Below are 253,309 nucleotides of genomic sequence, written 5' to 3' on the forward strand. Positions count from 1 at the left end.
AGGCAACAAAGACAGACTCTTTACATTGCTGTGGCGGTAAAGCATCAAATGTTCAGAGGCATCCCAAGAAGCATCATGAGCCATCTGACTGGTGTCAGACAAGATGGCCCAGCCGGTATGGGTTCTAACTGAGTGGTCATATGTACCAGTCTGTTCCCTTGATAGATTCTCTTCATAGAAATGTCTCTAATTTGAATCTTACAGGTAAAAAGCACCTAATCTGTCTACAGTGACATTTTGGTTAATCAAGATTTCTCTGAAATACTGTAATATCCTAGCCTGGTAAGACCATCCTGATCACGTGACTTCACATTCTGTTTCGCTCCATGGATCAGTCTGGACTTCTAGCCGCCCACAACGATTTCAGTGGGCGGGAGTACTTGCCTTGACAGACAAACTCCTTCAGCCAATCAGCGAATCCAAATTCAAATCCAGTCGGAAGAACGGCGAAAATGTCTTTTCCGCCGAGAAACTCCGCTAGTGCATACTCTTGTTCTTGTTTAATTGTTGTTATTGAGTCTATTTCTTCAATAACTGCACTTCATCAACTACGACGCAGTCCCTGATTGGCCCGGTTACATTGTAATTTCAGGAAATCGATGTGGGCGGCTAGAAGTCCAGACTGATCCGTGGAGCAAAACAGAATGTGAGGTCACGTGATCAGGATGGTCTTACCAGGCTAGTAATATCCCTCACAATGAGTATAAAAAAACAACAGGTAAACTCAAGGCAGGTGAAGGAGGTCGCAGTGTTCTCCAACATTTAACGTTTTACCCAAAACTGAAAAATATGTCATTATTTACTTACCCTCATGCCAGTCGAGACACCAGTGAACTTTGTATGTCCACACACACAGAGTGTTAGCTAGGCTAAATTATACATGGAATTATTCCAAACGTAATACAAGTGTTCTAAAGGCAAACGATTGTTTCAAAACAGGTTTGCATGTCCACATTGGGTGTAAGCATGCGACATGTTCAGCGCAAGCATGAACACTTTCTAAACGAAACGCTTTTAGTGAAGACTTGTGCTAAATACTGGTGTAAATGTAGGTCTTTTGGACTCACAGTGCAATCGTTTGGTTTCAGAACTTGGATTATTCTGTTGTACAAGCTGTTTGGAGTAATTTTATTTTTTGCCCTTTTTGGAATGCTAAAAATATAATCCCCATTCACTTCAGTTGTTTTGAAGAAGGCAGACATGGAGCTGCGCTAGCTAATTGTCTGTGTACTGTGTGGACTTACAAACTTCACCAGTGACTGACATGAGGGTAATGACAAAAAAAAAATTGGGGGTGAACTGTTTCTTTAACAGGCATTTGACATTTTGCTCTGAAAACAAACTGGCATCCTGTAAATTATTTATTAGATGGAATGATAAGAGCATCAGTTTGAGGTATTAATGTTCCTGAGGCTCTTATGTGGCTTGCAAAAGACTTCGGAGGAGTCTGTCTTTTCCTTTGTCTTGAGAGGGTGGGGGTTTCTCCACCCCTCCACCCTGCCTTCTGGAGGCTCCTCCTGGGTAAGGGGCCGCTGCTCCATCACGCTCCTCCAAGAAAGTGGGTCATGAGTCTGAGACTATGGGATTACCGACCGTCAGGCAGTCGTGTGCCGGGCCGCCTCTTATCCGTAATTTTTAAATCCCCCCCCCCCCCCCCCCCCCCTCACTAGAAAAGAAAGAAAAAAAAACAACATGCCCTCCACCATACGCACACATGCACGCGCACACACACTCACATAAATTTGCCGTCCATCCTTATTCACATGGTTGTTAGCCCAAGGAAATTCACAGCTGACCCCCAAATCACCCCTGCCCCCTTCCCTAACTTTGACACATGCAGAAGAAAACACAAACTCACAGTGATGGTATGATTAAGGAAAGGAACTGTCCCACTATGTTGCAACTGGTCAAGTTCCTGGAAGTCATGAACGTAGATATTTATCAGATGCAACATGGTATTATTATTAAAAAAATATAGGACAAATAGAAAAGAAGTAACAGAAAATGGCAAACATGCACCCAGCAACTAGCTGTTTCACCCAGAATGTGTGATTTGCAGAGTATCGTCGATGAATTGTTTTCTAATTTACCAAATCCAGGCCAGCTCAGCAATAATGACATCTAATAGCGACACCATGATAAATGCCAGCTATTAAACAGCTGACCCCCGTGATCCTAATGGCAGGCTGGTTGTCCGGTATGCTCTGACATGGAGTATGATTAATCAGCAAATAAATTACTAATAATAAATACATTCATTTTGTAGCAGAATGATTACATCCATCATTCGAGAGCAGTGTCGCCCTGTACGCTCACTAAACGGTGTCCCTCTCTCCAACTCTCTCCACCTCTCTCTTACTGATGGTTAAAGAGAGGGATACAGCAGTGAGGGAGAGTGGAGACAGAGAGGTTAAGATACATGGATACGCGGAGTAAAAGGTGGATACAGATTAGGGGAAATTATGGGGGAAAACAAAGTGTGGGGGGTTAAGAGAGAGTGGTTTAAGGTGAAGGAAAAGTGATCATTTCTAGCAAAACCCAATGAGGAAATATAGTTTCTTGTGTTTCAAAATCGGGGCCCTTTAATGCTGCAGACAGGGAACTATAACTCATCCCCTCATCTCATTGTTTTGGACCAGATTGGGAGGCTGGGTGACTCTGTGTCTGGGAGGGTTCATTAGAGACAGAAGGGCAGGACAAAGATTTCAATTAGAATTCAATTAAAATCAGCCACTGCCATCCACAACCTCCTTGAATTTCTCCAGCAACACAACCTTGAACTGATCCATGGTGTCTCATTCAACTGATGCAGAATTCTTGCCATAGTAGCAATTCCAGTGCTTTGTTTATGACTCAACAACTGTCTGATTAGTAGGTTACATCTTCTAAAAGTATGTTGATAATGACAAATGATATAGCCTACAATACTATATAATGGTACAACATGATACAAGGCAACAGGATGAAATTATCCTTCTTTTCTATAATTTGATATGAAGGTTAAGTTGCAGGCTGCAACATGGTTTTGGGCAGCAATTTCCAATGCGTTATAAAGGGGCAGAACTGCTTTGTTGGCTAAACTAACATGTTAGCTGCTAGCCTGCTTTTTTACCTTGCTCTTCTTTCTCAGCTTCAGCTGTCCTGATAACACCTGATGCCTCTGCTCCTTCACTTGTTTTCTTGAGAAATATGGCCATTGCCTCCCTCCTTCCATTATTTTCGTTTTCCCCTGTGATTTCTTTTTTGGGTGAGGTTCCTGATTATGATTTAAGTTTGGCATTTTGAGATATACATCTTGCCTACTACCAGCATTAATGACTTAGCTGGGTCAGGAAAAAATTGTCAGGATAATAACATACATCTATTGTTAAAGGAGAGCTCTTTAGAGATCTTAATTTATTTTTTTCTGGCTAGTTTTCTACAAAAACTACCACCTACAAGCCAGGCAGACCCCACAGCAGGTCCACATCTGTAAGGACAAGCTAGGCCAAGCAACTCTGCCTGAAAGCTTTGAACTCTAACCTCCGATGCATTGTGTCTGGCTCTCGGGTGGCTTATCATCGCTCTAAAAAGCTGATACTTCCCACCCAGAACAAAGCCGGGTAAAACGCAACATACCAAGCCGAATCCCCAGACGGTCCGTCACAACTACGGAGCTTCAGCCCCCATAAAAAAGGATGGACAGTTGTTGGCCTTTATTGTCTGAGCATGAAACTAGGGACACATGTTGGGTTGTAAAAGTGTCAAGGCCTGACTGAAGGGCCATTGTACTGGTGTCCAGTGGTAGCAGTCAGGCTTTGTTCCCTGTGTTGTTCATCATTAGCATATCAATATTCAAAGGGGCTGATGCTGGGCAGAGGTGGCAGCCTTTTAAGGCCGGAGTACACCCTCATGCACAAATGATGAAATCTGCATTCAGCTCTTAAGGGCCAGCTGTTGAGTTAAGCAGATAGAGATAATTGATAAGACAAGAGTGTGATGAATAATGACTGACGTAAAAGATGAAGCTGAAATTGAATCATGGCTAACACCATTTGTCCATGATCTCATTCCTGCTCTCATTTTTTCTTTTAAAATGCAAAGAATATTTCAAATCTGTTACAATGCACATGGAACACTTTTGACCCATTTCTACAATTCTTTACCCCCTGGTCCTTGGGGTGAGTAACAAAGGGCTAAATGGTGTCACTCATTTTGCCCCACACCACCCCTCCATACATACCTCCCTCCCCTTCCCAGGCTCAAGCCAGCTGACCCCTAGACTGGCAGGCCGGGGGACAGTTAGCCGCTTGTGTGTGTGTGTGTGTGTGTGTGTGTGTATGTGTGTTTGAGGGGCAAAGCCAGCAGAAAGTGTCGGTTACTCCGAGGGCCAAGCGGAAAAGCGGTTGGGCAGTTTAGCCAGCTGCTGGGGGAACAGCCAGCCACGGCTGGCCTGGTCAGTGAAACCTTGCCAGATGGAGCCATTTCAAAACAATGAGAGATGTTTGCTATGGTTGCAAACCCGAAGCTGGTTGCTCAGGGACTGAGAGGGTGGTCCACTATTTACAGTAAGAGTAAATTTAGAGGTGTTCAATGAGGTAATTTGATGCAATGGTTGTTGAAGTTAAGTGGCTATTGAGATTTATTTCATTATTATGGTTAGGGTTATTTTTTTAGGGTTATTTCTGGGCTGAGCCACATAGACCTATAGGAATTTTAGTGTCAGACAGTCATCAGGAGTTCTGAGATGCTTGCTGTTTCCCAATATTAGTCTAACCCCTTTGTTGATTTGCTATGAGTCACATCTCTTAAACCAACAGCAGCTGTTTCAGACCTGTCAGAAGATTAATATATCTGGATAATGGTAGTAAGTCTGCTTTTGTCCTCTGCTCTTTTACATATTCACTCCAAGGGGTGATGGGTCACTGGTATATGGTATATCTGGTATATCTCCGCCCATCTTTGAGTCTTAGTCATGTTTACATTCTCTCTCTCTCTCTCTCTCTCTCTCTCTCTCTCTCTCTCTCTCTCTCTCTCTCTCTCTCTCTCTCTCCCTCTCTCCAGACAGCAACAGGCTGAGGTGTCCTGGGACCACTCTGGCTAGGAGTAACCAAGCCTGGGTAATGAGGCGTGTGATTGGTCCCCTCCCTCCTGGACAAGGCGAGTCTTTGGAGGACATGATTGATCATGACAGGAGCACAATGGCAGCCTGGTGTCAGAGGGGTGGCATGGGTGCACATGGACCCCCCGCAGCCGCACTGAGTTGCCCAACTCAGCTGTGCATAAGCAGTTACATACACACATGTACACACATAGAGAAAGAAAGAGCACATGCTGAAATACATGCACAAAAGTCAACACATTGATGGATTCACACCTGTTTAATGTTTAATTGATATTTAGCCTGAGCCTGTGCAAATGAACATTGATGCATTGCACATGCACAGAGGGAAATAAAGGCACATACATCAGCAACCTGTTTCAAAATGTATTTTGTATTTCAATAAATTCAAATTGGCACTACTACCTCTGTCCATATTTGTTATTCATTTGACATCTGCACCAACTTTTACAAGACAGCACTGATTTTATTGGCTCAACGCTTTCAAATTAACATTTCCGAGAATCTCTGCCATCTAGGTAAATAATTTTGTGACATCACAAAATCTCCCACTCCTGGCAGGGAAACTGCCAACCTGGCAACCTAAGAGAAAACATCCAGTTTTTTCCCTTGAGGGAAGCAGAATGCATGGAAATACATTACAAGGTCTCAAGGTCTCCCTTGAGAGAGGGGCAGTGAAAGAGAGTAGCTTTCCTCTAAATGCTTCACTCTCCTGCCTGCACTTTGGCTGTTTAACTCCAGGTATTTAGTGGCAATGGGTTTGTGGTCCTATAACTGCTAATGGCCTATGTTTTGCTGACTAAACAAAACTGCTGCATCGGAAAGATGTCCATTTTTGCAAACTGGATACATGGAGATGTATAGCATCAAGAATTCATATACTAGTGCTGTTTTCAAAAGAAAAACCCAAAACATTCAAATGTTGTTGTTTTTTTCCATATTGTATATGACTGTTATGTTAAACAGTTGGCAGAATGGACATTTACCACTGCCACTTACACTTTGTTACTATGTATTGTGGTATATATCACATTTGAGGGATCCATAAATTTGAAACAGTTCCAAGAGCAATCAATATCACCATGCCATAATATGCCAGTTGCATATGCAAAGAAGTTCTCTGCTTGGTATTGACAAGGGGAGATGAAGATTAGTACCTCCACTTGAAGGGAAAACAGAGATTTCATATGTAGCATACCATTTGTTCTTTTGAAGTGCCCCTCGACTTTGAGGGATAAGACTTGTCTAATCCAAACAGCTCTTGTGAGTCTCTTGAATCTTCACACATTCGAGGTCCAAATTCAAGTTCTAACCATCTATATTTAGGTTAGACAGGTACAAAGGCCAGGCTCTTTATGGAGGGCCATTAAATGTTGATTGCAGCTGCTCTCTCAAGTGGGACCCAGGTGTATTAACACTTTACCAATCTGCTATGATGATACTCTATGGTGCACAGAGAACAAACAAAACAAGATAAGAGCCTCAGCATGTTTTAGGGGCTTGAGCCTCATGAAATTCATGCCAGGGAGCTGAGGGTGCCAAGACCACAAAGGGGTCATTATAGAATAGAATAAAATAGAATAGAATAGAATTTCTGATTGTGTTCAGTGCTTCCTTCAGTTTTGTTTTTTTTAGTGACATTATGTCATGCCAATGTTTGTTGTTATATATCTATGCTAATAATAATAATTCTAATACTACTACTATATTATACTATAATAATAATTATTATTATTATGATGATATATTATTGTTATCATTGTTGTTATTATTATTGCTGTTGTTGTTAATAACAATAATACATTACTTCATAATTTGGGTGGCATATTTCCATTTATTTATTAATTCATTCACTTTTATTCATAACATTCTTCCTTGAGATCCAAATTCGAAAATTCTTTGATTTAAACATAAATCATGTATAAATCATTAGAAGATCATCTTCACCATGGCCATGACACAGTGTCGCAGGTAGCTGCAGACTCTTCGGGGTTACAGGGGAACAGCAAAGAAAATCTGAAAAGGATCTCTCCTCACATGGGATGAAAGGAAAAGGAAAACAGTCGATATAGGATAGTCTGTTGTTGTGCTGGAGCCTAAGCTCCTTTGAGGCTGCGCTGTCTTTAGGATCCTAGTTACTGCGCAAGGCTCCTTCCAGATTTACAACCGTTTCTCCCTTAATCTGCATAAAGATATCAGACCGACTTGTTGACCGGAGATTACTGCCCAACACAAAAACTCGCTTGTCATCGATAAAAACAAGCGTTCACTTGATCTAGTCTAGATAAAGCCTTGACATAATCATATGGATGTAAAGAGGAATGGATGGATGGAGGAAGGGAGCATGTAAGATAGATAAGGTAAAATGAGAAATGTAAAAGCTAGTTGATTCCTTTCCAAGTTTCGGAGGTCTAATTGCCCTGAGTGGACTAATGAATAGCGTAGACCTAATTGGCTTAGACCACTTATGGGCTGGCCTGCTGGGCGAGTAAAATTGAATCAAAGCTGTAGTACCACGTCAGAGTAGTAATGTGCGTTATGGTGATAATTGGCATAAGGTCAAAGGCATGGCACTCGGCCAAGTAGCAGCCCAATAATACGCAAGCGGGCAGTAAGAAACTGAATCTTTAGGAGGAAAGTGGAATAGCAAAAAATATTCTTGAATATCAGTATCAAAGTATCAGTATCACTCACTATAATCTATCAATGTAAACCCAAAATCAGTTGATGAAAAAGCGTTGTCATATTTTTCTCAAAACATTTTTTCCTCTAATGTACAAATGTCAACAATTGTAAACACTGCCGAGTAACATTAACAGTAACAAAATCATGTTTTGTTGTCACGCAGAAAAGCTCTCTGATTTGATTTAAAACGGGAAAAAAAGTCCTCAGGCCTTCATTCGTGGTGAGACTATGACTTTTTTATTTATGTTATTTTCTTTTATATATTTGTCTTTTAATTTATTTACATGCTACACAGCCCACTATAGCTCCAAAAAGTATAGAAGTAGTACTCTTGTTTAAATGTGACTCAGAATAATGAAAACGACAGAAAATGTGCAAATGAATTAAGGTGCAATTGCGTCTTCACCATGTCCCTCTTTTTTCGATATTAACACCATGTAACACAACGGCACGCTGACGCTCCTTCCACCTGTATCCATTGATGCGCTTTATTTTTAACCAAACAAAAGAGCTACACGGCGATGGAAACATATGACAACAATGTCCCGGCCAATGTCCAATTGCCCCATTGTGCGCCTTGAAAGACAGACGCGTGCACCTCTAGATAAGGAGATAGAAGGAATTGCAAGTGTGTGTGTGTGTGTGTGTGTGCGTGCGTGTGTGTGTGTGTGTGTGTGTGTGTGTGTGTGTGTGTGTGTGTGCGTGCGTGTGTGTGTGTGTGTGTGTGTGTGTGTGTGTGTGTGTGTGTGTGTGTGATAATATAGGCTGGGGGGTATAGGCGCACCACACACGCCTCCAGCCCGTATGGAGAAACTCCCCTTTCAGCACCCTGGACAGAGGCAACGCTCACCGCATCTCGACTCGAGCTGTTACTTTTGTTATGCTAAAACCAAATACCGGTCTCATTGTAAGGTCAGCTGACACTGCTAATGGTCAGACATTATTCCACTGCCACCCGCCCCTTGTCTCCTCCTCATCTCTAGCCTGCCAACACGGAATCAAACAGCAACTTGCTGCATTTTCAAAGTTCCCGTGCTCGGTGGCCGACGCAGGAAGACAGCTCGACAGGCAGCCTTTCCCACATTTTGCAGAACTCAAGCTGCTTTTGAAGAGAGATCAGCTCACTTTCCGTGTCTCCAGAGGATACATCACTAGGACGATACGGTTTTGATTTTATTTTTCATACACACTAGCTTGTTATATAACGTAGCCTAAATCATAGGCGCGCATCTTTCTGCGTTGTTTTCTTCCGTCGCTGATTTCAGCAACGTCGGAGCATCTTCACGATGTTGCTTGAACACCCGGGTTCAAGTTGTCAAAATTCCGGAAATTTCTCCCGATACAGTTCAGGACAAGGTAAGAGCTCAATTTAATTATTCGATTGTTAATATGCATGACGGATCTTTTCTATAATCTTTTTTTTTTAGTTTGGGGAAGAAGGTCTATCAAGTGAGTCCGAAAAAGCTACAGGTAGCAAATTCACTTGGTGCCTTTTTGTCCCCTGAGGTCCGTTAATGGGTCACAATTAGGCGTGAAATAGAGGATAATAGAGCAAATCAGCACAGCAAGGAGGAGAGGGGGCTCTCGGTTTTACTGAGTGAACTTAAACAAGCGTTAAATGGGCCTTGTTTGCACGGCAAGCTGTTATGTGCTGTCAGAAACAACTCAAAATGTAAAACGAGGAGGAGTTTCAAAGATGTTTTGATTTTAACAATTCTGGGGTTAAAATTTGTCCAAACATGATAGGCGCTACAAAAAAAGTAAAGATGTCAAAATTGCATAAAAGCATGGTAGTCTCCATTATCCAGCAAAATAAGTTGATGGTTGTCCGGGTTGCGTTTAAAATGCACATCGAAGCTTTTAATTCTTTTCACTGCGTATCCAGCAACATATGTACAGGTTGATGGTTGTCCGGACTGTTTTGAGGCGTTTATTTCTTTTGCGCTGCGTGTGGGAGACGTTATGAATCCGTAATGAGCCCTCATTGTTGGAGAATCATACGAACAGATGTTATGCGCGTGCTGTCATTTCACACCGCCGCTCGTGGTTGTCACAGGAGCGTAGAGTAGGCTAGCCTGCAGAGAGTCTGTGGAGAGACACCGGCCTGCACTGTGGCAACAACAGCCTCTGCGGGTGCGACAGACTGGCAGCACGCATCAAGCTGCTCCCACTCCCAGTCTGCCGACACAAAATGCTCAACAGGTGTCACGTTCCCTACCTTGACAGGTGGGACACCTGAGGTCGCTCAGGGAGATAATGATGGACCCCAAACCAATGGACGCATTCAACCTCTTCAATATTAGCCAGAGTAATCAGTGGCTTTTAAAAATATTCATGGGCCTTCAAAGAGTTGATAATGCATCTTTGACTTGCAATTGGTTTACTGTTCACCGTCCATAAACGGTTCCATCGTGTGATGTTTGGCCTTTTTCTGGCATAAACCTTTTTATTCTCTTGGTAAGGCGACATTGTGTCGATATGGGGCATCCCTTAAGGCTACTGGTAAACAGGAAACTATTTTATTTTATTTTATTTTATTTAAACCCTTTTGTGATTTCATTATGACCATGCGCATCACGATTTGAGTTATTTGACCGAATTTTACCCAGAAAATAACTTTTCGAATCGTGCCCTGCAAATACTTTCCTTACCAAATCTACAATTTAGAATTACAAAAAAAAACCGAAATCTTAAACAGATGACAATAATTTAGTTTATCATCAGTGCGGCTTTCTCTGACTGACCATTACATTGATGGTCATTTTATCGCTGTGTTGTCATATTACTGTCGAGCTCACCCTTAAAAATTGAGCGATCAATAAGACATAAAAATTATTACAAAGCTGAAAAGTAAGAGGGGCACCCGTGAACCCCACACCTTTCTCCAAAATCTCTTTCATATACTTTTGAAATACAGGCAAATAGGTCATTGATTTTAGATTCATCAGTGGTCCAGGCGGCGGTGGCACTACCCGTGATTTCCCCAGGCGCTCTTTTGTGCCAAAGATCAGTGTCAATAAAATTCATCGGGGTGTTGGCCCGATCAACATGTTATTGAGCAGCCAATCGCTCCCCTAAATAAACACTTGTCTTTGGGCAGTCAACATACTTGATATGAAGTGTGTGTGTGTTTGCGTGTGCATGCGTGTGTGTCAAATTCCGACTACAGCTGGTACTGAAACAATCTGATGCAAATAGGTAAACCATACCCTGAGATTACAAGCGTGAGATTATATCCATACACTGGATTTAATTTAAAACACATTGCTGTAAATTAATAATTAAAACAGCTTTGCATCCTTTAATTTATTTCAATTATTGTGTCGTTAAATAATAGGAACATAGGCTATTAAATAGGCTAATAGGCTATGTCCCTTATCAAAAGCAGTGACGTTCACATACTGACATTCTTTCTACTTTCTACTTTTTTCGACGAAGCCTGAAAATATTTGTATAAAAGAGCCTATACAAATTTTGCAAATAGGCATCTCTGTTTTCTTTTAAAAGAAAAGATGTATACGGAAATATTTTCAGTACAATGTCATTTATATTTCCTTAACATAAAAATTAAATATTCTGTAGCCTACTCAGACCAAAAAAATAATAATATACTATAGCCTACTATACTATAAGCCTACTATACTATACTATACTATACTATACTATACTATACTATACTATACTATAAACTTTCCTTTACGCGAGGCAGTACAGACATTTGAATTAAAATGGGTTGTCCAAGACTTTAACCTCGTGAACCACAAAACTTTATGGGGCAAAATACAATTCATACACCAAAATCCTAGTCTGTAGGTCTAAGGAGGTCCAGGTTACTGAGTTTACTGTGGTTGTGGTGTTCTCTAAATGCCTGCTGCATTACTGCTGCTAACGACCCAGTTTCCGCACGTTTCATTTAATCATCTTGGGCGAATATTCTACAAAAATCCATGTCATGAGCAGTGTTGGGCTTGTTACCTAGGCTACTCAAAAAATGCAACAGTCTGCATGACCCCCACTCGTCAGCCTACTAATTTCTAAGGCACGCAGCAATAATTTGTTAAACTCGTCGTTAAACTACTTTTTCAAAACAAGGGTTGTATTCTCTCTTATCTACAAAAATTGAACTCAACCATCTCTTTTGCGCGCGTCTGTATCAATGATCATGTATCATGGTAGCCAAATGATGTTCATGTCCAATATTCTAGTCAACCTTTTCTTTCGATGAAGCAGTGGGAATACTTTCACTTCGAGAAAATCAACTTTTCTTCCCTTTTAAGGAAGTGTGAGAGGACGACAAGTAGCCTAATGCCAGAATCTGAGAAAGGTCGGTGGGATATAGTTTTTGGATAATTCAGCTTCAACCTGGTGTTAAGAGGTGGAGATAACAAAAGTAGGCCAAAGACATCCTTGTGATAGATTGATACCACTGAAATTCAAAGAGTAAATTGTTACTTGGGAAAAGAAACAAAATGACTGTAACGCGTCACTGAGTAACACGTACCCACCCAACATCGGTCGTACAAGAGAAACTCTGTGGGCTTTTCCTCTCACCCCTGTTTATTCTTCTTCCGGGTACGATACTTGGTAGGTGATGTTAATCTATCTCCCTGTCGCCAAGGTAACGGCGCAGCGTAATCCTGCACAGCCTTCAACACACTGAAGGATAAAAGCAAACTCCACCGCACTCTACGGCGTTTGTGTTCGCATCTGGGCTTGTGCTGCACATATTTGCCTAGGTGCTCGGTACATGAGCGTGTACAGATCACAAATAAGATCTGTTTGCATTAATATAAGCGTAAATCATGAGCAATGGATGGACATAGTCAGCGCAACTCTCCAAAAGGGGCACCGAATAACACGGAGATGCTCCTTGCATTGCTGGCGCACAGTGAGGAACTACGGAAAGGTAATTTCGAGTGAAAGGATAATTAATTCGTTCGTTTTGCACTGTTAATTGATGTGCATATTGTACACGTGTGTACTTTTATGAGCAGTGGAGGGCTGTATAGGCCTACATGTGGGATATTTGTTGACAAGACCTTCTTAATAAACTAATCTCTAGCTGCCAGGTAAAGATAGGCCTACAAGTATAGGGCTATTATTTACCAATTTATAATTAGCCTAAATCAGTGTCTTTTGACAAGTTTTAATTTATGTTGGAACAGCGCTTTTATGTCATGCTCAAGCCGATATAAGGATGACAGGTGCAACAGGACGCCTTCACCAGTCGTTTAGGCTACTTTTTGGATAAGTCTCTTGCCTCTTGGATGACAGTAGCCTATACTACAGCTGTCATACACCTGAGACGGGTGATTGAGTCTCAAAACGTGAATCTGCGAAATTACATGTGCAATGTCGTTACTCCAGATCTCCGCAACGCAACTTTTACGCAGTCGGTTTTAACCTTGATTTGTTTGCAGCGTAGGCTAATCTGAGGCATCGTTAAAATGTTGATATCACAGCCTCTTAGGGGGTGCAGATAAATATTCTAAACCTATAGCCTACTCAGAGATGTGTTGGAGGGTAAACCCACCTTAACTCACCTCATTTTCGGAAGAGAGTTATGCACATTTTCAGGCTGACGTAGGCTCAGTCTTTTGATGTAAATTCATAGTAGGTTATAGTAAGCATCAAACTGATGTAAGGTATGAGAATGAAAGGGGGAAAGCATAATTAAATGCTTTTCTAAAAATGCTGATTTTTTGTGTGTGCCTTATGAAGATCACTTAGTATTAAGTCATAGTTTTCCCACCTTTTTATTTACCACTACACTGTCCAATTTTAAAAATTGCAAGGAGGATTTACTGGGTGGAGTGATGGTTTCTAACCCCCCAGTTAGGCACTTTGAATTTATGTAAGGGATTTCAATTGGCCCTCTTAGCAAGCATCTATAATTTTAATATTCCAAGTACAAGGTGAGCAAATTGCTTGGACACCTTGGATTGTATCGTGAGACTGGGCTGCTGCTTTCTAGTTTTACAGAGCGCGTTGAATTAATAATGACTTGGATACACCTGTTCTTGACGTGGCTCCCACCGCACTTGTGCATGGCTTGCTGGTGATGCCAGAAGAAATGGTTCATTAATATTTCATAAATTGGCCACAACCGAACAATAGGAATGTGATTCCTGGGACGGATGGAATATGAAGTGGTTGGACTTTTTAAATTAGTAATAACGTGGGATGATAACATCTTGCCAGGTATTTACGTTGTCATCGTCTTTGTCGCTATGTCCTAAAAAAAAAAGTCATTGCGTTATTTCTTCGTTGTGGGTTGTAAATAAGCATTGTTAAAATACCTGAAATGTGAAGTTTTATGATGTAATGTAGCCTACATGAGACTGACGTTGCGTAAACGTAAGGCCTGTTGAAAAGTGTAAAGATGATTACACAGGCAAAATAATAAATGGCTATATTCGATTGGGATGAGCTCCTGCTAATTGTAAGTTGAGGGTGCATGCATCCTCTAGGCATGTGACCACATTTCATTCATAATATGATGAAATATCATATCACACTTACGTCTGCACAGTTGTGTTTGTGGTGTTCTCGTCAGTGGACCTCCATCACGCCGTGCCTCCTCAATTCTTTATTATTGTATCCTTTTATGGGCAGCATATACGTTCATATTATAATATAAACATGCCCCTATAATGTATATTCGTGGTAACTATTATTTGTTCGTTTAGGATACACGCATCCATACAGAAGGCATAGGACTAGTCTTAGTTTAATAATGATAATTCTAAACCAAATTCGAAATCTAAATCAGAGAACCTAACAACATGATTCCGTTATTAATCTATTTATCAATTAATGCCTGCGCAATTATTATATTATATAATTATATTTCATGGTTTCAGATCGAATTTTACTTAATTTCATGTGTAAAAAGCCCAGAACGATCCTCTCAGCGTCTGATTTCTGCATTGTCGCTGTGGTCTGACTTACATTAAAGCCTCATTCCCACTGCAGGAATACGGGCTGCTGCCTCCGACGTGATTTTAGGAACGGATGTAAAATAAAACCCTCTATTAAGAGCTTTTTTTTATTAATAGCTTTTTCTATTAAGAGCTTTCTGTGGTGATTAGGTGACTGAACTTGGACTTGTGCCTCTATATGGCTTGATGTTATTCTCTCGCGCATTGCTAACATAAGAAATAAGACTTTCATTATGAGAGACTGAATGTAAGACATCCAGGGATGGATATCCCCGGTCAGGTGCGTCAGTAAAAGAAACCTTAAGGTATGGCAAAGTCTCTGCATCCAATATCATTTGCTGCCAAACTACCAAAAATGCTACCGAAGATTTCTCGCGACAAAACAATGGCTGATAGGACATTAATGTAGGCCACGTGGGTGGTCGCTGTGATAAATTATTAGACGCTGGTCAACAAACAATCTTGCACAGACGAACAGAAGCTTCGAGGTAAATGGTCCTGAATGCTCCCTTTTCTTTGTAAAACATGGCTTCTAAATACAGTTCTGACCATTTTCGCCTGATCTTGGCTTTCCACTATAATGTTAAATACTACGAGATCAAATTTGGACGTACTGAGGCTGCCCATGTAGGCCTACCTCGTCATACCCAATTGTCACCCACGATTAATGATCGTAGGGAGAAAAGGGAGTGATCTATAAAGTTATAAAGGAAACGCAGAGTGGTCAGAGCTACAATTGGAGAGTAGGCCTACACTCGTTTTATTGTTTATTTTTTCTTATGTCTATCTGATGGTGGCATTTAGTGATGCTGTGATGCTGTAAGGCTAAGTATGTGCGTGGTTCACTTATAGCCCTTCTTACATCATAGTTTTGATGCTACAGGTAAACTGGACAGTTTTACCGTCTTGATTAGCTACTCCCTTCTATGTAATACATGTGGATAGAAAGAGGGTGTGTTGATAGCCTACGTAAGACGTTAGGCTTTTGATTGAAATGTCTGATAGAGTTCCCATACTGTCAGGGATGTTTGAAATCGACGATGATGATGATGATGATGATGATGATGATGATGACGATGATGATGATGATGATGATGATTGTGTAAAAGTTGGTGAACGATCTGGCAGCACTACTATTTACCTGAGGTGATGATTGTGATAATCTGTTGATCAATGGAATTTACCCACCTGTTGAAATGAAAATCCACTGTTTTATATAGGCTAGATTATTTTAGAAAACACTAAATCAAAGTTAAAAGTTAAAGGGTTATTAACTCATGGAAATGTAAAAAAAATAAAAATAAAAAGAAATACGTTTTTATTTCGTTTTGGCGAAATAAAGGGCAATATTATTTAAAATGGCTTCATCAGAAACATACCGTTAATCACTTGAATGCAGTTGAATATTTCCTATTGTAACGCCCAATATTTGTGCTGCTGACTATTTCAGTTATAAAGCGTGTTGTCTCCTGCTAGTCATTTTTACATCGATCATGAAAAGATAATAACTCACTTTTTCAGGTGAAGGACAACAACAAAAAAATATATAGCTTACATATTCGTTTATATATAGCCTAATTAGTTAATGGTTATAAAATTAACGTTTATTAAAAAGATTTAAAAATGTGTTCCCATTCTGAACATTTATTGAGAAGGCTTTTTAATAATGATATCCATGTGTTTGTGAATACTGAAGGGACTGAAATGTTTATTGTCGGTTATTCCACCATGTGTCCTCCAGAGATCCCAGTATGTGCGGGCTGCAATCAACACATCGTGGACCGCTTCATCCTCAAAGTGCTGGATCGCCACTGGCACAGCAAGTGCCTGAAATGCAGCGACTGCCAGGCACAACTGGCGGACAAGTGCTTCAGTAGGGGCGACAGCGTCTACTGCAAAGAGGATTTCTTCAAGTGAGTAGCCTTCAATAAAATCCCAGAGTTATTTTAAATTATGAATGCTATATATTTTTGTCGTTGGCCTATTTTCTCTTTTTTGAGGAAGAGGCAAAAAAAACAAAAACACAGTCTCAGTTCCTAAAGATGATGCGTAGAAAGCGATTGCGTAGAAAATATTTCAATATATTGATGGTAAACTTCTGATTTTCAAAAAGGAGATTCGGGACCAAATGCGCAGCCTGTCAGCAGGGGATACCGCCCACACAGGTGGTGAGGAGAGCGCAGGACTTTGTCTACCACCTGCACTGTTTTGCCTGCATTGTATGCAAGAGGCAACTGGCGACGGGTGACGAGTACTACCTGATGGAGGACAGCAGGCTCGTGTGCAAGGCCGACTACGAGACCGCCAAACAGAGAGGTGAGGAGGCTACGGCCAAAACACAACACCCTTTTACTTAGAAGCTTTTATCCAATGAATTCTGTTGTCTCCCACTACTGGAAAATAACGAAGTTATGCACTACACAATTTTGCAATTAGTAGAGTTTCTGTTCGAAATAGTATTTACACAGAAAGGTGGCCTAGAAATAATTGCGCCAACCAAGTTTTGTGCTACTTTGTGTCTCGACTTGTTATTACTGTAAGCAACTGCTTTGAGTTGAGAATTTGATGTGACAATGAGGTCACCCATAAACTTTGACCCATCTGTGCTAATTGCATCGTTGCCCGCAACCCAATCGATAGCAAACTGCATAAAATGGAGGCCTATAGAGGCTTACACTTGCACTTTGCACTTGAAGGAAGCAGCTTTCAATAACTCTTATTGTGTTTGTGTGTGTGTGTGTGTGTGTGTGTGTGTGTGTGTGTGTGTGTGTGTGTGTGTGCGTGCGTGCGTGCGCGCGCGCGCGCGCGCGGGCGTGAATGCGTTGAGAGAGAGAGAGAGAGAGAGAGACAGAGAGGGAGACCTGCTTCCTTAAGCTGTTGTGTCCGCTATTCAAGCTTGCGCGTGTGTGTGTGTGTGTGTGAAAGAGAGAGAGAGAGAGAGAGACATGGAGGAGGGGTGTTAGGGTATTGAATTTAAATAAAATTGAATTATGTCTAAGATTTATGCACTATGAACTATTATGTTAATATCACCATGTTAATATATGCATCCTTTTTGTTGTTCAGTGGTTGAATAACAAAGGATATTCAGGCATAAGCAGTGTTGGGGAGAATGTAGTTGAACTACTAAGTTTAAATTCACATCATAATTTTTTCAGTAGGTCTACTTTACTTCTTTTATTCATGTGGATTATGTAGTTAACAATTTACATCTGTCCTTAAAAGGGAATAAAGGAATGCAAGGATGAACAATACATAATAGATCATATTTTATGCATTGTTTACAAACATGGGAATGAAATTAATGCATATAGTTATTAATATTGCTATCAGGTTGTCTTGCATTTCTCTCTCCCAGTTCTGTCTCTTGCTTCATTTTTTCCATCCAGCCTTCAGATTAGTATCATTTTCTGTGTATTCCATTGCCCTGATTTTTTTCATGCAAGCTATATAAAATCATTCAGTCATTCAGTCATTCATTGTGTAGTATTTTGTGTACAGTCAGTGTCACTTTAACTTGAAATCTGGCCAGTTTCAGTGGTAAACCCCCCACTTTTGCACCCCTGAACATGATATATAACCCAACAGGACAGTGGGTTTTGTCCTAGGTGAATTTGCAGTATCACAGTTAAATATCCTGGGGTATGAGGCCTGCAGCAAGAGAAAGCTTAACAAGAGAGATCACCATAAAGTAATTTAATAATATAATTAAATAATAATTTATTTTTAGGCTACTATAGAAACACTAACGACCCTAAGCCACACTGTTGAAAATTCCTAAAAATAACTCCATGTTTATACTTCTCAGTTGGCAAATACATCCATTTCTGCCCCTAAGAAAAAATAACTATTGTAATCCTATAATAATTTTTAGAACGATACTATACACGAATGCAAAACTATAAAGTATAGATAATAGGAACATTTTATGATTATTATAGTAGTGCCATAGGTGATAAAAAAATACAACTAGGCTAAGTACGATAATGTCAGTACTGTAGTGATTTCTCGTTAGGGCACAGCGTTGCAAGTTTATTTCAATCTCAAAATGTAAACTTTATATACTATAGCCTACTACAGTGACTTGTTGTCAGACAACATTCACATGGATCTTTACAACTAGGCTGAGTTTTGGTTTCACTGTTTATAGTTTGATGCAGATGCAGTGAACTGCTTTCAAATGTATAGCTTGTTTGTGGCAACTTCTTTCGTTGTGAGTAGTTTAGTTTGATAAAGTACAGAGTAGCTTCCCCAACATGGTTTATATGCTATAGACCCAGCAGACCTAAACATTTTCACTAGATACGCTGTTTATATCAATAAAAACTCTCCTAACGCCTTATTAGCTTCACTGAAATCCCTGTAGGCTCTGATGGTGATAGCACAGCCTGGGCCTTGGTCAAGCATTATTTCCCCCATCTGTTTGTTTGAATTTACTGCCCCACACCAAGTGTTGATTTACGCAGGAGTTAACGTGAGTTTTCACGAAAAACACACACGTTTATTTTACTAATGAGAGGGCGCAATTACTTAGGCAGTATCCATTTGGATGATGGTCTTGTATTTTCTTCTGTAGTTGCAGGGCTGGCCCACAGATGCACAGACAGGATGCAGTTACTCACAGCATGGCTAAATACAATTTTGGTTTACGAGCAAAAGCGAGTTTTATCAATCAAATTTGTAATTATTTAAGCTGCATTTATGACTATTGTTAATGTTGATATAACTGCTATATTCCATTTGAATATTTCCATTTCAAAATTGATGAATTGTTACATGAGCTGTTGTTGCTATTAATATAGAGATATACTGTATAAGATAGTATTGAATTGTATTACTTTCTAGACTGTACATGGGGATATAATAGTGGGGAGAGTGAAACTTCAGAACCGTCATTCCTGTACATTCTCTAATTGGGAGTATTTCTGGTGAATTGAATTATAGTGAAATGAAACTGGGCCTGGAACCCCCTCATGGACCCCTTTGACAGCCACTGATCTACAGTGTGTCTGTTGTCCCGGCGGTGACTTCACGTTGTGTCTTGTCCATTTACCTTTCAGAAGCAGACTCGACAGCGAAAAGGCCACGAACGACCATCACGGCTAAACAACTGGAGACCCTGAAGAACGCTTACAATAACTCTCCCAAACCTGCCCGCCACGTCCGGGAGCAGCTATCATCAGAGACGGGCCTGGATATGCGGGTTGTGCAGGTAAAGTATATTATTATCCATTAAGGGCTATTCCATTAGTGTCCTGACTTCATTATCAAGGGACAATTGTGCTTGAAATGACACTAGCCTATAGGTACTGTACAGATAAGTGTGTGTGTGTGTGTGTCCCTGGGGGGTGGGGTGAGGGGGTGAGGGGGTGGGGGGGGATTTACGGCTAGATGGAGTAAAATGAAGTCCACATGAAAGTCAGAATGGTTTAAGTGCAAGCTCGTTAACAATGCTAAGAGGGCCCCTCGCATATTGTCTGTGAAAGAGCTTCACGCTGGTTGACTAGGTGCTGGTCATATATATTGTTTTATTTGCAAGGACAAAAGTAGAGACGGAAGCTACTAAAATGCTTCTCATTATTCAGCGAAAGGAAAGGGGTGAAGCGGGTTCACTCAGGGCGGCATATCATTAAGGAACATGTAAAACTGCCTTTTTTTCTGCTTGTGATTGAACTGGATTAAGTTGTGTGTGTAGGCTAAGCAATAACAAAGAATTAGGCCATTCACTCGTACGCCATTTCATAGAAATATGCAAACGGTTGGGCTATTAGGCAGTTTACATTTCAGTTTGTGTTTTCTAAAGCGTAGGCCTAAGCTAAATTTATAGATCAGACCTAGAGAGGATATAGAGAAATTTGAATAATTAAAGTCAGTGGCTACACAGTGGGTAACAGGAAAGCTAACCTGTCTGCTCCCTGGGTTAAGGACAACTTGTAGCTGTCGCGAAGTTAATTACGTGCGTGATAAATTTGGTACGGAGCAGCATTAGTGTTTAGTGTCACTGTTTCAGTCTCCCACTCGGATTCAAGTGAACCGCTCTCCAGACAGTCCTTGAAAATTAATTTTGTTTTAATGTTTAAAAGCATAGTATCTGCATCAAGGGGAGAGCATAGGGCTTTGTCTTATATGGCTTGTGTATGAGCAATGTCCTTATGAGAAACACGATGACACAAAAAGGCATTTGGCCCTTTGGTCCTCAAGACTGAGAGAATAATGTCATGCCTTAATGTGTGATAAAAAGTTGAAAGTAAATGTCGTTTAAATTTTGCTGTGTGGGTATACTTTTAATTTTCCAAAACAATTATATCTAATTATACACTGCTATAATATTAAAAATATAGTTTGATAATATTCATTTGATTTTACATTTGCGCTTAGATATTCTCTTGCATCTTAGATTATTGATCAACCGCATACACAACAAGGTGAAGCAAGAAAAAAACACTCAAATTCCATGTTTCTGAACACAACTGCAAATTTCAGATATTGCACTAAACCTTATGGTGAAAAGCATTTCCATTAAGGCATCAAAAGCTCCAATCTAATAAAACATGTCTTCCTTTTCGCTCTAGGTGTGGTTTCAGAACAGGCGAGCTAAAGAGAAAAGGCTGAAGAAAGATGCTGGGAGGCAGAGGTGGGGCCAGTACTTCCGCAACATGAAGAGGTCGCGGGGAAGCTCCAAATCAGACAAGGACAGCATCCAGGAGGAGGGCATGGACAGTGATGCTGAAGTCTCCTTTACAGGTAGACACTCTCTCACACACACACACACACACACACACACACACACATATTAACACAAATTGTATCAATAGAAACTGAACAACCCATCAAATTTGTATCATTCAGAGACGTAAACACACTAACAGGCAGGAATTACAGATATCCAGCTTTCTAACAAAGAGTAGTATCTCCTAATGCGAAGACGTTTGCACCATGCTCACATGATAATCACATGATAATGTTTTTTCATAAATTCTTTATATGATTGATCAGCTCTTGAGTAAGTCAGAGAGTCAGACAACTAGCTGAATTGTATACTGTACAGGTGTACCCATTCAAATGTCTGTCAGACATTGAAATGTTCATGTTATTCAAATAGGGAATAAATGGCTAATCAGAGAAATGTTGAATAATAAATGAATTACTGTTATTGATATATTGGAATACTAGAATTTCAACAGATAAAATGCAACCGCAATGACTAATACTTTCTGTTAACTTTGTCCCTGTTGCACAGATGAACCACCCATGTCAGAGCTTGGCCACACCAACGGCATCTACAGCGGCCTGAACGAGTCCTCTCCAGCCATGGGGGGCCGCCAAGGGGGCAACAACCACGGCCCGTTCCCCCTGGAGCACGGCGTCCTGCCCTCTCAAGACCAGTTCCATGACATCCGCTCCAACAGCCCCTACGGCCTTCCCCAGTCCCCGGGCTCGCTGCAGGCGCTGCCCAGACACCAGCCGCTCATCTCCAGCCTGGTCTACCCTGACTCCGGCCTCTCTATCATGACCCAGGGCAGCGGCCCCGGGATTAACCCCGCCATGAGGGTTTCCATGGGGGGAGCCAACGGCCCCAGTTCGGACCTCTCCACTGGCAGCAGTGGCGGCTACCCAGACTTCCCTGCCAGTCCTGCCTCCTGGTTGGATGAAATGGACCATGGGCAGTTTTGATTGGTCAACTACAAGAAATGGGAGGTGTTTTTTTTTCTGTGTCTTCTATTGGATTTTAAGAATTGGAAAAAAAAAAATGGTCACACGGGACAGTGATTGTGTAAAAGACTAGACTGGACAGTTACTGTTTTGCTCTCCTTGGATCTCATTATACCAGGTCCATTTTATATCTGTGGTCTGGAAGGAAGGACTAAACAGTTGAAAGAACAAGAAATGTCCTTCATTAAAAGCACTTGGCCTAACAATAGTCCTTCACCAGTAAAAACGGTATGTAAAGCAAAGGAATCTGTCAAAGATGCTCAGTTTTCATATATAGCTATACGGTTTTTCCAGAGCATTGTAGAGACCACAGACAGACTGTCAGATGTCAACCATTTGGATTTTCGCCATTCTCATCTCCTCCCACTACTCTTTGTTTTCTAAAACGTGTTCAGATGCAGAATTTGGTTCAAAGTTCAGAGTCTTTAAATGTGTGGTTGTTGCCAAATGTCTATATATAATGGTTTATCATTGTGGAGACTTTATTTTTATACAACCCCCTTCTTGGACATGAATAAGAACCCAGATATGGGGACTTTGTACATTCATAAACAGGGACATAGGCAAAAATGTAGATGTTGTCTCTTAACCGGCACCTAGGGGTCCAACTACTTCTATGCATTTGTGTGTTCTCAGATGTATCTTGTTCATTTTGTTCTACTGAAGCAACTCCAGGGGAGCATTGCTGTTGCACCTGGGGTCTGGTGTATGTTTGTTTGTTTATGTGGAAAATGTTTTATGTCTTATTTATTCCCTCTGATAATGATGGTGGTTCATTAAGTGATGCAGGACTTTAATAAATTTGTCACCTAAATCCAAATACAGCGCTGCCTCTTGAGTTCTATCCCCTTTGGTTGGACTAACAAAATCATGTGTCATATGAGTGTCTTCCCAAAATTAGATCTCAACCATTTAGAAGTAATGCTACTCTTAGAAATGATTGAATAGTACAGAGTTAAATTAAATTATAGTACTTTTTGAAGGGTGGTAGGTGACTTAAGTACTTGGTTGACAGAATGATAACACTTTTGCAGAGTAAATCCTCTATGTTATAGAGATATTGAATAATGGACTTTTTTTTCATTTGTAGTTTTTTGGATATAAACTCTTTGTGTGTGCACTCATTTAATTTGTCAGTTATGTGACTGGAGTTAAAATCGTAGTAGACAAATGGATCTACTCCCAAGTTATTGACAGCTCACCTGCTCCCAAGTCATTCACAAGTTTTGGAAAATTCTTGAAGAAAGTGGTGGAGTTTTGGTATTTATGGCATTGGTCTTTTATGTTTATATCTTCTCCAGTTCATCCTTCACATTTATCTTTCATCTTACACACGGTATCTATCCTATAGATCTGACATCGTAGCACAGATAGTGAAACCAGATCAAGTCGAGGTTCTGGCTGTGCCTGCAAATTGAGCATCTGGCTAACTACCAACAGTGTATCAGGGGTTCAACGGCTCTTTAGTAGTGAAATTTGATGCAGACAGAGAGGCAACTCATCAATTCAGAGATTACTGGGTCTTGTTTGCCCAAATGCCCCTATGGGAAAGGAATCTTCAATCCATTAGCTGAGAAGGGATCAAGTGCCCCTTGTGAATTTCCTCATTTGTTTAGTTATTCAAAGTCAGGTTCAATTAAATAGATTAAACAGTATGTGTGTATGTGCGTGCGTGTGTGTGTGTGTGTGTCTGTGTGTGTGTGTGTGTGTGTGTGTGTGTGTGTGTGTGCGTGTGCGTGTGCAATTGTGTGTTTATGTATTTGCTTATATAATCACTCGTGCTACATTTTGTGTGCATGTGCCCATGCGTGCTTGTGTGTGTGTGACCATTACTGTCTTTCATTTTTCCTTAGGTGACAGAGAGACTTGCAGTTTCATCTGTGCCTTGCATCACATTTGTCACATTTAAAACCCATGCTCCCTCTAACAGCCATCATCAATCTATTTCCTTTTATAGATGGACTCTCTCGCCATCTCCAAGCAATTTGTGGAGTGTTTCAAAAGGCACTAAACAACCGTGTAGCTAAAAAAGACATTTTTGGGGGATTCCACATATGTACACTTGTACAGAGTATCCAACTGAATCATCCTAAATTTGTTGATCTAATTTGTAGATCTCTAATGTGGGCTGCATTACACCAGTCAACCCCCTAGGAATGACAACAATAGCCACACTGCCAAATGAACACACACCACACCTCATTCTTGCAAAGCAAGCCATCTCAGAACAAAACAATTGATGTTTGTGGAACCACACACGGTCAGCGTTTTAGACAAGGCAATATTTATTGTGTATTTGCACAGGAGCATATATGAGTGTGTGTATGTATGCATGAGTTTGTGTGTGCATGGTTGTATAGGTTTGTGTGTGTGCAGATCTGTGGAGTATGCCGTGCATGAAGGTGATTGCAATAGCTGCCCTCAAACCCTTTTTTTTTTTTTAAGTGAAACATCCGACTTCCTCTCCTATTCATGGCTGGGCTGCCTCCTCTGCTCCTCAGGTTCCCAGTACAAGAAAAGGAATACCAGACAGGATATTCAGCTGAATCCTTCCATCTGAGTGGTAGGTATCACCGTTGCCTTGCAAAAGCGACAGGTGCGTAACCTGACCCCGGAGTGTTTGGCAAGGACAGTAAGGGGGTGAGAGTGAAGTGTCAAAGGCTGTGTTAATCTCCCTGCGATACCCGCCTTGGTCAGTTTACGAGGCTGTTTCCATTTGGGGTTAGACGGGCAGATTTGTCGTTGACTCAGAGAAAACAGGAAGTCTTACTTTCCACAACAGTCTGTCTAAGCTGTTGATTGTGGTTCTGTGTAGCTCAATGGGGAGAGCATGGCAGTAGCACTACCAGGGTTTAGCAGCCCAATTACCAATGGGCCACCCATGCTCAATATACATGCACTTGTAGAACTGTAAGGCATCTTTGATGAATTTGTCCGCCACTTGGCATATAATTATAGGTTTAATTCTTAGCTTTTAGTTTTGTCACACGGCAGGTGTGAGGAATTCTGGGCGAAAAAAGGTGAGATTTTGGTGACCATCAATTGAACTCTTCTGAGCAAACAAGTGGGATTATCCCTCCCCACTCTCTCAGATTGACTGGGAAATCCACCTGCTTTTGAGTAAGTAATTTGATTAAATTGGGTGAGATGACTGAAAGCTATTAGCAGAAGGTGACAAAAAGAGAGTTTTCAGGGTGGTGTTGGTGTCGACAGTTAGTATATCGGTTGAATGTAGGTAGCTTCACATTTTGTCAGTAAATGGTGGGAAAAATTATTTGTGTGTGTGTGTGTGTGTGAGAGAGAGAGAGAGAGACAGAGAGAGAGAGAGAGAGGAAGACAGGTTGAGAGGTTGAGAGGTTGTGCTTGTGTGAGTGCATTCCATGACTGACATGACAGTTAATTGAAACTCATTCTTCTGCAGACAGAGGCTGGCTCTATAAACTCACTGTCCTGGTGGTCCAGTGTAAAGGTGTTGAACATGATCATGCTGATAAGATAATTGCGACAACATATGAAAACAATAGCATATACAGAGGTCATTAATAGCAAGCTATTACACGTGGGGAACAATTAAATAGTTAAATCGTTTTTTCGACAATGAAACCAATCAATAATATTGTCTCTTGTGAAATTGACTAGTTTTGTTCCAAAATTAGATAACAACCATTTGAAAATCTTGACTTTTCTCTTACAAAATTATTGCTGGCATGAAAACATGGTATGGTTTCTATTAGCAGAAGTGTTAACTTGTGATCGCTCTGTCTGTAGAGTGCAGTTGCTGCTTGATGAAACTTCACATTAATACTATTTCACTTCTTCCTAGCTGCTGTTCTCCTCTGTTATTCTGCCTCACTCCTTTGCAGTTTTTGTGTTTCTGCTGCTTTCAACCTGTGATTAAAAATACTAATTTGCTATATAAGCTACACATTTTGTTAAGACCGTCTTTAGACACTACACACTGCTTCTGATAGAATATTTATTCAAAATCTAATTGGCTAACTGTTTTGGTATAAAAAGTAAGATGGTAACCACTGGAAGGAGTTACTTGATATTACATCCATATACAACAGATACATCAGGTAGATAAAAAGAAATAACCTGTTTTATGCCATCTGATGCTATGTAGCCAGTGTTAGCTAGCAGACGCTAGCTAGCGTATCAGAAAGCTAACAATTTAGTTGAACCAGTGATTAGCCTTGATTAAAATTCCTAACTTACCCTTCATTATTATCATGAAAAAGTTCAGTGATGCCATCATTGACTTTTTTTTTTGGCTTGTGCCATTATTTTTATCTTTTCGGGCTACATTAGCTCCTCTGACAGGATGTGGCTGAAAGGTAGATTGATTGGTCCTTTACTGAAACATTGAAGTTTGTGATTGGATGGGAATAGAAGCTAATACCAAGCTGAAATGCAGTTTCTGAGATAGAATTTTATATCTTTTTAAATATTTAACCCCAAGGTTTTTTGGGGGGGGGGTTTTAACACCACACAAACATAAAGTAACATTTAAAGATAATAATAGGCTATGTGGATAAATCAATTTTGATGAAAAAAATAAAATAAAAGTCAGATATAAAACCTTATAATTCAAAGGTTATAAACTATGACAGTTTTTGAAGTAGCCTATTGATTGCTGAATTTCAGGGAATTTTTTTTGTATAAAGCTGAGCTTGTTTGTTCAGAGTTTAGCATTAAGATTGTAGCATTTAAAGGGATACTGTGACATTTTAAAATGGTAACAGCCTAGTAAAGTTTTGTTATTTCATATCACCACGCATTTGCCTTTGTGTGTAAAGAAGGTGGTGTAATGACATTTCAGTTCAGTACAATACTGACGATTCCTCTCTTAACTGAAGGGAGAATATAAAAATGTATTTCTCACAAAGGGGCAAGAGCTGGGAGAGGTGAAATTACTAAGTATAAAATGTTATGGTATCCCTTCGACTGTTAAGGTGCCTATTGCTTTGTAGCTACTGTTGTATTAAACTGTTACTTTTGACTGTCCTTTCTGTGAAGGACCCTAGGCCTGGCGGTAGGCCTGGCTGTCTCTCTCACACATGCACACACACACACACACACACACACACACACGCCCCCAGCCTCGTGTCAGATGGTGCTGAGTAAATCAGGCCTGACAATAACACCTCCCTTGGGCCCCACACGTCACAGCTACAATTCAGACCTAATGGAGCAGCAACAGAGGGGAGGCCGCTTGGTGTGTGTGTGTGTGTGTGTGTGTGTGTGTGTGTGTGTGTGTGTGTGTGTGTGTGTCTGTAAATGTATGCGTGGAAGCTGTGGTGTGCTCTTTTTCATTTTGGGACCACTGTTACCATTGGAGTAGAGGGAGGGAGGAGGGGAGGAATGAAGAGGATGAAGGGGAGAGAGGAGGAGCTCGGTGGATTACCCCTGGTACAGATATCAATCAATTAAGGCAAAGTGTTAATGAATAAGATCCTGTAGCGGCCTGGGCTTTGTGGTTATGTGGGAAATGGCAAAGGTAGTGGGTAAGAGGTTGGGAAAAAGGACATAGCCGGGGCAGGTAGCAGTGCTGGGAAGGAAGAGATGGACTTGGCAAATGAAGAGGAAAGGAAAATTTTGAATTCATTTTGATTGGGATTTTGATTGGGATTATAGATTCGGTTCAAGAAGTGTTCGGCAGTTTTGCTCTTCCATGCCTTAACCACATCTATTTAGGAGAGAATGTATTTTACTGAAATTTGAGTTTTTCTCCTATTTCTAAATTGTAAACTGCTAAATCGTTTCAATATCAGTATACATGTTAGGAAGGTACAGTATGTACAAGTATAAATGTATATGGAAGTACAAGACAAAGATGTTCTCATGACGATGCACAGACAAACAAAATGCACATGCACAAACACACACACGTACACGCACACATACAAACTGCAAACACAGCACAGACCAACAGGATACTTTTGTTTATGCTGCAAATTAATGGCAGCACCAGCATTAAAGCGATCTAACTAATCAACATGGCCATTAGCGTGTGTTTTCACTGACAACTTTAATCAAATCTATCATGGCTCCGCCTCTCCATTACCCGCTAGCCGCATAATTATCTCTTCATTTCATTCTTAGACTGGAATCCAATATCTGGTAATCTGTCTGCAATGGTTGACTGAAATGCATTCGGGAGCATTCATATTGGGAGCGTGTAGCTATGGAACACAGCTCTGCTCTTCTTCTCACAGCTGGCATTTAGATGCTTTTCATTTTTTATGCAAACTGCTAAGACATTAACCTACAGGCAATGCATGAGTAACATACTGAATTTACTGAACATACTGAAATACCGACACTATGTTTGTTCAAGCATGTTATTACATTGTTGAAATATGTTCTAACAATTAGCATTTGAGTTGTATGTATAAATTTAGTGATATCTGCCAAATTGTATTCAAAGTTGTTATCATATATAACTGCATTGCATTTTAGAGAAAAAATCTTCAAATTCCTCCACAATTTTGTTGGTATTATTCTTATGGTGCATTACCTCCAGGATTCACAGTAGGGTAAACCGCTGATGATGTGTCCATGCTTCCACAGCATGTTGACACAAAGCTGTGGACAACCTGTGTTTGTATGAGCACCAATGGAGAATGCAGACCATTACAGACAGTTTTCCTGTCCGTGATATTTTATAAATGATTGCCAAATACTGTTGATTTTATCATAATTCTGCTTTTGGTGTACACATGACAACTAGATTTTGTTTCCCCCACACGACACACACACTTCCTCCTTATTGCTGTCATCAGGATTCATAATGGCACACGTTTATTTTCTCCACAGTGGGATAATCACCTTCTTTCTCATTAAGAGCCTTGGCTCTGGTAAGGGCCATCCCAGGGCCTTTGGCATCTATGAGGTGTTAACAGCTCCCCAAGGGAGCCTGTCTGGCTCTCGCATAACCCTCGACCTCCCCACCCACCCACGCAACACACACTAAACCACTCAGACTCACAGATGGTCGCTACCAGCAACAGCCATCACACTTTTCAATTACCACTCTACCCAGGAAAGGCCATAGCTCAGCTGTCACTACTCAGCGACATAGGAGGTAGGAAAGGAGTGAGAGGGGGATAGAGAGCTGAGGAAGAAGGAGACAAGGAGGAAGGAGGATGGAGGGACACAGACGGAAAATGAGAAAGGAGAGAGAGCATTCCTGCATCCTAACTTGAAGAGCTCAGTACAGACTGCAATAAAGAAGACAGTAAACACATTTGTGTGCAGATACACACACACACACACACACACACACACACACAATGATAGCTACCTAACAGAAATTCAACCAGCAACACACTGAGTTAGGCAATTACTTTATGTATAATAGGAGTTGACAGCAAAGCAGCAATAGCACATCTACTGTGTAAGTCAGTCTCCATCCCAGCAACAAAGAGGTCTTCCTCCTGGTACCATACTGTATGAATCTGCTCTGATCTCTGGCTAAAGGAGGCGATAAATCACTTAGTGTAATTGTTGTTTTTGAAGCCAGGGATTGAAGTAGAGGAGAAAGAGGGGGTAGTCCAAGCACTCCAGCTCACGTTTGGTGCCTGCTATGAGATGGAGAGAGGGGAGGAGAGGCGAGGCGGGGTGAGCGGGTCTAGGGGAGCGTCGGGGGCTCAGCTGACATCCCGCCTATTTGCTTGTTAACATTTTAATTTGAATATTGCTTTATGGGGGAAGGGGGAGGATTAGGGATCTTAAAGAGTTTTGTTTCCTTTAGGCTGCAGAATGCCCATCATGCATGCATTCAGAATTTTATAACATTTTCCATGTCTGTCATTGGTTCTATGACATTAAAAACAGCTTAAAGTTGCAAATCAAATTCCTGTATACTGACATTTTTTCTAATTTGTCTGTATTTACTCACCAATGTTCATCACAACACCTTAACTGTATAACCCATAGCCAAACTGGTTTTAAAAGTGGCATCTATTCATGCTGACTCCTGTTGAGTGTTGTCAGGAGGGCAACAGGTAATCAGCAAGGCCAAAGGCATGAGACAGGAGCCAGAGCTTCTCTCTTTAGACCTGCCAGAACAGGGAGATCCATCACATGCTGTAGCAAGAACAGGGCCACATTATAATGGTGAATTTGAATTAGTTTGATCTAATTAAGTAAGATGGACATCTATCAAGTTGGCAGGCACAGGACTAGAAAGAATCATACCAAAAGAGACTATACTATAAATGTTGCTAGCATAAAGTGCTATGATAATGTGCTATAGTGCAAGACATGCTGTAATTTTAGGATTTTTTCTTGTTTATGTCTGAGAGCATCATGCTAGTATCTGTATCTCTGCATGTTATATCCATCTGATAAATGGCACAGATACTGTAAATTCATTCATTGTATCCATCTCCAGCACGAGCGTTCAGGCTCCCATCGGACTAATTTTCTCACCATGCTATTTGTCTTTCACAGAGAGAGAGAAGAAGTAATCCCACTTCAGCAGGACGCCCCCCAAGGTCGCTGCCATCAGTCGCCAACACTCAATCCACGATGGAACATTTGTTCCACCCCTCTCCACCTCAACCCGTGGTTGTTGTGTTCTTTCTTTTTTTCATAATTTATGTCAAAGCATCATCAGCAGTGTTGGGGGGGGGGGTGGAGAGGACGAGGGGGCGGAGAGGGCATACACTTAATCCCTGGGTCAAGATGTATTTATTGAAGATTAATAACCGAGCAGCAATCTCATCATGCTCTCGATGATTTTATAATTTGGTTTCTGGGGGTAGGGAGGGTGGGGAGAGATCAGGGGCAAAGACTAGAGAGAGACGCTGAGCCATTGTTAACATAAGCAGGAGGAAGCAGGTTACAGTACATGTTTTTCATGTTATGTTTTTAATCTTAAATTAATATCTGGAAAGGTAGGGTTTATGTGCTTTACAGGGTGCCACTTGGAGGGAGTAACACACACACACACACACACACACACACACATACATACCCAGAGCTGACCTCTTCTCTCAATAGGATACTCTTTTCAAAAGACAGAGCTTCACCATACATTTTTCAACAGCATTGAAAGGAATATCTCCCTAAGTCTATTTAAACCGCAACAACTTCTCACTTGACATGCTGTAACCAAACCTTAATGATGTCGTCGGACAGCATCATTTGTTCTCACCTTCTGTCCAATGTTTTGTGGTGTTACGTTAATCAACTTGCCATATCTTGGATTTGTGTTTGTGTTGCATGTCAATTTTTTTTATTTTCCAAAAGTAACCCCATGAATACTAAATCAATAAATACTAACTAACCACAAATAACCATAAATATCTTCATATAAAACTACCTTACTTACCTTACTTAGTGGGTGTAGTAGGGTTCGACTAATATGGCTTTTTAAAGACTGATACTGATATTTTTGGATTGAAGTCACTGATCAATAATATTTGTTGTGGATATTCAATATCATTAAAATTAACCATGTCCATGCCAAAAAAGTGGAAAAGCCTCTGAAATATAATAACAATAATAACAACAACAATAACAATAATAATAATAATACAATTATTGTTACTATTATGATAATAATATAAAAACATATTCATGCATAATCGTGCAAATTTGATCAAAAAGTGACATTAGAATAAATTCAGGTTAAGGGCGTCCCATAGCTAGAATAGTATTGATTAATTCTAAAATAAATATGGAATCAAACACACTATCTGTTATATTAGAGGTGGACAACACTGACTGGATATTATCAGATTTTTGATAAAAGGCCAATATCGGCCCAATATATTGGCAAACTGATATATCAGTCTAACCCTAGCGTAGTATGAAATATTTTCCATTTAATCCAAGGAAACTGTATCTCAGAATATTGCATCCAGCCAATGGATTTGTTGCACACATGGACCAGAGACCAAAAGGACTATGGATGGAGAGACAGACTTTTCTTCACTGAGCAACAGGGAAAAATGGTAAAAAGATAAATTTCACCTAAGGGTAAGGGTTCAAAGTTCAAGGTTCAGTCTCCGATCCAAATTTATTTATACCCCTAATAATAATGAGTGGATTGAATAGATTGTTCGTCCCTGACCTTGGTGATCAAGTGAACCTTACGCTACTATATCAAAGCAGACAAGCAGACATGTCTGCACAGTCTGACGGCTGCCACAGTCAGCCCAGAGATGGAAGGAAGGGTGAAGGGAAGGAAGGAGAGATGGAAATAGGGAGGGAGGAGGTATGTAGAGCAGAAGCGGTGGGAGGTGAAGGGGCACCGTGTTTGCATTTTGTATGGAATGAGAAGCAGGCTGAAGGGTGTGTGAAGGACACCGTGGAAGGGCAGAGGGGCTGTGTGTGTGTGTGTGTGTGTGTGTGTGTGTGTGTGCGTGTGTGTGTGTGTGTGTGTGTGTGCTAGAAAGAAACAAAGATCAAACAAAGCTGGAAATCCGCAAAAGACACAGGTGATATAACAGATATTCATACAGGTCTGCATGCAGTTTTAAGTTATTTATCATTCTGAAATGATAGTGAATATCTTCCTAATGATTACAACATCAACAACACACTTCCATCTCTCCTCTACCAATACATGAATGAAAAAGAAAATAACCTAGTCATCGGAGGACGCAGAACTCGAAACCATTTTCTCAGTACATCCCTCTTGAGACAAGACCATCAGTTGAATCCCCGAGCATTAACCATCAAACGGCCATCCCAGGCTACATTAAATGTATTTAGATCTTACAAAGTGCTCCCCCTTGACTCCATCACTTCTTTAAATGACTTAAGAAGCAAAAAGGAGGATGAAGAGGAGGGGAGGAGAATAGGAGAAAAGGGATGATTTACAGTGACAAAATGCCGGGGTCAGGCAGGGTGTGTGGCAGCAGTATTGATCAGCGAGGCGCGCGGCGCACGCATGGCCCGAACCCTGACCCTTAAATAGCGAATGAATCTCAATCCAATAGACTGGAGTGTCTGGCCCGGCTCGCACACACAGAAACACACACACACACACAAATATATACACACATACACTCACCAGCTCACTGCCATAGCTACCCAACCCCACACCGCTCCCAACCACCTCGATCGATATCAGCGGAGCATGATTTCCACATTATGGATTGGCAGTCTCCTCATTAATAGAAAAGGTGTGCCTCTGTGTATGCGCGTGTGTGTGTATGTGTGTGTGTGCGTGCTTGTGTATGTCTAAATGTGAGAGAGGAAGAGAGAGAAAGAGATAAGAAAGGAAGGAGAGCGTCACGACTGTATTTACAGCACCAGGAGGTTTCGACTCTGAACATCTATTGTGTTGAAATGACTTTACTTACTTTAAATCAACAGCTACAGTGACAAAATACATAAAATTCCATGAGGGTATTTCTGGTTCTCTAATAACATAATTTCCTGATGCTTCAGAAAACTCAGAAATGACACAAAGATACACCTTGGCTAAAACAACAAACACTTAGAGCTTTTGTGTGCCTATAGATGATTTTGTGAAACATTAAAACCCTAATTGGGACTCTATTTCTCAGCGTACAAGAGGAAAGACAGGCCCTGTTTGTTCTTACAGTCCTAACACAGTTCTATCGAGTCTATCGCCTCTGGGACACTTCTATGTTCTAAAGGCCAGACCATGGACGGACAGATGAAGAGAGTGGAAAAAGAAGGTTGAGGTGGTGAGGAGAACGAGAGAAGATGGGATTCCAGGATTCCAACTCATCCCCTAATCACACTAACAGAACGAAAACCAAAACAAGGACACACGTATGAGAATAATGACATAAGCAGAGCTGCATGAAGAGAGATGATGCACACGCAAGGACAGACACAGCGGTAAACATTATACTGTGATTCATACACACACATACATGCACATACTGATATGCATATACACACTTAGGTGGCTAATATGAGCATTCCTACTATTTGTATTGAAAGAGTTGTATGTATGAAGTCAGTTGAGAAATGTATCATTGATATAGGCTGTACATCATATATATACTGTATATCAATATAAAACAGGTTATACATCATTTATCAACGTACATCAAAAATAACAGTTCGGGTCATGTCATCCCCTCTCTGTCTCCCCTGTCTTTCTTGTCTCTCTTCACTACAAAACTATCTAATAAAGACAGAAATGCCAAAAAATTATTTAAAAAAAATAAAAATAACATAAAATTCTGCATGTTTTCCTGATTCATGTCTTCTTGGTTCTGAACCGACAGTTTTAAATGGTGGATTAGCATTATATGGAAATACTGTATTTAAATCCCATAATAAACATAAGCAAATAAGGCACATTTCTGGTCTTTTATGTTTTTCATAAGGTTAATTGAAGTTCAGATCAGCCTGTGCTGCACGTTCCTTAGGATATTGAAAATGATTGAGATTGGACCTTTTTCGATTCACATATTCAGATTGCCTACCTACATAAGTGCATGGTAAAATCTCTGCTCCAGCCCCAAACATCAAACTGCTTGGATTATTCTAATGTCCATGAAAGGCTCTCCCCTTTATTTAATGCCCTGGCCCACTTTGCATTTCTGTGATCTTGATGCTCCCTTCTGACACACATGCACCCCCTGCCCAACACACACACACAAGCATGACAAAAACAGAAGGCTTTACTAATAACCACCTCCTCTATCTCCTTAACCCCCCCTCCACATACACACACACACACACACATACACACACACACACACACGGCACGCTCTCCAACAAACACACAACCCTTTTACGTAATGAAATTACATGGAGTCATATGTTACATTGTCGACTAGAGTTATGGGTACATTTTACATAAAATTCACATTGGGGGCATTGTCCAGGATGCATGTGTGCATACGGATTTACATTTTAGAGGGTATTAAAGAAATGAGCGAGGTGCAGTAAAAAAGGAAGGAGGAAAAAAAATGAAAAAGCAGCCTGATTTCCTGTTCTATCATCTCAAATCCTGGCAGCCATAAATAACACAAATGCACACACACAAACACACACACAAACACACGCAAACACACACACAGAAACATTCAAAGACACATCAGCCCTGTAGGTAATTTTCTTGTTTTTTTATTTTTACTTGAGGATCAAAAACACGTGAAATATTCTCCGTACCTTTAAGCCAAATCTTAGAACTAACTAGATGTTACTTTGTTGATTTATGCATTGACATTTAGTAGACAAATGTCTAAGTACTACCTAAAATAATGATAAAGGTATTCTTCTGAGGGCAGTAAGGCTTGAACAGTTGAAACTGTAGAGAGTAAATGTGTGTCCTTAACTCTGTAGTATAGAGATGTGAATCAAAGATCAGGCAGGTTGAGATGAGTTTACTGTAATTCGGTCAACATACATGTGGATCTCTATCAAAGTAGAAAGGGATAGAAATAATAAGAACAAAGCAAGCTCAACCTATAAAGGGTTTGCTATCTACTACCATGGTCATGAATGGCGACTGGACTGTCCTAAAATAGAGATAGAGATAGTTTACGACGGATGCAAAGAAACTGACAGCTATACAACATGAAGGCTGACTCACAGAGAATATGCAATTTCTCATCCCTAAAAAAAACTATTACACTATTCAAACTTTCACACTTTTCCACCCTCTCCCTTTACCTCTGTCCTTCCATCCTTCCGGAGTTGAGAGGTTGAACCCCAGCCATCGTAGTCACCAGGGGGCACAGAGCCACCGCCTTAGGGCCAGCCTGGGCCATCTCTAATCCAACATGGCTCGCTGGATTCCAACAAGCAAATCTCACATTTCTAAACACTGGATTATGCTTTTCTTTTATTACTGTTGGAGCCAGAGGAGAGTTATGGGGTTAGGGGGGTAAGGCTGAACTGACAGGATTACTGGAAAAGCCCAGGGACTTAAATATGAAGGGAGGAATAATAATAATAAAAAAAAAATAATTATATGTTTATTAAGATGATGACCGAATGAAAAATCTGAATTAAGGAAGAGCTAAAAATACTGGAAAAAAAGGTAGAAGTAGGTCTGACACAGAGTAATAATCCCCTGCTAAGCTCAAAAGCAGTTAAACAAAGACAGAGAAGACGGTTGCACACATGCAGACAAACATACAGTATACACACACACACACACACTGCAGAAACTTAGTGCACACACATATATCACACATAAGATCCCCAACAAAGACACGTGCATATCGGCCCAACCAAGGAAAACAAATCACACACACATGCACACACACAGCTAACCGGTTGTTGCTGAATGTGGGACAGATGCTGTGATGCTATAGATAACCTTGTCATGATGCAGCCCTCAGTTATTCATACGTGTGTATATTTTCCTCATGTTCGTCTCTTTATGAGTATAATAATAACATCACGCCTTGGTGTCACGACATGCAAAGTACAGCAGAGAGGGAGAACTGAGAGAGAGGGAGAGAGAGAGAGAGAGAGAGAGAGAGAGAGAGAGAGTGGGAGAGAGAGAGAGAGAGAGAGAGAGAGAGAGACAGTGATGGAAACTGTAAGATGCAGGGTTGCGGAGCTGGGCAAGGGAGTAAAAATGACCTTGCTGGAAATAACAACAGCAGCCCTTAATGTGTTGTATTACAAGATATGTTATAAAACACTTTTATGGGGAGGGTTGTAAAAGGTGCGGTCTCATCCCACACTGTGCCCACTCAGCGGCCCATTTCGTGTATGTATGTGTGTGTGTGTGTGTGTGTGTGTGTGTGTGTGTGTATGGCTGGGGTGGGGGTGTGTGTGTGTCAAGATCCAGTGATCCCAAGTGGGGGCAGCAACACTAATTGTCTTTGTTCTCACCTTGGTCCAGCTTCTTTCTGGGTAAAAGCAAACACAGGTAGCTGACATGGACCGATGGAAGACACCTGATCATACGTTTGGAAGTGCCTTTACTTTTATGAGCATCTGTTTTCACTTGAAGCATTTTATCATAATGAGGGCTTCATCTTACAATACACAGACAGGCGTTATATAGATTTTCTTCAGGTTGGCTTGTAGAGGTGGTTTGTTCTCTGCTGAGTGTGTATAGCTCCTCGGGGCAAAGAGATTATGGACCTAAACTCAGCATTGCCCCCTGATGGATATGTCACAGAATAACAATAACCAGGCCAGAGGAATTATGAATACAGGCACATCCTAAAAAATGTGTATGGATTTTTATACTAAAAATATTTCATTTATACAGAACACTATTTCTGATTAAAATTAGAGGCTCTGTGTAAAAATAGACTTTTTACATTTGTTGTTGTATTTTTTTTGTTTTTTGGGGGGGCATTTTTGCCTTTATTGGATAGTTGCGACAAAGGTCCTTGGTCAGATTCGAATTTGATTGTTAAAGTTGACAACATGGCCCTAAAACATCAAATGTGTGGTGGTTTATTCATCCCAGAAGCTGTCAGACTAAGTCACCAATTGTATTTCCCACCACCATTTTGACCGTGTAATGTTTTCCATCTAAAATGTTTGTTGGAGTTGGAGTTGTACTTGGATTGGTAAGCATCTGCTGGTATACGCAGATTAGTACAGTGCTAATCTCCCCTCTCTCTTTCTCTCCCACCCATTCATCATTTCTTCTGCCTCCTTCTCCTCCCCTCTCCTTCATCCTGATCAGATGGTTCCCATTCTGGTGAATGCACGCTTCTTGTCCAAGTCATCCTCTCTTCCTCTCCTCCCTCAATAACCTGATGATGGCCGCACCTTTCCGTCCACCTTTCCACACTTTCAGCTATGCCTCCTTTCCTCCACTCAGAGCTTATCCATCCTTTGCTCTCCTTTGTTCTTACATCTGAGCGTGCCGTGGCTTTTCTGAAAACATGATTTCCATACCCCTCTCACTCTTTCTCTGTCTCTGTCTCTGTTTCTGTCTGTCTGTCTCTCTCTGTCTTTCTCTCCTTCACTCTCTTTTCTTTTTCAACAGTCACATCGTTCCCCGTTTGTGGGCCCTGACAGTCCTTCCGGCCCTCGTATCCTGGCAGTGTAGATGTTAGGCCAGGACTTATTGATCAGGCTATAAATTACCCATGCATCACCTCTCCTCTCCTCATTGCGTGTATCACAAGCCGTCTGAGACCTTATAGAGAGAGGAAGAGAGGGATGGGATGGGGAGTAGAGCGGGAGGGAGAGAGAGTCTCCAGCAAATTGTTAATTAAATACGAATCAATCCTCTGCCATTTATCAGACTATGCGTCCACCTCACCTTTAAGAGGGGGTTGGGAAAGGTGGGGGAGAGAGGGAGGAGGCAAATCAATAAGGCGGACTGGGGGGAGGGCAAAGTATTTAATCCAGCAATCAAACTATATCATGGCCATTATACAGAGACAAGTAGGCATTATGGGGTGAACAGGATGGGTTGACTTTTTAGCAACCTCGGAGCCACAATGGCCTGCCATGTGGAGAAAGCATTTTCCAGTCCCATTAGAAGAAGATTTTGACATATAGATACAAATCTTAGGCTCGGAAGCAGGGTGTCACCATTCAGCATTTGCAACAGACAAGCAGACTTGAATTCACATTAAATAAGAGTGCCACATAACCCTATCTATAAACTTGTGGAAGGAGACCCAGAGAGGAGGAGCATACATCGCTAGAGGCTCTGTCACAAATTCATCTACATGCTGTTTGTTCAGTGTCATCCTTCTTATTGTATGTTTACAGTATCCATTCGTATTCTTTCTGCTCTGTGTATGTGCTTTTTATTTGTGTATGCCGTGGTTGTGTTTGGTGCTGTGTCTTGCATTGCTTGTGATGTTTCTGTGATAAAGAAAGTGAGAAAGAGAGTGGGATTAATGAAGTACTACTACTACATCTTCTGCTCTTAAGATCATTGAAAAATGTCTCAACTCATGACGGCAGGCTTGTAAGATGGCTACCACTGTATTTATTTGGAGCCAAATGTTAAGAGAAAATGTAGACATCTTTCCAGTTCTAAAATGAAAAACACTCCTGTGGTTGCACAGATCAGTGTAGCACTGTGAAAGACGTATACAAAATATTCCACTAACATTGCATTTCATCGATTTCATATTAATGAGCATAATAAACATTGTAATGATTTAAGTATAAGTATACAGTCTTTTTGGATGTGCTTGTTTTGTCCATGACTGTGCATGCTTGCAACTGTATGCATGTGTGTGTGTGTGTGTGTGTGTGTGTGTGTGTGCGTGTGCGTGTGCGTGCCCTGCCTTTTCATTTTTATGAATTACATAATCCCAATTTATTGTCATAATTGGCCATTAGTTCATCTCAGTGAATCATGGTGTTAATTATTTCAGTAGTGGCTGAGCAGAGAGACTTGCCCACAGTCCATAAATCCACACAGACTGGGAATAACAAGGGATCTTGCCCCCAACTGTAAATCTGGAGGAGACTGTTAAAGTTAGCAAAGAGAGGAAAAACGACCCTGATAGGAGTTTCAGCATGTTTCCATTGACTGAATGTCTTACACAGTAGGTCATTCTGTTGTTTAAAAAACGACCAAGTTAAGTTTGGTGAGGTGACGCAGCAGAGGAGGTTTTCTGGCCCAAACTCCTGTGTCCATTCGTCCATTTGTCCATTCTGCATCTAAGATGCTTAATGTGACTTATGTTTCTTCCATTCAATGGATTAAAACCACAAATATTACACTAATCTCCTACAAGATGCACAGTACAATGTGGGACATATTCATATAAGTAACCAGGTCATACAAGAAAAAAAGACATGCATTGCATGTCATAAAGCACGTATCAACATTGATTTGGGTTGAATCAAGAAAAATTATAAAATTGGATTCTGAGGCTTAAATTCATAAGAGACAACCATCAAATAAGTAATGTGTAAAATGTTGAAATAGAACTGAAACAACTTTGAAAAAATATTAACCCTAACCCATAACCAAATTCACCACAAAGTCTTTCAAGAAACTTTCAATTAACAGTTAGAAGATAAAGTTACCAGCACTTGTAACCCTCTAACTGAAGACCTTTTACCATTCTTCTGTGCCTCTTTGACCCAAACCCAATAGGTCATTTTATAACCACTGTCAAACCATGGGCAACTCTCACTTTTCCTTCCCTAAGAACCCTGGGAGCTTAACAATCATCCAACATCTGTCTGGAGCCCAGAGAAAGGCAGAGGCCCAGATGTCAGAGAGATTGGTCTTATGGGAGAAGGCTTCTTGGCCCCTTCACTGGGCAGCCCAGTTAGTGAACTAGGATTAGAGTTACGACACATCCTGTAGCCAAACATAGCTGGATTCTAACCTCAGATCAAGGGTAGAAAACTGCATGGGAACATTTGCCATTGTTGATTTTGTGACTTCCCTTACAAAAAATACATTAAAATTTCAAATGATAGACATGGTTTTTGGACATTTCACATGTGAAACTTTTCTTTTCACATGTGTTGTTCATATAATATCTGTGAATTTCATCATATCACTTTATGAAGCGATTTGATGAATTTCAATAAGTATGTTCATTCAATTTCAGGATGTCCTTTTTCCATGTTCAGTGATGGTAGCATGAGTCCAAACCATAAAAGGCAAATTAGCGAGTTGTTCCACGTATAGGACAGTGAGGGTGAGAAATTATGGGCTTGATTTAGGATGTCTATGCAGAAAAACAAATATTTATCACTTGTCTTCCAAATATTGCCCATGGCCCATTGCCTTACTGCTGCTGATCTCCTAGACTACTGACCAAATCCACTGATTACATGTGTGGCTGTGTGTGCAGGTATGTGTGTTTTTATTTGTGTTTGAGCATGCATGAATTTGGATATGTGTGTGTGGGTGTGTGTGCCTCTGTGTCTGGTTTCCTATTTGGGTTTGTGTGTGTGTGTGTGTGTGTGTGTGTGTCTGTCTGTCTGTGTTTCTGTGCATCTTTGCATGTGTGTCTTCCCGGCTGGGTGACAGAGCTCGTTCCAGGCAGCTGGGTTGTCCTCTATTGCTTCTGTCTCGCACCCGTAATCCCCTCCACTGGAGCCTCGCCTCACTCCTAATCTGAGGCCCAATCTCTCCTGCAGATGGTTCTCTCCTTAAGCACCACAAAAGAAGTGAGCTCATCCCTATCTTTCCTGTTATCCTTCTCTCCACTCTCTCATCCCTTTCTCCCAGCATTACTCTCTCATTTCTCATCCTGAACGCTTGATTTTCCCCAGACCCAGAAAATGTCAAATATGCCATCTGACTAACTGTGTGTACAGTATCTCTCTGCCTTGCTTCCAGCATTATTATGATCATAATCCACAAAGACTGGGAATAACAAAGGATCTAGCCCCCAATTGTAAAACTGGAGGAGACTGTTAAAGTTAGCAAAGGGAGGAAAAACAACCCTGATAGGACTTCAAGCACATTTCCATTCACTGTGTCTGATGAAGATGATGAATGCTCCCCTTACACAGCAGGTCATTCTGTTGTTAGAAAACAACCAAGTCAAGTTGGGTTTGGTGATGCAGTTTTCCTGATCCAAACTCCTACGTGACCTTTTCCTATTCTGCATCTAAGGTGCACAATGTGACTTATGGTACGTTCAGATTACGGGATGCAAAGCAACAGGAAGTCATTCGTTTTCAATGGAAGACCACAACACGAAGCTAAAAATACCAGCACGTAAAATGTAGCAGTGTGTCGGGCCTGTGCAGCTATAAATTGAGGTTCACGTGGCTTCAACTTTTTTCTACGCTCTGATGATGTGTTGAAGCCCGAACCAATGTTTCACGATTCCCATTCCGCACTGAAGGTTTTGCTGAGTGTTATTTGGTCCATGTCCAAGATGGAGAAGTTGATTCTTGCTGTCAACAGTTTCCTTTATAATTCATTTATAATGTGACTCTGTTCAGATACCGAGATTTGAACAAAAAAAATGCTTTCACTGTTCACTTTTCATGTGCTTTCTCTTTGATAGCTTACTAATCAGGTGGCTAATTAGCTAACGTTATCTGAATAACAGTACCAGCCGATCTCATGCTGTGTTCCTATATGTTTACAAACGACAACCATTAAAAATAACAATTATGGGGTGTCCTGGTGGCTCAATGATCCAAGGTGCATAACAATGAAAATGTGGCGTTCTGGATTTGAATCCAGCCAGGACCTTTGTTACATGTCATTCCTTTCTCTCTCGCAATCTTTCCTGTCTCTCTTCACTGTCTATAAAGGTGAAAATGCCTAACAAAATAGTCTTTAAAAAAAAAAAAAATTATTTGCCAAATAAAATAAAAACAAGTCAAAAACAAAGCTATGACAGTATGACATTATTAGTTGATGCACCCAACATGATGACAACATGACACCCGGGCAACACTTTTCTGCTCCATTGGTGACATTGTTTTGTAGCCTTTGTAGCCTCAGCCTGTAATGTGAACACACAGTTATGTTTCTTCCATTCATCAGATAAGAAACCTAAGAAACAATCCTCTTGATTTTCCCCAGACCGAGAGAACACATCTGTGTGTATCTCTTGTATGTCTTGCTTCCGGCATTCCTTATCAATGAATATTTTTACAATTCATGCTTTATTTTATACTTTATTATTTTCTGTCAAAAATGTAAACGAGTATCAAAAAATGCTACACTGTAAAAAAAAATTAAAAAAAACATTCATTGGTTTGGCTAAAAAATATATAGAAAAATATTCAGCTGCACCAAGCTTTTGTTTATATTTTTTTTACAGCAAACACTGTGTATGTATTCTTTATTATTCTTAACAATCTGGTTCATTCAACAAACATGTCACATCTTTCAATTCTCTTACAATTCTCAACAACTGCTCTAAAATATATCAGAAAGTGGTCGTATTATTTGAAAATCTGTATAACGTACCATCTCTAAAATGTGTTGCTCCACTACCAAACTTCCACATCCTGTCACTCAATTAGCATCTCAAATGACATCAGTGAAAATCAGCCGTCCTGTCCCTAGAGGACTTTTAGCATTTCCTCCACCCTGTCCCTGGTAGCTACAGTGATAGCCCACAATTGATAGTCTACTCTGATAGGTAGTTTTCTCTAAATGCTGTGCCAGGAGGGGCGACGCAAAGAAGGGGATGAAGGATGAGGGGTGGCAAGCAATAATCCAGGGCAGGTTTCTATGGCAACAAGGAAATGAGAGCCAGGTAAAGGATGGGTGCAGAAAGCCAGGAAGCTGGTGCAATGATCAGGTGCTGTCACGATGCCAGGGAGCGGGAAGTAAAGCTGGGGCGTTGGGAATGGATTGCAGGGCTTGATTCACTGCAGAGAGAGAGAAGCCCGAACAGCGGCGAGAGAGGGGGAGAAAGGAGGGGAGAAAGGAGGGGAGGGGGGTGGGGGGGTGGGGAGCATTGGAGATGAGAGTTGCGGCACCATTTTTCACAGCAGACAAAAACATTTGCCGGGATATCAATTTGGAGCTGCGAAGCAGTCTTCCCCTCCTGCCCCATCATCCATCATCTTTGCGTACAAACCACCACTTGGTTACAACCCCCCTCTCCCCGCCACCCCCCTTCCACCCTGAAACCACCCACACACATGCACAGCGCACACCCTCGCCCTATGTGTTCCTGCCACACTCATGGACACATGTACAGGAACACTTTATGCACCCTCATGCATATACACACATACTAAACTTACACACATACATACACACAAACACACACACTGCAATGCATTGCCCATCTCAAACGGGATATAAAAGCATGACCCATAGGTGCTGCGTGTGGGAAGAAAATGCAAAACAGAGCTGAAACACAGCACCTCGTGTGGCTGGGGTTGAGAGGGCGGGGCTGAGCAGTTGCCACAGTGGCCGTGGCCCCCAGTCTTCTCCCATTAGCGCTGGTTGGGGAGACCCCACCCTCCGGCTGCCCCCTTATTGGCACCTTTGCCTGCACCCCATCACTCATCTCCCAGCCATCATCCATCACCCATCGCGATCAATAGGAGGCCACGCATTCATCAGCCCCTGGGTGCTGATGGGAAAGAGGAGGGTGGAGGGGGGAATTGGAGGGGGGGGATCACATGGTATTGAGGGAGGGAGTAGAAAAAGAGGAGAGAATATTTGAAAGTGAGAGAAACAGGAGAAAAAGGAGGAATGAAGGAGGGGAGTCATGTGGAGGAGAGAGCCGGAGAATAAGAGCTGTGGTGAGAAGCACACAGAGGAGCACCGCTTGGACGATGACAGGAGAAGATTCACTTGTTTTCTGTCATTCTCAGTTTCACTGAGAGAGAAATAAATGTGTTTTTGGGAATTAAAAATAAAAATGTATAGAGGTACATATAAAATGTAAAAAAAATCTTATAGGATTCTTGGGGAAGAATGAATGCCATTACTGTAGCAATGAGCAAAGAAGGCTCGTCTAATATGCCATGGTCACACTCCAGGGTGACAGTGATGAAGCCATCATAATGATAAGTGGTGATTCTGTGCACCGCATCGCTAGGTGAGGAGAGGGGAAAAAAATAGAAAGATCCTTTAGAGCGAAGAGAGAAATATAACTGGAGGGAGGTTAAATGTGCACGATTGTGCACACATGCGCGCGCACACATACACAAACACACAGAACATAATGGTGCAATGTCACTGTCAGTCATTCAGTGGTTGTCAGTTTCCGGCAAGGCTCTGCACTTTGTGCTGACAGCTCATAAGTTGTGCCCACACACACACGCTGGCTCAGGCCTTTCCCCCTGACTGAAGGTGGACCGGAATGGATCGCACTTTAAGATGATGGATGCTCCCCTTGCCCAGAAAGGTTAGGGACAGGGGGATAAGTTACTGAGCAATGCGTTCAGAGCAAGTCGTAGAGGTGGCCAACAAATATACAGTAATTGTGATTGCTTGACAGCTAGGACATGGACCTCTGTGATGGCCGTGCTGTACCTGGGGTGTTTTGGTGGAAAATGCATAAAAAAAGCAATGAAGCACAACACTGCATTTTTCAAATGTCCATGTACATTCATTTATCATCTATTTTATTAGTTTTCTCAAGAGCAATTTGCATGCATTTCAAAAAGTGTCCTCAAAGTTTGTTTCATGAGGTAATGCTCCCATGTCATTCACAGCCTCTTTCAACATCTTTTTTGTATGCATCCAATTCGTTCTCTTTGCCTGTACAACCAAACACATATACACACACACAAAAGGAAACATATCAAGCCGGCCCCCTGAAAGACATCCAAACAAGACAGTCGACACACTGGTGGAAACTGGACTGTCCCTTCAAGGGCAGGTGGGAGAGTATTTATTCCAACCACTTCCCATTCTTCCCCTTTTAGGCATCAGCAAGGGGCCAGAGGGAGGGGGCACACAGAGCCGTGGGGTTAGGTGACATGTCCAGCAGCCACACCACCCTAAGTCATCTAGTCCCCAGGTCCCCTCTGTGTGTATGTGTCAGATGTCGCTCTCAGGTTTCGAACCCCAGGTCCCCATCTGCCGGATGCTCTCATTGGATTATTCAGGAGGGGCTAAACGCTCTTTGTAGCAAGCTGACTGGGACAAAACCCCACCTGGGCTGGATAAGCCACCAAGAGCTCTGCAGCAAGTCCACTGTTATAGCACGGAAATGTTGTTACATGCTAGAAATTGTTGAGGAATTAGTTCTCATTTTCGGAATCATCGCTTGATGTAGAAATGCTGTTTTTGGCAGAGTGGTTGCTCAGCTGTGTTTGCAGCATTTGAGAGTTTGCAAGTAAAAAAATTTAAAAAAAAAAAACTCAATTAGCAATGGATTACAAGGAAAATAAAATAAACAAATATGTATTTTTATGAATTAACCTTGTGAAAACTGGCCAGAGAAGAGAGTCTTTTAGAATAACCCAGTGGATGGAGGCTGGTAATAGTAATAGCAGTATAACATAATAATAATATGCCATTCTAAACCAATCTGGGGGGGAAATGTTTTTTTAATTCAATTCATAAAATATCTGATGACACTTTGTTGCCATGCATTTCCTTAAGTTATTTAGGGAATTGAAATGTAGTCATGTCAAGTCAAATTTATTTATGAGGCACTTTTACCAAAAAACAGGTTTGTCACAAAGTTCTTTACAGACAACAATAATTATATTTACAGATAAAATTGAGAAAGAATAAACATATTACTAATATCAGGATAGAGCTTGTGTGTGTGTGTGTGTGTGTGTGTGTGTGTGTGTGTGTGTGTGTGTTTGCACACGTGGGTGAGTGGATATGAGACCACTGGGGCAAAACCTGGGCAGTCCACATGAGCAGAAAGTAAATGACAGGCTGCAGGGAAGGAGGAGGAAGGGAATTTTGCCATTTCAGCTTTAATTTTCAGGCAGCACATAACCCGTAAGTTTTACACATGTTAAATTAGAACTTTTACCTGCTTTCTTCCTCTTTCTCTCCCTCTTCCCTCTTCTCTTTTGGCTATGTGACCTTTAACACCTCCCAGGCTATGTGCTGTGCTTTCTTAAATATTTCATGCAAGCCCATCCATTGTCCTTGTCCTTGTCCATAACACACACACACACACACACACGCGCACACACACACACACACACAAAGCTTGCACGCACATACAAATGTGAATGCTTGTGTATGTGCGTGCATGCGTGTCTGTGTGTGTCCCCATGTAAAGGGAGACCAGTTGCAGATAATAGACGTCTGTGTTTAATATTGGAGGAGTTGAGGTAACCGCAAACCTGCAAACCTGGGGTCACCGTGTGTGAAGCTGGACACCTGATCTGCAGCACTTCTGAACACAGCTATTGTAAAAACACCGGCGTAGAAGAGCGATATCTTTAACCTGATTTTAGTTTCATTTGGTTCACTCATTGATATATTTTATGTGCGTGAAGTTTTAGATTTAATGCTTGCGTGTACTCAAAGCATTTATGCATCGCTATTCACCACTGTACTACCAATATTCCTCTTTATGAGGCATATTTGAGAGTGAAATAACAAGAAGCGGGGAGACATATGCAAATGAATGTCTCTCTCCTAATAAGGGGCCAGTTGTTGAGCGGATTTCGGGAATCCCATAAACACAAATTGCCATCGGTAATCTCCTGTCAGCTAGTGAAGAAATATGAGGTACGGGGATGATCAATCAGATACTTAGAGCCCCCTGCTGACGTCTGGAACGAGGGATGGAGGGAGGATAAGAAGGTGAGGGTGCGGGTAGTAATGTCACTAGCAAATTCTCCCAGTTAGGTGGAGGGGGTAAGGGAGAAAAGGAGGAGACATGGAGGTGCAGGGGGAGTTACAGGTGGAGCAATGACAAATGAGGGGGACTTAAAAATTAAAAGGGGAAAAAAAAAAAGAAATTCTGCACTGTAAAAAAGTAGAGATAACACTGATAACACTGTGGACTGTGGCTTTCATCCTTTCATCACTGTGCTGGTGGTAATGATGCAACGAGGTTAGGTCGCCCGCTTCCCTGATCCTTAACCTCTTGACCCCTGACATCATGTCCCTGGGAGCGCCGTGCGTAGGTATGCCTTTCTGGTGGCTCAGGCGGATCTGGATTTGGCAGGTTAAAGGAAGAGTGGTATCCGAGCCGGGGTACTTTTGTACTTGCTGTATCTTTAATGGGGCACCGATAAAGATGGATCTCCTGGCACTTGGCTGCAGATTAGGAGACAGGCTTCGAAAACCGATGCGTTTATCTCGTTTTTTCTATCTAGGCCACGTTTTGGTTCACATCACATGTAGGCTTGGCTGCTTTAAAATTGATGGCTGAACTTTTAAGCCCTGTGAATGCACTGTGAATGCATTATTTGTGACAATATTGATAGATTTTGTTTGAATAAAGTTCACTGAAATGCAATGAATGAAAACAACGAAGTGTGAAATAAAATCAGCTTCAGAAGAAGAAGAGATCTGGATATATTTGGATATATATGCCATGTTACAGACACAAAATATCTTCATCAGCTGTTTTTCCTTGCAGTTAGTGAGCCTGGTTTGAAGAAATCCAAAAGCAACACATTGTTCAGATGTCACATCCCACGCACCCACATTTTACCACTGTGAAGTAATTTCCAACATAAATCTGCTTGCATTAAAAATGTTCTTGAGCTGGTCAAGAGGATGGGGGTTGCTGGGGCCGTGCAGTCCACACGTAAATCAGCATAAGTGATCTGATAGATTTTTCTGTGTTAATGTAACCTAGTCTTGGCGTGCACAATAACTCAGGCGAAGAGAAGGGGAGAGAGTGTGTCCAGCGCCCAGCCCTATACTGCCAAGCCAATGGGGCGGGGTCGTCAAATCGACAATGTGATTGACCCATCAATTGACCCCTGTTGACCTCTCTGACCAATCAGGCTAATGGTGGCTCAGGGGTTTGAGCTGCACCTCACTATCATTTCACTTGCACTCACTTATGTGTATGTGTACCTACATGCACATACATACACACACACACACACACACACACACACAAACAAACAAACACAAACACTCTGACCACATCCAGCCCCATCTCACACCCTAGGTTTCTAACCCATCTAAATTTTAACTGCCTGTATTGGCGCTTCCCTTCATTGAGGGACTCTCGTTAGCATTGACCTTTCTCTCTCTCCGTACGCCTGTTAAAACGAACAGTCCCTATAGGTCAATCACTCCCTAGTACAGTAATACAGTAGGAAACCATACTAGCCTCCACCTGTGATGGAGCCACTGATCTGTGTGAAACTTTGTTTTTGACTTGCTGTCACAGTTCTCAGTTTTGAGAAAGTCACTATTTATGGGAAATGTATGAATCACGATATTTGGGACCACTTGTATATATTAATCATAAAACTGCCGAATCACCATATTCCATCCAGACTACCTCATTTGGATCAATATGTTTCTGCGAGTTGAATCTACATAAATCAATTATATTGTAAAACTGAAGATGGTTGGAGGTGTGTGTGTGTGTGTGTGTGTGTGTGTGTGTGTGTGTGTGTGTGTGTTGAGTGGGAGGGAGGAAGCATGTGAATGTATTGATCAGAACCAGCATGTGGTAACAGTATCACTTTTCTGCTTATTTGATGTAATAGCAGTGTATGGATCATTAATTGACAACAGGGTTTATATCAGGAGTCTCAAACTGTGTGTGTCATGGAGGGCCGACAGTCTGCAGGTTTTTGTTACAACCAAAGACCACACCAACAACTCAACAACTCAGAAGGACTGCGAGAAAACAAGTTGGGAGCCATTTTTCTGCAGATGATGGGTCCTGCAGGCAGCTAAACTGTACCACACTGTACCACAGTTACATATGACGGGACACATAATATTGACAACCTTCTCAACCATGGCCTCGAAATTATGCTTAATATCTCAGAAATACAAATTACACATGCCAATGTAGAACAGTAGTTGGCAAGTAGGGAAATATGGCTGCTTGGGTGAAATTCCTTATAGTTTGGGTTAGATAGCAGGGTGACGGGAATGTGGAGATGGAAGGTAGGGCCATAACTAGAAAAAGAACTAGAAAAGGGCCAGAAGCAGAATAAGTTAAAAAAAAAAAAAAAAAAATTTAAATGTACATTTAAAACCAATTAAATAGTTTTGCATAATTTATGTCCATCTGAAACTGCAAAAATTACATACTGTACTGTAATTCCAGTGATCACAACACTAGAAGAAGGGAGAAAGGCCACTTCTTGGGTGTCGTCCTTCTGGATATACAGCATACTGAGACCGGTTTATGGCAACTTATTAAGCTTGTTTATATTTACAGACACAACAGTATATAAATTAACTGAAAACATTGGCTAAATGTTTTACTCAAAATTGATATGAAATATCCCGTCTCTTTTATTTTGCATGAAAATACTGTAAAGATACTTTCACAATTTACAGCCCAGTTTGACATGCATTCTGGCCGCTGGATGGAGGTATGGTGGTGGTGGGAGGAGTAGGCTTGGTGGGATTAGCAGCATTTAGCGCCACAGTAAGTTTCCTGATCTGGCTCCCTGGCCTGGCAGGCAACGTGTCAGAGGGACTTAAGATGGCCAGAGGCAGGAACACACACCACACTGCCACGGCAGAATGTGTGTGCATTTGTGTGTTTGTGTGTGTGTGTGTGTGTTATTGTCAGTGTATATTTACTTTAGTTCTAAAATGAAAATATTTTTTTTTGTCAAATGCATCGTGAATAAAAGTTAGTCTGATGCCAACTTTAGTTCAAGATTGAACTTAACTATTCCATAAAGTGCTGCACTAAAAGTCGGACGTCAACATAATTCATGTATGACTTTTATGGTTGTATGTTTGAATGTTACCCGAATGCCACTTGCCAGGTAGGTACAGTGTAATTAGTTTTATTAAAGGCCGAAATAAGGGACTCCGGATTCTGGATCCCGTCCCCTTTCAGTCTAAAGTGAAAATGAACAAGGGTGTAAAATTATTGCCTTTAAGTCTGTCCAACGCTAATACTGACTTGCTTTCAAGTGTTTCTCTATTTTGCATGTCTTCATTTGTTGAGGTGGATTCTGGTTTCGGTTTTGAAACTACAATGAAAAAAATTTAAAATCACTAGCCATACTTAGCTTAGTGATTATAACTGATAATTTTGATTTTTATTATCTTGGATCTGCCACCTGTGTTGACACACAAGTGGCAGATATTGGAGCCCACAAAAAAAATCCCACATATCCTACGTAATTACCGCTAGGAGGTTGACATGAACTGGCAGCTCATATTTACAGTAAATCTGACATGATGTGAATGCAGCAATAGCGTGAGCGATAAAAATAACGACAGCAATAGCAAAAAGCGTAGTAAGAGAAGAAAAATAAAGAAGCCTTTGCTCTTTGACTCTGAGGGACTGACACCAAAACCATGATGTTCACCATTGATGCTCTAGTTGAAAAAAAATCTGCTATCTGCTACTCTGCAGTTACACTGGAAATGTATTGATGCAACGTCACGTTGTCCACGTTTGGCCAGTCACCCACGGGAGTAGGAAAAATACCAAACTACCAAAATACCAAACTGCAAGATACATCTCCCATAGCTGTTTTTTAACAGTGTTAAAGTGTTTTAGGTGTAAGTGTGAGTGTGTGTGTGTGTGTGTGTGTGTGTGTGTGTGCTGCTGCTGTTGCCCCATTTACCTACACTATTAGCCTTATACTTATTAGCCTTCTTTCTTTGCAACAATCAATTAATGGCTGACTAATTCACAGATCAAAACTCTCTCTCTCTCTCTCTCTCTCTCTCTCTCTCTCTCTCTCTCTCTCTCTCTCTCTCTCTCTCTCTCTCTCTCTCTCTCTCTCTCTCTCTCTCTCTTCTCTCTCTCTCTCTCTCTCTCTCTCTCTCTCTCTCTCTCTCTCTCTCTCTCTCTCTCTCTCCCTCTCTCGCCAGGGCAGAAATGCCACATAGCCTAATATCAACAGGAATAAATTGCACATCTTTTTCAAACAGAGTAATTTCTCCGCCATCTGTTCACCAACGTAAATCAGGGCTTGATGTAAACCTCCTCCTTCTTCAAACTCCCCCCAGTGAGGACTGGAGCAGGCAGGCAGCTCGCCTAATCCCCAGCTCCCCTGCCCTCTAAATCATCCCTGCATAGTAATGTCGCTATACATATTCACTCCCCAGATAGAAATAGGTCTATATGCAAAATATACTAAATGCAAAACCTAGACTTTGGTCTCATTGGAGGCTCGTGAATAAGTAGAAACAGCAAGTGTTTGTGTTGATTTTCCAGCTGTATGCACTGGCAAATTGAGGATGAGGTAAATGAATATAAGAAATGACTAGATAGAAATGTCCAAAACTATTATGTTTTAATAACTAACTCAGTTTTTTAGTTTTATTAGAAGAACCAATCCTAAAAAATATTGTGGCCAAAATGTGGCCAAGGAACATTTTCCTTATTTGTTGAAATGTACTTTAATCAAAATTGTTAAAAATCTAACAAGCAAAACACACTGCACAATACAATAGACTTCTCTATTCATATTCTAATATATTCATATATTCAACAATAGCTATTGATTATTGCTTTACAAGAATTCCCACAGTTGTTAGAAATGCTGACTGTATTGTATCATGTGTTGACATGGTGAGTTTAAAGAGGTTTAAGAATGTGGACCCACACAAATCAAAATTCTTCACACGATCATACTCTTCTTGACATATTTATTGTATAAAGAGCAAAAGTATTTTGTGAAGAATTTAGATTTTTTGGACAGCAAAGACAAACACAGCGAAGGCGCAGTGAGTCACATTTGACACCTTGAATAAGTTTAAAGAGGTCAAATGTCCTGACATCTGCAAGTCTGAGCATTTCCATGCACACACACACACACACACACACACACTCTTCACTCATCCATGTATTTGTTGTCAGTGCTATTATGTCATTTAGGAGAGCCAGGAAATGTCAGGCTCTGATCCGCACCATGAGTCCCGTCTCCAGCGAACCTCTGACAGTAACACCCCCCCATCTCAGTGCCTCCCCAGGTCATGGTCCGCCCCACCCCACCCCACCCCACCCCACCCAACCCCACCTCCAGTTCTAGCTCTAGGCTCGACAACCCTCTGATCCAACCATACAGATGTTTCCACATCAGCCGATAATCCAGCCTAGCCCCCTTATGCCAGGGATTAACACCAGCCAGGCCCAATCCAGGGACAAACGTGGCTGGGGACAGAAGGAAGGAGAGAGGGAGAGAGAGAGACAGAGAGAGAGAGAGAGAGAGAGAGGGAGAGAGAATCATTCACCCTATTCCCAAGGGCCAATCCACAATCAATCTTTTTTTCTTTGAAAACAATAATAATCTGCAGCAATCTCAGCTGTGAGCATTTGTTTTGTGTTTCATTCAATAAATAAATAAAAACAAAATTTGCAGGCAAAACGGGAATTTCATCATCATTCAAAATTACTGTAGGTGTACAGTAATTTTTCATTATTGAAATGAAAATGTTGGATAACTCACTTACACTATCTATAAATATATTACATTAGGCATTTTCCCAAAGTCCAACCTCTCTCCAAATATTACAGAAAACACTACTGCCCCAGGGCGGAAATAAACCCATAGAGACATTTTCATCGTTTTTCTACTTATAATGTTTTCAAACATTGTTGTACAAAACATCCAGCAAAAGTTTGAGATACAATAGTTCAAAGTAACATCTGGCCAGATGAATACTTTGGATCAATGGTTCAGCAGGAACAGGTTTTAATGACAACAGATGGCTTGACAGGATTATGAACATCCCATCACACACACACACACACACACACACACACATATGCAAGTACTCATGCAAACAGACACACACAGGCACACGCACAGAGTGAGACCATAAATCCAAAACGACTGAGAGTGTTTGAGTGGGCTTGGGACATTTCCAAAATCATAGAGCAAAGAAGGTTGGGAGTAACTGTCTAGCTAACTTACAGTAATAATATTACTTGACTGTCTACATTTTTTATTAGAATATTTTTAAGTAATACAAAGTTACTACAGGACTACCCATTGCACACCTGACTGTCCTGGAAGGGGGAATCCTCTCTCAGGCCATTTTTCCCTAAAGTGGTTTTTGTGGGAGTTTTTCCTTGTTTTCATTGAGGGTCTGAGGTTGAGGGGTTGTCGTTTTCATTTATCGTTTTCATTTATTGTTTCATAATATGGGTGTTGTGAAGCTCTTTGAGACTGTAACTAAGGCCTATATAAATAAACTTGACTTGACATACAATCCTCTGAGTTCATTTCTTACTAAATTAATGGATAACAAACACTCTCTTGGAAAGAGTTATTTGAATTTGTTCATGAAACTAACTGAAGTAATATAATAAATAAGTCACTACTCTCTATGGCAATAAAGTTGACCAATTTAATGTAAACATAATGTGTAATAAATTAATAAAACAATTCAAATTCCTGTGAAAACCTCTTCCTTGCCTGGAAACTCACAGCAATGGTGGGAAGGTAACTCAGTGGAGGAGAAAGATAAAATTGCTGAAGGAAAATTTTATTTTTTTATTTAAATCTTGTTTTTTAATTAGACACCAATTGTCTTATACACAAAGATTCACTAAATACTGCCACATGAATAATTTTATTCCTAAATTGACAAACAGGTACTCAGACAGAAGGACAAGCTGGTAACCTGACTTATACATTTCTCAGAAATATTGCATAAAAGCGGGCACAGACTTCCATAACTTAATTAGAACTTGTATCTACAGATGTAAAACAAAGTCTGCTCATACATTTTCATGTACCCAGAGTTGCGCCCCAGACCCAGAAGCATCGATGTGTGGTGTTTGTGACATGCCTCATGGATCTTTCTGGAAGGAGATTCATCGAGCCGCTTCATAACGCAGCACAGCGCAAACATGCCTTTGATTAAACTTTCACTAATTAAAGTCTCTCTCATCTTATTAGCCCGCCTAATTGATTTCATTTGTCTTAGCTCAACTATTGGCTGTGACCTCTACTTAGTTAATGAATTAATTGATTTAGCCCAAGTGTATTCGGAGGAGTATTTTGACATCTTGCCCCTTTAATCTTGCTCACAGTAGACACACTTTGGGTCATGATGGCAAAGTATTGCCATAATTTGGACTGCAATTGCCACTCCACAAGGCTACAAACACAAGAATAAAGTTGACTCTGAAAAGTTGACGTAGTGCTTGTGAAATTTGTCTGTGAATAAAGAACTAGCCTTGACAATGATATTTAAAAAACACCATTCTTCAGTTACTTTCACACTTGGAAAGAGGAAAAACTATACAGAATATCAAATCGGTACTTTCACTGACCAACCTCCAAGTCCAGGAAGATGAGGCAATGCTCTAAAAGGTCTTCAAGTTTTAGAAGAGCAAAGTGAGTCAATAATATTGCCATAATGCATGATTAGAACCAGTATACATCCTTTACGAGGGCACTTGGACACCCAAATCACCAGCGTCCACTTTATTGACATCGTTTTTCTTGATAATGGTACTAGACAGAGGAGCTTCCTCAGCTTGGATGCTTTTATTAACCAGATGCAGAGGGGAAGGCAGCATCAAATCTTGGCACCATTTTAGTGGCATTTCCAACTGTAATGGTGCTGTATCTGTCCATTTATCAAAGAAGGTAATAATGTAGGAGCTGGATATTGTTCAAATGTGCCTATATAGAGGGAAAAGGGACAGTTTGGTGCCATGCCCTTGAATGGGTTGTTTATAACTGTGTGTGTGTGTGTGTGTGTGTGTGTGTGTGTGTGTGTGTGTGTGTGTGGGGGGGGGGGGGGGGGGGGGGGGGGGGGGGTTCTGTGTGTGGCCGTATTTCCTCCATATCTGGGGTCAAGTCAAAAAAGTGACAGTGTCCTTAAAAGAAAACACTCATGGACTCATGGACTTGGAAGGCACTGAGAGCAGGAATGAAACCTGAGCAAACAGCTCCCCCTAGTGGTGGAAAAGCAGAATGTTTTATTCTTGTGCTCTTTATCATGAATAAGTGAGAATGTCCTGAGATGTTTAGAAAATGAAAACAACAGGAAAATGGAAAGTGGGAAAAATTGAAAACAGTGGCCCAATGAGCGGTTGAGAAGATCCTCATTTGATATTTTGAACTGACTTTTACAGAAAAAGAATGAAAAAAAAAACCTACAGTAGGCCTATGCTGTCAATATATTCCCATGAGCAGAATAAATTAGATCTCACATTGTGAAGCACCAATTGGGAACTCCCGCATCATAACACTGCCTTCTTCTGTTTGATCAGACACGTGATTGAGACTAAATGAGAAGAAGCAACCGATCTCAGGTGGTCAACACAATCCTGACAAGACTGTGGGGTCTGTGCCTAATTATATAAAAGAGACAGTTAAACACAATACGCAATTTAACATTATTTTTCAACATTTTCTCAGACCTTTAATTTAGGATTTTAAATAATCAAGTGAGTATTTTTCATTTTCCTGATGTAGCCTATATTGTTCTGTTAAACCCATGCAGCTTGAAAGTTTCATAAACATTAAAAAGACAGTTTTAACTGCCATGTTACCTGGCCAACATTTGCTCTCACATGGAGCCCGTTCCTACAACTCTGACACCTCGCCCTTAGTCCCTGGCATTCAGGGCCAGGGTCTTCAGTATCTGACAAGCAAGGAGAACCTTACAGACAAACCAATTTTTCAAAACAACCACCATGTCACAACCAAGTAACTGGCAAAATAGTATGATGGCCCAGTAATTAAACAGTGCAGAAAAATATTTCTAAAATGAAGAAACTATGGAAACCACTGTTTTATTGCAAATTACTCACACTGGTATCATTATTTTGAGAAGAGTTTGATGGATATGAATGATGAAACTTTTAGTAATATAAATAAAAAATAATTTATATATTTTGTGCTTGTTAGTTTTATGATTTGATGAAAAGCTATTCCTTTGCAGATATTCTACAGATACAGACATGTCACAGTAGATATTCTGCTGTGACATTTAACTGAATAATAATACTTTTTTCTATGCCTAAACCAAGGCTTCAATGCCATAGTTAATGGTCATGACACAGCTATGACCTTGATAAGCCACAGACCAAAGTCATACTGTAGCAATAACATTATATGAGAAAATGGTTACGAAAGCAAACACCGAATGCAGTTCTGCCAGTGAATTCAACTCAATCATGCACAGGCACTGTGGCATGTCCTTGAGCCTCAAAAACTTTTACAAAAAGCCTTTATGGAAAATACGAGAGTGCGAGACACACAATAATAGTGTCTACAACTGAATGCAGATGGTTGGTGGTAAGTGGGTTTGAAAACTGAACTCTGTTGGCTCAGGCCACACTCTTTATTCTTCTCTTAGCTTCAGTGTTACATCTAGATTGGGGCAAATCAGACATTATTTGATTTCAATGAGAGTAGACTGAGAGTGACTATTGGTAAACTGGGATTAAACATATAGGTCTCTCCTGATCTTATTCACAAATGGGATTTTTTGCACTCTGCCTAGACCACTCTGCCACTCTGAGTGGTGAGTTCTGGACCTCAGGGTGGTCTAATGATTAGAGGGAGGGACTGCCCCTCAATTGGAGGATCTGGGTTCAAGCCCCTGTTTCAGCAAGCATCCGCCCTGCTGAAGCGCCTTTGAGGGAAACACTGTAGCTAAACCTGCAGTCCAAACTCCCTGTAAGCAATGGGGATCAAAAGAGTAGTATATCATTGTTAAAGAGAGGTGACACCAGGAGGGTTAACATGCTTCGCCATGCCTATGTTTTCCATAACAGCCTGGATTGTGTACCGATTTTGCTAGAAACAGCATGCGGAGAAACCAGGAGTAGCCGGCTTCCTGTCATTGATTAGATACTCAGGCCCAGATGTGCTAAAGGTTTGTGCTGCAGAGCGCATGGTATATCACCAAAATGACCTATTCACTAACTGTACACAATGAGTGGAACGCATGCCTAAGAGTGCTGCTCAAAAAATAAAACCTCTTTGTAGCCGTCATGGCCTGCATATGCAAATTATATGTAATCTAATTATTTTGCCCACATATTTGTAGGTGAAGCAATACAAATGGAGATTGGGCCCAAATTACCAACACTTTGCAACACCATCTCCCCAAAATAATTTTAGCACACAAAATATGATGTAAAGACTTTGTGCAAAGAGTTTGGCCAATCAGAATGGCGACTATCATTGCTGCAAGATGCAGACATTGCCAGAAGATCAGGCGAGCAAGAGAGGGTATTCTGTCCCAGAATCTCAAGTCACATCAGAGAATGCTCCATGTTTTTATTAAAAACAAAATAAAAAGATGTCATGTGGTATATATAATATATTATATATAAATATAATTATATAATTAATAATATAATTATATAAAGTTAAAGTTTCAAGATCAAGGTCAAGATTTCCTTTATTGTCATTGTACAAGTACAACGAAATTGCGATTGCAGCTCCCTGAGTTTGATGCATAACAAACTAAATAATAATCAAGTAAATAAAGTTAAATAAAATAAATAAAAACTGAGTGCAAAAAACAGTGTGCAAAATGTATTGTCAAAAAAACCCTAAGAGTAGTTTGCAAATTTCTACATTTTTCAGAGCTTTCTTGTTCGTTCTTTGACATTTGAATTAATCTTATTTATTTACTTATTGTTCGCATTTCTTGACAAACACAAGAAATACAGCAGATTTACATACCTATGTGAAATTTGACTAGCAGAATTATTAAACACATTGAATTGTTTCACTTATTTTCTGTCATTATTAATGAACACGAACAGTGCATTCTTCCAAAACAGGCAAAAATCCTTGAAAACATTATCAATTAACTAGAGTGTGAGTGAGTGCATTTTAGGAAGAAAATGTGCGTGCTTGCTGACAAAATAGGTTGTATTTGCTTGTGTGTTTGTGCATGGAAGTGTGTATATGTGTGTGTGTGTGTGTGTGCATGTGTAAAAGAATGGACTGAAATGTCAGGGATGCACATACGGGAAAGACAAATGGGGCGTAGCAGAAGAGAAACCACTTACAGGATGTCCAGATTGGCCAGAGGTGGCACTCGAGGCTCGGTGAATCCAGTATGAATTGGTATCAATGGAGGTTTTGTACAAAATCAGAAATTATGACTAGTTTAAGAAATTTTGGAGGGAGGGGCGGGTTCCTTTACTTTTCAAAAGTGTCTCCTTGTAGATACTATTAAAATATCATATTTATATGAAATATACCATAAATTATTGAGAAAATAATTTATTCCACAATTGTGTTTTGGTGGTCAACCAAGCCATCAGTGATACATTAACAATGTTAACCCCTGTGACATTTAATTTTACATGAGCAAATCATTACCATATGCACCTCTATGTACTAGCTATCGAACAATGAAAGATGACACGTGATACTTGTTGCAAAAGGTGCTTTTTGTAAAAATGAGGAATAAAACTTTTTGATCCACTAGCCACAGTGTGTCTGCTCCATTCCTAAATTCTACCGGCCAAATATGGTGTCCTCATTTAATATGGTGTCCTCGTTTGGCACTAGTTAGCTAGCTGCAGTATGTAGCGGGTAAAAGCTTAAAATAATCAAATTTAAAATTTAGTATAGGTAAGACAATATAAGGTTTTGATGAAGGAGACAACTCTGAAGACAGATCTGTGGAGGGGGCACACACAGGCAGATGCCAACAAACCCGATCTCCGGCAGCCTCCTGCAGCTCTTGCTAGTCGACGATCATCATGAGTCTCTCATGCCACTGGAATCCAGCTGGTAGAGCCAAGACAGTGGGTGTATGGCTGCGCACCCCTACACTCACCCAAATTTTCCTCCTTTCTGCAAGCTTCTTGCCCACCCCACCCCACCCCACCCCACCTCCCAACCCCTATGGCAATGTGGACTGGCAATGGGTACAGGCCAAGGATGTGCACCAAACAATATATGCAAGTTGCTTCCTGGAATATTCGTACCCTGCTGGACTCCAAACTCTGCATGGAGATACAACCTCATCATCCACGGAAAGATCCCAACAAAAAACTAAACTGCAAAGCTCTTCTCAATCCCTCCACCACAAACAATCTCAGATGCCTCCTTGCAGCCAACCTCTATCTCACACCTGTAGACCACAACCCTGAATATAATTGGTCAGGTTTACGCGCGACCATTTACAGCACAGCAACCGAAGCAGTTGGATTCACCACAAAGCACCACAGGACTGGTTTGATGATAATGCAACTGGCATTCACCAACTTGCCAAACATGAAGCCCACAAAGCCCTCCTGACTGTGCACTCACACCAAAAGCGTCCAGCAGTCATTCATTTTCATTGAGAGCTGGCAACAAGGGGCTGCAGACGGCAGCAGCAAGCGCCGCGATGCCAGCAACCAGAGCAACAAGTTGAAGTTGAACTGAGGCATAGGCGTAATCTGCGGGGGGGACGGGTCCCCCCAATGTTCAAAGTAGGCAAAATTGTCCGCCCCCAATAAACGGTGATAGTTCACATGCGGCGTCTTTTGCGTGCGCAAATCCATTATTTTCAATGTGGCCGCGCTACAGACGAGCTGAAAAGCGAGAGCGGCACGGTTGTGGTGCGTATGCGTTGTGAGGCGTCTGGTTTTTTTCAGCCGCGACCGTGGCATCCTGAGATAAAAATACCTCAACTTTTTGGAACTCCGCACGTGCACTGCATGTCACATAGCCTGCAAGCCTGAAATAAGCCTTGAATCGCTCACCATCCAAACGAAGGTCCAAGATCGGTGATATTCTCCGTACTCTTGTATTTTTGCTAAAACCTATATGCCCGACGTGCAGTATCCAGGCGCTCGGCCAAAGTAAATGCTAATTTACAATATCTCTCATTACATTATGACTAGCCAAAATGCTACTTTAAGATATTTCAGATATCTGTAATTCGAACTACTGGAACTACCACTACTAGGCCTATACTGCTGCAGCAGCTGTAGTAGTAGTAGCAGCAGCAGCAGTGTTGTTGCTTGCCACTACTGACTACGACCACCTGGCTTAACGGTACTGCTGCAGCAGCAGGAGCAGCAGCGGCAGCACCCAGCATATTCCCTGGAGCCCCTGGTAAAGCTCTTACTGTGGACTTTGACAAGGGCCTACAAGTGGCGGGTTTGCTTCAGCGGGAGGCAAACCACGCCTCAACCGCGACCGCCAGACCACCGTTTGGACTGGCTGGCAGGCTTGCTTCAGCAGGAGGCAAACCGCGCCTCTTCGTACCAACCACCAGCTCTTCAACGAACCGTGTTTGCTAGCCGCCACACCACCTGGTCCAAACTATCGAAATTAACTAGACAAAAAAAAAAGTAAACTTAAAAAAAAGTAAACTTAAAAAAAAGCCGGCACGAGAGATGCGAGAGACACCACCAATCTGTTGCTCCTGCTCCATCTCTGTTTGTTGTATTGTGTACTCAGAGCAAAGAACCAGGTCAAATTCCTTGTGTGTGGAAACATACTCTGCCAACAAAGTGATTCTGATTCAGTTACAATACGCACAATAGCCGAAAGTAAAACGGTATTTTAAAAAAACAACTGTTGTTTATAGACGAAGTACATTTTGCTTGCTAAATAATAAACAGGGGAAATTGTTAATTTGATAATGCCTGTGACAGTTCACAGTCGGCCTGCCGAATAGCTCTAATACAAACTTGATATTGGGCGGACACAACCAAACTTGATATCTGCAGGGCTGCTTGAACGACCCGCCCCTGGCGACGGGCTGGCAGCGAGCAGCCAGCGACCAGATCGCCCGGCGCTGCTCACAAAGGTTTTGGTGTGAGCGCACAGTAATCCCAGACACTGAGATCCTTCTATTCCCAGGCCAGAGCCAAGGTCCAGCGTGGTCTCCGTGAGATGGAGGATCAGTGGTGGGTCCAAAAGGCTACCGAAATTGAGTGCCTCGCAGACTCTAACACCACCCAAGCATTCTATGATGCCTTCAAAGCCCTATACTATACAGCCCCAGGAGGCAGGCAATCGCCCCAGTTCGCTTCCTAGATTGCAATACCCTCAAGGACCGGCAGCAGGTTCTTGACCACTAGACTGAGCATTTCACAAGTCTCCTTGACCACTTAAACCTAGTCAACCCCAATATCCTAGACTCACTCCCTGACCTTACACCTGTCCTCTACCTTGACACACTCCTCAATTCTCCTAAGTAACCCAAAGCTGTCAGAGAACTCAAAAACGTGCCGAACCAGATGGGACCCTGCAGAGATCCTGAAGTCTTGAGGCTATCTGTGACAAAGTGGGTGAGAACATGCCATTTGTTCCCATTTTCACCATCAGTGCTATATTGCTTACCAATTTAACCATGCTTGTTAATTGTTTGTTTTAGCTATAGCTCCATCGTTGATCTGTAACTTGTAGACACATACTATCCTGGGTTTGTTTGTGTTTTGCATTATGTTTGGGTACAGTTCACATACCATCAACATTTCTGGTTAAAGTAAAACACGGACAAGTATTGTTAAGTTTAGTTATTGCTTATTGGTTCAGTTCTGCATTCCATAAGTTAATAATTTCCTTTCTTTGTTACTTACCATACCCACCATGTGGTCCAGAGACAAAAGGAGGAGGCACCCAACCACTTCCTGTATTTATACACTGGGTGACATCATCAGTGATGTCACTGGGTGAGACCAAGTATGGGGGGGAGGTAAATTATGTTAAGTAAGTTATTTGATTGTGATCTGTTTATGTATGGTTGCAAATGTATGTTATATGGTAAGCTATGTGAAAGTGTTTCTACTTGGAGGTTAGTAAGAATGAATAACTTTATCACTTACCTGTTTTCAGGAGAGGCATGGGATTTACCTGCAGGAATGGTACAGCCTAGATTGACTCCTGCTGATGGAAGGGTCTATTTAAGCAGTTGCCTTTTGGCTGTTACAGGGGTTGGACATCAGAGTGTAGCTGTGTGCACGTGATGTTAAGTTAATATAAGTTGCATTATTATGGGTTGAGTTTTGTTCAGTTAAGCCAAGTTAGCTGTTTATTTGTTTTTGTACATATTTTTGGTTACACGTGTAGCATGGTGCCACTTTTTGCAAATAAAACACCTTTTCTTATACCTGGGCGAAGTTTCATGAGTCTGCCTCCTACCACCTTCCTAGCCACTCTGGTCAGGCTATACCACACTATCCTCTCACAAGGCAGCATAATCTTTGTTATCTTGCAACAGCACCACAATGGAGTGCAAGCCAGAGTAATTATTGGTGGCCTCTAATCAGGCTTTCAATGTACAGGTTGGTGTCAAGCAAGGATGTGTCCTTGCACCCATAATATTCCATCTCCTTCTCAATTCTGTCACACAGCTTTCTCACCACACACTGGCACTACTGATGGAATCTACCTGCAATACCCCTTGGATGGAAATTTGTTCAATCTACGATTCCTCCAAGCCCATACCAAAACTCAAACCTGACATCTTTGAACTTCAGTATGCTGATGACTGTGCACTACTGGCCCATACCTCCGAATCCTTGCAGCATGCCTTCAAACAATACCCTCCCTGTATCAATCAGTCAGCCTCCAAGTCAACATGCAAAAAAAAGAAATAATTGCCCAGCTCAAATCTCCACTGCCTTCCCCCCCGAGCGTTCAATGTCAATGGTGTCCCTCTTAAAATAGAACAGCACTTCACTTACTTTAGTTCCACCCTCTCCCCATCCTGCTCCACTGATGATGAAGCCCACACCTGCATCAACAAAGACTCCAACTCTTTTGGAGGTCTCTGCTCCAGAGTATTCAAAAACAAAAGCCTGAGGAACAGTATAAAAACAGCTGTCTACAACGTTGTCCGTGTCTCTACCCTGTTGTACAGCATTGAGACGTGGACTCCATATCGGAGACATATAAGAATGCTGGAAGTCTTCCACATAAGGGCAGATGATGTCACTTTTTAAGTTGAATTCATGTTTCTGGAGATGTTGAAATTGCTGTTACCGTGCTTATTATGCATAGTTATCAAGTGGCCAAAACCACGGGTGAATTTTGAAACCAATAAGGAAGTGGCGGCAGGCAGCAATTCCTCCAACATCCGCTAGGGGTTGGCTCCAAAAAGACTCCAAATGCGGCCCAACTCCATGCAAGTCAATGGAACCACAACCCAAGCTAGCTCAAAACATAAAGTCAATACATTTTTTTGACAAGAGGTTATGGTCTCAGTAGCTAATTTCACTTCTTCTAATGTGTGTCCTTTTTCAAAATAATCGGAGCTGCGGAGCTGCAGACAACCTTCAGCCTCGCTTTGGCTGCACTGGCTCCAAAAAATGTCAACATGGCGGCGATCATAAACCCAATCTTTAGGCTTCAAAACGGCCCTTCAGAAACCTATGGGTAACGTCACACTCACTTTTTTTTACAGTCTGTGGTAATCATGCACAAAAACAACAGTTTTATGTTGGAAGCCAACTGTAGGAGCCATATATGTAAGTCTTTTGCATATTCATGTGCTTGGTTTGTGTGCGCACACTGCATTGGCACCTGGGTGGTGGGAGTGTCATTATGGGTGTGTACTCGGTGGTTACTAGTAATTGCACTCACCTGTTCACCTTTTTCTGGTTTTGGGCATGGGGTAGGGTGAGCATCGGGAGTGAAATTTTCTGTTGACCGCATCACAGGCACTGGATTGCGTATTGTGAGTTTTACCTGTGTCTTGGCCTCTCTTTTCTTTGCACTGGCGCATGTAAGCAGCTGTTAGGTGGAATCGGCTGTGCAGCGTGGTGATATGGAAATAAAGAGTGGTAAACAGAACCTCAGAAGTGGACGTGAATCTTTTGGTGTGCGCGTCATCAGTTTTCTCCCATGCTTAACCTCCCGCGGCTTATTGTTTTTCTTTTTGGTGTTCACCAGTTAGCCGCAACACCAACGATTCACACAATAATCATGTGCAGTTACAAATAACTTTGTACTACAATAAAATGTGTTTCCATTATTTTGCCTGTAGTTTGTTTAACTTAAGTGATTAAAAAGGTTACATTCAGTTAGTCTTGGCTAAGTTAACATGCGCAATAATGTGACTACTGCCAATACTGCAAATAAGGCAATATTCTGATTAAGCCATTTACATCATTGCATAAAATAACAACTCCCCACAGCCTAATAATCCTGTTTACATGAGTGAAGTACTTATATGGCGAAAAACAAAACTCCAGATTCACTATGACATCTACAAAGAGAGACTTCATAATTACAATTCAGAATTGAGAAGCACTAGACAATCCTTTTTTGCTAACATTATTAACAAAATTCGAATAGCCACATCAAATTAATATCAAAATCAGCCTGTATCATTTTAGCAAGAATTGAGAGAGGATTCATGTCCAGACAAGACTTAGAAAGCTCATCCACGCCTTTATCTCTAGTATGTTAGACTACTGTAATGGTCTTTTTTCAGGTCTACCCCAAAAATCTATCAGACAGCTACAGCTTATTCAGAACGCTGCTGCTAGAGTTCGAACTAAAACTAAGAAAACTGAACACATTACACCAATTCTCAGGTCTCTGCACTGGCTTCCAGTTTGTCAAAGAATTGACTTTAAAATACTATTGGACATCTACAAATCGCTCAATGGTTTAGGACCAAAATACATCAATGACTTGCTCTTACCATATGAAACCTCTAGACCCCTTAGGTCACTTGGGACCGGTCTGCTCACTATTCCCAGAGTTAAAACTAAGCATGGTGAGGCAGCATTTAGTTATTATCACAGAGCTGGAACAAACTCCCAGAAGAACTCAGAAGAGCTTTGACCACTTTGACCACTAGGCTCAAAACTTTTTCCCACGGCGCGCCATGCAGCCGGGGGCAGAAAGTAGCAAATTCAGGTCACTCAGTCACTCAGTCAGTCAGTCACTCAGGGATGGTTTGCGCAGAGCCTGCGCTTCATCAGATGGCCTCTAGAGGGCACACCGTGGGTCTGCACAGGATCTGTGCTTGTTTATTCTATACTGCCTATGCAACTTGATCTTTATTCTCTTTTTATGCATTTTAATTATTTATTTATTCTCTCTTCTTATATACTTTTATCTCTTTTTATTTGTTTTATTTATCTTATCCTGTATTTCTTATCTAATGTCTTATATACCTTGTGTAAAGCATAAGCCTATGTGTACGAAATGTGATATATAAATGAACTTGTCTTGCCTTACCTTGCTTTGTTTCAATTATCCAAAGTTATGTTTTGTTTGTTTTAGGGTTGTTGTTTTTTTACCAAAAAAAAAAAACTGTCCTGTCCCACTATATCAAATTTTACCAAAACAGTGACAACCAGGATTCTGCACTACCATATCATGGTGTTTGTTACAGCCATGGGCCTATTTCTATTGCCATTACAGAATCCCATGCTTCAGGTGCTACTTTTGGGAAACCTGTTGGAAGGAAGAAGACAACTCATTCAACTGATGCACCCCATGTCATATGGTGTTTTTTTGAATGAGGATACGGAGCAAGGATTGGTAGGAACGGGTTTGTCCTGAGGGAGTTCAGTGATGTGGAGTGGAGAGAGAACTTCAGAATGCCCTGAAGATCTTTCATGGAGCTGTGTGAATTATTGCGTCCAATGAGTCCCCAGGATGTCACCGTCCACACTCCTGCACCCCTGATAATGAGAGTGGCAACAGCACCATATAAACTTGGAAACTGTGCAGAATATCAAGTTACAGCCAACCAGTTTGATGTGCACAAAAGCACTGTTAAGAAATTTGTGTACCTGTTTTTCAAGAGCTTGGTGCTGGTTGTGCTGGTGCTGAGGAAGAATAACCATGATCTTCCTAGGTTCTTCAATTAATTATTGTATAAAGTAGCCTACACCAACAGTCTTCTGTCTATATTAAAGGGTTTATTAAGTTCTCCATAGGGAGTTACTTGTTGTACGGTTGTATTGTAGAATAGAGCCTTACTACTCAGCAATCCTCCACCTACTGACATGGCGTGGATCTGTCCATTCTCACCTGAGCTCACTCCTAATGATCCCCTACTCTATATATAACCCACCCATTCCCTTTGTTCTGGCTGGCAGCAACACTAACCACATGTATGTGAGGGACCTCTGTACCTGTGTCTCAGATACACACCTATGGCTATGCGGGACTGACGTGAGTCTATTCCTTTCTTTATATATTGTTGCACTTTAATGATTATTTGTAGATTCATGTAGTTTGAATGTGATCAGATGCTTGTCCAATGTATGTTTACTGTCATTGGTAAATTCTTAAATGGTCGCCTTGCCTGTTTGCCTTGAGACTACAGATTGATAGTATTGTGTGTAAGTGCGCAGTGCACATGATTTATTAACTGTAGCTCTTAAATAAGGAGATCATCAGTGGTAAGCCTACCCTTGGGTAAAGTACTAATAATCATTGAATTCTGTTAGGTACCTAATTTTGTGTCAATTTTGTAATGTTATGCATTGGATTATTGGGTATTGTAATTCTTGTCTGTTCCTCTGTTTATAGACAAAACCATAACCAACCACAAATCATAGCCTTATCATCTTCCATTGCTCTACATGTGTGCATGGTGGCAATAAATGGCTTAAAGACGAGATGAAATGAAAAATGCCTTTTTAACCCTTTTAGATCACATCCCCGGTCATACTGTGCACCTATTTAACAATATATGCCAAAAAAAATACCAAAAATCAATTTCATTGTATTCTTATATCAAAATTCAATCATGTTTTCTTCCTGTAAAACAAAATATGCCGTGTGCTTACGTAAGCATGCCCGTAACTAATTTCAGCCAATAATATCATGATATCCACCCATCAATCAATCTTCAACTTTTAGCGCACAGAGCTAAGAGGCTAAGATTCATTAGTTAGCTAGCTAGCAACAGCACGGTACTTCGGTGTGTCTTCGGGTGTTATGACACACCCACTTTTCAACGTTCAAATCAAATTCCTCCCAACGTTATGTCCCGCCTGTCTTTCCTGTTTCACTCGGAAATACGTCACGATACAGAAGTTAGATACTCTCGAAATGCCGTTTCATCTCGACTTTAAACAGATACAGCAGTTGTCCTCCTTGCATTCTTACCGATGCACCCATGGTGATGCTCAAACTCATGTGAACAAAATCCTAGAGATAGACTTGTTAGAACTGGTTCCTTGTTAGAACTGGTTCTTCTTTCTGTTGAATTTCACAAGTGAGCCACATGATGACACATGATGTATCATATTCCACAATATTCGACAATTCCCCCCTTTTGTTCCATAAGGAACAATAGTATACATTCATCTGTACAGGCATCCTTCCATAACATATGGGAGATAAGATGAACACAGTTCTCTTATCAAGGAACGACATCTTTCTTATTAGGGCATTTTCAGGTAAAGAGAAAGCATCATTTCATCTTTTTGCCATTGTCTGCCTTGGTGTTCCACACCAAGGCAGACAGTATTCTGTGACATCCCAACAATGTTGATGGTTGCAAATTCATTATCTTTGAATTTGAAAAATACAATGCAAACTCGGAAGGTTAATCAGAACTTGCCATCCCATGCAAAAGACCACAGTGTAAGCACACAATGTATCTCCTATATATCTTGCTGCAAGACTTCCCCGCTAGCAAGCTGACTTTGGCTAACAATGGCTAGGTTGCATATTTTGCAGCAACCCCACCAACATTGGCCCAAGACAAAATTACATTGGTTTGGCTTGCTACTTGGGTTATCTCTTATATCAAATGATAGTGGACAATTTTAAGAACACCAGAACTGATCTTTAATCCAGGATTAACACTTAACCCTAGGTTGTTTTAGTCCCCTTTCACACATACTTTATTAACCCTAGGTTTATATGAACAGAGATTACCAGCAGAAACTGAATTTGAACTGCATTCATTAGAATTTTTGATTCTTGAATTGAGTCATTGTATTCAAAAAATTAAAGTGAATTGCAGAATTTGAATTTGTATTGTCTAATTGAAACTGAATGTAATGGTCTGAATTTGGTCATTGTTGCTTTCAACTTTAAGTGTTTATTTCAAACTAGTTCGACGTGTAAAAAAAAAATCAATCCTCAATGTGCTTTCAAATTCAGTACAATATGTGGGCATGGCTAGCTTGAGGTGTGATTGTTTTCTGGGTACTGTTCTGGAATGGTACAGTAGGTTGCTAGAGACATGATTAGGACGGTATTATTACATTTTGGATTAATTTTGTTTTATTACATTTTGTTTAGACTATCGTAATTTTGAGGCAATGCTCTACTAAAACCAAACAAGTACTGTAACCCCATATTATGTGGACAGTGCACTATGTGCAAACAAGGTATGATACAGTGAACTGGAATTAAACATATTGGCCCATCCTAACTATAGTATAAAATGTGATCTGCTTGCGGACTGTGCCTTGACTAGAACTCACCTCCCTCTCATAATCAAAAGCATTCAGTGGACATTCAGTGACAGTTAGCATTCTCTTGTGGATGGAGGAGATACCCTCCCATTTTAATAAGCATTGCCTCTTCTCTTGGGGTAAGTCTTATATGGCCAAAGCTGACATCAGTCCTTGGCTGCCACTCAAATTATTACACTGTGAATTTCATTAGTAAAAGCAATCATAATCTGCAAGCAAGGTAATTGGATGAATTTATTCAGTCTCTATGACAGCTTTATGTATGTTTGATTAAATATTATAAGGTTTGTTTTTCTTATTTTGCATAATACACCTTTAAATCCTGAGCAAAGTGATCCAGCACACTATTAACAACTGTAATAAACTCTTTTTAAAAAAGCCTCTGTTTGTGATTTATCTTCACCCGCTGCCGTCTGGCCTGCTGACAAATAGCCGAGATGTAATCATTTGGCCAACTCATAAATCTGCCCACTGAAGGTTACTTGATCTACAGAGAAAGCTGGAGAGAGGCTAGAACAAGTTTAATGTGTCTCACACAACCATGCTGAGGATCACACAGGCACACATGTGCATGCACCCCACACACACACACACACACACACACACACCAAGACAAATAGATGCGCATGGATGCATCAAGCTATGCTAAATGTATCATATTAATTAGCAACTTCGTGAAGGCCTCAGACTTAGACATCTTGGTTTCGTGTGTAACACCGGCCTTAAACTTTAGGCCTTGAGAATAGTTTCTGTCTCCCTTGCAAACAGTATTTTCTCACTTTGAAACAGTTGCATAATTTAACCTAGCAAACTAGACTTTTGTTGCAGCAAGATAGTAAGAATGGATGTAATTCTAGTTTTACTTTCTAGTTGAATGTGTGATCTCTATAGCTAATTGGTTGGTTAAAAATTCTTTGCCAGCAGTAGTGTGATCAGCACTCATCACTGGCAGAGTGATATTGCCTCATTGCTGAACAACAAACATTGTTTCATTCAAACGTGGAGTGCTCAAGTCAGAACAAATCCCCAAGGAGCTATCACAAGATCCTGGTATTAGTTGTTAGCATTGGAGACCGAAACCTGTCCAGTTTTAGGGGAAATTGCCCTCCTTGCCCACCTTGCACCTAAGGGGGCTGTGGCAGACTCTCTTTCTCTCTCACTCACTCACACACACACACACACACACACACACACACACACACAAATAAAACAATAAATAAATAAATAGAATGATTGTGAATGATTTGAATTGTTGTAGGGAATTACTAAGCGATCCACACACACACACTTGAACAACAGGAACATGTATTTTTAACAAAATGAAATACGAGCATTATTGAGGGGCACTTCCCCTTTAATTCGGCGTTGTCGTCAGCGCAGGATGACTCGTATATTTTGCGACAGGACGCAGAAGCACCGGCTTGCCGTCGCTGCATCGGCCTCGGTTCGCATACAATGCAGTGATTTAGGCCAAAACGTCTACATCAGTGATTGTGCGTCGGGGAAAAAATAGCAATTACTGTGTATTTATAGTGTAGCCAAATGCTGAAATGTGATAATTTGCCCCAGTCGTCTCAGAAGCAAACAGAAAGTCTTTGCTGAGGAGGAAGACATTCGAGGAATTTAGCATGTGAGATTACCATTGCTTCTGCATGATCCATTATTTCTGGACTAGGACAAGAACTAGAACATTAACATGCTCTTTGTTTAAAAGGTAGTTGTGCGCTAGCTTGTGCTTTTATCGTTTCAAACATAATAGACGGTCTTAATATGCAGGTGTAGGCTTATGGTCAATAACCTATCGCATAAATGATACATATTGCCTATCAAGACTTTGCTGTCTTATTTTTTATATTAGAAAATAAATAATGTATAGGCCTGCATCTTAAGTATTCGTTTCTTGCCTTGTCTCTGTGTGTGCATGCCTGTGTGCACTATGTAAATGTAAATCCATGACCAAGGTGCAGTAACATAAATGTGTATTCTTCACAGAACCCTGTTGCATTTCGATGCCCACACCAACCAAAAGAAAACATTGCTGACTGGAATTCCATATAGGAAGACTGAGACCATCAGCAGCCAAATCTCAGGCCTGGGCTCCTCCTAAGAGTCAGATTTAGCTCCACTACCTAATGATGTTAAGTGCCTCTCTGGAAGCAGCAGTCGCGGAGGACTCGGCCTGTAACTGGGACTCCTGTGGGGCTCAAGTAGCCCACTCATGCCTGTGATCCCCATTCCTCGGCGGGTGCGCAGCTTCCATGGCCCCCACACCACCTGCATGCACTCTGCCTGCGGGTCGGCACACACCGCCCAACTAGTGCACACCAAGTACAATAACTTTGACCTCTACCTGCGCTCGCGCTGCATGTACAGCTTCCTCCGCTTCCTCCTCTACTTTGGCTGCAGTCTTCTGACCTCCCTGCTCTGGGTGGCGCTCTCCGCTCTCTTCTTCCTGCAGTACATCAGCGTGCGTGTGCTCCTGCGCCTGCAGTACAAGCTGTCCGTCATTCTGCTGTTGCTAGGACACCGCCGCCTTGACTTTGGGGTGCTTAATGACCTGTTCATCTACAGCATGCAGGTCACCATGTTTCTGGTGGGGGGGCTGGGCTCGTGCTTCATGGTGTTTGTGGACATGTAGCACCACAGGAGCATCATGGGAACTGAAGCGGTGTCCTACGCGGACGCTGTATCCCCTCCACCCAGTAACTTCAGAATTGTGTGGTTTTATGGGACAGTACGCACCTGTAGCACTTCCCTGGAGGACTGCTTTGTATCACACTCAGCCCTAGTAAAAAAATAAAAAAAAACCTTAGACATCTAGTCATAAAATCCTATAGATTTGGTTTTCAGATATGATAGAATCCAATCAGAATGTATTGTATTTTGTGTCTGTGTTTCGATGATTCTATTGGACAGTCCTCTACGACTGTTAGTCCTGTACAACTCTGATGAAACGACATGGTTTTCAAAAACCTGGAGCTGAAGATACAGTAGGACTTCACACAGGATTGCCCAATATAATCCAAAAGGATTGTCATATATTTCTGTCATAATTTGGAACCAAGTGTAAACAGTTTTCAAATTGGAATCCTGAGGGACATTTTGACTAGAACATGCCAATCTGCATACAGTAAAGGAAAACCGTATCCTACACTAAATGTCAAAGTCTGTGTTGCACAGGAAACTGACTTAACACATGACAGATGTGCATCATGGCTGTGTGATGCAAGACAGTCATTTGTGCCAAAATAAACAGCCCAATAGTTGGTGTACAAAAGCGAAAGCGTACCACTTGTCCCAGGTTGAGACAAGCCTTATGTTAGACTATGTTGTGTGCAATTCAACATAATACACCAGATGGAGATTATATGATTTATGTTGGATGAAGTGACCAAAAGAAAAAGTTATCAGCTACATTGCGGTTATTGTTGTTTGGGGGGGCGGGGGGAGTGAATCCTTAAGTGACAAACATACTTTTTTTGTAAAGTTATTTAATAAATTTTCTGTTGATCAAAGGTACTGTGTTTTAAAATATATGGACAAGTGAATGTGTTTACATACCGTGCTTTCTAATACCTATGATGCCTCAAGCTGTGTCATAAGAGTGCGATAGTTCAAATTGAGGGTGGCTTCGGGTCAAGTGCTCCATCCGTCGCCCTTCACATGGTTTCAGAATCTCTCTGACAGACTTCTCTGTTTGGCTTCCCCCAGCACACAATCACCACCCACAACCAGACTCCTCTGTTTCTGCCAAGCATAACAATGGAAATGGCTGTGTCCCAATCACCTTATATAGCCTCCTTTTCACATGGCCTGAAGTATGCCTACAGGATCTAAGGACAGGACGGGCTGAAGCACTGAAAGGAGCCTGTCTTGGCTTATCAGGAATAGTAAATATAAGGGAAAAAGTGGGGATATGGTGGTGGATTTGGACTAAGCCTTTGCATATTTGCTGTCATTTAAAAGCATCACCTTAGGACAGAAGTCATTGTAGAATGGGGAGGTAGAATTTCCATCTCATCCTTTTAATGTGAATTGCCTAGCACAGGAAAACAAGCAAAAGAGGCAGTGGGATACTATCAGGACGCTGCCTTTAGACAGGAACTTCGTGGCATTGGGGCTGGTAGGTGGCCTAACCGAGACATGCTTGAGACTGGTATGGCCTCAGGCTGTAAATGGATAATCAGTGGGCAACAATAACCTATTGTTCTGAGGATCAACGCATCATATGCCTCATACTCTGAGCCAGTCTGATCTAACAGCACGGCCCAACCAGAGGCGAATTATAAAACGTTGATTGCCTTGTAATATCAATATAGTGCAGTAGATAGACTTAATGTTTAATGTCATACTCAATCTCTTTGCTTATTTCAGTTTAACAATTGAGGAAGTTTGCTTAGTATGGATGACGTGTTGCCAATTGTTTTCGTTTTTGTGTCTTATTCATTGTTGTTTATTTAAGTAGGCTGTTCCACGTTCCACTCCTTCTTCCTCCAGTACAGGCCTTGAACACCGCAGGACAGAATACTCATGAAAAATGTAAAACAGAGAAAAAAGATTTCTGCGTATGAAATTAAAACTATGGACATATAAAAGACCACTCAGGATGAATCAGAAACTGGTGATTTCCCTCGTCTTGGGGTTATCCTGCTTGTAGTCAAATTTTTTGTTCCTTATTGATCACCTGCTATTTATAGAATGAATAGAAACAGAACATCGTCATACCACCATATCATACCATTATTCCAGACCTTTGATCTTGAAGTGGGCAGAAGAATACAGGTTAAAATGCCTAGTGCTAACAGGAACGTAGAAACCACATGAGCCAACAAGTGCATTTTTGAGAAACCTGTGTGTATGGTGGTATGATAAAACAATAGATTTTATGCAAAAAAAAAAAAAAAAAGCAACAACTAATGACTTTCCACAAATTTTCTCTTCCGTTCCGTTCTGTTCTTCAATGCACAGATTTGTGAATTCACTTTTTTGGAAAGAGAAAGGAAACATGAAATCAGCTGCTATACTTTATTAGGCTCTACAATCATCACTTGTTTAGCTGAACTATGCTTCATTAGAATAATACAAAATCCCTTTAAGCTACTATAGGAATGTTATAGGAATATTATTGTGTTATTGTGAGATGAAAAATACCATAACTTACAATAACATCATTATAAACTCACTATAAACACTCTATATGTCCCTATAGGGATATTACAGGAATATTAGTAATATCTATAATAATTATAGTAATACCATATAAGATAAAAAAAAATATATATCATGAAGTATGATAAGTGGGTCGGCTGATAGTATTGCCACTGACCCACTATCTGCCCCCTCCCAGTAAAATTCAGAATTGATTTTAAAATTCTTCTGATTATTTCTAAAGCCCTGAATGGTTTAGCCCCATATACATTTGTGGTCTTTTGAAGCCTTGTACACAGAGTCATTAGATATTCCTCCTCAACGCTGCTCTCCATCCCAAGGTCTAGATTAAAAACCAAATGTGACCCTGCCTTCTTTAACATGTTTTAAGATTTGCCTTAAAACATACTTTTATACAATAGCTTTTACATGATTCTAGGGTCTGTCATTTTATTATATATTATCTTTTTTCTTTTTATCTTTTATTTAATTTATCTATTTTATTGTTATATTTACTGCACTTTGAAAGCATGTTCATTTTAATCCTTCCCTTTATTTTATTGTATTTTGTATCCAATGCTGAATCATTTTTATTCTGTTGTTTTTTGATTTGCTTCATGTTTGTAAAACACTTTGTAACTCTACTTTTGAAAAGGGCTATAGAAATATTATTCATTATCATAATGTATTATTATTATGATTATTACTATAGGAATATTATAGGACTGTTACAGTGATTTTTCGTTAGGGTTTGAAGTTCATAAGTCAACCCCACTGAAGAGGGACGTTTATTGAGCTGGGAGGGCGAATGGGACAGGCTGTGATAGTATTGCATGCCTTCAGTACAGAAAAGTTGACTTGAGGTCACCGGCAGCAGTTGGCGCTTATAATTTAGGAGAGTGGCACACATGCGCATCATAGCCTGAGCTGTCATCACATAAGGACACGTGAGGTAACCACACATGTAGATTTGCTTTGCACACAAGGGACCCTTTGCGCTATTTATAGTTGCAAATTCGCTCCCATGTTTCTATAACATACTGCATCCAGTGTTAGGAATAAATCGTACCGTAACTCTAGGAGCAGGTTTGTGAATACCTACAGTACACCTTTAAGCCCGGCCAGAGTGCATTGAGTTCATGTGTCCGTAAAGGCGCACGATATGACCGTAATTGCTGAGAGTCGATTTGCCGCGTAGACTACAGCAGAGCCGTATACAGTAACCTGGCAGTTCCTCCAAAATGTCTGTGTCTTTAAAAAAAAAAAAGTCTTTACCGAATGGTGCATGATGTCAGGCTGCTTGCAGTTCATATACTGTTCATGTGAGCGGCATTCACTTCCTGCAAAGGGACAGAAGCAAGCAGAGAGAGAGAGAGAGAGAGCGCGAGAGAGAGAGAGGGGGGGTAGAGAGATGGGGGACGAGCGGGCAAGATAGAGTGAGCCAGCGGACGAGGTAAAACCGGGGCCTGCTCGAGACCCTGTAAACTTTATAGGCTACCAAGAAGGTAAAGCCTGCCACATCTGTGCCAGCTGACAGCCGCATTTTATGGAGGAGCGACATATCGGGTAAATATATTCCCTTCTGTCTTGGCTTGATGTTTAGGCTACAGTGCCTGATTTGTATGACGCATAGGTTTTACCATGTATTATTCCCTCGCATCTCTCTCTTTTATAGGTGCAATAGACAGTTGTATACCCCGGCAATCTGCTGACATTGCACTATGATCGGTCAATTTTGAGAAAACTACCAGCGAAACTAGGCTCTTAAACTTTTACGGAGTAGCCCGACGTTAATTTTATGACATGCTAAGATTTAACATTTAGGATGTCATTCTCACCAAACTGTAACGCGCCACCAGAAGAATTTAAGCTGACTGATAATATCTGGATTATTGTACATGAAGATGTTTTTCTAAAGCTGTGCGATAGCCTACTAGCAATGTTTGGGCAGCACTTTTAAATACTCAACCAAAGGAAGTGTTGTCGATACTTTCAATGGGATGAGTGGAGAAAGTGGCATGATATTATCGGCTTGCGTCACGCTCAACTCAAAACAAAAAAGGAAAAAAAAACACCCTAATCTCCACCCATGAGCAATATAATGCATACTTTGTAGTGTCATACCTGTATGTAGCATGTTTATTACAAGGTATATCTAACCCTAAAACTCTTAAGAACACTTTCGGACCTATCAAATACATCAGCGTTGTAATCAGTGATGTTATAGGACTAATCATTCACTTCACAAATCTGGTTAGTGTTTTTAATACGCTATATAATGTGGCCTAATGTACACGGTTATTAGCCCTGATATAAGCAAGGCTTCTCAGAACTTCAGTCATAAGCTATTTCTTTGCATTGCTTTAATGATTTTTCCATAGAGTCGTTGGCACGATTGGTTATGGTTAGTCATTTGCATCAATCCTGAAAGATAAAAAAACAACAACACTTTTTTCCTGTCTGAATCATCTCGTTTTGTCTTTGGCAATCTGGCATGATAGTTAAAAACAAACCAAAGACATACCACTAAGTTATCAATAGCATCATTATTTAATAATAAGCTGAAGAATAAAATGTAAATAAAGACTATTTTGCCATCGCTAGATTCAGTGTAATGATACATGCCGCATGGAGAGAAGTACACAGCAGAAGGGACAGTGCGGCAGGGAGTCATTTTAACAAAGCTTATGTACAAGGCCAAACACTTACAAGGCTAAACATTTACTAGACAAAGCAACTTTTCATGATCACACCGCTGTCACAAGAAATGTACAGCAGTTTTTATCAGCGCTTTATTACCATGCCTCCTTTCTGTCATCGGCTTCACATGTTATCACTTGAGGACACATGATGGACACATGTTGAGCAATATAATACACTAGATATATACAGTATATATATAGACTAAGCCTAAAGCAAAGACATACAATGGCACTTTTCTCCACATAAGCTAACCAAAATCCCATAATAGTATAAAACCTCGGTGCCAAACAGATTCACCAACCAAAACACTGACCCTAATTACAAATGTCACTCATAACAGCAATGTCAGCAGTGATTGCAATATTAAGATTTAATTAAGAGACACTTCAAGTTTCATGGTGTATCATTGCCTTCTATTGTTGTAGTTCCTGTTCTAGCTGTCTGTTGTGGCCCTGTTTACCTTACATGACCCCTTGAAGCCTGACATCTGACTAAACACACACACACACACACACACACACACACAATGCCTCCTTTCCTCCTGTGTGTACATTGGTGCAGTGTGTGGCTAGCCGGCATGTAGCTTGTGGCAATTTCTTCATTTCCTGTCACTTTCCTTCCCTCTCTCTCTGTCACACGCACACACACACACACACACGCACACACACCGCTCTCTTTCTCTCTATCGCTCTCCTCTCTTTCGCATGGTCTAGTCCACTGTCATGCCATGTGTTTGTTTTCGAGATGACTATGAAAAACTCCCGAAAAATTTGCAAGTTCGTCATCACGGTCTGCATCTCGTCTTTGTCATGCGGTATATCAGCCATCTTTGAGTGTAGGTATCTCCTATTTGCAGCAACCTCCCCCCTAAGTGTGTAACTTAACATCCCGGTCCACCCCCAACATGTGTCTATAAACTACATCTTCAAACTTTGACCTTCTGCCTTAGATTCATGTGATGGATTTAAGTGGTACTGCGTGAAGTTCAAAAGCTTGGTCTCTCACCCTTTTACAGTTTTGAATCCCACATCGGAGTGTTTCATTGCCCATCTGTTTGTCTCCCTATCAGCTTTCCCCATGTAAAAAAATAATGCGACAGTGGGGATTTTTCATATCCATAAGTGTACCTGCCAGCCTATAGGTAACATAAGGACAGCTTTTATCTGGGCATTTATGACATTTTCCCTCCCCCTCACTGCGGGGAAATCGTTTCGAGGTAATGTGGGTTTGTGCTGCCAAGTTTCTATCTTCAATGTTTAACGCAACATACATGGAAAATGTGTGGGACTTTTTTTCTCTTTCTTTCTAAACGGAGGCCTTCCAACGCCACTCGTCTTTGACTTGGATGCCTGCCAAAGGTTTGTGATGGCTCTCAACAGCTGTATTTGTCTCTGTGTGTGTGTCTGTGTGTCTTTGCGTGTGTCTGTGTGTGTCTGTGTGTGAGTGTGTGTGTGTGTGTGTGTGTGTCTGTGTGTTCTTGCTGTGTCCCGGGATGCCCTTCCTCCATAGGCCTCACATTATACAACATTCCACAAGGGGGCCCGGGGCTGTGGAAGTGGGGAGTGTCAAGGAGAGAAAGCGACTACACACACACACACACACACACACACACACACACACAAACACACACGTATGACCAACACAGATACTGAGAGAGGGGGCAAGAGAGGGAGAAAAACAAAGGTTGTGAGGTTCTTGCCTCATCCTTTGTCTGACACATAAAAGGACATGAGGCAATGCTGTCTCATTATGGGGAGGGATATACTGTAAAAAAGAATATGCAGGTTAAAACCTCTGTAACCTTCCTCCAGTGTGTAGTTAGACCTAGTTTGTGAAGCATTATGACTGTTACTTGAGTCATTTGTAGAGCGTTTGGATAAAATCACCTAAAAGTTTTAAGTTTTTACAGTAATTACAGTGAACTCCCCGAAAAAGTAACTTTTAAGTATGTGAAAGTTCTACTGTTTCTTTTACAACAACTATTTGAGGATAGAAGCTTAGCCTTAATCTTGTTAACTCTATTGTTTGATTTGCTTATATGGGGTCAAATTTAACCACACCCATAATCAGTAGGCCTGCACGCGACTAATGTTAAAAATCATCCTTATTAGAGATTTGTTCTTGCAGGAGATTTGCTTCATTAAAAGATACTTATTGACCCAGACTAGTTTTAAAGCCTGGGAAACTTTCCCATTGTGTTTAACTCCCACGCCACACTACAGAGAGGCGGTATGAAAAGGACCCTAACGCCATTCATTTGCTGTGTGTGTGTGTGTGTGTGTGTGTGTGCTCATGCTTGTGTGCACTAAGCACTTTTCTATGTGTGTGCATGTATTCGTGTGTGTGTGGCCTTTCCTGAGACAATGATGAGGCAATGTCCATGGTACGTGTCGTGATACAGTGCAGGCATACATCATATACTCATACATCATCAGCCTTGTATTTTCTGTTTAGCGTGAGGCAAGTTCCCTGTACGACATCTCAGTGCTTTAAAGCTGCTGCTGGTTCCTGGACTGACTGGTATGTTATTGTTCATGGGACTGTTCAAATGAAAATAGTTAAGGTTCACTGTGAAGAATTGGTATTCCATGTTGAGCCAGTTTAACTTGTTTGCTGACAGGGATCCAATACTGATATCATCAAGAGAGCTTGATCACATGTTACACCTATTAGAATGATATAAATGATAATACTTTTTCTGGCCAAATCAATTGTATTGTACCGCAACGTGACAACGTTGTTATTCAGCTGGCAAATTAGACCAAACTATTGCCGGGTCATGGCAACACAGGAGTGTTTGTCATGTAGTCTTTCCTCTTGGAGCATTTTTCTCAGAAAACCATTCCATGTACCAGAGAGATTGAAAATGGACTGACAAAAAATAGGTTTCTTAAATTTATAGTTGGGTTCACTATAAATGGCTATTATTTTCAAATCATATCACAGATGGCTTTGACGGCTTTCACCATCTATCAAGGTTTGACAAAAACTTGACAAATTTACCATCATTAAACACAATTTCCTGTAGAGGGAGAACATCAGCTCAACTTCATGGTTGCAGAAAGTATAAACCATAAACTCATTAAATGCAGATTACTAGTGAACAAAGTTGAGTGGCTAAACCCCACTGACTTTACCCTGTCAACAGATTTCCCTATCACAGTCAAAATATAACATTAACTTGGGAATCGCACCGAATCAGCTTGGATGCCAAAAATGAGAAATATATTTACCAAGCTAAGCTAAGTTAGGTTAAATGAGCAATGTTCCAGTGGGGCTATCTGCTAGCTGCAGTAGCTACCAAGCAAGCTAACATTAGCTGTCAAGCAAGCTAGCTGTGTTACTCACTGGTAAAATTCCTTACATGTTGGGTCAGGAAGAGGAGAAAGACGCTCAAAAAGAGAGACGGTATTGCCATCAAGTATGGCTAACTGTTTAGCTATCCTAGCCGCCTTTTGATGGAATGTGCTTAAGCGCTCATTGAAGTCGGCACAATGTGCATTTTTCATGTTGTTTTAGCCTATCTGTTGTTTTTGGAAGAGGAATAATGTGTCACTAATGGTTTTCCAATCAGAGACAACACGATACTTGTGTGCCATTGTTGATGGGGTGAATGGTGACTGCCAAAGAGCACAAAAGAGGGCTGGGCAATTCCTCCTCTAGTGAGGTTCTTCTTAAATGAGTTTTGTACTCATTTAATATGTAATATGGTTTAATTGGGCAAAAGATTGATAGTTGAGTCTTTTCATGATGTAGTCTACCCTTTCTTTTGCACCCTTAAAGTGAATTTCTTATGCCCCCGATGGTATGAAGAGGATACAGAAGTACCATGGACCTAAGTTTCCTATGCCTTCAAATATTAATTTTGCTGCATTACTTTTATACACAGATGTGAACCAACTTAGATAGAGTCCACCTACATGTTCAAATACAAAGAAATGGGGAAATCGTGAGTGAGCAAACAAGCAACAGAAAGAGAGAGGATCAGGAAAAGCTATTAGGAGTCTTGAAATGTAACTGATTTGGGGTGCTTTGGCTCACTCTGTGCTTTTCAGGAAGCCTTCCAAGAACTGAGACAATGAACAGTAAACATGGCATGTTCCTCAGAACAATTCCACATTAGATCTCAGAGATCACGTGGTCCCTTTTCTCTGAACTAACTGCTCCACAGAACGTTACAGATAACTGCAGCAGCTAAGTTTCATGTTCCCTGTGTATGCACTGTAGCTACACTTGACAAGGAGCTCTCACAAACAGACAAATGTGTGCAAACTCTCTCTCTCTCTCTCTCTCTCTCTCTCTCTCTCTCTCTCTCTCTCTCTCTCTCTCTCTCTCTCTCTCTCTCAGAGATTTCTGGTAAGTGACATGTTTGGCTGTTGGCATAATGCCTAGCAAGATCACATGGCATGAATGTCACGCCTGTGTGTGTGTGTCTTTGTGTGTGAGTGTGTGTGTGTTGCATGTGTGTACTTCTTTGTGTAAGACTAAGAAAAAAAGAATTTACATTTGCGTGTGTGTGTGTGTGTGTGTGTGTGTTAGTGTGTGTCTGTGCATGTGTGCTTGAGTAGAGAAAGAAAAGAAAGGGAGCATGTGCACATTTGATTGTTCCAAGTATTTTCAGCATGAATAAGAGCACATACCCATAGCAGAGAGACTGCCAAGAGGTATGACGAGGATGTCTTTCTGATACAGTCATGAGATCGCATTCCCAAACTAGATGGAAAATTAGATTGTGCACCTAATGATACTTTATAGTTGTGTTGTAAAAATGTACAGTATAACTTTGGGGTTTTTGGTTCCACTGAAAAACAAAATACGCCTGTGACAAACCAGTACAGTACCGCTCTAAGAAATGTAGATGTTTAAAATTAATTAAAGGTAAATTTAAAGGTAATTTATGAAGCTATTTCACCACATTTAACTACATTTGTGGCATCAGCTCATTAAAGATTTGTGAAGGTTGTGTAGCCTTGTAGAGACTTAACTCAGTACAATTCTGAAAATATTTCCAAATTTCCAACTAGTTGTTTGTGTAATCATTCTCAATTTTAAGTGGCACTATCTAGTTTTTCTCCAGGTCTAGGAACCTTTGCCCTACTGCTTTTGTGATATTATTATATAAAAATTAATTTACTGTAAGACTGGACTCAGGACAATCAGAATAACTTGTCTGGCTTCACCTAACTAGCTGTAGAGAAAGTGTGTGGGCTTGAAACATTTTAATTCTCCCTACGTTTATAATGGCCTCATTTTAACTGGGGGCAGCAGCCTGAATAGATAGTTCAATTTACTACGTTCCTTAGGGTTTCAATGAGGGGACGACATTAGACTTTGTGTGGAAGACAGACCTATAATTCAGGGGATGACACATACAGTCAGACACACACATGCACACGGAAAGATAGATGGAGAGAAAGAGGCTACTGTAGATGGCATTTACCCCTGCAGCCCACATCAATTTCCCATGCTCTTTTGCACTATACATTAGCAAGTTGTCGTAAACAGAAAAGTCTGTTCTAAAGAATTCTGCCTGTAAATACAGATTGCTAATCAGTGAATTAGATACGTGAGGAAAGCACAAGACTGACCCCTCTCTGCGGCAATGACCTGTCCTGTATGTGCTCTGCATGTCCTAAGAGCCTGGTAGAATGCTGGTGCGGGCCAGTGGAAAAAGACAGGAATCTGAGGCGGGTAGTTTGCACTGCACAGCCCCCACCCCCACCACCACCACCCCCCAACCCCCTCCCACCTCCACAGCTAACATGCGTTAGCAATTACCGCTAAATCACAGCATTACCTGACGCTCCCACTAAAACCGTGTTCCCTGTAGAAGGTGAATGCCACTTAAACTTCAATTTTCTCCTAACATTTATTGGTCAGTAACATGTTTTGTTGCTGGAAAGTTAATATGTTTCGCGGTAATTCCGAACAGATGGCCGCAATTCATTTTACAATCCCTTAATTTACTTGTTATTTATACGCTCACTATTTACAACACATTAATAGAAGTAATTACATCATTCTTGATCAAGAGCCCCTTAACTACATGAAGATCCTTTGTGTGAAAAGCTAAACAGTAGGTTACATTTCTTAATATTGTCCAACCCATCCTGTTATCAATTCAAAATTAACTGCCAGATAAGTAATAGTAATAAAAACGATCTTAAACTATGTCGTCAGAGTCTCTCGAAGTTGACTCACCTATGTATGCTTAAGTAAATATATGGCCAATGCATGGAGTTTTCCCAACTCCTGCTGTGGTTGCGCACTGCCTATTTCCATATTGTTTACCCAACTCCGACCAGGGACAGAGATAAACAAACTCTGTCTTCACTTAGGGCAGTGTGATGAGGTTATCCAAGGTGACATGTTATTTGAGTACATGTATATGTGGAGTGTGGGAGTGGTGTTACTGTCACGGTACTGAGCAGGCTCAGTCTGGTGCTGACTGGGAGATTCTGAGGTCGCAGTAAACTGTGTGTGTGTGTGTGTGCATACACTCGCGATAATTGTGAATGTATTCATGTATACTTAAAAACAAAAAATCTTTTATTGTACATAACACTGTACAACACTGTGATTTTATCATGGGAAATCTTTGCAGCATGTCATGAGACATTCTTTTGATTCACCAACCCTGGCCATGATATCAAACAGCGTTTCGTTCCACTCCCGAATGTTTCCATGCAAGCGAATGAATTAAAGCATTCTGTCTGCTCTAATTCAAAAATATACACGGGGTACTCAGTTGATGTGGGCAGTGCGTGTGTGTGTGTGTGTGTATGTGTGTTTGTGTGTTTGCGTATGCCTGTCTGTAGACAGTGGAGCACTGATGCTGAAAGATGTGTCCTGGTTTTTGCACCGGGCTCCTCTGGCGGCCATGTTGGACCACTCTGATGTCACGCATGCGTCACATGGTAGAACATTCAGCTCAGAGAGGACAGAGTGGGGTGATCAAACTGGCATGTTTATTCTCTGCCTATCTCTCCCCTCTCTGTCCCCTCACTCTCGCTCTCTCCCTTCCACTCACTCATTCACTCGCTGTCTCTCTTAACATCGCTCTCGCACACATCCCTTACATTACACTGTCAACGTTTCACACATTTCTAACAACGGTTCACTTCTAACGCCCTTAGTTGCCATGCCACTTCTCTTCCTTTGTCTACACATGCGGTAGAAGGACATATCTCAGCGTTTTAATCTTTGCTGACTCATGCAGTATACAGTAGTTTTTGTGAGTTAAGTTTTCGAGTTCTCATGTCCTGCATAGCTTGGTGTAACATACTTTGCTGTGTCCGACACTCAGGGGCCGGCACACACATACACACAAACAAACACACAATGAAAACCTGCATGCCTGTATTCTCTCACCCTGCGCATGCATGCCAGCTATGCATCCCGTATTATCTTTCACCCGTACGGCTAATATGCACACATTCCGTTTTTTACTCTCTTATGCACCATGAAAATCAAACCCTGCAGTAAACAAAGTGTGCACCAGCAACGCATACACACACACACACACACACACACACACACACACACACACACACACAGAGATCTCCCATTAAATCTAACTTAATTGCAGTCCTTGTGTGACAGTCAGTGACATTCGGCAGGCCATCTCATGGCCCCTGCTATCCGCAGACGAAGGTCACACCAAGAAGGATGGAAATGAAGATGTAGCACCCTGTCAAGTGTCAAGGCACAAGCACAAGTTCACGGCGCTAGCGCACTTGGGCGTAACCAATAGATTTTTTTGCATGTTTGCCTTTATTAGATAGTTCAAAGTTGAGAGAGATAGGAAAGATTGGGAGAGAGAGGGGGTGACAAAGGCCGGATTTGAACCCAGGATGTCATGTTTACATGGTATGCAACCTAAACCACTGAGTCACCAGGATGCTCAACCAATAGATTTGTGGTAATTGACCATGACCAGAGGCGAGAGTAAAAAGAGTTGGATTAAATTAGGATAAACGAATAAATGATCAATAGGTGTTGTACGGGCTGGCATCAATCATGGCCAATCAAATCAGTTCCTCTCATTCTCTTTAAAAGCCGTGGCGACAGTTTCAGAATGGATGAAGATAGTCCAGACCGGCTGCGCCAAAAAAGCATCTCCCAAGATGAAACTAATGTCCTTGTCTGGGAGGTGTAGAGTTGCAAGGTGTGAATACAACACCACCGAATTTGCCATCAGGGACAGGTGATGTGCCTTTTTAAGTTGAATGCATTTTTCTGGAGATGTTGAAATCTCTGTCACCATGTTTTGCGTGTGTAATGGTGCATAGTGACAGTTTTATGTTGGAAGACAATGATTCACACAATAACCTCCTGCAGATACAACTAATTTTATAGTACAATAAAGTGTGTTTCCATTATTCTGTTAGTTGGTAGTTTGTTTTTATAGTTTGTTTTACTTAAGTGATTAAAAAGGTTGCATACAATTGGCTACATTTACATTTACGCACAATAAGTAATGCAATAGTCCCCTTAAATAATCCCTTTTATATGACTAAAGTACTGTATTTTGTTTATCTAGACAGAATCGTGGACATCAGATTTATTTGGCTAAAAAAAGAACTTGTTTCCTCCCCCATCACTATTACATTTTTCCAAAACAATTTGATTCTGCACTACCACATCATGGTGTGCGTCGCAGCCATAGGCCTATCTCTATTGCCATTACAAAATCCAATGCTTCAGGCGCTACTTTTTACATTACTGCTTCTACATTATTGCTTTAAATGCATTATGATCACATTTTATATGTGCATGTAAACGTGGCTCCTGATTGAAGAATTTATATCAAAGTGAAACAGGCAAGCATAACATACATAAAAGGGGTTTATGTGATTTTGGAGAGGTCTATGCATGTGCGCCTTCGGCAACTAAACCCACGAAAATAGCACAAAACGCCAGTGCGTGTGCTAAGCTGTGGTCTACGTAGGCAGAGGCACAAGCATCATTTTTTATACCAAAATTGAACAGCGGCATACAATTTGTATTGGCGCTCCCCTCTAGTGCGCTTCCCTGCCCATTTGGGCGCAATTGATGTCATGGCGAGCCAGGAAATTACTGAACGGGCGCAGGCAGGAAAAAATATGCTTGCGCCCAACAAAATTGCCACTTCACCATTGTAAGCTCACTATGCTTGATCTGTGCTGGCACAAATATATTGGGCCCTTAGGTGATTTGTATTGGCTATAACTCGTTTAGATGAAGCTGCTAAGTGAAAATGTCCCAGTACATCATATATATAAACAAATGTTAGTTTGTGAGAGGATACAGGTATCAGGATAGTTCAACTGCTCTTTTAGGTTAATTAAATTTTTGAGTTGGTATTCACGTTTTTTGAGTTAACTCAACAGGAACTGGCTGTGCAGTCTGATGAATTTTACATTCCTTTTACATTCCTTTTATGTTATCTATAATTTGCTTGTTGAATGGGGGGAGGACTCCAACTTAATATGGTTAAGATGCATTTCTTAAATTAATTTTATCGGAAATAATTTCGCTTCACAGTTGTTTTTACTATTGTTGAGTACTCATAAAGCCTCATAAGACTTGAATACAATATTAAGTCAGATTAAGAACAGCTTAAAGTACTAGTGCTATGCTGAATGACTGTTTCAGTGAATGTGTTTTTATTTTTGACACCGACTAGTCACATGGCGACTGTGTGCAGATGTCATTATACGGGATTGATTAATTAGAAACCGTGTCCCAAAATATGAGACATCACATGGTAGTCATGCTGTGCTGTACACACTACTATATAGACAAACGCTCCTGCTTAACATACACACATTCACTCTGTTGATGCCCCGTGAATCATTGCCTTTATCGCTATAAAAAAACTCCACAGACTCTCTTTCTCCCTTTCCTTCTCGGTACCTTCCTTTAAAGTAGGTAATTGGGGAATTTCTGCTCTTGTGTATCAGGGTGTGTTCAAGATGTCTCTGTCTTGCGTGAGTCCTGGATTTGAGTTTCCTCGCTGCGTCAACGCCTCACTCGGCTAAATGAACTGGAATGACCCGTGGGTCCCTGTGGTTCTGCAATATCAGTTTGGCATTATCCAAAAACTCAACTGTGTCTTTGTCCTTTTACACTTCCCCCTTTTGTTCTCATGTCTATCTATTCAGTCCTCCTTCCTTCTATTTTTGCACTGTCCTATAGCAGTACTCTTCTCCAGAAAAAGGGGAGTCTGGGAAACCTCTCTGATGGAGCTGACATTTTGGAGTCAGTAGCGTGGAGGTGGATTCTGTCCTGATAGGAACATTATGTGTCAGGTTGTTGATGTCGCTTGGTTTTGTCTCTTGCCCTGCTCAGTGGAGTGGACACCAAACACAATTTGAAGTCAAATTATATACCAAGTCATTAGCTATACCACTCAAGTTATGAGCAGAATATGACTGGTGCAGCCACAGTCCAAAATCCTCCCCAACTATAACATTATCTATATGAAAGGGCCAGGTCTATATCTTTCTATATATTTATGTATAGAAAATAATGTTTTATATTTATAACATATATATATATATATATATATATACTGTATGTATATTTCTCTTACTACCCCATGATTGTTTCTGTTTCTTACTCCACATGCCCATCACTCTCTATCTTTTCGTCTTCGCGGCACTTACTGTTTCTCTCCTCACTCTCAACTCCCTTTTTCTAACTTTTGTTTCCAGCTTTACTTTTCTCTATTGCTCCCCCTCATTTCCCTTTTCCTCTCTAACTGTATTCTCCCCATTCTATACTGTGCTTTGACAACTTATTTTTTTGTTCTTATCCATTAGCATCTCTTTCACTCTGACTTCTTTCCTCTACCCCCCTCTTTTCCACTCCCCCATTTTCTCAGTCCATCCTCTCTTGTCTTCCCCTCTGTCTTTCCACCTCTCTCCCTCTTTCTCTCCGCATCTCTCAACTGTAATGCCCAAAAGCCAGCATGTGTGTTTGTGGGTCGGTGGGTTTATATGTTTGTTTTTATGTATGTGTATGGGTGTGTGTGTGTGTGTGTGTGTGTGTATGCCGCTGTCCTGTTCTCCTAGTGAGTGGGGCTTGGTTTGATGTAGCAGCCACTGCTAGTGTTTGTTTGTTTACCTCCCACAGCCACTTGGAGTCCATTAGCGATGCCTTTGCCTCAGGAAGCTCACCCTGACACACACACACACACACACACACACACACACACACACACACACACACACTTAAACTCTCTCTCTCTCTCTCTCTCTCTCTCTCTCTCACTCACACACACACACACACACACACACACACACATATCACCACAACTATAAGAAATACCGACAGGTAGCCCACCGCTACAGGAGTTGGCTGTCACAACTTTGTATTTGTTAAAGTCTCCAACCAGTGTGAAATGTTGGAGTTTTAGGTGCAATATGAGGCGGTTGCGGTTACATTGCTTCAATGCTGTCTTTCTCCACAGAGCTGCTGCACATTCACCACTGCTACATTATGTATTATGGCTTCTTTGCAGTTTAAATATGATGTGTGAGTATTTGTATGTGTATGTGTGCGTTAGTGTTTGTGTGAGTATGTTTATGTGCGTGTGTGCACTCTCACAAAAGACAATCGAGCCTTTGGCTGTTTGAATTCAGGAGAACTAGGAGGCGGTCGCTAATTACAGTAGCTGCGGACAATACAGTATGTGACTCATTTTGCTGCGTGCCAACTGAAGCACTATATGGCACATGTCTTTGTATATGAATCTATCGTGTATTCACTTTGTCGTGTTCACTTTGCCACAGACAATATTGTGCCATCAGTGAAGCCTGGAGCTTAGTGTTTTTCTCCTTTAATGGTCAGGCCAGGAGTTACATTATTGAGTGAATACAAGTGGAAAGCTACCAGACAATATTCAGCCCACAACAAATAATTTCGTAGTTGTCTGCTTGTTACATAACTGTGTGAATCATAGGGAGAAATTTAAAAAAAATAAAAAAAATAAAAAGATGATTTTGATTCTGACTATGTGCAGACAACTTCACCCAGCGGGGTCTATACAGCGAGAATGATGTTGCATTATAAGCAGTGATAAGCGGCCTCTCTCTCCCTCTCTCTCTCTCTCTCAACATCCCATAATGATACTCAGACAGAGTCAGGCAGACACCCGCTCAGTCCCGATTGGTAGAACTGTTGCCAGGGAGCGTTGCCGTCTCAACGTGGATAGAATCTGTTGTCTGGTACACTTTAGACATGAGAACAACTGCAGGATCTGAATATTTATAAAGAGGGGATTGTTCATATTGAGATTGTATAGAGGCAACATGAGCAAGTAAGGGAAGAATCTGTTCAGATTCGTCTCACTTCAAAACTTCCTTTCAATTCTGTTTGATGTTGTGGATTGCCGTAATGTAAATTATATAGAAATCAACTTTATCGCTTTAAACATAGTGTTTGTCTTGTTAGTATATCTTTAGCTTAGTTCCAGTGTTTTGTTACATGCATCTTGAATAAAAGTTATTCAGTTATTCGAGTTCAAGATTGAACTTCAGTATTCCATGAAGTGCTGCACTAAAAGTCAGATGTCAGCATAATTCATATATTACTTTTATGGTTTTATATTTGGATGTTTCTCTGTTGTCATTTGCTATGTAGCTACAGTATAACTAGTTATTAAATTGTGTGTGCGTGTGTATGCCATCTGGTGAATTGTCTCATATCTCCATATTATTCAAATATGCCTGGACCTGCTGCTACAGTTAATCAGACTCTAGGTATGAATCCTTGATTGAAATGGATGTAACACATTCCAACAAGGCAGACAGCAGCAATCAGAACAGCATTCAAATCTCCTATCTCGCCTCACAAACTACACAAGCACACACACACACACACACACACACGCACACATGCTTGCCATACAGTGTCAGAAGTCACAGCCAGATATAAAACCATGATTATAAAAACACACCTTGTTATGCCGGAAACTTTGAGATGGAAATGCAAACACACACAGTTGGAGACAAGGACACACGCAGGAGAGGGACATACACACGCACGCACGCACGCACACACACACACACACACACACACACACACAGACACACAATCACTCATTGGGCAAACAAGTTGATGGAGTTCATGCTTTATATTTTTTATCAGAGATGTGCAAAGTCTATATTTAGTGTGGGGAGGAGGAGGTTACAAGAGTATATTTGTGTGTGTGTGTGTGTGTGTGTGTGTGTGTGTGTGTGTGAATTTGTGTATGTATATGTGAGCTTTTATGTGTGTATCTGTGTGTATATGTGTGTGCACACTTATCTGTATAGTGTTCATTATTGTTCATTTGTGCATACATTTACATGAATATGTGACTGTGTGTGTGCATGTGCAGTGTGGCATACCACCGTCCCGTCTGCCTGACTCAACATATTCTCAGTTCACTCTCCTTTGCTCTTCCTCTCCCCCTCCCTCTCCCTTTTTTTCCCCCTCCCTCCCTCCCCCCCTCCCTCCTTCCCCCCCCCGCCCCCCTCCTCCCTCCTTCCCTCCCTCTTTCTGCCCGGCTGGCACGTACATGCATGTCTGTAGACTCTGTACTGTGCCTGCTGCCGTGGCACGCGCCAGCCTCACTGCAATGCAGCCCTGTGTGCATTAATTGGCAGAGAGACACTGGGTACGTGGTAAGCTGGGAGGGAAGGGTAGAGAAAGGGAGAGATGAAGGGAGCGGGGAGAAGCAAGAGGTGGCCTAAGGATACACTGCTCTGACAAAGTGATGGACAGACCAATGGACAAACTGTCTGGCAGACTCACAGACAGACAGACAGACAGACAGACAGACAAGCTGGACGCGTGTCGCTGGGCGTTTGCAGGGAGATAGCCTGACTGTGTGTTTGCATGTGTGTGTGTGTGAGAGAACAGGGAGAGAATGTGTATGTCTCTGTTTGTGTGCATTAGTGCGTTTGTGTGCCTGCATTTGTTTGCGTTTGTGTGTGTGTGCCCATTCGTGTGTGTGTATGTGTGTGCTTTGCAGATATACTGCTGTGGCAGAGCTCTGCAAAACCAAAGTCTGACTGTATTCTACCCTTTGTGATATCCTCCCTTTCATATTTCCGCTGTGACTGAAGAGTAAAAGTTTGCTCAGTTTAGCACAACTTTCTCCACTTGATTTTTTTTTTTTTTTTTGGGGGGGGGGGGGGCGAAATAAAACATAATGTGTCTGGATACTGATTGGGGAGAAACACAGAAATAAGAATGCTCTGCAACAGCAATAAAGTGCCGTCAGCTTTTCATTTTCTTTACTGATTGTGTGTCGGTGAGGTGATGAGATGGGATGAGATGAGATTTTAACATCGTTTACTGAAATGTTCTTCGTGTCTTATCGTCGGAGAGGCGGCAGTCAGTGAGCTCTAGTCACCATTGTGGATGGATTTTTAGGTGTTTACGCTTAACATGCAAGAATCGTGTAACGCGTACACATGCACATACACATACAAACACATACACACACACATCACCCACACCCACACGTACACACTTGCTCATCTGTCTGTCACGGCGATTTTGCGTTAGCAGCCTCCCTCGCACTTCTTTCTGGAAGTTATCCTCTCCGTTAGCTGTTGTCTGTTGTCTTTCCCAGGGCCTTTCTGTCACAGCCAATGACATCTGGCTCCCTTCGTCCCCGCACCCACATCAAGATTTAGGGGAGGCCTTCTCTGTGCCAGTCAAAAGTGACAGCAGAAAACACAGAAACGTCACCCGAATGAGCTAAAGCGCCTCATCGAAGGGATAAACGTAATTAATTTATAGAGTCACGTAGAAATTCAAAATAGTCTCGGGTGAAGACAGTAGTTCTCCCCACTTGTGTGTAGGTGTTGGCAGAGAGGTACTCGCATGATTCAGAGAAAATACACAACACTTGCTCTATATTGTAGGAAATAAAATAGAACACTGTGTCCTTTGCCCTGAATATCATAGTGGAGTATTCAGTAAAGGATCTTCATGTGATCATGTCCTGATCACATGAAGAAGTCATGCAGCTGTCATGAGTGCATGTATGACTTCCACATGATATTAGAAGTTTAGCCCTCAGACTAGTGTTCATTGTTAGAGACAATCATGTAAGAATAGACTTTATGTTAGTGTGTATTGTAGAACTGATTTTGACTAGTTTGAAGCGTGCATATTACATTAGCCATATATTGATTTCTTAGAAAAGGCTATGAACAAAGCAACTATACATACTGAAGTGTATAAAGAAACTGACATTTCTACCCTTTGTCAGAGAATATCCCGCAGCCCACTTGAGTGTGTGTGCTTAAGGTTTTCTCTCCATGCATGTTTGAATAAAGAATCCACGGCAGACTTCTGAACCTTTGCTCATTCATTTTGACCCACAAGGGTGAAGCTCATTTTCCCCCTACATTATTTAAAACCTCTTTCTTACTTTTCGTCTGCCAAAGGCTGGTATGAAAATAGGAAATACCTAGAACTGACAGATTGTGTTCTAATGAACCCTATAATGCTACAATTGGCTTCTTGCATCCAGTATAATAATGCTTCCAGTGTAGTAATGGGTTGCTTTACCAAGACATGACTCATCCTCTACTGTCTTGCATCAAACAGGGATTTCAGAAGTTTCAGTATTTGACGCAAAATTGATTAGCTACACTTATGCATTTAGAGGTAATGACCTGCCTTTGCTTTTCTCATTTCTCTTTTCTGGTATTCATTCCTCCCTTTCTTTTAGACCATATAGGCTTCTATGTCCAGGGGCAAGTGGCAGAAGTTGCTTCAACCTAATTGTCTTTCTCTACTCGTACTGTCCTCAAATGACTTTCTCTCTGTCTCAACTCTCCTCTCCCTCCCTCCTTTCTTTCTCTCTTGCTCTGCCCAGTCTCTGTCTCTGTCTGTAACTGTAGCCTGTGTTTTTCTCTCCCTCCCTCTCCCTGCGACGTATAGATACTGCATTGATCAGACACACGCACACACACACACACACACACACACACACACACACACACTCGCAGACACATGCACATACACACACACTGAGCCTCCCACTCCTTTCATCATTGATTCGCTCTGCTCTCTCTCTCTCTCTCTCTCTCTCTCTCTCCATTCTCTTTCTCTCTCTCTCTCTCTCTCTGCAGCGGCACTTGTTGAATACAACCCTTGGAGAATAGAGAGGGGAGAGAAATAGAGGGAGAGAAACAGAGAGATAATGACAGGGAGGCAGAGGGAGGCTTTGAGACATTGCGAGATAGAACAGACAGTGAGTAGAGAGAATGGGGCTTTGGGGGATAGAGATAGAAGATAGGCTGGGAAAGGGAGAGAGAGAGACAGAAAGGAAGACTTAGAGAGAGAGGGAGACGGTAGAGGGAATCTTTTGAGATAGAGAGCAATACAGAAGAGCAGTGGAGGCTCTGAGACAGAGGGAGTGACACTTTAAGCAAAAGAGAGAGGCGACCAGACGGAGTGCATCAGAGTGCTCTCCTTCCACCTCCTACTACTCCTCTTCTGTCCTGGTCCTGACTGCTGGTGGGTGTGTAAAGCTCCATGGTGTGTCCTGACCAGAAGATTGGCTTGTACAGGTCAGAACTGTCTGGGATAGGGGTGAGCGTATCTGTCTGTAAGTGCATGTGTGCGTGCGTGCATGTGTGTGTGTGTGTGTGTGTGCATTTAGAAAGAGCAGAGGAAATGAGTGTGCTGGTTTCTCCAGGTGAGTACTTTTGTGCCAGAACACACACGTATTTCCCTCTGCTTGTATTAAACTGTGTGTGTGTGTGTGTATATCTGTGTTTATGCACACCACACTTTTACACATGTATGACTGTGTGCATGCCTATCTGTATTAAGTGGGAGCGATTGAGAGAGGCAATGACGTTTTTTTCAGTTAGTATTCCTGGAAACTGTTCTGCAGCATTGCTCAATAATGAAACTAGCAAGTGCGTGTATGTATGTGTGTGTGGGTTGGGGGGGGGGGGGGGGACAATGAACACAAGGTTCAGGGAAGGAAAGAAAGTATGCAAATATGCCTGGAGAGTGTTATTGACAAGATGTCACTGTAAAGGGAGCTGTCAAAGTTAATATTAAATTGTGTGTATGAAATTAGTTGTGCTGTTTGTTTTGCTTTCTAGCTGGAGTTAAGAAAGAGGTCAAATGCAAACAAAGGTATAGAATAAGCGAAATCAAGGTGTGTCTCTGAATGGGGCGTGAGGGACTGGTTGAAGTCGCTGTTCTTTCGTCACTGAAAAAAAAAGTTGTTCTGAAGGCTCACTTTGATATTCCATGCTTTTGCCGTAATGATGTTGATGTCGATGCAGTTATCATTATAAGACTCAAAACATGCAATAAGCCCCAAGTTCTTGGAATTCAAGTCATGTTAAAACAACATAAGTTATTTCACAATGTTCTCATTTACAGTAGGCACAGCATTTTCTTTTGTGTGTACTGACTTGACTCCTCCTTTCTCTCTCCTGCCTCTACTCTCTCTCACCCACTATCTCTGCATATCCATCTCTCTTTCACACACCTCTCACTTCTCCCTCAACTGTATTCATTTTCTCACCTCATCTCAACTCTATTTTCATTCTTGCTCTCTGCTTTCTTTATGATTCTCTCAATCTTTCTTTCTCACCTCTCTGCCTCCCTCTGGCATTTCTTTTCATCTTTCACGCGTTATGTATTCTCTCCATATTTATCACTTTATCTTCCTTCTCCACCCCTTTCCACATACCCTCCCTCCACAGATGTCTTTCTCACTGGCAGTGTCTGCAGTAAACATCTGAAACCCATCTTCCTCCTCCTCTACATCCAACATGTCCCAGCTGCTCCATGTGGAGATCCCCAACTTCGGAGCCACAGTGCTGGGCTCCCTTAACGAGCAGCGCCTGCTGGGACACTACTGTGATGTATCCATCCTGGTCAAAGGTTGGTTGACAGGAAGTCCATAGGGGTCAAGGGGTCATATCATTTCAGTTAAACATTGAATTTTTTCACAGATGTTATTCTCAACTCACTTAAAGAAGAATTAAGAATAAATGCTTTGATCTTTCAGAAGTTGAGAAGTATTGTTTGTTCATTTCTGAATGAGAGAGAAAAATCTTCTGAATTGCTGGAATGGAAAATGTCAAAAGTCATTAAAACAGACTTATAGTGGATTCTGAAAGTACATACAGTGTCATTGACACTCTCTGTTCCCTGTTATCTCTATCGTCCAGGCCAGGCCTTCAAAGCCCACCGGGCGGTCTTGGCTGCCAGCAGCCTCTACTTCCGTGACCTCTTCAGCAGCTCCTCCAAGACCCAATTTGAGCTGCCCTCCTCGGTCACACCTGCCTGCTTTGAGCAGATCCTCACCTTCTGCTATACAGGGAAGCTAACAATGGCAGCTAGTGAACAGCTGGTGGTCATGTACACAGCCGGCTACCTCCAAATTCAGCATATAGTTGAGAGAGGCATGGACCTGATGTTCAAGGCGAACTCACCCCACTGTGACTCGCAAACAGCAGGGTCTTTAGAGGAGACGGGATCTGAGCCGCAGAGCCCTAGTAATAATGGAAACGGCCTAGCAGCGGCTGCCCTTCTGGGTACCCAGGGCTGGTCGCCATCACTAGTCATGCCACAACGTAAGATCAAACTAGAGGGGGCTGAACCGACTCCCCTGGCGATACCCTCGGGGACACAAAACAAGACGTCTTCTGCAGAACTGGGGAGTCGGCTGGCTAGGGCCGGTTCACTCTTCTACACAACGGCAGGAGGGACCACCATCTTCCCTGGGATGCCTCCTTACCACCTTCCGGGGGCTGGCGGAGTAGGCGCAGGAGCGGAGAGGTCCAGTCCTGGAGCTTCCAGCCTGCCCACCACTGACAGTCCCACATCCTACCAGAATGAGGATGAGGAGTTCGAGGAAGAGCCGTATGATGGGATCACAGAGGACGCCTACAGTCAGCTCTACGGACGCTCAGCTAACCCCTATGGGAGTGAGTATTATATTATCAATATTGACTCAGTTGTCATGTCTTTGTTAAGTCTTGCAGTACTGAGTTGAACAATTTCAATACCAACTGAATACTTGGCTGGCAACACTGATGATTATGCTTTCCTCTGTCATCTATTTTTCCTCATTAAACAATCCTAAACAATTTCCTAACTTTTCTGTTTTAGTGAGTAAATCAGCTAATATTACTTTCTTATTTAAAGACAAACTTGGGAATAATGTATTTCATGGTCCATTAAACTAACTATTCTAGCATTTAGTTTGAGTCATTGACTCCAGTGAACCAAAGTGGACAAATTTCAACCATGAAATCTTACTGGCAACCCTGCATCCATTCCAGCTTTCTAGTAGTGTAATATCTAGTGAGTGCAATATTCTCCCTTGCCCTTGGCTCAGATGGAGGAACTTCATTTTATGTCAGACCATAGAATGAATCGCAAAATCACACTCTGCATGACTTGCAGAAATATACCACCATTTAGGAATTTGGAGCATAGTTTCTCCTAGTCCAGACTTGTTATGTATTGTGCATGAAACTAATCCGCATTGATTGCATTCCACTTACATTATTAAATCTATCATAAATCATGTATCCTGAACATTTTTAAAAAGTAGGATGTTGTGCCTCCAGTGTGTGTGGGCTCTGTAAGCATAAAGATAGCTTTATGGAGTTATGATTGGAGTGCATCGTGACCAACAACAGACTCCTTATCACAGCTACAACAGCTGGTCTGTACTGCTTTTTATCATGGCTTTCTACCACACTTTCTTGGTTATGCACACTTGCCCTCACACATACACAGATACATACACACACACATAGAACCTGTATACACTTGTGCTTGCATTCACACACATACACACCCATTCACTCACCCACACGCACTTTACATCCTGCAGGAGTTTAACATCCTGCAGCTCAAAGGCATCAGACAGGTTTGTCAAATTCTAGAGTTTCGGATATTTATGAAATTCACTCTATCTGCAATCAGTCAGAACACCCCAGGGTGACATTGTGGGATATTTGAGAACTGTTCACGTCTTCCTCTGTGTGTGTGCACGCTTGTGTGTGTGTGTGTGTGTGTGTGTGTGTGTGTGTGTGCGCATGCATGAGTGCGTGCATGCACAAACACTTTTCAGTATGTGTGCCTGTGTGTGGCAATAAATGGTTTCATTTTTCTTTTATGTGTTTGTGTGAATGTGTGTGTCTGTGTGTGTCTGTGTGTGTGTGCGTGTGTGTGTGTGTGTGTGTGTGTGTGTGTGTGTGTGTGTGTGTGTGTGCGTGCGTGTGGGTGTGGGTGTGGGTGTGTGCACATGCATACACTCACAAGTGATCTTAGAGGTCAGGGGGAACATTTTTGTGCGTAAGAACCTAACACCCAGCTTGAGACCTGTCCCACTCCAAACCTCAAGTTGCTGATGCAGCATTATGACTTATCTAGGATACATCTGCAATGCTCTAAAACATTTATGAAACACAACATACTTGTATGGGATTACACCATCCTTCTATACTGTTTTTGAAGCCTCTCTTTTAATAGGGGGGGGCTGATAGTGTAGCTTTGTTTGTACAGTACTGTACAGGATGGATGGATGGATGGATGGATGATGGATGGATGGATGGATACACATTTATCTGTTCCCATTTCCCTATGTAACACAAAACCCTCTCGGTTTTCTGAGCCCTTCTTAACCCTTTCCGCACCTGCTTGCTTTCATCAGTCCAGGACAAGCCAGAGATGGCAGCGGTGCCCTTGGCCCTGGAGAACCGCAACTGTGTGCTGATCCGCCGGGACCTGGTGGCGCTGCCTGCCAGCCTCATCAGCCAGATTGGCTACCGCTGCCACCCTAAGCTCTACACTGAGGGAGACCCTGGGGAGAAGCTGGAACTGGTGGCTGGTAGGCATGCACACAGACACGCAGACACACACACATCTGCACACGCACAGTCACACACGCACACACAAGTTGTGGTCAGTCACCAAATGAAAAAACATATCTGTTACATGAGTTCTAAAAGGTGTAACTCATTGAAACTAATTGAATTAGATTTAAAAACAGAGATAAAGTGGAGACAAGAAAGATAGAGATTAGACTACTTAAAATATTTAATGAATGTGATGGTGTTGAAAAGAAAGCAAAAGCCAGTAGTTCAATCATGTGCTTTGTTTTAACAGCCTTTGTCTTAGATTCCTCTCCTGATTTCTTATTCCACTTTGCTTAGCTCCAGTAACGTTGTCCTAGAACATAAGTTTCAAGTCTAGTTGCAGAATAGGGGATTAAATGGAAATTAATTAAAGGGCATCGGTAGAGACAGAAAATGTTGAATTCAGTGATGTTATAGAAATGGGTTGTGATGTGACCAGTTTTCCCAGAGGATGCTCTTTTTTTGTTCTCCACCAGGTACACAGGTGTTCATGACTCGAGGCCAGCTGATGAATTGTCATCTATGTGCCGGTATCAAACACAAAGTCTTGCTCCGTCGTCTGCTAGCCACATTCTTTGACAGGTGAGTACGGGGAGTTATCTAAAATTAAGCTGGAGAGGCATGTAAATAAAATAGCCCAAATATTTTTGGACATGATAGTTCACGATAGTATTATTATTCCAAAAAGGCCTACAGCTTGAGTTCTGTTTATGACTCCAACACTACAACTGTTGTTTCAAACTAACTTTCACACCCCATCTGTGGCCATGTTGTGCAATGCGGTTGTTATGTGTGTTCCCATGTTTATCTGTGTGCCTGTTGTTGACTCTGCCCCCTGGTGTTGACACTGTGTCTCTACAGAAACACCTTAGCCAATAGCTGTGGGACAGGTATCCGTTCCTCGACTAGTGATCCCAGTAGGAAACCCCTGGACAGCAGGGTCCTCAATGCTGTCAAACGTAAGTTCATTGTCCAAACTATCCAATATATGTGATATCATTTTGAAACAATACAATTTGTGTAAATGGGGGCTCTCTTTTTCTCTCGTTACAGTCTACTGTCAGAATTTCAACCCTAACTTCAAGGAGAGCGAAATGAATGTCATTGCCGCAGACATGTGCACAAATGCGAGGCGCGTCCGCAAGCGATGGTTGCCCAAGATCAAGTCCATGCTGCCTGATGGCATGGAGGTGTACCGTGCAGGAATGGGTATGGGGGCTGCCGTGGGTTTGGGCCTGGCATTGGGTGCCCCCCAGCCAGGAGTAGCCCTCCCCTTTGAGCCTGACTTCAAGACCCTAGAGCAAAGGTTGTACCCAGATCGGAAGGACCCACTCAGGACTCACCCACTGCTGACTGAGGGCAGTCCAGGGCCGGGGGTGGCTGGAGCAGAGGCTGTTGAAGGTGAAGGTGTCGCCCAGGAGGAGCAGGAGGAAGATGAGGACGAGGCAGGGTTAGAGGGTGTGGATGGGTCACTGGGGGCGCCGACTTTGATCCCAGGAGCTGAGGCAGGCGGACGTGGTGACACGGCCCCTGAGCAGGAAGCGGAAAGTTTCGGAGAAGGTCTGAGGGTGAATGGACAGTGAATGTCCTTTTGGGCTGCCTCTCACATTGTGAAATCTGTTTAACACCACACTTTCTTTTGCTTGCTCTCTTACTCTATCTCTCCTCCAGCACTCTTTCTCCTTCTCTGTGCTTCCTCAACGGAAACTATTCAGCACAAACGTTACGCTAGAACGTGCAATACAGTACTTTGTTACACATGCATGCGCACACATGCGTGCTTGTGCACACACATACTCAAACAACACCAATTATTTTTTCAATAGAAACTGAGTAGACACAGGCATGACATTAACACATTCAACAAAAAAAAAACCTTTCTGCTCCACCCTTTTCTTAGTGTATTTACTCAGTATTTCTGTACCCACAGCAATATTACAATGAGCTTATAGCAGAACAAATGCTGTAATGACTCATCATTTCAGTGCAACACAAAAGCAACAGTTGTTTTGCAGATTCTCTGTGGAGTGTTGTATAGAAAAAGGTTTGTAAAATGATATTCCATTTTCTTGGAAAGCTGCCTCTGAAAATAACCCAAATAACCTTGGGAGGAACAGATCACTCTGTGTCACAGACTGAGCTGTGCTCCCTAATAAGAAGCGCATTTGGCACAGTGTTTGACCACTTCAGGTCAAATTATTGTATAAATTAATAATTTTCTTTGATTACATATGTCTGGCACAAACTCCAGGTTTTCACTTTGTGGCTTTGTGAAAGGTCGAAATGTATTTGAAAACCAATGATAACAAAATATTTTGATCAAGATTTTGGTTAAGCATAAGTTCTCCACTTAGCCTGTTTAGGGTTTAAGTAAGGACTGGGCTTATAATAAACTCTTAGGCTCATGGTGCTGCAGTTTGTGCAGCAAGTAACAGCTCAGACTCCACCCATATGGCCCTTCAGGCAGCAATCTCTCAAAAATACATGAATTTATGAGTGGTACCCCATCTATATATCATTTGGCTGTATGTAAAATTTCAATTTCAGAGAAAGGTATAGTGCATTGCCACTAGTGAATTAGAACACACTTCTGCTGAATTAACAACGCAGTTTTATGTTGTGTAAACCGGAGCATGTGATTTTTATGACAGAGATGATGAACTCAACTTGTTGCATAAGGATAGGGGTTTTCTACCCAATTCGACCAAGGATCTAAAACACATGAAGGAGTTGTTTGTCTATGGATATTTGCCCATGACATGTTAGATTAGATCATCAATGTGATGCCTGTGTCTGCTCAGATATGGATACACACACACACACACACACACAAACAGACTCGCGTGCACATTTTTCCACCTTGTGATCTTAGCCTTTAATATCTGAACCAATGTATTCAAAAACACTGTCCAAGCAGCGTAACAATGCTTTTAACTCTTAAGCATCCTTTTACAATAGACCATTCAGTCTTGGAGAGATAAAGACGTCAGAGACATGAACAAGACCATGCACTAACACAGAGCTTGCATGCATGAATACAGAGAATGGATACAGAGAATTATAGAAAAACAGAGCCACAAACCTGCATCCAGATAAGAAAACAGCTACTGTTGCCTCAAGATATGCCATTAATACGCAAAAGGAATGAGGGACTTTTTCCATTTCTCACTGGGATGTGACCTCAGTCTGACGCAGGTTAGCCCCAGATTGTCTCAGCACTGACCTAGGTTTGACCCCGGTTTGACTGTGTTTGACACAGTATTGATCGGGTTCATAACGTAGGTCGGAGCATGCTGTCTCCTCGAGTAGACTCAAGATGTGGAATGGTGAGAGGAAGCGCACTACATAGTATGGTAGAAGAATAGCGCACTACCAAAGTGTGATGCCAGAGAGAAGCACTGTTTCACCTTGATGTGGTGGAGTGATTGGCACTAAGACTACATAGTCCTGCTTCCATCCTCTGACCTGTTTTTTTTTTTGTTTTTTTTTGTAAATTATTGAATGAAACTAATAAGAGCAATTTCTGCTGGCTTATTGCATTTGCACTTGAAAAGATTATAGGGTGGGAAACTAAGGAGTTTGGCAAGATGTGACTGTACTAAAGATTGACTGAAAATTTCCCCACATCTTCCTGATGAATTCTGTGATTAGGGGATTGTGGAGTTGGACAAGTGACAAACAGTCTTTGTGACGATGACTGTTCCTATACTTTGGGGCGGAGTGAGGAAATGTTGCACAGGGACTTAAACCTGTTTTTGTTGTACTCATTTTCTTTTTGATATTTGTTTTCATGCTTTCTGCCACGCTTAGGGATGTAGTCTAAACAACCTTTCTTTGTTGTGTTGCGCATTGGTTTTAAAAGATACAGATACACTGTTGTATGTTTGATTTTATTCAGGTTTTCCTGATCAATAGTCAAAGCTTCACATGTAATCACAAGATCAGACCATCAATTTGAGTGTCCGCAAAATATGAACGATCAACCCCCAGATTAATTTAAGCCACCAACGTTTTGGGAAGCTTAGCTGTTTATGATGTGGTTGAAAGATGGAAATATGTTTATGTTTGCTCTGAAAAAACAGTGACATATGGTATAACAGCAGTCACCAGAAGAGTTTTCACTGAAAAAATTGGTAGCATAAACTAACAGCCAAGCAGAAAATATATGCCCCCTGTCAAATTTGAGCACTTTGTTTATGCTTTAATGCTGTGCCATTTCAAAGGTTGGGCCAGTTATTACATGTCTGTATTCTACTAATCTTGTTTATGGTTCTTTGGGGGAAGCATTAAGATGGCCCTGAACAAGGAGCACAGGGTTATAATTGCACTAGGTAACGATAAAAAAAGTTTACAGTATTTTTTGAAGAAATGTGATCTGCCATAGAAAACAGGGCTGTGGGAGAATGACTGAGATCATGGATGAATGTAAACTGTAGCACTGCTTCGGCTAGGGGTCCAAGCCTTGATTGAATATGGTAAAATACTGAATCTCTTTTTTATATGACACACTTTTTCACAGCTGTATAGTATCTACACATCAAAACGGGCCATGAAATAACCCTTATTTGACAGTGAGGCTGGGTGACGCTTTAACCTGGAGCTGTAGTGATTTTAGTGATTTTCACACTGTTCATGTGAATAGGTCTTCCAATGTGATGGAACAGGAGGGAGCGTTTCCCCTAATAAATATACAATTGAACTAGGTTCATGTGCAGGCCTTTATGATCTTTCTGATCATATCCTATCTATATCCCAACAAGCTCTTGATTTTTTTTTTAACTATCCTGACAATTTTCTATGCCTCTGCTTTATTAGCTAACATTGCAATGACATGTAAGTGTTGTGTGTGTTAACAAGATATACTTAGGAGAGGGATACTGTATACTTTAAGATTTAGTAAATTATTACTTATCTCAGTTTGAGTTTATTCAGGAGCCGCTATCTTAATTCCCTCGCGTATAAAATTTGACATTTGAGAGGATGTAATCACCTACACTTTTGACATATTGTGCAATCATCATCAGGTATCGATCTGTCCCAAAATGTATATATAGCATTTTGGAATGAAACCCTTCAATTACACAGTTATTTCTTAATTTAGATTACAAATAAAATGTTTTGCATTGCATTTAGCTGAAATGCAATCTGGAAATCTGAAATCAGTGTACGACTCTGTTAAAGTGTACAGTAAATACCTTAATATATTTTTCTCTCTTCGTATTCTCATACACAATAATGCTACTCCGGTATTTCTATTAAAATCTATTTTCTAACATGCTGAATTTACATGGCCACTACTTGATCGAAGAGGAATTTGAAAACAACTCCAATTAAAATAAAGCAGTGAACAGCAGAGAGCGGGAAGCATTGATATGTTCTATTGTAATGATAAAAGGGTGTGGATCAGTGCCTTAGACTGTGTGTGGATGTTGTGATAAAACACCATCAGTTTATGTTCAGACATTAATGACCTATAGCTGTAGAACGCAGACAATGATGGAGCTGTTTCCTCTACTAAAGTTGTAATTAGTGCTGGGTGATATGGTTAAAATCAGTATCACGATAATCGTAAGGATTTTTTTCGATATCGATATATATCGCGATATGGTTCACGTATGCAAAATCGCGTTAAATAATCAAATTAATGTTCATCCCATTAAACCAAACAGTGATGTTAGGTGTGATGTCAAACAAAACTGAAATTTTCAAATAATGTTCCTACCACACCTCATTTTGTCAGAGTTTTTAAACAAAATTTGCTTGTTACCATCAATTCAGACAGCAGAATTGTGTATCACAATATCCCAAAATCACCATATCATCACAATATGATTCCACTGAAGGACAATAAATGATAATATTGAATTATCGCCCAGCACTAGTTGTAATGCTAAACAAAGTGGCCGCCAAGAACCTTGGTATAGGCATGTATGTAATATTTTATTCACTTTCTTACACATACAACAGTTTATTGACTTTTTGTTTGTCATCATCTCAGTACTTTGAACCGTTAGAAGAGAAACCGTAAACATATCCCGTTGAAGTAATTGTAACATAGATGAACTCAAATGCTTTCATGGCTCATCAACAAGAACAAGTTGGATCCCCTAGACTGACAAGCTCTGAGTTCCTAAGAGTGACAAACCATCTTAAAAAGTTGTTTTACAAGTGGAGGTTTATTAGTCGAATGATTCAAGTTTTGATAAAAATGGCCATCTGATGGTAGAGAAGGTTATAGCACTTTTAAAATAGAGATGCAGATATTTGTACCAACTCAAACATGTTCATTGCCTTTATCAGTACCTTTAGGATGAGGCTTTTGGGAGGCTTCAGTTGTAGAATAGTCTTTTATTCATAAAACCCTTTTTTTTAAATACATTTTCCTTTCACCTTTTTAACTTGTTTCAACCAGCTTGTTTACTATTTGTCTGCCTTACTGCATAATCTGTCTCTGTCCCAGCCAAAAAATACCAACCTTATCAAAAAACTGTTTTCTTGCTTCTCTCCCCGCTTGTAGTCTATTTTCCTGTACAGGGTGAATTTGAAAATGAATGATGTTGCACTAAAAACTGAGTAATTCTCAGAGAATGTCATGGCTAACCCTTAAGAGAACGAGCTCTATTTGAGGTGGCTGAAAGAAAATGTCCTGTAATATGTGTGTAATGTTATGTGCTAATTTACAATGTTTATTTGATTGAAATTGAGGTCTCCTCTACAGCAAAAATACTAAGATTTCATTTTTTTTTTACAGAAAACTGTTGTCCTTAGTAATATTCACTAGTTGACTAGGTCAGTGATTCTCAACCTTTTTCATATCAAGGACCCATAATTTAGTCCACATTAGGGCCACAAACCCCCATTTGATGAGATTTTGTCTGTCAGACTCAAATCTGAGAATATTTTTATTGTTAGATATGATTTTTTCCACAATTCCATGACTATCTGTATTGTAGGTAAAGCGATAACAGTGAAACTATGATCAAAATAGTCATTATTCTACATTCTGTAATAAAGTAAATAGATAATAAATAAATAAATAATAGTAAATAATGGAGAAGTTTAACAATTCATAAATTTGCTGGGGACCCCCTGGAACCCCCTCAAGTACCCCTGGTGGCCCATGTTGAGAACCACTGGACTAGGTGACCAATGAAAAGGAGAAGATATGAGATATGGTAGGATTGTACATTATTTTGTTGGCTTAAAATACCCTATTTTCACAAATTTTCCTTTACAAATTGACTTTGTTACCCACTGTCCAACCCCTTACATAGTGCTCAACCACCATTGCTGTAAGTCTAATGGTTTTCAGCCCTGTAAGAGGCATTTCAAATGTAGGCCCTGTGATGTGGTTTTACAGTATGGCCCAATCTCTTATAAAATTGCAGATCTATTGTTCCTCCGAAGGGTTGGTCTTGGAAACGGTTAATTTGTACTCAAAGAGACACTTGTATCATAAAATGCATGCCATTCAGACACTCATTGTTCTAACCCAGTGAAACCTATGATCTTTACACACCATGTATTTTATGCTGAATAACAGTGTAGCTGTTAGCTAACAAAGTAGTGTGGAGTCTTGCAATGGCTAGGTTTGCATTTTTATCACACACTCTGGCCCTTTATTGAATGTTTGCATAAACTTAAACTTACTGTAACAACAACAGCAGCAGAGTAGTGACTAAGAGAGGAAAACGTAGACTTACTATTCAGTTGAGTGTGCATTTGAACTCTCAGCAGACTCAGAAAAAATGCACTAAAAGTTTGTTTGTGTATGTAACTTTGAACATAATGCCAGCACTTTAGAATTACTTAGGAAAATGAAATGTCGAGAGTGACTGAAAGTTAGGCAGAAAGGGGGGAAAGCAACCTTCAAAGCCATGTGCTCAGAGCGCTGACAATCAGAGTAGGGATGAGACCCAAAGTGCACTATGGGAGATCTGTCATGAATTGCTGTGCTCCTGCTAATTGCCTTGTCATTCTCCAGCTTGCTATTGGTCTTTGCTAGCTTACTATTCCAGAACTGAGGTACATGGTGGTGTTAACTCAAGCCTCCTTGGTTATAAGTGTATGTCTCTGCAACAAGGACTGATTGATTCTGACTGATACCTTGGTGCTTCATGAACAGAGGTGTCCCATGTTGACATGGGCCATGTCTGTAATGCTCTGGTTAGCATGGGCCCAACCTGGTCCTCGGTCCGGGGTTAGTGGTAACCTCTCTACGGACTAGAGTCCTTATGAAGAAAGAGGATCTTACCATGCGACCCTAGATTTTGGTCATGATAACGATGTTATTCACTATCAACAGGGCTTGGACCAGGCAAACTGGGATGGGAGAATTTCAGTGTTGAGACTGCTTTATGTTTCAAACGAAAGATGTTAAAATGTTTATGCGCCTTCTGACTCAAGCATCAATAATATATACAAGAGAAATGCAAGTTGCCACTTTTGATGTTGCATAAAAATCTTAAAGTAACCTTCATTCCCATCATGGTATTTCCCATCACCAGTTTCAATTGTGTAGTTCAAGAGTAACTGATTTCTTTAAAATGCAATACAGAAAAGTCTGCTTTCTAATAAAAGTCCTTACTTCACCATATACTGCCTTCCTCTTTCTTTTGTCTGTGTTTATATTATTATGTCTTTGAAATATCTATTGTATTACCTCAGTAGGATGGGTACCTTCAGGCAAATACAGGGGTTTCCAAGCTGGATCCAGATGCATTAGACCAGGGAACTCCATTTGACAAGACTGTGCTCTACGGAACCCCGTTTATGACTAATATACTGTATATATGTGTATATATATGTATATATATACACATATATACAGTATATATATATATATATATATATATATATATATACATATATATATATATAATTTATATATTATTATGTATATTATTATATTATTTATAATATATATGTATATTATTTATATATTTATATTTATATATCATAGTGTGCCAATGTGAGTGAAATAACCGTGAAATTAAATTATATCCTTAAAGGCCCTTGGAGGACCCTACTTTTGGGACCACAAGGTTATACACAGTTTTCTTTTTTGCGGAAACTGTATCCTCAACTGGCTTCAATTTTGTAATCACATTATTTTCAGAAATTTTGTTTGGAGCTATGAAAACCATTGGGAGGCTTCATGGGACATCATGGTCTGCTCCCTGCTGGATCCAGAGATAACCCCTGATATACCAACAGTAGCACATAAGCACCTCAACATACTGACCCTCACTCACCGAGGTGAATAGGAGGATGGAGATATTGATCATTATTGGAGAGGGACGTATTGTCCCACCCCTGTCGTAATAGGCTAAATCATTCAGAGAGATCTCTGTGCCATGGATGTATTAAACGGGTCTGTGTGTCTGTGCTCTGGCTGTGTATCTATTGCTCTGGCGTCTACTTGTAGTCCTACGCATGACGTTTCTGCTGCGCATAAACCGCGCGGCTCGGCGTGTTTCCCCCTCATCTTCCAGCAGTCAACAGAGTAAATCTTAGCGGTAGACCAGTATCTGAGATACACTGTATAACGCTGGGTAAAAACAACAGTACTCCAGGTCGGAGAACAACAGCTTCTGTCGTTCAGGATGAGTGACGACCCGGACTCTCCTCCCGAGAGGGAAATGAAGGCAAGTTACCCACAAGTTGTGCTGACAAGTCGGCATGTGTAAGCTAACGTTAGCTAGCACTAGTTCGCTCTAGAATTGCTTGGTTAGCTTAGCGAGTTGGCTAGCCAGCTGGCTGGTGTTTAAGCTTACACTGTCTTTACTAGTAAAATACCACAAAGTGGTCACGGAGCCAGATCAATAACAGTTAGCTAACTACTTGGATCACATATCAGTAACGTTTTAACAAACTAATAGCTAAAGCTCTTTTGGCACCGTAACTTTATCTTTTGCTAGCTAACGCAAACTGTTATTGCTGTTATTAGCATGGTACTAACCAACATCAACGTGCAGCTTGAAAGTTTTATGCCAGTGAGTTACGTACGCTACATGTGTCAGTTAAATTAAAGTAATCAAATCAAATCCTGGTAATCGCATAAGTTAAGCGAATATGCAATTCCGGGTTTTAGACAAGCGAAATAACGTTAGCAAGCGTTAGCCAAGGCTTTAGCTGGCTACATTGTACGCGCATATTTTCTGTCTTCTGTCACGCATATTTATATGTTTTTTCTCGACTGTGGAAAGTCATAGAATGAAGTTAACGCTTGCAATTACTGAATTGGGACCGCATACGTTTGCCAGCCATCACCTGTCATCCGGAAACAACAAAGTATTAACGTTAGCTAAAATGCTGGTTTCTTTTTCTGTTTCAGGATTTTCAGTTTCGTCAGATGAAGAAAACTAGAGTTTTTGAGTCGCCTGAAGATTTACCAAAAGATAGATCCAATCTGCTCGCCGTCTCAAACAAATTTGGACTAACATTCGTCGGGCTGGACAGGACGCTAAAGGTTTACCTAACACAACACATCCTGGCTGCTGACGAAGTGGAAGGCAACTCCAACGAAATAGGTATGGACAAGCCCCTCTAAGACCATTCAGGGCTTTGAGTTTTTATTTCAGTTTTGCACTACCTTGTCATCCATTTCACTGTGACTGTCAATCAATATACTGTCAATCCCTTCCCATACATCTCTCCTGTTTACAACCCATCTTTCCTCTTTTTTTCCCCCAATCCTCCCCTTCTCTCCAGTTGAGGGGACAGCAGCGTTGGTGGAGGTACCGGTGGCGCTGCCTCTGCATAACTTGGCCCTCAGCTGCGATGAGCTTACTCTGTCAGTATGTGGCATGTCTGAGGAGGCCGGGCTGTCCCTGGCGTTCTATGACGTCCGCACCTTCATGAACAAGGTACTACTTCTGTCAGTTTCCTCAGTCTCTGTTCTTTCTCACGTATGCACCTTCTTTTTTGGATAATGCTCCACAACATGGAAGCCATTACAGTTGTCTAAATTATATTGCTGCTTGTGAAGCAGAGTTAAATTTGTTCAGTTAAAGTCACTACTTTGTTAGAAATCCTGATTCAAGAGTGCAGCTTTTGAATTAGCTGGGGAGAGACGCACAGGGATTAAGCTGTAGTCCTTGCTTTCACAAATGACACCTGTAACCATCAGTTAAAAAACAGTATGTTGATGATATTATTATACATTTTATTTGTATAGCACGTTTCAAAATAGTTACAAGTACTGTAGACAATAAAACAATATTATTATATATTATTGGATGTGCCTGGATGACTGAACTTGATCAGTACACATTTTCTACATTTTTCCCCCCCAAAATCATCCTGTGATTGACTGGTAGATTCAAAAACCCATATTGCCCATCCTAGAATTTAACAAAGGTGAAAATATTGCACACACTCATTGCTACTACCAGTAATTGAGTTCATAATACCTATTAGCAAAAATGGATTGGAAAAAAGTAAAATAAAGTTTATTTCAAGTATTTAATATGTGGGTATTTGGTAAGATATGGGCCATACTTCATCAATCTCATCAGTTTTTTTTTTTAAGTTTTGAAATGTATCCAATTCATAGTATTCTGTCCATCTTGCTAGGAAAATAACAGGTGATTGTAATAAATTAACAGGTGATTACAATCAAATGACAAACACAGCCAATGAGCTGTGTGTATTGTAAAGCGCCATATTGGTAGGAAATGCATGTGACATCATGAGAAAACTATGAATAGGGCTGCATGATAAGGGGAAGAAATTATATTGTGACTGTATAAGTTAACATTGATTGCTATTTGAAGTGTGAAATGATAAACATTTGAGTTAATCTAGTTTCCTTGTTACAATGATAAAGGCAGAGATTTGTTGTCTACTCAAAATGGATCACTAAAATGAACATACCAGTATCATAACTGAAACCATTTAGACTATTTTCAAAAATGTATATACTGTGACTGGCTGATGCTCTCAACAACTGTTGAAAAATACAGCTGTCACTGACATGACATCATGACATGACACGCTCGTTGTCTGTAAAGTCCTTTGAGACATACTTGTGATAAAGGGCAATATAAATAAATGAACTTGAACTTGACTTGAACATCACCTTCTATAGAGTACAACAGGTGGTGACATCACCTGGCACCAAAGATCAGCCAATAGACATTAGCCATTAGATGTCAGGCTTTACAGAATTGGATTTGGTTTATTTTCGACAGCAATACCTCTAGTAAATGCAATTGTATTAGCTATTACTACTTACAAAGCATTTCAAAACAAAGTTGGATGCTATTTTACAAGGCGCTGTCAGGTTGAATCACAGTTTGGGTTACATTTTTACTGGTTTGTTGGTATTTGGTCACTATGCATTCTTTATACAACTCTCTATGGTGGTGTTGGAGGTGTAGTCATTACAACTGCTCGTTATTTTTTGTGTAGTTCGAGTCTGCTCTCCTAAACCCAAACTACTGCCTAGTGACCAGAGTTTTTCCTGGCTCAAAAAGAGGCTTCAGAACGGCCGGTCTGGCTTTGTCATCGTGGCCAATTTAACACCCAAACCCCCTCTATTACAATTTTATGCTTTTTATAGACACCAACTTTTGGCATAGACTAACATAACACTGTCCTAGATGAGCCATTCTTTAGCTTTTAAAATCCAGTTTATTCATATTTCCAAAGAGGACGAGAACAGACACCTAAGTTTGTAAGTGTTAATTCACAACTTAATTTGTTCCCAACAGGGAAGTTTATAAGTGGCTGGGTGGCTTCTTTAATTCCATAAAAGATTAGTGCCATTGCAATTTCAAGTATAATTTATCTTATAACAGGATAAGCCCAATTTGTTAATGTTAATACATTTTTTTTTATTGAATCAGGTGTCATTATGCTATGTTAAATCAGACATGTACAACATTTTTTTTTTTCTCAAAATGTTTGTTTTTCTTTCCTTTTTTCTTTTGACTTAGTTGGGAAACAATGAAGGTATAATCAAAATTTCCAGCTGTCTAATTCAATTTTAAGTAAACAACAATCACAATTCTTCAGCTGTGTAATTAGGGCATACAATAAATGAACAAATCCCCCAGCTGTGTGACTAGAACATAAAAAAGAACAATATACTCAGGTGTTGAAAATCATATGAAAAATAAATAATAGTAATGGAATCATTTATTTTTAGGATAACTTGTGCTCGACGTGTGCAAGATCACAATCCAGCTAGGCTGGTGGTGAATTATTTTTGGGAACAATTCATCCTCATTAGTAACGGTGTTACTAATAACCTCCTCTTCCTCAGTGTCATTCATTTCTTTGAGTTGGCTTGCTTCTCTCTGCCTTTCTTACTATCCTGCTTTCCACTCTGAATGTTAGACACTGCCTCTCTGGTCTGTGATTGGTAACAGCTGGCAAGGAGGCCTATGATTGGCCAACAAGTCAACATCAGTTTGCACTATGCATACTGCACTGAGTGTGATTCTCCAACAAATGCAGGTAGATCAGTCTAGTAATAATAATTAAGGTAGTGCAAAATAATATATTTGGAAAAAAAAACAACAACCCTCAAATCACAATTTTAATTTTAATCGTGGAACCCTGGTAAGCAACTCTTTAAGGTCCTCATCATTTGCTAGATTTTGTCACTTGACCTCCTTTCTTTTTTTCCTGCCTCTCCAGATGAGACCCCAGAAGCTACCTTTTGCAGCTATGCACCCAGCAGTAGAACCAGGCACTTGTGTGCTGGACCTGAAGTGGAACCCTGTTCAGGCGTCCATATTGGCTGCCTGTCTGTCTGATGGCAGCATGATGGTTCTGGACGTTACTGACAGTGTCGCATTGCAGGCCGAGCTGCCTGCCTCCAGTGGCATCACATGCAGTGAGTGGGACACAGAGTAATCATTCTGTCTATGTATTGTCTCTTGGGATGGCTAAATAAAATGGTCCTTCTTTCTTTAGTACTGACAGTTTACTCACGTGCTGTTTAATGGTAAATACTCATGTTTTGTGTAGTACTAATAAAAAACGAATGGTAAGCATTTCAAGGAAATTAAGTTAGGACCACCTGTATCTCCATTTTGCACTATGTGACACAGATCTAGTAAATTTCTCTTGCTTCACACAGTTTGCTGGAGTCCCAAAGGAAAACAAGTGGCTGCTGGAAAAATGAATGCCACAGTCAGTCAATACACTCCGGTGAGTGGATGTAATTCACTATAAGAAAATAGAAAAAAAATAGAACACTCATTGATCCCTGCTATAACGAATACCCAATAACTGATAGAGTTTCTCCTCTGGTGAATAGACACTGCAAGAAAAGAAAGTGATCCCCTGCCCAAACTTCTACAGCTCTGACAACCCCGTCAAAGGTGAGGACGCCACTGCACTATGTATAAAATCACATTTTACCAATCGAGGCCTGTATGCAAGCTTTTTGTCCTCCTTTATTGGTGAGAGATGATGCACTCTAATGTCATCTGCCTTACACATTCTCACTCTCATTACTGCTCTCTACAACCCTCTCTTTCCCACGTTCTCTCACAGTTCTGGATGTGCTGTGGCTGAGAACCTATGTGTTTGCAGTGGCATACGCCGCTGCAGATGGGTCCCCCGAAACCCCTCCTGAGCTGGTGGTGATCTCCATTCCTGTGAGTTTACCCTGCAGCTAAGTTCCACTTAATTTAGTCTACACCGCTACTGCGATCCTTTAAAGCCTTGGGGCTATATAAACGCAATCAATCATTTTCACCCAACAGATACACCTAATCACTACACAAAGAAGAGTTGGCTACAGTGTAATCTAGTCTGTTCTTTTAACTTTTCTCTTTTTTCCTCGAAGTCTCATTAAAGACTTCTTTTTATTCACAGCTTTAAAAAAAAAAAAAAATGAAAATATGTGTTCCCAAAATGAGCACAAACAACAGGTTTTAAAAAGGCTTATCATACATTTGAAGTCATTGGAAGTTTCTGCATATATCAGTGAAGTTGAATCTTGACTGAATCCCAAATGGAGCTAAATAGACCCCCTTTCCCTAAGAGCAATAAATCTTTTTTTTTTTTTTTTCAAGTAAATTAATTGATAATGGGAAGGATCCATCTGTTTCCAATCTTGTATCATATAACATTTTGCTACTGTCAAAATAGGAGGCAATAATTTATGGTAAGAACTACTAACCACTACTAACGGTCATCGAATCAATCCTTTTAATACCGGGAAAAATGCAATTCAGCACAGTTCCATAGCTTGATAGCTTGGCATCTCAGTGTCATGTCCAACATTTTGACAAAGAGCCAATTTGATTGTGACAGAAAAAGGACGATAAGGTCGAGGCGAGGTATCTGAACTTCAACGACCTGGTGTACGGCACCTGCGCCGAGAGACAGCACCACTACTTCCTCAGCCACATAGAGGACTGGTAAGAACAATCGCAACACACAGACATGTGCAGACACCACCCACAAGCACACACACGCTGCATACACTCCTTCTGTTCACTGTGAAGAATTGAATGCGTTTCCTCCTTTTGCACCATTTTTTTGTTTATTTCACCCAGGGACGTCGTTTTTGCGGCATCAGCAGCTTCCATTGAAGTCAGCGTCATTGCCAAACAAGAGGAGAAGGTACCTAATGACATGAACTGCATCTTTAGCACCTTAGTGTTTACCATATAGTTTTAGCTTCACATCTACACATTATTAGGACAGTAGGCAGGAATTAATGTTTTCTGCCACTACGATGGATTTCCATTGTTTGGATTTTAGAGAGGCAGTAGACTATATGACATGAGTCTAGATTTGCATAAAAGGATGCGGGAGAGGTAGGTGGTATAGTATAGTGACATTCTTGTGTGTTTTGAGATGCTCAAAAACATAGAGGCAAGTGAAGATGCCTCTATCTCCTGACTGATGTACAAATTAATTCCCATTCTAAATACCAGGCCTATTCCTTTTAATTTGAAGATCATTTAGGTGTGTAGAGCACCTACCTGCCTACATTAATCTCCAGCAAACCTACTGACAGGCTACATGTCTAGCCCTTTACAAAATATATTCTGAAATATTTTCTTTGGGACAGTGAAGCCCGATTGTGGGCCTGTCAAAAGTTTTTATGCATTTATTTTATTTTTGTCTCCATTCCCCCCGTCTCGTACTGACTTGAATGGTTGGATTTTCTGCTGTGCATGATGGAAGGTTACTCGTATTAGTAAGATGGTTTGACAAAAATGAAGTCACAGAAAATGTGCAAATCACTGACATTGGAAAAGGACAATCATGGATAACTGCAACTGCAAGTAATACTGTGTTTTCTGGTGGCTGCCGGCCAGATAGCTGATTGCCGACTTCTCTCCGATCACCTAGCATTTTAACGGTAATTTTTGCTTTTAATGTAGGATATTTTCCTAAATCGGATCCCCGTATCGTTGTTAGGAGCATGTAGTTGCGCAACAGACAGACCTATCCTCACACTTTGTTTTAGTTCTTTACCACATAGACCGTAAAAAAAAAAAACTGACACAGTGACTGGGTGCGCAAGTGACGTCACTTCATTTGGTTTCAGCGGGGTGTGCGCAGCATGGCACTGAATCGCACACTTCTTGGTCGCCATTTTGCTTACCTCTACCCATAGAGTCAACACACTGTTGACCGCTAGCAGCTGTAACCATGGTAACAACTAGGGCGGAAAAGTGTTGACGTAGATGACAAAACATATTTTTAAAACTGCTTTAGCTGTACGGATGTCCCAAATATTAAGTGAGATAGGTTTTCACATCATTAGGAATACACTAATGGTTACAGGTTTTAAAACCTGAGAACTAGATTAAATTGCGAATTAAACTCTTAATTCAACAGATTGGATTACACTCAGCTTTGGTGTCTCTTAAGGAAGAGGCATGATTTTTATATGCTTATATGAGATTATTCATCTCACCCCTCCACCACTGCTGAGCACTGAATATCCGCAAATTTACTTTTCAGCAAATTCCTAAGGTCACTGGAGAGCTGATGGACTCATGTTGATTAAAGCTGGGGTAGGCAACTTTAGAGAAACGAGCAAGAACTTGAAAGTGTGCAACAAAAAAATCCACCCCCTCCAGCCCTCCTTCCATCCCTCCCATAACTCCTCCCTCCAATCAAGGCTCAGGCGTGCATGTACATGCTTGTCAACTGACAGGGGCAAACATAATAAAATCCAAATCTTAAGCAAAACACAGCTCTGCCCACTTATTCCAGTTGTTACTAAAACATTTGCCAGCAAAAATAATTTTTGTCACCATGGGTTAGTCATTGCAGTTACAAACACACATTGCTACAAACACACATTGAAGCTCAAGCAAGGTTCACTCTACACTGGAGAGAGAGCGCCGTCTCAGGCAAACTTGATAGATTTCAAACTTATGCAAAACACAGTTCTGCTAGCTCAGTCCAGTTGTTACTGAATTGTTCACTGGCAATTCTTTTTTTATTTGTCACACACAGATTAGCTAATGCAGTTGCAAAGCCATAGCTACCTAACGCCGGTTGACTGACTGACCTGAATGTGGCTCCTTCCTGATGAACAGTCTTGTGCAGTGGAGAAAATAACGGTCTTCCTTACACAACAAGTTTATTCCAGTCCCAATATTGAGTTTGGATTATGGTTGTTTCATCTGTGGATATATTAGTTTTCTCTCTGCAGCCTGCAGGGCGGTCAGGACAGGACTGAGCTATGTGCGCATGTGATTGGCAGGCTCTTTGCAGATAGCTGTTCTGATTGGTTGTAAGATTCAGGTGCCCTGAGATTTTGGAGTGTCTGATTACAGGGCCTGGGACAACCACAGAGACTGGATTTTTTTTCTCAGCATTTGATTTATTGATAGCTGTTGGGATGTAAAGAGAATTTCACCAAATGTTACCAAAATGGTTCTAAAAAAAATTGCCAACCCCAGCTTTAAGTTTAAGTAAGCGAATTAACCATTAGGAAGTTTGCTTTTGTTGCATCTCAAACAATATGACAGTTGTCCGCTATGAAAACAAATGTGAAACTTATGATTGTATGGAAGGCTCCACACTGCTTGTTAAGTGTCAACTTGATACTTTTAGTTGTCAGATGTGTAAAGTTTCCCAACATGCAGATATAAGGTGAAGATGAGTGCAAAGCCACTCTGGTGATGGTGAAAATTATTTCTTTTGTACCATGTCATAAGAAAGGTAAACGCTTCTCAACACCACAAGAACGTTACTATTACAATCAGTTCATTAATTTGATTTGTTGGGCTTAAAAACTGTACACAATAAGCCTTGTGTGAACTGTCCCTCTTCCCACATATGCAGCTAAGTTGCTGGTGAGTTTATTACTCCAATGTGAGTAGTGACAAATGTAGCTATTTTTTAAGGCCATGAACAATGTTAATGTTTTGACTCCCAAAGAATTTTGGCAACAAATCAGTATGGCTGATAGATGCATCTGAATTTTGCGCTTCTAGCTTGTTTAACCTGAAGGTGACACCCTGATGATCTCAGTACCTCCCATACACAGTGCAGCCCCCCCTCTCGATCAAAGATATTCGTATGCAAATTAGCAGATGTCATCTGGCAAACCTGCAGTGGAAAACATGTACAAAAGGATCTTCTTGTGAAACCCAAATGCTCAAAAAAAAAAACTAACTTGTAACTTGTCCCGACCAACAGTTGGACTCAGCATTTTATTTTGCTTTGATCCCTGTGTAGGGCTAACTTTAAATTGGGAGAACAACACTCAAAAGGTATGCAGACTATGATGACTGAATGATTTCTGTCCTGTTTAGAACAACTGGGAGCTTTGGATGCTGGAGGATGCCAGCAGGGCCGAGCTGCCGGTGTCCCAGACCAACGAAGACACCCTGCCCCTTGGCCTAGCCATAGACTACACCAGCCAGCAGGAGATCCACATCTGTAAGTTCATTCTGCATCCTATTGCATATGGTGGTCTGTACTTTTTGCACAACCGCATAGTGCGACTACACTGACCCTACAAAGGTTTATTCAAATCTCTAAATTTTAACATTAAAATGGCCTATATGAACAACCTCTTCCTGAAAGTCAACTGGCAAATTCACTCCCATATTTTTTATATATATATATTTTTTTAAGCATATTTAAACTCAAATGCCTTTAAACCTAATTTTGTTCTTTTAACCATATGTTTACAGTAGGCATGTGATTTCCTAATATCTTTTTACCTCCGCCAAGGTGGTTATGTTTTTACCCCATTCCGTCTGTTTGTTAGCAGGATATCTCAAAAAGTTATCAGTGGAATTGCACAAAACTTTGTGGAAAGATCGGTCTACTGAGTGCCATCTAGTTCGTTATTTTCAACCTGGGTCTTGTTTTCCCAGTTTTTGCCATCATGCTGATCGATTCTGATCAAAATTTAGTCAATTACCTCACTGTAGAGCCCTGTGTACCTGTCAGTTTGCAGGGAACATTGCTCTCCAATACAGTCCAACAAAGCAAAGGGGAAACTCGAAACAGTTACCTCGTTGGAACGGCCACTGTAGAGTACTGTAGATGGCCCAAAACTTTTTTTTTTATTCACATAGGCTACATGCAGAACCATAGCTACAGATGCACAACAGTGTGTGATATGTATACATTTACTATCATTCCTTGTCATTTTTAAAAGTTCTCCCAGCTCAGGGATAGACTTAACAGCAATGCTAGATGAAGACGTCCAATCACTGAGCTTTTTTTTAATGCCAAAAATAACGCCAAATATCCATTCATTCGGAAATCAATAATCATTTGCGTTTGGGAGCCTCTGTGTGGCGCTGTTCCGAAACGTGTGTCAACCTCTGTGTCTTTGCCTGGGAAACTCTTGACGCGATGCGCGTCCCACTGCTATCACACCGTGTCCTAAACGCCGGGTTCAGACCGCATGCGGAAGCGCCGGGAAGCGCAGCCAGTTTCCTTTCGGCGCCCATGTTAACCGATTTGATACGTCCATGGTTCAGACTGGCCGCGCCGTGGCGGGGAGCTAAACGGCCGGCTTGCGATCTGGAGCGGCAGTTTTGGCGTCTGGTCTATATTCTCTGCGTGCCGCGGCGCGCATTTCACAGGAAAACACCATAGAAAACATTATAGATGGTCATATCTCCATTATATCACCACAGAAGCACAAATATATTAAATGTTCAACTTACCAGGGTCTTCACTGTTGTTGTTGATGAATCCATCTGTACTAATGCAAGTTTTAAATGCAACACATTGTAGGATGATGGTCTCTCTGGTTTTGAATTATCACTTGCCTTTTGAAAATTGCATCTGTTAATGAATTACCACAAAAGTAAACAAGGATAAATGTTTAGGTTTGTTTATTTAAGAGAGAGAGAGAGAGAGAGAGAGAGATATCCCCTAGGCTTTCCTAATTATTGCCTGATCACAAGTCACGACTCTTGCTGAGAAAACAAACAAATGAACGTGACAGCTTTGATATGAGGGAGTTTGTGAAGAAAGGGAGAAATTAAGAAGATGGAAGACATAATGTTAATGTTTGCAAAGGTCATAATGCTAATGTTTTGCGAAGGTCATAGGTTACACAGCTTATTTTTATGCAATAAATGCAGCTTATTAAGTCATCCTCTCCTTGTGATCACTTTGGTTTAAGTCTTGAATATACCGAGCGAACAAAGATTTGAACGCAAATATAAATTGCAGACCGCCTGCTGCACCATCTGACCGAAGCCGACCGTGCCAATATGCCATCCCGCGCACCTCGTCTGTTTAGGGTTTTTTCCGTGCGTACCACCAGGCCTGAAAAGAATTCTAGGGGAAACACTGGAGCTGGTCCCATATCTGTCACTGTTTGGGTCCAAGTTATGTTTCAAGTTTAGATTATAGTGCTAACAATGTGTTTTAATCAATATTACCATAGCAATTAAAATTGCTATGGTAATATTGATTTATATTTGTGTCTGGCAGTGGTGGTAATTTCCTTGCTGTGGTGGCACACAGCTGCTAAATAAATACAGAGGAAACACTACATTTAAATTACAATGTCCATATCTTCAAGCCAATTCCCATTTGAATAACATTATAACCAAACACAATTTGGCATTCTCTAATCTGCATCAAAAGCATAGTTTAGTAGATTACTCATGGAGTGTTTGTTTCACGTTATTTTGCCAATTGGATATGTTTAGTTAAATGCCTTAAGCCTAGAGTGACATTTGACTTTTTTCACATTCATTTTAATATTAAATAAAATGGCAGAATTGCCTCTAGTGATGCAGCCTTAGCAGTCACTCTTGCGTTCGTCTCCGTTCTCTCCTCCTCAGAGAGGAAAGGCAGCTTAAGACGCAGGTCAAGAGCAGAAGCTGTGTAAAGAGTGTTTCTCCTGCACACTGGTGTACATCTTGCTGAGGTCCTCACTGATTGGTTGCTTTATCTCCCGGACCACTGATGACTCTCCCATGCTGTCCTTTGTGTCCTGAATGAGTAGAGCATGCAGTGGAGCAATCACACACACTGTGGGGGTGCTGTCCTCTGACATTAGAGTAGTGGCATCTTTCATCGGCTTCAGGGCCATAATAACATCCTGTGCCTTTGAGACGTCGCCTTTGATGAGTGTGCAGACAGAGGTCGGCCTCTCCTCTCCTCTCCTCACCTTGGGAGAGAGTAAGGTGGCGGGGATAGCAGGTTGTTGCTCCAGAAATCTGTCCATCTCATAAGCACTCCTCCACCTGCAGCTGATGTCTGTTTTCAGCTTGTGGCACGGCAGACCTGGGGCCTATACTACGAAGCAAGTTCAACAAAGTCAGGGTATGTTTGAGTTAGCCGGCTTCACTAAACCTAACATTGGCGATCCTGGATAACCGGTCTCACGTAGCTGGTTATCAACTGGCTCTGTCAACCCAGGATTTACCTATCCAGCTATGAGCGCGTTCACATGAAAGAGGTGGGGTTTGTAACAAATAGCCAATCACATGCAACATGGACAGATCCAGATCAGACAATTCGGATAAGATAAGATGAAACTACTGATCCCCGTGGGGAAATTAGATAGTTGTGCAGCAAAAGTAATATGATTCAGTGGGGAAAAGGACATAGAATATAAGCGCAAAACTATAAAAATAAGTAATAGCCTAAAAATAGGCGAAAATAATAAAATAGGCTAATCAAACAATAAAAGCTATAAACAATAGACCTAATTATAGGATGATATAAGCCCTAATATTTCCTGCTGACATTTTCAATTTGGGTATCGGAAAGAAATGGATAGCTACTAACATTGGGTTCTTCTCTCAAGAAGAACAAATTCTTATAATGAATAACTGTCAGCATTACAAAACATAACCGCGAAAAGTAAAAGTTGTTTCTGCTTCCAAGGCTAGAGAGGATTACTGGAGGAATTGCCCCGTCATTAGGACACAGTGGGCATATTTTTCATTGATAAAATAGTTTGTGGACACATTGAGGCTGTAAAAAGATTTTCTATTCATAAAGTCGGCCTCATGTTCTTCGGGGCTGCGGTAATGGAATATGAATAGCCGACATTGAACCAAACACTGTTGGAAATCCAATTAAATAAAGTCAGCGCAATTAATATATGCAACATATCTTTAATCCACTAATAATATGGTCAATTAAGTAGCCTACCTGCTATATCTCTGATATAATAAGTTATCATGGAAGACAACGTGATTCTACTGGTCTGTAAACACGTCGCCCTGCGAACAGCACTTCTTACTGTCTGTTAATTCAAAAATAACAGTTTTCAGTTTTTTATTGGGATTTTCATTTGTATATTTGTCCATATCGGGATCCTGTAGGAATGGTGACTCCCTGTTTCCAGAGAGCTGATTGGTCAGAAGGTGGGCCTTTCATATGTTTTGATCCGTGGGTTGTGCTTCTCCTCAAGGTTGTGCTTTGTGATGGTGCTGCGGTGGAAAAACATTATATTGTGCCTAACCCTCCACAGTAGCCTTGACACCATAGGCAACTTGAGCACTCGATTCAGTGTGTGGGCATAACATCTCATATGTAGGAATTTACCCGGCTGACCATGTTGGTGATGTCAGTCACAAAGACCAAATCTTTGGTCGTGAGCTGCCAATCTTCTGAACAGGGGTGGGAAAATATCCTACTCAGAAGTATTGTTAGGGTTAGGGTTGAAATTTTACTTCAGTAATAAAATTACTGGTGTAATTTTAAAATATGTGCAGATTAAAAGTTGAGTAGTTACTTTTTACAAAAGAGAACAATGATAGATTTAATCTTTTCCATGCAATTCTAAAAGGCTGAGGCTACAGATAAAACTAGATTATTGGCTCCACATTTGGCAAATTGATGAATGACCACTTTCTGATGCACGTTTTTTCCCTTCAATTTAAAAAAAGCCAAAAAGTGTACGCTCGCTTTTAAAGCAGAGGGTCCCTCTCCCTCTTCACTTGTTCAAATATACTGACCAAATCTTATGTAGTTTAACTCGATTTGTATTTGAATGTCAACAGTATACACGTTTTCACTTTGGTTTCCGCCCTAACGTTTCACCATCCACTTGGTTTAATACTGTAAGCCCATGATATGGCCTATACAAAGGTTTTTGCAAAAACAGAGCTTTCTCCGCTCTGAGATAAAAGGTTATGAAGTTGCCGTTTGAGCTGCTAGAATTTGGGTCATAATTTAGGTTCCTTTTCGCTACTTATAGTTGTAGTTCAGTTACCATGAATACATAAATACAGCTATAGCATGTGTAATGTTGCTGCTCTGCTTACATTTTTTTCTTGTAAGGACAGCCATTGAAAAAATGCTTGAGAAAATGTTGTCTCGGATGCATAGCAAGCGTTTGTCTTCCCACCACTGTTCAATGTCTTTTTCGGTGGAACATATTCTATTGCTTTCTCCGTATTCCAAAAAGTATTTGTGTTTGAGGTGATAGAAAAAGATTCCTCTTCGTCATTTGTGGCACCTTTGGGTGCCGTTTAGTTTCATATAGTTCTAAACAAACAATAGCATGAGTTATCTGAGACAGCCGTTCACACGATTCGCTGACATGCACCACATGCACCCTCACCTGTCAAAGCTCATAGTCACATGCCTACCTACACTTATTCTCTGACACTTTCTGAATTATTTTGTAGGTCTTTACCAATAATGACTGTAGCTTCAACTTTTTTCTAGATGGCAATATAACAAGGCCATGTGGATTTTTCTAATACTCATGTAAAACTCCTGCTCCTAATACACATTCCCATAATATGTAAATGCTAGATTACCCTTGCATAGAAATCGCTCAATTACAACTGTTTTACTATTTCTAAAACCTAACAAAAACCTCATAATTCCACATTTGTCTGCTCAGATACTGGCAAACGTTTATAATATAATTGTGGTAATTTAGGGACACTTTAAGATCTTGTCAGCTAAGAGCCAGTGCTGTTTTGGTGTATTGTGTGAACTTTTATTTTGTAATGCACCTACTGTGTTGAGTACTGCAGTCTGTTTTCTTTGTTAAAGCTTCAATACATTTTATGCCCAACACTCCCCTAATGATCAGATGAAGCTGAAATCCATCAGGTTACTTTGTGCACACAGCATCCACTGCAGTGCTCTGTTGGAGCATGCGTAAAGAATAGTGATAAGCTACCGTCTCGGTACACTGTTTTATCTAAAGCGGCCCAGTCTGCCAGACATTCACGTAGAGCTGCTGTTGCTGTCTAGTCACATCTCTCCTCACTCACTCAAAGAACTCCCTCCCTAGCAAGTAAAACCTGCAATTTGAGCAACATTTTGACATGATTGTAGTCTGATCAAAACCTCTATCTGAAGTGAGACATTAGATATAGAAAGCGAAGAGAGTGCAACGAGAGAGAGTTATTCGCAAAAACCCACACTCATTAAAATGGCTCAGACAAGCTAGAGGACCACAACAAACAACACAGCCCAGACAATCATGTTGCTGAATGCTGATGAGTTTTACCTTGTGCCTCTCCCCTCTGTTCACTCTCGCCCCCTCTCTATCTCTCTCTTTGCTTCTTACTGTCTCTTAAACTTTATTTTTCATAACTGTGCAGCATTAGCTGCTGTTTGTTTGTTTGTTTGTTTGTTTTTGTTTTTTCTCCTCTGGGTAACACTTTACTTTACTATACAACTTTACAATTAACCTGTGTATGCAGCACATGGAATGCATTTAAATTGCCATTATGTTTCCAACCCATTGTCATCACACACTTATTTAAAACCTAAAATAAATTCAGAACTTTTAGACACCAAACATGATAGTGCTATGGTAGCATGCAACATGATTACATCAGCATAAAGAGACATGCTGCAGAAGTAGCAAAAAATTACATTCATCACAATCTTATTAAATTCTCCAAATTTGGGTCAGTTATTTGATGTTTTCAGTACAGACCCTCTTTTGTTCTGTCTTCAGTGTGGTCACTAGTGTGCACCCATGAGCAGTGTTGGGGGTCGTTACTGGAAAATTATAAATTACACATTATTTGTTACTTTATTAGTTACTTACTACCATACCAAAAAGTACTGAATTACTTATTTGTCCCTGAGAAAAATAATTAGTTACATTACTTTTGCGTTACACTCTAAAACCATTGTGCTAGGCTTACTTGCATTTAGTGTATATACTGTGTGTGTGTGTGTGTGTGTGTGTGTGTGTGTATATATATATATATATATATATATATATATATATATATATATATATATATATATATATATATATATATATATATATATTTTGTCTCTTGCATATCTGTAGCACTTGGAACTGCAGAGAATATTGACACTCAAGTCAGCTGTCGGTTAAAACGGAAAGCTCCCGTTGTTAGCCTCTTGCTGCTAACAATGACTCCAAACGGGGTATGACTAGTAGGAGACACAGCAGGCCTGCTACTAGTATGTTTGTGTGTCCATGCACACTTGTATGTGTATTGCCTGTATGCCATTGAGTGTTCCTTCCCTTGTGTCCATGGATGTATGTGTATGTAGGGTAAATTTGCTTGTGGGCCCACAGTGTGGCCTCTAGGTCTCTGGGATGTATGTTTTTTGCTCTCTGTCATGTAGATATTATCTTCATGTGCATGTCTTTTGTCTGACCCCACCTCTCCATAACTGTATGACCTCTCTCTACCCGCCCACAGCTGATGAGAAGACATTGCCTCCAGCTCCCGCCTTGCTGCTGCTGTCCACAGACGGAGTACTCTGCCCGTTTGCCCTGCTCAACCTCAACCCTGGGGCCAAGCAATTGGTTTCTGCCCCCACCACGCTAGCCCTGGATGGAGAGAGACTGCCCATGGCAGGTCGGGAAATTTGGACATTTTGGTATCATGAATATGTCGTTAAGAGGGCTGCACAATTATTCATGCATAGTCATATATCAAGATTTTATGGTTCAGCGGTAGTGTTGTGTTTGTTATATTTTCAATTCCCCTGAAAGTCCCAGTGTGGTATATCAGGCGCTTCCGTCATGCACGACCTTTGAATGTGAAACGTGCACCCATGTTACCAAAACGAAAGTTAAGCTGGAGAAGCAGGCAGCTCCAGTGGGAAAGACGGAGAGAAATCTTACATAAACCATTTTGGAAAAACTTAGTGATGAGCAAAGAGGAAAAGAATGGATCAGCCCATCATTAGTGAGTTTTTGTCCATAATCTGCTTTAGTCTGTGTAAATTTCGGCACACACCGAATGTTCGAATATTCATTTAGACCATGCACTGAATAGATGACCATGAGAAAATGGACTTGTGTACTCCAGTTGGTCCTAGAGTTGGCAATTTATGCCTGTTGAATTTGCTTGCCCAGATGTAATGACAGAAATGTTGCTTTCTGTTCACAGGTTCTTTGGCTCCCCCAGCTCCCAAACCGGCTGCCTCCCTCCCATCTGCCCCAGTAGCTTTCCCAGCCCTCTGTCCTACTTCAGCTACTACTTCTACCCCTCTTCCCACTTCTGCCTCCTCTGCTGCTGCCCCATTCACCATTGCTACTACAGCCCTTGCGTCCTCATCATCGTCATCATCAGGCTTCTCCTTCTCCCTCCCATCTTCTTCCTCCACCTCTGCCCCTTCAGCTTTCTCCCTGGGGGGATCCACAGCTTTCGGTTCAGGCTCCTCCTCGGGCTTCTCCTTTGCCTCTAAGCCTCCCTCTGACACTCCATCAGCACCTTCAGCGTTTTCTTTCAGTGCCCCCCTCAAACCTCCAGCAGAGGCAACCCAAGTCCCAGCTCCAGCTCCAACACCCCAGTCCCTTGCCACTGCCTCCCCCATTGCTGTGTTGAGGGGCACTCCAGAGTGTGCCACACCTGCTGTGAAGCTGAACCTCAATGACAGGTGAGTGATTATTCACATATTAGGCTCATCTCTGACTGAGGCACTGAGTGTTGTTTAAATTCCACATATGGGACTAATATTGTTTTTGTTGTGCGTGCCTGTGTTTTTCTGGGCGTCTGTCCACCTTCAAAATGGAGCCATGGCAGTCAATAGACTGCAACATCTCATGGGTCTGCACATGCTGTAGCCCTTGTAAATCATACATGAAATTGGGTATGCAGGTTGAAAATAGAGGTCCTGATGTGTTTATCAAGTGTTATGATGGTCCAAATTTGATGCAATTCAATTGACCACATTAAGAGACCATTTTATTCTTTTTTTGGCTTTGTGGCCCCACCGGTTTTTCAAAATGACCTTGCGAAAATGGATCCTTACCCACTCTCAAGGTGGTTTGTAATTTTCATAATGATTAAATTGACTGTCATACTGTTAGGACAATTTTTCTGATAGGAGTGGATGTTCTGATAGGATCATGCCATTTCTCAAGATGATTAGTTAATTGTGAGTGTTCTCAGTACATTTGTTTATTTGAGAAAAGTGTCATACAGATGTAGTTGTTGCAACTGTATTTCAGATTGGATGCAATTATATTCCATCCCTATAGGGGTTGGCAATACATTCAGGATCACTTTAATTAGCCAGAACAAAATGTAGACAAATTTGTCATAGTGGCTCTGGTGCAGAGACATATTAGCAGCTAAAATGGTAACACAAGGCATGCTGACACTCACTAACGGTAGATTGCACATATCACACTGCAGATATACATTAAGGATAAAAGCACTATGTACATTCATGGCATAAAAGGCATAAAATACACTAAAATGAACACTTTTAGCACATGGACAATTCCTGAAGCTAATTTAGTATAGTCTACAAAGATTTGTGCTCACATGAGTAATGCAAAATTGTGCAAACAACACTTGGGTAATAATAAATATTAGATGATACACCGTGTTGGGGATTACAGTTGGCTATGTAGGAGGAGGTGAGGATGTGTCTGCAAATTGTGTGAGAACATGAAAGTTGAGTCTTGAACAGGACAACTCCTTTGACAATCACATCAAGGCGATATCCAAAAGCAGATTATTTCCATCTCAGAAATATCTCTAGCATTAGACACCTCATTTGCTGACCTAGAAATACTGATTCGTGCTTTTGATTCTTCCAGAATCGACTTTTGCGCCACACTACTCTCAGGCTCTCCCAGTGCCACACTTAGACAGATACAATTTTTAAAAACTCGGCAGCCCAAGGACTCAAGCAAACCAGAAAACGTGAACACATTACTCTGGTCTTAGTCAGTCTTTTCTGGTGCCCTGTAAAACATGTATTAATTTCTTTTTTTTTTCCATTATCTATAAAGATTTATTTAAAGCGTTTGCTATGTTAACTCTTTTTCTAAAGAATGTGAAAGCACCAGGTTGAATGTCAGAATAGGGTGAATGTTTTCAAAAAAATTATAACAGTCTGCCTTCTTCTGTACAGATACATTTCAAGCTCCTTCAGATGAAAAAACTGCCCTGAGAAGCAACTATTGCGACCTGGAAACACAATTTTAAACCTGGGCCTACATCTATTTCACTGGTCTAATTTTCACACTGCATGATTAGTGAAATTTTTAAATTGCATACCATAAACTTGTAGATAAAAGTGGATATTTATTGAATACCAACACTACAACACTAGTTATTTTGTGCAAACTGAGTGACATAATTCAAAAATATTAATACTGATTTAGTGCTTTCTTATCCTGTATAAACATTTATTTTTTTTTTTGTTTCTTGGAAATGGAAGCTATCTTTCTAAACAAAGAGACTACTTTAGTAGGGTCCTGTTTCATATTTCAGAGTTTAATTTCACAATGCATTTCATTTTATACCTGTAATTTTTAGATTGGATTACATAGTTTCGGTGAGGTCAGAAATGCAAGTATGTTGTATTTTGGAAGGCCATCTAGACCTAGAGATTTTCCTTTTGCATCAATTCTAATGCCCTCTTTAATTCATCCAGCTCTATCAGGGCATCTAGTTGAGTGGCCTCTTCAGTCGATTTAGATTTGATAAAAATTACTTGCATTCATGAATTTTGTCGGTTGTACATGATACTTCCATTTTATTTAAGTGTGTGAAGAGCTTGAATGTTGAGTTAATATAATTAGAATTTAATACCACGGTACCATAGCTGGCCTTGATAAGTGAAGAGAGATGTTGACAATTTCAATAGTTTTTGAGCAAGAGCCCTGCTGGGTCTATCAGCATGCTCATGCTTGTGGCGAATTTTCAATAAGAGGCATTCTGCCTTTGTTCTTGCAATATTCTGATATTCATGTTTTAAATGATGCATTGTTGCTCTACTTTTGGTTGGGTTTGAAATCTGTAACTTTAATGGCATTCTCTAATTTGAGCATTTTTTCATTTTGCTTTTTCTGAAGATGAGAGGAAATTATTATACAGCTTCCCCTGATACTGCATTTCATAGCCTCCCATAGTATTTGGGGCATTCACATTAGAATGCATATTCTCCTCCAAAAAACCTGCAATATGTGTCCTGAGAAAGTTGTTGATAACAGAGTTCTGCAGCAGAGAACCATTAAAGCACCAACGCTTAAAAGGTTTTTCTTTAGAAGATTTATCTATGATCAGACAGGAGACTGGGCATTATGTTTGTAGACTGAACATTTTAAAGGATGTCGGAGGGCACAAATATGTTGTCTATTCTGGAGTGTGTCTTATGTCTTGGAGAAAAATAAGTATATTCCTTAGCATTTAACATATTCATTCTCCATACATGTATTACATACTGTACATTACATACAATAGGGGCATATGGATGCACAACATAACTGGATGTCATTGGTTATAAGCACAACAAAACAACAGCGTCCTTTATCCATTTCAGATGTATCACCTTTTGCCTTGTTGGCCATGATCAGTCCGCCCTTTGACTTATTTTGTGCACAGGAATAGGACACAATGTCATAAAATGGATGTTTTATTCTACAGACATTGGCAACCTTTCAATGAGTTTCCTGTCCAAAGGCAATTGAGACTTTCTTTCTCATAAGATAATCTATCAGTTTTTCACATTTCATTGGTGAGTTAAATCCTCAGACATTAATTGTCATCACAATGAAGTTATAGGACATTTTTATATTAACAAAATGCTAATCTTGCGTGTCAAATAGGTTAAATACTGATTAATATGATTATTTATGTGTTTCATCAATGCCACACTTAACACGGATACTAGACAAAATACAAACATATATTCACACAGCATAAAGGCCTGCGAGCCCAGGGGAGGAATGACAAGCCCCATGGTAGCCAACAACAAGCAATATTCTTCTCCTATCATTGCTTACATTTGATACATCTAGTATCTATCTAGTGTATATATAGTATGCCTTCAGTGCCCCCCCTTTATATGAGCCAAAGTATAGATGAAACATTCAGCTGCAGGATCATATAGCTAACATGTAGTTCAAATAATAATAGTAATATTAAAAAAACTTGGAATTCCCCTGACACCTTGTCCCTCTGTGTTCCCAGCTGCTAGTCCTGATGCTTTGGTTTATTTCTGGGGAAACACCTAAACTTATGTATTTAGAGAACTTGATCTAATGTAATGTAATTTTCCATTGGCAACACTCTCCATGAAATGAATAAATGCGCTTTGTCAAACAGCAGGTATCACATATAGCATATAGTATGCCTTCAGGCAGAGGCGTGCATACAGTTGAACATTAGATTATAGGCGTACATGCAGTTGAACATTAGATTATAAACAAGCTATAGACCTAAGTGACTGATATAACAGATCACGGGCTGAGAAACATTTCGGGATGTTTGGTGAAGGTTTTTTCTCTGTCTGCTGACTCTTTAGGTTCTCAGCACTGGAGACCCCAGCACCACCCACCCAGTCTTTCTCCTTCAACTCCTCTGTGCCTAAAGCAGTCGTCCCTGATTCCAGCAGTTTGGCCGCCGCTCTGCCCTCAGCCGCCAAGCCACCTCCCATGCTAGGTAACAAAGTCATACCTCAAGTGCCTTGACCATCATACCTTGCATAAATATTCGTAGTTTCATTTTTAACCCTGTAATGCTCATTGAAATTTAAAGTTTACACGGTCTGGTTTGTGATTCTGTTGGTTTTGGTTGTGTCTCAGCCCCAGTGCGGCCAGTCCAAACCAACACACCACCCACAGTGGTCCAGAAACCCACTCCAGCTGCCCAGTGCCGTGCTCCCACTCCACAGGTACTGTCTGTTCTGTCTGAGAAAGGTTTCTTGCACACACATCGACTCAACATCTTTTGTGGTGTCTTTGATATTTTGGTCAAAAGACATGTCACAAGACAACTCACTGTGACACACTTCACACACACACAGTCCCCACAGGTACACTAAATTGCTCATCACAGCTGTGAGGGTAAGAGATGGAATGGATCAAGAAACATAATTATAGAAGAGTCCTTATAGGCTTTGGTGGGCTTGAGGGGGCCATACATCTGGACATAGGATAAAGGCTATATACAAAACATATAAACATAAATCAAAGGATGCCATTTTCAAGCAAATTGTCAGTGAGCGAGTGAGTGAGCAAGACTACTCAAACGGAATGTAGGACTATTTGAGACTTTCAAGATGTTAATCATACGTTTTTTTTAAATTTGATATACTTAAAGAATATTTACCTTAATATATCATTCTCAAATTAATTTCGATAGCCAGTTCAGTACCCTACTTTTCACTATTAGATTTGAGGCTTCACCACAGATTTGGTTTGGGGTTTAGTTGCTCTTTAATAAGGAATACCACCTTGTGGTGGTGCTGGACATGAGGCCTGAAATTCTGTATTACTTCCTGTCACAGGATGGGATTTAGCTGTATTCTCATCATTGGAGGCAGATTAGGGGTTTGAGGCCCATGAAGGGTCTCACAGTGGTGGGTGTGTGTGTGTGTGTGTGTGTGTTATTCCTCTGCTTTGTTTCATCACCTACCGTTTTTGCACAATGTTGGCTTGACTGCAAAATATTGTCTTGGGGATAATAATACAGTTTAATGAATATACATGGTATTTTAGATAATAGAAATTAATATGTCAACTTTTTTTCCCATGTAATGCAGGTTGTGGTATTTACAGTTTTGCTTTAATGTGTCTCTCATCACAACCCTTTACAGGCAGCTCTTAGTGTGAAGGCCCTGGAGAGGCAGCTACAGCAGAAGAGAGACTCTGACCCCATCATGGCTGGTATACTGGAGGAGGTGAGAGATAACACTCTGCGAAAACTGCCTCTATCACATTAGTTGTTGCGAACTGATCTGTGTTCATGATCATATTCATATGTTCATAGGGAATTTTAAGCGTGTGATTTCAGGGCTTGGAATAGTTTTGTTAAGTTTTGGAGAAGATATTTGTCTCATGAATATATGTAATATGGAATTAATAAAAAATTTTATTTGCACTCATCATGTACTTATGCGCCTAAAATACTCGGGGAAAGTTTTCTGCCACTATGGTGGATTTCCATCGTTTGGATTCCAGAAATGCAGTAGACTGAGATTGGTGTAGAACTGCAAAAAAGGAGGCAGATTGTCTCCTTAAAATAAAGTTGTATCTGTATCTTTCTGACTATAGAAATGATGTTACTGACTCGTATCTAGCCGGCTAACTTTTTTAACAGTAGTTGATTCAATGATTCACCTGCCCATCGCTTTATGTGTAAATTTAGGCTTAAAATCTCAGCTGTATCCATTGAAACGCTGCTGCCACAGACCAGAAAGAGATTTTGTGATGTCACACACAGCTTGGTGTTGTCAAAATAAAATAACAAACTGGATGGAAAGAAATGAATCTAAAGGGTGATAAAAAATATATTGAAATCAGGTCTCTGCTGGTTTTCATAGGGTGTGAGTTGTGATTTCCTTGGATGGTTTTGTCTCACATAACAATTTTTATAATAATAATTCATGGAGTAAGGGTTACGATTGATAGTGAGATAGATAGGTATTCATTTTTAATACTAACAGAGAATTGACTTTTCATTTTCATAATGGTTGACACACTGAGCACATACAGCCATTAGTGAGAATTCCAGCATTTGATATGGGTTACATATGGGTAATTGTAACAACATTACATAACATAAATGTATTGACATTGAGTGCAGGGTATAATTAATACACATTAATAAATTAGGGAAAGAAAATTAGGGTTTTGCTTAAGAGGCAGGCGAATCACCCAAAACAGAAAAAAGGCAATGCAGTTACAATCATCTCACATGTTGTGAAAAACAAAACAAAATCATAGATGATAGATGATTACTTTCAAGAAGAGAAGTGTCCCAGACTCTGTGATCTGCTGCAAAACAGTGATGTTACTGCAGAGGTCAGAGGAGGATGAGCCAGGCACAGGAGATGAGGGGCCAGACACTAAAGGTAGAGGAAGAAGATAGAATTATAGTAGAGTTAGCCAGATGAGGATTAGCAAGATAATGTATGAGAAATAGAGCCCTGGTGACTCATTATTTGGACACATAGAATGGTATTGATTGGTGCATAGGGGGTGCCATAATAAACCCTCTCAAACTTGGTACAGGTTTGTATCTGGACATGATGAACATTTTTGCCTCTGGGACGCATAATATCAATCATACATTTTCGGCCCGTGTTTTGTATTTTTTCAAAAACAATCTAATTCTCATGACCCGAAGGTCAGGGTGACAGTTTACCTGACGAAGATCCCACTCTGTATCGAAACGTTGTCAATTTAACTAAATAAAATTATTGGGAGCATTCAATGAGCCACAAGCCATTTCTCTACAAATTAGATGCCTGTGGTGCGCAGTTTGGCTGAGCACCAGAGAAATGGGATGTGCGTAAGGACTATTAGAAACTTAATTGTAGTGATAATCACATTGAGAGCAAAGTATTGGCGTTCATATATATGTAGAAAATGGTATGAAAGTAATTTGATTTGTAAGAAATCTATCTTTCTAAGTAAATTTATAAATCTCTATTTTTTTAATGTACTGTCTCTTATTCCTGTATTCCAAGTGTTGCCAATTTTGATCAAGGCAGTTTGGTTCAAGGTCACAACAAAGTTGTGGAAATGTCATGCAGAACCAGTGGTGAAATGAGTCTGGACACTTTTTTTTTTTTTTTTTTTTGTCAAATAACTTCACAAATTATCTGACTAGGCATGCCCTTGACTTGTTGTTGCCAGACTGCACACTTCCAGAAGGAGCTGGATGACCTCAAGGCACGAAGTGTTAAGGCCGACTTCAAGGTCGGCACCAATGATGAGATGAAGGAGCTGAGGAAAGAGTCGGACGACCTCCATGTTTTCACCCTGGAGATCAAGGAGACCACTGAGGTAACACTGTGGTTGAAAAAAGAGAAAAAATGTCTTTATAGAGATATTGTCCATGTGATACCATATTGCCATAGTGCAAGACTTTGATAGTCTAATGCTTGTACTTAGACTAGTTCCTATTAGCAAATTGAATATGTCTGAGTTTATTCCAAAAATGTATTGTCATACATATCCATGTGTTTTGTTTATTTCCTTTCTTAGTTATGATCTTCTTGTTAAGACTAGCTTACAAATTGGTATTTTGTTATCGGCCTCTCCAAACCTTTTATGTCTTTGTGATCCTCAGTCTCTCCATGGGGACATTGGCACACTGAAGACCACCTTACTGGAGGGCTTTGCTGGGGCAGAGGAAGCCAAGGCCCAGAGTGAGCTCAGCAAAGACAGAGGTTACCTGCAGCTGCTGTACAAGAAACCTCTGGACCCTCGTAGTGAAGAACAGCTCAAGGTTAAACAAAAAGGGAAAACATAGTATTAGGACAGATGACCAGAGCTGCAAACTAAATTTGCTGTTTTTGATCCAAAATAGGTCATTCTTGTGATTCGCACATATCCGATCGTTGACTCTCCTGCCACTATTTTCCGTCTTCTTTTGACGCTGTTATCTTGGTATCAATTGATTTTAGACTTGTTATTGTCTTCCATTCAAAGCTGATCAAAGTTGTAAGCATTTGTGGTGTATAGTGAGCAGTGCTACACTACGAAATATGCAGGTGATGTGCCTAAACGCAAAATGAAGTCTATTTTTGCAACCCTTTGGGCTAGAAATGAAATTTAAAAAGTTTTGTAGCCATGGTGATGTGATGCATTACGAGAAATGCAGCTCACTTAGACTTGTTGCAAAGTTAGCATGAAAGAAAAGTGCACTGTAGCCTGTGTGAAGTGCAGGCAAATGCTCCCTATTCCTAGCCTGGTTCCAGACTCCTGAATCGCGTCCCGCCCACTTTTCAGATTTTGCCGAGCGATTCAGAAAGTCTGACATTGCTCTCGCTTGTTCTCGCTCAGAGAAACAATCGAGCCAATCAGCGCTTTTGCGGGCAGGACTAAAGTTTGAACCGTTCATGCAACGTTTTTCATTGGCATTTTGGCAGAATAGAGTTGTTGAAATCACTGCCTTATCCAACATCATCATCAAAATTGACTGACATTCTTGGTAAAGTTGGTAAATACGCTGGCTAACCATGGATGTAGTGGCTAAGTGGCCGCCCAGCATCAGTGTCAACTAAAAAAAGTCAGAGCAGCCGGATACGTCAGTCACTAGTGATTGGTTAGGGGAAAGTCAACCCCCACCCACCCCACACACACACACAGAGAAAACGGCTGAATAACGGAGTGGTAACGAAATTGCCTTCAGTCTGACTATCAGGCTACCCTAGTCCCAAACTCGGTCCCCTTTTTTTGCAGGAGCTATTGTTCCTCAGGTTATGCTCCCCAATGAGCCTATTTTTACCACCTCCTGTTGTGTCCCAATTCTCACCGTTTGACTCCTCATAGGAAGTTTAATTGCTGATAAAACAGCTTTTGCATCATTTGTAGTGAAGCTTGCAGCTGTTTTGTCTCTTGAAAAGTAAAAGGAAGGGCAAGTTTTTAAGTGGGACTAGATGTTTTTGATTCTGGGGTCAGTGGTCTCTTTCTGTGGTTAGAATTTCAGTTTTGGGTCTTGGATGGATGTTACCAAGGAAGAACAAAAGAACAGATGGAGATCAAAGGTTCGGCATTCAAATCAACAGTTTCAAGCTGGTTTAGAGATTATTGGCAGAATTATCAGTTTAGTAATGTAGAATTTAATGTTATATGGGGGAAAAACTCTTAGTCCTTACAGTGACTGCAGCTCTGTGATGTTGAAATAATGCATGGGTGGTAAAATAATGCAAAATTGAACAATTTCATTATTATTATTATTATTGCGCACGGGGAGAGCGCAATAATTGGATTAAAAATGGTGATGGGGGAGAGGGTCCCCCGTCACCATTTTCAACCCTAACGAGTTTGCAGCTCTGGATGACTGAAATTAGATTTTTGTGTTTGTGTTTGGCGAAGCCTTTAAATTAGTCATCAACAATTACGTCTGTCTGAATGTTTGGTCCCCTAATCAGGAGATCCGTAGGCTGTATCAGTATGTCATGTTTGCTGTGGAGGATGTCAACGACGTCCTGGATGTGGAATGGGAGAAACACCTGGAGAAGAAGAAAAGGCAGAAGTAAGGATGAAAAATAAAAAATTGACGGATAACAAAATAATCAAGATCCTCTGCCGTTTTTCAAAACCTGTTCACACTTATTCGCTATATTGAAAAACAAGTCAAGTACTTGCAGATAAATCTTACCTTTTGTTGCATGTCTAACCTTAACACATTTTCATTAATTTGACAATAAATAATTCTCTCTCCCTCACAGACACATGGTGGTCCCAGGGCGTGAGGCTCTGTTCACCACACTTGCCAACAACCTGTACATCATCAACCAGCAGAAGAGCAGGCTGGATCAGCTGATCAAGGAGCTCACTTCACTGCGCCTCTACAACAAGACCTCAGCTTGGACCACTACTCCACCAGCTATAAACACTCAAACTGCTGCAGCGGCACCTGCTGGGTAGGGGCTGACAAAGAACAAGTGGTTGGAGTGGAGGAATGTGAAAATCTCAGGGATAAATGAGTATTATATTTAGTGGATTTAGAGTTGGCTATGAATATAAGGGAGACCCTGTTCAGTAGGATTGGGAATCAACAGAGACCCTTTTCAATTCAACTTAAATGATTTTGAAACGATCTGATTAAATGCAGCACAATATAATAACTTGACAGCACCTCTAACGACATAGCCACCATCCTTCATGATTTAACACTTGAGTAAAGTTAATGTACTTCAGTTGCATTTCCTCTTAGGCTTTGGCAAACAGGATATAAACAATGCTCATGCTTCCATTGGCTGCTGAAATGGAATTTAGAATTTTGTGCATTGATGGTAAAAGGCAGACTTTACATTGCACCTCTACTCTTCTCTTTAGATATTTGTGGGTCATAGAATTGCACATCTGACAACTATGGAGGCAAGATGAACAAGGGTCGTGTTGATATTTGTTCTGTCTTTTAGTTTGGACAGTGAGCTGGAGAGTTTGAGGGATGCACTCCTGAAAGCCAGGCTAGAGATCACTCCCCCCAAGATCACCTCCAAATCTCCAGGTATTATTTTTTAAAATATATTTTTTAAAAATATATTCATAAATGTTTTATTTTTTCTTCATTTCACCAAATACATATGGTAACAAAGTATGGTTTTCTGTCCTGCAGTCAAGATATCACCAGTAAAACAGTCCCAGCTGCGTAACTTCCTCTCAAAGGGACAGATGCCTCCTGTCCGCTCCACTGCACCAGGTACACCTTTCCCCTTCAACCTAATGTAGCAAAGGCTATACTATCTTTCAAAACATGTCAGCAGTTCATCTTTTAGAGAAGATTTGAAATCACCCTGCTCAGTGGTGAGTGTTTAGGGCATAGCTGGAAAGCTGGAGATGACGATAGCTATTTGATTTTCTTGTGTAAACAGAAAAATACAAAATAGATGTTTTAGATTTGATTTACTTACTAGACATTTTTGGTTGGATGAAAGTATACCAGTGTGTATCCAGCTTTTTATATACTATAAACATAATGACTTAAAATCATAAGAAATCAAATTTCCTATGGAGAGTTCAAGAATGTCCTCACTTATATGTGAACAAAAACACCAGAGGGAAACCTGAAGACTGGGATCTCCACATTATGCCATTTTTAGCAGTAAGCTTTCAAACTTCTGTCAAAATCCCATTGACCACAAGTAAAATTGTAAAATCTTTATTCAGATTTTACCATAATTGAAGAGATGTAACCTTGAAATTGATCTGGTCCTAAAAAAATTAATTACTGTCTTAAATTCACAGCTGTGGTAGAAAAGGAAATACTGGAAAAAAATCTAAATCTGAAAACTGGTTTCACATGACAAATAATGTAGTCAATATTTAGCTTGTGACAAGACATGTAAGTTTGTTGAAATTACGATGGCAACAGTTTTGATGGCAGAATTTTGCAGAATATTACCATAATACAGCTATTTCTTTGGTGCCTGTTATCTAAATGTCCTTTATCTACTCTCTTCCAGCCAACCTGTCTCGCTCAGCCTTCCTCTCACCCAAATACTATGAGGACTTGGATGATGTGAGCTCTACCTCCTCCCTGTCCCAGTCTCTGGAGCCCCAACTGGAGCTGGAGGAGGAGGAGGAGCTGGAGCCAGAACCTCTTCCCCTGCCCGTTATGCCGTCAGTATATTCCACCCCCCGCCACCCCACTGTGGTGAGGACTCCTTCCATCCAGCCAGGCTTTGGGGCCATCCAGTCCACCCCCTTTACCAAGGTTCATCCAGGACTGGGCCTGGGCATGGGACTCAGCCCCATTGCCAGTCCAAGTAAGTAAAGTATACTAGCTCCAGTGCCGCAGAGTTCACAGAATTGCATACAGCATACAACTGAAAATGCCATAAACCGTCTACTTCTCAGTTGCTGTCAGATTTATTACAGTATACCAATGCAACTTACAGTGTCTTAAATGTTGCTCACTGTGTTGATATTCCAGTTCCAACCAATAAGATCAACCTTGGCGGGGCTGATAGCACAGCGCTTGCCACCAAGACGGTGAAACACGGAGCCCCACCAACTGAGAGGGCCGTACCCGTCACCATCCCTGCCCAACAGGCTGCAGCCGCTGCTGTCCGTAGGCAGATGGCCAATCAGAAGCCAGGTAGGAGGAACATGAACCAACCACCAATATTCTAGGGCAAATTAAAACATGAATTATCTTTGTGGAAAACAGTTATGGAGAGGTATTTACTTTTCTGGACTAGATTGTATGTATAAGAAGCTCTGTTTGTTGAATATCAAACATTGTCATGTCTACTGTAAGTCACCAGGGGGAGACAAAGACCGTCAGACCACAAATTGTGGTGAACCAACAGCTTTGTGTCCTAGTCCAGTACCCTGATGATCACTGACTGAACTGCAGTTATTTGTATATAATTCAAGCCACACTTTAAACATGATCCAAACCGTTCATTGGATGGTCAGTTTTTTTTTTTACATTGTGTGACGTGTGCGTGCTTGTGTGTGTGTGTGTGTGTGTGTTTGTGTGTGTGCACTGTGTCTGTGTGTGTGTGCACTGTGTCTGTGTGTGTGTGCACTGTGTCTGTGTGTGTGTGCACTGTGTCTGTGTTCCAGCCGCAGTCAGCGCTTCCCTGACAGAGTCCACTCTGAAGACCGTTCCTCAAGTAGTCAACGTTCAGGAGCTCAAGGACAAGGGACCTCCCATGCCTGTTTCCACTGTCATCAGGTAAAACTCATCACCATAAACACTATCTGAGTTGTTTTATGGAATGCTTTTAATTGAGTTACAATTTTTGGTGTAAAGTGTGAAGGTAGGTCAGCAACGGGAGCAGACCCAAAATATTTAACCTTAACTAATTTCCATAGAGAATTAAGAAGTATTGTACACAATCAGGACTGGGCATATTTGATGTGCCAGAATTTGCCCTAGAACACCTACAAAGTATCCGCATTTATTTAAAAAAAAAATGCACACAACAGCTTATGTATGAATCTTGGTCTGCCATGATTCAGGGTGGATTTTACATGCACACACTCTCATATCTATTCTAATTGTCTTTTACTGTAGCTTTGCAAGGCAATTTGAAAATGGCCTGCTGAAACACAAAGGTTGAGTCCTACAACTAAAACCAGTAGCAAGGGCAGATTGAGTAAAAAGACTGTATGCATATGGTATACTAATAGAATCTGGTTCTGTTAGCTCGCCTCACTTATCAAACTAAATTATGGTGAGCAGAGTGATTCCAGAAAGGAATGAGGAAATACACGTTTTTCCACATGTTGGTCGTGTACCATGCGTAGCCGAGTCACCAAGTTAAGTCATTGCTGTGTGTCTATTTGCTAGATATCTTTCTGTGTGTGTTCCTGCTGTGTGCATAAAGCTTTCCAGTTTTAAGTCCATCCATGGACTAGCCAGAGAGATCGCTTGTGCTTTTGTCACATCACAGCTGGCATAACCCAGTCATCTAATTCAGTCCATAGCTGGGGGCTAGAACGTAGCACAAAGAGCCCCTCTACAATTGGACATCACGTGCTGCACCTGCCTATCATATCTGACATTTAACTCAACTACATTTCCCCCTCATTCTCTCCCACTTACCAGGACACAATGGCGAGCATTGGCCATTTAGATTCATAACTGAGTGCACAAATACAGTGAGCAATAATGCAGCTGAACTTGAGACTACACAGGACCTGAGAGTGCCAAAGATCAGAAAGTAAATGGAGGTTTGTGTTTGAAGGTCAATGGTGTAAACAACTATAAGGTTAAGTATAGCGAAAATGATGTAGGACCCATAGAAGGAAAAGCATAGGCACTGAACAAAACATTTAGGCCTAATCAACAAGGAGTATATGATGTTGCAAGCTTACTCAATTGTGTTGGTACTTTGCAACAGCAAGGCTCAGCCCAATTATTTTTGTAAACAAATATATAGTGAAAGCGTTATAGCCGGACTACTGAGCTCTATTTCTTCTTGCAAATGAATCAAATGGATTGTAGTCTAAATGTGCAAACAAAAGCTTAATTTTCCTCAGTATTCCTCATTAATATTACAAGATTATATTGAAATCTGAAATGAAGTTTTAGGTGACCTATCTTCATCATTATCATTCATGCACACACACACAAACTCAGAGGTACTTAGAGGTACACTTGCTGTTCTGAATGAATATGCACATGCAGTCGTGTGTGTTGGTGTGCGCATCAGGGATTAGGATCAGCTTTAGTGCTGTGTGCGGTATTTTGTCCATGCATGCCGTAAAAATCTATATGTGTTCATTCCTGTTGCTATCAAGGTGTGTGCCTACGTCTGTGAATGCATGTTATTTGTGGACCTGGCTTTAATTAGTACCACAGCTGTTACAAAAAAGGACTTTAACATCAGCCAACCATGCCATTGGTTAGTGCCCACAATACACACATAGTTGGGATATTACTGCTGACAGCTGTCTGAGTATGAAGAATTATTTCACTCAGAATGAAAATGTAATCTTGGTAAATGCTTTATTTTTTACTGTTGATGAATGATCATAGCAAAATTTACAAGTGAAAATTAAAAGAGAAAATGGAAAATTAAATAGAAAAGAGAAAAATAAAAGAGGAAAATGAAAAGTAAAATTCAAAAAGTTAAATGACCTTTTTTGTTTTCACATTGCTTCCTCTCATTTCCATGTGGCTTTTCCCAATTGCCATTTTTATTTTAAATTGTCAAGCTGTATGCAAAATGAAGAGGCATGGCCCTTCCATCAATCAATGCAGCAGATAGTTTCTCAAATAGAGGAGGGTGTAGTGGCAACTTACAGTAGGGAGGTCAAATGTGATTCTGAGGTCTCAGAAAAAAAACGTTCTTTCTTCTTTTTTTCTGTATTTTCAATTTAACAGAAAAACAGAATATCTGCAATATAGAAAAATGCAACAACTTATAAATCAATAAAATTGGTTATTTGTTTCACTGCCTTAAGTTCCTGTTACTATCCCAACCAGTAGACAACTCGCTAGTCAAACTATTTGGTGAAATAGTACTCCTAACTCATTACTCATTAAGATAAATAAGGTTATCGTTTCTGAAAACAATTTTATTATCTACAGTAATATGCTGTTGATTAATGCTTAAACAACCACTAATGCAAAACGATGTACCATTTAAATGCCCATGCATCAGTTTGGCTGAGCAGAGAGCAGAGGAGCACCTCGAACTGACAGCGCTCTATTAAAATGAATGAGAAATGGCACACCAGTAATCTCTCGCTGCTGAGTGATTCAACCTGTAATACAACCAAAACAGCTTGGCTACATGTGTTATAAGATCAATTGTGCCACCTCCAAAATCAGTCAATGTGACCTACTTTATTACACGTTTCTGTCCTGTGGTTTCCACCTATGTCATGGATGGACATAGGTGTTGAATTGCAGCCTCAATAAGCCCAGGCAACAATATGGATGAATAAAGTATGCAAGCACATTGTCTCATCTATTGCAAAGGGTTACTCTTACTCGTATGTCCCAGCAACCTATACTGTACTCTGACATAGTATAGATTATTGGCACTGCCAGATAACACACCAGTTCGATCATTTCCCTTGACAGACAGCCAATATCAGCACAATGCTAGTAGCCGGGAGAGCAGAATGGAGCAGGGTGACTCTTCAATGTTGTAGTTTATCTTCCTTTTGCCTAGTCCACTGCGTTTAAGTAGAGCTAGGCTTAACACCATAGCACCCAATCCACTGCTTTCTTATGAATTTCCTTAGGTTATACATTAACAAATTGCCTTTAGTGGATGGCCTTCTAATTTCAGGCCTCAGTGGCCATGTGATAGTCATAGTGGGATGTGTTCTCAGCATTATGTAGGTGGTTGCTACAGCCTAGTGCTTTGCATTCTGAGAGAGAAGATGGTTAAGTTAGGGCCATATGTTTTCCAGTCTTCCCTGGCTGTAAATCATGCAATTTTAGTTTAAACAAGATTAAGTGTGCCTGGTTGCTGGGCCATTCTGGCTCCATGATGAATGGACTATATTTAATTGTGTCTGGCTCGTGTGTTTCAATATGTATAACATTTTTCAACTTGTCTGACATACCAAGCTGATAGCAGCTGTGGCTACTGCTACACGTAATGATAAATAAAAACGTGTGTGTGAATACACACGTTTGGCTCTGTTTCTATCCTATATGTCTGAAATGCCTAGTGTGTGGACTTGTATACTCCCTTGCACGTGTATGTCAGAAAACCCACATGGTATGTTAAGCGATGAAGCCAAAACACCAAAGTGACAGTCATCAACAATATAGGTATATGAGCAAATGGAGTGACATTGCGTTGATGCAAGTAGGCATTTGACTACATCCAAACAGTTTTTGCATCAAGGGGTGAATGTGCATGTCTGTGCTATGCTTCTACTATAGCCTATATACTTCGTTTTACCATTCAATTTTTCAGTTATTATCAATGATTGCACTTTAGAACGATGCGATAACCCATAGATATTTTCCAAAGTAGGTTTACTTTGGTGTGTGTGTCTAAGAGAGTGTGAGCGTGTGCGCCTATATGAGTGCTCATGTGTATGTGTTCATCTAACATTTTCTTTTTGGAAGTCAAATGTTGCCTCTACTCTTTGTAATGTTTTGGTACAGGGATATATTTAAAAAGCTCGCCATGATCAAAGGACAAGAAATATTGAAATATAAATAGGCTGTATGCCTGTTGCATATTTAAACAACATCATTGCCGGTAGGTTTGAGTGAAAAAAACAAAAATCCAACTATGTGTTTGTGTTGTGAAGTTGTGACCAATGGTCAGCACAGATATTGTGCTATGGTGTAGTGTTAATGGAGTTAAGGACGTGTCCCAATCTTTTTCAGGGCCATCAAGATAATTTCAAGATAATTTGAAATATATTTGAATTGTGTTTATCTGGATGGACTCTTCTTGTGTGAGATGGGCGAACAATGGGCATAACAAGGAATTCTGTGATGACCCATTTTTTAGTATGAAAGGCTCTCTGATTTTAAAAACCTGGACAATTCCACCAGACACTTTTTTTTTTTTTCAATGGAAGAAGAATTGTTGGTAAAGATTATGCAACACTGTCACTGTGGCAGATAGTGTTTCCTATCCTGGAACTGTGCTGTATGCATTTATGTGGATGGCTGTGTATGAGGCAACATTAGAGCGTTCTGCCGTCTATGAGTTAGTGATCAGGGCCCATGCAATTTTAATAAACATTGCTAAATAATTAATTGTGTGGGAGTCTGACCTCACTCCTAAGTTCACGATATGCAGGAAGAGCACAATACGGCACAGGTGTGCACCACAGAGTGGATAGATTTAACACCTCTCCTCACCACACCACTTTGTGATCTAAGTTTTTGTCTGATCATATTCAAAGCCGGGTCAAATCAGTAATTGGAACTCTGTTGTTTATTGGTGTTATAAACCAGGACTAGCTGAAAGTGAGAAGAATAGAGCACACACCCAAACTAGGTGCTGGCGGTCAGAAAAAGTCACAAGACCAAAGAGTAAAAAGATAGCCGCACACTTCTCTCCACGCCAAAAAAGATGGTTTATTCCAACATGTTTCGCCTTATACCTTCATTGTGGATCATCGCCACAGGACTTTAAGTAGGTTAACTCACACCTGCAGAAAATTGGGACACCATGTCACATGTGTAGGCAGCCTATAAACTAGGAGGACTTTTCTTTTCCAGCATCAATCAATAATACACATTGCATGGAGAAAATTGAAATTATACAAAACATTTTTAGCCCCGCGACAGCAGGGGCTCTATGGATCGCATTGTCGGTCGGTCGCTCTGTTCACCACTTTTGATCACGTGGGTGAAAGTATACCACAGGGAGTTAGACTGCAGACTCTCAATCGGGAGACCCGAGTTCAATTCCCAGCAGAGATGCAAATGCAATGTCGTGGGGCTGTTAGACTCGTAGTCTCGTTTCTTGCATTACATGAGTAGAAAAGTATAACTATAATAGATAAAATGTATCTGCGGAATCCCCAATAAGATATATAATAAACGTTTAGAAAACCACTCCAAAAAATATTTTAAAACCTTTAGAAGTATAATTATATCCCATGTAATTACAAGATATCTCCACAGTGACATCACAAGGATAATGAAACACTGTATACACAACCGTGTCTTTTCAAAAATATAACTGGACATTTCAAACTGAGGGTATTAGGGTATCCAAAGTTAACCAAAAAGCTTCCTGTATCAAGAGCATTTTATATAAATCACCCCCTTTTCTTGGCAGGTTAACTTTTTCAATACCGATATATTTTAAGTGCAGAGACGGGGTGATTGGCTTCAATAAAATGAGCTGCTACAGCATAATATTTATTTTTACAAGAATGTCTTGTATATAAGGATATTTGTAAGAAAGGGGGTTATTGGTATTATTTAGCCTACATATAAACTTGCAAAGTCCAAAGCCATGGTAGAGCCCATGCAACACCATGGGATTGTAGGTAATAGTCCATTTAACAAAATAAAATAATTATGTGAGAGTACAAACATGGCCAGGTCCATAATACATTCATTTAAGAGAAGTAGATTCTCATTCCACTCATTAAGAAAATATGCCATCGCTCTGTCCTCCATCATGTGGAGAATATTTGTGTATAATGACTCCACATCATGAGTTACAAGGTTGGTATCCTCAATCACATGAGTAGGCAAGCTTTCAATGACATTGATCATATCCCCAGAATCCGTGTGATTTATGAAAAATCCACAAAACCAGACAAGGCTGAAGTCAATGAGTTTATTCCAGAGACTAAATTTCAACAAAATTAAAATGTAATTAAAGAAATAAACTTCTCCAATCTCCTGGTTTATCCCGCCATCCATACATTATATTCTGCGCACACTGCACAGTGCTCTCCATGGTGGGGGGCGTGGAGTGTTCGCAGCTGGCATGTGCTTGAGGAGGGGCCAAGCTGTGTGTCTTTTTTAGTTTGTTGTTCAATTGCTGAATGATAGAGGTCCGCATTGACCCAGAAATTGGACATGGTACCTTTTTTAATGTCATTAAATTCCAAAATGCTGTCTCCTAGTTACTTAGACTGGAAAGCCAAGCAGTTTCACAATGTTGCTATTTTGGAATCAAGAAAAAAAAAGTTTTTGCACACCTAAAGATGTTTGAGTGACAGGTTCGTAGGACAACAACCAAAAAGGTATAGATGCTGAGAAAGGAATAGTATCCCTTGTATCTAAACTTGCATCATAATTTATTACGACGTTTCCTTCATCAGGCAAACATGTTTGTTGTTTGCTATTTTGGAATGAAACGGTTTACAACAATTTCTATTTTTTGGCATGTGGAAATTAAGCCTAAAATCTGTGCCGTGTCACCACCTGTTGTACTCTATAGAAGGTGACATCACCTGGCACAAAGACCAGCCAATAGCAGATGGCCAGTTCAGTACCCTACTTTTCACCATTAGGTGTCAGGCTTCACCACAGGCTTGGGTTTGGGGTTTAGTTGCTCTTTAATGTCAACATTAACATAATTGCATTTATTCAACCTTTATTTAGTTTAGTAAAACTTAAAAGTTAAAAGGCCTAAAATAATCCAGATTTAACAAGGATGATATTTAAAAGCAGATCATCCTTTCAAATGAAAACAGAAATAATATAAATGTAAAGGATATCAATCAAAGCAATGGCAGTCAAAACTAGTAAGAGTAAGAATCAATGACTTAAAATGTCCCAAGGATACAATCGAGTGAGTTTCACTAGGCATTGTAGTTCATTCCAGGACTGAGGAGCACAAATTTTAAAGGAAGTCTCACCTATGTTTGTACTAACTTGGGGAACCTGGATTACTAACCAGTCCTGTGAGCAAGTGTGGTATGCCTCAGTATTCCACTGTAAAAGTGATTTAAGGCAAGATGGCAATTTAAACAGAATAGCTTTGTAAAGAAACAAGTACAAATGGTGGTCTCTCCTTACAGAGAGAGAGAGGACCAGCCAACTTTTTTTATACAATATACAGTGATGGGTACCATAACTGTCACCAGTAATACATCTCAAAGCAGAATGGTATACTGCATCCAAGGGCCTTAGAGTAGTGTTGGCTGTGTTTCTGTAGAGTTGGCTGTGTTTCTGTAAATCAGTATAAGAGAATAAGCCGCTAGGCTCTCTAGTTGCTGTGACTTTTATTTATCACACAGTTTCAAATACAATGCCTTCATCCCTGATTAGTTTATTTCCCAACAGTCAGAACCTCATTGGGTGTGCGGTTTGTCACTTTTTGATATTGTGTTTCTGTAACGTCATCATAATCAAAACTGAGAGAAAAAGTGCTCTGTCAAGCCTCTTTCTTCTATGAAAAGAAAAGCAAGCTTTGTTTCTGTACAAGTAGCCAAATTTCATCAACAAATTTACGTTACGTTTGTCAACATGAGTTCTAAATTTGTCAACCATCAATATGCCTAGGTATGCATAGGTTTATAATGAGGAACTCTTTCAGTATGAGTACCATTGATAGTGCAAATATGAAGACTAGTGTAATCAATCCTTTCTGGTTTTAAATCAACATTTAAAACCAATTTTAGACAAGTGGCTTTTACATTGCATTTAAGGCATGTTGCAGATTTTCTGTGGCCAATTGTACAGAGTTGGAGAAACAAAGAATAGTATCATCAGCATAATGACGGACATTACAGTCTTTTAAAGACCTAACAATGTCATTTGAACAGAACAGGACCATGGATTGAACCTTGAGGAACACATTTTGTTATCTGTTTCTCAATGCAGAAGCATTGAGAAACAGAATGTGAAAAGGGCCTATTAAGATGGGTTGGCAGTGGGGTAAAATTCTTAATCTTAGTAATTCTTATTCCAGAACAGGCTAGGTTTGCATAAGAGCTATCAGCCAATGAGAGGGTACATCAAGTTATGCTGGTATCCACTTTGACACTGGTATACCACCCACCTACTACAGCACATCTTGAGAGTACTTACACTCTCTGCAGGTGCAAACGCACATGCACACACTTAAAGGGTAACTTCAGTATTTTTCAACCTGGACCCTATTTTCCCATATTTTTGTGTCTAAGTGACTAAAGGGTGACACACACAAAACAAACACCCCTCATGGACTCATAATGAGAGACGCATTTATTCACTATTTCTGAAAACGAAAGCGTAGAGCGCCATCTGCCTCTCTACAGACCAGCTGTTAAAGGGTAACTTCGGTATTTTTCAACCTGGACCCTATTTTCCCATCTTTTTGTGTCTATGTGACTAAAGGGGACAACAATTTTTGAAATTGGTCCAGTATTGAGCGAGATCGCTTCAGCCGGCAGCCGCGAAACGGGCTGCAATGTAATCTGACGGGGCAAATTGCACCGTCAACATTATGGAAAGGACCCTACAGAGAAATGAAACGTTTTTCTTTACCTTTCACTTGATCCGGTCTGTGTGTAACCAAGTCTCGCTCAAGTCTCGCGAGAGTTGAGTTGTTGCAGGAAGTTACACACAGACCGAATCAAGCGAAAGGTAAAGAAAAACGTTTCATTTCTCTGTAGGGTCCTTTCCATAATGTTGTCAGACACTTATAATAACAATCTGAGCCTGTCAGTGGCAAAAACAAGCACTTTTAGTGGACGTACATTGACGGTGCGATTTGCCCCGTCGGATTACATTGCAGCCTGTTTCGCGGCTGCCGGCTGAAGCGATCTCGCTCAATACTGGACCAATTTCAAAAATTGTTGTCCCCTTTAGTCACATAGACACAAAAAGATGGGAAAATAGGGTCCAGGTTGAAAAATACCGAAGTTACCCTTTAACAGCTGGTCTGTAGAGAGGCAGATGGCGCTCTACGCTTTCGTTTTCAGAAATAGTGAATAGATGCGTCTCTCATTATGAGTCCATGAGGGGTGTTTGTTTTGTGTGTGTCTCGTCAGCATAGATTTATCAGCTGACTGACTCCATCTAATCTGATCTTGCCCTATGCAAGACAAGCAGAGGCCAGCAGTCTTTGTGGATCTCGCTCTCGCTCTTGGCCTTCAGCGCTTTTTACTCATTCTCCCTGTATTTCTCAGATCAGTTGATGTCTGCTTTCCTAGCTTGTTTTCTCAAGCTCTCCACTTCTCTAGCATAGCGTCTTTGCCATATGGTCCTGTCAATATTTTCTTTTTATTCAGTTTTGTCTTCCCAATGCTCTGTGTTAAACATTCTGTCCATGTCCATACCCTCTCTTGACCTTATAAATTTGTCTTGTGCTTATTTATCTTCTATTTATCTTCATGCCCATCTATTTCATTGATGGGCATGTCTCATTTCTCACTATAGCACTCTCCACTTCCTCCCTCAGTGTTAAGCTCCATCTTCCTTTTGGCTTCCCTCATTCACTCCATTATTCACATACTCCTCCCACCCACCCCCTTCCTTTCTCCTGCTTTGCCTGCATCCCACTCTTTCTGCCTGACTGGGCTGTGCTCCACATTTTGTGGTTGATATTTGGGCAGACCCCCCTGGGGCCTTTTTCCAAATTAGCCCTGCTCACAATAACGAGTAAACAAGACATGGCATAGAAAAGAAGTTGATTTATAAAAGTGGGTTTTCCCCTATCCCACACTTTCATGCACACTCTTTCACTCTCACAGACTCTCTATTGGTTCCAAAGTTTTTTTAAATGATACCCAGCCCTAGCTAGTCAGCAAATTATTAATTTCTGTGTCCATCAAGCTACCCAAAGGCATATTTTGGTAGCCCAGACCAGGTTTTTGGTAGTCCATATAGGGCTACTCAGCGACCCCGAAGAAATCCGTAACAGTTGCCTCATCAACAGAGAAACTTATCTTCATGAATAATTCATGAATAATTTGACATTCAGTGATGGTAGACTAACTCTGCCCTCATGCTATAGAAAAAGTGTACCAAATCTTGGTGTTCGCCCCAATATCGGTGTAGTCAGTCTATTTGCTTGTTAACTGATGTTATTCATGACATTCATATTATCAGAAAGTGTAAGGTAAAAATATTTAGTTTAGATCAGTTCTTAGAATTATCAAGGATGACACTTGCCTGATATCAGACAGAATTGTCAACTCGTTACACTCCATTTCCATCTTCAGTCTGACATTGCCTCGAATTTCCCTAACCAATCACTAGAGACCAACGTATCCGCCTGAATCTAACATCATTTTAAGTCGACACTGATGCGAAAAAAAACATCTCCCCTTTGAATAAATGCCTTCAAAGCAGAGTGCTGTTCGGATTTCAAAGTAATTGGTACTTTTAATCGATTTAGAACAGCCTCGATAGCAGTGTCTACCTTGTCTACAGCGGTCGCCATTGTTGTTATCACTCCTCCTTGGTTGACAACGGCGTTAGTCCCGCCCGTGGCGCTGATTGGCTAATCGTTAGTCCCCCCCGGCGCTCATTGGACCGATCATTTTTCAACTGAGAGAAACTGCTGTTTCATGTCACGATGCCAGACCAGAAGCAGTCAACTCGGTGGAGTGGGCAGATTCAAAGGTCTGGACCCAGGCAAGGATGACACATTAAAATCACTTATTTTTAATTTGGTACATGACTCTAGAAGCAGTAGAAAGTAGGTGTCAATACTATATAAAAAAAATAAATAAAAATAGTTCCTTCACTTTGTAACCCTTAACTTCCTTTCCAGTTCTTTAGGAATAATCACAAAATGTTAACTTTTTCTCTTAATTATTTCTCACCCATGAGGAGCAGTAAAAGAACAGACACATTGCATGCTAAACAATGTCAATGTAGGCTTAATACTGTGGACATAGTAGACCTCTTACTGGTTTGTTATTTAGGTGCAGAATAGTCTTAGTCCATGATCTCATAGGATGCGTTTTTGAACACTCCTGTGTTTATTTCAGTAATTTCCGTTGGTTTGGTGGCAGCAGGCACGCATCTCCTCCAAAGTATGCACCTTGTGCTTTGCAGGCAGTGAGTTTGGGGTGCTGTCCTGGGTTCTCCAAGTTAAACATGTCTTAACTTAAGCCTCCTCACACACTACATCAGTTTCAGACAGAGAAATAAATGGCAAGGAATGGGCTTCTCATCCTCTTCAGCCATCACTAAAGCCTAGGTCAGACCACAAGACTGATCCAGGCTGACGGGACAAAGATGGGCGTCATACATGAAGACAAGGGATCACACACTACCTGATTCTGACATTTAAAAACATTTACCCATTCATCCAGAGTTCACTGTTAATACAACTACACAATGGGTGTTCTATCCTTTCTTGCTCCATGGTACAGAAGCTACAGATCACATTTACATTACAAATGTATTTTGAAGTAACATTATTACAAGAATTTTGCATGAGACTTCTTTCATTGTAATTGCATTGATTCAGGCACATTGCCATTTAATACAATTTTATAAGATGGAAAGAAGATGAAAGAAGGAAATTGTATAGCAACTTCTTAATAGTTGAGCAAGGGGAATTGATATTAATAATATAAACTATCTACATGAGTGGGCATTGTTGTTGTTAAACATGACTACTCTTCCAGTTCATTCTCTTTTTCTTCTCCTGACATCTAATCTCCCTTTGCCTGTTGCCAGTGTCATCCTCAGATTTCAGTCTTACTGAGGCTTGGACAGCTTCACACTACACAAGCTCGACCCGATTTGGCCTGACAAACATGTTTGAAAAATCAGGTCGGGCTAAATGGCCAGAGTCGGCAGTCTTGAGTCCATTCACAATCAAAGATAATCTGTGCTGACCGTTAGGCCCCAGTACCCCCCAGGTCTGACTAGCCCAGACTCTGGACAGGCTTGTAATTGGCATTAAAATTGCCTAGTTGTGACCTAGCCTTAACTTTTTGTTGTCTATTTTCAATGTTATCCCCTTTTTTACTGAAGATTATCTAGTTAAACCCAGCATTGATAATTCCATGGCTACAAAAATGATGCAACTCTCCTTGTGCCCTTTGAGCTCTTGCTCTCTCTGTTACTAACAATGCTTACAGCTGCGCCTTGCATTTGCGTAGGAGAAAATCGCATCCCATGTGATCACAGCCTTACACATGCAGTGTTTCCAATATGTTGATTATTTTTTTCAGCAGGGAGGGTTGTTGACAATACATTTATCACGCCCAGTATCTCATATTTTCAGGCACTAATGTCTGTCACTCTAGTATAAGCCAATGAGGCTAGCATTGACTAATCTGCTATTGCAACATTAGCTGATTGTTATACTCCCATTTGATTATTGCTTCTTTAGTGAAGCAAGTACCAAATACAGCTGATTACAAATGGCTTACCTCCTCAGTATATTGTAGCCTACCTTTCAAACTTTTACGTCTGTTGTCAACTGACTATTGACCAATGCCATGCGCTGCATCATCACAACACCCAAAATTAATCTAAAAAATGTTTTACTTGGGTGGGCATTAGTTTGCCTGTGTGGGCCAAGTGAACATTTAGGCCTCATTTATACCTGATATTAAAATGCGATCTATATCCAGATATGCTATCTGGATAATGACCAATCCGATCACACCCTTTTCATTTACACCTGGCGTTTAGATGTGTTCTCGTCTGCATTCTGTCTGCATCAGATTTCATTTTTAGCAAAGTAGGTGGGGAGGTAGCATTGTCAATAAAAACAAACATGGCGAGTATAGGGTCATTGGACGTGATACTGTACAGATGCAACAGAAATGACAACAGGTTGTTTTTACTGCAATAGCGCTTGCAGTTCCTGTGAGTGCTACTACAGTGACTTCCTTCACTATTGATGAAGGAATGGAATGATGACTGATGGGAGTGGATCATGCTTCAGTGTCTTTCAGTGAAACTGAGAGGATGGCAAACTCCAGAGTGAGTGATGATGTTTCTACCTGAAGAGCAATGCAAACACACCGTACAGATTGCATTTACATCTGACTGACTCGATTCGATCGCAATGCGAGCTGTGTGCATTTATACCTTGAAGTAACATGCATTTTTCTTTTTCCAGATAATCCAGATACAGATCACATTTTAATACCAGGTATAAATGGGGTTTACCTCTTACCAAATGGAGATACAAATAAATTGAGGCTACAAAAGTAACTTGAAAAAATCATTTGTGTGCATTTATGGTAAACCTGGCCTATAGGTCAAATAAAAATGAATTCTGTAAATTGCTCTCGGGATAAAACAGCTGATTACAACCAGCTAGCTGATAAGGGAATTGCATATCATAACCTCACACATGTCCTCAAACATCCTCTCAGCAGACGGCACATCTCAAAGGTGAATGATGCATTGTGCTTGTCTTCTTGGAATGTTGGTTGTGTCCACGAATACTTGGGGAAAACATTCTCCACAAGGCTGCAAGTAGCCACTTGGAATTCTTGGTATCTGTAAACGGTTAAAATATAGATCACGTTGTTGCTTTGCCAATCACAAGTGAAGCTGAGTACAATAACACTGATCGCAATTGGCTGTGAGGAAAGCAACATTAACAGATTTCTTCAATGATGTATTTATTTTGTTGAAACCTTTGAAGTGTCATTGGTGTGGTGTTTTGCACTGCACTTCCCAGTAATCGCATTACAACAGTTTGCCATTACTTTGACATCACTGGACTGACAGCACCTCCCATACCCCCGAAACTACTAATGGAATGCTAGTATTTAAGCTAGTGCCTAAGAGCAACCATGTCTGCAGAGGCTGTAATATCTACACTATGTAAAAATATTAAGCATGTTTTATGAAACGATGCGATAACTGTTACATTTCTGCATATCTATTACAGGCAAATACACAACCAACTTACTGCTTACAGTAATTTTAGCACTAGACCTACTTTAGTACTTAGCAATAGATCTAACAAGATGCAACTCAATTTAGGCATTGGCCTACTATTATAATATAGTTACTCGATGTAGACCGCAGCTTATAAACAACAGCGAAACCTACCTGTCCAAAAGAAAAGAAAATCTTTGAGTACTTTTTATGGCATGGGTGATGTTCACTGTACCTTTGGGTTTGGAGACGATCCCTTTCCTTTTTAGCACGCTTGCCTTCCTCTGAGCGATGAATCTGTTTGTTCTGACTTGTAGTTTCTGTTAATACAGCTTGGGTTTTTGCTGGTACCGGCCTTATCTTTGTCTGTTCAGCCATGGTGGCGATCGCGCCAGTTATCTATTTATTCTTCAAATATAAAATGTATCACTTCCTGGAGCGCCCCGGTGGCTCAATTGGTAGAGCGTGTACCATTAAGGCAAATTCCTTCCCGCAGCAGCATGGGTTAAAATCCGGCCCTTGCCCTTGGCTGCATATCCTCCCCCTCTCTGTGCCCTCATTTTACTGTCTATCTCTACTACCTATCAATGAAGGCAAAAAAAAAAAAAAAAATCCATCACTTCCACTTCCGCCAGAGGATTTTTCCTGAGAAACAGCTACCCAGTCATAGGTGTTTAGAACAGCAAATGTAAAAGCTTTCATGAACTGTGTATAGGTTGAATCGCTTGTGTGATGTCAATCGACAATAGTTTTTTATGAATTTTTATGAAAATGTGATGGATTATTACTTCAACTACCCAAAGTTGGCACCAAACATTTTTCAGCGCTCAGCAATTTTTATGTGATTTGGAGAGTACCTAAAAAGCAGAGTATTAATACAGAGTTTTATATTAAAGAAATAAGACCATTTTTGACTTACGTTTGCACCCAACCCCCTCGTTCACTGCTAACAAAAGCCAAAACCCACTCACCCAGTCACACACACAAGACGTAGTAGTATAGTGTAGTAAAAGCGGTAAAATCGTCTATGCATTCCATACAAACAGATCAGAACCTGTACCTGCTTGGCGGTATATTTTCAGTGGGTAAATATCATATCTTGTCAACTATTTGGCATAAGTTTGTAAAAGGATTGAAAATGCACCATGAACATGTCCTGCTTTCTCCAGTTATGAAACATGGCAAAAGTGAAGTCTTTTTCAGGGTCTGGCATGGAAAAATCTGATTTCATTATAGCAAAACCTTGAGCATGTCTCGGGAAGAGAGCCATCTCCTTGTTCAAAATGCAGCAACAATAATTTTAAGACATGATATGATCACTCAAGCTCAAGTGTTTTTACATTAGCTTCTGGTCAGTTCAGCCTTGCTTTACAAGTATTGATTACAATTTTGCTGTGAGAGCCCCTAGATTTCGGAATGACTGTTTTGAGAATATCAGTCCATCAAAATCAACATCTTTTAAATCACTTCTTAAAACATGCTTTGATTAACTGGCACACACTCTCTCTCTCTCTCTCTCGCTCTCTCTCTTACAGTTCCTCAGTCCCAGCTCCAGCAGCTCAGGTGATCCAGCAGGTCTTGGCAACAGTGGCTTCAAACCAGGCCAAACGAGTGAGTATCATCACCTATCCATCCACTCAAAGAGCTATCCGTCTATCATTCATCCTTTCATTTCTCTGTCCACCCGCACAGCCATGTCATTCTGTCAGTCCTTCCACAAATATTGCTCTTCTGCCCATTAGGGTTGGGCGATTGGACAAATACATTGGGGATCGGTGATAGACTGAACTCATCGCTGGTGGAAATTGCCTGCCGATTTTTTTCTGATTTAAATTACCTTCATATTTGGTTATTTAAAATGTTGCCCAGCGCAAGTCTCTCAGGGTTTCCCACAGCTCTTGACAAGTATTGATACCTGCCTTGACAAAAGATCACCCCACCGTAACTGCAAAGCCCTAAAAAAAAAAATCCAAAACTCGAACTTATTAAACTTGAACTCTGGAGTCTCTCCTCAGAACAAATCCAGCAATATGCAAATATTGTGAGTGAAATTGTCCTGGACACTGATCTCTAATCATTGTTGTTAATCCCCAAAATGGGTTGCCATTACAACTTAGTTGTTGAACACAGAATCTAACTGTGACATCTGCTGGACAAAAGCGACATTGAGACCAATGAGGAGCAAATTTTGGGAGACGGCGTCACATCGTTTGAATAAAGTTAATTGTTACATCTTAAACTAACATTAAATCCATAATGTCAGCATGGCCTGCATTATTTATTTAGGTATTTAGATTAGTCAGCTACTTAACTTTAACACATTTTTTGTGGTAAACACTGATACTCAAATGTAGAAGTACACGCAGGGACAAAAATTAAACTGAAGTTGATTTAAAATGTATTTAGTGCTTAAACACAGCTGGCATTTTCCAGGTGGTTTTGTCCCGTTAGTGTCATGTACTATTGCTTTCTACTGGGACTGCACCGCCACCTGATACTTCTTAAAGCTGCAAGAAGCAAAATTTTCTGACCACTAGAGGGCGACAAACCACAACACATTTGTAAATAACACACAGCAAAGCCTCTGCACTACGAAGGCCTACCATGGACAAACATTGCAAAGCACCGTGCATTTGTCATTATGAGCTGGTCTGGCACATTAAACAGTACATCAGCTAACTGCACCAGCGCTAAACATATTAACTTGTATTCCATTAACGAGGTAACATGATAAATACAATATGTTCGTTATACACGGATACTTTGCAAACTTGTACCCTTTCACACACAGATTACTGCTTTTGTTGCTAAGCAACGCAGGACACGCACTAGCCTTTACACAGCTACTACAAGCCTAATGCAGACCGGTCTTGCAGTCCTGCAGGACAGGAAAAGTTATCACGTAAAAAGTAGTCTTCAACGGCACCCGGATCTAGATGCACGGGCTAGTCCAAGCCATGGAAGGTTAGCCTCTCGACTAGTAAGCCAGTAAACATACGTGATAGTGTGTTGTAGTTTTCTGACTGGTTATCTTTGAGATGTAGTTATAACACATCATAACAACGTGCACCTCATATTGTGTAAAGTTCTCCTATCACACAGCACAGAAAGCCGCTCTGAACCGGCTTCATGACGGTCGGAAGGCTTATTGGTGTCTGAGAAATGCTGCTCTGACCCTTTCACACAGAACTCAAAGCTGCTAATAAAAAATAAAAAAGCTTCATGGCTTTTTTCATTTGGGGCTTATCTCTCGTGGTCTGAGACCATACGACCCAGCACCATGGTGTAATGACCGTCTGTGTTAACACTTGTTTAACCTGCCTGCACATATTTTGCATTAACATGCCATTGTAGCACGCCCTCGTGTGGTTAAAAGTCGATATTACCCTTTTGGCAGATATTTTGATGGTTACTGGACCGGTTTTGAAATTCTCACAGCGGCCCAAGCCTACACAGAGAAAATTATTCATGCTTTTGTGTCGTCGTACATGGATTACTGCAAGGCTTTGTCTACTTCTCTCCTCTGCCAAGCTTCTTGGGGTCGATTCCAATTGATCCAAAATGCGGGTCTCATAAACATAGGTCTCACATTACTTTGGTGCTGTCCTTCGGTGTTGGCTACCAGTGAATTTTAGAATCAGCTTTAAAGTTCTTTTAATTACATACAAAGCATTATTGCATGGTCAAGCACAGTTATCAGATTATCTGAATCAACATCTTTAAACAACGATTTAAGACTCATTTTTATTCTCTTGCTTTTGATTGTGTCTGATATTACGTCATTATCCCCTAGATTTGGCGTACTTGTTTTGCACCATGGCAAATATCACTACAGTAACAAGCAGATGCTGCCTTCAAGTGATGATGGGAATATTGTAATTACAGGTAGAGCGTGCTTGACCCAATAAAGTGATAAATGCAGGCAGTGGCAAATATTTAGTTTTTGTTCTGTTAGGTTGACCTCCAATTACTTGAATTTTTCACTTGTTCTCGTATTTTGTTCTCTAAAGTAAGGCATTCTGCCAAAAATTCCTTAGCTGTTTTGCAAAGTAATTTGGAGACAAAAGAAACTCTACACAGCAATGTCTGTCTGGAGTAATAAACAAAGTTAACTCCACTAAAGCTGCATGCTATCTCTTAACCTTGAAAATGTATACAGTAGCAATTTATAAAGAATCTGATTGATGAGGAGAATCGAAAATGGCACCAGATTCGGTAAAATCTTAACGATACCCAACCCTATTTATTATTTACTTAAAGGATTATTACGATTATTTTCAACCTGGGCCTTATTTTCCTAGTTGTTAGCATCATGACGATTGATTGTGTTCAAAATCTCGTCACTTCACTGTACAGCATTACATACCTCCAGTTCAGAGGGAGCACTGCTCTCCAATACACAATTAGAGGGCCAAAGCAATCTTTAACAATCAAACCCAAAAAGCGATTAAAACGCCCTTTCAACACAATAACACTCTCACTGTGATTGAACAATTGTCCCGACAAGTTACAATAGTCCATTTGATACTTTTTTAGTGTTGCTCACACACTGTGCTGGCTGCTGGTCTTCTACCACATTCATGTCGGAATGAGTGGAAGCTTGAAAGCGTTTTTTATGTGTTTCACTCTTTGGAGCACTGACATCCAAAAACATTTGTATTCATGCATTTAAAATAAAACAAAAACAAAACTACAACAGATATTTCTCACTTTTCATAAGTATGGTTGATTGTATTAGTGTGAATATAACTGATAATTTGGATTTTTAATACCTTGGACTGCCGGCATCGGTGGATTCCCTGCTGCGTTTACCTCTTGGGTTGACACTTCCGCAATTTGTGGGCTATGTGGGAGATATCGGAGCCTGCAAAAAAATTCCCCACATATTCCACTTGTAATTTCCACTAGGAGGTTGATGTGAAAGGTTTTCCTCATTCAGCAGTTTGTATTTACAGCTAAAACTATATGACATGAATGCAGAGTCAGAGTACTTGAACGGCCTACTTGCCAACCAGCTCAAGCTAGTTGCAATACCATATCTAATACTGCAATATGGGTTCCTTTGCTAATCCTCTGCTTCCTCTGCTTGATTCTTTTAATGTTGTTTCATTGCTGTGAAGTGTACTGAGACACCCTGGTGTGATATTGCACTTTAAATAAACTTTGACTTGACTTAATCGAGGAGTTCAAAGAAAAGCAGTGGTTGCTGACACACTACTTCGCTAATGCCCTATAGCTGCCTGAGAGCTATGCCAACTGAATACTGGTTGAGATAACTACTCACTGGGGAAAATGCCACTGCACTCAGTGATGGAGGAAAAGTTGCAGAAACGCTATGGAATGGAAGCTCCTTCCATTACTACATGTGAAATTAGAGTGTGTAAATTTCAGTGTTTTTAGGCCCGTGACAGCAGGGGCTCTATGCATCGCAGTGTCGGTCGGTCAGTCGGTCGGTCGGTCGGTCGGTCTGTTCACCACTTTTGGTCATGTGGGTTACATTTCAGACTTTCAATCGGCAGACTCTCAATTCCTGGCAGATAAGCTTCCACAAAATTCTGTCACAGGGCTGTTAGACTTTTAGCCTTGTTTTAGTCTTATTTCTTTGACTTTCATAATAGAACTAGAGAGGAGGAAGTGAACTCATAGCACGCTCTCTGTGCGTTTTCACGCAGATGGAAAGAGGATAATTCATTTTCCCTGTGAGACCTGCAAGATACAATCAGGGAATGTGATCTGTACCAATTTTTTTTCTACTAGTATTTTTTTGGGAGACTATCCAACAGAATATTTGTTGAATAGATGTTAAAATAGTCAAACCTAAAGGAGAGGAGGAGTAAACTTATTTTACATCATCCTAGTTGTTAACTTTAATAGACCTGCTACAATTAAAGACATAACTGTGCTGCCCCTTTTAAGAGACCTGATAGAATGTATGTCGCTTGGTGGCGCTGTTGTCCTTCTAGACTTGCCATAGTTAGGGCTGCACTTACCAACGGCTGTTTTTTCTTTACTTTCAAATGTTTACTTAATCCCTAAACAACATGTCTGTAAGTAATAAGTAATATTTCGTTTAAACACTTACCTTTACGTGATTCTTAGCTTTAATACGTACCTGAAAAGTCCTAGTTTCATCTCTGACTTGTAATAAAGATAAAAACGTTAGCAATGCTAATCGCGTTAGCATGCTATGGCGTTTCAAATGTTAAGTTAGCATTTGCGCTAATCGCTAGCTAGATACAAGCTAATACTAATGCAGTTAACTTTTACACCAACTAACCAGCACCTACTTGTGTATATTTGTGTTGTGTGTATTTGACATATATTGAGTCAAAAACAAGTAGGTGACAATGTAAAAGAAAGTCAGAGACACAAGTTTTTATTTTGTTTCAGTTTCATTGTGCTTTCAACAGTAAACATCCTAATATTTAGTCTACCTGCTGCCTCTTGGATGATTATTGAAGAAACCTGTTTAACTATCTGCCAAGCTAGTCAGTACCTCAACACTCTAGTGAGGGCAGAATACTAACAGAATATAGTCTCCAATTATTTGGCCTGATCAAACGGTATCTTTAAGAATCATTATCAATCAAACTACAGAGAGCAGCTTCAATGATTAAGAAAAGCCACTCTTAAAATCCTACTGTGTATTTTTGATCCATCTATATGCTCACAATTGTAAAGACCATTCAGCTCCGGGAAATTCACAGTTTGCTCACAGCTTCCCTGTGTGAAGACACACCATTAACTGCAGGGGTGAGAAATGCCCCAGCTCCCTCCCATGTGTTACAAATTGCACTTGGGTGAGATGGGCAGGGGAATTCCTCACACAAATCTACATCACTGAGGCCCAGGTTCAAGTTTATGGGGATGACCCAAGTGTAGGGATACACAGCCACATGTATGCACATACGTACAGTGCCTTTTAGTATTCTGAACTAGAAAAATGCCTGGTTTGTGTTTTATTTAAATGAGTATAAACAGAATTATGTTAAATAGAAAATGTTATATGCATTAATAAGGATTACAGACTTCTGTGTGTTCATTGCTTGCGTCTGTCTGAGGTTATAGCTTACTGCGCCTGCTATAACCTAGAGTGGTCTGTTCATAGGAGGCTATACAGGCCTACTTTTTAATTCCCCCATATCAGGGACATTTAATGTTTTTGTTGTTTAAAGATTATGTAGAGTAAAGCTATAAAAGTCAATGTTTATTTGGAACTGCCTCCTCAGAATCCTAACCAAGGTATCCTGAAGGTGTCCACTGAAAGTGCAACTGCCCCACAGTCAAGCTTCGTTTTTGGTAAGTATGGTGTTATTTTACATAGCCTATGCATCATATCTAAGTGGTCCTTTTCCTATTACCTGAGTGTAGTCCATAAATAAATAAAATTGCAATCCAAGGGGTTGGTTATGATCCTTGAGTCAAGGATTGTGTACAGGGCTGTACAGTGCGACATATATGTCGCACGTGCTACGAAAAAATCGGTCTGTGCGATGAATGAATTTACCGCAGTAGCACCCGTGCGATAAAGTTTTGCGTGTGTGTGTGGAGCCGCTTGTTTGTGTGAAGTGAGGGTTTGTGTGCTTGTTTGTGTGTGAGGTGAATCGATGGCGCATCGCTATTCTACTTGGTAGTTGTAGTCTATCGTGCGATTAAAAATCATGTCCCCGGCTGCGTAGAGTCCATACATCTAACACCAATTCCCACAATTCCTAGGGAACAATCCCATAATTCCTATGCGGTTGCCTCTACGCCGTTTCCTCAGAGGAGCTAACGGTGCAGCAGAGAGGCTGCTCCACTGCTGGAGACATAACGTTAATAACAACACAGCGGAGCACTCCACTTCCCCCTTATTTTGTTTGTCTCATACAGGCAGGAGACTGTAAGATGCTTTCAAATTAATTTATTCATTAATTAATGCAGTTAACTTTTTAAAATAAAAAGGCTGCGGACCATTTATCTTAATTGCCAGTTATGTTTCATATTGTATTTCAGTGGACTAAGGACACCAGTGAATGGTTTGGCACACAGTATACTGGAGCAAGAGACTGAAAATAGTGCCCCCTTTTCTATTCATTCAATTGAGAATCGGTTTTGAATCGAGAATCGGTTTGAATCGAGAATTGATTCTGAATCGATTCGGACACCCAAGAATCGGAATCGAATCGTGAGATTCCGAAAGATTCACACCCCTAATTTGAAGCGTAATATATTGATATTTTGTATACAGTTGTTATGTCCCTGCAATTTACCATTATGGGCAAATAAAGAAAATGTTTGTCTGAAAACATTTCTTGTTCAGGTTTGGATTTTGTGTGCCCTGTATGCAACATTAATGTCCTTTACCAGTCACATACCTGTTTAAGTGATGAACTGCACTACTTGTGGTTGTTTTTAGAGATGGTAACAGACGTTTTATACGCGTGCTACAATTTTGTGGCCTGTGCTACAAAACTATCAACCTCTGTAGCACCAGTGCTATGTGCAAAAAACGTTAACGTACAGCCCTGGTGTAATTCTGAAAAATGCTGCCATTTTATTGTAGATATCCTTTATATCGAAATATGGTAATGACATTATGTCCATATTATAAATTTCCAGTTGTGTGTCTTCATTAATTTCTTTTTCCCATCTGTATCTTTCAGGTGGACCGCCCAAAGCAGATGTTCCTGTGGTCCCCACCAGCTCAGTGGAGCAAAGCAGCAGTAAAGGCTTCTCCTTCGCTGCAGCGTGAGTCGACTTAATGGTTATTTAAAGAGGCATTCTGAGATGCAAAGGGCACCTGACATTAATTATTTTCATGTTCAACAGTCTGGTCTCTTTGCTGATTTCTTTTGCAGGTCCTCAAACTTCAGTTTCACTTCAGTTCCTCAGGGAGCTGGAATCTCACAAGGTACAAATAATACAACCGCTTGATATACAGTAGTTGCAATAGAATGAGGTTTAATCAAACTTGGATGCCCTGATCAATCATTTTCTTTTTTTTTTTTTTCTTCTATCTCCCCTCTATAAATCTTTATCTCCAGTGAAGGATGCGAGTAAATTCTCCTTCAGCGGAAGTGGCAAGATGATGTTTGGCCAGACAGGGGAGGAGCCTTTTTCCCTCACCCCCAAGTCCACCTCCCCTGCTCTAGGCCCTGGCTCCCCCACCCCACCTCCCATCATGTCAGGAGAACCAGTCAGACCCTCCTCCACCACACCTGCCCTCAGGGTAGAGCCCCAGCCCCCTAAAGCAATTGGAGGAGAGACTCTGGGCAGCTTCTCTGGACTACGCGTGGGCCAGGGAGAAGAGGCTAAAGATCCCTCCGCCAAACCCACTGCTGCCTCATTTAACTTTGGGGAGAATGGACTTGGTCTAGGCAAGGGAGCAGCACAGTTTAGCTTTGGTGCAGCTGTCCAGAAGCCCACTGAAGATTGTACAGGCACAGACTTGTCCAAGGGGGCAGCGTCAGTGAGTTCAGGCGGTGTCTTCAAGCCTCCTGAATCAAATACTAAGCTGGCCTTCTCCATTCCCCAGTGTAGCTCAACTGCTTCAGCTTTACCTACGTCTTTCAGTAGTCTTCTTGCAGCCCCTCTAGACTCCCCAGAGGAGCCTAAAGCTCCCACACACCCTTCAGATCCCACCCCAACCCCTGAATCAGAACCCGCCCCTGAACCCACTGTAGAGAGAGTTAGCCCACCTGCTATAGCTGAGCCAGGTCCTGCAGCAGACACAGCCACCACAGAACCTACAGCAACCACAGTTAAAGTCCCAACACCTCCAGCATATGCGCCCTCCCCTGCCCCCACCCCAGTCCCTCCTGCCTCCATCACCCCACCAGCTGAAGCAACCCCTCCAACACCAGCCGCTGCTGTCCCCACAATAGAAACCACCCCAGAAACGACCCCTGCTCCTGCACCCCCCCCAGCCACAGCCACCCCTTCGCTAGAGGCTATCTCCCAGTCGGCCTCACCAGCCTTCCAGGTGCCCACTTCTGACAAACCAGGTTCCATCTTTACTCAGCCTGCTCCTGCAACAACAGACAGCAGTTGCATTGGAGTCACACCAATTATCAACACTGCTGCCCCTGCAGCCACCACCACCACCCCTACCATTGCTAACGCTGCAACCGCTGTTGCTAGCACTGTTTTTGGGCAACCCGCTGTGGCCCCAGCCTCCTCAGCCCCAGCAGCTACAGGATTTGGCTCAACTGGGTTTGGTACCCCCTCCGGAACTGGTTTTGGCAAAACCATATTTGGCCAGGTGAGTGGCTTTGGCCAGCCTGGCAGCAACACCGGCACATGCAGCAGCTTTTCTTTTGGCCAGTCTGGGTTTGGAGCAAGCTCCAGTAGTGCTACCACAGGAGGTGGTGGTAGTCTGTTTGGCGCTTCCACTGCTAGCAATGCCAGCTCCTTCTCCTTTGGCACCAACAGCGCCAACACAGCCAGCAGCACTGGCACAGGGCCGTTTGGGCAAAGTGCCACCCCAGCATTTGGACAGCCAAGCTCTGGATTCGGACAAGGGTCTGTGTTTGGGAGTAACACTATCACAACCTCATCTACAGGATTCAGCTTTGGACAGCCCTCAGGTGAGTGTGTGTCTGTACTTCGTGTTTTACTGCTCAATGGTAAAGTCAGGTAAGAGTTTTGGGTCGATGATTGTATTTATTAGCACTGAACAATGTGACCTAACAATTCAGACTTCTTTAACATACCGTATGTAAACAATATAAATGGCTGTGTGGAAGTGCGTGTTTTGCTATGGTAATCGTGCATAGGAGGCTCCATGGCCTCTGTATGTAAATATAGTGCCTAATTCCAAACTACCTAAAACATGGTTATATTATTTATTTTCAAATAGGATAGATTACATTATATCTATTCCAGACAGTGGTAAAGTACTGCTATATTGAATTACAAGGTTACATGAATTGGATCACAAAATCGATTATTCCATCATGTCCTGTCAACATAGGCCTGTTATGAATGACTGGAGAAATCAAGTTCAAGTTTGTTTATTTATATAGCCCTTTATCACAAGCATGTCTCAGAGGACTTTACAGAGAATGAGCCTAGTTCGGTCTAACTAAACAAAATCAGTGGTGAACAGAAAGATATAGGACAAGCATAGCGAAAAGCATAAGGTAGACAAGAGGCAATTTTAGCAAGACAAACAATCTACCTATTCTACATAGCCTAACCTACCCGGCACCCCCAGCCTTAGACCCTAAATGCACACAAGGAAAAACTCCCAAGAAAAACCTAGTAGGAAAAACTCCCCAAGGCCCAAGGCCAGCGCCGACGACCGCCAGGGCCAGAGCAACACCTGTCCAATGGCAGGTGGAAACACTGCACCGGAGTCTGGGAAGGGGAGAGAAGACAGCTGCACACAGAACACACAGAGTCAGAACACGTCGGGAGGGAGCAGCAGCAGGGATGGGACTAAGGCCTGCACTGGCGACCATTGCACTGCACTGGAGTCTGAGAAAGGGGAGAGAAACTGTTGCGCGCAAAGACAACGAACACATCCAGGTGAGAGCAGCATATGGGATGGGACTAAGGCCAGCACCGACGACTATCAGAGCCGGGGCAGTACCCATCCGCTGACAGCTAGAAGACTACACCGGAATCTGAGAGAAGGGGAGGAGAAAACCAGCTGCACACACACACACACAGCTGTGCAAAAGCAGCACAAAACCCAGACATATTTGGCCACAGACACACTCGTACACAAAGCAGATAGGAAGTGATTAGACAGTGTAACCAGGAGGCAGCCCTATGCTATGTTCCCAACGGCAAATTCCTATATAAATACTGTCTAAGGTAAGAGAATAGACTGTGTCGATCCCAAGCCAATGGTGCTATGGTAGGTCGTATGATTGCGAGAATAAATATGTTTTGAGTCTAGATTTGAAGATTTCAACAGAATTAGCTTCCCTGACTATAAGAGGTAGCTGGTTCCAGAGATGGGGAGCTCGGTAGGAGAACGCTCTACTGCCTGCTGATTTTTTCTTGATTCTAGGGACAGTCAGGTAACCAGCGTCCTGCAGGCAGGCATGAGGGGGAATATAAGAAATGTGGCCTCTTTGGCAGGGGCTAATTTGCGAGTTGGTAACTCCACTGGTTGTACTCACCCCTGCCAGGCTGAAGGCTCTGGTATTGGCTTGATGGAGCCACTCTAAATTGTATCATTAGGAAAGGCATCTATCATGGTGATAGGTCGCATTCGGGCCTGACAGTTGGCGTAGATTATCCTATAGTGTGAACAGGCTCAAGACTGCAGACTCTGGCCATTTGCCCTGACAGAATTTTTTAAACATCTTTGATTATGTCTGGCCGAGTCTGGTCGGGCTTGTGTAGTGTGAAGCTGCATAAGACTCAGCAAGACTGAAATCTAGGAGTGACTGTGGCAACAGCCAATGCAAGTTAACTCAAAGGGGAATTAAAAGAGCTGTGGATATGTAATGGGAGGAGTGTTTTTTTCTTTTTCTTTTTTTTTCCTAGTGTTTGATGTTAGAGATGGGTCATAAAAATCGAATATTCATTCGCAGGATCAACATAGACTTTTAGTTTGCTTGTTTTTATATATTGAGCTACATCATAAAAAGAATTTAAAGAATGGAACTATGGAGTGCGCAAAAATCTTGAGTAGCTATATCTATAGACCAGCCACTAGAGAGCTTCTGATGTCATTTTAAAAAATCGTCCATGCTTTCTCTGGCATTGTTTTGTACTCATGCCCCAGTACCTGCTTTCGGTAGCAATTGTGCCCTTATCAAAGCCACAGAAAAGCGTAGCAGTGTTTCCCATACGTAGGTTTATTTGTTATTTTAAAATCAAAAGTTGGTCAATACATAGAATTTAATCTAAAGCGATCTCTAACGTTATGTTCTTGTTATGTTCTCTGTCACACCAGAGACTAATCTCGCTAATCTTGCTTGTAAACTCACTGCACACACATGCCTTTCTTACCCATCCGCTTGTTTGAGACCAGCAGCATTGCACTCAATCTGACAGAGCCTCCCGTTGTTAAAACGCAAGTGAAACTAAAAATTCCACAATTTGCTCCAAACTCGCATGTGTTTGTAAAGGTGTGTGTAAGAAGTAAGTTGACACTTTTTTGTTATTGGAGATGTGTGAAACTGATGTCCACTGCCTCTAGCTAGTGTGCAATCCGTATCCCTCGTAGTCATGTAATGTTGGGGTCGTGGATGTAATCTGTCCACCAGCAGTGTTTACAGCACGCATGCAGCAGAGCAGAGACGGCCAGACTTGTGTTTTTTCGTGGTGTTTTTATAAAGTGTTTTTGATATTTATTTCACTATGGGTGAGCCATGCATCAGCTGGAATGTATGTTTATTTAAATTTTGACTTTAAATTTTAATTGGTTGACCTCACATGTTTTTTCATCTCAATCAGTGGCTTCAATCAGGAGACTGAACACTTGGCTCAGTAAAGAGGTTACTGACAACATACATTTTTAGGCACAGAGCTGACAAGACAACAAACTAGGCTACAGAGCAGCTTTAGGAAAAAAGGCTGTCAACATGCATTCATTGGTTTCAATCGGGAAACTGACATTTTGGCAAAATCTATTTCTTTATTGTGTTTAGATGGAGCCACAAGTCAAAATAGTTCAGTACTGCATCCGCAGCCGTTGGACACAGCAGCACTGAATACAATGGCTCAGTGTTGGCTCCGACATACACGTCTAAAAACCAGATCAGAAACGCATCTGGTGGATGTTGGCCTTTATTATTTTGTTAAAATATTGCTGTGTGTCTCAACACGGTGTCAAAACCCAAAGCAAAATGCTATGCATCGAAGACACATGCACCTACTCCCACTGGAAACAACTAGAGGAAGGAAGGAATTGGTACCTAGAGAGATTCAGGGCCCCTCTTTACTTTGTGGCCACATTTTAAGAGCCATTCCTTGCCCCTTGGTAAAAAGAGTGAGCGTGTCGCTGTCCAAGGGGATTGGAGGTGTGACAGTGACTATGAGATTTGGGGTGGAGTGACAGTCTCAAAGAAAGAAGGGTGGAGATGGTGTACATCCTCTCATCAACTAAGGCACGATGATTGCTACTGAGACGTAGCTTTTAAATGAGCAAGGAATCATGTTTGTACATTTTAACTTGCAGTTTAAGTCCTAGTCAAGAAAAAAAATTAACACGTACTAAATTTAAATTCAACTTGAGCATTAGGTCTATTTTTGGACCTTTGTGTGTGTCCCCATTTTGTTGTTTCCCACAATGTGTTCGGTTGTATGTTCTATGTAGTACGCATGGGCAAATAAACTCAAATGGGTTTGCATTGTGATTGAAAAGTCCACTTTGTATCACCGTACTTGTAGCCTAAATACAGAGAGGAAGGCAGTGCAGTCATGGCTTTGGATCCCTGATGTATCCAATCGCCCAACCCTAGGTGGCAATGAGGGAGTTGCCCCATTCCCAAGGATTCCCTGAATTCCCAACTACTCTAACACACACACACACACACACACACACACACACACACACACACACACACACACACTCAGGGCTGTGTAGGCCACAGACATGGACAGCTGATCTTAATGTATCAGCTCAGCAGTTAGTCACAGGCTGTCACTGACCTGACTCCTGACTATGCTGGGGGTCTGGCTTCCCAAAGTCAGCTTATTCTGTTGTATAACAGTGGGTTAAGAAAGGGCATGGCAAGTCATATAATAGCGACTAGAAAATTTGTGTCGGTGGAGATATGTGTTAAGCCACTGTAATTTTTCTAACGTTTGTCATTCCCCACAGCCTTCATGCCGTTTCAGTGTAGCTGCAAAGGAGAAGGAATAGAATGGGTGAAATGATATTTCTCAATAGGAAAAATAATATTTCCTCTCTCATTTAAACACACACTCATTCACGCACACACACACTTTTCAGATATGCCTGCAGGACAAAGCATTGTTTCTGTGGGAACATCACCAGGATGGGAAATGTGTCTTCAAGGGAGGATCATCACACAGGGGATAACACTCCTGCCTTTGTTTTTTTGTCATTTTGTATTAGAAAATTTAACCAGGGAGAGTGGATTAGGTTATCAATGGAGCTACTCATAGATAATATAAAATTTCCTGATCTCAAGTTAACATCGGTCCTGGACAGTCTGTCTTTTCTAACTTGGCTAGATTAAAGTGGAGATGTAACATTCAGATTCAAGAACCACCTGCACAGCAACTTTTAATTGATAGACTTTATATAACTGAACATATTCAACTATTTGAAGTTGAGCAGTTGATACCAATATGTAAGCCCTTTTTGCATGAGTCATATTACCTGGACACATCCTCTGATTGGTAATAATCACTTTGTCATCGAGTTTAATCGAGTTTGTGGCAATCTTCCATGACTGAAATTGGTAATGTAAAAATTGGAGCAATCATACAATGTGCCTACATTACAGTCTAGAGGTCTGCACGAGTTGTGGTGGCCCGTGGGTCTCCTCACAGATGGTCTTGTTATGTTTTTTTTTGTTTTTGTTTTTGTTTTTTTCAATAGCCGTGGGCGGGCGTGGGCAGGCAGGCACGTATGAACCTGCAGACATTATGTGGAAATGATGCATGCAGGCTTACAAATTTTAATTCCACTAGGAAATGTTTTCTGTAGTTGTCACGTTTTAAACTATCCACAGAAAACCAAGACGTTTTTACAAGCGTTTATATAAATAACTAACTAACTAAATAACTAAATCTATATTCGCACAGGTGATTTTTCTAATTCCCAAACGTCTATTTTTAAGAGCAAATGCAACTAAAATACTTGCATTGTTGAGTCCTATTGCCAAGCTGCACTAAATTTGACTCTGCTAATCGGTAGCATTACATTACAATGCTATACGCTGTGGCATTTATGATGTGTTTGTGGCCCTTCCTTTTTTTCCTCCCTGTAGGGCACAGTGCCTGAAAATAGTTATACTAAGGTTTGCTGCTCAGAGGTAATGTCCATTGCATGTTATTGTTGTAGTTGTTGACTGGGGGTTGACTACCAGCACTTACTTGGGACTGCAATTGTTTAGCATGGTGTATAAGGTTGATACCGTTTCAAAAGATTAAACAGGTTTGGCACAGATCTTTGACACCGTTTACAATCCATACTTCTGTTTCTTGTCAGACTTTAAGTAGCAAAAATGTTTTTGTACTGGTGAACTTGAATGGCCTCTCATTAATAATCTCTTGCTCATTAGAGCTAAATTTAAGGGTTGAAGCCATGGGGATGTCTCTCTCTTTGCTGTCACTTCAGCTTTTGTTGTGAGGGACAGTCATTTTGTTCATAATCATTGCTAGCCTAATAAATGTTAACAACCAAAACAGTTGTCCATGTCACAGATTTTCCCCCAGGAAAGTGGTTAGTGGAGGAGCTAAATGCCTCAGAGGGAGGGGGCAGCTGAGCCAATAATAATCACAACCAAGGAGCTTTGCTAAGTCAAGCAAGCTGGATAGGCTAATTGGTGTGATGTGTAATTTCATAACTGAAAAGCCAGTAGAGGCATCTAAAGCCACCAATGATGGTCACTTGCTCCATGGGAATGGTTGGATGAAATCCATCCTGGATTGACACATCTGAAATAAGTATGAAAGCAGAAAGAAATCTCTATTGAATGTACCAGAAATGTAATCATTCAACACACACACACATTACTGCTGGCTATTTGCACATCTCAATTCACTTTAGAAAAATGCCTTGTCTAAAGATAAAATAGTGCATTCTTTTAGATTTTAAAGTTGCCAAGCCAAAACAAGCCTTGTGGTGCTCTGTCCTCATGGCAGCTAAGGTTATCCTGCCTGTAATTGGTCCTGAGCACCTACACAAAGGTCAAAAGTCTCCCTTTCTGTCCTGCACAGTCTACAAAATATCCCTGTGAACAATAAATTGACTTAACTGAAACATAAATTTATACAGCTTTATACAAAATTGGTAACATTTATATTTATTTTTCATCTCACTGTGTCCTGTTTTATGAGCCACCCACTATAGTGATCTATAGTGACTAGCGGCAGAGTGATCTTTTTGGGATTCCAGCCAGACACAGCCAAGATTTCCCGACTGGGGAAAAAAGCTTAATATACTTTTTCTGCTTTTTCCCTGACACTGAGACTTGCTGCCTTGATGAAACCTGCTACAAACACATAATGGTAACTGAGTCTGACAGACTCAACACACTGCATCTCACCTTTTTGAGATAAGTTAATAAGGCCCGAACAACACAATCTTTGCTGAGTGAATTCGAGCCTGTCTTTGTCTGGAGGTCGTCTTAAAGGATAAGGCTGGTGTTTTTTAATGCATTGCTTACCGTCAACAAATCCTATGAAAATAACAAAATCAACAATGCGTTTGCTCTACTCCCGTTACTTTCTGACATCCCACGTACCGTTTTTAGCCGTCAACCCGGAAGTCATTGGCTCCAATTGTAAGCTAAAAACGTTGAAATACAGCTCACAAAGACATAGTTTCAATTTTAAAAATCACTAACTGTTACCACGAAAAGTCAGGCTGTTGTAGTTATTACCAAATCAAATTCAAATGGGAACAAATTCTTCATTACACCGGGGACTATTTTCGGTGCTATGAAACTACTTTCCTGAGATCACAAACCTCTTTACAGCTGGCTTATTAAGTTGTTTGAGGAAAAAGTCGGCTGGCCCGGTGCATCGCGATGATGAAATATGCTGCCCAGAGCAACGGCATGGCTCTTTGACGTGTTTTTAACCATTTTTTTTTAATACAATGGAGTTCTATGGCTGCTGGGACATGGCTTCATTGGGCATCGGCTACATGGACGAGACTTGTTGGCAAAACAAAATCATTGCTGATTTTGTTATTTTCATAGGATTTGTTGACGGTAAGCAATGCATTAAAAAACACCAGCCTTATCCTTTAAGTCTGGGGTTTTATGTTGTTTTTTTTTTAAATGTAGGCCAGTGTATAATATTTCAGACTTTATTTTAGGCCCTCTGGAATTAAGCAGGGGCACTGTGCCTTCGCTATAAACATTTGGGAGAAACTAAGTTGTGTTGCTGTGGTTGGTGTGTACCTCTCACTGTGCAACCTAACTTGCGTAAAAAGTAGCTCTATTTTTACCACACAGTGAGCTGTTCGTGTGTCCGCTTGCTGTCAGAGTGTGGAAGAAAAATGATACACACCTAACTGAACATTTTTTTTAAAATATGTTTACATTTATTACCCACTCAAATTCATTAATGAAACATAGCTTGTAGTCACTATTAAGTCTTAATAGTTATTAATACTAATTTGTATTCAGGGTTACAGGGAGGCTGGAGCCTATCCCAGCATGCATTGGGCAAAAGGCAACCCTTGACAGGTCGCCAGTCCATCAAGGCCCAAATGCACACAGTGCTGTTGTACATAAGTATTTCCTTATCTGTGTAGCTCACAGAAAAAGTACAGTATCCCTCTTTCCCACTACTTCCCTAACCTGGCTCCTATCGTTCACAGTTTCAATTGCAATGCTGTAGGCTTAGGCTGAATACATGGCACACATTTGCAAGAGGAGGCAGCAGGGAAAGGTGCTGGCATCTGTGTACAGTGGTTGGATCTACAGTGGGCTACCATTGTGGACATTACCACAGAAAAAAGGGAAGAGCTTGGGGATTTATTTTCATGCTTTACTATGCCTTTCCCCCTAGGCATCTGTAACCTACAAGGAAAATTGTGCTCCTGTCACTTTATTCTAATGCCACTGGAATGACACCATCCAGCTGCACACCTACAGAGTTCATAGAATGCAAGATTTCATAGGATGGAGCCAACTCCATTGTTCATTGAATGTTCACACATCTGGTTTCACAGGCTATGCGGCTGTTAGTAGGACAGAGTTCGCAGAATATGTCTATCTTCACTGTATTTTTCCTTTCCCTCTCCTCACAGCTTTCGGCAGCTCCTCCACCAGCTCAGTGTTTGGCCAACAGCCTAGTGGGGGGAATGTGTTTGGACAGGTATTGTCCACTGATTGTTCATTTTACTTCATGGAGCAGCCTATAAATAGCATGGTACTACAATTCATATTTATCCCATTCTCCTGGACACCTTGCATGACAAAGATTTCTCTCCCAGCAGCAGCCGTCATCTGGTGGGAGTCTGTTTGGTTCAAGCTCAGCCAATGCAGCGGGCTCCTCTGCTGGTGGAGGGTTCTTCAGTGGCCTGGGGGGTAAACCCAGTGAAGATGCTGCCAACAAGAACCCATTTGGCACCACCGCCTCTCCCGGGGGTTTTGGCCAGCCTGGTCAGACAGGTAGGCTTACACAATGAATAAAACAAGACTGTAATGCCTTTAATTAATTATTAAAGGATACACAGGCACTTATTAAGAGTGACACTGTTCACATTCAAAACTGTCTGTATTAGAACAAGAAGCTTTCAAAAGTGATTTATTTACATATCAAGGAAGTAAGACAGGAAGGACTATTGTTACTAGCAAATGGAGTTACAGACAAGATCCCTGTTGGCTCCAAAATCAGGGATAGCCACTGCTTACCAACTCATTACATTGTTGGCCTAGCAAGTTACACAGCATGAGTTTGACATGTTCGAGGGGGTTGAACACATAGGCTACGATGTAAGCTATCGCTATGTATCACATTTTTCCTCCAAACAGCCAAACAACTCTGTGTCCAGGCGCTTCGGTTCTGCAGCTATAATGTATGTGTATATTTTCTCCACCACCAACGGCGCACAGCCTCTCTTACGCACAGAACAGAAGAGGCTGAAAACAACTCCGCTTGTGTGACTGGCATTTCATAAAATTTTGAAATGCCACAGGACCGTGGTAAAAATCTTAAAGTAAAAAATCTAGACGTGTTGGGAAACAAGAGCCGAAGCAAATGGGAGGCAATCGCATCAAAGTGTAAGCAGAGCTTGATTTAGTGGTCTCTGACTGGCCCTCTCTCACCAAGTTCACACGTGCCTGTGTTCCGTCTCTGTGATTGGTTAAGACGCACCACCCAAATCCAGCAGCAGGCACACTCTCTAACTTTTTTCTTTTCCTTTATGTTTTGCCATTATCTTCTGTCTTCTTTTGCCGGTGGTTGCGGTTGTCTTGGTATTGATCGATTTTACACTTGTTATTGTCTTCCGTTATGCTCAAAGTAATAAGGACTTGTAGTTGTAAAATCATATCACGCTGAGTACAACGCAAATAGTAACCCTTTGGGCTAGAAATTAAATATAAAAAGTTTTATAGCCAGGGAGATGTGATGCATTAAGAGGAATCCAGCTCAGTTAGACTTTTTGCAAATCTAGCATGAAAGAAAGAGGCATTGTAGCCTGTGTGAAGTGCAGGCAAATGCTCCCTAGTCCCAAACTCAGTCCCGTTTTTTTGCGGGAGCTAGAGGTTTCTCAGGTTATGCTCTCCAATAAGCCTATTTTGTCCCAATTCTCAACATTTGACTCATCTCATAGGAAGTTTAATTGCTGATAAAACAGCTTTTACATCATTTGTAGTGAAGCCTGCAGCTTTTTTGTCTCTTGAAAAGTAAAAGGATGTGCACATTTTTGAAGTTTATTCTAGGAAGAACAGAGATCTAAGGGTAGGCATTCAAATCAACATTTTCAAGCTGATTTAGAGGTTATTGGTAGAATTATCAGTGTATTACTGTAGAATTTAATGAATTAACGGGGAGAAACGCTTAGTCTTTACACAGTGACTACCAAAACAGTGACTAAATGACTTTAAATTAGTCAATTATGCAGGCACAGCCTATTGGTTATGTGCAAAATACATTAGCCGTGCACCTATGACCTAACAGACGTTGACATGCTGAAATCTTGTAAATATTTGTAGCTCTGTGCACCAATAAATGACAAATATCAGAGGGCGTTTACCGATGCCAGAGTGGCCTGATTCAGTGATCTCATATTGAAGAATTGCTATAATCCAAGACGTGTGTTCAAGATAATAGACTCTGTCATCAGCCCCTACCCCAGTAAAAGTACTGAAGCAACTGCAGAGAACTGAGCAAGCTTTTAAAAAATGTTTTTACCAAAAAGGGTGAGCATTTAATGCTCCAAGTCACTCCCCACAACTAGGTTATATGTTACCTGTTTTGAACCCATTTCTCTTTCATCTCTATCAGAAACATCTCTATCAGTCTCACCACATTCCCACTTGATGTTGTTCCTACAAAATTCCTGAAAGAGATCTTTGACACAGTTGTTCCTGGTATTTTATTGATAATCAATAACTCTCTGGCAACTGGCACTTTCCCCTCTATTTTCGAAAATTCTGTAGTTCAAAATCATATTTTCCTAGTGGGCCGCAACGTGTTGGTGCATTTTCCGTTTTCCACTGAACGTTTCACGTCTTCGAAGTTTCTCTGACAGCTGAGAGTGAGTGAAAGTTGGCTTGGTCCTCTGCCTTGAAACTCATTCTTTTAATATAGGGCTAGTGCTTGTCATGATGCATCCTCAAATGTCTGCCATTAACAGTCCAAGAACCAGAGGATTTGGGTAAGTTATAGGACAACCAGCCATCCATCCATTAATGGACCCCTTTCATCTGCTTTTTGATCTGATTATACTTAATCAGATTCTTGTGAAAAACTGTGCTTTAGACAAGTATGAAAGTGGCTCCTAAAAATTAGCTGTAGCTGCCCCTGGAGTTCATAATGTATTAAGCCTGGGTCTGTGAAAGAGTTGAAATGACTTGCAGGAAATCAACCCTCTGACCACCTACACTCACTTTATTAGGTACACCTTGCTGTTTACGGAAATGTCTCACTCCTCCAGACATTGAGTCATGTATAAATAAAGCATAGTATAGAGCACGCTGACGGGGTTGAGAGGTTCAGTTACTGTCTGACTAAATATTAGAATGGCAAAATGCATGATTTAAGCGACTTTGATCGTGGTACGATCATTGAAACCAGATGTTCCAGTTCCAGCATCACATAAATGGCCATCCTCATGGGAGTTTTGTGCACTACACTGTCTAGAGTTTACTGAGAGTGGTGCATATAGTTAGCTGCAGTCATGAGGGCGAAAATGCATACGAGGTGTATAGAATAAATAATTTAATTGACTTTCAAATTTAATTTAATTGAACATAGAGCAACAGTGTTTCATACTATCAATTCTTGTAGTTTCCGCTCTTTTAAAGGGTCTAAATGAACTTTTTTTTTACTTGAAAGCACCGATGCTCCAAATTTCAAACTTTGGAGCACCAGCAAAAATGTAGATGCACCCCAAAAAATAATACAATGGAAAATCATAATATAATTTCATAATCTGGATATTCTGGATATCCAGATATAGAAAATGGAAACAAACATCAACCCTAATTATTTGTATAAAATGCCAAATGATAAACAAATATTAATATACATCACTCTTACCATCTGTTGTTGACATGGCTTCCATCTTCTTCACAGCCTAAACCGCACACCCACCAGTGCGTCTAAATTTAAATTCACACAATTTCAATTTTGGTTGCATCTCGAAGCCAGAGCCCTGTCTTTTACATACATAGCTACCATAGAACTGCATTGAGAAGAGGTGAAAAACTTCTGATCTGATCTTGCTCCTTCATAAAGCGTTTGAAAATGGCCAGCTGCTTTTCAGAGGCTGGCTCTTCATGAACCTATATGAAAGTATGTGTGCCAGAAAGTTAAATGTTCTACCAGAGTGAAGCATCTTTTCGTATGGGTCTTTAAACGTTGCCTTTAGTTACATGGTCTTGTGTGAGCACTGAGCTGATCCAAGGTCAGTGAGTAACACCAAATTGACAACCAATTAAGGGAGAGACATGCTGTGAAGCTCAAATGAGGCAAGAAAGACCAAGGTCAGTGATTAAGTTTGTGGTTGTTGTGACACTCCCTGAAAGTGTTATTCTCACCATGTTCCAGGGATGAACATTAGAGGAGCAGAGAGAGAGGCAGTTCTAGAGAAAAGTAGTGTATATTGATATATTAGTACTTGGTTGAAGTCCAAACCTTCAGACTTATAAGGATGCAGTACGAGACAGAATATTTGCATTGTGGGCTTGCCAGCCCACAGTGCCCAATAGTGTTCTTCTCGGCGCTACTCCAAGAAATCTGAGGTGAAGAGGTGATATCCCCCCTGGAGTTGGACAGAACCCATTGCAACCTGGCACCCAAGCCTGTCACTGGGTGAAATATATCAGATAGTGGGCAGCCACAGGTGGAGAGAAGACTGAAAAGTCCTCAGTGCTCTCTAGCCTACATAAGAGGCTATTTAATATCTACCATCTCTGCACTCTGTGTTGGTAGGATCTAGCAGACAAGTTTAATGAGCACTCTAAATTAAGACTGTTCAGAGATTCTTTTAATCTCTGTACACAGATTGTGGATTGAGTGTTGAGTCTGCTCTGCTGTAACTAGAAACCATTGAGCAAGACCACTAGAAACAGTAATGCCCTCATTTTACCATTCTTGGAAATCCTTAATTTAATCGGCCCATTTCTCTGCTAGGTGCCACTAGCCTGTTTGGGAACAGTGGTGCCAAGGCCTTTGGTTTTGGACAGTCCTCCTTTGGGGAGCAGAAACCTAGTGGGACCTTCAGCACTGGAGCAGGGAGTGTCGCATCCCAGGGCTTCGGCTCCTTCTCCCCCGCGGGAAAATCAGGTACAGCTATCCCCACATTCCCTTATATTCCAATAGTACTTTTATTCATCAGCCTTTAATGTATCGTCCGGAAGCTACTCTAAACAACTACACAAAGGTGATGTCTGCTTGTACTCTGCTGTTCACACAACATCAGATTATTTGTCATCCTGACTTTTTGAAGCCAGTGGCCTTGTTTCAGTGTGCTGTTCATAAGGTAATTAGAATTGAGCCCCGGGCCTAGTAAATGTAGTACCATTATTAGGTCATTTGAGTCTGTCTTTAATCATTTAATTATGTTGGTCATAGCATGCACACACACATTCATCTGGTAGGCTTGGAAAGATGCTGGTGGTGATGTTTGGTATTCTTTCACACACTCAGTCTCTGATTGTGCTCTGGCTTAGTGATTATTAGGTTCAGTGATAGAGGGGCTGGCAATAATAGATGAGCAACCCCAATAAACCCTGTTCTCGATACACACACATACATTCACCGTTTTGCTTAGCAGCCCACTCCTGACATTGTGTCCTCCTTTGTCATCTGAGTTACAGCAAGAGTCCCCTTATCTCCCCACACCAGCACAGCAGAAAGTGGGGTAGTAGATGCTCTGTCATTACATGCCAGAAGTACTGTTGAATGCACCATTACCTCTCAACAATGCTAAGTCATAGTACAATGAGTGAAAGATGTCACATATTTCAGTGTCGGATGCATATTTATTATATAAAAAGTATGTAATTATTTGTTCAAACCATATCATTTCAGAACTATTGTTTTTATTATAAGTGATCTTGGAGCAATTTTACACAAGAATCCTTACTGTTAGCCATGTGACAGGAACCTGGAAAGTTCACATAAGAACTCCAAGCTATGCAGAGAGCTTAGTAAGTCTCCCCTAAAATGTTGATAGTTTGACGTTTCCGGTCACTAGTACAAAATTGTGGCCTTGGGAAATTGAAAGCCAAGGTTATTTTTTCCATAGTCAGCCAAGCTATTGCTTGTTAAATAAGTTAAAATTGATTTTCAATAATTCCAGACAACAATGGCATTAACATAAATTTTCACAATGGCATATGTGCCAGCCATGTTTAATATATAGCCTATAATTGGTTTGTGCTGAAAATCTGATTTAAAATTAACTGTTTTAACCAGTTTTACAGCTGCTGTTTAATCAAATACTAGAGTGGAATGCTATCTCATTGCAACTTATCAATTAATAAAAAAAAATAAGCATCCACTGCTTCTCCATTATGTCATTCATAGTTTCACATGTATAGAACAGTAGTGTGTATGCAGGTTTTCATTTCAATCAGTCACTATAGCAGCTGATTTCAATGATCAGTTCCTCCTCTCTGGAAGGTGTGCTAATTAGTGAAAACAGCTGCTCTAGTGTTTGGTTGGAATGACAACCTGCTTACACATGGTTCTCAATCCAGTTTTGCACTGTATTCTGGCATTTAGAAATTACACTTACTGTCCTGATGGGAACACTACAATTAAAGGTCAAAATTTCAAGCTTTGAAAGGCCATAACTGCTACATCACCCGTCCAATTTTTATGAAACTTGTCAAAACAAATCTGATTTGAAGCCTATAACTTGAGCCAAGCATGTGGTACTTGTCTGTGCCATTTGCCTCAATTTAACTTCTCTATTGTTCATACCAGTTAAGAACACATGAAGAAATAGCTGAATATGAGCATTGAGACAAAGGTTTGCCCTAATTAGTTCATTTTGTTATGCTAGGGTCTCTGAGCAAGAGTAACTGCTGGCTATGATTCATCTCCTTATAACCATGAAACCACGTTTTGGTGTTGTTTCCTGTAGTTGGTTCAGATTACGTTTTCACTCATAACAAACCTAAGAAACTAGCATTGCAGTTTTCCCGCAAGAGGACGTCTGCAAGGCGTCTCAGTGTGGTTATTTGGTGTGCACCCAAGTTCGAATGGCATAGTTCTCACCTGCACAAACAAACTGAAATACAGGAGTAAATACTCCAAAGTTTGAATAAACTGTTCCAAGCATACTTGGTGTGAATTTGCCTTAACAGGACAATGACCTCAAGTGTGCAGCCAAATCAACACTGTCTGACTTCAAAACAAAAATGTGAAAGTCCTTGACTGGCCCAGCCAAAGCCCGCACTTGAATCCCATTGAAAATCTGTGGAATGACTTCACGATAGCATTCACAGATGCTCTCCATCCAACTTGATCAAGCTTATGCAAATCTGCAAGAGAGAATGGGAGAAAATCCCAAACCCGAGATGTGCCAAGCTGATACAGACATATCTAAGAAGACTCGAAGCTGTAATGACTGTCAAAGCTGCTTTTACAAATTAGTGACTAAGGGGGGTTGAACTTACTTAAATATATATCTGCATTTTAGTTTAAATTTTTTTTTTATGCTAAAATTTCAATGAACATGTTTTCACTTTGTCATTATGGGGTATTTTGTGTATGGTGCGATTTGTGTAGACTGACAAAAAATCTCAATTTAATCTGTTTTGAATTCAGGCTGCAACACAACAAAATGCAAAAAAGTCACAGGGGTTGAATATATTCTGAAGGCAATGTACATTAGCCCATGTTGGTAGGAATGGCCAAATTTGTGTTTTAATTCTGTAATTAAAAAATGTTGACTCGTCTCTGTCAAGAAAAAAATGTTACACGTCTCTATTGCAAAAATGGGGCTTTAGTATTTGTTAATTACAGGCCACCATAAGCTGTGAGGTCGATAAAAGTTGTAGATTACATAATTCCCCTCTAAAGAAATATGAACCAGGGAGTTCTTTTAGTATTCTATTTATTTTTACAGCACAGGAGCAAGATCAGGTGTAATTAGGTGGGAATTTAAACACCCAGTAGTAGCAGAGTGTAGGACATCTGATTGACTGAGTGACTGAAAATTTGAGCTTTTTTTTTTTCCCTCATATCTTCACGCAACATGACTATCACTCTACAGCTGAGGTACAAAACCTAAGGCCATAACGTATGACTGCTAATGGGAGCAATACCAAACACGTGTTCAGTTTATTATCTTATATTGCAGCAGGGGCGGATTTTAGTTGTGAAAAAAATAGACTAGACTAGTTGTGAAAAAAGCTGAAAAAATTGACAGCTGGCCTATTTAAATCAACCACAAGGTTTAAACTGCCTGCTACCTTCCTACATACTAGCTCCTAGCCTACTTAGCAGATTAACAATTTCGACTGGATCAACTACAGATAAAATTAAATGTAGAACAAGTTTAAGCACAAAGAATTAACTTAATCCCTCCCAGATAGGTTACTTGGTTTCCAAGATGGAAATTGAGTTTCTTTAATTTGAACCTTTTGCTATGCGTATAACATAATAGTATAGCCATAGCTAAGCTATTCCCTAGCTCCACTGGGATATTGGTACCACTCAACACACTAATGCCCTATCACTGGCCTACGTCCAGGGGATGTAATCTTGTTACATTAGCACAATCAATTATTTACTGGGGCATGCTGGTAGCCAGGCTGTAATTTCAGTACTCGCTTTTTTCCCTGCTACTCCTACCTCTGAGGCTTTGAGTGGGTGGCGAGTCCTGTCATGCACCTGTGAAAATGTGTTGTTCCTGAATGAAAATATACTGTACAGAGCAGATGACACAATATAAGTTTATTCATCCTGCTCAGGCAATTGCTTGCAAGATACAATGGGAAAAAATGTTCACATCACTGAAAACTTGAGATTGGAATTACCTCTACAATATTCACTTCCTTCACTTATTCCATTGTGCACTATTGTAATCCTTGAGGTAGGTGTTAGCTTTGGTTCAAACCAGATGTGGGACACGTAGTGGGATTTACATGTGTGAGACACGGCAGGACTGCTCACACAGAAGCCTATTTCTATATATGGCCCAGCAGCCTTCCCTGCATTACACGGAGGTAAAATGTCCCATGAAAATAAGATGTACTTACATTGTGCTTCGACAGCCTCGGCCACAGCATCCCACACCTTATCTTTTTTAATGTTGCCTTTGTAGAAACAATGCTGAGGATCATGTAACTTCTTGGATTTTTCCACATCAGTGGAAATCATCCACTTCACTTTCTCAAAAGATTCGCATATCAAAGCAGTCATGTGTATTTGTTTAGGATTATTTTTGAGTCAGTGTTGTGACTTGTGATTGGGCAATCTATGGACAAGCCTATAGGACCTATGTGTCTCTGTCTTTCTCATGCTCTCCAAAAACAGCTAATCTTATTGATTTTTGTGATAGTTCAATAGCAGACCTGATGTCCATTTGGCATGTGATATTTCAAAAGCACATCCCACAGTGACTTTTACTTTTTATGTCAATGCAAATGTATTCATCATCAACAACAACAACAACAACAACAACAACAGTAAAGACATTGGTAGGTTGATCATCAAATATATATGGTTCTGTGGTGATATGATGCAAATATGACCATCTATAGTGTATTTTCACTGCATATTTCTGTGACATCCACACGCAAAGAAAATGGATTCAATGCCAAAACTATCACTGCAGGTTGGGGTTTAGCTCCGCCCCGCGGCCGGTGTCTTCACTCCAATCTGTTAACATGGGTGCTTCAAGGACATGGGCTGCGCTAGGCGTTTGTTCTACATGTGGTATGAACCAAACCTTAGAATCTGGCTGTTCTTCCCATCTGGAGTAATACAGCCTGTATACACCTTTTATCCTTTTTTACACATATTTATACTCATAGGCCACAGTCATATTATATTTGAAATCCAATCAAACTAAGAGCTTTTGTCAAGCCTGTCTAGATATCCGAATGACCAGATTCTGCACTACTAAAATGATTATATTGAACTCTAATCTCTCACAAAATAATAAAACCTTTTACCAAACTACTTTTGTACTCTCCTCTACAGCTGGTTTTGGCAGTGCACCCGTGTTTGGCAGCCCCCCTTCCTTCGGTGGTTCTCCAGCATTTGGTAGTTCAGCATCATTTGGCACAAACCCCACCTTCAGCAGTCCCATGGGTTCCTCGGCCAGTAAGGTCTTTGGAGAGGGAACGGCAGCTTCCAACGTGGGAGGATTTGGGTAAGAAACCTTTTTCTTTCTGTAAAAGAAACATTATTTCCTATGAAAATTATTATTTTTTTCTTTAGTCTCAGGTTTTTGGAGTATGACAGGCTGTCCCTTTCTAAATTGGCAAATTTTTGAGATACAAGACATTTCTAGAATTTACGAATTGTGAATAGAGCCCAAACGCAGAATGTACTTGGATATATTTGAATTACCCATAGAGTAATTTATGATATAGATTTTTGAGCAAGCAGATCAACATGTCCAAGCTTAGAGCAAACTGACACCTCAGAGCTACTGTTTTTATATTTACACGTCACCAACACCACCAGTTACAAACCCCAGTTGCTCCAACTGTATTTCTCCTTTGAAACAATATACAATTAAGCGATATTGTAATACAATCCTTACATCATTTATTTTTAAACAAGCAACCTTTCGAGTGTGAAAACTTAAGTCAACAATAACTTTGAAACTCTGACGTTTAATTGACCAACATTTTACTGCTAAATATAATACACCAGTAAATGGGAAATTCTTAACGGCCTGACTCCCAGCAAGTCAGCCTTAGAGCGAAATTTCATTTTAAGATTACAGAAGATAGGATTAATTCATCCTCTATCTCCCTACCACCGCTTCCACCTCTTCAAATGATTTCTCCACCCTCAACCCACCACATTAACATGTGCTGGGACCAATGGGCACGGCTACAAAACCATGGAGCTCTATGCAGTACTAGATTATTCCACTCAGATAATCCCACTCTGGGGTCATGCTGCCAGCAGATTAAACTGGCCTGCTCCCTCTCCCTCTCCCTCTGTCTCGCTTGTTCTCTCTTTTCTCTCCCTTGGGAGTCTTGCATTGGGCGTGGGTCCTGTAGAAGGGATTACCGCCTAAACCCCCAACTCTCAATCCTCTACTACCCTCATACACACACACACACAGCTGACACCTTCTGTCTCACATGCATGTTTACTTCAAGGGAGATAGACAAGGAAATTACCCTGGACACTGGAATAATTTCTCTCTCTTTCCTGTCCTTTTTTCCTTCTTTCTCTCTTTGCTGTAATAAGATGTCAGTGGGTTTAATCCAGCAAGGGCTGTCAAATGGCATCCAGCCCAATGGCTTAGTGTTTTCTCTCATTTTGTCTTATCAGCCCAGCTCAATGAGTTGTTGTTTTCTATTTTATTTCAGTCAGTTGTATCCTTTTGTTGTTAGGTCATATTTTTCATACTCTTGGAGAGGAGGAGGAGAGGATATGTTTGATAAGCTGCACGGACATTGTTTTCCCAATTTTCAAAGCCTGCTGCATCAAGCAGCCGAATAGTTGTTCTTGTAAGGGTTCTGATAAGCATCACCCTAAACCACAAGTGAAGGTCACACGCAGTTTAATGTAATTACGTTACACATCTAAAACAACAAAACATAGAAATAAGAGAAGGATTTACAGCTTGTGCAAAAAAAACGAGCATATAAAACATCTTACTTATTATTATTATTATTATTATTATTATTATTATTATTATTATTATTATTATTATAAAAAAAAAACACAACTCAATCAGAGAACAGACACTAAATGAAAAAAAAACTCAAAACTGGAAGAAAAGATGAAGACAGAAGAAGACAAGATGCAGCATCATGTCTTTCTCTCTATTGTACTTTCTCTAGCACACTCTTCCATAATGTGTCCTCTGCTCTTACTTTCTCATTCTGTATATGACCGTCTTCTCCAGGCTGCACATTTGCCGTCCGGAGATAAATGCTGTATGTGTAGACTCCATGATCAGAAATGTCAAAAAAACTGTGGAGACCATGGATTTGATTGCATTACTTTACGTTAATACTCTGTGTTGGGCTCTGAAATTTACTGTCCTCAATTTTCTCTTCTCTCCAACCAAAATACGGCTCTGCCTTCTAGAGGGTGGGGAGGGAAAGAGTGTTGACAGAGCATAGCTACATCTTCTATTGAAATTCAAAACAGGTCTCATTGCATTAGGCCTTGGAAGTAATGGGCTCTGATATTATTTGCCCAGAGGCAGTTTCCCTGCATATTGTTTCATCATTTCCTTGTGGGGGATGGGATGGGCAAGTTGATGATGTTACTCGTTTACTCTGAGTCCAACCCCACAGAAACAGGTTTTTCTTGCCCTTACAATGTAGAGCACCATCTCATGGCTGACAAGCCATTATTGCAACCCATGCCACATCCTCTGTGTCTGCTTCCTTCCTCAGCTTCGCCTCACCCCCCAGTGCGCCCTCCTTTGGCTCTATAGCCAATCAGAGCGCTCCATCATTTGGGAGCCTGGCCCAGCAAGGCTCAGGGTTTGGAGCCCAGCCCAGCAGCTTCTCAGGCTTTGGACAACAGCCCCAAGGTGGAGGTGAGTGCTTGCAGGATTTCCAACTATTACTTTGTTGACTACTACTTCTCTTTTGCTTTTTTTGCTTTTCTTTCTTCTCTTCTTTTTTCTTCGCACATTCAACCGGCTCAATAGTGCTGTCCAGTGAAGCCGACTGCTGTTGCATGTCTTTTCACTTCTGACACCATGTTGTTATGTACAACTTATAGAGCTAATATACAGAGCAATGAATTGACACGAGGCATGTTCCCATCTCTGAACAATCTCTATCCGTTTTTAAACGTTTTAACGTTCCCTCCACACACAAAGGTGGATCCTACCTTAATATCAACTGATACTACAGGGCAGAGCTGAAAAAATAATTGAACAGCATCTGCACTGATTCAAAGAACTCTGCTGCTCCTTGTATGTTTTAAACACGGTCCACCAAAACAAGATTCAGACTGTGCGTGGCAATGAATGTACAATGCCTATGGGACCTCTTTTCAGAATTTGTCTTATACGCAGTCACTACACCCTGACATAACGGCTGTGCCGTCGTACTGCTTAGCAAAACAGACATGGTCAAAGTTGCATTTTTTTAAGCATCTATTGATTGTTTTGAAAAGCGATTCGGCATCTAAGCCATCGGCTGGGATGAAATGGAGGAATTCTTCCAGCGCACCTTCTTGGTGCAAGTAGTATGCCACCACAGACACCTGTTATTTTTTTACTAACGTCCTTACTTTCTTGAACCATCAATGCAAACAGTCCAGCTTCCTCTATTTCACTCCATATTTGGTCCCTAATCATATTTGCCGTAATGTCAAATAACTCGTTTTGTATGTCATGGTGAGAATGCTTCACATTTGTAGGATTGTCTGAGATGTTTTGCGCAACAGTTTTGTCGAACCTTGCACTTCAATATAGTTGCCCCTGTTGACAATGTTCATCTTCCCTGTACCCTCTTTGTGCAGTTGTTTGGCATTCTGTGAAGTGCAATGACTGCACAGCTGCTTGCATGTATTCCCTGTTTTCTCTCACTGTTGTGACAATGTCCATCACTCAATGTATTGCTTATTTTTGAGCCGGCTTCTTTCCAAATATTGAACTACTGAGGTACTGCAGCTAGCGGTGGCTGTGCTACTATGCGGTTATGGTGGGGCTGGGCGATAATTCAATATTATCATTTATCATCTTTCAGTGGAATCATATCGTGAAGATATTTTAATATTGTGACACACATTTCTGCTGTCTAAATTGATGATGACAAGCAAATTTTACTTAAAAACTCATAAAATGAGGTATGGTAGGAATATTATTTGAATATTTCTGTTTTGTTTGACATCACACCTAACATCACCATTCGGTTCAATGATGAACATTAATTTGATTATTTAACGTGATTTTGCATACATGAACCAGATCGTGATATATATTGATATCGAGAAAATTCCTTATGATTATCGTGATATTGAGTTCAACCATATCGCCCAGCCCTAGGTTATGGCTAGCAGCAGCGAACTGCTTCTTCGGTGGCTCAGCGGAGAGCTGCTCTACCTCTCGATCCTGTTCCTTGGCACCCTTAATCTTTCTCTTGTCAGTCATATACGTATTTCAAACTGTCCAACCTTCCCCCTTATCCATCCATTCATCCTTCTATCGCCCTGCTCTCCCTCTCTCCCATAGTATTCCCAGGTGGTAATGATTTGCATGTGTCTGGTCATGTTATGTGCACAGCACATAGATGGAGACTAGGGATGTCAGTTTCGGTTAATTTTGCTTTGATAGGCCGACACCCATTAACCGTTAACTAACCGGTTAATTTTTAAGAAAAAACGCGAAATGACGTGAAATACAAGAAAGTGGCGCTTTCCTTTTAGTCCGGCACTCCATTGACTCAACTAGTGCAGTGCCCGTTCGCCCCGCTGCTGCACAGAGCGCTGTTCGCTTGTTTATTCAAAGTTTATTAATAATGAACGTATCGCGTGTCCAAATTGCACCAAATCCGACGCTGCACGTCCTTGGTCCCCAGCAATACACCCGCCAAGTGTGAAGTAGATCGGACGAACGGTTCTCGAGATATGCGAAGGACACACACACTCACTCAGACTCACAGACAGACAGAGATTCCTTGCTTTAGTAGATAGATGAGCTTTGGCCCCGCATTTCGAAGCGCTGTCCATCTGCTGTAATTTGCATATAAATATCTGCACTTGTTATGCACGCCGTGGCGTAGCCCGTTTTAATATTAAGTGCTGACTCCGCCCACCCGGGCCAGTTTCGGCGTACGCCGGTAGCAATTACAAGTGGACCCTATCCTACAGTCCCTGCTCTCAGTGGAGGGAGGGAGCTACGCTGTGTGTGGGAAGCGCTGTGATCGTTAGACCTCTGGATTAGACAAGACAAGTAGAGAAAACCGGCATCAGCCGAACCAATTTATTGCCAAATGCTTTGGGATTCAACACATTAACATTGCTTCCCATGGTCAGAAAAAGTCGCCAGATTTGTCGCTAGTCGCTTTTGAGAAATAAAGTCGCCAGGGGGGTCTGAAAAGTCGCTAAATCTAGCGACAAAGTCGCCAAGTTGGCAACACTGGTGTATGCAAATTAACCTATAGACCGACATGCGTAACCGGTCAAAAATATTCTCGGTGGTTGACTGATTAACGGTTAACCATTGACATCCCTAACGGAGACATTAGTTCTGTTTGTCTCGTGGATAACTGACTTGCTATGACATGGGTGTAGAAATAGCATTGTTATTGTTATTCAGCTGTGTCATACTGGCAGTCACTATGTTTAATTACCAGAATTGGCCAATTGATCTGCTTTAGTAATACAGTGACAAATCATTTTTTCTGTTTTGTAGCATTCTCTGGAAGCAACTTTGGGTCCACAAATCAGTAAGTATGGTTCATATATTTGTGTGTGTTTACATGCGTGTCTGTTTGCAATGTTTCTGTTTTCAAAGTGTGTGAACTTATGTGTTTGTTATAGACATACCAACTCTGCCCTGTTCCTTCTCAGCAGCAGTATGTTGTGGCTGTTGTGTGAACTTTTCCTCCCACTACACTGCTTTCTATATAGAACCTTTCAGCATTTTTCAGACTTCATACTTCCATATACACCCTTCTCTGTCTCCTTTGTTTCCTCTTCTCTATCCTTTCTCTTCTTTTCTATTATCTTTCTTTCTTTGTGTCTATCTGTCCTTGGTCCTTGTTTTTCCCTTTCCCGCCCATTTTCTCTCCTACTTTTCTTTCTCTCATCCCTCAATCCCACTTTGTACCTCTGCTGCTCTCATGCCTCGTCTCCTCTCCCTTTGCTGCTGTATGTCACATGGCAGCCAGTATCCCCCAAGGTGCATTGCAGTGGAATGCAATCTGAAGTGTGGAGACATGGCTTAGCCTATTGGAGACATTCACATGCTTCATTCTGTCTCTCTCTCTCTGTCTCTGTCTGTCTGTCTCTCTCTCTCTCTCTCTCTCTCTCTCTCTCTCTCTGTCTCTCTCTCTCTCTCTCTCTCTCTCTCTCTCTCTCTCTCTCTCTCTCTGTCTGTCTGTGTCTCTCTCTGTCTCCCTCTCTCTGTCTCTCTCTGCTTTAGACTCATTCTGTACCTCTTGTTCCTGACCTGACAACTGTCATGTTACGGATTGTAACATCAAAATACTGGTCCAAGTTGTTTTGTTGAAATATGAAAAAGAAGTCTTTAACGAGTTTTTGACTCAAACTCAAAAAAACAAAAATGAAGCATAGCCAATCCAGGCCCAAAGCATTGCTAACCAGTCATGGCAGGAGCCCTCCTCCATCCACCCCTATCATGCCTTAGCCTCACTGTGTGCAGTGTAAAGCTTCTCTTGTCTCGGGTGAGCATCTCCATTATAAATTGAGACAGCCACCTACATTGTCTCAAGATGAAAGGTGGGAAATTAACTTTTTGATCCAGAGACTTTTTGATTAGCCACTGTCTGGTAGATTTCTAAATTCTACCAGCCACTTATATTTTTACCAGCCATTTTTTTAAATCAATGTTAATGCCTAAATACGATACATAGTGTGGCTAGACGGTTCGAAACCCAACCATTTGTGCATTTTGCCTTGCTTGTCATGTCGCTCCTGAAATAAGGTATTGCTTATTTTTCTATGGCCCCAATGTCTTCTCCTTTGCTTACTGCAATGCACCACCTCTCTTATTATCTATGTTTGCTGGACTCTTAACTCGCCACATAACTTGCCACGTTCTGCTTCCAGTTTGACAGTTTTATTTTCAAACTACATTGTAAGTGCGGTACCCAGAAGTGGTCATTGGTTTTGAGTGTTAGGAACATACAATAGACCACAAAAACTAGCCTACTCCTGCAACTGTATGTAGCTAGAAAGATGGTGTAGGCTAAGTTCTGGATGAAGGTGAGATACATTGATAAGTTTAAATCAGGAGTGGGGGTTGATCTACATAGCAAACGATCAAGCCAAAACTATTGGAAATCCTATGGAAAAGACACTATTGGGGCTCATCAGAATAGTGTATAGTGCATGACATTTAAGGGAGGTTGGATCATCATCACAGTTTTATTTATGTTGGTAGAAAAAATTGAGGAAGTCCCTTTATCTTTTTTTCATCCATCCATCCATCCATCCAGTTTTTAGCCGCTTATCTGGGTCAGGATTGCAGTGACAACTGGGCAAGCAGAGCAGCCCAGATGTCCTTTTCCCCAGCAACTTCCTCCAGCTCCTGGGTTATCCCCAGGTGCTCCAAGGCCAGCTGTGATATGTAGTCTCTCCAGCATTTCCTGGGTCTACCCTGGGGTCTCCTCCCTGTTGATTATGCGTGGTACACCTCTAAAGGGAGGTGGCCAGGGGGCATCCTTACGAGGTACTCAAACCACTTCAACTGGCTCCTCTCAATGTGGAGGGGGTCCTCCTGGATTACTGAACTCCTCACCCTGTCACGAACGGTGAGGCCAGCTGCCTTGCAGTGAAGCCTCATTCCCACAATCTCATTCTTACAGTCACTACGCAGAGCTTGTGGCCATCGGTGAAGGTCAGAACGAAGATCGACTGGTGAATCAAGAGCTTTGCTTTGTAACTAAGCTCTCTCTTTAACACCACAGTCCAATACAAAGCCTGCATTACTGCAGCCGATGCACCTAACCAGTAGTCAATCTAATAATCTTTCTTACCAGAGATGCTCTCAAGTCATTTATTGCAAGTCCAAGTCAAGTCTCAAGTATTTGAGGGACAAGTCTGAGTCAAGTCTCACGTCTTTGGTCACGAGTCTGAGTCAAGTCTCAGATGGTCTGCTTAAACCATAACGGTTATTTCTAAGAAATGTACAGCCAGCTGATTACATTGTCTTATTTAGATATTCAAATATCAGGCACTAAATTAAATGATAATGTAACCTAAATTAAGCTATAGATAGGAACCACAATTGTACAATAGCAAACAAAGCTCAGCTTTTTATAGATAAAAACTGTAATTGGCCTTGAAACATGAACATCTGATGAATATGTCAGATCGGGAACAGGAACCTGTAGATTTAGTTTTTCGGGTTTACATCACTCTTTCCTTTCAACCCTTGTAGTTTCCCCTTCTCTGGTACTGAGGTCCTAACTCTTACACATTGGGCCTGTCTCACAAAGCAATTTCAACATAGGGTATCTTTGTGATAGCTGGCCTCACAAAACCATGGCAATCCTGGCTAACTGGTTACACGATGGTGGTTATCACCTTGTTTTGTTAACCCAGGACTTTCCAATCCAGCTGTGAGCATGTTCACACAAAAGGGGCGGTGTTTGTATCAAATGCAGCATTTGAAATAAGATGAAACTTGATTGATGCCCATGGGGAAATTAAGTCGTTGTAGCAGCAGAATGTAATAGCATTCAGCAGGGAAAAAGAAATAGAATGTAAGCACACAATTAGAATATGAAAATAAGCAATAAAATAGTAGAAAAAGTAAAATAATACACAAACACGATAAACTAGACTATGTAAACATTTCAACATTTTAAGTATACTGTAGAAATTATGGGAAAGAAATGGATTACCAAAATTTATGAACAAACTAGTATAATGAATAATAATGAGCAATACATAAACAAAACAGCAAAACGTAAGACTGTTTCTGCTGCCAAGACTAGAGAGGATTACTGGAGAAAAGTTGCAGAAAGTGTGAATGCATAAATAAATAGGCTCATCACTGCCTCATTGTTAAAGTGTAGTTGGCATACTTTTAATATTTTCATCATTTTATGGCTGTGAAAAGACTTTCTATTCACAAAGTCCGCCTCATGTCCCCAGGGCTACAGTGATGGCAATATGAGTGCAATCTATTGCACCAGTCACTCAGGAATCCTGTGAAAGAAATAAAGCATACTTAATATGCAATTGTAAATTTCATTCATTATTGATAATGATAGTCAAATAATTAAGGTTACGTGCTATTTGATAGAAGCCCTCTTTCATAACCAGAGTGGGCAAACGCTACAAACCTGTAATATCTCCGATAAAACATCTGGGAATGCAAAGGGGTTCTGCCGGTCTCTAAACATCCTCACCTCATCTTACTATTTGTTAATTCATTAGTATTACCTGTACAGTTCTTTTTACTAGTCATCTCATTCATTTGAATGTAATGTTTTTGGCCATATCTGGTTTTGTAAATGGAATTTTTGCAACAAAGGATATTTAAAAAGTCTTTCCAGCGTTGATTTGTCAGGAGGCAGGCTTTGTATCTTTAGATCCAGTAGCCTCAACATAACGGAATAGGTTAGGTGTGCAGTCTAAGTTACCATGGCAGATGTACCCAGCTTAAAAGTGAGCCACCAATATGAGATGGAAAAGCCAGGGTTAGGCCCAAAGTTAGCTTGCTAACCCATCGGTGATAACGCATGTAAATATTCCCTACAATAATGCTGGCATTGTGCAAAAAGTGACCTGGATGGGTATGTTCTCAAGTGTCTGATAACATTTGACGTTGCCAATCCAGCATCCTTTATTGTGATACCGCAGGCTTTGCAAATTGCAGTCTGTTATTGGTTTCAACGGATTTAGCCAAATATTACAAAAGGCTCTGCAGCTGATACCGTGCTGTTGTTTGTCCGTGCAACAAAGTGACATTTAGATATGTCATAGTCACGCACAGCCTAAAAATATTTTTATACAGTCCATTAATGCCATGCTTTTACAGATGGTCATTGTTCACAAGTCACTAATCTACAATCCAAGTAGTGTCTGAAGTCATTTGAGGACAAGTTTAAGTCGAGTCTGAAGTCAATTTGTACGTAACTTGAGTGCAACTTGAGTGCAAGTTGCAAACTCAAGTCCCTATCATTTCTCACTCGTGAATAAGACCCCGAGATATCTGAAATCCTCCACTTGGGGCAGCTGCTCAACCCTCACTTGTATGGGACTTATTGGATCAACTGGGCAACTGGAAGAGAACGTTGGCCTCAGACTTGGAGGTGCTGATCCTCATCTTGACTATGTCACCCTCAGCTGCAAACTGCTCCAGCTCTCACAGCTCTCGCTGTAAAGGGATAGAGTGGCTTGCAGCAGCTACTCCAGCAGTGCATACTCCTGCAGCACCTCTCGCAGGATATTCAGAGAACGCGGTCATAAGCCTTTTCAGAATCCACAAAACGCATGTAGACAGGATTAGCGTATTCCAGTGACCTCTCGGCTATCTGCGAGTGGGTAAAAAGTTGGTCCACTGTTCCACTACCAGGTCAGAATCCACATTACTCATCGTGAATCTGAGATTTGACAGTCAGCCAGAATCTCCTTTCCAGCACCTTGGCATAGGCTTTCCCAGGAAGCTGAGTACTGTGATTACTTGATAGCTGCAACACACCTTCCCGTCCCTTTTTTGAAAATGGGGACCACCACTCCTGCCTGCCAATCCAAAGGCACTGTTCCTGAAATCCGTGCAACATTGAAGAGATGTGTCAACTACAAGATCCCAACAATATCCAGAGCCTTCAGCATTTCAAGACTATTCTTGTCCGACCCCGGTGCATTGCTGCTGAGGACCTTTCTGACTACCCCAGTGATCTCTGCTCAGGAGATGGGCTCAGATGCCCCCAAAAGCTTCCAGCACTGCCTCCTGAACAGAGGGTGTGTCTGTCAGGTTTAGGTGTTTCTGAAAGTGTTGCTTCCACCTTCCAACAATGTCCCGAGTCGGGATCTGCGTTTTCCCGCTCCTGATGAGAAGACCCTGGGTGCTGTCCTGCCTTCCCCTCTCGAATCAACAAATGGTTTTTCAGAACCTCTTTGAGGCTGCTCAAAAGTCATTTTCCATAACCTCTCCAAACTCCTCCCACACCCTGGCTTTCGCTTCTGCAACAACCACACCTGCAGCCTCTCTGGCCTACCAGTACTTCTCTGTTTAGTCAGGATTCCCCTGTGTCAACCAGGCCTGAAAGCCCTCCTTCAGCTTAACAGTCTCCCTCTCCACCAATGTCCACTAGTGGCTTCTTGGGTTGCTGTCATGACAAGCACTGACCACCTTCTGGCCACAGCTCCTTGCAGCTGCTTCCATAACAGAGGTTTTCAACAGAATGCATTCCAACTTCATGTCCCAAACCTCCACCAGAATACAGGAGACGTACAGTCGGAGGTGAAATTTGAAATAATTCTGGACAGTCCTCCACCAGGTGGTCCTAGCAAACCCTGATTACAAGTTTTGGCTTACTAGGCCTGTTCGGCAGCCTCCCTGCCATCTGATCTAACTTGCCACCAGATGGGGATCAGTTGACAGCTCTGTCCCTCTCTTCACCCGTATGTCCACAACATAGCCTGAGGCCTGATGAAAGAAGAAATGCTGGGCATTTGTGAGGATACTCGCAAGTCCCTGGCTGGCTGCCACACAGTTGGAGTTGGTGGATCAGAGGGCCACCTCAGTGGCAACTGTGTGTTGCAGAGAGAAAAACTAACAGTAGTTTGGAGTACTTGGTCTTCTTGAAGACTGGGGAAGGGGTGCTGCAGAAGGCTTCACCTACTGACTCCCTAGTTCTACCAAGAGTCTTCAGCGCTCACGTTGGCAACAACTGGGTTACCTGGAGGGGTGTGATTCAGAGGAATGACCTCCCTGATCTGAACCCAAGCAGGGTGTTATTGGACTTCTGTGCTAGTCATGGATTGTCCATAACAAACATCATATTCGAACCTGAGGTGCATAAGTGTACATGGTACCAGAGCACCTTGGGCCAAAGGTCGATGATCGACTGTAGTTGCTTCATCAGACCTGAGGCCTTATGTTCTGGACACTTGAGTTTCTTTTTTTTTTTTTATAACCTATTTATTTTTTGTTCTATCTGTATTACTTATACAGTAAACCTTTTACTTTAGGTTGTGAGCTATATCTTTCTAGTGTCTGGTTTTTATTTATCCATGGGGCATTTTACAGGCTCAGAGCTCGTATTAATAGTGAAGCCAGAGATTTAGTTTCAGGGCAATTCCGTATCAAGATCAGACTCAACATCCAAAAATTGTCTTGCGTATTTCCAGATTTAAATTCAAATTTATTTAAAATATTTATTTTTACCATTTCATTCATAAAGCTGGGAATATTTTCTGTATTTGTTGGGGTGTAAAAAATAAATAAATAAATAATTGGAATACAGTGAATCACAATTCACTACTGCAGTTGCAATTGACCATTTGCAACATTTCTGTTAACTCCCACCCCCCTTAGTTACTGTTGCGATTTCTGACAAACTTTGAAGATGGACGCTACCATCTCAGTGGTTCCCCAAAAACACATTTTTACCATGTTATGTCCTTGTAAGAGTCAAACCGCTGCAACAAAAGCCGTACTTTTGTACTTCTGAGCCATACTCTGTGTGGTGTCGGGGGCTCTGTTGGAACTGTCGGAATTGTCGGAGCAACATGTCAGAGGAAGTAGACGGATACTAAGCACGGATTGGTGGATCGCTATGTCAATCATTATTTTGCAAATGGTCAATTATGGTGGTTCATCAAAATAGAACTGCTTCAAAATAGTTAACATAACAGTTAAAATAAACAGACCTTAGTCCCAAACACATCAAGAGGCCTGTAGCCTATTGCCTATTTTTATTAATTGAACTACCTGATTAAACAAGGGTCAAACAAGATATATAAAATAAGAAAAGACAGAGAAGCAAGATATTTCATCTATTTCATTTCTCCTTGTGTGTATGTGTGCACGCAAATGCCATTGTTAATATGTAGCTGTCTCTCCAGCACTGCTGCTTCTCTTTATTTATTATGTCTGTTTTGCTTCCTCAGTCTAAAAGCCTTGTATTGATTAACCACTGCATGAGGTCCAGGCTATGCTGGAGGAAATAAGCCAATTATTCATAGTTCTACTAGTAGTGCCATCTCAAACAAATAAGAACCCTCTTTATTTAAATAATCTCTTCATTTCTGGTTTGTGTCTTATTCTTTTGTTCCAGATCATCTGCTCAAACGTTCGCCAGTTGGAGGAGCTAGTTTTAGCAAGACCCCAGTGCTACAGTGCTTTCTGCAATCAAGCTCTATGTACCACACATAATGAGAAGGGAATGGAGGGAAGATTGTGTTGCATGGGGATGGAAGGGCTGGTTAAAGCAAAGCTCTATTGTCGGATTCACAAACATTTTCTTTGCGTAAAACTTCTCAAGATTTGTAAGGAATAAAGTTGACAAGCTTCCCAAGAAGCTTTAAAGGTGCACTTCTTTATTCTTACTTTTTTTTTTTTTTTTTCATTTATGAACTTAATGCCCTATTAGCAGATCACAGCATTTGCTTAGGACGGAGGAAAATTTGGTCCTAATATTAGCCATGCAAACAGAAAACAGGTCAATGTGAGGTGGCATAAAGAATGGCACCTTGCCCTATGCCATATTTACATGTGAATGGTTGGCTAATTAGCATTGAAATGCAGTCACTCTTCCATCTTCATCACCAAAAGGATTATTGATCTATTTTCAATTTTATTTTCAATACTTAAATCATCCCACCTGACTAGGTGGACTTTGCATTTTTTGTTTGCATAGATTACTAAAGTCTCCTAAACTTGAAACACAGATTGCAAACTCTCATCCAGGAATAACTACTAGCCTCAGTATCACAATCAGCACTTTTTGTTTTTCCTCAAATAGTTGAGTGTTAATATTGGGTTGTAAACATTACCTTTTTTAATTCTTTACCCAAGACAAATGGAAGTTATCCAATTTAGGAAAAGCATAAGTCCTGATATAGCAAGGATCTTTTTCTTATGAATATACATAGGAAAGTTGAGATTGTTTTTCCCTAAGGTTTTGTGAGTCCGGCACCAGATTGGCAACTTTTGAAATACCGATTTTACTGTTATTTTACAATTACAACCAGTACAAATGATGGACTGCTATGACTTGGTACATTTGGATGAATGACTGTGTATATAAACAGTTGAATTGAGAGAATCCGAACATAAGAGCTAAAAGCACATGTTATTTACAACCTATTTGCAAATCCTAAAATAGTACAAATGGTCTTATCATAAAAAGATCCATAACTTACTAAGAAAATGTAGTTGCATTGGTAAACATTTTTTCAGTTTCCAGGAACAGCTTGCAGAAAGACTTACTGCATAATCATATTCTTTAGCATTTCTTCAGCTTAGATAAGAGTTGGTAACATTCATATGTCTGAGTAATTTTGTATTTTAGAATCATTTTGAGCCCAACATTTTAAGCTTTATCCTTTGCACTTTGATTCAGGGAAAGTTCAAAATCTCCAAGTTTTACTTCTCTACTCAAAAATTCCTGTCTTTGGAAAATGTATAGTCTGTTTCATAAATCATACACATTGGTGTTCACAACACGGCTCTATAAATTAAAACCCTATCCAACTATCATTGTAGGCTTTTTTTGAGATAGGTGACAAAAATGTACAACCTCGTAGAATGTATCAAAATGGAAGTTTTTCCACTATGATGGAAATTATTGTCAAAAGTCGATGATTGTCAAAAGTTTTTTGCAGTAAACCCCATGCTGATGTATATTTTTACATGGAAATTTTGAAATAAATGTTACATTTCTCTTACTCAATCTAAGTAGAATTAATTCTTTGTTGTTTTCCAACTACTCCAACTATTTATGCCTCTGTTTTGTCCATACTTGTTAGAACAAAAACTAGACATATCCCACTTATATGATATGGTTTCTCCTTTAAAAAAAAAAAACTCCTACAGTAGGCTTTGTTAATATAAAGTGACTTAGGGCCTAGTCTCTCCACTATATGCATTAACCATGGCACCTCCATGCTTAGTATTTGCTAGGACAGAGGAAAATGAATTCCTAATATCGGCCATATTAACAGAAAACTGGTTAATGTGAGGTGGCATTAACAATGGCATGGCAGCTATCCCTAGGCCATGTTTAGATACTGATGATTGGCTAATTAGCGTTGAATCCTGCTTGATATGCATTTCATCCTTCCATTTTCAGGAAGGAATTCATGGACTGGCACAAAGAGCTAAATTGGGCTGTGGGAGAATGTGGCTAGTTGATGGGAACCAATGGCTTGTATCAGAGCGTGGATTTTGTGGCATGTGGCTGCCATCAACAGAATTACTTGCCTGGCTTATAGCCGTGGAGCATGTCACTGTCACTCTATCCTCCCTTATCTTGCGTCTCTCACTTCAAGGGAGGGTAGGGGTCCTGGCCGTCCTGGAGTGGCAACGGAATGTCAGGGTCATAGCATGCGACCTGGGCTAGCTGCCTGCCGAAATGGTAAAATGTGCCTTCCCAAAGAGAACAGTCTTTGTATATCTATCAAAGATATACCTGTTACCCACCAGACTGGAGCCATTTGCTTTGGTACCCACATCTCCAAAATAGATGGCTGATAGGCTAATGAATCATATGGGCATGTATATTTTGTTTTGAACAAGGATTTATAATTATTTAAACTGGTGGGCTAAGTCAGCACAAACACTTTGAATCAAGCCTTAAATATTGTCTAGTTTGTTTTGCATGTGCGCCTGAGGAGGAATAGTGACAGCCTAGTACACATCAATTACAATTATGTATAATCAGCAGCTGATATGTTTGATGTCTCACTTAAAGAATTATAATTAGACACATGGGCAGTTACAGAGCCCAAAGTCTGTAATGCTTTCAGCTAAAGCGGATAAGCTTATGAGATTTTCAGCACCCACCCCACAACTGGCCTCTCTGAAAGCATCAAGGACAGAGTTGTTTTTTTTTATTGTGCCACAAATATTAAAGTGATACTCAATAGTGACAGGTTCCATGGCAGACTGCTTTTTCTTTTGTCCTGTTCTGCCTCCTTTTATTCTCGTATCACTGCTTGTGTCACTGTTCCATGTGATGGAAAGCGCAGGCAAGTCTCACAGACACTCGGGAGGACGGCAGCTGTCTTCGTGGAATCCAGATAAAAATAGCTTCATCCTACCACCCCACCCCCCAGCCTCATTCTCTTTTTTTCCACCTCCTCCCCTTGTAAGAGATGATTAGCAGCACCCCCTCTCCTAACTTGGTCACCTCCTGCTTTGCTAGCTGGCATGTCCATGGTCTCTCCATGTGTCTGCGCTTCCCCAGTGTGTGGGTCCATTGGGTCTTATGGCCTCCCTCTCAACAGTGGTCCTATTGGGACTTTTACTGGTTCTGGCTATTCACATGTCTCCCACTATGTACTCAAACAAGCCTGTTTAGGTCACACTGTCATGTGTGAAGGCTCTGAGGGAATGGAAAGCATCGGGTCTCCCAACTCAGGATGCACCCCTGTGCAGAGTGCTATCCAGAAAGTTTGTGAGCACCAGCACCTCTCCGAAAGAGCAGGGTGCAATTTTCCCTAACGAGTAATTTTGTGTGCACAGATAATTCAAATCCAATAATCCACATAAACGAGCAAGGGAGAGCTCACTCCTTTCCTCTCTTCACTCTGCACATTGTGCTGACTTAGTACAGAACAGATCGCTTCTCCCGAGGAGACCTCCTACTAGAAGAAGAGCAACTTCACCTATTGGTGGCCTTACATGTGAAAAGGTTCAGAGATTTAACCGGATAGATGACTTAAGAACAAAATATTTTTTTACAATAGCAACTCATGGTTAGAAATTTAAAAAAACAGAACAACAATACAGTTGGGTCAGAAGGCCACAGATATTTCTGAGATGACAAATGTAGCAGTTGCTGGTGTCTGATCATATTCATCATAGAGTGCTTGAAAGCTGTTATAGAGATTTTGTCCAGAGATTTTGTCCAAGTCATTGAGGGCAACAGACTGGGATGCAGAGGGACTAGGTATTTGGTTTTGGAACATAAGAGTATGTGACTTGAGGATCAGGTGTTGCAAGAGATAAGTAAGATAGGAGATTACTAAGAGCTTCCTTGGTTGGATCACACCGAGAATGGTTTTGTAAATTAGCATAAGCCAGTGAGCATTTCATCTAGAGATGACCAGTTTATTGAGGAGTGCAGGTGGCAGCGATGGCTTCTGTAACGAGCATTAGTGACAAATCTAGTGGCAGAATTATCAAACATATAATAATATCTAACATTTCAAGGGCACTCTTATACATAATTGGATTAAACCATATATAAATCTCCAGGGAATTGTCCAGCGTTTTCCCAACTGTATATTGAATGTTCATAGGCAGTGTTGGTTTTTTGATCCAGGTAAATTCTCTCATATGAATATTATTCCAAATATTTCCTTTAGATGGGAATCTCATATGTAAGCTGAAATCTTGGGGAGCATTGTAAACTGAATGTTTGCTATTGTTAACAGAAACAATATATGTGAACATCAATAAGGCCTACTAGTATTTTTTATATATTTTTGTTTATTTATTTGGATATCCATTAGTTGTTACCAAGGCAACAACTACTCTCCCTGCGGTCCCCATAATACAATTATCACAGCAGCCCACTCCCTCCCCCTCCCCTCCCATTAACACAAATGTAAACATTACAGAACATCTCAAGTGGGACGATAATAATACCATCAGTAGGACAAATTGGTGCTTTGTGCAAATACATATCTCAGTCCATCATTGAAGGTCTACATTCACCAGTGGCTTACTGTTACAGTACAATATCAAGTATCTGACAATGTTTACCCATGATGCATGATCATAGAATAACCTTTGATTAATTTAATTGAAAATTTGCCATCTGATGCACTCATTTCATCCCTACGTGTCTCAACCTTTCAACCATAGTTTCTGTCCATCAATATTAATTTCAATAATCTTATTTTGGTAATATCTTTTTTCTTCCAATCAGTTGTATCATTAGCTATTGGACATCTAAATGTTTGGGTGGAGTTCAAAATGAACAGGACAGTGCTAGCAAAGCAGCATGATTATACTTTAAAACTGGATTCAAAGAGATTTCAATAATAGAAATAAGAAAACAAGGACCTATGTTACTAATACATGTTTTTAACTTTTTCTGTTTTTAATATAATATTCATATAATAATATGTTTATTTGTATATGCGTGTCTTTCAATTTCCTAATCATTTGATGAATTGAAATAACACTTCAGGCCAAAGCTGTGCTGATTGCTCACCAATCAATGATACGAATCTAAAGGCCTATTGAGATGATATTCTGATTAGCCATTGCAGGTCCTTCAGTACAAAACAGTATGAGCCTTTACCTTGCTTGTTTACCCTTCAACTCCCTGGTCTTTTGTGCTACTCTAACATCACCGTGTCAAGTCAATTGCCTGTGACCAGTGTTATCTTCATGTGCTTCGTGTACACAAGGGCTGGAAAGTAAGTGTGTGTGTGTGAGAGAGAGAGAGAGAAAGAGATTTAGTGCCTGTGTCTTCATGGCAATGCCATTTTCAACATCTGCATGCCTTCATACTTATGTCTTCATGTTTTATAGATAGACAGTTGGCCAAACTACCAGTCCCTAATGCCCTTTGCTGATTGGTCGGTGAGGATGAGAACAGGAATCACAGGTCATGTGCTCTCTAGAGCTTTTACACTAATTACATCCAAACATTTCATGTTTGATCGCTTATAATGCCAGAATATGTCGGGCAAATCAGCTGTAGGCTAGCAAATGCTCACGTCAGCATCTACTTAGTAGTGATACAATCTATTATCAAGGAGGGGGGGGATGAACAGTCCTATTTTTGTGTTTTGCTATGACTGCATTGATTAGCTGTGGAGGAGAGAAAAGCAGAGCAGGGTGCTAAGTAAAATGAGTAATGGTTAGTGTGAAGGCTCCTTGCTGTTACTGGAAGAAGAAGACCATAATATCATTATTCCTGTTTTTAATAGTCTTCTGGCTTTAGCTCATTTGGCAAAAGATAAAATTGTATCCACACTGTGTGAATTATTTCTCATTTAAAGTGTTTTATCCTTTCTCTACCATCTGAAGATACAGTAAATAGTTTTTACTAACAAACCTAACCCACTTAAAAGATGAGTACTGTTTTTTCTTCTTAGTGCTGTAGAAGCATTTTTGAGCTGTTTGACAAGTTTGGTTGGTTTGCGGTCAGCTAAATGTAAATATTGTGTGTATGTGTGTATATATATATATATATATATATATATATATATATATATATATATATATATATATATATATATATATATATATATATGATAATGTGTAAATAATACAAACAAAATGAGCCAACCATACAGCTAATTGGCTAATACCTTCTTTTGAGGGTTTAACACACATTAATCACCGTCAGATGTCCTGACTACTGTTGAATACTTCTTGTTTGTTTGTTAAGAATTAAAAAGAGTTGAGCCTTTAACAGTATTAACAATAAATTGTTTAAAATGTATGATAGTATTTCTAGACTGAACTTTTAAGTTCTTGAGGTCACAATGCATTGAAATCATCCAGTGAAAAAAAAAAATCTTTGTTCAAGTGACTAGAAGCCAATGCATTTTTGTTACACGGCAGCATAGCTTGTTGTTGACATATGGAGGTGCTACACATGGCACAGTCGTGTGGAATGAAAGACATGACATCATCCCACCCACAAGAATATAAACCCCCCCCCACACACACACACACACACCCCCACCCCCTCACCTTAGACTTCAGTCAATACACTGTCATATTTGATGTTTCCTCAAGTTTTGGAGCCATTTCCATTTACCACCAATACCATTTTGTTCTTGGAATGGCGCTCCACGTTTTCCATTTACCTGGACTTATACTAGTGTACCACCGCACTAGCACCACCCTCACCTGTCCTGAAACAGTTATCCCATTTTGGTTTTTCCCAGCCTCTTTTAAGCTCCTTTAAGTTCTACAACAGTGGAAAGGGAAATTAAGATATCTATGAAATGAGGCACTAATGTGATGTGAGTGAAGTTCTTAAAATGCATGAAATTCAATCATGGAGAAGACAGGCGGAGGTCACGATGAGGTGTTCAGTTCAGTTTAACTTATCACAAAGCAGTTTAGCTTTTTACTGTATAAAGGATCAATTTTTTTGTGCCAAGACGCTTTCCCTTAGTAACGGCAGTGATGCCTGGTTTTATTGCAAAAGCCTTGGGAGAGTTGTAGGAGCTGTGGGATCCAACTGTGCTCATCACGTAATTACACTGATGGGAAATGAGGATCCCCTGTTCCAACTTGGGGATGTTCAGTGTTTAATAGCTATCATTAGTTAAAATTGAAAATTATGTGTCACAGTAAGCAGTTATTGTCCTTACACAAGGTCCAGTCTCAGTCATCCATACAGTCGCATTCCAGATGCACGCCAGATGTGTGCCCAACCGTTGGCATTCAAACACCAATCTATTACATAACTGTAAAGTGACACTATCCACATGTAGTCCAGTAGAAGCCAGCATGTGCCCGGCTTAACCGTAACATCAATTTGTTTATCTGTTATCTGTGACATTACATTTAAATAAAAAGTTACATGATATTGTTTGATACCATCAATTGTGATCTCTAAGTTGTATTGTTGTATGAACTGAATGGGCTCCAAAACCAGCTTGTGATTGAGGGGAGAGATGTGGAAGAAAATGGCCCTAAATAAAGTCTTTTGCTGTCCCTCCCTCAAATAATATGTCCTATTTGTCTCAACTGGAATGCCAACTGACTAGGCATATGGCACACCCCAAAACCACATCTCCAATCCAAACACCGCATAGTTTGTACCCTCACTTTCACATTTAACTCACTGATCATTTCATGATAACAGACAGATGTATACAGTACCTTCAGAAAGTATTCAACCGCCTTGAAGCAAACTGAGGGTGTTTTTGTTGTTTTGTTTTGTCAACCATCTCCACAAAAAATAATTTTACAAACTGATTTGAAACTGATATTGAAAATGAGATACATAAATTCCATTTAAATAAGTATTCAACCTCCCGAGTCAATAATTAAAAGCATCTTTGGTTACTGGATTATGGGACTTCTCCCATTCTTCCTTGCAGATTGGCTCAAGCTCAGTCAGGTTGGATGGAGTGTCTTTGAACAGTTATCCTCAAGTCATTTCACAGATTTTCAATGGGATTCAAGTTTGGTCTTCAGCTGGGCCACTCAAGGACTGTTGTCACATTGCTGTCAAGAAGCAATTCCAGTTTTGATTTGGCTTTATGCTTAGGGTCATTGTCTTGCTGGAACATAAATCATTGCCCCAATCTAAGATTTTTGGCCTTCTGAAGGAGGTTTTCCTCAAGAATTTGTCTGATTGATTGATTGATTGATTGATTGATTGATGATTTTATTTACTGTGCCATACACCACATGGTGCCCAGCCCATATGGCTTACAAGACACAAAGACATCACATTCAACAAACAAAAAGAACCAGAAACAAATAATAATCAAATCAATCAATCTTTCCAAGGGTTATTTTCAAGTAACATAAGGTTCTGGACTATACATGTTCTTAATTTGATTATATGTTCTAAGTTTTGGTTTGAGCCAAATGTCAGTAGCCCATTTTTCTTCATAGGCACAGAATAACATGTTTAATATAGTGAACACTACATCCTAAATCCGTTTTTTGCTATTCTACCCTCTGGCATATTAGATAGGCGGTTTCAAAGTCTAAGCATTTCCCCTTTTTGCCTAATCACACATGGCTCTCAGCCCATGTCCCCTTGGATCGCCAGCACAGGTGCAAATTTATTCACGCCCAGAAAGCAGCAAATTGCCCGGTTTTGAATTCTATTAACCTTGGAAAATGCCTTACTACCCCAGACTCCAGCTGCATAACATAAAATTGGGGATACACATGCATCATAGGGTTTTGAAAATGTAGCATAAGTTTGTTATGCCTGTATTTGGCTCCATTCATTGTTCCCTGTATCCTTACGAGCCCCCCCACAGTATGATGCCACTAGTGTACTTCACAGTAGGAATGGTGTTAGATAGGTGTTGAGCTCTGTCTCTGCCATTTCCGCCACACACAGCACTTTTAATTTCATGAGACCACAGAATATTTTGCCTCATGCTGTCAGTCTTTCACATGCCTGTTCCCACACTCCAGGCATATTGTCATGTGCCTTTTTCAGGAGTGGCTTCCTTCTGGCCTCTCTGCCATACAGCCCAGATTTGTGAAGTGTTGCATTGACTGTTGTCCTTCTTGGAACATGTCCCATCTCCCATACTCTGCAATTCTGTCAGTGGTCTTTCTTACCCCGTTGCTGCAAGAGTCTTTGTAGTTCCATAGTTTTCCATTTCCTTGATAACATACTGGGTTATTTTGTACCCTTCCTCTATGCATGGGGAAGCGTATAATGCCTTTATGTGCCTTTGTCTGAATTCTATGGACAGTTGTTTGCGCTTCATGGTAGAGTTTCTGCAATGACATGAATTGTGATCTATGAGACATTATATAGACATTTGTGTTTCATTCTAAATCATGCACAATCAATTGAATTGGCCACAGGTAGAATCCAATTAAATTGTAGAGACATCTCAAGGACATTGTAAGGAATTTGGATGCACCTTAACTCAATTTAGAGTTTAACTGCAAAGGGGTTGAATACTTACTGACTCAAAACATTTCAGCTTTTCATTTTATGAATTTGTAAAAAAAAATAAAAAAAATTGTATATGATAAAATCTAAATAAAAACATCTACTTTGATGTGGTAGTATGTGTAAATCAGTGACAAAAAATAAAACCTAATTTAATCCATTTTGAATTCAGGCTGTTACACCACTACATGTGGAAAAAGTCAAGGGGATTGAATACTTTCTGAAGGCACTGTACATCTATCTTTACAATCACAGTAAACATATGGACTAAGTCCTACTCCAAACAGGAAAGTTGTGAAAATACAGAGGTCAATACTGTTAAAAACTGAGTCTCATAGAGCCAGAATGGCGGAACCCGTAGATTTCCATGGATCAGTGGCTAGCTAAACCCAGCATTGTCCCAGGGATCACAAAGAATGATAGAGGGCTATTGCAATTGTAACATTAGCACCATGGGGGTATTAATAGTAACGCCCGGTGCCAAAGGTACAGTGGTACAGTATGAAGTGCTCACAGTGTGATTACTTGGTATTACAAATAGGGACAGGTGTGTGTACGCGGGGAGACATTGCATCTTACACACAGACACTGACGCATGTAAATATAGCAGTGAATGTGCAGCTCAGGAATGTGACCAGTATAGCATAGACAGTGGAGGTGGCATAGGTCATTGAGTCAAGCAGCTAGACATGGCTTACTGGGTCGGGAGATACAAATTATTTGCCCTCTATTATACCTTCTACTACTACCACCCCTAAAGAAATTTAAGTTGGTTTTTTTTTACATTGTATGGATTTTCATATTGAGCCCATGACACAAGAAGGCATTGATATCCAGGCGTAGAAAATACCCCAAGAAGTGAAGTTTAGATAACCTCCCTGAAATCACTCACTTATTCCAACAAAAAAACATTGTATTTGGTATTTGGCCATGTTATAGGCTTAATTATCCACAGATCACTGTATGAGTGACAGCAATTACAATGACTGTAATTAAAACATGCAGTATGTTATACAGAGTATCACTTTAACATATCTGCTATAAATTCTCCCTTCATCATCAGTAGGGTTTGCACAACGCTCATTAAAAGCCCCGAGTGACTAAATCCCAAGCTTGTCTTAAAACTTAAGTCAGTGTCCTTAAGATCTGCAGTGATTCTCTGAGCCTGTGCTGGAAGGGAGAGTGTCAGCTCCCTGCTCATGCTGTAGAGTAGACCACAGATTATTTTCAGCCCTCACCTACATGCATAATGTGATAATATACCAGGACATCAGTGGAACATTCAGGAACTCAATGGAGCACTTTGCAATCCTTTTAGGACTCCTGAGAGAGTTATGGTACTGTCACACCGTAGAGGGGCATGAAAAATTCCTCCACTGTCATTTACATTGTTAGTCAATGTACCTGTGTACTCTGATGGCATTTTGGCTACTAAATTCTGATTCATAAATTGTATTTAATTTCACCCAATGTTTGTGTGTTGGTGTTTTTCTATGGGTGCAAATAGTTCTCTCTAGTCTTAGACAATGTACATTGCTGTAATTGAAATTTCAGCCAAATTTCCCTTTAAACCTATTTGAAAAAAAGTGTAGTTTTGTTTAAGATAATAATGATAATAATAATAATAATAATAATATTCATAATGTTTATTACTATAGCACTTTTCTTACACAAAGTACAAAGTGCTTTATAATTCTAAGAATAAAAACACACATGAATACACAAATAGGACATACATAGACTTACTGTATATGATGTAGTATGTACATGATGATGTATATGTAGTATGTATATATGAGATGTATATGTTCTATGTATACAGTATGTACTACACACAAAACACACACACACCTATGGGCAATTCAGAGTCTTCAGTTCACCTGACCAGACAAAAGATTAGACAAAATAATACAACTGACCATGTCTGAAAAGAAGACTTAAATCAGTAATGGGAGAGAGAGGATAATAGAGAGACAGTCAGACCTGTGAAGCTGTTGCAGCAGTAACTGCTAGAACAGTTTCCATTCCCCTCACATCAGCAGACGGTGGAGTATTCCCTTTTACCTGCTTTCACCCTTGCTTCAAAAGCAACAGTCTGGAAATCCATAGGTCGTATATCTTGCAGCAGACAGGCGGACAAGCCATCATCACTATTTGATCTTGGGTCATTACCAAGACACTAAATATACTAAAATACAAATTCAGTGTGAATAAAAAAAGGTGTCAGTTATTTATTGTTGATGTCCAATAGAGTTGTGAATTGATGACTCCATTTCTCTAATATTGACCAGTTAAGGTTCACGCCTCAAAAATTCATATTATTATAATATTTATTTAGTCCTCATATTGTGATGCCTAGTGAGAATAGAATGAAAGCTATTTTTGGTCACCCTCAATACTTTGTTTGATACGTGGAAAGAGGAAGGAAAAATATGTGGTAATGAGCACAGATTCCAGCCAAAACAGTTGCAGTATGCTGTATTATACACCAAAATAAGCCTAGTTTCCTTTTCTTCGCCAAGTGTAAAGCTCAGAAGAGACGGCAAAAGACCATGTTCACACACTTTCAGTGTGCCTGTAAAGTTCCTGAAGCTGCAGTTGTGAATTTGGTTGATTGTTCCTTGGTACAGTTTGTCCAGATGTCTTAGGACAAACACTACACCAGGGAATTCCACTGATTAGTTCCTCTTCTCTGGTTGAATATGTGCTAATCAGTGAAATCACCTGGTGTAATCTTTGGTTGGAATGACAGCCTGCATACTCTCGGCACATGATTGCCCATCCCTTAGAGGAACTGAACTGAGACAAAGTGTAAATGTCACCTCCCACACTCTGAACGTTTGTGACAAAACAAGACAGGTACATTTTACCACAGATCTCTCACGCAATAATCAAAACCATTAATAAAAATTAAGATAGTTATTACTTTATAAGAAGAACTAAGTCTGTTCTACATCAAAAAAAAGTGTTGCAACATCTACAAATGAACATAATTGTTATATATTGTGATTACTGTTTAATTTGCAAATAGTAGCGGTAATGGTGGCAGTTGTGAAGTCTTTACATGCAGCATAGACCTAAGTGGAATGGGGATTTTGCTTGCTTGTGCAAAATTGTCATCACCTACTGGGTTCATACACAATGTATGTTTATCAAATCATCGACTTATTGCTCCCTTGGCATGGCAGTGTTAATGAAACAGTTGACTCTTCCATTTCATTTCTCTGTTCTTCTGGCCCGTCTCCCCATCTTTCTCTCTTTCTCTTTTCCCTTTCTTTTCTCCTCTCTTGATTTTCTCCCATTCCTACACGCAATCTTAAGTCCCTTTTTTAACTCCTTTTATTGCTTTCAAATATTACAAGCATGAGTAGCAACAAGAAAAATGGCGAATGAGAGATATCGAGCCGTAACATCCCCTCCAATGCTATAATAATCTCGTTTGAATGAGGCTTACATCATGCGGTTCCATACACTCAATGTTATGCTCAACAGTGTTATGTGCTTTGGCGAGCATGAGTGTTCAACTGTTAACTACAGCCTTGGGGGTTTTGATATGTGTATAGGCTTTCTTTAAAGGTTTTTCAACTCAGCACTTAAGACTACATCTCTTTGTCCGCGCTCAGAGGGTATATATCTAGTCCCCTTATTTCCCAGGCTTGAATAAATACAGAGCCCAAAATGTCCTTGAGAGACTATCACACTGAACTCACACACACAGTGTATAGATGAAACTGGTAGAGGGTAGTGGTTGTTAGTCAGGTAGGAAGGAAATGCAATGTGTACCTAGCAGACTGCTTCAGAGCAAAGGAGACTGCCTCTAGGTTTCAATTTGGATATTCAAGTCATGCAAGGGAGCTGTTAACTAAGTCAACACTGGGAACTAATAAAACATTATATATAAACAGTAATTTTGTTTTTATATATACACATTTACAGCTACATTATAGCTACAATAGTTGTTATAATGCTATACACTATCTTAATAATTTGAAAATATTAAGTGTAAACAAAGCCTAGTTTGTCTAAGTGGGAAAATACTTTGTTGAGAATTTAAACTGACAAAGTGTGAAGATGCAGCTTTCTAACAAACAGGGCTGTTGCCTGAGTTTGTGAGACATCTTTTGGCGAGACACTTATGTATTTTGAATAACCTTGTCATGGTGTGCATATTTTAACATCACTGGTGCACATTTAAGCTGAAAGAAAAGTGAACAAGCAACAGATAACATTTGCACATTTTATTCATTCATGAAAAAGACCTGTTTTTTCATTTTTCAGGGGGTTTTCCCCAATATTGTGCATTTTCACAGTTTCAAATATTTGCCAGAACTTAACCATTTTCAAGTATTGGTGTAAAAGTCAAAGCTAAACAAAAGAACATACTATATTTTCTTTATTTCAGTGCTGCAAAATATCTTAAAGAACATTATCAGAAAACAGACCAAACAAAATGAGAAACAAACATGGTAGCCCATATTATCCTATCTGCTACAGTTAGGGATGTATTTAAACCATGGGACTGTCATCAAATAATTTGATTTCTGAAATAAGGAGAAAACAGCAAGATGAACAGACATGGAATATCAACTTTCTTTTACATGGGATAGAACCAATAGTAAAGGCTAGGAAATGAAGGTAGGTGGTCCTGAGTGTGAACTTGGGATGTTTTATTGGTTCAGATAATGGGGCAAACCTCACTGATGGTCTACTGAGTTGTCATGGGGGTTAAAGGACTACAGAAGGATCCATAGCAAAGGTAGCAGCCCTCAGAAGAACTGTAATGGTGTGGGTTTAGGAGAGGAGGCTTTCATTCAGTTGGCACAACCCTAGTAGAAAAACAAGTAGAAAACACTACAAGAAAGAATTTTCCATATGGCTACACTTTGTATGCATGTGTGTGTCTGGAAATGCAAATGAGTTAAATGCGTTGAATGAACAAAAACGTTTGAAAACTACCGCAAGTGCCAAAAGGTTTTTGATCTCAAGAATCACTAACGATGTCCTCCTACTGCATACTTTTGGCTTTGTCCAATTTTGGCACTATTTGCCCACCATGCTCCATACAAATGATGTGCGATTGTTTTCTGAGACATGTTTTTGGAAGCACACAAAGCACTTACAAAGTACTTTTAGGGTGTGAACATAAGATACACATTAATAACAAAACGCGAATAGATTCAGACACACATATACACAGAGAAGCGGTTTATTGCTCATGATCCCTATGATCTAACATGAAATGCTGTTGATAGTGGAGAGGCACCCACATGATAACCCCAATGACGAAAATGCTGTCATCCATTCCCTTTTAGGCTTCTGCGTAGCTGCTCACCTTAGTTTAATAGCACAACAAATAGCTATATTACTGTGCATTGGTACATAGGTGTGTGCCTTTGTATATGGCTTTGTAAAAGCATGTGTACAAGTGTATGTGACGTTCAGAGGGTCCACGTGCAGCGCTGATAAATGTAGTTCACACTGCCAATGTGACACTGCTGTGACAATCAGATACCACGCCAAGCCTGCTCCTTCCCCCTCGGGGGGGCCTCTGTCCCTGTTTTATGACAAGGACATAACCTTCCCTGCACTGTGTGTGTGTGTGTGTGTGTGTGTGTGTGAGTGTGAGAGAGAGAATCATAGCTCAACGACAGCAGTAGCACATCAATGAAACTCATTCGTCCTGCCTAAATCCCTCAAATGAGATTTGTCACATGCACACACACACACACATTGTGTGGGCCACTCTGCGTGTCGAGGACTAATTACATTACACTGTGTCCAGCTTGAGTACTATGCATGGCGTCCATATGCCAGCGCAAGACATTACAAGAAATTCCCCCACAAACAACAATGGCCCCATATTGCCTTCCTCAAGAAATTAGTCAGGCATAAGTTCACCAAGTTCATAATGTGAGTCACAGCTTTTTGTCTTCAAAACAAACCACAAATTGAAACTACTTGTTTGCGGTTGACATCCAATTCAGCTTGAAAAAGGTCAATTTTATTTTAAGATTGTTTTAATGTCTAATTCGATTACATTTGTTGTCCTCTAATCACCCTTTCCCCACTGTCTTTTCACTAGCTACATTATGTCTAAACTGACTGTGACAGCCCCCCTCACACACACGCACCCTTTGACCCTGACCTTTGCCATCTGACCTCACTGAAATCTCATGTATCACTCCAGCTAGCCCTTGCACAGCACAGTGCAGTCCATCTAGGGCATCTGAGTATTTTGCGGCAGATCTAATTATGACAACAGTCCCCAGTAGCCTCTTGCTTCTCTCTCTCCTCTCCATCTCCCTTGCCCTGCGACTGAGCCTGCAGCAGAGGCTATCTCGCTTACATATGAACCAGGCCAAATGGGAGTGTCTGATTGGGCGATCATGTGGGGCTAAAATGTAATTATTAAAGCAATTTAGCTTGTGGCAAATGTACATCATAGATTTGATGTTAAAGTCCTGGTTCAGCTGGGTTATAATTTGAAATCGTAAACTAATCTACATGCCACTCTGCAGAGCCTCCAGCTAACTGATATGCCAAAGAGTAGAGAAGTCGTTATGCCATTTTAACTGATATAGCTGACTTGTCATACCATTCGATTTTCAGTGGAAACCATATCACACATAATTTTTGTAAGGTCTTGGTAGAAATCTCAGCCAAATCAAGATACTACAGTCTCAAATCACAAAATGACCATATTACCTAATTGGATGGACAGATAATTCTGAAAAACAAGGAAACAATGTGACCTAAGTCGAGTTTGCAGAATGGATGTACATTTGATAGTAAGGAAATACCAATGCAGTGCAACACCAGTAGCTCACAGATCTTGGTCAAGTAAATGGAAACCAGGCTTGCATGCAAATTATTTCTTTGACTGCAACCAAAACACAACTGCTATGCTGTGCAGTATAAACTTGCATAATAATGTGTCAAGCAAAACAAAGCTGAAAATGTAAAAACAAAAATTGCCCATTGACAGAACAAACTCATACAGAGCCAACACAAATCTGTGCCCCTTTACCCACTTAATGTTGGGCTTTGCTGCCACGGTTGATAATGTTGATTTTGTTGTTTTGCTGTTCATGATAAGGAGATAAAAAAGCCCTGACACCAAATTCAGCTCTCCCCTCCCCCTGCATTTGAGAGATTTCAGTTTGGAGCTGAAGCCCTGCTCAAAGATTAACGGTTAACTGGGCATCGTCTCGCTTATGGTGGTATTTAGCTGACTGGAGCTGTTTATGTGTGTGTGTGTGTGTGTGTGTGTGTGTGTGTCCAAATGCATGCATGCGTGTGTTCATGTGCGTGTGTGTCTTACAGCTGCTGGTGGTGAAATAAAAGGCAGAAAAGCACCACATTTCTGCAGCGGGAGCTACAACTGGCAAAGCCGAGAAGTGGGTCATCTATATGCCAACCAGGCAGTCAGGATCAGACTTGCATGCCTACCGCTCTGCCTTTTCCTCCTCAACAACAGAGGAAAAGAGGGAGCAAGAAGAGGGGAAGGGAGGGGAGTGGAAGAGAAGAGTGGGAGAAAGAATATCGATGTAGATGAAGATTGTAGATCCTCACGTTTGAGGATGAAGAACAAGAATATAGTGAACATAGAGACAGAATGGAGAGAATGTTTTGATTTTAATATATACTATTGTGTGCACACAATACAGAAAGAAGAGGGACATTATAGATTTAAAGGAAGGCAACAGTAATAAATAGAATGTGTATAAGATGTCAGACAGAGGTGAAGGAAAGATGACAAGAAGAGGATAAGGCTTTCTTGCACACACATAAAACATTTCAACATATGGATTCCCAAGGGAGTGATGACTGATCCACTGTTTTCTCACGGACAGTGCCGTCTTATTCTCCAGTTATGAAAAGCAAAGTCATTTCCCCCGGCTGCCGCTGCTGTCTGTGATTGCTTATTAATAACTTTATTGATTGTTTCGATGTGAGCAAAGCAATCACTGACAACTGTGGCGAGAAACAAGAGGGCAGACAGGATGGATGAAGAGATAAAAGAGAAGGGAAGGGAGAAGTCCTTTATGTGTGCTGCACAGTGACAGAGGGCCCTGAGATGATAAAAAAAAAAAGACAATGGAAAACTTTTTTTTTTTCTTGCTAAAGGGAAGTTGTTGAAAGTGTTCTGACTGCCACTAAACACAATAAAGTCTGAATGAAATGAGGTTGACTGATGAGTACCTTTGAGCGCCTTTTGCTTGAGCTAGTATTACATGTACAATTTATTGTGTTGACCACATGTTTTAAACTTGAGTGCCATTGACAAGGGTTGGCTTTACTAATGTTCTCTATATGACCTCCTAAAAAGGGACTCTAGAGCATCTCATGGTTCTCTTTGCCTCTTTAAGATCCAGGGTCAAAATGCACTTGAAACACTTTCAGTTACCTTTGTGTCTGCCAGGAAGTGCTGATTGTACTTATCAGGCAATATACTTGTCAGGTAAATTCAACTCAAAAAAGTATTCAACTAGAATTCTGACCCAGGTCTTCCTCTACGGCGTTGTTCCTGTCCTAAACCCACACAGCCAGCACCAACGGTCTGAAGGAGAAGGGACAGATGAGCACTGAATACTGCATTGCACTTTGTTTAAGGCTAAAAAGTTTGCAGTGGAAAGCAATGTAAACTTAAGGCAGCATGGATTGAATGTCTTGCATGTTTTTAAAAAAGTACTAAAATCTACATCACCCAATGCAATTCGTATTCACTCGCGTGAAGCACAAAACAGTGCTTGTTCACGACAACGACAAACAAAATTAAATGCACTCTCTCCCAGCCCATAAATAAAAACACAACTAGTATTCATACACAAACTTTGCGCATGTCCATGTATGTAGCATGTACGTAGACATGGTCATGGAAATACTTGGATTTGTTGGTTTTCAATCCACCCACACTCGCTAACCCCGCATCCCTTGACCCAAATCACCAAAATTTAAAAAAAAAAAAGATAAAAACAAAGAAATTCTCATCTCTGTTTTTCATTTTTGCAATGACTTCATTTAGCACAGTGAGACCCGACCCAATTTGAAGGTAGAATGGTTGCAGTTTGTTCACTCCAGTTTGTAAAAGTACGTTCCAGCTCCCACTTGAATGCAACACCTGGCCTTTTTCTCAAAGCTGGTTTAGTCCTTGTTTCATTTGTGTCTCTCTCTCTCTTTCTCTCTCCATCAGTTCTTAAAAGGAGAGAGGAGGAGAGAAATTGAGAGAATATAGAGGCAAGGAGGAGGAAAATAAATATCAAAGGAAAGTTATAACAAGAAAAAAAGGAGTGAGAGTTGGTGAAAAGCAGGAACCAAAAAAAGATGATACTGTCAAGGTATCCAAGGCCAGTCTGGTCAGTGGGTCTGTCAGTCAGTCAAATAAGTCAGTATTTGGGTGGGATAACCACCACAGGGTCACCAATCTTTGGCCGCCACATCAGCACCTGGGCGTCATTGGCATTGGGCTTGACCATGGCATTAGGGGGGATGGGCTCGTTCTTGCCCAGGATCCGAGGTTGCTCCTGGGCCACAGGCTCATGCAGGACGGCCCTGTGACCCAGAGGCTTGTCTGGGTCCACCTGGATGTGGAGCTGCATCCTCCAGCGGATCGTCTGCAGGACTAGGGTCTCTGAGGTGGCCTGGTTGATGGCCACCAGCCAGGTAGTAAAGCTCTGGTCACGGTGGATGCTGCTAAGCTGAGGCACGTTGCTGTCGCTGACCGGCACACCCCAGGTCACGCTGGGGTAGAAGTTGTCGTTCATGCTAACGGTGAACTTGCTGTCCTTCTTGGTAGGGCCTACGATGGTGCAGGTCTCTGTGGTGTTGCCGTACCAAGGGTAGTTGACGCCATCGGAGTCGCTGATGGCCTGTATCTTGCCGTCACGCAGGTCAGGGAGCTCCCAGCTCGACCTGGAAATGGAAAGGAGTCAAAGATGAGGATTTACCCAGAAATGGAGCTAATACATTTTCTGAATCAGTGAGTCAGCTATCTAAAAACCTCGGTCAGACTACAAGAGTCTTGCGTAAACGCTTGTTGTGCCATCAGAAATGTGTCCACACTAGGCGACGCGGCAAAGATGGGTGTCACACACATGAAGACAAGAGTTGACGTACTACCTGATTTTGTCATTCAGAAACATTTTCCCATTCATCCAGAACAGTTCACTGTACAAACAATTCCAAGATAGGTGTTGTATTGTTTCTTGCTCCATGTTGAAGAAGCTACAGTTTACATTTATGTTACAAATATATTTTGGAGTGACATTATCACAAGAACAACATTGCTAAAAAATTATTTCACTTAAATTGTAAATGCATACTCATGTGGATTTATTCAGGCACATTGCCATTTTATACCATTTTATAAGAGGTTTATTCCTTCAAATAAAACTGTAGCCTATAACAACTTATCAAGAGTGGAGCTGGAAACCTCTACTGATATAAACTGTCTATGTGAGTGGAAGTTGTTGTTAAAAGCGACTTCTCTTCCAGTTCATTCTCTCGTTATTTCTCTTTGAGCTTACAGTTTTTCACAATTGTTTACACACTAAAATTGGAACTTGAAACGCAATCACTGAAACCTGAAACTCATGTACCAAATCCCTAAACCAAGTCTGCAAAATTGCAAGCACAATTTCTGCTTTACACTCAGTTTTCAATTCTAAATCACACTTTTTGCAAAACACTACACACAGTTCTCTACCTTAGGCACAACATTCAAAAACTAAAATCGCGTGTTCATTTGGAAGCACTGCCATCCCAAATGCTTAAATTAATTTACCAATTGGCAACATCCACTCATCACACATATAAACACTAATATTTGAATTGTTCACTCAGAAATCAGAGCTTTAGCACTATAAAAAAGGCCACAGGTGAGCTCTTCTGTTTTTGAGAACAGTGGAAGCCAATGTTGCAGTGAGAGCTAGAGGAAGAGGAGTGAGAGGAAGAGAAGGAAGAGGACAAAGAAGAGCAAGGAGAACAGTTATCTCAGATGAGATCCGGGTCACTTTGGTTCACCATGTGGTCGACATGGGTTGAGCATGAGGGAGGCTGGGCAGAGAGTCCAGCCCAACCTGAGCTTCACTGCTGCTTTCATCATCCAGACATTCAGAAACAGGACTACAGTATACAATAAAGAACAGTAGCATGGTGTAGAGAGTAGGCTACATGCCTGTTACACCTCTCTACCCCATGCTACTGTTCTTTATACTGTAGTATACTATAGTCCTGTATATCACTAGGCCTGTGCTACTCAGTGATGGTTGGCCAATGTTACAGTAATGTGTCATTTCATATTGAAAAATCTTCTGCAGAACTGAGAGACGACCAGTCTGTGTGAACACAGCTTTTTTTTTTTTTACAGAAAACAAAACACAAGTGTTCCAAAATACTGCATTTTGGAAAAAAATTAAAATGTTTTTGTTACTGTATTGCATTTGTGTGTGTTTATTTATATATGTTTGAGTAGATATACATTGCTGTAACAATCTTTTACAACCGGCTACAGTGTAACACTGAAAATGCAAAAGGCATAAACCTACTGATAAGATATTCATAGTAGTGTTTTCTGTTGAGCACATCAGTGTGTTGTTGGTTGGTAGAAAGATCTATTCATATGATGGCGTGTGCGTGTCATTTTGATGCAAAAAACCATTTTGGAAAGAGATAAAACAGTTTTGAATGCAGTGTTTGCTTTTGCTAGAGATTTGTAGAGTTTTGCATTTTGTGTTTGTGGTTTTGTGTTTTGTGTTTTGTGTTTAGAGTTTTGAGAAAATGAGCCAAAGATTCAGAAAACGTGTGTAAATAATTGTGAAAAACTGTAAAGGATAAGGCTGGTGTTTTTTAATGCATTGCTTACCGTCAACAAATCCTATGAAAATAACAAAATCAGCAATGATTTTGTTTTGCCAATAAGTCTTGTCCATGTAGCCGATGTCCAATGAAGCCATGTCCCAGCAGCCATAGAACTCCATTGTATTAGAAAAACGGTTAAAAACACGTCAAAGAGCCATGCCGTTGCTCTGGGCAACATATTTCATCATCACGATGCACCGGGCCAGCCGACTTTTTCCTCAAACAACTTAATAAGCCGGCTGTAAACACTTTGTGATCTCAGGAAAGTAGTTCCGTAGCACCGAAAATAGTCCCCGGCGTAATGAAGAATTTGTTCCCATTTGAATTTTTTTTTTTTTTTTGACTTTTCGTGGTAACAGTAATTTTTTAAATTGAAACTATGTCTTTGTGAGCTGTATTTCAAGGCTTTTAGCTTACAATTGGAGCCAATGACTTCCGGGTTGACGGCTAAAAACGGTACGTGGGAAGTCAGAAAGTAACGGGAGTAGAGCAAACGCATTGTTGATTTTGTTATTTTCATAGGATTTGTTGACGGTAAGCAGTGCATTAAAAAACACCGGCCTTATCCTTTAACTCCCTTTGGCTGTTGCCAGGATTGCTCTCGGATTTCAGTATTGTTGAGTCTTGTGCCGCTTCACACTACATGAGCCCAGCCAGACTCAGCCCGACAAAATCAAACATCTTGTCAGGCCAAAGGACCAAAGTCTTCCGCCTTGAGCCCATTCACACTACAGGATAATATGCACCGACTGTGCGAGTGATCCCCCCTTCACTCCCCACCAATCGAGACTCACCAAGACAGTCGGAAGGGTCCAGTCGAGCTTAGAATCAGCTTTAAAATCTTGTAGTGTGACGTAGCCTCAACATGGCATCCTCTAAACATATCCTCTTTAAAGGGTAGGTAAAAGCAGAATGACTTTTCTTTGTGTGGAAAGTACAGTTCGAAAGTCACGGAGTACGTAATATTCTAGTATTGTGATTCACCATTATGCCAGAGTTGTAGTTGGGGTCTCTTAGCACTGCGCACACCTGCCACAACTTGCTTGACAAGGATATCATCTAAAATAGGTTCTCTTACCCAATGATAAATGGGTTGAAAGGTTGAAAAATAAGGATAAGAGGAGATTTGGGGATATCGTCCTTCAGCTTGGAGACAAGTGAATATGTTCTACAAACATTCAGTGGCTGCTGAGATTGAGGTCAGCTCAGGCAAATTAACTACACCAAAGGATTCCTAGAGTTAAGCGCTCTCCTGCCTGTCTAACCCTTTCCCCATGAGGAGGAAGTCGAAAAATCTCAATAGTGTGACAAGGTTTCTGCTTGGTATGACCTTATAACAATACATGACAGATAACAGCAAGACGTTTACTCAAGGCCTACCACTTGGACCTTTCTGCCTATTTTCGAGCTCTAAGAGTGAAATTTAGGAAAAAGAAAATGGCTTATAGTATTGAGACACAGCAGGTGACACTGGATGACCGAGGGACCTCGTAAACTCTGGTCCGCCCGTCTATCGATTTTCTGCTCGCAGCAGGAGAAAGATTATCTTTCTTTCCCTTGAGTCAAGGATCAGCAGAATGGAGAAGATAACAGTATGATCACCAGCCACATGACATGCTGCTTGCTTGCCTCAAATAGCGATTTATATATTCACCCAGGGGGTGAGATTAGCATGTCAGGCATGATAATGGCTAGTCCGTGTGTGTGTGTTTGAGTGTGTCCATACATGCACTTTTTGTTCTGACAAATCACCTTATCCTCCCAATCTATGCCTCCAAAACAATTTGCAGCAATCTATCCATGTTCTCAGATACCCAAAATATTAACTCAACTTCCATGGCGAACATGTGTATCAGATTTACTGTGGAAGACTTCTCTTATTTATCATTTATGAACACATGACTTGATAGAAATCTTAAGCTCTTCAACCAAATTGAAAAGACTACGTGCCCCACAAGCACAAGCGCTGGACAGCTAAACTCCCCTTTCCCTCATCCAAATGCATTCTCCTTCATCATCAGTAGATTTCTCTTATCAAAAACTACTGGGAGTTACTCATTAGAATAAATCCCATGGGAAGGACCCTCTAATCTAACCAAGCACCATGCTGGTTTGTTTAGCCAGGCAGATGAAGACAAAACACATTCTGGTCACTTTAACAGCCATCCTTGTGTTCATATGAAATGTTGCTGAACTGTCCCGGTGAAAAGGGTATTTTATACTGCAGATAAAAGCAAGAGTTTTTGAGTGTACAAAGCATGGAGCGAGGTACATGCAGACTGTGCACTCAGCGACAGAGACAAAAGGTTGGCTGATTGTGTCTCAGCAGCTGGAGAGAGGGTGTAATCAATCACAGCATCCTTGAGTCTAACCACCAGTGAGTAAGTGTGTGTGTCTGTGTGTGCGAGTGTGTGCGCGCATGTGTGAGCAGTCCAAATGCACAGTCTAGACTACTGTACCGCCCTACAAAGGCAAACGGCAGGAACTACTTTTTGTGTGTTGCATGTCAAAGTTCATGACTAGGGCTTAGCTTTCATTTCAAGAAGAATTATAGGCAGAAATGCTATTAAACAATGGTATTAACCAAACTAGCCAATTTTAAAACTACTTTTGACGAGGCAAGAGAAAACATTGAAGTATTTCTTTTTCAGTTTACAGTTACTGCTCTTTGGCTTTGTAGTGCAGTACAGACAGACTTATTAAATCACAACACCCATAAGTGTATCAGTATGTTTATGTATATTTGTGTGAGTGTGTATACCTATTCATAAATTCATTCCTATTCATGAGGTAATGGCCTATTCATAAATTCATTCACTCACTGTATCTCACTGTACCTTATAAAACCACAATATAGCTGTTCTATTTAAGAGAGAGAGAGAGAGAGAGAGACAACAAGAGAAACGGAGAGGATAAAACTTGATGTGTGACGTATTCAGAATCCAAGGCGCAGAGCCAACAGAGAAATCATCCACGTTACCATCCTCAGCCGTTCTGTCCAATTACAGCATCCTGAAGGTTTTTACTGCCATGAAAGACACTACTTAGTATGAGAGTCTCAGCAGTGAGAGCAGACTCACTTCTTGCATCCTAAGTGTCGCTGCAAACATGGACAGCCAGCCTGGCCATAAGTGGTCTTGAGATGCTGGTAAATAGCTTTTGTCATTCTCTTCCTTTGCTGTGAAGAAGAGTGCCGGGCAGAATAGCAATGACTTTGATATTGGAATATGTTGATGATATATAAAATATACTTTTGAGTGCATTAGCTATATGTAATGCAAACTTTAAACAAATCCAGTAACCTGAGAATTACTGATGTCTCCAATTCTGTTTTGGGTTTTCATTGGGGGGGGCTATCCTGCTTTTTGTTTATATTAGGATTAAAGATTGGACCTTTAAGTTCATGTTGAGGCTTTTCTGAACTTGTTCTGTAAATGAGAAGGTCCTAAATGCATGTCCTAAAATTAATTTTCCTCCATATACAGAATTCAATATATCGCTAACCAAGGGACATTGACCAAGGGGCATAACCAAATCGACTTTAGCTGAATAAAAAGCCATTATTTCCAATACAATTGTGTGGACTGGATGAATGAGATAATTATTGTAGACACTTACTGCAGTTTACAAAGAGCACTGATCAGTGCAAATGAGATACTACTATTTGAGGGCAATTAATTTTTAGAGAGTAAACAAGGGTTTTTAATACCATCATATCTCTCTCTCTCTCTCTCTCGCTTTCTCTCTCTGTCTCTATCTCTGTCTCTCTCTCTTAAACACACACACACAGACAAACTTACACAGCCACACTGGGGTGGAGGTGTTGGGGAGGGAACTGTGTCTCTAATCTTAGACATGCAGCCCTGAAACATCCTATGCTGCAATGGGTAGCGATAAAGCACGTTTCGGGTATGTGTCAACTTGTGGTTGGCCACTACAAGAACACACACAGGCAGAGAGAGAAAGAAAGAACGAGACAGAGAAAGACAGAAAGAGAGACCTGTTAACAATCATTGCAAATAGTGTTCCTGATATAAGGCCCTACAGCATGTGACACGTGTGTTTTAAACATATTTTAAAGCTGAAATTGTTTAAGTTTGTATTATTTGTAAACACTGGAGCAAAATAACTGTATTCTAATAGTGGGATATGAAAGATGCATAGAGATCATTTTCGATGACTATGTCCTGATCTTCAAAAATCTATCTGTAGGCTTCAAGTACTTCAACGTCTATAGTCTTTTCCAGTCCTGCAGCCAGAAGCCCACATTAGAGATGACTATGCTACTGATTGAACTAACTCACAAGTGCACTTACCAGACAAGTCAGCCTTTCTGACTTCTCCATCAGTGTTATACTCATCTCCCTCAGCAATAACGTTACAGGTGTGTCACTCAAGCTAGAGAGGACTAATATATTTCTAACAGAGTGAGTCTCTTCTGTCTTGGACCTGAATGTCCTGTACCTGGCTGTGCTGTGTGCCACTTAGCATGTTCAAAACCACACGCTTGACTTTGGCCAAGGATATTATCTCTGCCAGAGTGACTTTATCTGACTTTCTATTGAGAATGTAAAAGCTATACATGTAGTCTAATCCCTATGGAGGTATCACAATGCACCAATAGTGCCCAAAGAAAACACAATTGATTTTGATGCCTTACTGATCATCATACAGCTGCTACTATCCAACCTTTAGTCTGATGTAAGAGGAAAGTCTTCGACACACTGCTGCTCGCTCAGGTGTTTGAAATATGCAGGCAGTCATTGGTGGGAGAGGGATTACTTTAAACAAAAACATAGACAGACTAAAAGCAAGAGGCCCTTGAGCTGCCTACAGTCCCACCATAATCACCATGATATATTACACATAACCAGTTATGCTACTGAGGTCATTAATTAAGCTAATTAATACATGAATTAGCAATTATTTCTCTAATAGAAATGTCATACATAAATATTAGCTAATTTATGCAGAAAGGAGCTCCAAAATATTCTACTCAGATTATCTACTCTACAGGGGAACCCTGTGGTTTAAGTATGAAGTTTCTACCATGTGCTTGTTCTTGAGTTATTGTGTTCATGAGAGTGTGTCTACGCGCACACACACACACACACACACACACACAGACACTCACACACACACACCACAATGACGACGTAATGTCCCACATACCATGAACCATGGTGGAGGGACATAAAAAGCATAGAAATTGAAGAAAGAAAGTGAAGATACATGTCGGTGTTTGAGACAGTACTTAGGCAAATTAGTTCTAAGATAAGACCAAGAGCATCACATTTTAGTCTTAAGCCTGGTCTTGACCCACAACAATGTCATGTACACACATTCAACACACTTGATACATTTCCAGATTGTGGCTTTGACTATTTATGCATTGCATATTTGAAAGTTACTTTGCTGTGTCAGCTGTTTTAAATCTCTTGTTTAATTTTGCTAAACTAAAATAGTGTGCTCGGGTGTGTCTGTGCCAATGATATGTGTGTGTGCGTGTGTGTGTGTGTGTGTGTGTGTGAGAGAGAGAGAGAGAGAGAGACAGAGAGAGAGAATGCTCATGCCTGTGTGTGTATATTTTATCGATGAGCAGCACAGACCTCTACCTGCAGAGAATAAATCAGCTACTCCTGCATACAAGAACATTCATTTACTTTTGTATGTATGTACCAGTGCAGACCAGAATACAGAAGAATTCAACACCATCCAGCTAGACAGATACAGGCCTACTAATCATGGACAATTTCCAGTTTTCCATTTCTCTGAAGAATGTATTTACTGCCAAATCATTCCATCATTAGCCTACTTTTAATTTAAAAAAAAAATGCTTACACTGTCAACGCAGCCTTTTGAAATGCATGGCCTAAAATGTTCTCTTTCTAACCACTTGGAGTTGAATCTCTCCTTATTTGGTATGAGCCTATTTAAATTGTTGAGATACTCTGCCAGTCATTTTTACGCCTGATCAAAAAATTCTAAAAACTTCCTCCGCCTAGATAATATCGGGAACACCTTCTTTGATGGTAGTCGTTGCAGACCGAAGTGAAGAAAATGTTAAATTCTCCACGTCTTTCTCTCTTTCTTTGCGACAAGCCCTGAGCCACTGAGGGGTGAAAATGAGTTTAGTGTTATCTGATTAAACGCCTGTCGTCTCATGCTTTTAATCGGGGCTGGGTAGTAACAAAATAAATGCAACAACGTTATTTTAAATAATAAAAAAAAAGGTCACTATATTCCGTTACCTTGCCTAAAAAAAATAATGCTTCAGATCACATATAGGCTATTTATGAGAAATTAGAGGGTTAGGCTGCTTCTGGGAAAGTGAAAGCGAGAAACTCAACGCCATTTAAATAGTGGCAGGTGTTGTGCGTCTTTATAAACATGTGGCACAGAGGGAAATTTGTTGGTATGCAAACCTGAAATAAGCTTCCTGAACTTTGTCATTTTTAATTTTCGTATCTCTACCTTTATACCTCAAATTGAAAGCCTACTGGGTTTGGGTAATCCCTGGGATTACGTTACTGATTCCAGTTTTGATGAGGTATCTAGTAACTGTGATGGAATACCTTTTCAAAGTAACCTACCCAACCCTGCTTTTAATTATTGATAACCTGAATTGTGCCGGCCCGTCAGAGGTGTCAGTTGAAGTTACCCCGTGATAAAGTTATCCAATAGAGCTCCAGGTGCTTCCATCATCATCATCATCATCATCATCATCATCAGTGTTGGGCTCGTTATTCAAAAAGTCATTACTCGCTATTCAATTTTACAAGCAATATTATATCTTTACGCATTAATCCCTGGGATTCAAATTGGGAGTCGTATCCTCCTCAATTACCTGTAAATGATCGGGGTAACCAAATAGTGTTGGTGTCCAATGTTCTTGTCACCATTTCGCTCGATAAAGAAAACAGCCTGGCCTACTTGCACCTATAGTGAAAGTAAACTCTTCTGCCATTTCTCAACTAACTCAGCGTGAGTGGTGAAAACGTGCTGCAATTGCGCTGAAAACAAATCAATGGATGATGGTGGGATGGGCCTATAGTTTGTGGATATTTCTACCTCAATCTGACAGTTAGATGGATGCTAAAGTAATGACTGTTGACTACTGAAATTTAAATAGTAATTCATTACAGTGCTCCTTACGGGGAAAAGCCGGCTACCACTATGACGCGTAACTGAGTGCCAACATGCTCATCACTAAACAATGATCATCATCAAAGCCCGTCTCCGAATAATATAAAGAGAGCTGGTGATACTCACATCCCCTTGTTTCCATATTTATTGTAGAACTCCATGTGGTTGCAAGCTTGAATCCAGCCGATGGTCCATGTCTCTTTGCCGGCTACTGGCGGCACCAGGACCCGGGCAAGTGCTCGGAAGTGGGGTGTCCGGTAGCGCAGGACCACACTGGAAGACTCGTCGATGCTGGTGGGGTTGGAGTCGATGGAAGAGTTCACCTCCAGGACGATGATACTCTCTCGGAAACTCTTGGGCTTACACCTGATACTCTGGATACAGCCCATTGCATTAAATAGCAACACAATCCACAACAACGTCCAGAGGTCTGGAGAAGAAGAAAGACGCATGGAAACAGCAAGAAGGTCACCACAGTTGGATCCACATCATCTTGCCCAAAAATAGCATATGAGAATCAAAAGTGTTTATTCATAGCAGACTGTTTCACTAAAAAGTCATGCATCCTGCAACCAGCTCTTTGATCCAAAACTATAGTCAGAAAAGAAGAAAATACAAAACAGGGCGATCTTCACGTTCACGGGCGCATGCTTTCCGGTGCGTAAAACGCCACTTCACCTAAAAATCGAAGATAGGCTACAACTTTCTGTTCCGTTCAAACTGTCATGTCAGAAGTCATTGCCTCCTCAAAAGCGCTCTATCGCCTCCACGGAGCGAGACGGCGCTCGACCTTGTGGCAACATGCATCCATTGGGGAAGGTGTGCTTCATTGCATACGGTCCAGGTTCATTATGAGATAAATAGGCTACAATTAATTAGAACCACTGACGTTACATGTCGCCGTCATATTAGCCTCGTGTCCTTCTGACTCTGTAGGTCCGTTATCATGTTCCCTATAGGCTGTCATGCTATATGCATTACAAAGCCCCTATCTCCAGTCTCTAGTGACAGGACTTGTAATCGAGAAATATATTTTAGTGTGCACAGTGGACGCTGACACCAGAGTTATAAATGACAATATGGCAGCGCAAAGGTGACGCTCAAATTCTGTGGTGTAGGCTAATGTCCATTTAATCTGCAGTAGCCTCAATTAATCAAAATAAAAAAGTGATATTTAACGATTTTTAAAAAAGGCTACTGTTCGTTCCATATCTCAATACACAGTATGTGCGGATTAAAGGATCATGCATTGCAATTGCATGAAGTGTGGTCTATTTTCAGTCGACAAAAACAACATGCACAGAAGTCTACCTATAAAACAATTCAGCGGAGAGTCACCAATTTCATCAGCTAGGTGAAATCTTGGAGAAATTCAAAGCCGATCTGAATGAACGGCGGCTCACACAGTTCCTTGGTCAGAGAGGTAATTCCGTTATCTTCTCACACCCGTTCCCGTTATTTCTCCTCTATTGCTGCAAATAATTTCAAGGTCCCACAGAGGTAGCATTTCGGCAAGCATTTAAATCTAATCGAGTTTGGGGTTGAGCACCGCTACATCCAAAGGCAACCAGGTCAACTTTAGCCCCGATTTAACGGGATCCATGTTTTAATTTAAAAGAAATAAATTATAAAGCCTCTAAAGGGATGAATGCGAGTTGTCACATATTTCGACCAAGCCGGTAGTTCGAGTCCTCTCTCTGATGGGATGCAATTTAGCCTAAATTCCTGCACAAGCTGTCATTTCTCTGTGCTCGTCCCATCGCAGCCGCGGCAGGTTCACCCTCCCGCATTGGTCTATTTCAGCGGCTTGGGAAGCAGCTCCTTTATAAGTACCTTTGAGACGACACTTCCGCTCTAAGCTGCAGGCATGCTGGGAAATGTAGGTCTAAATGATGCTGCCTCTCAGAATGCATGGGAGTGACTGTCAAATTGGTCCGAACTTGCTGCAGGAAATTTATTGTACAAATGTATTGTTCTATACTACAAGCCCCCACAAGAAATGTAACAGGCTTATGTGTGTCCACTTGGTTCCTACACAGCAAATTTCCCAGTCAATAAGTATTGATTTTTCAGTGACACTTATTTGGAGTTGACAAGTGTTGGTTGTAGTATCTGAAAGTGTTAAATGAACTTTTATGTGTGGACTTATTATTTGATAATACAAGATTAAAATATAATCAATAAGATCACTGTAGACTCACTGTGGAGTACGAAAGATACAACACATGTCTCTATAGGAATATTATAATGATCTCGTCTCAAGATTAGGCTATTTGTGTCATTGTTGCCTCTATATTAGCTACAATGTGTGAAACTTAAATGACTCAACATGTCGTTTTGTCCATAAGGAGGACATTTTGGGGGGGTCAAAATTCATTGACTCATTCAGTTTCATTCACTTGTATCTGTGTCAGTTACCTCTGCTGGTCAGTAGATGTCTGTTGCCATTGCCTGTCGTATGTTGTGCCATCGGTTGTAGGCTAATAACTGTGTCGAATGGGGGGGGGGGGGGGGTGATGTCACTAAAGCTCCTAGCTGCCACAGTTCCTTATGTGAACGAGCAGTGTCAGTCGGGAAGCAGCCTGCACAGTTCAGCAGTGTTGCAGAGAGGCTCTGCTGACCGAATCACCCTGGGGTGCGTTGCATTTGGTAACGATTTCTCCTCGTCTCCTCGCCTCGCGTCTCCTCCTCGACTCCTCGGTCAAAGGTCACGGGGGAAAGGAGGAGAGGAGGAGAGGAGGCGAGTGAACCGTGTCCTGTCAATTGGAACGTCCTCGCACGCGCCACACTGAAATGACGTTTTTGAAGTGTGGCATTTGAGGCGCCTCACTATAATGAACCAAAGTTGTATTCTTTTTATTCCCCTAAATGACCATAGCTTTAGCTGTAACAACATAATGTGCAAAATCATGGGCGTCGCAGCTATTATATGACAAGTCCCACCCACTTTTTAAAATTATTAGTTTAGCTATGGTCTTTGTCAAACAGTGCCGGGTTCCTCTGGACTTCTGTCATCAGTTCCTCAGCAGCAGCTCCATCACTGCAGTGAATTACTGAGTTATCCCACCCCTTCTTTGTAGAACTTTAGTTTGATTGGTTGAAAATGTTTTATCGTTGTCTCTACAGCCAGAAAAATCGCTCTGAGATGGAACCAAGAATATAGTTATAGTTGTCGTTTTGGATGTTCTTATAGTTACAGTTGTAGTGTGAACACAGACATTATATTTACTTATAATGATTTAAATCTTTTTATAGTTATAGTTATCTTTATAGTTATCGTTCTAGATGTGAATGGGCCTTGGTGGGTCACACACTGTCACCACAAAATGTTCAGGAAATTGTTAACTTACCGAAAATCAAAGCTTGGCATTTAACAAAATGTTCGTATTTTGTTCGCCTGTTGCTTATAGCCTTCTTGTTTTTGTTACACAGTCTCTATACTGACTGACAGCATCATAGTAGTAGAAATGATTTGAAGATGAATGTAGTTTATTGGAGAATGCATAGGGGCACTTTGACTACAGTTGTCCTCTCCACTTTACTCATTGATTTGATAACATTAAAGAAATTAATTTAACAGAAATTGCAATTGCATGCAAGCATAAAGAGATCCTCAAGTTTAAATAAACAATGATTGGTTATTATTAAAGATGGCTCTGAATTAGTCATCAAATCAATTTCTGTACTTTTAGCTTTTTAATATCTTCAAATATGTGATCTGGGGCCAACCACTTCCTCTGGATGAAATTACAATACCCATAATTTTCTCATGCTAGTATAGCCAGATAAAAGTATCAAACCACCTGTTAAAAGGCACCAGAATACAGGAAATGACATCTACTCTGTTAAAAATTTTCGGGGGGAGAACCCCCAGACCCCCGTTAGATTGTCCCACCCACATTTCCAATGCTTTCTACGCCCATGTGCAAAATACACAATGAATTGCTGTTAATGAGGTTTAGTAAGAATGTATTCTCCCCGAAGAGAAATTCCATAACTCACACAAACACAATTCATAAGAAAGATTAATACAGAATGAGAGAAGCATCAAGGCTACTTACAACTGTGGATTTTATCTGTCATTTTTCTCTACACGTTTCTGACGGTATGGAGCTGAGGTTTAGGCTATAGGCAGTGAATTATCTTCAGTCATTATTTCCGCATGGAGGATACACCTGAGTATCCTCCGACCACGCCTCTTTGGAGGACGGAGGCGAGGAGACATGAAGGATCCTTCATGCGTCTTAAAGGGCCGCGAGGACGGAGGAGAGGACCCATTTTGACCAAATGGAACGCACATCTGGTTCAATGTCTGTAGACATTGGCATGCCTCCTAACGGCCACTAGGGCAGAATGAATGAATGAATGAATGAATGAATTAGTATGTGAGTGAAGTACTTTCTGGATCCATGTGGTGCTTCGCATCTAAAAATACATCACAAGCTTTTGTGAATACAGAGATAGTTTTTAATAGGCGCCTTAGCTCAACATGAATCTTGAAACGTGTAGTTTCCAGTTTATAATGTATTGTAAGTAGTGAACAAATTATGTTTTGCATGACATGCTGGACATGCATCAATGAATGATTTCCTCAGTCAACTATAAATAGTAGGCTACTCTGGTTAATGTATCCGTCTTCTTGACTGAGTGGCCTGCACTTGCAGTTTGATCCCCACTCATTGCAATACGGCTGACTGTATGAAAGTGATCGGGAAAATCTACTTTGATGCTCTGAAAAATCTTTACACAAATAAGATAGGCTACATCTTAGTTGTGTTCATTTTATGTGATAGAATCATTAGTTTTACACTTGCTTTTCAAACAGACGGTCTCCCTCCCTTTGTTTAGGCTCTTTGTTTATTTGCCTGCTTCATTATTCTTCCTTTCTTTCTTTCCAGAGGGAATTAGTCTTTTGACAGATAGCGCCATCTAACTGTCAAGTCTGACGAGTGTATAGGTTTCTCTCTCTCTCTCTCTCTCTCTCTCTCTCTCTCTCTCTCTCTCTCTCTCTCTCTCTCTCTCTGATTTTAGTGTCAGAGGGGCTGGATTTTGAAGGTTTTTTTGGGGGTGGGGTGCATATGTGTGGATTCTCTGCCCTTCAAAATTCAGCCCCTCTGACACTAAAGTCATTTTTAGGCCTAAACAGTTTGCATTGGGTCTTCTGCATTTGTGTGTGATGTCAGCTTAGCCTAGATAGATGTTGGGAATTATTGGAAATGTCAATGTACAATTGATATACTTGGGTTTGATACTTTAAGCTCGTACATTGGTCAGCTTCACAGACAAAACAGGTGGTGAACTTGAAACTAGCTGACAGGTGCGCTAAAGGAGCAGGAAGATCACCGCAACAACTATCCATCCTGAGTCTTGAAAACAAATTTTTACGTAAAACGTGAAAAAAAATCTGCCAGTGGGGCGAGGTCATTTCACTTATTCCAATGCGTATCGACTTGTTTCAAGGCTTTGTTCAATCAAGTGTCATTTGTGGCGCGATCTGCCTTTTTTCATGAGAATTGTCTCTAGTTTCTATAGAAAATTCCTGAAACACGGAACGTTACATTTGAAACCAGCGGAAGCATATCACCCTATTGACAGAATAATTCACTTATTTTAAGAAAAATAAGACTGAATATGAGACTAAAACAGATGTGGTTTTCGCCGTGACAGTGCCTCTGCTTTGCCGCTATCCATTTAAGCACCTTGGAGAACTCCCGTCCATAAAAGAGCGCACCGCAGAGGATGAATTGGGATTGTGCGTAAAGTACGTCAAAACTGCTGGGGAAAAAAAACACAGATGCTGCACTGTCTGGGCTCGCCTGTCTGAACAGTCTTTGTGGATGAATGTGAATGACTGTTCACTTCTTCAGATTTTAGCGAACTAAATCGGTCTACATTAGATTTGCTCGTGCGGTTCCTTGGATGTCAATGTGGCATTATGCATATGGAGTGTGCTGGAGAGATTTGAGTGATGCTATATGGGCCATATTCACCCGTCGCCTGGTAAGATGACAACATTTGCCTGTGTCTTGCGCATTTCTTGCATGTTTCTACTCTGGGTAAAATCCATGCTAGTTTTTCACAGTTCCACATGCAGCAGTAAAGCACCTGTTATTTGTATGGTTGCGCAATGTTATGGTGTAACAAGATGCTCATGATGTTATTTTATGTCCACGCTGTAGATCGTGTTTCACTGGATTGGCCGAAGCAAATGCCAGTCAATCCACTCTTCATGCCTGCATGGTCGTGGTATAAACAGCATGGCCAAAGCACATTCCAGTCGGTCTAAATATATCTATTAAGGCCACAGGAGGGGAAGGACTGGTGTAGGGGTTTATCTTGGGACATTTCACTGTCCAATTCGCTTGAATTATCTTTCGAAGATTGTCAATCGGTAGTTGCACCCAAAGAGGCGAAGTTGGCCTAATCCAAACATGCCCTCTAGTCACAGTTTGAGATCCAGGACGCGGGACAGAAACAGCGTCCTGGGCAGACCTGAGTTCATGTCCCTGAACCAGCCCCTCCGAGGCGGCGGCCCGTCCGAGAGCCGAGGCAACGCGAGGCGACCGGGTCAAATCAAACACCAAACAAGCCAGCCAAGTGAAGAACCTACCGACAGTGCCAACAAGGACAGGAAAGAGCCCAGCAAAATGCCAGAAGAAGACTGTATGCAGTTGAACCCTTCGTTCAAGGGAATAGCAATGAACGCCCTCCTCGCCATTGACATCAGCCTATCCAAGCGCATGGGGGTCTGCGCCTACACGTCGTCGTCCTGGGGAGGATGCCGGTCCATGGTCGCCCTGCTAGCGCTTACGGGGCACGGCATCACGTGGATCATTGGTACTATCGTGTGTCTCACAAGGAGCAACACTCTGGCTGGACAAGAGGTCCTGGTCAACCTGCTGCTTGGTAAATGCCACTCTACACTCACTAACCGCTCCAAAATATTATTTGCAATTCAACTCCCAAATACATAAAGCTGCGTGCGTCATGGTTTTAGCTGTCAGAAAACAAGGTGCCCTTCATTAATGCTATTCAACAGCCCGTGGGTTCTCAAACCTTTTCATCTCATGGACCCCCAAATAGAAAAACATCTTTGTTGTTGTTGATTGAGTATTGAATTAAACAGTCTACACACTGTGGGGAGGCAGCAGTGGTGAACACCAGTACTGCAATCCAGCTGATGCTGATTTCATTTTATTTTCACCTCTGCAGGAAAGAGCACACACCCCTCTCACTTGGAGGAAGCATGCCTTTCTCAGAAAGATTGGGGGCACTTTTCTGTGTGTGTGGACCAAAGCCAAGTCTGTTTTTATGTGTGTATGCTTGTGTGTTTATTACAAGCCTCACTACTTAAATTTAAAAGTGAATCACCATGCTCCCTTTGACATTGGAAAGGTGGTAGGATTTTATTTTTATCCCTCTGCTGCTTGTGTCTGTGTGTGACTGTTTGTATGTCTGTGTATATGAATTTGTGTGTGTGTGTGTGTGTGTGTGTGTGTGTGTGTGTGTGCGTGCACGCATGCACAGTCATGGCTCAATCGCAGATTATTGACCAAAACGCAGTCCAAATCTCCTGGACTCTGATTGCAAGCCGGTAAATCTCTGGATTTGGGACACCGTTAGGACTTTTGTGTTTGGGACATTGTTCAGTTGCAAATGCCTATTTATTATGTGTGGGTCCAGGATAATTTGGGCCCATTTGGATGTGTCAGGGAAAAATCTAAGAACATCAACAAACTGATTATAGGAAATAGCTGTGCAGTGCATGGGGATTTAATAATTAACTCTGACAAAAATTATGCTGTCAAGCATTTTTATCCAACAAGAGAGTATTCAGCCAAAATTGGACTGTCAGGATGTCTTGTCTTATGGCTATACAACAACTGTGCTGGACGAAACTACTTTGAACTGGTGCTTTGGAAACCCAGTCTAGTCAGATAAATAAAGACTGGTAATGTCTAAGAAACTGTTGAATGTCAACCACAGAGGCTTGAATGACACAAAGTCTGTCAAAGACAGACCTTGACTGTGCAAAGGGACGTCCCCCTCCTTATTAACCACAGTCTAGTATCTCCAAGGTGTCGTATTCTTTGGCCTGTTCTTCTACTTGCAAGAGGGTGAGTGTAGGTGAAGCACGTCACTCCATTTCTCAGAGAGCCCATGTTTAGCTTAAAATAAGCCACCATTCTTCTTCAGTCTTCATTCGATGTATGTGAAAGTTATAGGCAGCTCCTATATGAGCTGTAATTATTACCTGTGGAGTAAAGACACACGGTGAGAATAAAACTCTCTCATTTAAGTAATACAGTTAGCAACCTGTGGGCCCAAAAGAGACTTTGTCCCTAGATATTCCATTACCACAAGCTGTTTTGACATTCAGAGTCCTGCAGTTGACACAGTTACAGTTATAGGCTCCTTTAGGACGCGTCTGTAAGCAGAAAAATTCTCGTAAGAGCAAACTTTGGAGGGAGATAACTGCATCTGTTTCCAAAACTTTACATGCCTATGTATCCATAACTTCTAATTGCACATGTTTTTAATCCCCTGAATTAAAGTGTTCACTGCACACACCAGTCAATATTCTTCAAAGGCATTAGCTAACTTAGTAAAGAGTGGAAAACTGCTCCTTTTCCTTTGGGTTGCTTGTAGTCCAGACGTCCTGCTACAGAATAACTGGCAGGAATGTTAGTTTATCAATAGAAGCATGAAGTTATTATTTAAAAGGAACTTAATAACATTGCTATAGGTCACTATAGCCAAAAGACTCTCCACCGGTTAGTGTAACTGAGCATAGATATCTTTGGCTACAAGCAGTCAACAGAATGTTGAGTTCAAATTAAATTTACACCCCTTGGCAAAGCAGTATTTTTTATTTTTTTTGCCATCATTAGATAGCATAGTGAAGAGAGACAGGAAAGATTGGGGAGAGAGAGAGAGGGTTGACATGCGACAAAGGTCCCAGACTGGATCTGAAACCAGGAAGTCGTGGTTACATGGTACGCGCCTTAGACCACCGAGCCACCAGGACGCCCCAGACAAAGCTGTATTGCAGTAGTCACTGTTTGGGGCAGGGGAAGCCTCTTTGGGATTAAAAGGTGGCATATCACTGGTCCTGATGTGGGAATTTTACATTTTTTAAATATCTAATCTCTGTAGAGTTGCAAGCTAGAGCAGCACTGAAACTCTCCTATATGTTAAATGAGTCAAGTTTCATTCTGTAATGTTTGGTTTGAGGGTAGATGGGCTAGTCAACCTCCCTAACATGGTCTCCCCAAAACGACCTTCGCCCCTCTAGTCAACATGCCACTGCAGTGGTATAGCGGCTCTTTATCCTAATACAGGGCTGCAGACCAGGCACAAATTATTGCATGCACAAGGAAGGAGTGGATAGCTTATCTAATTCATTTTGTCTGGCCACCAAGAGTCAGTTAGAATCACAGACTGTGCTCTCTCACCCTTGCTAGAGTGGGAGAGAGAGACTGAGAGGAGGGAATGCACAATGTGTTTGGCCAAGGGTGTGCTAATACTCCCACATCTTAGCTTGGTAGAGAGAGGAACAGTGGGCATTGTGGGCTTTCTCACAATGCAAGTTGATCTATGGAGGCCTGGCCACATATCTGCCCACACCTGTTGCACTTCTTGGGGATGCAGTTTCCATTCTCAATATAGCAGGTTCCCCTTGAACTGTAAATCCGAGTTCAACGCCCCAGGACACGAGTGGCTCTTACTGACAGGAAGACTTTGTTGGCTGCTCAAAACAAACAGTTTTTGCGGCAGCTTGTAACTGTTAGAGACTGGGTGCTGTCTTGGTGATTGAAACATGCCGCTACACTATGGTGACTGCAATTGTGCCGTCTATCCTACTGAAAAAGTTTCACAGCCAAGAACACTGAAAATCTCACCGGATCTGAGTGACAACACAGTATTGTGTCTCTACAGCGGCACAACGGCAGCACACTGCAGAATGCAAACCCTTGCACAGGGAAAAAAGGAGCAGCACTCTGCCAGCACAAATTATCTAAAGGCTATGACTCATAGTAACAGAAAAAAATCATTTATACAAAATAAAACTACACACATATTTCTCTTGAGTGTTTGAGCCGTTTCATTGCTATTACAATGCAAAATAGTGCAATATGAGTTTTAACATTTACACTAAAAACCGCTGCAAAAATGTGTATGCATTCTGAAAGAACAGCTTTCTTTATTTAACATTTTATTTTATATTTTTTATATTGTCTTCAATAGTACTCTGTCTTTCATGCGCAATCCGCAATCTCTGGTAACCTGTTATTTCACCTGGGTTCCATTTTCACATCACTCTGAACCACCAAAACCACAGTTTTGCTCAATTGTTTCCCCCCGTTCCTGAAGAGCTGCGTCTTGTGATGCAAGAGGGTGAAGATGCCGACAAACCTGACAAAACAAACTGAACTGACTGGCGTTATTCAGTTGAAGGACATCACATGCAGCCTTGTCCTTATGGCTGGTAATGTGACATGTCGTTGCTTGGTTTACCTCCTGGCTCACCTTCAGTACGTGTAAGATGGGGACTGCCAGAGGGCACCCTGGGGCCCTGCAGCAAATACACTCACATCTCATCAGTTTCAGTGATTGGCTCATGCCCTGAACAGTCCTGCCTTCTTCACTCGAGTGTACTTTTCTGTCCTAGCCCATCTCTTCTTTCCTTCCTTTCTCTCCTTCCATATTTCATTGTCCGTACTATTTCAATGGTTTCCTTTTTCCCAGTGAACATGGAGATGACGCCTCCACCGCAGTTTGATTTCATGGAGCTTGAACAGAAGTTGAAATAAAGCTCTAAATAGGAGAGTGGGTGGAAGAGAAGTAAAGAGCGGACAGCATAATCAATATGTCGGACTACTGACAGTTTCCTAGCGCAGTCGGATGGGTGTGTGTGTGAGGCAGGCAGGGACTTGACCAGAAGCAAAAGATGGTGATGGCAGGGATATTTTTGGGAGTGCAATGGAGCTATAAAAGGCATTTGCAAATGTATGGTATGTGGTATGTAAAAGACAGACGTGTCTCTCAAAGCCAGTGTTGCTCTACGCCCTATTAGTGACTGTTACCATGATATGTGATTAGCCTACTTATTTACTACAGTTGTTTTGTGCCTTATTTAAGAACTCACTACATTATATTAAAAGCCAAGATGAAACAAACACAAGCAGTAATATAAGAAGTAACAGAGCTAAGGAGGCATGCGTTAGATTGCAGAGTTTCCACATCGATTTAGAGACTTTTGAGTGAGATCCTGTTCCCACTCTGGACTGTAAAGAACGGTGCTGCCTTCTGTCTTCCACAAGCTCTCCCTTTTTCTCACATGCTCTTTCAAGCCACTGTGGCATTTCATTACTGTTGAGTCAGGTTTTTGTTTGCAGATTTACAAATAACCCAAATGGAGTAGTGGAGGGAGAAGCTAATTGGTCCAGGCTGGTGCAGTTCGCTTTGTTTGTTGTAGTGATTTCACTTCCCTGGTGTAGTTTTTAGTGTTGCGTGTAATGTGTTTAGTTTATTAGTTTATTAGGACAAATGAGTTTGTTGTGAACAGATGTTCTCATTCACAGCCATGACCGAGTGTGTGGTTATGGGGGAAAATGTAATTATTTTCAGGAACCTATTAGTTAGGCTCCTGAAGATAATTCTGTGTGATATCTATGCACTTTGTAGTTTATAACATGTCAACACAAGTTCTGTCTCCATAACCCGCCCTCACTCACTCTCCTATGTTTTTTTTGACAGCCCTCATCCTTGACATCATGACTGTAGCCGGAGTCCAGAGACTGGTCAAGCGCCGAGGACCCTGGGAAATGACGCCGGGTTTCCTGGACTATGTCGCCATGGACGTGTACTCCTTCCCTGCGGCACATGCCAGCCGGGCCGCCATGGTCGCCAAATTCCTGCTGTCCCACCTGGTCCTGGCCGTGCCGCTCCGCATCCTACTGGTGCTCTGGGCCCTCCTGGTGGGCATGTCCCGGGTGCTGCTGGGGAAACACCACCTGACCGACATGGCGTTTGGCTTTGCTCTGGGCATGCTCCACTTCAGCTTGATGGAGTCTGTGTGGCTGTCGTCAGGCACTTGTCAGACTCTCATTTCCATAGGCACGCTTAGCTGGAGCCCGTTCAGTTGAGCCTTTGATATACGGCTATGCATCACAAAGCTTATTTTATGCTCTAGAACCTAGCGATGTTAAGGGCTTAGGAAGGTTGTGTTATGTTTTTTGCAAGGGTCAGAGCTACTGCATATTGTGAATATTAACACTTGGATCTAGACGCAGGCCTGCATGTAATGCCAAAGACACGTCAGGCAGGTCATAAGACTTCACAAGGCCTTCATAATGCTTCTGTATCTCTGATCAAAGCAACACACACACCTGCACTGCTCCTTCACCTCCAGTCAGCGCTAATTGATCGAGGTACAATTGAGAATAATGCTAATTCGCAACGATTTGATAAAAGCACAAATAAGATGGTTTGGATTTTGATATTCCTAACAGTACCACTACCATCCTCGTCCTCAGCCGGACCTCTTTCTATTTCTATCCTCTTTCTATTCTTCCTCCAAGACTCCCTGTGCCGCTTCCTCTTTAGTTTCTTACCTCTTTTTACTTCCCCTTTCTCTGTTCCCTCTTCCTCTTTACTGCAATTATTTTTTGAAATGTTTGAGCTTTTATTTTGGATTTCAATGGGAAATCATGTTGGACATTGAAAAGTGAGTTTGGTGTAAGTGTGTATCATTAGATGTATCATTAAAATATATGAAGTAAATGACGTTGGGATATTCCACAATGTTCCTTATTGGCATAGCGATGATGTTGGTGATACCTTTCTGACTGAAATGATTGATTCTATTCACAAGCAGAATTATTTATCAAAATGTGACCTTATTTTGATGTTACTGAATTTGGCTTGTTTGCTGAAAACAAATACCACACTTACTGTATAGAATCAAGGATTTTTACTACAGGGCCAAATATAATTTCTTGTATGCTTTAATGAGTTTAAGCCTACTTTATTGCAGATATTTGTTCACAGCTCTTTCACTGCAGCCTTTTCTGCTGCAGTCTATGCTTTAGCCCAACAGATAATCATGGTCTGTTTGTCAGTGGTGCTGATTCTATACTCCGCTAAACAACTGAAGTGTGTGTGTGTGTGTGTGTGTGTGTGTGAGTGAGCGTGTGGAAAACATCATTTTTGAAATATCCGTTTTTATGCATTCAGTAATTTTCTCTTCTGAGTGTTTATTTTATGGACAATGGAACCAAACTTGCTTGGACTTTTTTGCTGTGGCAAAATATTTCAGTGGGTTGGATCTGTGTGTAAATACAGTTTTGTGTACTTCAGCATGTTTTCTTTTGTACAAGGATGAGTATATCATATTTTCATTGTGTTTTTGTCTGTCTCATTAGCAAAATGAGGTGGACAGTCAGTAAAATGTGGAATGCCTTCTTTAGTATTTCTTATATTGTTTGTGCACGGTCATAAAGATGCCATTTACCATCACAGTTTTTGGCTTCCTCTTGATTTCCAGGGTGAATTGTGTGTTTGTGAGCGTGTGTGGGTTAGATTCATGCTGTGCATCTGTTTACTTAAGGTTATGCAAATAGTTGAAATCTGGGTACATCTCTGTTCCAAGGGCCATAAAGAAAACATCAGTAAACATTAATCCATAAGTGATGTCTGTTCTCATGAATCAGCTGAAGCCTAGGAAGCATCATTGCCCCATTATTGTAGCTCTCCGCAGGAAATCCTTCCTGCATCTAAAAGTGGTTTCACATAATGATATCTTCAACGTGGGAACTCTTGCGTGTCTGTGTATGTGTGTGTACACAAGCATCCATGTGAGTGTGTGTGTGTGTGTGCCTGTGTGTTTCATGCAGTGGCATTTGTGCACATATTTGTGTCTATACCCAAAGATGGCTTCACCATCGTAGGCTCAGCTGTAAGCACGGACTGCTGAGGCGAGCTAACAAGCAAGAAAATTGGACCTGCCTATATTGAACTATGGACCACTGCTACTCATAGGGGGAAGTTAGTTCATATTCACACATGCCTTTGAATTCTTTATTTGTCACAATGTTCATCCAAAATGTGCAGTGAAATGCAATGTGGCATAAATCCTCAAGGCTGTGCTGAAAATTTAAGATGAAATAGAATCTAATCTAAATACAACAAAATATACAGATAGAGAATAGAATAATAAAAAAAAAGATATAGAAAATATAAAATTTGAATTAAAAAATATAAAATAACTTAAATACAACAAGAGTAAAGTCTGAAAAGACTTAGCAGTGGTGTGCAAATTGCAATATACATGTGCAAGTATGCAAGTTAAATATACAGTACTTGTGCAATATGTTAATGTGCAAAACCATGCCAACAAAGTTCAGCCAATGGGCAGCGTGTGTCCCCTGGCAAGGTCAGAGTTCACAGTTCTAATAGTTCTAAGCTGCTAAGCTGATGAGGAGACAAATTGAGGAGAAATCAACTTTAACTGGCAACCCCATTCAATAGAACTGGTATATGGGCTGGGAGAGTGTCCAAAACAACAAAGCAGCTAACTCTCTACTAGGTGCGTTGCTCTCTCTCCTCCGTCCCCTCCTGCCTTCACCTGTTTCTTCCTCTTCCTCTCTACCCCACCCAACCTACAGAACCTATTACAGATAGGGGCAACTCCTCCCCCCATGAACACCCCATGAACCCTTGATTTTATTTTTCTTTTCTTTCATTTTTCTCATTTTCTTTCTTTTTCTTATTTTCCCCTTTTACTTTTCCATAACTGCAAAAATAAAAGAACCCCCCCTCGACCAAGACATGACCCAGGCAGTGTGTGAAGCACACTGTGCAACAACGTCTCCAACTGTCATAAAGGCCTTATTTCTTCACAACCCGCTGACACGGCTGTAGCTTCCTGTCATGCTGCTCTCACCGCAGAACATCTGACAGGAAACATGGGCAGAGCCTTGTGCTCCGAAACTGCTCAGACACCGACAGCAGGAACAGAAACAGCTTTAAAAAATACCCCTTGACTGACTTTTCTTCATCTCTGGCTGGGGATTTCATTTGTGATTATCTATTTATTTGCATGATGCTCCACACAGATTCTGTCTTTCTCTTTTCTTTTTCCCCTCTTTCTGCTAATCTTTTAATAGTAAAGATTCTTAGTTATGTGTAGATTAGAGCAAGGTGGTACACATTAGGAGTGCATTAGGACCAAATGTCTCCATTTTCCTTAATTATTCATTGATTAGTTATCCAAATCCTGCCATTGAGAAAGATATAATTTCCTTGGCCAGCAGATTTGAAGAGACAGGTAGAACAGCAGAAGTAGAAACAGAGTGAAGACAGACGACTGCCCTTGAGGAACTTGTTGCTTCTTACTCTAATCGCTGATGTGAGGCAGGTGGATCTGACAGAGGGAGGGACGGGCTCAAAATTTGAGAAAAAGTGTAAAAAGGAGGAGGAGAGGAAGAGTTTCTGTACTCAGCAGGGTCCTATGCTAAAAAAAAACCCTGGCACTTTGAAAATAAAGTAAAAATTCAATTAATTAAAAATATTATTTGTATTTCACTTGAACTGGTTTGAACTGAACTCAACTGTCTATTCAGTTCAACCGGCATATCAAACTAGCTCTGATCCTGATCCTGCTCATCTGTATAAAGCACCATGCATAGCAGAAGAGTCTTCTTTTGTCCCTTAATCCAAACCCGTTCCCAACTGTGCCGCAGTTGCGATGCAGGTGTAGGAGCCTCGCCCCTCTCCCTTCTCCTGTCCATCCTCACTCTGTAATAACAATAGTAATCAAGTATTCTCAGAGCCTCGTCCTTGACTCAGCGTTTTACTGAGACAGCCTGTCAGACCCGATTCAGGATCCAGCAGCTTGAAAAACACAGAGAGCAGCGTAATCCAGCATTCCTGTGAATAGCTTTTCATGCTAAATGGAAATGATCAGCTTTGTTTTGAACACCTGTGAGGAACAGCTACACAGAAGTGATAGCAGTTAGTGAGCTTATTATTGATAAAGACTTGTGATATAAGGCAGTAAATATTATTTTTTCTTTATGATTACATCGACAAAGATTTGATGCTGAGTCGAAGCAGAAGTAGAAAGAACTTTTAAGATGTCTTACTGAATCTGAGATGGCTCCAAAAACCTGAAGCAGGGAGTCACATCATGCTAAAATTCAAAATGGCCTCCTCTCCTACATACAATATAATGCAATTGGAATTAAAAATATCAAACCTCCATAAAGCATTCCTCACTCTATCGGTTTGCTGACTGTGGTGTTCCAACTTACTCCTGTCTAAACATTCTTTTTGTCCCACACAGGCTTGCTTGTGCCGAAATCAAGGCCTCTACAACTCTACAGAACACATACACTATACCTGTGTGTAAGTGCTGATAGTGCCTGCGGAGCTGCTTCTGTAGGCATCCATTTCCACTGAGTTAGTAGACACTACACTTCCTACTGTTATGTCTTTATTCTCCGTCTGTGTCCTCCCCGGTCTTAGATTTGCATGTTTGAATTCTTCTGTTGAGATAGATAGAGGTAACTTTAGACACCACAGCTTTCCTGGTAACACTGACCTCTGTATATAGGTCTGCTCTAAGCCTCTTATCATGTCTTGCTTTAACGCCTGCTGTTTGCTGCCAAACACCTAATCTGCTGGTTGAGCTCGTCTGTAAAGCTCACATTTTGCCATCTTTCATAAGCTTATGACAAGCTTCTGCAGTATAATTGGAAATGTTCCATCATAGAAATGTAGAAATTATTGTCTGACCTTAACAGCATTCAGACTGCAACATGCAGGTTAATCAAAGCTTATTTATTTTTAGTTTGCTATATTGTGGCAAATAAATCTACCACACACTGTCCTGATAATTGGTTTTAGGCCAGTTGGGAAAGCGCCATGCATGCCGGATGGCTGATTGTGAACATCAATGTGAATTCAAGGCTCTTTGTCAGTTACTACAATGAACAATAATGTAGCTTGAGTTAACTGATCATTTTTCATTTTGTTCTTTTGTGGAATCCTTAGGCTACTAAATTCAAGTTTAAATGGAACTACATAGTAATTAAATGTGACTTTGCATGACAGGTGTCTTTAATGCTAACGAGGATGATCCTCTTTTATCCTTGAAAGATGAGTCTCTTCGCAGACCAACAGAGTCTCAGTCCTGTTTACCAGCAGGACAAACCACCTTGCTACTCACAGAGACACATGACAAGTGAATTGAGTTGAACAAAAATAGGATTTATACCAGGGGAGTGAATTTACCTGCTGGATTAGATCGGATTAACAATTCTGAAGTCTAAATTTAACAGCATGGCACATGAAAATGCTGAAATTGAATGTTTGAAATGTATGTAATTTCCCTTTGAAGCACAGCACACTTCTATTGTGTATTGGGCCTACCTTTTTATGGACAAAGTATGACAAATTTTAAATGTAAACATTACATCAAAATGAAATCAAAATGCTAGTAAGTGTGAGGTCAGACAGAAGGAAAACATTAAGAACATAAACTGTTACACTTTTTCAAAGTATTTGGTACAGCAACAGGTAAATTATGAGTCTAGTCTGAAAAAGACAAAGTAATATTTTCTGACATTTTACTTTTTGATACCACACTTTGTAACCATATAACAGATTAAAACAGCTGGTGGACCAGTGGCTGCTATTTATGTCTGAGGACTGGTAGAGAGGGGAAGGACAAGTGCTCCCTCTAGAGGAAACTGTCACTGAACTGCAGTGAAACAGGAACTGATCTTGTTTTGGCTGACACTACGGACTATGGACACTAGTTATAGACACTAGTTATAGACACTAGTTATGGACACTAGTTATGCTCTGCTCATTATAAATGGAAAGGTTGTGATTTTTGGACTCAATACAGGCTCAAATACAAACTATAACTTTGTGACCATGGTTGACCATTGTCTGATGTTGGCCCTTGCTGCTAGCAAAATGATTCAATGCAAATATAAAAACCTTATTTGCATATTGCTTGCAACATTTATATGGAAGAAAAAAAACACACAACAGGTTGCTCTTGAGATATCAGAAAGTGTGAGTTTTTAATGAGTTTCACCAATTATTGAAAAAGTTTCACTTTATAAAAAGGAACAACTTTTTCATTTGTAAAACCTATAGACTTAAAAAAAAAAAAAAAAGGAACAAAAATTCCCATACCGAAGCTGCTAATGCTATGCTAAAATGATTGATTAAATGATTGATTGATTATTAGATAGATAAACTCGGATCTGACAAAGTTCAAGCACAGCAAATAGAAATCAACTCACTGACCACCTGCAGAAATCAGTAGAAGTCCAGAAAGTTCCTAATTAAAGAAGATGGTTCCACAGTCTTCTCTGACACATCGAAACCACCTGACTTTCTGCCAGTGTATTCCTCTCCCTCTTTCCACTAACTTTCCCCCTCCCTCTGTTGTTGAACATTGATTTCAGTCCTTATGATCTAATTCATGTACAGTGTTTGGTTTGTTCCTCCTTGTCACTTTCACTTCAGTGTGGCAAACATCTTGGCAACAGACAGAGATGTCCAGTGGTTAGTGCCTTGTTTATCAGCCACTGTTTCCAGTACAAGGACTGTGTGATGGACTGTCTTGTTTCCTACTGGGTTCTGCATGGGCTGGCTGTTCTTGCTCCTTGTAATTTCCTGCCTTCTCTTTTTCTCCTCTCTCTGGCCTTAGGTGACTGCATTATCTTTCCGGTCTTATGAGAAAAAAAAAAACATTGGGCATGCTAACAATTCATGAAAATGAAAACCTGTCTCTGTCTCTGAATACTTGATTCTGAGAGCTCTTTATAACTGTACTCGCCAAAATCCCAAAATAAGCAAATTAAATGGCCTAACTTTGCACAGACAGAGCGGCGTATGAGTAGATTATATGTGGGGCAAGGGTAAATTAATGAGGAAAACGGCCTTTGGTTTGTTGTAAGTAATGAGCCCAACAATGTATTGAAGTGACGCGATGTGACATGCCTTTTGGTTGTTTATGTGGGAGTCTTGTAGCTGTAGTGCAGCAGTCAGTCAGCTTGATCTCTGCACTGCTGTGAGCTAGATACTGGTCAGCATACTGGAGCAATGCTCACAGCCTGTCTTATCTGAGAGAAGAAAATTAAAAGAACCGATTAGTCATCGTATCATGTCAGTATTATTCTCACTTATTATATTCATTACTGGAGGACATAGAGGGACAGTTTTGAATCCGACAGTTGTTGGCCTTTCAGTCCAAGTCATTGTGTTTGAAAGATCTTTCAACAAATGTACACACGTTTCTAGAAATGGTACCTTTTCTGGGGAAAGCAGCTATTCGGTGTTGTTACCAATGTATTTAAAGTACAAATGGAGTCTGAAATTTCAAAACAAATTGTTAGTGTGTAGGATGAATTTCCATATGCTTTAAGCAATTTGTATGAATTTGTATTGTTGAGAATGCAATGATGATGAGCATCCAACCTTTTCTCAAAATATTGGGTACGGTAGTTTGCAATTTGAAAGGGGTTTTTAGTGTGAAAACAGACTTTAGCAAGTACAAGATAATATTCTGATCGGAATCAAATAATGAAAAATCCAGAACTTTACAGTTAAGGGCCATGTGAGGATACTGAAATTGTATAACATAACACAAACTGGTACAAGTAGTTGTACCACTAAAAAGAGCAACGCTGCCCACCAGTGACGGACATCTCAGTTGCCATGGCGCCGGGCTTGGCTGCCCATCTCAAGTTCAGCTGAGGATGTAACAAGATGCTACTTGCTGCCGCCACAGTATCACATGAGAGTCATTGTGATCCCATTGTTTTAGTCATTGTCTCAGTAAACAGCCGTCACCCTGATGCCAACTCTCCCTGAGCGAACAGGAGAGGAGTGAGAGAGCGCAACACAATATTCACCACAGGCCTGTGATAAGAGGCTAAGCAGCTATCTACTGACATGTCTGGGTTCGCTTTACGTGTGTGTGTGTGTGTGTGTGTGTGTGTAAATGTGTGTGTGTCCCACATACAAACAAACAGTCCATGCTTTACCTGCTAGCCAGAATAAAGTTTTGTTACAGTACTAGATTAGGAATAGCTTCAATTTCAGTGTTGTTTGTCAATGTTGTCAATGTTTTATTGCTGTATCTATATCATTATATTCATTTATATGATTTTGTATTAACATTTATACACTTATCATCATTATATTCATATACATATCTTCATTAAATACTATATTTTAGTATTTGGTACTGGAGGCCAATGTTTTTCTTTTTTCTTTTTTTTTACATCATACCCATATACAGCCACAGTGCGAAGTTAAGAAAAAGACAAATTCAGCTACTAGTCAGTGGAAAGGAAGCAATATTATTTCCACTCAGAAAGCCTGGGAAAGACCCAACTAAGCCCACTATTAGTCATTAACCGTTCAATTGCTCTCACATCTCATTCATACAAAGCCATGGAACATATTATTGCAGAGAGCATCAAAGTATCAAAGATGTTTTAGGAAGGGAAAAGTCATAATACATCCTGTGATGTAAAATGAGATATGATGTAAGTCTGGAGGCTGAGGTGAAGAAAGCACAAGTTGTAGCTGCATTTTTCAATGTGGTTAGTTAATGCTTATTAAGCATTAACTAACCCTTAACTTAGTGACCCTTATTGTAAAGTGTTTAACTGCATATTATCTTTTCCCAATATAATAAAATATGTTTTTGATAGAGCTTTGGATGGAGATAGATTTGATAGGACAAAAAATATTGCAACACAATATTTGCTTGATATAGGTGGGTCCTTTAATTTAGAAGTTTTATTATTAGAAGAGGAATGGCTTGGCTCTCAATGTTAGTTTTATAGCTCTATTTATGTCATTACAATCACTTATATCATTATATATTATCGTTCATATACTTATTGCTACTGGATGTTCAGTTTCAAAACTGCAAAATGCAATGTTGTTATATCGACACTAGGGGTCACTATTTGATCAAACTCACTTTAAACCAAAGCAGATGGACAGCGGCAAATTAAGATACCAGTCAGGTGAAAGGAAGCAATGGTATTTCCAGTCAGGAAGCCAGTGATGTTTCCAACTAAACCCACTATTAGGTAGTTAGTTATTCCAGTAGATTGTTTTCCAATGTGATAAATGACGAGGAGAGCCCTTTTTTACAGATGATAGAAGAAAAAAAGGGACATACAACAAGAAGGAAGTTGCAAGAAGGAACCAATGAAGTGGAGCAGTGGCTGTCTGTTTGGGGATTTTAAATTTCACTTGAGAAAACAAAGAGGATGTTTTTACTAGCAAGAAGGTAAAGGCAAATGTGAATCTAAAGGTGAATGGGAAGTTGGGGGTTTTGCCTTTCACTGTGATTCCAGATTTATTTGGTCAGAGCAATAACAGGGTATTGTTGATTGTTCCTTCTTGAAGAATATGTATCGTAATCTTGATAAAGAAGACATGAGACTAGACTGCAGATGAATTACACATAGAATACATTGTGCATATCAGCTGGGATAGCAGTGGTAAAACAGTGCTACTGCTCCTTATCTGAGCTCTAGTCATCCCCCTGCTCATTATACTGTAACTCCCTCCTGGCTGTCCAAATCATTCAAGTCCCTACAACAAATCTCCCCAAAATCTCCCATGTCACTTCCCTCCTACATTTTCTCCACTAAATCCCTGTGGCCACTCTTTCAAAACTTCATTCAAAACCCTATTACTGGTGTACAATGCTACTAGGGAAGTTAGATAAGCATACCTCCCTCCCAACCAGGGTCCAGCCCCACACACCAAACTTCCTAACCCAGTCGGGACAGCAGGACATCTTCCATTGAATCTGAAAGCTAATTTGTTTCCTCTCCTCATTAATTCACACTCCCCTCTCCCCTTATCTTTCTCCTCTGTGTGCATCTAATTTTGCTTCAGTATTGTTAAAAAAAACCCTTCGACCTTTTCTCCTTGGCACATTAACACTTCTCTATCATGCATGCTCATTCTTGTGGCACGGGGAAATGTGTTACATCTGGTCTGGGCGTTGTGGCTTTTACCTTTGCACTCACTGTTGTTGGCTGTTTGTAATGTTGGTGATCTAGGAATGAAAGTTCACTCTTCTGTTGTATGTTGCTCTGAAAAAGATCAAGAGCTAAATGTCTGTAGTGTAATGTAAATGTAAAATGCTATAATCATCTTTGTCAAAGTCTTACATTGTTTTAAACTTACTCTGAGTCAAACTGTTACTAGTGCTACGAGACAATTATTATTATTATTAATAATAATAATAATAATTGTCTCGTAGCACTAGTAACAGTTTAATTAATGTCATGATTTGGTTTTACTATTGATTTTATGTCCTCTTTTATATCTTTTCCTTATCTTTTACTTTTTTATTATGTTTTCTGATCCTTTTTTGTGTTGTTTTATTCTGTTTTACTGCTGTATTTTGTACTTGCTTTGTGAGAGACTTTGTAACACTGTTAAGAAAGGTGCTATACAAATAAAGTTTATTATTAGTATTAGTATTAGTATTAATTACAGAAACATCAGGTTTGTTGGAAGCTGATAGCCTCCATGCTATGACATAGATAGCCTGAATCATAACGTTACCACCAACCTTTTTCCTCTGTGACTTAGTGAAGCCGGAGTCTCTCAGCTGTTAAACGGGCCTCAGGACACCAGTTCTCTCATGGCGCCACCCAGTTAGATGCCATATGAATCACCTGGTTCGGCGACAACATGACCATCATCAGACCTCAGGAGGGGAAAATGGCAGAATGAGGAGTCTGATAATGTCTGTGGTGTTTTTAAGATGCCACTCCTGAGGTCTGGCAAGACGTAACGGTCCGCCAGGGGAACGCATCGTGTGCAAAGTCACAGGGGTGCAGGGTCACTGTCCCACTGGCCACCAGTTGTGTCTTACACCTACCATCTAAAAGAGAGGGGGGGATGGAAATAGAAATATTGTGTTGATAAGAGTATTATTTAACAAGAAATTCAGTTCCCGTTCACGTTCCGTCTCCTGAACACAACAGCAGTGGCAATAATGCCAATGAGCTGTGCACAAATGTGTATTAGAGAAAAGTCAGAACTTTCTCATATAGTTTAGGCACTATTCAGCCAAATTACCAACAACACATGTCTGTTATTTATTTTTTATCTGTCTTTCCTGCTTAATTATTTGCTGAAAATGTAATGTGTGTTTTCAAGCAGGAGTGAACAAAATAATTTCAACTTGATAACTATCAAGCTTCATATTCCACTCACATCATACAGACACACACATACTCAGCAGCAGTGTGCCATCCTCCTCATTTTACATCACTGCTCACACACACACACACACACACAGTCTTTCTTTCTCTCTCTTTCTCTGCTTGATGCTCTCAGTTGACCCATCATGACCCATGAATCTATGAGTACATTTACACGTACTAATGTGATCTTAACCTGATTAAGCCAGTACTATTTATTAGTATTTCACGGCTAGAAACAGCTAGTAGTCTGACATTGAACTAGAGCAGTGTGGTCGGGGTGGTGGATGGACATATAGTACATCTGCCTTCAAATCCAGTGACCCAGGTTCAACCCCAAACCTACGTATATGAGGATGTTTCCTATGAGTGAAGTCTTCATTTTTTTAAGCGGCAGGTTTAGGGATTCTTGCAACTGCCTGCCTGGTTGTTGGGGCAGTCGGAGTTTGTCCTGCAGGATGGGAGGGTCGCCTCAATGTGACTATAGCTTGCGGGAAGGAAAAAATTCTGACTGTTGTTTGCGCATTTACACCTAATAACAGTTCAAAACACTCAGCCTTCTTGGAGAGGGTGAGTGGGCCTACCGACCTGCAGCTACATAGTCCCACTGGGAGACTTCTGTCCTCACATTATTCATGGTTCATGTAAAATGTAAAATATATGGTTATGTGTGATGTTTGTGTTATGATTATACGCAGATGTGTGTGAGTGTTGTATGTATGTTAGGGTATATAACTGTTTTTGTGCATGTATGTTAAACATAACCACATGAACTCCAGTGCTCTACTCCTCCCGGTTTCCCCTCCTCACTGCTCTGGATGCCGGTACCTGTCAGGGCGGGACGCCTCGTTATCGTTGGGAGCCGGTTGCCCTGAGGAAGCAGTTGGCCAAAGAGCTGTCAGGACGGTGATTACCGCTGACACCACCATGCCCTGCAATATGCTGCTACCCCGACAGCTTCTCCACTCCCAGTTCACATAACCTGCGGTTGGAGGTGATGGCTAAAGGCAAGCCGGGGGGAGCTAGCCGACAGACCAGACACCACCATCCTTCATGTTGAACAACTCAAACCGGATTTCAGGGACATCATTACCTTCCTCCTCGACACCGGCCTTCAAACTATCATATCCGGTCTGGTTCCTACACTCTGAAAGGGAGTGGAGCGCTGGTCACGGCTGTTCTCTCTTCATGACTGGCTAAATCAGCCCTGCTCTGCCACTGGAGTGCCCTTTCTGGACAATTTTAGTTTTTTCTGGGCCAGACCATCTCTACTGAAATGCGACGGCCTTCACCCCAATAACAGCTCACAGCTGCTGTCGGACAATATGTTCTCTTTGCTTTCTACTTTGTGATATACTTGCTCAGTAGGAAATGTCTCCTTCCCTCCACTTGCTCAGGTAAACCATTTATTAGATTATTCCATTTCATACATTCTGTTATAATTAGAAGTAGATCTAAGGGCCATAAGTCTGCCACTGCACTGTCAGCAAAAATAACCTCATCTCTGTTCACCGCCAGCTTGTTCTGCACTTAGCACCTTGACTAGGATGGGTCTTCTTAATGTTAAGTCTTTATCTAACAAATAGTTTATTTGTCATGATTTTATTATGTCTAGCAACCTTGATTTTTTTATGAACCCTCGCTGAGTCAGGCTGATCCAGTGCCTGTTTTAGAAACTTCTCCCCCAGGCTACTCCCACCTCAACCAGTCTAGACTAACGGGCCTCAGGGGAGAGGTAGAGGTGTTTTAGAAACACAGCTTTGTCTTTATGCTTACGCATTACTCCTGGGAATTTGACTTCTTTTGAAATGTTGTCTTACCTTATAAAAGGTAAATTTCAGATATTGTGCATTTTACTTTATAGGCCCCCTAAATCTACAGCTGGGTTTATTTGCAAGTTTTCAGAGCTGCTTTCCATTGCTATGCCTAAATACAACAAAATGTTGATAGTAGGTGACTATTTCCAAATGAAACCGAACGTTAGTGTGGGAAGCATCCGTGGGAGGGGCTTATTTGAATATTGCAGAAATGGGCACGCCAACGTCAAACCTGCTCAGATCAAATGCACAGCAGTCTGCACTCGGTTGTGGAGGAATATTCTCCACCTCCGTCTCCCCCATCTGGGAAAAGAGTTTTAGGTGAAGCGCAGCCACAAACACACCTTCGTCCCATGTTGCTAGCTTAACTGAGCTCACATGCTAGAAAAAAATAGCTGAGGGTCAGGGGAGTAATTCCCACGGTTATCAAAATTTCATTCGATTAAATTTTTGTATACGTCCCAAGTGCAGGATGAGTCATCAACAGAAATGTGCTGTTTTCCGGAAAGAGACGGTCTGTTAATTTTGACATAAAATTTCTAGAAATCTACATTTTTTGTAAAGGTAAAAATAACACTTGCACACTTGCACATGGTCTGAGCGGGCAACCTTTACAAATGGCATATCAAATTACATGAATAACACACTATTCACATTAGGTCATATTTGTTGTCACTTACTCACTTTAGTTAATGCCAGGATATGTTCAAGTAATACATGAAGAGTTAAGGTTTCAATGTAGACAATATGTATAACAACATTACTTAATGCAGTTATTTATTGTACATTTAATATGAACTCATCTCTGTTAATGTTGTTATTCATGTTTAATTCATGTTAGTAAATGGATTAGTTAACATAATGAATGATAATGAACACTTCATGTAAAGTGTTACCGAATAAACATTTTCCTTCAGGTAGCCTCAGAAAGCAGAACTGGTACATTAATGACAATCTCAATCTGCAAAAAAAAAAAAAAAAAATTATCATCCCTATGATTCCAGTCTTCGGACAACTGCACATTGAATGTGAATGTGTGGTGATTTATCTAAGATTTGATATGGGTGATAATTCTGTGATATGTGATGATATTTCTGTTTTTATATCTGTGTATTCATACATGTGTTTGTCTCTGTATGAAGCTCTCTCACAGAAGATATCAAACAGCCATGGAAAGAATGGTAAAAATGGTAAAAATGTTTTACCTGTCTGCACACAAACGCTACAGTATACAAATATTGTCCATATTTATCAATTATCTAAATACTTGTAAATCTAAATTATCATAATTGAATCAATGTTTATTTAGCCATTAGAGAGGATGATTCTGAGTGATCTTGCCCTTCATTTTATCTGGAAATCAGCCTTGTGGCTGCGTTATATTTTTATATCCTCCTAATGGGAACTATGATTGACTGATCTCATTATCTTCCATCTTTCACTGTTCAGATTTATGTAAGTACTGATGAGTTTAAAGTCTTTCCACTCAATCAGTTGTCAAAATGTATTGTCCCATAAACTGCAAATACTTGAATCAAATTGGTATTCATGTGAGATTTATTTAGATTACATTTCTCATTTTGGGGTAAGGGACAATGAAGCTGTTGAAACCTTTCCTAAACAAGTGCTACTGAGCGATGAGACAGATGCAGCAATTGAATTAGTTAACTAACTTTGGTATCCCCACAAAGCAGGGAAATGTTCTTCTTCACTTCTAAAATCTCCCAATGAAATAAAAAAAAGGAGAAGTGAGTAGCCTGCTGGTGAAATGCTCCTCCCTCCTGGAGGTTAAAATGAGCAACACTTTTTTTTCACAACAGTAATGGGAATATTAGCTGTAAGATTGTCTGCCAGACAAATATTGCACTGGTGTCTTTTGTAGGTTGTATGCATGATTAACCGCAACAGGATGTCTGCCTATATGTTTAACCACAGGTGGTGCAGTGATGTCATGCAAGCAGGTTTGTCTTCCAGACATTGATATAGAACTTCTTTCTATATCAGTAAAGCCCTCTTATCACCTAAACATTTTTATTAGTGTGTCAGATGTCCAAATGATAATAGACTTCTGTTATGGCTCTATCGACACGGCTTACAACTCGGTGGCAAGAGTCCCACTGGGATCATCAGACCACAACACTGTAGTCCCTCTGCTTAAGAGAGAGAAGCCTGTGGTGCATCAGGTGAAGGTCTGGACCGATTAAAGACTGGACTGTGCTTCAGTTGTCAACTCACAGCATTAATGAGTTTACAGACACAGTGCATAGTCATGTATTTTTCTACAATGACAATCTTTTCCCTATAACAATCCCTGGGTTTCTAGATTATTGAAAATGATCTTGGTTGAAAAGAATGCTGTTTTTCAGGAGGGAAACTAGAACAGAGGTAAAGTCATTAAAAAAAGCCAAGCAAAAATATTAAAAGTAGAGGCTCAGTTTAGCAGCAACAACCGAGGGTTTACATGTAGAGGGATTAGAGCTATGACTGAAAAAAAACAGTAGAGTGAAAGTTTTAAATCTGACCCAACTGGCCAACGAGCTGCCCAACAGCTTTTATTTACATTTTGAAAATCGTGATTTTGATTCTTTAATTTATAAAATTTATACAAAGATAATAGCTGGTCCACGACAATTTCCAGTGTGCTGGAAATTATTCAATTACTCCAAAAGAGTCCAGGTCCAGATAACGTCTGAAGTAAGGTACCTAAAACTTGACTTCATTTTTGTACAGTCACTTCAGCTGCAGAGTCCCAAACCAAACACAAACCAACACTTCCACTTAACAATGCAACAAAAAGACACAAAACCGAATTAGATGTAGGCCTAACCTGCTGTCATTGTAGTAAAATGATTTTGAAGAGATAACATAGGATTTTATAATGTGTCTGTGGTTCTCAGTAATGAATGTTTATTGACCTTATCATACTTTATGATGTCTTTATCTCTTATGGTATTATAGTGGCCTATTAAGAGTCCTATAATGTTCATAGGGGCTTATCGTGTGTCTGTAGTAGGCAACAGTGTCTATTGTGACCTCATCGTACTTTATGGTGTATTTATGTCCTATGGCATTACTGCAGGATTTTCTGTTTATAACTTTTTGACTAAATGCCGTTTTGACTGAGATTCACTCGGGGTGTCAATCTTCAGCCCAATATCTTGTTAATCTCTAAAGAGAGACAGAATAATAGTCTAGATCAATAATAGCCTTGCAAGATCTTCCATTTTGAATGGGACAGATGCATCTATAGTCTACATTACATGCATCTGAATGTATTTATTTATTTTGATTATATAAATACTGTTTAGAGATTTATTTTCACATTACTCCCACTACCCTACTAATCATTATTTAATGAAACTGAAGAAGGATATTAATGTCAACTGCTCATTCTGTGATTCTGACATTTTGGAAATGAGAAGATATCTGCAAATCCTATCTGTAAATATTTGTATGAAGTGCTGATATAACTCGTGTGTTCTACCCTCTGGAATTTCATTTTATCTGTGTTTTCATTTTGTTTTAGTTGCTTCTCTGTGGGTTTGTGTATTCTTGTATCCTGCAGCCTGTTTTGTTGTATACTTGCTGCTTTGTTGCAGTAGTTTGTATATTTGCTGCTGTATAAATAATAAAAAAATTTGAATCCATTTTATTTATAGAATATTTATTCTAAAGCATGCCCAAAACTCAGCAATTCAGATAAGCTAAAATCTGAATAAATTGTAGCCTACCACCCAATATTGTGTGTCTGCAAATAGATTTTGAAAGATTTGGAAAATAATAAATGTTTTAGGATTTTGTTCTGACTGTATGAAAACAGAACAGGTGTGTTGAAAATTTGTGGTCCATATCCTAAAACAATAAGTGGTAGTTCACCTTGATATTGGATACCAACCACTGTTAGAAAAAAACAGAATACCATTTTCACCTTTTTGGTGGGCAGTGGTCAAGTCTGTTTTTTTCCCCAAACTACCTTGGTAAAAATGCACACTTGACTGTTGTGAAAGGCAAGGAGTGACATAAAAGTGGGTCACTTGTAGAGTGGTGAATGTTATAAAAAAAAAAAGTCCTGTTCAGTCCTGTTCCCATCCTTGATTTGGGACACTCAAATTAACAAATAATATTTGGTTTAGGTTAATCAGAGTTAATGATTTGAACTGCAGACTAATAACTAAACTACTTCCTGGCTGTGTGATATTATTTTCATAGTTAACTGGTTAAATTGTCATGTAAAATGAGCTCTGATTCTTTCAGTTTACTGTCAGACACAGCTAATTCTGCAGGCTCGTACATTAAGCTACTTTTTGGCCACATGTTGCTGACAGTCTTCTTCACTAGCTTGCTAACTCAAAAATGTCGTCATCTCAAATTCCAGAAAACTGTGAAAATTTGTAAATGATTAAACTAATGACTAGTTGTGTGAAAATATTTTTCTATTTTACAACAGAAGTGTAATCCTGCTGACACTCCTGGCGTGAAACAGCCCACACAGCGGTTCAGAAACTCCATTGTGCCGACCATCATATGATGTTAGACCCTGTCGGCTGGAAACAGCCCACTCTGCAGCTCAGAAGCTGCTTTGTATGAGCAAACAACAGATGTGTGATGTAAAAGGAAGTACAGTGGGAGTTGTGGATGGTGTATGACTGTGCTAGTTACTCCAAGAAGTAACACATTACTCAATCCTCCTTTCAGAAGTAATATTACTTGCTACTTTGTGGGAGCCATCACTTGTTACACTACTCATTTTTTTCTTAACAGCTCAAAAATTGGAAAATTCTCACATCTTGAATTGGGATAACTCAATTACCTCTCCTGTGTGCTTATATGTGAAGGCTCCGAAGAATCAGTTCAGCATGCCGGAAAATAGTAGAGCAGTCAAAGGCAAAAATTTAAAGTATAACCTTATTTTGGTGGCATCTTTGGTGCCAAGCGATCATTGCTTTAGTGATTTTGCACAGAGATCACTTCACAATCAAGCTGTGTCACCGGTGATGTGGCATCTCTTTCCTTGGATTTTGTGTTGATGAAGGTTGAATTCTTGTTGGTACCAGTCAGAGCGTTCGGTAACTGCTGTTGCTGCTGCTGGAAATGTAAAATGCATCACTTCTTGTGCACCAGAGGATTATTCCTGGAAAAGACCTACATGACACTGGATGCCTAGAACAGCAAATGTAAAAGCTTTTATGAACTGGGTATCGGTCAGATCATTAGTGTGTTATATCAATCAGCAATTCAGAGGAGCAAAACAGACATTTATTTACATGGAAATGTTGCAGATTATTACTTTAAGTACCCAAATAGCAGATGAGTTTTACACACTCACTTACATTTGGACACTTAAGTGTTTTTTTTTTCTCTATTTGTAATTGTTGTTAGCTTGTTCTTTCCCTTGAGTTTGCTGTTGTAATGTTGTTTAAGTATGTGCTTCAGGAGATTGAATATTGTATTATTTGCAGTGGAATGATTTTTTTCCCACCTGCGCATAATTTACAATTCTCAACAATGTTCGACTCATCCTTTGTTCGATGGATTCAAAGTATAAGCATTGCAAGAGTCCATAACTTTCTGAGGAGGTAAATTCTGAATGGTGTTACAGCCTTGCTATTCAACCTCTGCTGTTGCTTCAGTGTATCTAATTATCTGTCTTCTTCCTTTCATGCTGCATCCACCTCAACTTTCCATAACACAGCGAGCTTTACAAAGCGAAAAGGCCGCTGAGTGTTGGACCACGGTACCATTTCAGGTCTTAGGCTGGTGCTGACTAATTTTGGTAGGGCTGTAAGTTGCTGGTCTATGTATGCTTGCATTTGCCAGTCTCTTGCCTCCCCCTAGCTCACTAACTTGTGTCTACTCAGCAAGTATTCTTTTCTCACTTGTTCACGTTCACATACAAAGATAATTTGATGCATATAGGGTTTCCTCACTTAATGGATAAAGACTTGGTTTCTGTTTGTTTCCTCTCAGTTGCTGCATTTTGTTATGCCATCAGGCTTATCAAAATAATCTAAATGTTGATAATTGACTGCAGTTGCCATGAGAAATATACCATACCAGATATACCATTTATAAATATCAACAATGAAGAAGATGGAATTTCATCATGTTACCTTCTGGCAGTTGTGTTCAAACCTCAACGAAAATGTCTAATTGACATCTCCGTATAAATAAAATTATATAGAGTGTGTTGAAAGAAATACAACAGCAATTCAATTCCCACATAAAATGGTCGTTCTTTATTGACCATAGTTACCGGCAGATGCTAAAGACAAAATAGAGTTTTTAAAATGTTCCACTGCAATGAACTTTATCATAGGTTATAGTGTAGGCT

General features: G+C 40.7%; 6 protein-coding genes across 11 annotated transcripts; 5 read left to right on the forward strand and 1 right to left on the reverse strand.

Annotated features, from left to right (window-relative positions):
• The first annotated feature begins 9,002 nt into the window (after positions 1-9,002).
• Positions 9,003-22,401, forward strand: lhx3 (LIM homeobox 3). 3 transcript variants are annotated; one of them, XM_071900897.2, is made up of 6 exons: positions 9,003-9,142; positions 16,469-16,640; positions 16,841-17,043; positions 19,788-19,939; positions 21,300-21,471; positions 21,968-22,401. In XM_071900897.2, exons 1-6 carry the CDS (start codon positions 9,073-9,075, stop codon positions 22,399-22,401), a joined length of 1,203 nt encoding a protein of 400 aa, XP_071756998.1. In that variant the 5' UTR covers positions 9,003-9,072. The 3 variants fall into 3 exon arrangements, with proteins under 3 accessions (XP_071756998.1, XP_071756999.1, XP_071756997.1); XM_071900898.2 differs by having other exon boundaries at positions 9,073-9,148; XM_071900896.2 differs by lacking the exon at positions 9,003-9,142 and adding an exon at positions 12,596-12,692.
• A 48,197-nt stretch (positions 22,402-70,598) lies between these two features.
• On the forward strand, positions 70,599-72,638 carry tmem250 (transmembrane protein 250). Its single transcript, XM_071900899.2, has 2 exons — positions 70,599-70,806; positions 71,169-72,638. The coding sequence occupies exon 2, from the start codon at positions 71,395-71,397 to the stop codon at positions 71,812-71,814; it is 420 nt and encodes a 139-aa protein (XP_071757000.1). The 5' UTR covers positions 70,599-70,806; positions 71,169-71,394; the 3' UTR covers positions 71,815-72,638.
• Positions 72,639-75,693: 3,055 nt separating this feature from the next.
• nacc2 (NACC family member 2) lies at positions 75,694-106,509 on the forward strand. The gene is made up of 7 exons (XM_078286994.1): positions 75,694-75,890; positions 94,748-94,928; positions 95,219-95,977; positions 97,717-97,893; positions 98,398-98,503; positions 98,783-98,880; positions 98,975-106,509. The coding sequence occupies exons 2-7, from the start codon at positions 94,817-94,819 to the stop codon at positions 99,502-99,504; spliced, it is 1,782 nt and encodes a 593-aa protein (XP_078143120.1). The 5' UTR covers positions 75,694-75,890; positions 94,748-94,816; the 3' UTR covers positions 99,505-106,509.
• Positions 106,510-107,448: 939 nt separating this feature from the next.
• Positions 107,449-194,933, forward strand: nup214 (nucleoporin 214). 3 transcript variants are annotated; one of them, XM_071896744.2, is made up of 36 exons: positions 107,449-107,568; positions 108,258-108,453; positions 108,635-108,789; positions 111,569-111,767; positions 112,014-112,084; positions 112,194-112,257; positions 112,433-112,536; positions 113,198-113,304; positions 113,443-113,509; positions 116,674-116,800; positions 124,009-124,167; positions 124,705-125,194; positions 129,080-129,216; positions 129,360-129,448; positions 130,373-130,456; positions 132,417-132,566; positions 132,853-133,011; positions 134,660-134,763; positions 134,960-135,154; positions 135,656-135,744; positions 135,853-135,936; positions 136,700-137,002; positions 137,170-137,334; positions 137,808-137,919; positions 153,474-153,549; positions 159,168-159,237; positions 160,584-160,668; positions 160,779-160,831; positions 160,965-162,506; positions 170,840-170,907; positions 171,026-171,203; positions 175,396-175,548; positions 180,424-180,595; positions 182,817-182,962; positions 185,792-185,825; positions 193,359-194,933. In XM_071896744.2, the coding sequence occupies exons 1-36, from the start codon at positions 107,527-107,529 to the stop codon at positions 193,393-193,395; spliced, it is 6,066 nt and encodes a 2,021-aa protein (XP_071752845.1). In that variant the 5' UTR covers positions 107,449-107,526; the 3' UTR covers positions 193,396-194,933. The 3 variants fall into 3 exon arrangements, with proteins under 3 accessions (XP_071752845.1, XP_071752846.1, XP_071752848.1); XM_071896745.2 differs by having other exon boundaries at positions 171,029-171,203; XM_071896747.2 differs by lacking the exon at positions 175,396-175,548.
• A 15,569-nt stretch (positions 194,934-210,502) lies between these two features.
• Positions 210,503-223,541, reverse strand: fam78ab (family with sequence similarity 78 member Ab). 2 transcript variants are annotated; one of them, XM_078288875.1, is made up of 3 exons: positions 223,197-223,541; positions 222,012-222,315; positions 210,503-212,792 (listed from the first exon to the last, which is right to left on the reverse strand). In XM_078288875.1, the coding sequence occupies exons 2-3, from the start codon at positions 222,272-222,274 to the stop codon at positions 212,267-212,269; spliced, it is 789 nt and encodes a 262-aa protein (XP_078145001.1). In that variant the 5' UTR covers positions 222,275-222,315; positions 223,197-223,541; the 3' UTR covers positions 210,503-212,266. The 2 variants fall into 2 exon arrangements, with proteins under 2 accessions (XP_078145001.1, XP_071752854.1); XM_071896753.2 differs by having other exon boundaries at positions 222,012-223,541.
• Positions 223,542-228,316: 4,775 nt separating this feature from the next.
• On the forward strand, positions 228,317-235,338 carry LOC139909584 (inactive phospholipid phosphatase 7-like). Its single transcript, XM_071896748.2, has 2 exons — positions 228,317-228,791; positions 233,646-235,338. Exons 1-2 carry the CDS (start codon positions 228,317-228,319, stop codon positions 234,032-234,034), a joined length of 864 nt encoding a protein of 287 aa, XP_071752849.1. The 3' UTR covers positions 234,035-235,338.
• Positions 235,339-253,309: the final 17,971 nt, after the last annotated feature.

Source organism: Centroberyx gerrardi, chromosome 2, assembly GCF_048128805.1.
Source record: "Centroberyx gerrardi isolate f3 chromosome 2, fCenGer3.hap1.cur.20231027, whole genome shotgun sequence".
NCBI classification, from domain to species: domain Eukaryota; kingdom Metazoa; phylum Chordata; class Actinopteri; order Beryciformes; family Berycidae; genus Centroberyx; species Centroberyx gerrardi.

Bases quoted from the DNA above. Each gene is read 5' to 3' on its own strand.
- nup214 (XM_071896744.2), top strand. From the start codon at position 107,527: ATGAGTGACGACCCGGACTCTCCTCCCGAGAGGGAAATGAAG. The intron at 107,569-108,257 runs GCAAGTTACCCA...TTTCTGTTTCAG, and splicing joins CTCCCGAGAGGGAAATGAAG to GATTTTCAGTTTCGTCAGAT. The intron at 113,510-116,673 runs GTACCTAATGAC...TGTCCTGTTTAG, and splicing joins TTGCCAAACAAGAGGAGAAG to AACAACTGGGAGCTTTGGAT.
- nacc2 (XM_078286994.1), top strand. From the start codon at position 94,817: ATGTCCCAGCTGCTCCATGTGGAGATCCCCAACTTCGGAGCCACAGTG. The intron at 94,929-95,218 runs GTTGGTTGACAG...TCTATCGTCCAG, and splicing joins TGTATCCATCCTGGTCAAAG to GCCAGGCCTTCAAAGCCCAC. The intron at 98,504-98,782 runs GTGAGTACGGGG...GTGTCTCTACAG, and splicing joins CTAGCCACATTCTTTGACAG to AAACACCTTAGCCAATAGCT.
- tmem250 (XM_071900899.2), top strand. From the start codon at position 71,395: ATGCCTGTGATCCCCATTCCTCGGCGGGTGCGCAGCTTCCATGGCCCC.
- fam78ab (XM_071896753.2), bottom strand. From the start codon at position 222,337: ATGCGTCTTTCTTCTTCTCCAGACCTCTGGACGTTGTTGTGGATTGTG. The intron at 212,793-222,011 runs GTGAGTATCACC...TTCCATTTCCAG, and splicing joins AAATATGGAAACAAGGGGAT to GTCGAGCTGGGAGCTCCCTG.
- LOC139909584 (XM_071896748.2), top strand. From the start codon at position 228,317: ATGCCCTCTAGTCACAGTTTGAGATCCAGGACGCGGGACAGAAACAGC. The intron at 228,792-233,645 runs GTAAATGCCACT...TTTTTTTGACAG, and splicing joins CCTGGTCAACCTGCTGCTTG to CCCTCATCCTTGACATCATG.
- lhx3 (XM_071900896.2), top strand. From the start codon at position 12,596: ATGGATGGACATAGTCAGCGCAACTCTCCAAAAGGGGCACCGAATAAC. The intron at 19,940-21,299 runs GTAAAGTATATT...TTTTCGCTCTAG, and splicing joins TGGATATGCGGGTTGTGCAG to GTGTGGTTTCAGAACAGGCG. The intron at 21,472-21,967 runs GTAGACACTCTC...CCTGTTGCACAG, and splicing joins TGCTGAAGTCTCCTTTACAG to ATGAACCACCCATGTCAGAG.